Below are 262647 nucleotides of genomic sequence, written 5' to 3'. Positions count from 1 at the left end.
CTATGTAATTGATTTGTTGCTCTTGCATACACACACTGTCTTTTACTGCTTTCTTTATGCAGAGTTAGTTCCACCCACTGCAATCACTCTTTTGTCCTTTGTGTTTTACAACTTCAATTGTCATTACTGGAATTCCTAAACGTTACTGAACAAAAGGCTGTCAGAGATTTTTAGGTGTCTTCATGAATACCTGATGTGTATCTAAGAAAATCAAACAATTTGCTTGACATCAATCATAAATTTCTTGTGTTCTGTCAGGCACGTCTAGGACCTGCAACATATGATGCCGCCCAGATCCTGGACACCAACAGAAGGAGGTGAGCTATTCCTCTTTTGTCAAATTCTCTGAGAGTGAATACTGAGGAAATTATCAGGGACTTCAAATTCAACCTTGAACTCAAAAGAAAGCTCTGCTAGCTCCATTTCAAGCCATTCAAGGAATTTCAAAGCAGATGCTGTCTCTCAACCTTTAACTACAAACGCCTGTAGTCACTCACAACAGCATCAGAGCCTTCACTCTAGCAACCCTGGCTCGAGATCTCTGCAAACAATGCCTCATTTTGACAACTTCACCAGAAGTCAATCAAATTCCACTGATGATTCCGGATTATTACAACAACAAATTGTTGCAGATCAGCTCATCCTTGACCAGACACCACCTATAGATACTGGCGGACAAGTCGCAAGCCCATTTCAAATGAGCAAAGTTGGTACTATACAGCCAACCGAACTCATCTATCCTAAGTCACTGTACCATGGCTATATCCCTCCTTTGCCTGCAAGCAAAGAGCATCAAGCATGCTCGGCTTTATTACGGGAATCCAAGAACAAAGACAAGACAGAGGTCTCGTCGACACAGCAATGTTTTGTAGAATTTGAGTTGGCCGATTTTTCGATTTACATGCCCGACACTGCTCTCTATGGGCATGAGCTGCGTGGCCTACAAGACCTTGCTAGTAAAATGGGCCATTCATGTTTCCTATTCGACGGCGTTCTCAGTGTCGGAAACTCTCGACACTACGTTCAAGGCGTACCATTCAAAGTGTGCTCAGTAGGAAATTACGGTGAAGAATTGGATGATGTTGATGGTGCTATATGGCTTCAGTCTGATCTTAACATACGCACGAATATTTACTATCGACTTAAGAAGCCCGCATCGGAATATGCTCGTTTTCATCTTGGCTTTTCATGGTTGGCGAATCTGTCGAAGCATTTTGTCGATTACTCTTTAGTATGTCAGGAACAAAGGAATAAGGTATCGATCCACAACTTTCGGGCAGACTTTGCGCAGTGGTGCCAAAAGATGCATACAGAATCATCAAAATTCCAATCTTGGTACCTCGAATATGGCCGAGATGATTTCAGACAAGCCATCTCAGCAAATATAAACTTTTTGTTCAAGGAATCGGTGGGTGTAACGTCAAAGCTTCGCTCATTGTACATCTGGAAGGAAACTTTGGAGCTTACAAGCATTAAAGAACACCCAATCAAAGAGAATAAGACAATCGTCACGCCATACGTTTATGAATGCTTCAGTCACCTAAGATTCGGTCACCTACTCAAGCCTCTGATACCGATTATATTTGCAGAGAATTTACAAGAACCAGAGGATCAATCACTATCGCTTTCACCGAGACAGACACGCATTGCTTGTGAACCCACTCTGCCAATCAAGCCTCAACACAAATTGTTCTCTGGTGGTAAAGCCGATCTGGGAGCCGCAATGAGCCAGAATGGGGGCGTGAAACGGCAGCAGATGCTTGATGCTATCAAAATAGGAGATGTATTATCAGTCACCAAGGATGGACCAAGTTCTGTGTGGAAAGACGAGTCCAGCAAATGGAAAACAGAAGACGATTGCTGGTATTTGTATGTACAAATCAAGCATCGAAGTCCTCGTGGCAAGTACTCTTTCGATGGTATTTGGCTTTATAAGCCTTCTGATACTAGTTGTGCAAAGATGAAGTATCCATACGCCAAAGAACTGTTTCTCAGTGACAACTGTACTTGTGGGTCTCGGGATTCTCGGATAACTCATGATGAAGTCATTGACATCATCCCTATAATCTGGCATGGTCTACCATCAGTAACGGACATCTTCATTCGTCAGACATATCTCAACCATGAAAGTTTTGTAACATTAAAAGATTCACACAAAACATGTGAACATTTGCAAAAGTCCGAGGGAGATTCACCATTGCCATCCACGATTTTTGATCGCTTTCCTATTGGACAGACGATACTCGCATTACCCCCTCAGCGTAAGTCGAAAAACAATCTAGAGCCTTATGAGATTGTAGGATACGTAGAAGAAAGCTCTAAGTTACATGTCAAATTAAGGAGACTTATGAGAAGATCGGAGATTGATCATGCTGTGTCTTGTAGACCAAATGAGCTTGTATACACTGATGTGATAGACTCAATGTCAGCTCATAAACTTGAGAGAACATGTCTTGTACGATTTTATACTGAGAAGCAAGTCTCAAGTGGCAATGTCCCAGCACCTTACTGTAGAAATGGAGGCTCGAATGCCTTCATCATTACGAAGCGATTACGTGAGGATAATCGGACACTAATACCAATAGAAAGTGATACACCCCAAAGCCTTATTCAAGGTTTTGATCCTCAAGCCCCGCTGAAACGAAGAGTTCTGAATGGACTCGATTTGTTCTGTGGTGGTGGTAATTTCGGCCGTGGGTTGGAAGAGAGTGGTGTATTGCACAACAAATGGGCTGTCGATTTGTTCTCGGCAGCAGTGCAAACATATGCTGCTAATTTGAAGAATCCTGAAGAAACCGATATCTTCTTTGGTTCAGTCAACGATTTACTAGCTGAGGCTTTTGTAGGCAATCCACGATTACTCAAAATTCCTCTACCTGGTGATGTTGATGTCATTATGGCTGGTAGTCCTTGCCAAGGTTTCAGCAGAATGAATACGTACAAAAGCAATGATCAGAGTCTAAGGAATCAGTCCCTGGTAGCATCTGTTGCTGCCTATATTGATTTCTATCGCCCTAAATATGGATTGCTAGAGAATGTATTGAACATGGCTCAGAAAGGATTGGGACGAGATGAAGATGTTCTTTCTCAACTTATCTGCGCCATCGTCGGTCTTGGATACCAGGTACAGCTTTTCTTACTTGATTCATGGAGTTTTGGTAGCTCTCAATCACGAAGTCGAATATTTGTCTCATTTGCAGCCCCTGGTTGTGTTCCTCTTAAGCATCCAGACCTTTCTCACTCACACCCTCCACACGTTGGCGAACGCGGGCTTGGTAGATTAGCAAATGGTCAATCATTTGGGAGCCGAGTTCATTGTCCCACTCCATTTCAGTACCGTACTGCTGAACAATCTGTAGCTGACCTTCCTTACATTGGAGATGGAGCGACTGGTCACTGCACAAAATATCCGGATCATGTTTCACCTATCACCTTGTCCAAAAAATATCGGTCACAAATCGCATGTATTCCCTCTCATCCACGAGGTATGAGCTTTTCAAAGACATGGAATGAGGGCAATGGTATAATGACGAGAGCGGAACGAGACCTTTTCCCATATCTAGCCAAGTCGGGGAAAATCAGAGAAAGCGTCGTAACAGGTTCTAGGGCCTGGGGAAGGATAAAGCCTCACGGATTATTTCCCACCGTACTGGTGGTAATGAATATGGAGGACTCCCGCATGGGAACGATTTTGCACTGGGATCAGCATAGACGCTTGACGCTAATGGAACTACGCCGTGCACAAAGCTTTCCTGACGATGATGTAATCATTGGTAGAAGAGGGGAACAAATCAAAATAATCGGGAATAGTGTTGATAGGAGTGTTTCTATGGCATTAGGAATTTCTTTACGAAACGCTTGGCTAGAGTGTTCACCTGATGTTGATATGCCTACAAGAACTGTGAGAACTCAAACATTTATGGCCTCCAGGGCCTCCAGGGAGAAATCTTCCGAGATTCCAATTCGTACGGGCTCTACTACTTTGGAAGTTATTCTAAGCCAACGTTCAAAAGCCAAGCCATATGATTTGGAGGCGCCAAATGGTGTATTGAATGGTCCTTTTGGGTTTTACTCGAGCTCATCGAACTCAGTTGGTTCAAGTATGTCTGGGTTTGACGAATCGGGTTCATTTGATGATATTCAAAGGTTTCGATACGATATTTCCAAGACGCAAAAAAGACGACGATTGATTGACCTTACCAATGAGCCCGCTTGTAAATCTCCAAGGTTGAGCTCGGCATGGACTGTTTCATCAAAATCAAGAGAAGCTGCTGCGAATTCAACCTACAACCCCCAACCACGTGTGGAGTCCAACTCTACCAAACGTTCGAGTCCGAGAAATATCACCACACCAAGAAGTGTTTTTCTCTACTTATGTTCAGCATCGCCTCCACCACAAATCAATTCTTCCTATCAAACAAACACATCTAACCTAACGAATCATGTAAACAATCAACCACTTTTTCCACAAGACACCCTTGTCACAATAGATGACAATGAAGACGAAAACGAAGATACCATCTGGGTAGATTCCGGACCACGCGCCTCAACTCTCCTCCACCGAACCCCTCATTCCCGCACCACTACCTCCAGAATTCCTAGGTCCCTCAATACCTCCTCATCCAAATCTTCGCATCACAAAAAATTCTCTCAATTCATCGATCTTACGAATTCCGACGCAGATCAAACTTTTAATGTTACTCCTGTAAAATCTTCACTCCAGATCGTAATTCCAACTCCTGTGAAAGTAGAAGATCGAGATGATTCTATGTCTGCGGCTTTACAAACACGAGAGAGTAGAGTCGGATCTGGAATAAGGAATAGTTATGTAGCGGTGGATAATAGTCAGTTTGATGCCTATGGGCAGACTAATGGTACGATGAGGAATATGGATGCGAGATAGGTTGGTATGGTATGGCGGGGAAAGATGGAGGGTGAAATGGAAGGGAAGGGAAGGGAAGGGAAGGGAAGGGAAGGGAAGGGAAGGGAAGGGAAGGGAAGGGAAGGGAAGGGAAGGGAAGGGAAGGGAAGGGAAGGGAAGGGAAGGGAAGGGAAGGGAAGGGAAGGGAAGGGAAGGGAAGGGAAGGGAAGGGAAGGGAAGGGAAGAAGATGGTGCTTTCCCATCCCAATCTCAATTATAATAATATCACCGTTGGAAATTGTACATAAGAGGGTGAGGGTGGTATTTCGAACTGCTCCAGTATCGACATGTGTGGAAGGGCACGCGGAATTGATACAATAAGGGATTGATTTCACATCCATCATAACATCAGGTATTAGATAGATTGCTTTAGATTTCTATTTCATTAGATTTTCTCATGTTGATTCAGTGACGATGCATAGTATCTAAGTATCTATGGATCCAGCTAGTTTTGTCAATGTAATCACATCTCATCATCTCAACTCATCATCTCAACTCATCTTCTCATCTCATCATATCATAAAATATCAATTCTAATTCAAAACTTCCCCCCACGACTCACTTTGCACTGTGCACTGTGCACTTTGCAATCATGATAGATAAATAAATAAGGAAATAAATCTCAAACCTCCTTTTAATCCATAAAAACCAAAAACCAAAAACCATAACCGCATATTTTGTTACAAATCAAATTCTCAATTCTTTACTCTTTATCAAAAAATCTCGTTCTGTCTCGTCCTATCCCATCCCACCCCATTTCATCATATCTCCTATCTACTTGGCAAATCTGGAAAATCCCAAATCTCAGATCCAAGATCAAGTACCACCCTCCCTCCGTCTCTAGTCTCTACTCACCTACCGACCCACATACCCATCTACCCAAACATAAAAACAAGATTTAAAAATAAATCACAAGTACGACATAGACATCAATACCCAGACACCCATCAAGAGTATACAAATAAAATAAGTACTATTAGGGTATGCATTGATGCTATTTTAATACGGATATAAGACAAGATATAAGACAGACACCCCGGAACCCATGGTTCAGTTCATTCCCTTCAACCGACGCGACGCTGCGAAAAAAACTCCAAAATTATCAGCTAACCCATCCACCCACCCACCAACCAAACCCTCAACCCATCAATCAAAAATGACAAAGGAAATTTGTGTAAGGATTGGAAATCGAAATAAAAAGTTTCGAAAGCTTTTAAAATAATTCGTTAATTCGTTATGTGGTAGGTGGTATATGTTTTGTAGTTGATTGGGTGGTTGATTACTTGGCCTCTCCGATAATATCGGTAGGACCAATATCTTCCCCGGTTAAGATGCGATTGATCTCATCGTAAGTATCTTCGAATTCATCCTCGGGGATGACATCGACTTCGATATGAGAGAAGGGGGATTTTCGATCTCCAGTTCGCTCTTCGTCATCCATGGCGTCAAAGGCGAATCTTTCTGGCACGGGTAGATCTGTGTTTCTACTATCTCTTGAGCTCGATCTCGATCTCGATCTGTTCCTCTTCTCCTCCTTCTCCTCACTCCTATTCCTTCCTCCAATCTTCCCCGCTCCAACGCCCCTAAACATTCCCTCCATAATCTTCCTCTCCACCTCCTCCTTCTCCTCACTCATCTCCAATAAACTCCTTCTCTTCCCCCTTCCCTCAATCTTCCCATCCAGAAAACACTCCCGGGGTACATCCCCCAATGGTTTCCAAATATCGTAATCCCTCACCACCCCTTCCAACCGTCTATGTCCCTCATCCGGATCCTGCAGCATTTCCATACCCATGACATCTATAAACCCCTGCCGACTCAACATCGGCATGTTTGCTCCGAGCGAAATCGATCTCCGAATACGTTCTCCCGCCGTAGGAGACGGCGACGGAGGCGGAAGATTCGATGCATGGCGTACCGAGAGCGTGTGAGAAATATCATGCGTTTTGAAGAAAATACCCAATTCGAGGTCGGCAATCTCTTGATTTTGAGGTCCCCCGGTCGTGTAAAGTGTTTTTTGCCCTAAATAATCATATCCATATTAGTTTTCATCCTTCAAGCAAAAAGGAATCACAAGAGCCACATAATTCTAGACCCTTTCCACCGAAAGGGCCCAAATGAAGAGGCTGGAGTAAAGTTTCAAAAAAACCAACAGATATTATTCTCCATCCCAACCCCCTGCATCTCCAAGAACGCACTCCACACCTCCGGACTCAATTCATTCGTGCCCTCCACATCCAAACACAAAAACATGGTCGTCATCAAATCCACAAAAATCGCATTAAACGCTCCATCCTTTTGGAAAAAGGGACTCCATTCCGATGGCATCGGGGGCGCCAGCGAAGCGTATGGATTGGTAAAGGCTTCCAATTTGATTTTCCCCTCCAACGATCCCTCAAAAAATTGCGCGGGTAAATCCGGTCGTAACTTAGTGAGGGGAGAATCTGAGTAACTTATATTGTGATTGCTAAAGCTGTCGTCATTCGGGGGTGGTTGAATCGAAAGGAGATCTCTCGGGCCCCCGCTCGAATTTTTCGGTTTCTTATTCGGTTTCACGATATCCCACAGGGCACCCCAATTGGCGGTTGGGAGTTCGACTTTTTTGGGCGGGAGATTGGGGGCGGTGATGTTGGTGAGGGTATCTTTTCGCGGCGGGAGAAGCGGGAGAGGACGAGGAGGAACTGGGGGAGGAACAGTGGGGGTGCTGGTCCCGCTCGTTTTGATGATGGCGGTGGGATGGCTGAGGAGATGTGTACGTGATGTCTTTTGAATGGCGAAACAGTTGGTGCAGAGATTGTAATCGGTGCAGGTTTGACATTGAATGCGAGCCCGGTCGGGACGGATGGGCTCTGTACAACTGGAACATTCATAGAGAGACATTATTTTGTTGTTCTTACTAGGTATGCGGATGGATGGATGGATTGGATAGATATCCGAGGATTAATCCCCTGAAGATTGGCTGGATTTTGATATGTATCTGATGTAAGTTGTGGGTGATATGAGAGGAAGAGAGAGAGGGAGGGAGAGGGAGAGAGAGAGAGATATGTATATTTTAAAGTAAGTAGTAACTAGTAATGAAGATGCGAATAAATTCCAATCAAATCAAGATGTTTGGTAGGGAGAAGGACTCTTTACATATAGTAATATGTGGTAGCCGGATATTGAAGCTTTGAGTTTCAAGTGACCAGGACTTGGTACGTGAAGCTCTAGAATCTATCGTGTTTTGGGGTTAAGGTGGTAAGGCTCTTATTAGTCGTGGTGGCTGATGGGAAGTTGTAACGGGTCGTGGTGATTCGTGGTAATTCGTGGTAAGTCGTGGTAAGTCGTGGTAAGTCGTGGTAAGTCGTGGTAAGTCGTAGCAAATCGTAGCAAATCGTAGTCCTTCGTAGTCTTTGGTCGTAAAATCGTAGTCAGCAGTCTCGAGACAATGTTTGAGAGTTTCAGAAACGTCTTGAAAGTGCTCTAGATATAGGTGTAGTTAGCATCGTATGGCACGGTATGGCATAGTATGATATAGTAACGCATAGTAATTTTATTCGCATTGATGGTGGAATTAATGATCAGATCATTGACCCCTTAGGGGATTTTATTCACTGAAACTCTATTCTGGAACAATGAATAGAACAAAGGCTTAATTTTTGAAGATGCCGAGGCTAAGATCGATGAAGTGAAGCTTGATATGGAAACACAACACAGGGCGATGTACTTGAAGAGAAGGAATTAGATGTATTCAGAGAGAGAGAGACTCGATTCCATTCAAGTTGACAGGTTGGTTTCTCATGGCCATGAATAATAAATTGTAGGAGTTTTAGAACTAGAGGTCGAATAGATGCCCAGCATATCCATACTTCTTCATATAATATAAAGTTCCTTATTGATTGACTATAGTATAATACATGACATAATATATAATATACAGTATAGAATACTTGCTAATAAGTAGGTATATAGATACTCTATTCTGTCTCTATATGTCACTATCTGTACAAACAATTCCTAGAAATATTAATCATAGTAACCAGTGACAAGTAACCACGAACAACAAATACCAGTACTCAACCACATCTACCAACAAGTCTACTCACTCACTCACTCACTCACAACCTACCTTTCATTGTCCATCGTTCACTCCACACTTACATCTAAATCTAATGTCCCCTTCTTCCTTCCTTCCTTCCTTCCTTCCTTCCTTCAAATTTACCTCAGACACTCCACTCAGACATTCTCTCTTAGACATTCCTTCCACCATACAACTAAACCTCATGAATATAGATAGTCCCATGAATTGATCCAATGTCTAATCTCCAATTTCCAAATTTCATTCTTCGGTCTTCTCTGGGGATTCTATGACAACATCATTGTTTATCAATTCTCCATCAATGTATGTTTCGCCTCGGGGTTTAAAAAGAGAGTTTGTTGGAGATTCAGATTATCGATAAACTTGAGATAGTACACTATCGATTTGAACTGGCGTACCGTTGAATGGGGGGTTGTCTCGCGGTAGATTGAGTGTTTGTGTGCAGTGATTTCAAGGCCAACAGCACTTCCTTCAATTCCAATCTCAATTATTCCAATAGTATTGTCGTCTCAGTTCTTTTCGATATAGCTTGGAAGGGCGTGAGATAAGGCTTCGTGATGTGGTAGGTGTACCCTCTGTATTTAAACTTTCGTGGCGACGAACTACAGTATTGATTGATTGATTGCTTGATCGAAGATCATCACAGACCTCTGCGAGTAATTTCCAGTGGCGAAAAGCTTAAATGTGTAGAAAGAGATAACATACCGTCATGCCTCGTTACAGAGTCGAAGTCTATAATGTCGAAGTAAAATTTTTCCCTTCTAGACGGAATCCTCACACAGAAATAACCCCTCTCTACCTCTCTGCCTCTCTGCTTCTTCCTCCATCAGCCTTCTACTAGATATGTGTGGAAAACAGACCCGTCAACTGATGCGACCCACGGTGATCAGGAGGCTGAGCGGTACATGAGGCCGATAACTCGGAGATATCCCACCGTTCAAACGGGATTGTCTTCAACGACATTAGACACGTGGTAATGTCTTGAGTATTGGTTGGTTCTTCGCTGCAGTACAAGATTGCTTGGTAGAACATATTATTTGCATGAGAGTGAAACATCCAAAGCAGACACTCTGTATGTGTGAAGTAGGAGAAAAAGAAAATTCAATTGAGGAACCTCTTAGAGGATACCCTACTTGTATGCACGCAATTGCTAAACGCTTGAAGAATATGAAAATGGTCACAGACTCACTGTGAGTGGATGGCGCCAAATTATCGTTTGAAATATCGAAACCGCGTCTACGAAACTTTGACGGAAACTTTGACGGAAAATTCTTTATCAATTTTTATTAAAAATGGCATAGGAGGCGTTCATCGCAATTTGATCGTACCCAGGAAGTTCACTACAGACTGCACTTCATTGTATATTAATAGCCTATGCTTTTTATTAATCCGATCTTTATTGGCCCGGAGCGCGAGTATGTACAATGAATGCATCAGGGTTTTGTAGTGCCAACGGTAGGCGCCGAAAGTTTATGAATTCGCCGACGCTATCTTGAAGGCCCAGTCCACAGTCCAAGTATTGTATGCGTGCGCGGATAAGGCGTAATCCGTCACACGTTCATGCTCACGCTCAAGTATTTGTGTACAGGGGCTCGAAGAGTGGGAAGACGTCTTGAGAAAAACCGTGCTCATAATGCGGCTGCAAATATACGAATCTGATATCCAGAGGCTGTGCGATAGTCGACTTGATCGTAGATGACTTGTCACTTGAGTTACCCATAGTACAACTCTCGGAGTACAACTACTCGATACAGACAATTTGGAGATAGTAGTTCGATCGTACTAAAGAGACCCTCAAATTCTAAGAGAAAACCACTTTGAAGGTGGATTTTGACTTCAAGACAACGAAATAGTAATGAGATGAGGGGGGCTGGTATCGATGATGAGGAGGGAAGAAGTGGTACCGTCAATACTTGAATTGACGATGCATTTCGATTCGAAAAAAAGTATTATGAGGAAAGAAGAGGGAATTCAGAGAAAAATCAAGCCATGATATTTATTAACCAGCCTCGAGCCAGCTCACCCTGGGCATGGGTAGAAAATACCACGAGAAATCAAAACATTGTTAAAACTCTCACGTGATTAACATATTTTCTTTTTCTGTATTTTACCCCTCCAGTTTGATATTCCAATGGACTAAATTAATGTGATTGTCCCTCCGTATTTCAGCCTCCCAGACACGGTCCAAATTCTGATCTTTTCTGCTTTTTGCATGCCACAAATGTCTATTCAAGACACGATAAACGTCCGTCTGTACCGGTACTCGACATTACTCGCATAGTCACCAACTGAATATTCTTCACTCAAGTCGGCATTGGGGCCGTGGTAAGCCAACATACAACTGGCTGTCTCATGTGCAATTCAAGGCCGTCGACATGCCTATAGATCTGCTGATTGTTGAGTCTTGACATATCATGAATCGTGATTTCGGAGTGGATCATGAGTGCATAATTAACCTCCCTCTTCCTTGAATCTACCCTATAAGGTTGCTGGGAATCTCCGAGATCAACTTTACCTAACAGCGCGTTTCAAGTTCAGCGAACAATACTCGATACCTTGAATATCTTCGATCGATCGGCTCACAATGGTATGAAGCTACGAGCTTAGAAGTGAAGAGCGTGTGAACATCGAACCCCTAATAGGACCCCTTAGGACGCCTCATGACCCTTTCTCACAAGCTTCCGTGACGTGACAGCGGCACATGTCGACAAGATCTCTCATAAAGTCATATGTGCCGAAATTCTCACAAACAAATACCGCATCCCCTAACCTGGAAGTTGGAACTTTCGACGTGATAACACAGACGGAAAATCTGCCATGTGGCATAAGCGTATATTGACAATGCGTCAACATCCGAAGAAACAATGACATCGGGATGGATGCGAGGCATTAAATGGAGATTATCTGAATGAATATCAACCAGCCTGGTTACTGATTGGCTCAAAGGATCAATAGGTATCCATCTTCCTCCTCTCCTGTTATGATCCCCATCATGGTCAAGTCCAACTCACGATCTAGCAAATGTTGCAAGCATAGTGGATGTTGATATTGAGGATTGATGATGAGAGGTTTTATTTAACTTTGCCTACCATGCAGAAATTTTGATGAAGCCATCAGAAGATGAATATTGGGCCAAGCCTTACAGTTACCACAACTCATTTGCAAAGTCCCATTATTAATATTTTATATGCATGTATGCAATCAGAACATAAGCATTGAGCATTAAACCTCTGAGTTGTATCTTTCTTCTAGTGGAGAAGAATTGAAGCGGTTTCCCGAACGATTGGTTGTCGGGTCGGAAAGGCGGTTCATTGGTTTCATACGATTCATTCATTCATCCCATCCCATCCCTACGAGGTAGGTCTCCTATCTTGCTCGGCAACTAATGCAGGAATTTTTTGGGGACCTACTGTTTGACCGGGTCTAAAATCATGCTGAAAAGATGAAAATAAGTTTAATTTGCGAAAAATTACCGTGAATGCAAGACTTAGTAATCTGATTGGTTTCGTATTTCGAATTTGTTTGAGTAGTTAGTAGCTAGTTAGAAGTTACAGGCAGTGCACACTATTCATTGTACGCCAATGCATACCGAATATTTTGGGGAGGGATATCATATCATGTAGTTTTGAGTGGGTCAAAATCACGTTAGAAGTTAGAATTTAGTTGATAAAGACGGAATTTGAGCGGTCTGACCTGAGCTGACTTCCCACCGATTTTTACTCCCTACAAAGTCCTACGAAGTACCTCCGCACGCATTATTTCTCGAGACATTTAACTGGGCTGAGCCGAATCAATACATCGCACGAAAAAGAGGAACCTCTTAGTTAACTCTTTCTGAGGGTCTCATGGAAGGATCATATTGCGTAGCGAAAAACAACCCAAATTCGCCATATTATGGATACAATGACGTAGATATGCTTTATAATGTGAAAACTTATCTAGGTAATATGCATTATACCCATGTGTTATTCCTTCAAACACTACGAAGTACTTTATTGATAATTAACTTTCCTTTTACAAGTATGCCGATGCAAGTAAAATATGCACAGAATTTCGAAAAAGGCGTTGAAAGTGTAAATCTTCTTTTTTTGAACGCTTTGAATCTTGATTTTCTCAAGATCTTCAATCTAATCTACAATTTCCTGGATTTTTTTTGGGTTTTTTGGATACAGCAAGAGAGACATATCAAGTAATCATATACATGCAGAGAGATAAACATGTGAAGTTTCTATCTTTGTTGCGTTGTTTTCGACGGCCCCATTGTCTGTCCATTGCTATCCTGTCCCTTTTTGCATTTTTACCCCTTCATTTTGTGCTTTGCTTGGAATTTGAGCGAATAATATGGTGGTTTTGAAAAGTAGTGCGAAGAGAAGCCGGAAGATAAGCGGACCCCTAATTCTCTAGTAGAGGTTGGTATCAAGCTAGTCCATTAGGACATCAACAATAGTGGAGTAAGTTGATAAGATGGCATCGGTAAACCTGGTTCGTTGTGTCAGGTAACCCTACTGGTTATTATTTCCGACCTTTTTGAAGAAAAATTTGTTGTACCGAGTGGATTCTGCTTATTGTCAATGACTTATCTTCGGTCGTCGCGCTTCATAACTCGAGTGGTCGGTAGGGTAACATGTGGATTTACTCGTTGGTTTTCCCAATTTCATTCTAATCCGTTGGACACTAATGCATTGAGAATATACGGAGTACATTCCTACCTACGATTCAAAACACTCGGTGGGTCCTATCTTAAAAGAGTAATGTAATCAAGACATACACGGCAATGCTATCTCCATTCATCATTTATATATATCAGACCTGTCCCTCCTTTCTTTATCTCTATATCAGTCAAGTTTGTCTTTCCGCCTTTTCACTTAAGAAAGAAGTGATCATATTAATTGTGATAAGTTCGTATCACAATCAACCTCGAAAGGTCCATTCAAAGTACGCCACCACGGCCCGAATGATACCTTACAAGAAATCATTATATCACGGTTATTCAAGAGGCTTCTTTAAGCTTCACGGACGTCCATTCTGTCAATCTCTGGCACCAACTTGATCTACCTTTTACATTCTATACTCACAACTTTTTCAATATATATAATTCCAAACTTTAAAACTCTGTTTTGCAACACCAGTAGTGAAAACCTCCTCAAACACCTCCCTCTACAACAGATATAGCAATCATGGCCATTCCATTCGGTTTCAGTTTCGGCGAGGTTATTCATGGAGTTGGAATCCTTAGAAATGCATTCACAGCAATCGACGATTCGAAAAAGGCAAACCCAGTCTTTGAGGATGTTGCACAAGTCCTATCCAACCTTCACACGCGTCTCGACGGCATCGAGAGATTTTTGAGTGATTCATCATTTGGAGCTCAACGTGGTTTGATGATGCAAGTCATTAGTGCATGCCAACACTGTATAGAAAGATTTGTGCATCAAGGATGCAGGTTAAACGGTATCACCACCAAGGGATCTTTATGGTCTCACGAAGAATTCTCCAGAATCATCGAAAAGATTGATTGGTTAGCTTGCAAGAAATGGGATGTATCACAATTCAGAAAGGAGCTTTCAATTCACGAGGATGCAGTATCAAGTCTGCTATCGACCATGCTTAGCACCCGCGGAATGGAGAAGGGACAACTCGCCCGTCAAATCAACGATATCGTTACCACCCAGCACAGAAAGGTCCGTGGGTTTAACAAGGCATCACCACAAGATGTTGCAGCCAGCAATGAGGTTTTGAATGCACTCACCGTCATCAATCCACTCATTGGAAGAAGAGAAATCGAAGCTCGTACGGATCGTCTCTTGAGTAAATCATGCGACTGGATCCTCAACAACAAGAGTTACAAGTCTATGATTGAAAGTGATCAATCCGATTTGTTGTGGGTTCATGGACAAGCAGGAAAGGGTAAAACCATGCTTTCTATGTACCTTGTCGACACACTCTCCAAACAGGTTGCTCAAAACCCTTGTGACCAAATTGCGTACTTCTTCTGCGACAACAACACCGATCAGAGAAACTCGACATTACATGCACTCAAGACCGTTCTTCATCAAGTTCTGAAACAAAGCTCTCGAAATGTGTTGTTGGAAGACTTCAAACGTCACGGACCTCAAATGTTCTCCACCATCGAGGGAGTTTGGACTGCTTTGACACGGGTCCTCGAAGCTTCTACCACACGAAACCTTTACCTGATCATCGATGGTCTCGATGAGTGTACCGAGGAATCTTTGGATGTTTTCCTTAAGCTCGCTAGCACATACATTGCGTCCAACGTCGACGGACTTTGCAATGTCAAATGGATTTTTACTAGTCGAAATGAAACAAGGATCGAGGAGTACTTGAAGTTGTCTTGGGTAGTAGACTTGGAAGACTCCGCCGCTGAAATGAGCAAGGCCGTCGATACATTCATCAGCCATAAGGTTGATATCTTGGCTACCAAGAAGAGATTTGATGCACCCTTGAAACTATTTGTCGCTGATAAATTGAGAGCAAAAGCTGAAGGAAACTTCCTCTTCATCTCTCTTGCTTGCAAGGAACTCTTGAAGAAGAACGTTTCATTCATCAATGTCAAGCTTGTACTCGGAAAATTCCCTACTGGACTCGATGCATTATATGCTAGAATCCTCGAGGGAGTTCTAAAATTAGGTGAGGAAGATCAACAAAAGGCTTTTTCAGTCTTCCGTGCAGTCGGTATTGCTTTCAGACCTCTCAGTCTCCGCGAACTTGCTGTCATGGCAGCTTTCCCAGCAGCAGCTATGGATGATGAAGATATTGTTTTGGATGCTGTTGAATTATGTGGATCATTCTTATCATTACATCGCGATCACCCATACTTTGTCCACCGGTCCGCAAAGGAATATCTCCTCAACCACAAAACAGCCGGTATCTTCTCCTCAGATCTAGAATTCGAACACGAAAAAGCAGCTTTCAGAGCTCTCAAATACACAACCAGAGACTGGAAATATTATCTCGAAAGTCTCGAGGATGTTCCACTCTCTTCATTACAAGATCAACCTTCCTCGGAAGATAGTCTTCAATATCCTCTCATCTACTGGATCAACCACAGCAACATCGCCGGATCTCGCATGATGAAATCCTACGCCCTCGATCGTCATTTCTTCCGTCGCAACTGCGATCTCCGCCGTACCTGGCTCCTCTACTTCAAAAAGCACCGCCACATGACCAACTTCTCCGCCATTCAGAATGTTCATTTCTCCGCCCTTCACATCTCAGCTGTATGCAACACCTGGTGGGTTGCCGAGATCCTTCTCAAAAACAGCAGCACCTACATCGATGTTGAAGATTCCTTCGGTCTCACTGCTCTCCACTGGGCCGTCCACTGCGGAAACACCTCGGTCGCCAAAATCCTCCTCCAGAAAGGCGCCGACCCCAACCACAAAGGTGGAAACACCGATTACCAAAATGGACCTCGCGAAGGCACACCCCTCGGTCTTGCCATCTCCTACAATAACCTCGATATGTCGAAACTACTCCTTGCTCACGGCGCTGATATCGATTGTCCGGATCATCACTTTACTACTCCGCTCGTGTGGACCATCCGCAAGAACCTTCCTAAATCGACTAAATTCCTTCTGCAGAGAGGCGCGGATCCCATTCTCAGAGATGAAGAGGGAAAAACTCCACTCCATGATGCGTGTGCGAGGGGTCATGAGAATATCGCCAAGATTCTCCTCAATCACGGTGCCGCCCCCGATGCAAAAGACGATAAAGATGTAAGTCCCGCTGGGGATGCGTGGAACGGGGGACACAAGGAATGCATCAAATTGTTAGATGCATATGGAGTTAAGACTCCAGAAGTAGATATGGAAGAGGAGAGTAAATGGGGAAAAGGAGGTGATTTACTGGCTGCGTAGATGAGGGTTGAAATTCATACATACATACATACACATATATGTGAGGGAAAGGGAAAAAGATGCATACAAGGATAACGGATTGGTTGGGTTATGGGTAGTATATAAGGGACTTGGGTTTTTTGCGAAAGATACCATATAGAATTTACATTTGAATCCCGGATTCGGGAAAACTTATCGTGTTAGAAAATGCTTAGATTAGATGAGATTAGATTGAATTGATTCAATAGATATCATATATGAATGTTCGCTTGTTCAGATGCGAAAGATGAATTAAAGTGTTATCCTATAACTTATCTGTTTACTGCTCTGAATGAGAGTTATAATTATGTGAGATCAGTGAGCAAGTGTTCATTGAGAGGAAGAGGAATTAGTGAGTCTTGAGTAGTGAGTGTATTGTACACACCACGGTGGAGATGGACAGACAGCATAATTATGCGAAGTCGCTTATGGGAATGAATATCGATTGTCTAATATAGGATATCTCATACCTATAACGGAGGTTGAAGATGAATGAATTGATGTTGATATGATTAAGACATCATTGGTTTGTGTTCTATTTATATATTATGTTTATATTTATTTATTTACCTCCTGTCTCATTCTTTTTTGTGTCATATTATCATGGAATACCTAGGTACCTAACACACTAGATATCCGACACCATGAGCACCAGTCGAACAAGTCTAGCAATCATTCAATTATCCGTCTTTCATTCTCGCTTTGGATTCCCCCTCTTGAAGATTCACATCTCCGTACCAACCTGGTTCTTTCTATCGCTACCCACTCCTTCCCACATCTTCCAACCGTCATCAATTAATGATATTTCGCCTCTCAATCTCCATCTCTTCTCTTCTCTTCTCTTGCCATCTCAAGAAACTCCAGCATAAGTGTTTATTTTGCCATATTCGTATCCATATCCATATCCTCTCCCTTCTGTCCTTCTCCCCCTCCCCCTCGACCAAGCCAATCCCCATTTCATCTTCAACTCGCCTCCTCTTCTTCTTTCCCTCTGTTCGAACAATTTACCTCTGTTCTCTACCCTAACAATACTTAGACTCCCTTCTGAATCGAGTTCGTGATTGTCGAGTGACGATAACGATGACGACGACGACGAAGATGAGAAATATTCACTTCCCCCGCTATCTACATCCGGATATGCACAGCTAGGACACGGACATTCTTCATCTTTCCTCCCTTTAGATATCTCAGTGAGGAGTTCTCGTTCTCGTTCTTGTTCTTTTTCTTTGGCATAGTTGCGTTTATATTTAGAGGTAGATTTTGGTCTGGCTTTTCGAGCATATTTAGGAGGTTTAGAGCGAGATTTCGAGGATGCAGGTGGTGAGTAGGGAGATGGAGATGAGGATGTACATGGATGGGAGAGGGAGATGAATGAGAATGAGCGTGTTGTGAAGGCCATGATGAGTTGTGCTATGCTAGGTTGGATGGGGTTGGTGTTTCCTGTTTATATATGATATAGGTAAGAAAGCCGAAGATGATATTCCCGAGAAACATATATATGGGTATATCTCTTGCCATACAATTGCCGGGAGAACGAGTCAAAATATGGAACTTTGGCGATGAAGATGTAGGTCTCAATCTAACAAAAAGAGCAGAAGTCAAATAATATATCAATATATAGAACATTACAGAAGAGAACACAAATTATTCCCCCCCCCCCCCCTTTTCAAAAAGAAACCAGACTCCAAAATCAATACTTCAACCAAGTAACGAAAAAAAGGATATTCGACACGAGATGCGTACAACCAACCAACCAACCAAACATACATTCAACTTCCGAAGAACCATCCACATCTCCATTCATTTCCCCGGTACGTAAGACGCAATCCGAAAATGCACTTTTGAGTTTCGACTCCGATCGAAATTGATTGTGAAGTTCTCGATGCGTTATGCATGTATGTATGTATGCATGTATGTAATCATCCCCCTCCCTTTCTAAGCGATCATTTTTGTATCATATTAACCTATATCATATCATATGTATGCATCACAACGCTGGTATTCGTATCTGCAGTAGGTAATTTTCTCTCTACCGATAAATCCTCTGTTTCAAATGTAAGATTACCATGTATTCTTTCTGTACATATATGTTAATTTATTTCCTTCCTGCTTCGCTTCCTATCTATCCATCTATCTACCTATCAAAAAACAGCTCATTCATCCTTCATTATTATATTCAGCATCATCCCATCAAGCGATCTTCCTACTCATCAGAATTCCATCTCGAGACGACACACGCGCGCATATATAGTGCAAACCAATCAACCAATTGCCTCATCGAAAAATATACATGCATACATATACACACATCCAAAAACCCACACCCATCAAAGCAACAAATAACAAAGTCAATCAGCAACATTCCCTCTTCTATTCCTCGGAAAAGATCGAAATAGGATAGATAGGTAGTATAGTGTAGTATGCTGTGCAATAGTACGGTATGGCATGAACGTGGCGGTGAAAACCGAAAGGACAAAAAACGGCCGACATGAGTTTTTGAAGTTGTGTCCCTGTAACGGGCGTGTTGTTTGTGTGCTGTGTGATGGATGGATGGAAGGGGTTTGAGGGCGATATCGGAGGGAGGGGAGAAGAGGGAGATAATGGAAGGGAAAGTTTAGAATTGAGGTTTGCCTATATTTCGAGATGGTTAGTGTGGAATGTTCATCGATATAATGTACTTGTAATAGGTAGTATTCCAGATAATTACTTAAAGTTCTTTCCATATAAATCTATACCAATTCCTCTATTTCACCCAAAATTATGAATCACCTTTCTATTTTCATTACATCACATCACATCACATCACATCACTTCACCTCCTACCCCCCCTTCCCCTCGTCAAGCTCCCTTCAACCCAGACTCTACTCTTCCCATACAAAACAGAGTAGAGCAAAGCGCATGTCCAAGCTCACTACTATTTCCGCTCGTAGCTGGCTGTAGCCCGCTGCGTGTTTCGACGGCTACCCGCAGATTTGCTCTCGCTTATATATTTAGAGATATGCCACGCGAGATGAGAATGAATGAGTGATATTGAGACAAGAACTGAAGTATTTCCCCGAGGGAAAGGGAGATATCGGGCAAGTGAATGCAAAGAGAATGTGAGATTAAAATTGAGATGTGAATTTATCGAGGAAAGATGTGAGGCAGAAGCGATGGATGTAGGTAATTCCTTGGAAAACTATAATATCACATCTTATTAGAATATCAAATCCGACCAAATCAAAGGTACAAGAGATAGGTAGTCTCGACTAGCTCTTACAGTCGTTATGGTTCAACATGCTCAAGAACGCGAGGTCTAATTCCATTTGAATATATAATATGATCATTAAATGCTCTTCATTAATCAATTCCGGCATGCTAAAAAACGCTATGTCATGCTGAGTCATGTCATGCCATCTGATCATATAGTGACCTATGCTCCATACACCCATTCAAATATGTACCATGCTCCAAGCTCCATATACCCCCAATTAACTCAAATCAATACAAATCTATCTTCTTTCCTCCCCACTCCATTCCTTAATCATTACTGGCTACTCCCTATCATCACCAAACAAATAGCCCGCCTCCAAGCAATATGCTCCACCGTTAGCCATTCCTTTCTCACTTCCCCAACAGACAACTGTCGCATCCACAACTCCACTGAGTACCCCCTCCATAGCCCCAAGTACACCCCAACCGATAAACCCAGCAACTAGTCCTACGACATATGCATATGCACTTCCCTTGAGACCAGGACCTTCGGGCACACTGATAGACAATTGACGAGCAGTTGCCACCCAGCCACCAAAACCAAGAGCCATAGACATGATGATACGAGTTGCGTGAAGAAGCAGTTTGGCTAGACGGTAAGGGAGTAGAGGTGTTGTGGCGTGAGTTCGAGATGAGAAGGATCGTGGGGTTAATGTGGTTGTAGGAGCTTGAGGTGTCAGAAATGTCATTTGACTTAGACCTCTGGCGGATGTTTGAAGAGGTTGTGAATGGATAGCAGCGTAAGTGAGAGTGAGAGGATTGAGCAATGCTGTCACTGGTACTGGTACGAAAGAGTACGCAATAATCGAAATAGCCGCCACCAATCGTCGTGGAAACACGAGAAGAGGAAGTTTAATCAAGAGAGCTATTAGTGAAGATAGGCATATGGTACCGAATATCGTATTGGTCGAGTGATAGAATGCTGCCGCAACAACCTCTCGAGATGAAGCTCCTGTCTGCGCATTACGGTGATAATACCACTGAGAAACTGTTGCAGCAGTGGTAGTTCGTTGGATACCCCCAATCACGGAAAGAGTCCAAATGTACATCATTACGAAATATACACCAAGCCACCAAGTCGTTGCATCAATAATGAAACTAAGACCTGACTTTGAGAGATGACCACCCAAGAATACTCTCGTAAACATTCCTAACCATATCCAGGTCCATACAATAACTGACCCCAACGTAGCGAATCCCAACGCGAGCAGACCGGGATTCGAAGCAAGAATCCTCGAGGCAAACTCTAGAATGCTGATTGCTTTAGTCAACGATTGACGTCCTTTATAGATAGTGTACAACCAAAGTAAAGCAAGAGCTCCAGGTATGAACGACATCCATCTCATAGCCCTATCTTGCACACCAGTTCGATCTGTTGACCCTTTCATACTAGACACCATAGGATACAGTGAGAACGAAAACAGTATGACTGGTACTGCGAGAACAATCAGGAATACCAACGGACGAACAAAAGATCGCAGTAACGCAAGCCAAATAAAAGATACAATTATTGATGCAAGGGTATCGACTGCGAATAGATGAAATGAAGAACGGAGAGTGGTATAAATCGTATCTCCGAGCACTCCGTCAGGCGTTGATGTATGTAGGAAGATCAGGAAGAAAGTTGCGAAAAGTGAAGCCAAGCATATCAAAAACAATGACCCCCAAAACATATCATGCTTGGGCCCTTCCAGTTCGTCTGGAGTTGTAGGAATTGCCACTGGAACAACCTCCACTTCATTCGGTCGTATGGGGTATCGAGGACCAGGTGGTTGTTGCGACTCGATATCCCTCTCATTGCCTCTGATGGATTCATCTGTGAATCGAGTTGTGCCAGATTTTAGCCCAGATTTAAATTGTTGGAAGGCTGGTGGATTATCATCACCCATATCATAATCTGGTTCACTTGGCGGTAGGCTGTCGGCAATCGTAGATTCTAGTCCAATTTCGACCATTCTTCCCTTTCCTTTACCACTGCTTCCCTGACTGCTTGGGCGCCTACTTTCGTCGTCATGTTCTTCTCCAACTGTTTCTGGTGTGTGGCCTCGCTCTCTTGTACTTCGGATGCCGCCTTTCCAACTGCTTTTGATTCCTCGTGGGCGTTCTCGATGATCACCTGCTATATCATCATCTTTACTATTCCCCAGAGCTATATCACTCCCATCGCGCTCAGTCTCCTCACTTTCTTCCAGTTCTCTCGTTGGTGCAAAAACTCTCCGTGATCGTTGAAGCGCAAAGAAATCTGCCGTCTCCCTCTCTCGTTCCTCTTCCTCATCCTCTTCCTGAAAATCGTTCAAGGCGCTGTGAAATAATGGGGCATCGGGAGGCGCTTGGGAATATCGAGACGTAAATCCAAAGTTCGGAAGATGCGATGACTGATAAGGATTTCCTAGTCCTCTTTGGTGTCTTGAACTTCGTAAAGGCTGCGATCGTTGATAACGTTCGTTTGGGCTTCGAGTTGGGATTTCGTTATCCTGTTGGACGAAATTGGAGAATCGAGACTGTGACTGAGCCAAGAAGCGCGAAGCATCTGGATAATGTAATGGTTAAAAGAATGCACCAGGTAAGTAGGGCAAGTGAGTTAGTTTACTTACATTCTGAAAACATCTTTAACCCTCCAGAATAAAGTTGTGTGTTGGAATATTTTGCCTGCGGTGAAGTTGAGAAGTCGAGGTTGTTGATAAGGACGCTCTATCTACGGTTCTGCCCAGTCTTGTGGGGTCTTTTGTGAGAGCTTGAAACGGTACTCGCAGGTTGCAGTACGGTAGATCAGTTGTAGTCTGGGGTTGGTAGGGTATCTTGTAACCGATGAATGATACAAAGCTTGTGATGAGGTATTCCACGTAGGTGCTGGAAGTGAATACTGTAGAATATATTTGTATGGGCAAGACTTGTTCAACAATCATGGATGCCCCGTGAAGGAATATTGTATATTAATGAGATCTCAGTCACTTGCTTGCGTTGCTGGGGTTGCTGGGGTTGCTGGGGGCGAGTCAAGACTTATGATTGCGGAGTGTCGGGAGGCCTCGGTCGTGAATCATTTAAAATCACGAGGCAGGTATACCATATCGCATAGCATGTAGGGAGAATGAATCGGTAGAATGAACTCGTCCTCCAGATAAGGATAGGATAGGAGGGAGAGGATGGGAACGGATGGGATATCGGATTATGCGAGAGTGGAAATCTTTTGGATTGATTGATGATGAAGAGAAGGGAGAAGGGAGAAGGGGGAAGGGAGAAGAGAGAAGAGAGAAAGAAGAAAGAAGAAAGGAGAATGATAAGAATGCAAATTTAATTCAATTCATCGACTCGTATAAATTCATTATTTACCTGATACTGGTGTAGTCAATCGAGTGAAGATTGCATGATCACTAGATGTTCAATATTCCTTTGTTCACCGCCCCCCCAGCAAGCCGACCGACTTCTCCAATCCTAAAATATAACTAAAAAAGGCTGGGTGCTAGAGGATCATGATTTTCCCTCCGCTTGCATTCCCAAAAGCCACTTTATGACTGGCTTTCCAAGGTTAGGTATCATTAGAGAGAGGTACCTGGTTCCTCCAGCTGGCTCAATAATCAATCAATCAATGATTCGTGAACAACTCTAATCCGTCATTGGTCATTGTCTCATTGTCTCATTGTCTCATTGTCTCATTGTCTCATTGTCTCGACTCTCAACTGCCCACGAGATTGTAAGATTACCACCATACAACAACTCTGACAACTTACAGCTTTATCCTCCCCAGACACTCTAGCTATTCTTCATTCATAAACCTCATTGTTATCGAATTAATACTCATTTGAAATTTAAACATTCGATTACAATTCATCAAATACTTTCAACCCAATATCTTTTATTGGAATTGTTCATTGATTGTTTAAGTTCGAACGGGTTCTGCCCTTCCAACCCCAATCTACCACCCCTCCCTCCTCTTCCAACGGCAACGAAAAGGCGATAGAACCTTTCGTTTCGAAACGACAAAAGTAATGTCTACTACATCATGGGATTATATTGCAAAGCTCGTCTGCATTGGCGATAGTGGAACGGGGAAATCATCTCTCACAATTCGACTTTGCGAAGGGCGTTTTTCTCCGCACCATGACGTTACCATTGGAGTCGAATTTGGATCACGAATCATTCCAGTTGGTCCACCGAATTCAGAAGGATTTAAACCAAAATCGAACACTCTAGATGAAGAGCCAGCAGCTAAAGCTTCAGCCACAGAATCAGATGTACCACAGAAACACATGAAGCTCAGTTTATGGGATACGGCAGGACAAGAAACTTATAAAAGCGTAACGAGGAGTTATTTCCGTGGAGCTTCAGGCGCACTGCTCGTATTCGACATCTCAAGGCGACCAACATTTGAACATGTTACGGACTGGCTACATGATTTGCGACAAATTGCTGAACCGGATATAGTGGTTGTGTTGGTAGGAAACAAGAGTGATTTGGCCACAGGCGAGGAGAACAAACGAGAGGTTACCGTGGAAGAGGCAGAAGCTTGGGCAAAGCGAAATGGCGTATTGGAGTATGTCGAAACAAGTGCAAAGAGTGGTGAGGGGGTTGAAAATGCATTTGCAAGAGTGGCAGAAAGGATATATATGAACATCGAAGCTGGGAAGTATGACTTGAATGACAGGAGATCTGGAGTGAAGGGTCCTGGCTATGGAGGTTCGAAAACGAATGTTAAATTGGCCCCCCAGAAAGCCAGTAGTGGTGGATGCTGTTGAGCAAAATGAGGCTCGCGAGGCCAAATCTGTCACAGTAAATGCGGGCACACAGATATTGGGATTTGATCTCGATGGCTATACACTACTTACTCAAAGTCTCTCGTCAACCGCAGTTTTCCAAGAAGACTTTGTATATATTCTAGTGCGGGACTGGATAGTCTTGAATACCTTGTACGATAGGAAAGGTCCGAAAGGTTTCGGAAAGTTGGCATTAATATACCCAAAGCATGAGAATGAATCATGACGATGACAGCAATAAATTCTATTTTTATTTTTATTTTTTATTACTCTTATGACTCTTGGAAGTTCTGAGAAATCTGTGGGGTTTCATTTGAATAATTTGGGAAAGATTCAGAACACATGGCAAACGTTTTAGAAGCCTCTTGATGTCCTCTCCCATGGATGATAGCACTTTCTCATGTCATGATATCTTCTATACGCTCTACTTGGCCGAGTGAAGAAAAGGGGTTGATAAGAGACCATTGATAACCACTATCTCTATGGATGAAAACTACCTGAATGGATAGTGCCAGTAAGTATGATTGTTGTGTGAATGGTTACTTCCTTTCTAACCTTGGAGCAGCATGTGATATGTTGCGGCATGAGATAATAGGCCACCTATGTGATATTCTCGAGACGATGGGTAGCTTTCCTTCATGATGGATATACTTGAGAGGCAGATTACAACCTAATAGACGCTGGAAAGAGAAGTCGTTGTTGCAATGAAGAATATCACTATTCTGAGTTTCCAAAAAGGCATTGGCCGACTGGGTGTTAGGTAGATACTAGGGAGATATCGATCCTGACACTTCATGAATGCTCTAGATCCGTTTATTGTATGATGAGTGAGAAATAAGTATGTATGCTACCTTGGTACCATTTAGAAGAATGAGGAAGCTATCACAATAGAACTGTTATCGAATTAAAGAAAAGGAAAGGCATATCTGCTTCTCAAGAAGAAGAAGAAGAAGAATCAGCCTCATCATTCACGGAAGCGTAAGGTGGTTATCCCACCATTTCCCCATGACTTGACTAGAGCAAAAACTAGAGCAAAAATAGAGTTCTGCCCAATCTCACCGCGGATTTACTTAACCTACCTGTTCCCTTCATAAACTTTAATAAAGCACTTTCCAACAGAAACCCCGCCCAAATTACTTCATCATCCCTCCTTCAACAACTTCTCCAATTTATCATACTTTCTCCAGTACTTTCAATCCTTCAGCAATTCAAGAACATAATCAGAAATAATAATATTATATCTCATCAACACATATTGGAAGGCTTTATTATTTCATACAATCATGGCGAATCACTCCGTCATTCGTATTGCGAAGGTAAATTCATCAAGCCAAACCCCATGTGATGATATCACGATATGATATGCGCCAAATGTGATATTGAAAGCGCAAGGCTGACAACACTTGGGGGGAATTTTAGGAGTTGGCAGATATTCAAAGAGGTCCAGATCTATGTAAGTCAATGTAATGAATGTCTTCAGAAGCTTACTGCTCTCTTCTTGGATTCTTACTAACCATTCAATTCCATAGCTCTCGCAGTTGCTTGTCGAGATATCGATGTTCGAAGCGTTAAAGCAATTATAATCGGTCCACCAGATACACCTTACGAATTTGGGTTCTTCGATGTTGGTCTATCCAATTCACTTTTTTCTCAATATGAAAGACTAACATTTCTCTAGTTTGGTGTTCGATTTGGAAAAGGTAAGATTATGCGAATCGGTTGCACGTTGATTCGAAGCTGAAAAAGTCCATATAGATTATCCCACAAAAGCACCTAGTGTTATTGCGACAACTACGAATGGAGGAAGATGTCGTTTCAATCCCAATATCTATGCGACAGGCAAAGTTTGTTTGTAAGATACCCTTCATGCCATAATACGTTCAACATTTACTGACTTTGCTTCTTAGATCAATTCTAGGGTAATCAATAACCTTCAGACAATTTCTCTGGACCTCCGAAACTAAATCACATAATAGTACATGGCGAGGTGAAAGAGGAGAAGAGTGGTCATCAGCACAAGGGCTTGAGTCAATATTAATCTCAATCCAGAGTTTAATGTCGAGCAATCCCTACGAGAATGAACCCGGTTTCGAAACGGCGAATGATGACCATGACAGGAAAAACCAAAAGGATTATGCTGCAAAGGTATGCTTGAATTATCAAGGCTCTTTTTACTGGTACTGGTACTGATAGGACTGTAGATTCGCCATGAAACTCTACGAATTTCAGTCATTCAACGTCTTGAGGAATACTTGAACATCTCCGCAGCAGGAACAAGTCCACCATACACAACACCACCAAGCGATGATAGCGACAGTGACTTAGATCGAGATGTACTTGATGATTCTACCGTTGCATTCGAACCCTTCAAAGATTTTTGCAAGCGTAGATTCTTGTGGTATTACGATTCGTATTTGACGGCTATAGAGAAAGCAAGAAAAGAGGTTAAGGATCTTCAACCTTTTGCTCGAATGCCCTTTGAGGGTGGTGGAAATACTATGGAGGGAAAGTTCGACTACACTGAACTCGAGAGACGATTGAGATTCATTCGTACCACTTTGGATGCTGAGACGGCTCATTGGGCTACTGAAGGATTATTATCACAGAAGAAGGAAAGTGGTGTGGCAGCAAATCTTCAACGTCAATTCGAACAAGTGGTTGAAGCATACAAGAGGGACAAGTCCGTAACCCTGGATATTGAACTAGATAACAAGAATCCTTTCGTATGGAATATTACCTATTTCGGTCGCCCCATGACCAATCTAGATGGCGGGCTATTCAGTATTAAGCTATACTTCAGCCCAAGATTTCCAGAAGAGCAACCAAGAGCCAAATTTCAGACACCTTTATTCCATCACCGAATTGGACTTGATGGAACACCTTGTTATACTCCCAAACGCCCTGATGATGCAAAATCTCATATTGAGTCTATCATTGAAGCTTTAGAGGAAATTTCACCACCATACGATCCACGAACATTGGTGAATGTGGAAGCTTCCAAACTCTTCTGGGGATCAGTGGATGATAAGAAGAATTACAATCGAAAGCTTCGGAGATCGGTCCAAAGTAGCATGGAGTAAGTTCGTTTTTGAACTGGACTTTAACACCGTGCGATATTTCGAGCACTTTTCAATTTTCGGGTGTCATATTTTTTTTTCATATCACGGCCTTTTTTATACATAACAACAAACTTTCGGACTCCGGCTGCCTAAATATTGGCTTGGACAAACCATGGCGTAAATCAGCGGGAGTTTTCTTCATCATGTTCTCTATGGGCTGGCTGGTCCCAAGGGTTTTATCTTCAAATCAAGAGGCCCACTCCAACTTTTAACAGTGAGTTGGTTAAATGAATTAAGCTGGGTTGTTATGTCTAGGATTCAACGATTTTATTTGATATTGATGGGGGGTTATGATATCCGTGTATTGATTCAGGATTGGCGTTATGAAGAATATGGGTAGGGTATGGGCAATGGGGAAAAAGGGCAGGGCTGGGTCGCCATGGGATATGGTGAATATGATGGATCATTTGGCTTTTTCTTTTCCTTGCTACTCCTTGAAGAGACGATGGGAGTTGCTTGAATTATGGTGGGTTTGTAATGATGCCGCAAACATAAAAGGAGATTAAGCGAGATGGCAGAACAGAATGAAAGACGGAGGAGGGTAAAGAGAGATTCAGAGAACATAAGAGACAAATGATATAAGGTTAAATAGGTGACGATTAATGATGATCTAAATACAATTTTAGGAGGTTGAGACGAGATACTTGCACAAAATAATGAGAGAAATGAGTGTATGTTCAATGTGATTATGCCTTATTAGACACATCCATAGACACATTCCATCGTCTAGATCCCAATTACCTGGAACTGAAATATTGCTTTACTTTAAGAACCAGTTTTTAAATAGGCACTGTAAGAGTAGATGCATTCCAACGTATCTTTTCCTGGTGTCTTGCTCTTTGAATGGGGCCCAGAATTCATCGATGGCATCTTGAGGGGATATGTGCATGTAGGTACGTATTCATCCATTCATCCATTTCTCCATCTAGACTTTGATCCTGCTGAATCCTTGGAGAATCATATGTATATGGAAATGGAAATGAGTTTTTCATATTCATGAATAGGAAATGCGTGAGTAAGTAAGTATTTGTCTCTTGTTTTTGGGGGATATGTATATATATATATATGTATGAATGTGTGAAGTTTTCTACTCTACGTTTATTTTGGATTTTGGATTTATTTTGGATTTTACTTTTGCTAACATTTTGGATTTTGAATTTTGGATTTTGAATTTTGGGTTTCGAGGTAGATGTAATGTAATGTAATTAGGTAGGTAGGTAGGTATCGATAACGTGAACGTTACAGTATCGAAAATAACCTAGGAAATGAGTGGTGGGTTTTATTTTGACAGGAAAAGATAAATTTATGGAAAAGGGGAAATTTAGCTAGGTACCTAGGTTACTCCGGGAATATCAAGTTGAGTCAACATAGATCATAATCATAATCCTCATCCTAATCCTAATCCTACACCTCCCTCTTTTTGAATTTAGGGAGAGGAGGCGAGGCTTTTTTTTAGAGGATTAGAGGATTACGGAGGAAATAGGTTGGGAGGGATAGGTTGGGAGGGATAGGGGGTTTCCGGGAGGTAGGAAGGAGGTTTAGGGTTTGTGAGAGGAGGGAGAGGAGGGAATCGATTGCATACTCTGCCGCTGGGGGAATTATACAAAGAGAGGATTTATAGGATTTGTAGGGGATCTTTCGTAATGACCATTGTAAGGTATTTTTCCGCAGATACTTTCTGTAGAATTGTAAAACACCAAAACTGCAAAATTGACTGAAATCATCATTCCTGGCGGGCTAAATAGGCATTTAAGACAAATGATCGATTGAAAAAGATGATGTGATGTTACCTTCACTCTGTTTGGTTCAGCACAATCGACCTCCAAGTAGTAAAGTACCCAAATATCGAATCACCTCAGTTCAACGCCTTCAGCTCTCGCTTTCTGGGTCATGACAATAAAAGTAATGAAAAGATTCATTCTTATTTTGATCATCTCCTGATCTCCACTATCAGCTTGTCCCTCCGTCAATAGCCTAAAAGCCAGAAAAGTGTTAATACACACTGGGTACATATCTGGGTGTATCCAACACATTTTCTCATGCCCCTCGTATTATCGCATCTACCTTCATGCCCGCAACTTCCATGCTCCCTTCCATGCCCCTTTTCGTTATATCCTTCACTGCCCATACCTCATTTTCTCCAAACTACAACTAATCCCACATAAAGAAAACGCCGCAGCAATGCTCATTTCTTCACGGATCGTCCTGTGGAAGTAACGAAAATCCATTCCCAACGCCCATCCATTTTATCTGCATTGATTCTCTCCAAATGTTTTCCTTCATAGCTGCCTATTATTGCAGTAGGTATCTTTTTGTTGTCTTCAACGTATCAATCTCGATCAAATCCATGCTGGAACTCTTCTGTGGCTTCTGGCACTCGAGTATATACCGAATTTAAGTGAGTATCTAGTGACCAAAACCAAATCCAAAGGACCCTCTTAATTCGTAAATCCCATCAACTTTGTGATTTCATCTAATAACTCTGTCAAATCGTCATCGCTGATTTTGTCTTGCAAACTGGGTATCAGAGTCTTCGCTTCATCGGCCGTGTCGCAACATAATGAGCCTTTACATCTCATGTTAGTATTGCTTCTCCCAATGATACCCTCGTTATCCATCTTCCCCAAACTGCTCTCATTCTCCCCCCCCCCCCCTTCAACCCTCAAAAATCCAAGAATGACAAAGAAAAAACCACAAATCACCTACCCAACTGTGCCCTCTCGAATTTTGCCAATTCTCCCCTACTTCCCAACAATCTCTCTACAGCCTCCACATTTTCCTTTCTCTTGAATCTCGCAAAGTGATCCAGGTATTCTTGCGTCTTACTGAGAATCTCAGTCTCATTAACATTCTTGCGATCTCCACGACGCTTTGCGACAAGCGCGTTAATGACGAGTGCGGCTTCAGAATGAGTAAGTGCATCTACATCTTGGAATTCTCCTAGCTTCAAAACGGTGGATGCTTCTTCGTCGCCTGCTGGAGGAGCGCGAGAACGAGATGTGGGGGCTGGTGTTGCCATTGTTTCGAAGGGAAGGGTAGATTCGAGAAAGGTTGAAAGATGTCGTTTGTGGGGGAATCGGAGTCGGATTCGATAACTTCGATTGTTCTTCTGACTGATTGTACCGTCTCGAATTTAACTGTATAATTAAAGAAAATGGTGCTTTTCCTGAAATGGGCGCCTTACTTGTCCGAATCGACTTTGTGCAAAGACTCGATGTGCTTTGCTGTAAAAGTGATTTTGTTGACTTGAAAGGAAGAGAGAAAGAAAGTTGAGTCGGGGGCCGATCTATCAATAAACATGTGCTGGTCGGCAAAATCTCAAAATCCGGGGAAGGCTGCTTACTTAGCCGTTTCGGGACGAGGCTACAGACAACATTGTATTGATGCATCTTGAACTTTATATTGTGGATGTTTAATGAATGCGCCGACTTTGATATTCAATTTTTGATTCCTGAATCGTGTGGATAAGACAAAAGGACGATTACGAATGCGAAGTGTTCGTTGGATAAATAATTTCAACTACGGATAAACCTCTCAACTTCCTCCCTATCAATCGACCTTGAGAGTGCATCAAATATCAAGATGCAAGTTCTACTCCCAGCTTCCCAACGAACTCTCAGACTTTCAATTCTAATTCCTAATTCGTAGGGTTGTCTTTGCCCTCACAATAATAAATAAAGCTGGTGGACTTATCTACCAAAAAGATTTCGCAGATGGATTGAACAAATTATCTATAAATGACTATCTAGTGCTTGCTGGAACATTTCACGGGTACATGACTTCTCCCTTCCCTTCCCATCCATTTTTGCTTCCCAATTAGATCCATCTCGAACTTCTTCCTCTTTCTACAATCCTTACTAACAACTCCCCAGAGTCCACGCCATTTCCACTCGACTAAATCCCATCCCATCCTCTCACCTCACGTCAACAGGTGCCTCCTCTCTTCCTTCAACGTCCCACTCCAAAACGCTCTCTACGCTCTCCTCACTCTCCTCCACTCCCACCTCCGATGACCGACCAGATCCACCCTCCGGCATCGAAGTGCTCGAAACGACTTTGTTTCGATTACAATGTTTCCAGACACTCACTGGCACGAAGTTTCTCCTATTTACTGAACCTGGCATGCCAAATGTCGATAGTATATTGAGAAAGATATATGAACTTTATGCGGATTTTGTGATGAAGAACCCATTTTATCAGTTAGAGATGCCGGTCAGGTGTGAGAGGTTTGAGAGGGGCGTGGAGAGGTGGGTCAGGGGGGTTAACATGAGGTAATTTGGAAGGGGCCATGGGCAGATGAATCGATAGATTCACGTGGAGGGTCAACGGACTTGGGGAAAAGCGAGGTGGGATCGTGGGCTCAGAGGTTATATTTCCACTGATCAAAGAAGCGGGGAATGTCTCTGGATCTGATACTGGATACAGGAGTACCTGATCAGATCTCTCACATGAGAATCAGAAGGCGAAGGGAAATGTGAACATGATTTCGGGCATAGAAGGAACTTATTGGGATTTGAGTATTATATTTTTGAGGATACGTGCCGATATTTCACAGGCCAAACGTCAAAGGAGTCAAGGAGTAGACAAAGTAGAAGTAATTTGTTGACAAAAGAGCCAAATACCATTGTATGATATCTATTGGTACATACCAAACGCCAGTTTGCCATGCAGCCCAACCATTCATTCAATTAGCAATCCATCCATTCATTTCCCCGACCTATACGTCAAGCCCTCATCTAAGCCGTATCCATTTTATCATCGTCCTTCTTGTCCCCACTCCCACTGGCTTCTCCGTCCTTATTCAACAGAGGTGCGGATGCCTCATCCTCTTCCTTAATCTCCCCTAATGCAGATTGCTCCGCTGCTTCCTTCTCTAGTCGATCCTTCTCGTTTTTCTCGACTCGAGCCTTCTCGTCCTCCATACTCATTCTCAATGCTAATGCCAACTCTGGGTCTACGCTTGGGTCGATGCCAAATTCAAATGCGCCAGCATCACCACTTGTTTCAGCTCCACCCATACCAACTCCTCCAGTAGCTCCATCCCCATTTAGAATTGGTGAAGTCATTAACTGATCACTGAGAAGCTGGGGTCCTGGTGGAATTATGGCCAAATGTGATCCATCACCTCCCTTGACATTCTCATTGAAGGCTGTCAGTTTTTTGGTGACATCATCATCAAGTTCTCCGAATACAACGAAATCGATTGAAACGTTATTTTTCTTCATCTTTTTGGCGAGCTTGACAAGTGATTTTTCGTCTTCTGCGATTGGAGAGCAAGTAAAAACGATTATGCGTTGACGCTGGGATTTGTTTTGTCGATGTTTGAGTGCCAACTATGAGGATATCTACATCAGCATTTACCCCAACTAGCATCCCCAGATGATAGGTACGATTATAAACGAAATGTTAACATACACCGGCGATTTGAATACCAGTAGCTAAGTGACTGGATCCACGAATCTTAGTCTTAGTACGATGTAATCCATCCAAGATCTTTCCATGATCAGTTGTTAAAGTAACAAGAACCTCCGGTCCTTTACCTCCCATGGACATTAAACCAACTGAAGATTCTGGATTGGCTTGAGTGATGGTAGAAAAAATCCAAGAAACGGCATCGGATTGCGCTTCATAACGTGTTGGTGTATAATCTCCATTTCGACTGCTTTCACTGTTGTCCACCACAACCATTACTGCTTCGAGAACCATCTTGTCGGATTGGCTGCCGTTGGGCAAATGTGCGAAGTCTTTATTTTGGAAGTTGTATTTGAGTAGTGGAGTCGGATATGTGGTAGAGGACGATCGTAAGTGGTAAGTATGGACTAATCTGTTGATGGCGATAAAGAAGTTGATGTTTGTTAAGGTTGCTCAAGGTAGCTATGGTTTGCGCGTTAATGCTAAAGTACAGCAAGCATCGCTAGCTTCGGAGTGGTGCCAATCCCTGTAACTGCTTCAGAATTCGGGGAGCAAGAAAGTTTAGCCACTGAGCCACACATCTGTGGCGCTCAGCAAGCGACTTCGATAATGAATGGATAACAATCTACAAAGTGATGATGATGTTTATTCTCAATCTACACCACAACACTCTACATTCTACACTCTACACTCACCATACAACATCTCACAGCTTCAATTGTATTCACACAACGCAACAATCCAGAAGTAATCGAATCGCAATTAATCGCACGGACAATTAGACAAAATTCATAGAGTTTTACACGTATATTAGCCAACGCGAAATGGCTATCACAACAGGCCAAAAGCAAGCTCTGATGGAGAATTTGCAGTTGGAAAGTGAGGAACTCATCTCCAAAACGCGTCAAATTGTATGCTAATTCTTCATTTGAATAGTTACTGAACGTGCTAGAAAGCTCAGAGCACAATATAATGTTCAAGCTCAAGGATTAAAGACGCGTATTGAAATTCGCGTCAATCGCATACCTATTTCAATGCGCAAAAAGAACATTGGGGATTTGTTTGAAAAGCACAACAATACTGGCGCACAAGCAGCGCGTGCGGAAGTGGGACCACCAGTCCCAGCAAAGAATACTCCAAAAAACACACAAAAAAAGATTCCAGTGGAGGAGTCAGAAAGTGGTCCAAGTACTCAAGTCACAGCACCATCTCGTGCTACCAAGAGGAATAGGTATGTTTCTCCCACAAAAATATGGAACACATGCTAACAATTCAAAGTGACGAGGCACGCCTGGACAAGGAAAACAATATTGATAACCCAAAGAAACGTCAAAAAGCTGTTCCTAATCTGCCTGAGCGTACCACTTCTCGTGTGAATATGGACCCAAAACAAATCCTTTCACCAAGATCCGCTAACTCCCGAACTTTACCTGCCTCCCCAGTAAAACCCGCACCACCCGCCAAATCTACTACAGATTCTCGTCCGCCTACAAGAGCAGGACGAAAAGTCGCACCACATACGAATCCAGCCGGAGCTGCTACTAGTCGAGCAAGATCCAATACCGCAACTTCGGGTCCAAAGACTACACGAGGAAGAAATGTCAGTAATTCTAGTACAGACACTGTTGTTAAAAAGGCACCTGCTGCAAGACTCAAGAAGGTGGCACCTGCACCTGCGCAACCTGCACAGCCAGCCAGCACTGCTGTTGGAAGAGTGTTGAGAAAGAGAGCTTGAGGCCATTTCAACAGTTGCAATCTCATACATTTTTGCACCAAATTCGACTCATCTTTTGTTTATGAAGTACTGATCCTCGATTGAAAACATTCCTACTCTGGAGTGGAGAACTTCCTCTATGGTGTTTTGATTAAGAATGTTATGGGCAGTGACCCCTTTTTAATCAACGCCATAGGGCATCTAGAACCTTGATATCATGGCTTGTGGTTTTGAATAATGAGATCTTAATTTGGTGCTACAACTGGATTTAGTGGTTGAAGGGAAATGAAAAATATGATCCCTTGAATTGGAAATGGATAATGATGATTGTTTAATGTATCTTTAGCGATTGGAGTATTACGGGAATCTGCATCTTATCGGCTTCTCTGGGGTATGCATTGGAAGGCGAAAGATAATTGCATGAGCTTCTTTGGAATAATTGGAAGCAAAGGATGATTGGCGTCTGATTTTCTGATACCTATAAAAAGTCCTTTATTGAATGCCCCTGATGTTACGTAGGGAAAATTGGGATTCTCAACGTTCATAATATATGCTCTCTTGGTTGGTGCCTATTTAGGATTTGTGTTTTGTCTGACAGACGATAACTTCTTGTTCCGGCCTTGAACCTCCAGAAATGCACATAGATTCATTCTTAATTCAAGCGCAGGGAGCGAAGAGGGTTTGTAGGCTTACTCCCGTGAAAGCCACTTGGAGTTCTCGATTGATGACGCTTTGCTAGTCCTCCGAGTGCCACTATAGTCTACAGGGTGAGTGAAACATATGACAATTAGAATTGAAATCGAGGAGTACCTACTTCTGTAAAATGTCACATCAGAACAAGATATTTGATCCTCGTGAATAGTCACACCCGCTTATGATAGGAGACAAGCCAAGACACGGACTAAAGCGGCCGCTAGCTATCCTTCGGAAAAACTACCCCACCAATACGGTTCTTGAGCTCATCCATCTTAACTCATATCAAGTGTTTCCCCCCTCCAAATACATACAAAAAACATCATTGTAACTAAGAATATTTCAACCAAAAACACATCGATCTATAAGAAAATATGGCAGATGTAGAAGAGTCCACTGCGCCTGCAGAAATGCAATCAAGAAATGTTGTTTATTGTGGAGGTAAGTTTACATATGAATGAACGACCCCGCTATCTTGATCTCATGAAGACTAACAGCAGAGAATAGTTTGTTCGTTACCACCTGAGGTAGGCGTTACTCTTATTCTTCATGGGCATGGGGCTTAATCTGAATAAAGGGATGAGAATATCAAGGACAAGATCATTAACAAAAAGCAATTAGTATTGCGAATATGGCGGCACAGTAAAGAAATGTCAAGAATGGCTCGAAAAGAAATATCCAACCATGTACGAACGATTATGGTCTGAAGGTAGAGTTACCTCCCTATGTTTTTCTCCAAATGCCATATGATAAATTCTAATTCCACCCCTTCAAGATGCCCTCGCAGCAGCAACCTCCACCCTCAGTGTCGATGCTCAAAAACGCGCCGCCAAAGACGCCACCAAAAAAGCCGCCAAAGCCGAAGCACTCGAAGCCAAACAAAACGAAACTCTTGCAGCCTCTAAAATCCGCATCAAGCGCGTCGAGCGCAATAAACGTAAATACGTAACCGAAGTGCAGGGCCTCGAAGCATTTGGACTCGAGCTCAAAAAGGTTGCGAAGGAATTCGGATCTAGGTTTGCGACGGGAAGTAGTGTGACGAAGATTGCAAGCGGAGGACAGGAAATCACGGTTCAGGGCGATGTGAGTGAAGATGTGAGGGAGTTTCTGATAAAGAACTATAAGAATATTCCGAAGAAAAATATTGTACTTGAGGAGCCGAAGAAGAAGAAGGCGGAGCCGGTGGAGGTTTAGAGGGAGGTTGGTGTTGAAAGAAACGAACGGGCGGGAGTGTGGATTTGGTACGATTAGCCGGGTTAGGATTTGAGGAATACATATACCATTATGAAATTCGTTTTAGGGCACTGAAATATGCCTCATCCTGCGTTATACTATATAATGTGAGATTTGATAGGAAGGGAGGGTTGGATTCGATATCTCTGACTAATAACTCCTTGATTAGCTGGTAATGAGTATACATAAATTGGAAAAAAGCAAAATAATTGTAGATTCCACGAATTTCTTTAGGAGCCCTAGCTATTATAAACTAGATTCTAGCCTCTGAATATAGATCATATCATAGACTTCAGAAGCATGAGAGTAAAACAGGTGTCGTTTTCAGGGCATAAGAATAAGTAGTTGAATTTTGAGGGGCATGAGAGTACTTTCTCTAATCAACTTTCGCTTATCATTACATCATCTCGCTACTGATTATAGTATCCGGCGTCTTTCATCCCGTCCCACCCCTCTCAGTCTGTTCTCCCCACCTCTTTAAATTTCCCCCATAATTCCAACCCTCGAATTTTCTACACCTCCTCATTCCTCCCATCTTAGAGCTCTCCGAATCGATATGCAAAACCTAGTCAACCTACTTCACCTACTCCATCTACCCATTAGTCGACACCATCACAGAAGATTTCACTCTCGCATGCACAAACACTCCATGGTGTATATTGTTTCGGGTTATCCATTATGCTATTCATTATCTACATTTGAGATCCACCGCCCTGCTCCACGACTTGAAACTCATTCATGCGTCGTACTATGGTACTAAGTCAATACTCCTTCATGATCACATCGTTCTCCGCCTTCATTTAACTTAGAGCATCCATTAAGCGTGCGTATATTCTCTTCCTCCTTTCTCGCCTGTACTCGGCTAGTTTTCTTCCCATCCGCTTCCGCTCGTGGCTAAGGTATGTACAATGTGCTGTGATATATTCCTCCCCGATTTCTCCTCTCCAAACTCGTTGGATCGTCTTAGTGATCATTTCAATGTATGTAATAAATGCTCAAATCCGAACGCCGCTCTCATGCATTTCATAAATGTAAACATAAACTCCCTCATCATCCCTCTCCATCACTCAGATCATCCTCAATTCCTTCCTTCCATTTCGGCACTCCATCCATTATATTAATCCGATTCCCTAATCCTTCTTCTCACTCAACAATCTCCTTCCCCTTCCCCTTCCCATCCAAAACAGGCGAAATGGATAATTCTCCACCAGCATCATACTCAGACCAACTTAGTACATAATTTCGTTTTTTCTCCGTCCCGGACGAGGTCTCGGGCACCTGAGGAGGAGGCGTAGGCGCCACGATTTTACATTCAAAATTAAATCCCGGATGTGTATACACAGGTTCTGGATTCCATGCCCCGACATTTGCAGACGTTGAGCTGGGAGATCCAATGCTAGATACCGAGTCGGTGTTTGCACGATGGGTTTGGTAAGTTTGCTTGGGTACATTGGATTGCTTGGCTTGGAAGTCTCGATGTGAAAGAGGTGGAGGTAGATCTTCCTGTTTTCCGTATAGAGAGGCGTGAACCTGCATCGGTGCATTTTCATTATGTGGATTTGTGTCTCGTTCTGGTTCTCGGGAAATGGGTCGCGCATCCAAGGCGAGTCCTATGGGTATACTGTGGGTGCTGCTTTCTCTTGTTAACTCCTTGCTGGCACCTCCCTCTGAATGTACTTCCTGGCTTGTCGAATTCATCCTTTCTCGACCTTTTCCTTTCTGCATGTTTCTTTGTCCTTGGGCTTGTCCGTATCCTTGGCCTTGGGTTTCTGAAAGAGCTCTCGCACGTTCTTCCTGCGCTCTGACCAACGCATGTTGATATCCCATGTTCTGCTGATGTTCCCTACTATCTCTGTACATTTGATATGGATTTTGATGTTCATTTGTGCTTGCATTTATACCTTTCCCATAGCGTGCTGAAGCTAGGTTTTGGGTATATTGGTGCTGTGCTTGTTGGCGTGAGTATTGATTCTGTGCGTGTTGAGATGCCGGTGCTTGATTCATATCTGGGTTTGGATTGATCGAAGAGGAATGGGAGGAATTTGAAGAGTTTCCGCGACGGTGAGATTGTACAGGCTGACCAGATAGAGACAAAGGTAGATTGGGCGGCGCATTTGGATCCCAATATCCTTGCGTCCGTCCTTGAGCAAGATTTGTCGACGGACCCAGGATCACACTATGTGTGGGCGTACTCATTGCACTGACAGCTCCCTCACTTCCACTTCCACTCATTCTCTCACTTCCTCCGACAGAAAGGCTTCTTCTTCCAATTTCCCTTCCGTCTAACTCACTCATCGTAATGCCCATGTTGGATCGAGGTACGGGTCGTGGACTGGGCATTACTGGAAGTGGATGGAAAGCTGGATGTGAAGATTCGGGAGGAGGTACTAGGGATGATTTTTCAGGGTCATGGGAGAGTGGCCTTTCATTCTCGTCATCTTCTTGGGATCTGGGAATGAGTGAGGGGTGAATTGTTGGGATTGAGTGGCTTGGGACGGGGACTTGAGATTCGCTCATTGCTGTTGCACCCGGTGGTGATTTTGAAGGTGGAGAAGTGCTATTGGCGCGAGCTCCTATTTTGAAGGTTAGTATTCATATCACCACCAACGAGGTATCAAATGAGAAGATGTAACAAAATAAAATAGATAACTCACTTTCACCAAATGGTGCGAAGACATCCCCCAATCCCAATCCAGAAAATCCAGGACTTCTTGTACTCGTACTACTAGGCGCTTGTAATGTTTTTCCCGTCGTACTATAAAATTGGATGGTCTCAGGATCTGGACTTTCAGGTTCAGCGAACATCCTTTCTCTATCCTGCTTTTTCTTCTGGCGAAAACGGAAACAACAGAATGCAGCCATTGCGAAACAAATCAAAGCGACACTGCCAACGACTGCTCCAGCTATGATTGGTGTTGAATTTGATGATAAGGTGGGAGGAGTCGTTTGTGCGACAGTAGTGGGGGAAGCGGATAGGTTTTGTGTAGGTGCACTGACTGGATGGTTGACAGTTGTAGTTAGGAGGATGGTGCTTGGTGAGAGTGTCTGCGAAGTTGTCTGCGGAGTTGTCTGTAGAATTGATTGTGAGGATTGTGTAGTTTGAGATGATGTGGTTGGTGTAGTAGAAGCAGAAGTAGAAGACATGGATGTAGATTCAGATTCAGAAGTAGCAGATGTAGATGTGGATAGAGACTCAGATTCAGAGGAAGAGGTAGAAGAGGTAGAAGGAGTGGTTGAAGTACTCGATGCGCCAACTGCAGCGGTATTTGAATCTGGACATTCTGATACTGAACATGCATCTACAGAACAACAACCTTGGAAATCATTCGCGTTGCAAACATACCACTGTTGTCCTTCCGCACATTCTCGAGACTCTCGTATGAAGAGGGATTGATTGAAGCTTTGCGCATCTACATTGAGATACATCTTGAAGACTCGACCGAGAAGATAATTGAAAGAAGAAATCAAACAAATTCAAAGTCAAGTCTTGAAAAGGACCTCGAAAGTAATCAAAGGAAGATGGAGATCTCAAAAGTTATTAATAAAGTATGTGACTACATGGATGACTTCTCCAGATTATTTGTGTGTTGAATTAAATCGATATGACTGATGATATAATTGAATAGATAGAAAGGTGAATTGAGAAATAATGTACTAACCAACCTTGATTAATCTAATCAGGCAGTGTTTCTTTTCCTGTTCTTTTGATTTCCTCAAAAGTGAATCTCCAATAACCAAATATGCGAGGTCTGGTTCAAATGTAAAATATAAATCATATATATATATATATACTCGAGTATAAATGAATATTTTGAGTTAGACGCCCCTATGGACCGAAGATCAAACCTTGAACCAACAACAAAATTCAGCAAAATAGTGTAAGAATCTTCGAATTTGTAAATGGATATGTAAATAAAAATGAGGAAAATTTCAGGGCCGGGTAGGGCTATGATTATGGCTCATGAGACAGATATCTAATATATACCTGGTGAAAAGGTCTCTCGGTAGGTCGTTTGGATGGCACAGCACAGCTCTATGCCACTACTTATTATTACTTTTTGATATCCCATGTTGAGAGATCTCTCCTCGATACTACTCTACATACTTTTACATGGGTGGTAGTTGGGTACCCTGTATATGCAGTGCCGTAATACAATTTTATCTGACATTCAAACAGTTGGCCGATGGAGATTTAGAGGATGATACCTACCTAGGTAGTCAGTCTCAAGGTAGTGTAAAATGTAATCTAGGGCATAGCTTCGTGTCGTTGATTTGAGTGTCTGACGTATTGCCGTTGAATCTAATGAAAGCACTGCCCGAAAATTGATCAATTCTCTTCAGTCGATTGGATTATGTTCAATCGGAAGAGATCCCCCGCGCTCAGGGAAAAATGGCTGAGCAGAAGTAATCGCCGGATTCAGGTACAGCTAGTCTACATAGAGTAACCGTGGCGCTTAATGCACAAGGAAGCGATTGGCTGATGATTTTTCCCGAATATATATTAATACTGGCCCGGTCCCCCTTTTTTAGATGTTCCTCGGTAGGTAATGTGGCACAATATATCTCAGCCTCTAATGTAACAGTCCAATTCGTGGCAGATAGCTTCCAAGGTTACTTTCGTATGAAAAACTACCGTGTGCCTCAAATTAACTACCACAAGTTCGGGTGCTAGATCTACGATTATACAAATAACGGGAGCCGATATGAAATATAGACGACATCAGCTCATAGAATAGACGCATCTTCCCCTCATCAAAATAGGCACAAAACTCAATCTTACCGATTGGATCCATCATACTCCGCGCATCTTTATGACTACCCAATGGAGACATAAAAAAGGCATACCCATGACATCTACCCCTCCAATTCCATATATAATCGCAACCCGGCACAGAAGCGCAGCAACTACTTCTTACTCCGCGTTTCACTCCCATGACCCTCATTGGATATCATCTAATGTAGAAGCGCTGTGTTCGCCGAAGTATACCGATAGTTTGGTAATATACTTTGTTAATCTTGTGCTTATAGTAGATACATCAGCAACACTATCTAGGCTGTGTTTATTTATTGTATTATGAGGTACAGCATCTCGGAGTATGCATGATTATATTGCGAGCTGCGCAAAGTTCCAGAGAGCGGGAGGTCCCTATAAGGTTCTGGATACGAAGCCCAAGACATGAATCCTCGTGAGGTCACGGTTCAGGTTCTGGTGAGAAGAGATCGTATGTACGATATTAGTTGGGGTATCGAATGGTGGAGGTTAGACCCTGAACCCTCGTAGGTTTCATTCCTGAGCATCATTTTGTCTTGCCCAAAGCCCTGGATCAACGCATGGAGCCATTCTATCACATAGTCTTACCTTCCGATCAGCTTCCATGGTATCGCCAAATCAACGAAACGGAGAAACTATATTTGAAAAGAGAGGAAGAAGATGTGAGTAACGAAAGCGGATGAATTGAGGCGAGTTGGCAACTCAACATTGCAATTAGCTAGTAGGTTAATTAGTATAAGGTTAAGGTTGTATCACGTGAATTCACGCCCAAAGATCACATCACCCCAACATGATCTGATCCAAAGCAAAAAACGAACTACTCTGACAACATAGCGAGATGATTGACTCCCATCACAATGGTCAATACTCAAGTCTTCAAATGTGTGGAAATCGTAATGCTCCGATGGGCTGATCTTTATCATCTTACGTGATGAGTCTGGAGCGTATATGAACTCCATTTCTACCCCAAAGATGTCTGTATGTCTCAAACTATCTAGTCTCATATATGCTGGTTATTGCTACTGTGTTCCACGTCTACACACACAATACGAAAGATCATCATGGCTTCAAGATCGAGACTGCATATTGATCGAAAGGAGCTTTACACAGATCTAGAAACACGGATTCATTATCTACACTCTTTTCTCGACTTCAGTTCACGTGAGTATACAACACTCCATTCCCCCTGAAATTTGCTCAAACTTTCAAAATAGGTGACATAGAAGCCCTCATATATGGCTCAAAATATATCAAACAACTCATCCCAGCCGTCGTGAATATCGTATACAGAAAACTTCTTCAATATGATATCACATCACGTGCTTTCACAACTCGTAGCACAAGTTACGAGGGTCCGCTAGACGAATTGCCGGATGAAAATAGTCCTCAAATCTTACACAGGAAGATGGTCTATAGACCTATGTCACCTTAAAGTTTGTAGGTTAGGCTGACATGTTCCCTAGTTTCTGAGAGGCTATCTCCATAAACTCTGTTCAGATCCAAGCCAAATGGAATTTTGGGAGTACCTCGACAAAGTCGGAATGATGCACGTAGGACGTGGTCGAAAACATCCTCTACATGTCGAATATGTACACATAGGAGTTTGTTTGGGATTTGTGCAAGATATTATTTTTGAGGCGGTTCTCTCGCACCCGAAATTGAGAATGGAGAAAAAGATAGCGATTGTGAAGGCGATTGGAAAGGTGTTGTGGATTCAGAACGATCTTTTTGCAAAATGGTATGTGAGAGATGGTGATGAGTTTGCGGAAGAGATGGAGGAAGTGATGGTGGAGAGGGAGGGCTGGTTGAAGGGGAAGAAAGTCATTGATGGAGAGGAGAAGTCGGAAGCTGAAGGTGAGGGGATCGGCGAAAAGACGCCTACCGAGGATGAGAAAAAGGAAGTCTCAGCTTCTTGTCCATTCTCTGGGTTTCAGTTTAGAAAAGAGTAGTAATCTCCACAATGTATGAATGTTAATGGCACAAGTCGAGATTTCCTCTTTGAATATCGTGCCAGTACATCTCGAAATCTGTGAGGAGGAGAAAACTAGAAAAGTCTTTCCTTGATATACCAAACTAATCCATCTAGGTACCCTAGTGTTTCAGAATAGCAATGGACAGTAGCCGAGATATACCATGAACACTCTGCCTAGCTTCCTTCAAACTAGGAGTGCTTTGCTCTGTGGGTATGCACGAGTTCGTGATCTAGTGGGTCGATTGTCAGTGTCATCTTACACAGTCTCATGAGAAACCAAGGCTCGATATACCATCGTATCGGTACTTTAGGCAGTATCACTTGTCGAATGCTGTTTTCGCTGCATTCCCAGCCTCTCAAAGTTCTCGACCATTGTATCATTAAATCATCTCTCTCGATCCATTCCACGAACTCCAATATTCGATACGTCGAGGTGATTCCATTGAGACCCTCCTATCTTCTTCACCTCAACAAAACTATTCTCATTGACATCATCGTACTCGCTCAAATGTAATATAAATCAAGAATCCTGATGCGCGATGGAAAGAGAGTCTTAGGAACACATCGAAATATGTATCACGGCTTACAGATGAAGACATGTAGAACTGTCAAAGATGTAATCTGATTTCTAGTCGCGCAACTTAAAGATGATACGACGCTAGATGTAGCAACATTATGAGAGAAATTCAGAGAGAAACACTGGGATGCAGCACCGTCGAATAGTACAGGATAGATCACAGGTAGAGATTGGTGCACTTTCGGAGTGCAAGTTAATGCTGATTAATCAGTTACGTGAAAATGAGATAGTAAGACCACATTGTTGCGTACAGATTGAGGAGAGAGTTGCCTTGGAAAAGAGAGGAGAATGTCGATTGGTAGTTAGAGTGGGGTTTAGCGAGGGGGTAAGTTGGGGTTTAAGGGAGTCTTTTTGTACGCGTAGATACCCTAACAGATACTTCCAAGGTTATTTTATTACTTTTGTGTGCCAGAATAGGAAACAATCTTGTGGATTTTTATTGATCATTTGTGACTTGCATGATGTATGTTTACAAATCTCAAAAATCAACGTCAGATGACCTATGTTTGGTGTACAATTCAATATTGATCCTCAATTTCCAAAGATTGCAACATACATAGAGCCCTCGTTTGCATTCAGTGTCTTCAGTCTTAAACTTTTATTGTTTGATTCCATGCTGTAAATTTGGCCTGATTCTGCTACTGAATGAGTTATATTACAGCGCGTCCTCATCTTTCACCAAAATCTAATCACTCAAAGACCGACTAGACTGGGTTGGCAGTGAAGTAAACTGACCAAAATAGGCTTACTTCAAAGTTGCAATTGCACATATCAAGCATGTCTGCAGAGCAATGTTTCGTTCTGGATTTGTGGAACATGTCTTTGGTCCCAGTGTAGCACGAATAGTAAAATATTTAATATTAGCATGGCTAGATTAGATATATGTCATCGGTGTGAAGTATGATCTATGACTACCTATATAGACGACTAAGGGTATCATTCATTTTTGATTAAACTTTTCAATTAATTACAAATCCTCGTAACTGAGGAGTTATCTGAGAATATCTATCTATAAACGAATCTGCCAACACATCAACACCTCATTGGCTCTTTCTCTCCCCATCTCTCGCCTTTTCTTCCTCAAAATGCTTCACCGTAATCTTAATACCCTCGTCCAGTGGAACCAATGGTTCGTACCCCAACCTTCTCCTCGCCTTGTCAATACTAAAATATCTTGTCATGCAACTGAATTGGACCTTCATTCTCGTTAGATTTGGTGTCTTCCCAGCAAGCCAGAATAGTCCCTCCACGAATCCAGCAAGTCCTAATCCAAAGTCCTTTCCGATAACCCATACATGTTCTGTTCCCTTTGTAGATCCCGCGGCTGCCCATACTGCTCGTGCCATATCCCAGAATGGAACGGGTGATCCATTGGTGATGAGAAAAGCTTCACCATCTACGCGCTCGGTATCTAATGGAGTGGTGTTGAGCTTAGCAGTTGCGAGTAGAGCAGCAGCGGCAAGAAGATGTGCGTGTGCAACATTTTTGACGAATGTAAAGTCGAAGAGGTTGGTATTATCGCCTAGCTGAAAACCTGTACGATTAGTGTAGTGAACATTAAGGAGGCCGGGTATTAATTGAACGTCTCCAGGACCGAAAATGCCAGAGGGACGAATGGAGGCGGTCAGGAGTTGAGGGGATTCTGGTGCGCGGTTTGCGGCTAGAACTATAGCTTCTGCTTCTGCCTATTCGTGCCATTATGTTAGTATGGGAATTTGAGAGTAAAATTGGCACAGCTGGGTAAGAAATTGGGAGGAATTGATAGACTATACCTTCGTCCATGAATAATATTCGCGTTGTAATTTCTCGGGTATGACAGGCCACCTCTCATCTGCATTAACCAAATCTGTTGTGTTATCTGAGATGATACTGGCACTACTTGTAAAAACTAAAGCTTTCACTCCAGTTTTTTGACACGCCTCAACTACACATTTTGTTCCTCCTACATTGACTTTATGAAATAACTCATTCGTTCCAGTAATTGCGACGGGTGATGCTGTGTGAATAACGACGTCTGGTTTGATGGAGTTGAATATTGAGAGAAGAGATTCGAGAGAGGTTATGTCGCCATCATGGTAGGTAACCTCTCCTGATGAATGTTGATTTCGACTTGTACGTAGGTCAAGAACGGAGATTGTGCAATTGTATCGATCATGGAGAAGAGATACAATGTGGTGGCCTAGAAAACCACAGCCACCGATCACAAGAACGCGACCAAGAGGGGCTTTCTTTCGAATAGACATTTTTCAAGTATTTGAGTCAATTGAAATTCAAAGGGGGCATGTAGTAAATGTGGAGATTAGAGTTCACGGTGGTTGATGGTTGCTTATGGGGAAGAAACTGGGGATCGGAGCACGGAAGAACAAATCTCCCGGAAGCATTCACCTTGCTATCTTTCGTACAAGAACTCGACTTCAACCTAGTCATCAGTCAAGCTCCAAATTAACTGGCATGGAATATGCCCTTGTTTTATGAAGACGATGATATTACCTTTACATTGTTGAATGATGATGTTATCTCTTCAGAATTACAAGGAGCTTGAGCGCCAGCCAGGGGATTACCATTTCCGAGTGGAAATATGATCAAGTTGATTGATAGTATAATGAATATTATTTACTATCAATGCTGCCAGGTTGATGCAGACTTTTGACGGTTCAGTTCCGGATTCGATGTCAAATATTCGGCTTTGAATATTAAAGGACTCGGTATCCTCTAGATCTTGTTTACTGATTGAAGATCGATCTTTTGCGGTTACATTTCGAGCGAATACTGTGCACATTTTCTACCAATTCACGGCGCATTCGAGAATCTTAATTCTGAGATATGAGAAAAGGATGAACTCCATGGGGAAGACAAAAGCCCTTGTAAAGTCTTACTGATTCCCTTACAACGCAGATGGATTGAGAGAAATACAACCTTCGTAATAGACAACCTAATTTACTGAAGCTCTCCGTTTTCTAACTTCATTCTCGCGTTTCATAAATACACCTCTGTGAATCCTCGAGGATTCTTTCCGAACTTCTGTTATGTTGGAATCTCCACAATCAGGGAGTCCTACGCAGAGAATCATGTCCCAACCAATGCTTGATGGTCGCTAATGCCTTATCCATCTCATCCGTTGAAGCTTTACTCGCTAAATCAGTCTTTGTTCCAAACTTTAGAAGCTTTAGTGATTCATTTAATATGGTGAAGTGGACTGGAACCTGGAGTTGGTGATATAATCGAAGAGCGGAAGCTATCGAGGACTGTTATTCTTCATAGTCAGAGTGCCGTTAGTTAAGCGAACATGGGGGAGGAGGGGGAACTAGGTAGAACCATGGAATCAATGAGATTATAGAATATACACTGACTTACTCTAGCTGATAATCCGAGATATGTATAGCTTAATCGACATAGTGCTAGTCAGATTCGTCGTTTTGAGCGTTAACACCAACTAGCTTGTACTGCCTATTTCACTACAATCGCTTTCATCGCCGTGATAGTATTTGAGCTATTCTCCACGACTCTCCCCTTCTTTCCACCTTTTCTATTTCACAGGCATGGAGACGCATATCGTTGACTCAGGTTTAAACATTCATGACCAGAATATTATTCAAAATTACAAAACTAAAGTATTGGTGTTTTACTGGAGTTTTGGCCCGAAAGTATGTTCTAACATAATCATTACAACGTCTTATCTGTACATGAACCTTTTTTCACTCCAGCTCCATGAGTAGAATTTACATAGCGTATCTCAGGGATTATAAATTACCTATCGCATTTCGCTCTGGAATCCAATACGCTCGTTGAATTGAATTGCCATATACACTTCTCATCCCCCTTCCCCGCCCCTGCCGGATTGATCACCTTGGTGGTGGGAAAACCCACACACCAACCCTTACTTTATTCGACCAGAGACAAGTTTTTACGTCTAAAAATCATCGTTTGATTTTATCATACCAAGTAGCATTAATGAAGCCTTTGAATGGCGAGAATATTCAATGAAAACAACTAGAATGGTGCAATGATAACACTGAATAATGCTTCAAGGGCTCAAATTTGAGTATGAATAATTATGTTCACTTCCACAATAGCAAGGGATTGAAGCATATTCCTCGAGAAAACTCTTGATTTATTTGTCCTAATCCATTGACCCATACCTAAATCTCAATTTTATCTTCTCAATCCACCTCCTCCCCCAATCATATGTGCATGCCATTTCATATCATGTCCTAAAGATTCCTCCCACTAGATGTGTATTAAACAACAGTACGCATGAAAAATGTATGTAACCCCATGACCGTGGACCAACGCCAAAGAGTCTCCGAAAATTTACGCTCGGTAAATAGACCCTTTCAATCAAACACGCTCGTGATATCTCATCAAAATGACCACCCTGCAATTCAACCAATCAAGCTCAAATGCTCACAAGTTATCATGTACGACTTCAAGCAACAATACTCCTAGCAACACTACCACCCCACTTGAATCTCTTCAATCCGCCAGTCCCACTTCTAACCACTTCTCTTCCGCAGCTACCATCACTCATGGAGCCATTCCATCCCCCGAGGACCGATGCTTCTTGCCTTCCTACTTCTCGACCAATGACATATCCTGCACCAAATCCAACTACTGAGACGAGTACTACAACGCCTGCGCTCATAACCCAAGTCAGTAGGGTAGGCGAAATAAACGCTTCCTCGCCTTGCACCAGCTCTCCCTTCTTCTTCTTGAGAGCTCGAGTGTGTTGTTTTGTCTGAGTAGCTTTGCGTTTGATAGCTTCATCTTGCGAATCTTGTGATGATCCACTTCTTGAGCGACTTGATGATAAGGGTCGTGATATATTTGCTGTGGTAGGAGGTGCTATACCAACGAGTTCAGATTCAGGAACTATTCGAAGTCCCATTGGTTCATTACTGGTGGCGTTTTGAGCGGGAGACTTAGGAAGACCTCTTGCCGCAGCTGCACAAGAGAGTAATGTTGTGAGACTAGCACGTAGAGCGGCATCATGATCTATGGGAAGTCGCGTGTGATTATTGAACGACGCATTCCGTGAAGTTGTCTGGTTACGTGATGGATAAGGTTGTGGTCGAGGTTGTGAATGAACTTGTCGTGGGAAACATGAGCCATGGGTAGGAGCTTGGGTTCGATGACTCTGGGATTGTGAAGAAGGGGGATGAGAGAAAGCATTTGGCTGGGGTGTGAATGGTAATGTTGCCCCTCTCCCTATTCCTAAAGCTGTACCGTTCTCATCTTCATCATCTTCGAATTCTGCATCATATGTTGCGTGAGTCGTTAATCGTGCTGGAATGGCTTCTGGTGGGGAAATTTCATTGGAACTGGTTATGATATCTATATGATCTGGTTCCGATTCTGATTCTTCGTATTCCTCTTGACTGCTCGTGCTTCTTTGTCTGTTCTCATTTGTGATTATCTGGGGGCGTTGTTGATTATGAGATCTTCTGCGTCGCCTAGTAGAAGGATGCTGAGATACGCGTAGACCGGTCGTTACAATTTCGTTATCGATGGAGGAAATAGAGGACGAAGATGGTTGTGAGGATATTTCGACCCACGATTCTGCTGTTTTGCCAGATTAGATACGAGATTAGATTAGATTTGTGGAGAGGATATGGGGAAATGGAGAAACTGTAATTAAATAAAGTCGGAATACCTTCACTGCGCAATCGATCTGATACAGCATTTGATCTCGCCATGTTGTTTCTATTTTGCTGATTCCTGAGTGTATTTGCGTGTCGTGAATGTTGATTAGAAGGTTGTAATGTTGGCATGGCGAGGAATGAGGTTGATAATGGTGATGTGATATGATATGATGGCTGAGCTGATCAACACCGGGCGGGGGTCAGGGTTCATGAGATAGGCACGAGAAAGTGAATACGGTCAGATGTTCGGTATATGTTTCAAGTCGATTTTGTTGAGGAATGAATATTTCTTATTCACCTTCTTCGAAAATCATTAGATATATCGTAATAGCTTTCTATCGACAGGAATAGGGGCTGTGGAGATGGAGACCGCTTCTTGGAGGGGTTGGAGTTTGGAAACTGGAGCCGGGAAAAGGAGTGAATGCTTTGTTGCCTTTGTTCCTGACGTTTAGTATTGGAGAGATAAGTTTCCAAGATTGGCGAGGCGCTTTAGATGGATACTATAGATGTACCAGAGTGGGCTAGATTCTCTTCCGAGCATAAGCGGGTGCGTATGCGAAAGATTAGACGTATCCGAGACTGCACGAGAGTGAATTTGATGTACAATTGATAGTGGTGGGTGTCTTATGAGGATGATATTTTTAACATGTGGGACAGGAACGAGAGTAGAAAGTGACAATATCGGTGGCTGTATATCCCCCTTTTGGAGTCAGATGTTACCTCGCCTTCCTCCAATTTTGATGAGACTGAATAGCATAGGCTGATTGGTGCTGAGTGAGACATTGAATCATGAGCTTATCATGAAATCACGAATACCTAGAGAGCATAGCACTTTAAATATTCGTGGATCTCACATATTATGATTGAAACGTTATGAGTGGAAGTAAGTGCAAACTAGACATTCTTGACGTTATTGGTGAGCATAGAAAACTTGGCTCAATCCGCCCTCTCCTCTCTTACAAAATCGACGACAAACACATGTATCATCGACGTTGGATATGAAGATATACTCGTATCTAATAATGTCTAATGCTCTTGGTGTTAAAGCGGCGTCTGCCCTAGAATGATTGCTACCCTTGATGAAGAGGCGGGCTAGTGCGATAAGCCCACCGATTCTTTTCCGCCCTCCCCTTTCTCTTCTATGCTATTTCACACCATATCTTGATCTATCGATTGAGTGAGGGTGTGGGTGTGGGCATGAAATCTATTCAACACAACTTCTAGTTGTTCGTTCGGAGATCCATCAAACCCACTACTCAAACATATAATATCTAATCCACATTATTTTATACTCCACCATTTATACTTCATCCCAGGGGATCATTCGTTGGGGAGCCACAGAAACCGTAATCAGGGTCCAACCGTACCGGAATGATCAGATTTATGGCCCGGTGTTCAGTCTTCGTCACATCGTGACAGAACAATCACCAAGGAGTGCGTTTGGATAGAGTCACCATGATTGTCTGAGTGACAAGTATGAACCATCACATGTTTCTGAGAGTCACAGTGTATAAGGTTCATGTTAGACTCCTTCACAAGACGTTGTTATCATGTTGGAACAAACTGAATTTTGGTTCTTTAATTTATTATCTGTAAAACACAGTATGCGAGTGCAAGCGCAAGTGCAATGGCGATGTATACTTGAGGATGGCATGATAATGCTAGGAGGGACGAATGTTTATATTATAAATATTTGTCTACGAAATCACAAAGGTGGTGATAATAAGCTAGAATTATGGGATTATCTTGTTCCATCTAGCTGCAACGCCATAAGTGTTTCGATCAACACAAACTTCTTGGTTCGAACAATTCCTTACAAAGTTGTTTGTACTGTTTCCCACATCTCCACCTGCGATCAGCGATGATATTTCCTCGCCAATGAATAGATTCTCGCCGGACCCTTTTTTTTGCTATGTATCTTCGAGGTCAGGGTGTAAACCATGAGGGAAGATTGAAAGATAGAGTGCTTCCAAACACCAATTTTCCGAAAGCTTACCTGCTCCATAAATTGCTGGCTAAAACTGAAAACAGGCAAGTGCACTACTGAGCCTGTGTTCTCATTAACTTAATACATTTTGAGGGCCATGTAGTCCGAGGCCATGAAATTGACGCCCAAGCCAAAGAATGGGTGGTCTTTTTATGTTATCGTTAGCTGGAATCTCCCATTCGCTTCGGACCCGGTTGAGTTGTGTTGATTATTCAGGAGCTTTTATTTTGGCTAGCTATAAGTAATGGCATGATATTTCCCCTCGGACTCTCCTGAGTATTTTATGTCCCTTGTTGGGTCCTGAGTATTTCCCAGTTTCCCTGTTTTCCTGTCGCATTTACACAACCATATTTTACAACCATATGCTATGATTCTCGGCAATCCAAAGGTTATTCTTCACATCGGTTACTCGAAGTCATTCATATCATTGTATGATAGGTAGAGAGAGGCCTTTGCAATTGGTCTAGTCCGTTTCCGTGCATTATCTTCAACCCTAAACACACGACCGTGGTTTGTCACATGCTGCGTAACTTTTGTTGCAAGTTGCATCCCCGCTTATGTGCTACCCAAAGTCAGAATAGTCCGACACGGTGTCACCATGAAAGTCCACAGAAGGGATTTGTGTGGTGATGGATAAAAAGAAGAGTCGAAACAGAATTGCATACGTTTGATCTGTGTAGCATACTGGTGTGCACTCGAATCATTGAAAGTGGGTTCTCCGTTAAGGGTGCTCCAAGTGCATGACATCTGGTAGATACACAATCGTAATCGTGCTTTTCATATCAAAGCCTAACATCAGACCAGCTCATATGAGCTCGATGTGATGACCAGATGCGTTATTACCCCGCAGTCGTCTTGGGGTTCACATCGTATTCATAATAATCGCAAAGATGAGCGTGTCCATAACCTGTCTGTAACGATTCCTCTAGATTACTGCTTACTCGAGAAACTTTATCCACATATTTCCATGCCACATTCAATTTATCATAGAGCTATGAAATCAATCATCTTTGTATCTGCAGCGAAAATTCCTCAGAAAAACGAGGAATGGGGTTCGTGTGTGGAGTTGCCTTTGTGAAATGCGGCTATTGGATCCAGGCAACCTGGGATCTGTAATATGTCCTTCAGAAGAGCTTGCTTCCGTCTAATAAACTATAGGCAACGATGCTAACATCATAGAAGTTTCAAGAGTGCCGGAGATGCCTGTCAATTTCGCTGGCTACACAAATATAAGCTAATTGTCCCGACCAGTAACTTGTTTCGCTATCATTACTAATATCATTTCTAAAAGAGACTGGTGCGATTCATAGACACGATCCAACATGCGATATGATGTCGGTTGTTGTAATTGGCAGTGCTTAATGGCGTGTAAATTAAAAAGATGGTAGTGACAGTGGCTTGGTGCTCCACTATCGATTTCCAAGTGACTGCAATCAGAGTTACACTCCGCCAATGTTCGTGAAACAGAATATGGTCGAAAAGTAACCAATCTAGAAATTTCTGTTGTAAGCTTGTAAACATTGCAACTCTGTATGCAGCTGGCCACTTTGAGTCGAATCAGAAATCATCATGTGGTCAAATAACTTCAAAACGAAATATTACCACAGGAAATCCTCACGGCTAATTCAATTTCAAAGGTGAGTACGATATAGATGATCGAGAAAATAGCAATTAGAAAACACATTAATATCACACTTATACCCACTTACTCACTCTTGCTTCTCCAGGTCAATCCAAACTCCTAAAAAGTACAATATCTTCAAGGTCAAGAATTACAATCCTTCTTTCAGTTCATACACCTCTCATAATGGCGAGTGAATCTTCTGCAACGGCAGAGGGAGTCGAGCCTCGAGACTATCCACATGATTTCGAGGCAATTACACCTCTATCCACAGCCTGGGTATGTCAGCAGCTTGTCTCTTCCTTATTGTTATGAGTTATAGCTCAAGATTAACATGCAAAACAGGTCAAGTGGGACGTTAAAGGTGGCGGAGACCGAACCCACGAACCAAATATTAACACAAACTACTACCTCGAAGGTAGTCCGTAAGTTAGGACCTTTCCAACAAACATATCTCCATGGTTAACAAGCTTGAAGCAATATTCAAGGTGTCGAAATCAAAGCTACTGTCGGTGTTAGATTGATTTGCTGGTCGTAAGTGGTGATCCTTAAGAGTTGTCATGAATAATAAATAATTGTTGTTCAAGTGGTTCCCCTGGAAATGGCACTCCGAATATTACATTCGATGGACCCACCAATGGTAAACACAAGATTGATCCCAGAAGACTTGGGGGCTACCGCGTTGAAATTCGTTGAAACCCTTTTCAACATTCCGTGGACGCCAGTATTCAGTGCATTTTCTGATGGTACCTGTTGTTGCAGTATTGATGAGTACATCAAAACTTCCTGCTGCAGGCTGGTCCTGGTTTTCATATTGATCTTTTTCTTTTTGATCTCCTCGAATCATTTCTGTCATGTCATATCTAGATATACCACTGTCATTATTAAACTAAATTCAGACTATCATTGAAACCTTCCTTCGATATACTTCTGACACTGTACTCGATTACCTTAAACTAGAATTCATAATATGCCATCGAAACAAGTAATCTTGGTGAAATATGCCAGGGGCCCCATATGTGTAAAAGCATGACGCAAAAATTTCCGAGACATTGTTGGTCGAACATGAAAATAAGTTGGCTTAATCAAGAAGTTATTGTATAAATTCTTATAAGTTTTCTCCGTCCTTTCCAGCGTTCTAACCTCCATTACCATCGGAACAACTTACTTCTCTTCAGTCGTCCTGTTTGATAAGCCAAGGGATCTTTATCGAATGGGGCGATCAATTTCAGACATTCGTGGCAGAAAAGAGTTTGCGAAGGGAGACACTTTTGTTTCTCTTCCAGAAATATGATCTGGCCGAAAAACTTCTTTTCCATAACCGCTTCCTCTGAAAGCCGACACATCGACAGTTATCCCCCCTTTCATTTTCGGCCACGATAACAAGCAGTAACGACTAGCGAGAGGAGGAAAACTCTTATTTTGAGAACAGAAAGCAAATTTCCAAAAGTACTCGGAAAACAATGGGTAAGGATTCAGAGGCTACCATCAAGGACACGCGAGAGAAGAAAACTCGATCCAGCCAGGTCCACTAGGAGGTGCACGGATTGATGGGGCACTTTTCAACTTTCAAATCTTTTAACAGGTTCAATCTTTAATTGTTTGATATCAGAATTTACATTTTGATTGTTTCAGTTCCAATGAACAATTATGACAATTTTTAAGATGTATGATTTGATATATTAAAAGATAGTCAAAAGTCAATTCTTGCAGTATCCCGTCTGTCCATACACCCGACCCACTGGTAGTCCCATCTCATCTGATTAGGTACTCATTATGCCACTTTACTCCTCAATCATCACTGAAATCTCTGAGATCCCAGCTCCATCAAAGTCTAGTATATAGCACAACCTCGCTGACACATCTTTCAAATGTCGAAATTTGATTGACCAGCAAAATCTCTAGGTAAAGCAATGTGCTGTTCATCACATACATAATCACTCCTCTCGAACTTCCGCCTCTCTGATGCTAGGGATTCTCATTTACTTCCATGAAAGGAGATGAAGTTGCTGAGAATCACTAGAAATCTAGTCTGCTGTTTCGTTTTATGGAGTCCTGGGTACGGCAATGGGGTTAGATATATGCGTAGCGATCACTCTCGCTTGTTTATTGACTTGAAGATGATGCTTTTGTGAGCGTCTTGATGGAAATACACCTGCTGCTTCAATTTTCTCATTAATAGACATTTGAGCAATTTATTCTCGTAAAATATTATACCATAAGAAAGTTAACCTGAATCGCTGTGTATTCACCCTTGAATCATCGAAAATCCCCCCTTGCCCTTTACTTTGAACTATTGACATGAGAATTGTTCATATTCAATTATCTGGTGGTACCGAAACTATATATACGATTTCAACCCTCACCCCACGTTATCTATATAGGAACTACAATCTTCGAGTCTCAATCATTGAAGAGAGGATAAACACGATCCGGATATAGGTACTGGTACAGGGATCTGAGAATCAAGATAGATTGTTCCAAGCGATATGAAGAATCTACTCTCTATTCCCCAACAAAACTCACACCATCATCCTCCTCTGCTTTCCAAGTCACAATAATGGTGCTGCATTGGAATTTGACATAGATATAACCCACCGGATGGATATACCCTCAATTCCACATGGAAATCTTGATCTAGAAGATCAATTCAATCGCCCAATTTACTGTTCGTTAGGAATTAATGTGAGAATGCGTACCGTATCACTATATGGCGATGTATAATTAATCACTGCAAAATTCCCCCATTTCCGCTGCGCTCTGTGGCGATCCTGACAGCGGGAGCAAACTGATACTTTACACCAATGTGATTAGTGTGTGACTGCAGAAGTTGATAACAAATCTTTAGCTCCGTTTCCTGTTACCTGACCTGGATTCTATTTTAGATCTTCCTTCCTTCATGCCAAAAGGCCCCTTGAGCTATCTGTTCACTTGTCAGAGAATGGATTCGAGGATGTCCATCCGAGCTATCCACTTCAGGTGGCTTGGGGGAGGACCTCCACCGGAAAGAATATTGAATGATTAGGAAAGATAGTTTAGGTGGATAGGAGCTAGAATTTTTTTACCGGTGGGTAGTGAGAGTAGGATATGGAATAGGTTTGAGTTCCAGAGGTAGATAATACATAACGTCGGTCTATTTGAAATCATGAACATGTTAATCGAGAATGGTTGTGTGTTGGGTTCTTAACTAAATATATTGCAAATTAAAATAGAAGAATAATTCTTCAGGCTATCGTTTGTATCTCCTGGAATTCAAGACATTAGTTAGTGTTTTTATCTGATTCAAATAACGAACCATCGAAGTTTCTTGACATAAGGAAAAGGAGGACTCCAGTGTTTATGAGTCTTGCTAAATTACAACAGACACGCACTACGAAAACAATAAGGTTAAGTAAATAGGAATGGAAACATGGTAAAGCGATGTCTATTTGTAATACAATTCACTGGTCCCCATAGTGCTAGATGTCATAATGTTAGGAGTTTATTCGTTCGGAGAAATAGAGATACGTCACTAGACATAAACCCTATCGCTGGCACTAGCCATAGAATATCGAGAAAAGGTACTAGATATCTATAGTGCGATGCATTATCCCAATGAACACATAGGTATCTCTAAACTCTCTACCTAGGGAAATTTGTGATCTATCCTCTATCCTCCGCAGGCGAAAATTTGTGCCATTCTGTCCTACTCAAAAATTCGGGCATCGATTACCAAAACACACATATCGGAGCTTTCGGCTGACCCTAAATTTGAGACATTCAAACTTTCGGGGGTGACTCTATTAGTTGGAAAGAATACCAAATCCGAATGACATTCTTGACTTTGCCGTTAGGTCAATGCTGAATCATTTTACGATTAAAGACTCAAGGCCCTGGAATAAGTCATTCCAACTTATATCCATCCAGGACAGACCATCCATCCCGTCATACCAAGAAGGAAAAAAGAAACAGTTCGTCATCCGGGAGTCTCAGCCCCTATCCTCAACTTTCAAAAAATTCGAGCAATGAGCCACGAATCACGAGATTGGAAATATACGCATGTATTTATTTGCTTCACTACTCTATACTCCACTCTACTTCACTCAAAAAAAGCTAGTCAATGAATGGAATGGGAGAAGAAGCAAGACATCGAAAAACTTAAGACATTGTACTACTCATGCCTTGGGCCCCAAGGGCCCTTTAGCCCTCAAAATTCAATTCGGACAGATTGTATGCAGAATATCGAGGAAAAACAGCGAATGAACAGTAAGAATGTCAAAAACAGAGTTTGAAACATATATGTTGTCAAACGGTGAGTTTTTCATGCATCACCGTCCCCTCATCCTTTCCTCCACATTCCATCCACAAACAACCTAGACCACCAGGCCCTTCATCCTCAAAGCATTGGCACTTCCCAAGTCTGACGCACGTGACCCAACGATCTTCATAGCTATCACCACGAGACCAATTTTCGTGGTACTGTCGTACCCCACATAAGATCTTACCGGCCGGGAAACAGTGAAAATGTTCCCCGGTTCGTTGGGTTTGTGATGTTATTAATTGATTTTGATCCCAAGTGCGTGGGATGGAATTTTGGGCTGGGAACGCGTGGGTTTCCAGGGTTTAAAAAAGTGGAAGAAGGAGAGACAGTGGAAACAGAAAAAAGTTAAAGAGAAAAAAGCTAAATGTGAACGGCAAGAGAGGTGAAGATACACTAATTAAACAGTAACCAAAAATGCGGAAAGCTAAAAGAGAGGAGTAGACGAGAATTAACACTTGCACTAGCATTAGCTATAGAATGTCACGCAAAAGTAGTTAGAGTATAAACTTAGCCACGGAAGTATCGGTATTGCTACAAGGTGCGAACTGTGCATGTAGTGAAGAACCGTTTTAATCACAACCGTAAAGTCAAATATCGATATTCTAGACTCAGGAATCTCGTTACTCGTATGCGTATGTGCGTATATGCAAACTCCCACGAGACCCTTAGAAGACCATTCTCGAAGACCACTCAATTTAGATTGATCCCCAACAAAAATCCAAAAGCACTTGCGAAATCTGCAACTGACTAGATCTCAACCACCCTCTGTGTTATACGTAGCGATGATGGTGATGATGATGATGGCGTAGGTAGCGCATGCATCTAAAGTGATCTGATTGACCAGCTGACTGATATTTCTCACTAGCTCTGGTAAGTTTTGACTTCTTTGAATTTAGTCTGGGGTCTTGAGTGTACAACCTCTTAGTTCCCGTTCAGAGCTCGAGTGGCTACTTGCTAGGGAGTCGTATAGATTAGTTGCGGCTTGCTCTAGGGTAAAGGGTAATATGTAGTGCTCGGTTCCAAGATTTCTGGGCAGAAGGAGGTCATGTTGGTTGGATTGGCGTTGCGAGTGAAGGGTGGTAATTGGTAAGTGGGTGAGGGGAGGTAAAGTAAGCTTTGAATGAAAGTGTGTGGGATGATGATGTTTATTTTGGAGACGGTAGTAATGTGGTAACCTCTGGACAAGCATAAATAAATAAATTTTCAAATATACGACATGGACTCGAGATGGGGTAAGTTGTGGGTAAAGATTGTTGCTGGGCAAGCTCTCGGTTGCTAGACAGGGGTTCCGGGGTTGTCAGAAGCTTGATCAGGAATTGCAACGAGATACTACAGAATCCTCGGGATTGCCTTGTTTATAATATACCGTAAATCAGGATGAAGGTAAGCAGTGTTTGATAAGTACCAGAATGTAGTCGAATGAAATGTTTTGATAGTGACAAGGTAGGACAGCAACTCGAATCTAACCTGTGCTAATGTTTATATGTATGCAGAGTGGAGAGAAGAATGTAGAAAAGGGTAGAATATCTCGCGTTTCTAAATATCTCCAGCTGCGAAGGATATCTTGGATCAGGTCACCTAATTCACAATCGAAATGGTTTGGTTAACATTACCATACGTTTCTGTAAAGTGGTGCGGGTGGCAGTCATGATGCCCCTCGTCCAATCCACGGACCTGGCCGAGGTTGTAAAGGGATCGAAGAAACAATCTTTTATGACCAGCATGCAGATCTCAAAAAGGATATGAGAATCGCAGATGACGGAGAAAAAGTTTCAAAATGGGTCGAGAAACAACGTTGTGATACGGCAATGTAATTTGGATAATGAGTGGATGGATATATGCGAGGTTGCAACCAATTCGTCTTTTTTTCCTTTCAGGGATGCAATAAGCAAGATATGATTGTAAATGGATAGATTGTCTCTTTGGCGGCGAATAGGCTTTTAACGATTGAACGATTGAACGACAGTTATGTATGTGATACTCCTTGTGTGTGGGAGAGCGTCAAGTGAAAAGTTGTGGTGGAGGTTAATGGGGTCGTTGTTCGGTTGTGAAGGAGGGGTGAGCTTAATTAGATATTCTCGACGTGATTTAAGTTATATGTTTGATGATGGGTTTGGCATATCGGGTGTAGAATTGCCAAGTGGTGGAAATGTTTCATTTTTTTTGGTCGTTGTGTAACTTTGACAATTGAACGGCCGAAAGAGGGGGATGAGTAGTGGCTGGAAAGGCTTCAAGGGCTGACACTGGCAGTGAGGTATGTGAGTGAGTTGAGTTTCCTCGTGTGATGGAAGAAGTTAAACCTTATTGTCGCTTTGACGCAGGAGCAAGACCCAAGGACTTTGACTAAAGTGAGGGGAAACAGTCTAGAACAAGTAGTTAATAATGTTGGACAGTATATCTTCAAGTTTTATGTTCGATCAACAAGGAGAAAGTGTGGGTGGTGGAAGCTTTGTGAGGTTATTTGAGTTCCACTTTCATAGTTAGCTTACATGTACAACTTCTGTACATCTTCTGCTGGTGATGCACTCCTACGACAGGAGGAGTATCAACGGATAGTAGAACCCTTATTAATAGATGGTGTATGCCATCCTATGTCCACTCCGAATGCCCCAAAAGTCAATGTTGTACCTATTTATATAAATATCCACATCGACATCTAGGGTAGAATCACCAGCCTAGCTATTTCACCAACCATATCTACGAATATACGAACGTACGAATACTAATACATGCCAGATACTAATAAACACTAATTATCAAATGCTAAATACCAAATACAAATAAATACTAGTCCTCAAATATCAAATATCAAATACCGATATCCTTTCTCCCTCCACCCATTGTACAGAGTAGCATTGCCCTTTTGTCCTGGTCTCGGTAGCTAGAATTCACCAGCTCACCCTCAACTCAAACCAAACCAATTCAATTCGGTTACAGTTTCTTTGTCTAAACCTGTTCATTGGATTTGTTGTCGTTCGTGATATATTTTCTTCGATCCAATTGGTTGCCCCCCCTCACCAGAGATCTTATGGGTATCCATATCGTAACATACCTATCATAACAACTCCCTCCAAAACCAAATGGAGTACAGAGTAGATATTCAATCAAATCAGATCAGATCTACGAGCACTTTATGACACAAGGGTTCAGGACAAGTCAATATTCTAGAGAGTAGTGAAGGGAAGATAATACCTAGGTCCCTAGGTAGTCTCAAAACCTTGCTCTCAAAAGAAATGAGGACGAGAGAAAAAAAACAAAAAAAGACAAAAAACATTCGATTCTTATACTCACTCACTTACTCGCTCCCGAATTATACAATTAAATCAATTTTGTTGTATCACAATCAACCTAACTTGCACACATTCCTGTGTTGTTGTTTTTCCTCACTCGGACAAGCTCGACTCAAACCAACTCAAACCAATTCGAAGCGTTTCAAGCAACCTTTTAAGTGTCCAGTCTTGTCCAGTCTTGTCCACCAGTCTGTACAGTAAGCAAATAAGCAAATAAGTAAATACCTAGCAAGCTAAGCAACCTTCCCATGCTCTTCAATTCCCTATGAAAGAGAAGGGAAAAAAGTTTATAAAAAAAAAGGTACCTCAACCTCAGGTTTTCCCTCTTCAAATCACACTCCATATCACTCTCACACCAAAACTCAAACGGATTAGTTCTACCGTGGTAGGATATCAACCCAGACACCACGCCAGATAAATTTATTCCCCCCAACTACAACCTCTAAACCGTTTCCAAAAAATACTTCCATCAAATACTTTTCTCTCCCCAAATTTATAGAAAGAGACATCGATGTTAACTGTTATGATGTCTTCTTTCAATATTGATTGCTAGCTAGGTTCATTCCTCGCGGTCGAGTCGACTGAACGCTTTTTCCCCTCCACGATACGAAAGCTTGCGAAGCCACGATAACACCCGATCTCAACCAACGACGACGCGTACAACATCAATGAAGTTGATTGAAAGTCTAAGGGCACCATTCAATAGTCAATGTTGACGCAAAGGATTGATTCTTAGGAATCCTTAATTTACAAATCATTCAAGATGGAGGGAGATCAGAACCAGGCAATGTTAGCACCATCTGCTGTGTCGCATCTGCGTGCCGAGGCCGGTATGATGGAACGTTCACTCAGTGCGGATATTCGAGAAGAGAGAGAGGATCTCAGACAAGCAGCAGAAGAGACTCTCAATGTCATCATGGATCTAAGTATGGAGGGCACAATAAATTGGGTCAGCCCCTCATGGTCAGATGTTATTGGTACAACTTTGGATTCTGTGCAAGGGAAACCAATTGCAGACATCCTGATTGGAGACAACGACCGGAGTGTATTCACAGATACTCTGGAGGAAATGAAAAAAGATGATTCTCGCAGTTACATTATAAGATTCGCCATTGAGCTGGGTCCAGCTTCAAGATTATTACCACTGAAACATCTGGAGCATGTCAAAGAAGGCGAAGGCGAAGGTGCAACGATATCACAATCGGGACCTGCTACAATTGATCTGGAGGGACAAGGTATCATGGTACACGATCGAGGATCCGAAGCAGGCAGCCATGTAGGTTCTTGTCATGATCTTTGATCGGAAATCAACAGCTAATATTATGCAGACAATGTGGATGATTAGACCTTGGATAGCGCCACGAGAAATTCAAATCGACCTCGCCCCAGTTATAGTCGAATCTTTAGGTACTGGAGCACAAGTTCTTGCGAAATATCTCACTACCGTTGCAGAACATGGTCTGGATGACCCAGAAAATCATGCCCCGCCATTACCACTTCTTTGTCGAATTTGCGAACGTCAAATCCCTCCTTGGTGGTTCGAAAAACACACCGAGTTGTGTCTCCAAGAACACAAAGCTGAGATGGAAGTACAAATGTGTCAGGATAATTTGACGGAACATCGTCATGCTATTGTCAGAGTTTTGGATGCGTTAGAAGCTCGTCAAGCTCGGCCGAGTGCGGGAGAACAGCCTGTGATGCCGACTCCGCCTCAGGCTGAATACAAAGGATTGCCGATTGGTGCCAACTCAACTACTTCTTCTGGTACAGCTTCTCCAGGGACACCCACATCAGGTAGATCTCGATCAAGGTCTACATCAGGATTTGGTCATGCACGAGGACGATCATTTGCTCAAAGACGACCTCATGCTCGAATTGTAGAATTATTATTGGACCTTTGTGATACAGCCATGGAGATCAACACACCCGCGATCAAAGAGCCATCCCCTCAAGCTCCTGGAGAGTTTCGTACACAATCTCCTCAATCGGAATCCCGCATATCTCAAGTTCTGCAATGGCAATCACCAAGCTTGAATGCTGTAGATCAAGAAGGCTTATCGATCCTATGCGCGGATAGTGAAGCCGTTGCGCGAGCAAAGGTCGAAGCTGTCATTCGTCATCGAAGAATTATCGAATATTCTGAACGCATCCGTATGGAATTTTCGGCAATTGTACAAGATTGTATAGATGAGGCTATTAACAAAGCTGCCCGACTTGCAGCTGGTCAACTCAGTGATTCGACAGAAGAGCCCGAAGAAATAACACCAGCTAATGAAGAGGGATTTTTTGCAGGTTCTTTCGATGGTCCACACGGACCATCATCGCTGGCAGCAGCACTTCGAGCTGCTGAACTTGGGACGGGCATAGTACATGAAGGTCGGCAATTATCATCTGCTGCTATTTCTTCCACCAGATCCAGTAGTCCTAAGGAATGCCCAACCCCTCGTTCACATCAAGGCGCTTTGAGTAGCATACTAGGACAATCCCGGGAAGCAAGGAGGGAATCAATCTTTTTCGAAAGTGATACGGGTGCGGAGAGTGATGGTAGCGTCAGATCATCATCGGTCATGGGGCGTCCGCCAAGAACGGAATCGCCAGTTTCAGAGTTCGGAGATCTTCGTCGACATGCAAGTTCCCGACAACCAAACAGGCGGAGCATGGTTCTCGGTACTGGTACGCTTTCACCCCGAAGACAAGAGTCTCCCGTTCGGATGCCACCTCCATCATCCCCATTGAGAATTTCCAAACCTCGCATTTTGCCGATCGCCCACGAGGGTATTGTTTCTCCAACTGCATCGCCGATGCTTCCCGGAAGCGAGTTCAGCTCACCCGCATTAGTTCCGTCACACCATCGACGTCAGTCCTCGGCTGCTGGATCAGACCCACGACCACCACCTTCGCCCCGATTAAATTCTGTAAGTGCTCCACAAGCACGTGCCGTCCCACCGTCGATCAAGGATTTTGAGATCATCAAACCTATCAGTAAGGGAGCCTTTGGTAGTGTTTACCTATCGAAGAAGAAGTCAACCGGTGATTACTATGCTATCAAGGTACTCAAGAAGGCGGACATGGTTGCCAAGAATCAAGTCACAAATGTCAAGGCTGAACGTGCTATCATGATGTGGCAAGGTGAGAGTGATTTTGTCGCGAAGCTCTATTGGACATTTTCGAGCAAAGACTATCTATACCTAGTGATGGAATATCTCAATGGTGGCGATTGCGCATCTCTCATCAAAGTTCTCGGAGGCCTCTCGGAAGATTGGGCAAAGAAATACCTTGGTGAGGTAATCCTTGGCGTTGAACATCTTCACAGTCGTGGCATTGTACATCGTGATTTGAAACCTGACAATCTTCTCATTGATCAAAAGGGTCATCTTAAATTGACTGATTTCGGGTTGTCGAGAATGGGCTTGATTGGACGTCAAAAGAGAGTATTAAGCAGCGTAGCGAATGAGTCTGCTCCAGATCTGCTGAAACAAGGTCCTTTTGCTCGAGCTACTTCCATGAGTTCTTCTCGTGCTTCATCATTCGATTATCAGGGCCATCATTCACCCGGTTCAACACCTCAAATGACCCCCGATGTTGCAGGTAGCTTGGGAACACCCTCATACTTCAATTTGAGTCGTGAAAATACCATCAGCAAGGATGCGCGACGTAAGTCTGGCCATAGGAGTGATAGCGGCGGTAGTGATGCATTAACTACTATGTTCAACCAATTTTCTCTGACCGAATCCCAAAACCAGCAAGTGCTCAATCAAAGGAGAACACCTATTGAAGAATTGAGCGAGAATGAGGCTGCCGGATCACCAGACTTATGCCTTCACCCGATTACGAGTCACAGTTCTGATGCTAGGCACAGTACACCACCACAAACTAGCACGGGTATGATGCCACCTCCAATGGCTCTTTTCGATCCTGATGATAGTAATCGTCGATTTGTTGGTACACCTGACTATCTTGCTCCCGAAACTGTAAATGGTCTTGGTCAAGATGAAGTAAGTGATTGGTGGTCTGTAGGATGTATCATGTTTGAATTTATCTATGGCTACCCACCTTTCCATGCTGGTACACCGGATGAAGTTTTCGAAAACATCCTGGCTCGCCGAATTTCATGGCCAGATGAAGGTGACTACGATGTCTCGGATGAGGCTAAGGACCTCATGAATAAGCTTCTATGCTCAGACCCCCAGAAACGACTTGGGGCCAACAAAGATGAGAAGTTTCCTACTGGAGGCGATGAAATTCGAAGCCATCCTTGGTTTGAAGGCACTCAGTGGGACAAATTACTCGAAGACGATGCACAATTTGTTCCCGCACCGGAGAATCCCGAGGATACCGAGTATTTTGATGCGAGAGGAGCCACTTTGCAATCTTTCGCGGAAGAGATGGAAGATCAAGCGTCTACTCAGCATCCCACGCCTGGTGCCGAATATCCCGAACGCCCTCATGATGCTTTATCTCGAGTCCGGAGTCAAGTCAATAACGTGAAACGAGGTTTAATGCCACTACACATTCCACCTCATGTCCGAGATATGAAGAGCAGGCGACTGAGCGAACCTGTAGTAGCAGATGACTTTGGCAACTTTACTTTCAAAAACTTACCAGTTCTAGAAAAGGCGAACAAAGATGTTATCCAGAAATTACGACAGGAAGCCATGTCGGCCACAAGCAAGCCAGTTGTTAGTCCTGGTGGTGCCAACACCGCAGCAACATCCCCCGCTGCGTTAGATGGAAGTCCTGTATTGCCGATGCCAATGCCAATGCCAATGCCTATTCAAAGAACCTTGTCAAATGCTAAAGCTACTGCACGACCTTCGTCTCCTTCTGGATTCAGTCAAGCAGATGCTTCTCCAAGTAGGGCTTCACAACCTTCATCACCGTTACTTGTCTCATTTATTGCAGGGCAGAATAATGAAGCTAGACGTAAAACTTCGAGCAATTCTTCGAGCTTATCACAGCAATCGAGCAACAATCTTGCACCACCTGCTAGTTTTATGGACGGGCCTAGGACATCGCCTGGGCTTCATAAGACCACTAGTTCTGCCGCTTCTTCGCCTATCAAAATACGTGGGTCTGCACCTCCACCACTTTCATTATCATCGCCAGCAAAACCACCTGCCACTCCCCGACAAGGTAGTGGTACCTCATCATCATCTAGAGCTCGCTCGCAAACAGTTGGATCACAAGAAGGAAGCCCTTTACCAGGCGAATTCTTATCCCATCGCAAGCGACGAAGTCAAGTATTCGATATGTCACCTTCTTCTTCGGACAATGAAGGAGAAAAGGCTAATGCGTTACTTCGTGTTCAACGTCGCCGTCAAAGCTCAAGACGGATGTCCCAGATTACCTTATCTGATGGTCCTGCTTTTAGACCTTTGGATGTACTTATCTGTGAAGATCACCCAGTATCACGAATGGTTATGGAGAAGTTGTTGGAAAAATTACGTTGTCGAACAGTTACGGTCTCAAATGGTGCTGATGCATTGAGATATGCCGTTGGTGATATCAAATTTGATATTATTATGATGGAATTCAAGTTACCTCAACTCAATGGTGCAGATGTTGCTCGAATGATTCGCGAAACGAAGAACGCCAATTCTCAAACTCCCATAGTTGCCATCACTGGATACCTGAAAGAGCTTCAAGCACCTCATCAATTCGACGCATTAATTGAAAAGCCACCGACAGCGTCGAAGCTTACCGAAGTCCTTTGTAGACTGTGTCAATGGAAAGAGCCTATATCAAGTTTGAACTTCTCTCCGGCATATCCTCCACCGTCTGGTCTACGTCAGGAGAGTTTACGTCTTGAAGATAGCCCTACTTCTGCTTCGTCTGGTTTTGCACATATGCCAGCTGGTAGTTTTAGAGGTTCAAGTCGTGAAGATTCTATCAGCTCAAGTCTTTTTGAGGATACCGAGGCTTTTCCAACTGATGATCTTCCTGTTGTCATTAATAGGAGACCTACAGGCGATTGGGATGAGACTGGGCTTGGTATCAGTAACGAAGTTGACATGATTGAAGATAATGAATTACCTAAACTTCCGCCATCCAACCTTCTTCCAAACAGCCCTTCCCCAGTACGACTAGAACACCGTCGAAATCTTTCTCGCCAACGATCATCTGAAAAAATGAAGGCGAAACGGGAAATTTTGGAGAAGAACCGCCACGAATGTGCAGAATCTGGCGATGATGAGGATGAAGTTTTAGGTGATGTTGCTGTACGAGAAAAGACTAGTCCAAAGGCTACCACTTCTCCAAAAACACATCGTGGCTCTAAGCTTGGTACAGAAATGATGCGCACGAACAGTCGTGGTAGTGTTGTGTCTGGAACAGAATTGTTAAGTTCTGACTCAATTGAACCACCACCTACCGTCACTGAAGAGGCGATTACTTCATCACCGACATCAGAAATGCCTCCAGCATCCAAAATTTCCGAGGCTACTTCAACACCTCCCGGAAAATTTCAAGGTTTCGGCGATAAAGAGGTTGATATATTCAAAACACCAAAACAATCACAGTCACAATTCTCATTCATAGACGAAGAAAATACTCCTCGGCCTGCTTCAAAGTCATCACAAACAATTGTCGATGGGGATTTCCTTCCTACACCTCGACCTACTTCAAAGTCTTCGAACATGGGTGAGAACGTTGATTATCTTAATGTGGGTAAAAATTCAAGGAGAGATCGGTGAACCTAATGTGGTAACTACTATTGCGAACACAACTCAGCTTACACAAATATTTTCTTTTCAATGTCATATTATTTGCCTTCATCAGGCACATTACACTTCTAACAGACTTTTTTCTTTGTTCACTTTATTAATTTTTTTTTGACGCGCACAAGCTTCTCCTTTTTGCCCTTTTGGACTCGACGTGTCGTGGTCTACAATAACTGAACTTGATGACTCAAGCGTGGCGTTTGGGAATGGGTTGGGTGGGAGATTATGCATATCATAGGGCGTTTTTTGTATTTTTTGGCATTCTTTGATCAAATATGAATGGGCTCAACTTTCACAGAGCGAATCGGATTGTGGGTTGATTGATGTTTCTTTTGTCAAAAATGAAGGGCATGGATGGTTCGAGATTAGGGGATAGGGAAAAATGAAAATGTTCACGCGGTTGAGTGGTCAGTTTCTTTGCATTTGACGAGAAGAATGAGAAAGATCTCTACCACTGTTACATATGCCCGGGACGTCAATAGCTCACAAGGAAGATTTTGTAGATTTGTTGGGGTTTGGAAGAGGGTTGGTGGGAGATGGGAAGGGAGTGTATCGATGAATGAACACATCAATGGGCGATGTGGACTGGGATTTTTAGTTTAACATAGCCACACATAAAACACGAGGAATACATATGAGCATTAGCATTGACAATCACCAATGGGGACGTTTAAGCCTGATATTATTATTTGCTTTGAAAAATACGAAATGTAATGGTTGATAACAGCGTAGAGGATGGTTTGATGTTGTCATTTCTACCAAAGAGATAATACAGATGGCATTTTTAGGCGATAAGCATTAAATATAATCAGTGGTAGAAATTGCATGAGAATTATGTGATAGTCAATGTTTGAGAAGATTGCATGATGTAGTGGAGCTTGATTATTAACACAATTATCGTCCTCTGGAAACCTCCGACCAGGGCTAATGACACACCCCATTTTATAGGTTAGAAACTATCCTAGAGTGTTCATCAATACAATCCCCATTTCTAGTCTATACTCCCCATATACTCATAGAAAGCCTAGAGCAACTCATCCTCCCATAAAAACCTCTAAACTAGCTCAGATACCAATCCCTCATCTAAGCACCCCCTATAGTAGCACTCATAAAAAGCTTCTCCCTCTTCATCAATAAGCTCAACACCGCAGTCAACGCTCCCGCCGTAATAACCATAGCATAAGTCTTACTCATACTCTCCACAGTCGCCTGAATAACCTCCTTTTGCTGTATCTCTGTCAAATTCTTCACAAACTCACTACCCGCACCCGCAATCGCCTGCTGGATTTCCGCAGCTGGTAAATCAGGTAGGATGGCTTGGATCTTCTCCTGACTTCCATTTAGGAAGACGGAATTGGCGATTGCGAGAGCGATGGTTACACCGCCTACTTGTGCGCAGGTGATGAAACCGACGGCGGAAGAAACGAGTTCTTCGGCAACGACGGCTTGCGCAACGGAGAAGGAGGCTTGGGCGAAGAGACCGACGCCGAAACCGATGAGGATGGTGAAGCCGTAGATTTTGGCAATAGAGGTATCGGGGGTGACGTCAGCGAACATGAGAGAGCCGCCGATGAGGACGAGGATTCCGCCTGCGGTGTACCATGGCATGTAGTAACCGTATGCAGAAAGAATAGCACCGTTGGATATGACGGCGAAGATCATCAGGAAAATGAATGGAAGAAGACGAACACCCGCTTCGAGAGCTGAGTCGTTACGGGTGAATTGGAAGAAGATTGGAATCATGTATATAGGGATGAAGATAGCGGTTCCTCCAGCAGATGTCATGGCGAAAAGAATAAGCATTGTTCTACTCTTCAAGAATTCGATAGGGAAGATTCTGCGGCTGCTCGTGGTCAAGATAGTATAAACTTGTTGGATGCTGAAGATGATGAATAAGATACCTGAGCAGACGAACAAACCGATGATCTTTCCAGAGTTCCAAGGGTAAGTTACACCACCGAATGAGACGGCCATGACACCAGAGACAAAGGCTCCAATTATAAGTATGCCACCGAGGCAATCAACCTCTTTTGCGCGATTGAGGAGTGGAACACCAGGGCGGGGATCGTAGTTTGGGAGAAGGAATAAGTAGACTGGAGCGCAAGCTGCGCCAATGCAAAGATTGATGTAGAAAGCCCAACGCCATCCTGCAGAGGAATCTGTGAATGCACCTTTGCCATTGTTAGTACAATTAATTCGTATAAGCCATCAAAAGGATGTGCATAAACCTACCTCCAATAATTGGACCTATTACAGTGCCTAAGCCTCAAGTCATTCCAGTGCCCCCAATATAAAGCGGTCTTTCATGAATAGTAGTAGAAGCAGCAAGCAGTGTCATAACACCCACATACGCACCACTACCACCGAATCCACAAAGTGCTCTCCCAACAATCAAAGCAGGCATATTGGGAGCACCACCGCACAACGCGGAGCCGGCCTCAAAGATAATAATCGAAATGATATATGTCCATTTCGCATTAAACTGACCAAAAATCTTTCCCCATACTAAATTCGTACTAGCTGCGCCAATGAGGAAGCCCACACTAAGCCACGAAAGCTTACTAACATCGTTGAAGGTAACGACGATATCAGCTTGGACATCTGCCACAATGGTGTTGTCGAGCGCGAAGAGAAAAGTGGAGGAAAGTATGGCAGCAACCACCAAAGCCCATCTCCAACCTGTAATGTCTCGTACTGGAGGAACATCCTCGGTTTGCTTAACTTGTGCTTTCTCTTGATCGATCTCTGAGATGGATGCCAGTTCGGAGGAGATGCCCGTTTGGTTTGGTGGAACATTGAGAGACTTCCTTGAAGCAGCAGAAGACTCTGCAAGTTTCTCTGATGAAGGATCCGCCATTTTTGAATCTGTCTGAGCTTGTCAGTCAAAATAACTCAATATGTCTTATCAATGAAAGATTATCCACCTTTTAGTTAAAGAGTTCAAGAGACCTGTTGTGACTATGTTAAAAACCACCTACCGTACAACTCAACCTCAAACATGGAGATGGTCCCACAATATATAAAGTTCCAAGGGAGCCGAGAGGCATGCTTCATTCTAGGAGACAAGGGTCGGAGAAAAAAGAAAATATTACTTGACTGTGCTTTATAAGCCGCTGTGAGATTCATGAGAGAAGCCTTGCCATTCTAGTCGGCATGACTCTTAATCTTAAATGACAGTTCTAAGAAGAGTCTACTCAGAGTCAATATCGATGTTCTTTTCTCCATAATATTTCTGAAGTTGAGCCAGTTGCCATCTAAACATGGAATTCATAGTTGTGGAGGATCAAGGATTAATACATAGTGCTTACTGTGGAAGCAATGGACTCGCAAGGCCATGACTACTGACCTGCGACGGACCAGGGAAAACAATCAACGTCAAGTTACTAACCGGCACAACTCATCGGACACCAAAGACTTGGAATAGTCCGGGCGGAAGAAAAGTTAGGCCGGAGGTGATACCGGATTTTAGAACAAACGCCAGGAGTGGAGGAGTTCAAAGATATCTGATCGGATTTTGGGCTATATCCGAAATGCGGAGGGATTTGGCGGAAGGATTGTACAGAAAGAAAGTAATCATTAAACAAAGCTAGGATAAAAAAGATGGCACGTCCACAGACAGTGGTTGCGTAACTAAGCTTGGCCAAAGAAATATCACTTGTGCATTTACCATATAACTTCCATCACTAGAGGTAACTTCGCTGGAGCTGAGTAGGGCTGACATTGAGACCAAGACCAGATCCACAAATGATAAATCCATTAGAGTCTCGTTAGCACGCGTGTAAGCGATTTTATCTTTTATTCATACTTTTAATAGCTGTGATATACATTTTCATCGATGGTATTGTTCTTAATCGGATGTCCGTACGGCATCCAGTACATGACCTTAATTCTTCTGCAGACAATTTGACTCGTCGTCGTTATTGACAGTAATTTCAGACAATCAGGCGCCAAACTTTAGCATAATCAAAGTTCACATTATATGTCCCAGCAACTTTGTACGTAGTTGATACGTGTGTTAACTCCATGGATTGCTGCTGACTGTAGATAGATTTCTGAGGCTCGTTGTGAAAGTTTGTGGGGGGTGGGTGGGATCATCTTATGAACAACGAAAGAGGGCTAAAAGGAGGGGGGGAATGTGTAAATGTCCTCGTAAACAACTAGAAATTCGAAACCAATCGCTTTCAAGATTGCGTTACTGCATTTTAAACATGGATAAAACACCGTGGAATGGGCATCGGACTCTCCACTAGAAGGGCTAGATTTTTCAAGATTCATGAGATGTGAACCTTCGTGCGGAATTCCGCAGCTAATAAAAGTAGATTATCGCTACCATGCAATTGGACCTTGATACACCAAGGATCCTTTTGGTAAACTCAAATCTAGTCTGTCATTCCTTGACTTGGATTTCTTCGCTAGAAAATTCAAGTGCCATCAATATGCTGAATTAATAAACCTCGAACGATCTCCGTAATTTGTAATTCCTTCGATGGCAAAATCCAGCGCAGATGTGGATTAACTCGTCAATCGTTTCATCATCGCCTCCACCTGAACAGCGAACTGTGCTGGAATCCGATACTTCTTCTGAGATCTTTTTCTTGCAGGACTCTCAAGCCTGTTTGTAGCAAGGCGAGTGTTTGAATGTCGAGGGTCTGATGGACTTGGGTACTTTGAATCACATATACCTTCTACCACTCACATTTTGTTCCAGATGCCCTTATACACACACCAAAGTCCCGTACTTGTGTAAAAACCCTCGACTTTCAGCTGTATTTCTTGTACTCCTAGTAGCAATTCCGATATAATTTCCAGTTTTGCTTCACTGAGAAATCCAAGTGAGAAGGACGTTATGCAGATCGTCAAATGAGTGCCCTTTCAGATGAGCCGCTTCGAAGAGTCAGAGCTCCAGTTCGGCATGGCAATTGATGACATGGCGGGATGTTTGTCTACTGTCAAGCCAACTGATAATTTTTTATTATTGAGCTTCGAGGCCGTCATTGAATTGCAGAAGGATGTGGGTGATATCGCATGATCGAATGTTCGTTCTCCATTTGGACTGTTGTGAGATTGTAGCAGAGCCCTTCTGAGGGCGAACGAATTTTCGACCGTGCGCATCACAAGTCGCATGCCTTCTCTTTTCATGATTGGATCTGAGATTAAAATTTATTAGTTTGACTCTTTGAGCTAGCGCTCTTTGTGCTCACGCTCATCAAGCTCTTCGTAATCAGCCTCCATTTGTAATCTTACCATGAGCATTCACTCACTTGAGGGTAGTGTTCATAGCAATCGATCATTGTCTTGCCCTAGTGAACAGACAAGGCGAGCATCATGTTGAATCATAGGTTGATTGTGAATGCAACTGTTTCTTGATGGAAAGGTAATCACCCTACCTACCCAGCAACTGAACGAGCTGAGTTATCAAGCATCCAAGCTCGCCAAGATAGATAACCTTATGTAATATGATATAAGCTTCATCACGTGGCTTCTTATCGATTCAACATCATGAGGTAATGAAGTTCCAAGTTCCAAGCTCCAAGCTTATCATCTGCCCAAGATATTCAAATGTAACCTTCCCTTTTGACCTTTCTACCACGAAGATTCTTTCCCCTTTGGTATAAATTTCGAGACTTTTCTCCAATGGTGTTCAATGTTCCCAACGCCCGATGTTTTCCCCTCATTTCATATCTCTCACCCCTCCTCATTGATGAAGAAGAACTGATAAGAAATGATAAGATATGATCCAAGACGCATAACTATACTATCAACGCATGATCAACCTATATCGAGTATCTTCAAACATGAGGGGCGTGAGAGAGGGAAGAGTGATGATAACACTTCCATTCATAGTCAATTCTGTGGACTAGTGATGATCTTCAGATAGCACACGCCTCGTACATGCATGACCTACTTCACTTGTAGTCCAGTATTCGTACTACCTTTCCATCACGGTGATGTCTGTGATCCCTTCATTTCTTCGTTATTCGTTCAATCAAATCATCATCATACATTGATTACACATTGCAAACTGCATCTTTCACTCGTCGACACCATCCCTAATTGGACATTTGTTTCGTTTGCTCATCACTAGTAATAATTGGCCTTTTCTTTACGTGGACAGTCGAAGTGTGATTGACTACCTATTACAGTTATCATCTACACTATGGCGGTCCCAATTGATGAAAAACATCAATCTACCGACGCTGATGATATCAAAAAGAAGTCACAAGACTTAGAGCGAAATGTTACCTTGGGTGAAGGGGAGTGGCAAGGTCCCATGTTCAAGCATGCTGATCCAAACAACGGCGATGAAGCGCTCAAAGCTTTTGCTGGACATGACGGTGAAGTTGTTGTCATGACGCCAGAGATGGAAAAGGCATTGCTGAGAAAAATTGATTGGAATTTGATGCCGGTATGTCTCTTATCGAATAATCCCCATCGAAGTACTCACGACATTTTCACAGATGCTCTGTGTTGTTTATGGGCTCAACTATCTCGACAAAACCACTCTTTCCTATGCCAGCATTATGGGGATGAAGACCTCACTTGATCTTAAGGGGGACAATTATCAATGGCTAGGGTAAGAGTGTTTGTAGTTCAGGTTTTATTCCTTTGAGGAATCTGTTGATTAATCCATAGTACAGATCCATGTTCTACATCGGCTACTTGGTTTGGGAGTATCCCACCAATCTTCTTCTGCAGAGATTGCCACTCGCTAAATGGTCATCGTTCAATATCATAGCGTGGGGTGGGACCTTGTGTTGCATGGCCGCGACAAGCAATTTTGCGGGTGCTGTGGCTGTGCGCTTCTTTCTGGGAGTCTTCGAGGCTGCAGTAACTCCTGGATTTACTCTCTTTACATCCCAGTGGTACACGCAAAGAGAGCAAGGTCTACGAACTGGAATATGGTTCAGTTTCAATGGCTTTGCCCAAGTATTTGGTGGTCTCGTTGCTTATGGCATATCAGTGGGTGTTAAAAAACACGGATCGACCATTGCTTCATGGAAGATTGTGTTCTTGGCCATTGGTCTGTTGACAGTCACTATCGGCTGCATATTTCTATATTTCATGCCGGATAATCAATTGAATGCCAAATTCCTTACACCACAAGAGAGACTCATGGCAGTGGAGCGTATCAGAAAGAACCAACAAGGTGTGGGCAATAAACACTTTAAAATGTATCAATTGAAGGAAGCTCTTGCCGATCCGGTAACTTGGGCATTCGTCTTTTATGGATTGGTAGCAGACATTCCTAATGGTAAGAAGAACCTCAACGTTGACTCGGATTCGGTTATAATCCCTCGAAACTGACAAAACATAGGTGGAATTTCCAACTTCTTTTCCCAGCTCATCGTTTCATTTGGCTACACTCCCGATGAATCACTTCTTTACGGAACTCCGGGTGGTGCTGTCGAAGTTATAGCCCTCATCGCATGTGGTTATTTTGGTGATAAATATGGACATCGACTTCTCATCTCCATATCTGGTCTCTTGGTAGCGATGTTAGGCATGATACTTATAGTTGCGCTCCCTTTATCCAACAACAGTGGTCGTTTGGCGGGTTATTACCTAACACAAGCTTCACCAACGCCATTCACTGCACTTCTCTCCATGATATCGAGTAACGTCGCAGGTTACACTAAGAAAACAACTGTTGCAGCCCTGTATTTAGTTGCTTATTGCATAGGCAACATAATCGGCCCCCAGGTGTTCAGACCAGCAGACGCGCCACGGTATAAACCAGCGGAAATAACCATTATTGTATGTTATGGAGTGTGTGCCTTGGATGTCGCTTTCATTGCTTGGTACTACAACAGGATGAACAAGAAGAACGAAGCGATCAGAGCCGCGCCGGGTTACAAAAAGCTAGATAAACAAGAGTTTCTTGATTTGACGGACAAGGAAAATCACGAGTTTGTCTATGCCCTGTGATTAAATCAACCACCAATTCATCTCCTTCCCTTTTTAAGTCTCCTCGAAAAACTCCCCCAACAGTGCGTTTGTCTCATCACTCTTCTCTAGTTGAATCCAATGTCCACCTTCCCATCTTTCAACTCTGAAATCTGGAATGTAAGGTCTCATTTGCGAGGGGAAATCAGCGCCAGAGCTAATGAAATTGGTGGACGTTATGAGAAGAGTCGGTTGATGAACGATGGTGCGTTCTTTAGGGATTGCTGAGATGAGAAGTTAGTTTTTGTTGTGAATTGAGAGCTAATAGAGAGGAATAAAAGGGAAAAAAAAGTAAGAATGAAAGAAGAGGGGGGATAGTACCTTTATCATCATCTTCGTTAATCCCATGAAGTTGCATAGTATACCAATTTTTTGCAGCGCCAAATCCACCATTTTTGGGTGAGAATATATTTTTGAAATATTCAATGTCCTGATTGTGAGATACGTGTCAGCAATGATATTTGCATCACGGGTTGTCACAAGCATGGCTGGAATGATCTCTACTCACCTCACTCTTTATAAAATAGGGATAAGGAGCTATCATACCCCCCTCAAGCCATTTGCGAAAACCGCCAGTAGCTCCCATGTGCTCTTTGCCTAGCTCATTGTCAATGCTATAATACAAGGACATAACTGATTCGGACTACGTTGACATATGTTAACATTCTATATTCGGCATAAACAGACCCGATAGAGACCAAATAGAACTGTAAGATCTTACATTTTTGTCCAACAACTCTGTACTATCCTCCTCATCCATCAAAAAGAAATATCCAAATATTTCAAACCCGGCCATCTTCTTAACTTGAGCATTGATCATTTTCACCATGTCGAAATTGAAAGCCGGTCCATCAGGTGCCTGATATCCCACATCTAGAAATACTAATTTCTTGAATAATTCCGGATAATAGTTCACCATGCGTGAAAGCATAGCACTTCCCCAATCATGTCCTACACCTAACACTTTATGAGATGCACAAATGGAGTGCAAAGAAAGAATTTCATGTAGGTCCGAGGCCATGTCTTTGAATTTGTAGGATTGGGTTGACAGTGGTTTGGAGGTGCCGCCAAATCCAAGAAGGTCAGGAGCAATGATTCCATAACCTTTTGAGGAGAAGTAGGTTATTTGATGGCGCCAGTCATTTGAGGAGGAGGGGAAGCCATGGAGAAAAAGAATATAAGATTTTGAGGGGGATGAGGGCTGGATATGAATGTAAGAGTAGGTAAATGAGCGGGTGGTGGTATGAGTTCTTGCTGGGAAGTTTGAAGACGCCATTTTGTGGAAAGTATTAAGGTCCACCTGGAGATGAATATGGTGATAATTATTCTGAAGAAGACGCTGGATAAATAGGTATATACATACTCTTATTGCACAACATCAACGTCTTCATGCATGGCCAGATGATATATTTCCGGAAAGTGTTCAGGCGTACGTGATTGTGATTGGACACGGGGCTCGTGTCATCCAGAAACCCCGAGTGGGGTTATCGTGGTTCGGGTTTCAAAAGAGCCCGGAAAATCAGGGGTATATGTGGGGAAAGGATTTCCGAGGGATTTGGTGATAGGAAGGAGGAAGGTGGGCATACCAAGATATCAAAATGTCAGCATGGTATAAATCCTTTATGTGGATGTCAGTGAATGAATATGTTGAGTAAAGTGGGGTTGATTTTCAATACCAGTATCTTTGTACTATTACTGTGTCCGAGACGCATCAAACTCTTCAATTCCCGCGGAACATTGATAAGAAATTCAAAGAGAGTTGGGATACATATCCCAGAGTCCCATGTAATCCTGCGACCAAATATCTTCCATTTCCATTGGCATAAAAGTTGACATCGAAGCCATCTGGTCTGTCTCTGACATTGGCTGTTGTTGTTTTTCTTGGAAGTCATCGATAGAGTTGGAAGCAATGGCAATGGGCGCATTGAACCCTGGCTTACGATCCACCCATGCTTTAAACATCTTCATGACCTTTTCCGAACATGTGAATATATTTTCGGAATCACTACTTGTTCTTTCCCAGGCGGCCTCGGCTTCTGATTCTTTCAGACTTTGTCCTAAAGCATCCAAGATTCTTCTAGGCGCACAAACTCTCCTGACCATGTCGGTATCCCATGCTGGATCTTTGAGCACCGTCAAACGATATAAAGGGAAGAAAACTCCTCCGAATTGTTTCCATACTGGAAGTGGTAACCCTATAAAATAGGAGGCTGGTGAGTTGAGGAGGATGTCGAACCAAGCTTTTATGGAGTTGAGACAGCAATGAAGTGATTCTATTCGAGAGAGTGAGGAATCTATAGATGAAACTCCAGTGGAGTTGGGAAGATAGATAGCAAACTCGTGAATCATCACTTGCGCGCCGTAAATTTGAAGGTTCAAAGCTCCTTGGAAGCTGTTAGCACATAATTCTAGGAATGGACTCTCTATTGTCAAAGTATACATACGATTTTCGTTCAAATGCGAGGGTATCTTGTCCTTGACCTCCGCTAGTTGGGATTTGAGAGTTTGAATATAGAGCACAACAAGGGTGGAACTCCCAGGCTGGTCTGGTGTTCCATCGCGGATGAGATTTATATATGATTCTGCCGTCTTACGCACAACGTGTTGAAGTCGCACCTGGCTGATCAGAAGATCATCCGATGGATCTTTTCTCTCTTCCAATATTAATAAACATTTGTCAAGATAAGGACACCACACTACGCCTTCTAATTTTTTGTGAAAGGTTGAAAGACTAGAAATCTGGGAGTTAGCCTTGATCGCTTTAAGCCTGCCATATAGAGGGGAAATATTTAGACGAACGTTGAGGTTAGGTAATAGCAGGCTAAAACTAGACGACGATGCTCCATATTTCGAGTCAATGGTACCTCCATCACTTCATGATGACGGAATTCATATTCCAGCCCCAGAACATGAGACTCGTCACTAGTAGGTTGATGAAGTTGTAAATCAATCACAAGTGTAACGATGAGATTGGAAAACAGAGTCATGAATGGTGCAGTTCGTATTTGATACTGGCCCCTAGAACAACAGTGAGTAACGTGGGTTCAGCATCGAGACTATGGCTTACCATCCAACAAAACAAACCAAACCCAACAACAGATCCAAATTCCTCTTTCCCTCCACAAGAAGTTCCCGAGCTGCGATTTCTCGGATTAATTTGCCAAGTGTAATTTGTCGGTGGATTACGGTTGATGACATTGTCATGATACATAACCAAAAGAACGGGCGCTCTTGTCGTAATTGACGGGCAGTCATGCCATCTTGAAACTGTATAAATGGGAAATGGGGAAGATTTCTCGTACAAAATGAATGAAAGTATATTTCTGCTTCTTCTATTGTTGGTTCCACACCCTCAGGTAAAGCGTATGGATACGTTGGACTTGCGCTCGATGCCGGTGTGGGAGGAAGATGAGCCGCACTTGAATTAGTAGATGCGACTTCATCAGAATTTTTTGCCGAAGTGTTTACGGCAATAGAATGTGAACCTGATGCATGCTTATCAGAGGTTCGAATTGTGAAACTGTTGAGGGCATTCTCGACAGCTGGATTATTTGGTGAGATAGTCCGCAGTAAAGATACAAGCCCGTCTAATCTTTGTTCAAGACGTTCTGCAGTCACGCGTGGTTTCTGTCTCCGTTTCACCGGAGCAGTAACACATCCCTTTTTGAGCCTTCCACATCTAGGCAAGTTAGTCTACGGAGACACAGGGAGTTCGTGATTGAGATACCTCTCACAGATTCTTTGGTCACTACCAAAGTTACATTTAGTTTTTGCCTTGGCACAATTGAGACAAGCTCGTCCGTAGGGACCTGAACGTTCCGTTTCCGTAGAGTCTGTCATTTTTGAACTCAAATTTATAAGAAATGGGGACAAGAAGAAAACGAGAGACAAACCATGGGGATGACGAAGAAAGTAATTGTTACAATGGATAAAGAAGGATACTGCCGCTCGGGATAGTCAAGATCCCGTGTCCGGCGGAGCTCGGGGTTTGAATCTCCGATCTTTTTCTTTTATCCAATCAGTGGTCGACCCAAGTGAAACGTCCCCCCGTTCTGCTCTCGAACTTCATCTTTCCAGTAAGACTTATTAGGAACTAAAGAGATTCAACCTAACCTTGCGCTAATTTTAGAATGCAGATAATGACTTTTCATTGCCAGAATAACCGACCGATAGAGCTCATTGCTTCGGACGCAATGCAAACCGCAGTCATCAACTTGTGAAGTAATTAATCCGTCTTCGGTGTTGGGATTTTGTCTCTTTCACAAAGCTCTCTCATGTGTCTCTGTCATAAGCGAGGTACAAAATCAGAGAAAGCTATCCCGAAGAAGTCGTCGTAGTTGGAGGTTCTGGTGCGGCGCAGAGTTCTACATGCAAGCAGCCTCTGAGAGTCTGAGCTTCCAGAGCCTTTGTCAATGCGAGCCCTATATGAATTTCGCCTGCTTTATGGAAGTTTTTGGAGACGATTACTCGGTCGTAATCATGTTGAATAATCACTCGGGCAGCACTTCTCACTGCTAACAAAGGCGGAGTAAGGCACGTTGTTCTCCATTCATCTTACACTATCCAGGCAATTCCAAGATTCGGAGAGGGAGCATGTCACAAATGTGTGGAAACCGTTATCATCACCTAGGAATTATCACATATCTTTCTCCTTCCGGGTCCTTTTCGCCGACAAAATCATTTAGAAATACCTTAACGCATACATTCATCTGTGGCGGTTGTTAGTCTCACACTACTAACTTTAGTTGTATGAAGATCTCGACTGCCTCCGATTCAAGCATTTAGCGAGAATGCATTTCAATTACGATTTTCTGGCCACCCCTGTTTTAGACCACCCTTTCACACCAAAAAGTACTTTTTTTGCTTATTAATATCTTTATCAAAATATAATATAATTAATCGAAAATTTATTTACATATAATTCAAATTATTTTAAATCTATATTGAAAATTTTAGATTTTTAGGGTTTTTCTGAATAAAGATCTAAAACTTCAAAATATTGATTTTTTAATTTATATAAGAATTGTATATAAATTAGAAATTAATTTTAAATCTTTAATAACTTTTTAATTATATTTGATAAAAAGAAACTAAATGCTTTTTTGGAGGTTTTGAGCTTGAATTTATATAAAAAAATTAAAAAAAATTATAAAGATATAACTCAAGTAAGGAAAAATAATTATTATAATTTCAAATGTACTTTTATAAAAATTTATTAATTGAAACTTTTCCATTTTTTTTAAATCTTTTATATTATAAATAATAAAAATTTATAGTATATTTTTAATAATTTTAATTAAAAAGTTATTGAAAATTTATAATAATTTCAAATTTGTATATAATTGTTACGGGACTACTTCTAGGAGTATTTAGAAGCTTTACCGCTATACTATAAAAGCATAAAAGACTAGGAGATAGAACTAGAAGTTCTATCTTACTCTTATATATATAGTAGGACAGGATAGAATAGGAAGGGCTAGTGTCACCTCGTAATAATAATTTCTATATAAATTGAAAAAATCGATATTTTGAAGCTTCAGATCTTTATTCAGAAAAATCCTAAAAATCTGAAATTTTCAGAATAAATTCAGAATGATTTGGATTATATATATATAAATTTTCAATAAATTCTATTTATAAATAGAGAAGTTATTAATAAGCTAAAAAAGCGATTTTTAGTATAAATAAGTAGTCTAAAAGAGGAGTAATTAGAAAGTAGAGTATTCGATTTATCGAACCTACTCACCGTATATCATTCATTTCATACATATTTTTTAATAAATTTAATAAATATTTAATACTATATTACTTATTAATAAAAATCTATATTTGTATTAATGGATAATAATTCAATCTTATACTTTAATTATATCGCAGGTCATGAGCTAGTATATGAAGATTTAGTATAAATAGAATATAAAAGGAGATAGACTAGTATAGTTTATTATAAAAAGCTGACTCAGATTAACAATTAAAAAAGTAATAAAAACACATAATATTTATAAATTTGTATAACTTATTGATATTCATTTTCTTATTCTATATTAGTGTTACGATGGGTAACAGAATGCCATGTGACCAGTGTCACGTGGTGGAGTTCTCAGGAGCCAGGACTCCAAGAAACTTCAAATCAATATCAGAGAACAAAGATCTATATAAGGAATGGGATTTCATTATAATATAGAGCTTCGTGCTTAAGAGAACAATTATTAATTTTATTACTATAATTACAAGAATTACAATCAATTATAATCTTATTGAATTCCTATTTGAAGTTTAATTTAAATCACCTTAAAAGAACTCTAGATACTTCTATATAATCCTAAAGATAGCTCCTATAACACTCTAAGCATCCTTTCTGCTTCAAGTACCGATTCAATATTAATCGTCAATATGGCAGCTAATAGTTCTTTTAGAAGCTAACAGACTCTAACAAATAACTTCAATAATATCGAAATGATTAATACTTTTAAGAAGATTATTATTAATGAAACATTTAAGATTGTTTTATTAAACAAGTATTAAGGAAGTTGATAGGAACTCGATATTTTTCTATTACAATTTGAAATCTATTTTAAATTTAATCAAAATAAGTTTATTGAAAAGGAGTTTAAGAGTATTTGGGTTATGTTATACCTTAGAGGTGAGGTAGGCAAATGGATTCAGTTATATTTGCATAACTATTTCGAGCATGACGATAGGGAACTGTTACGGGAGCTGCCTCTAGGGTCACGTGGAAGTGTCTAGAGTTCTCTCGAGGTGGTTTAGACTAGACTTCAAGTAGGAATTCAATAAGGTTGTAACTGGTTGCAATTCTCGTAACTATATTAATGAAACTAATGATTGCTCTTGAGCACGAAGCTCTACATTGTAATGAAACCCATTCCCTTATATAGACCTTCGTTCTCGTCTGGATAGCTTGGGTAGACTGTCTATCCTGTCTATCCACGGATAGCCTGGATAGCTTGCCTATCCTGTCTATCCATCACGTGACACTTGCCCCGTGACCTATATGATACTACTGCTTATCTAACCTGTGCTTACTAGATAACCTGTAACCGCTATCCCTCCTGTGCCTACTGTAGGGTAGGTGCCAACAAAAGATATGTACCTATCTTTTAATCATTGCTTATTGATTCGGTTACCGTTATCTTTCGTTACCCTTTAATCTAACTGTCCTTACAGTGCTGTTCTCGTAGGTTCCAATACCAAGGCCTTAGGTTTATCTTATAATCCATGTTGCGGTGCGGGTACCTCCGTAACAGGAACGTATACAATCTATAAGAATCATTTTCAATAATTTCGAAGGATTCAAGACAAAGATCTATAAGATCTTTGGAAACTCTAATGAGTTAGAAGTAGTAGAAGACAAGATCTTCAATCTCAAACAGATAGAGTTAGTATTGAAATATGCTATAGAGTTTTGAAGATATATAGGGATAATTAAATGGAATGAAATCGCTATTATAAATTATTATCGTAAAGGATTTAAATTAGAAGTACATTTGAAACTTAATAGAAAAGAAAAGAATAATAACTTAAACGAACTAATTAAAAGCTTTATTGATGTTAATAATCGTTTATATAGATATAAATAAACCTAACAATTATATAAACTATAGGCAAATAAGTAAGAGCGCTATTGAAAGAATAAGAGCAAATTATATTACAATTTACAAAGATATGAGAACTTTATGGAATTAAATACTATATACTATAAAAACGGAAATAATGATTTAGAGAAAAAACAAAAGCGAGAAAACCATTTATACTTTGAATATGAAAAAGCAGAGCATTAAGCAGTGAATTACCAAAGTAAAAAGATAGAAGGAAAGAAAGGCAACTTTAAATTTAAGTTTAATAAAGGCTAATTTAATGCTATCTTTATATCCTAGGAACATTTAATTAAGACTAAAGAAACTGAGACTTTTATTAATAAAAAATTCCGGAAATTATTAAACAAGTTATTACAAAACCAAAAGGGTATGAATATAGTAGACTTGTAAGAATAAGAGTATTACCGAATCCTATCATCTTTTATAATGAAAGAATATATTAAGAAAGAGATACTAGTGGATTATACGATAATGAGCTGGACTATTTATTATAAGGAATTCTACGAAATCCATTAATTAGATAAAAAAGCAACCGAATAATTTTCTAAGAAAAGAAAGATAAGGAACCAATAATTTAAAAAAACAGACAAAAAACAAGTTATTTAGTAATTGAATACTATAGGATAAATAAAATAGATATATTATAAGGTCAAAATAAATGAACAAATATAATAAGTTATAATAGATTTAAAAGCTATAAGAAACTTTATTACATTAGAAATTATAAAATACTTGAAAGTTCTATTTCAAAAAAAACAAAAACCCTATTAATTATAGTTAATTGATGAACAACTAGTAGGATTTGACAAGAATATTTCATAGGAGATATAATCAGTATAAATGAATATAAATCAATATTCGAAGATTATATAGCTTGATATTATATTATTGAGTTAATAACAGATTATTTTAGGAATGTCATGGTTGAAGGTATATAATCCTAGAATAGATTGTTCACAAAAGATAATGATATTTGATTAGTATAAAAATGATTATAAGGATATGTTCAAGGTGTTTATAAAATGGAATATGTATTAAGGGAAGTTGAATGCGAACAATTCTAATAATATAGGATATTTAGTTTAAAATTCTTTATTAAAAGTAAAGGTTAATATATCTTCTTTATAAATATAGAAGTTAATGATATAGTAGGAAATCATAATTAAGATAGAAGAGTTTATAATATTAAAACAGTATAAGAAATACAAACATATATTTAAGGAATCAGAGATCTATAAGGCTTTGTCAGAACATAAGCCATAGGATTATAAGATAATATTAGAGAAAGACAAAATGCCTATACACACTCCAATTTATTCAATATCAGCCAATAAGCTGAAAACACTTAGGGAATATATCAATAATAATTTGGCTAAGGGATGGATCAGGGAATCCACATTCCAAGTGATAAGTCCAACTATGTGGGTACTCAAGAAGGATAGTATTAAGAGATTAGTTGTGGATTACAGAAAGCTTAATACGTTTATCAAGAAGGATCGATATCCATTTCTATTAGCTATGGAATTAAGAGATCGATTAGACAGAGCTACAATATTCATCAAAATGAACCTGTATAACAAGTACCACTTGATCAGAATAAAGGAAGGTAAGGAATAAAAAACTATTTTCAAAACAAGATATAAGCTATATGAATATCAAGTTATGTCATTCAGGCTAACTAATATATTAGCTACTTTTATAAGACTCATGAATAATGTGTTATTATTATATTTAGACATTTGTTATATATACTATTTGAATAATATCCTAATATATTCAAACAATAAGGTTCAATATATTAAAGATGTTAGTAATATTTTTGAAAGTTTAGTTAAAGTAGATTTGCTATGTAAACTAAGTAAATATAAATTCCATATTACAGAAATAAAATTCCTAGGATTCATTATATTAAACTAAAAGCTTAAGATGAGTAAAGATAAGGTCAAAATAATATTTGAATGAAAACAGCCAACTATGATTAAGAAAGTATAACTATTTTGGGATTTATCAACTTTTATTGAAGATTTATTAAGGATTATTCAAGGATTACTACATTCTTAACCATATTAACTAGAAAAGATTAAGGAAGCTTCAAATAAACTATCAAGGCATAAAAGTCCTTCGAAATGTTCAAACAGGTAGTAACCAAGGAGCCAATACTATTGACATTCGATCCTGATAAGCAAATCATAATGAAAACAGACTTCTCAAATTTTATTATAAATGTAATTTTGAGTCAACCAGGTTAAAATGAGAAATAACAATCAATTACATTTTACTCTTAAAAGCTATCACTAATTGAATTGAATTACGAAATATATGATAAAGAATTACTAGTAATAATTAATACATTTAAAAAATAACAAGTTTATTTAAAAGGATTAAAATATATAGTATAAATATATACAAATTATAAGAACTTAATTTACTTTATTATAATAAAATAGTTAAATAGATGATAAATTAGATGATTGGAAGTTATGGTTAATTATAATTTCAAAATTTTATATATTAAAGGATCAAAAAACGCTAAAGTCGATACTCTTAGTCGAAAATCAGAGTATCAAGAAAATAAGTCGTACAAATTATATGTAATATTTAAGAAAGAAGGCGAATCATTAGTTTATAATATACTACAGCTTATAGCTACTTATATATTGGAAGATAATTATCTCAGAAGTCAAATCCAATCACATTACAATAAGAATGCTACAATTATATATATATATAAGGCAATAGAACTAGAATTTACAATAGAAAACGAAATCATATACTTTCATTAGAAAGTATATATTCCAAGTCAAATGACTAAGGAATTTGTAACAGAATAATATAAATTACCAGTATACAGATATCAAAGAATTACAAGAATATTTACAAGAATTCAAGAAATCAATTACTTTCTATAAATAAGAATAATAATTGAAGAAATTGTTAGAAATTGTAACACCTGTATATAAAACAAGTCATTATGATATATGCCGTATGATTAGTTCCAAATCCCAGATATATCTTTTTAATTATAAAAGTTCATTATATAGGATTTTATAATCAAACTACTACTTTCAAAGGATTCTATTATAGGAATTGAATATAATGCGATATTCAATATAGTAGATAGGCTAACGAAATTTATATATATAATATTATTCAAGGAAATATAGAATGCTGAACAATTAGTATATATATTCCTTAGAATTATAATAAGTATATATAAAGTACTAAATGAGATAATCTCGAATTGAAATAAGCTCTTTATCTCGAAATTCTGAACTATCTTATTGACACTTATAAATATTAAAAGAAAGCTATTGATATCTTTCTACTCATAAACAGATGATTAAATAAAGAGAACTAATTAAATAATAGAAGTATATCTTAAATACTATATAAATTATCAATAAGACAATTGAGTAGAGCTATTATTTATAGTATAATTTGTATATAATACATCGGAAATGAAAACCATAAAAATCATTTTAGTACAAGCTAATTTTGGTTTTAATCTATAAGCATATAAAATCCCGATATTATTAAAAGTTAATGTCGAATCAGCGATAGTATAAGTCAAACAATTAAAAAATCTCCAAGAGCAACTAGCTTTTAATTTAAGATTTATATCTTCTAGAATAATAGTATATTATAATACGAAATGTAATATGAAATCTATACTTAAAAAGGGGGATAAAGTTTATTTACTATAATGAAACATTGAAATCAAAAGATTAAGTAATAAACTTGATTATAGGAAACTAGAATTATTTAAGATTAATAAGATAATAAAAACAATTAATTATCAATTGAAATTATTAGATATAATGAATATCCACTTAGTATTTTATATATCCTTACTCGAATTAGTACTATTAGGAGCGCTAAATATACCATTTACAGAAATTGAATTAGTCAACTCAAACGCTATATATAATATCGAAACAATACTAAACTACAAATATATTAGAAATAAGGTTAAGTATTTAATTAAATAATTAGATTATTTATATTCAAAAAATATATAGGAATTCAGAGAAGACCTTAATTGCTCTAAGAAACTACAGGCATTCCACCTAAAGTATTTATATCTGTCAATAAAGCCTTAAGCTTTGTATCAAATAATAAAGATAATGAAGAATTAAAGAAATCAAAAGAAGAAATATTAGAAATAGATATAGTAATAGTGGTTGCTATTTCTTTCTCTCTATACTCCTTTTCCAATTTTTCCTTTTTCAACCTTTTATTCTTTTTAACTAGATTAAGCTTTTTTAGTATACAAAGATCTCAATAAATTATCTCCTTTTTATATTTACAAAGAAATTCTTGTTGCTTATGTAATCGAAGAATTCGAACATTAATCTCCTATGATTAAGCGAAAGCCTTTTCTTCTTTTAAACATAGCAACTCCTACTATTACTTTAAAAATTCATAGTTTGTAGGTATCTCTAACCTAGAACAATAACAACCTTTTTTATAACAAATACACTTAGCATAACGCTATAATAAACTATTGTTAACAATATAACAATAATTAGATTTAATATACAAATCGTAAGAATCTCTTTTAATATTAAAATACTTAATATGGTAAATTAAGTTAAGAATATTATAAACAAAAACTATTCGTATAAAAGATATATTAAAGAAGAAAACACTATAATCATTTAAATAAATAAAAGGGAAGACATACTAATATAAACGCTTGGGATAATGTTACGGAGGTACCCGCACCGCAACATGGATTATAAGATAAACCTAAGGCCTTGGTGTTGGAACCTACGAAAACAGCACTGTAGGGACAGTTGAATTGAAGGGCAACTAAAGATAGAGGTAACCAGATAAGTAATCAGTGATTAAAAGATAGGTACCTATCTTTTGTTGTTACCTACCCTACAGTGGGCACAGGGTAAACAGCAGTCACAGGTCGGCTAGAGAGCACAGGTTAGATAAGCGGTGGCATCATTACCAGTCACGGGATGGACATCACGTGATCAGGAAACCGACTTGTCGAAATCGGCTTTACGGTAATCGACTTGTCGATTCATAAGGTACGAAGATCTATATAAGGGAATGGGTTTCATTATAATGTAGAGCTTCGTGCTCAAGAACAATCATTAGTTTCATTACTATAGTTACGAGAATTGCAACTAGTTACAACCTTATTGAATTCCTACTTGAAGTCTAGTCTAAACCACCTCGAGAGAACTCTAGACACTTCCACGTGACCCTAGAGGCAGCTCCCGTAACAGATAAGTGCTAGATTAAGAAGGGGATAGTGTTACAACGAATTAGTAATAAGCTGTAGAATCACTGACTTATAGGCTATAATAGTATTATAGGCCTCAGTGATTCAGCTACAGTATACTGGGGGACACTAGGCACTCAAGAAACGCCTCAGGCATATATATAGTATTAGTTATAGGATACCCTAGAAATCTAGAATATAATTCCCAGGATAGTAGGTTCTAGGAAAGACAGAACATAGTAAGTAAGAAGGCTTTACTAGAATTAGTAATATCCTAGGGAATTAAGTCCAGAACAAAAGGACAAGATAGAATAGTAGGAATCATAGGATAAGTATTATATGATCAAAAGCCGATCGATTTATCGATCGATTTATCAATCGACTTGTCAGTCGATTTCAATATAAAGGTTTATATAGGGAATAAATTTCATTACAGTGTAGAGCTTTGTATTTAAGAATAATTATTAGTTTCATTATTATAGTTACAAGAATTACAATTAGTTATAACCTTATTGAATTCCTACTTGAAGTTTAATCTAAACCATTTTGAGAGAACTCTAAACACTTCCACGTGACTCTAGAGGCAGCTCCCGTAACACGTATATAGATTTAATTTAATATAATTTTGTTCGTTTTTTCAAAAGATATTTTTTTTTTAAGTTTGATTTTATTGTTTTATAATTGAATTTAATCAATTATTAATTAATGTTAAGTAGACTTGATAAAATGTGTATATATAATATGTATAGGTAAAAGGATTATTTATTTTATTTTATTTTTTTTATATAAAAAAGGAATTATTATATCTATATATATGTATTATCTCTATATATATATAAAGTATATATATGAGGTAAAGTGTGATATGTAATGTTATATTATTGGTTATATGTTCTGATAATAATAATCTTATTATATTAGTAGATCATTTAAGAATCTATATGATCCATAATCCTGTATATTATTACTTCCCTTTCAAAAGCTCTTTCAGCTCTTTATCTTAATATTCTAAATGATGTAATTGTCACACCCCTCTCTAATTTAATAGTAATAATATTATTAATATTTCATTCTCAACAGGATTTAATAAAATATAATCTCTTTTTTATTTATTTCTTTAATATAAAAAACCTAGAATATATTATATGATGTTTATAGTTATACCTATATAATTTCCTATGAATTATATATATTAAAATTATTACTCCTAATATATTTCTAATCTATTTAAAAATCATCTTTCTTTTATTCTGATCTTTATTTAAATATCTTATAATTTATTAAATTTTTCTAATTATCATTATAAAAGATTTATAAATCTTTTCTATATATATAGTTCGAGATGAATTCGACTTAAATATGCTTTTAATTGTATTTTAAGGAATATCTATAAAAAAAACTGATTTATTTCTAGGATTTTTTATTATTATATATTTGAATTACTTTAGTATAATAGGGAGTATTTTAATTTTAATGAAATTTATATGAATCATTGTTATCATTAAATTCAATCATTTTTCTGAAAGTTATTGAGAAAATTAATAATTTTTGAATTTTTGATTAAATATTTATAATAAAATGTTGAAAATGAAGTAACTAGAAAGTGCTTGTCTAAATGTACGGTGAGAAGGTTTCAGAACTCTTATAAGATAACAACAAGGTAAGCACTCTATTGAAATGGTCATTCTCAAAATATGTAAGGTGGAAGTATACCAGGCGAGAATTTTAAGCTGTCTGGCTGACCAAGTGATTGAGTGGTTCATGACTGCTGATAGGAAGCTACCGACAATTCATTCTTCATGTCCATTTTTCAACGGCTTTGAAGAGTGGGTGGAATTCAAATCAAATAAGTTCTTGGGCTTCTAATATTCTAGGTGAGAACGCGAAAGAAACCCGCATAAGACTGTTGAGCAAATAGTCTCCTTGTGAAATATGCCCATGGATAAATTATTCCGTAACCCTTTCCAGGCTCTGTGTATAGAGAAGAACCCCCACAGAAATGTGAACAAGGCATGCACCTTTACCCCTCTTTGCTCCCACCAACCCCGCATACTGTTCTAGTTCATACGTGTGGTCGTCAACCACACGTCACATATCTGAATGTTGTATTCATATAAATTAGACGGGGTGACAAAATAACTACATCTTGTAGTCCAAACATAATTTCATAGTATCACTAATTCTTAGAAGCTAGTCTTACAGCCCCAGAGATGTCATCTTCTCCCTCTCCCCTACCCCCAACTCCAGCATTCTCCTCGCTCTCTCTCCAAGCCAGTGGCCCCCGCGGCAATGCATGGGGTCTACATGGCCCTACCGACCAACTCGGATGCCTCAACCGTCTCACTCCCGAGAATACCATTGAAGCTGCCAAGGAAATAAAATACGGCATTCGAATATCTACCGACTGGGCTTTAGATAAACCTAAAGTTCCCTGCTTTAGACATTTTGGTAGGTTGTTCAGAAACGAATTTGAAGATTGGCGAGCGACTCATTGGAAAATTTACATAGGATATCAAGACGCAAAGATTTACTTCAATGGGTGCACCCAAGAAGAAATCCACAATTCAACACGAAATGGAATCGATGGCACGTAATCTCGCACAAGGCCCCTATCAACAACAGCTCACTTGCTGACAACTTCTGCTTCTAGTCTGGGTAGAAAATGGCGGCATAGTGGGTCGTGGTGTTCTTCTTGACTACGCATCCTGGGCCGAGTCCCAAGGTCGTAAAGTCAACCCTCTAACAACAATCAACATACCCCTATCCGAGATCAAAGCTGTGGCTGAAGCTCAAAATGTCACATTCCGTCCAGGTGACATCCTCTTCATTCGTACTGGGTACCTTCGTGCTTGTAAGTCTCTTCCATACTCTGACAACACTGATACAAAATCCGAGATTTCTAATAGTCCGGATTTCATTCCGAAGATCAAATGAGATGCTTCGAGTTTCTAAACTCAATTAGAACAACTTTTGCAGATTGACACCGTCAACCCAGTCTACAAATGCAGACGATTAGATATTGATCCTCAGTTTCATTTCTGTTATTTAGAATATTAACGCTTTTCCCGCCTCATCTAGTTGAAGCTCTGTCTTCTTCCGAAGCGGCTGCCCTCGCCACCGCTTCCAAAATGACAACGATAGGCCTTGAGGCTTGCCCTGAAGTACTAGAATGGCTATGGAGTCATGAGTTCTCCGCTGCTGCTGGAGACCAACCCGCTCTGGAATCTCTTCCTTTTAACCTTACAAATCAATACTGGATGCACGAATGGCTCCTTGCTGGATGGGGAATGCCAATTGGAGAGCTATTTGATTTGGAACGATTAGGAGAAGAGTGTAGAAAATTGAAGAAGTGGACATTCTTTTTTAGCAGTGTTCCTTTAAAGGTATGTTGATGAGATCTCTTTAGCACGTTTTATTGCTCTCACCTTAGTGAATTAGGTTACCATTTCATCTTTGACGTGTTGGAAACCAACCAAATCAGGAGATGCAAATCGGTAACCGAAATCCATCTCAATGCCAATACTAACAAATACCAAGGTACCTGGAGGTGTTGTGAGCCCTCCAAATGGGGTTGCTATTTTGTGAGGGATTAATGTATTAGAAATAGAAGTACATGTATTTCCAATTCTGGCAACATGCTTAAGTCATTTGATTTGGTCCTGTTCATGTGTCGGGAATTTTTCTTGGAAATGCGAGATAAAACTAGCTTATGATCGATCTCATCCATGAAATTCAGCAAGAGACAGTACAACGTAAATAAGAACTATCTTAGAAGTAAAACTTTATAATAGTGAATGAATGGCAGAGAAGCTCGTTCTAAGCTTAATGTAGTAAAGAAAAAACGGGTATCTATATTTCCGTGAGAGTGATTATAATCTACACTAATAATGTCCAATCATTATACACCATGCATCGCGTTGGGTTGCGCTGAATCTATTCAGAAAATCCCCCTCTATTATGAATGTAGGTAACTTATAATAAGATTGCCATGCCAGAGAATGTCTTATTAGCTTGGAGAAACGTCGATTGGGTCCGTCACGAACCGAGCCTCCAAAGCATCCCGTACTTCGAATTCCTCGAGTGCGGCCCCAAATCTACAATTGTTAGCTCATTCAGACTTCATATAAAGACAAAGAAGCAAGCACACATACCCATAACATCTGACTTTAGGTAACAGCTCTTCACTCATGCTCTTCAGGTCAACATCCGTTAATTCTAGAAATCGTGGATGTCCCAAAACCATACCCCATGCCATAACCGGTGTAATCTCTCCATTCAAGTCTAACCTCTTACTCAAATCCAACAAATTAGCTAGATCGCTCTTGCTCAAGTCCCACGTCTTCTGTTTTGGAGGACCCCCATTCATTCCATCTGATTCATGACTGTGCGGCAGGCAGTGCCCAAAAGGTATATCTGGATGCATCTCCATATCTGGTTCTGGAGGACAAGTAGCCATTAGAGCATGGCCAGAGAAAAACTCTCCATCAGCATCGCTGGATCGTTCGACTAGAAATTGCATGTGGTCCATACAGGGTCTCTCGAGTCTGATATCAGTATGTTGCCGTTAGCTATTGTCGGGGAGGCGATAAGAACGTGCTGGAGGAATCTTTGCCATACGTTAAAACAAAGTCAATTCCTGCTTGATCATAATCCACACCTTGAATTTGTTGATGCGCCATGCTGCCATCGTAAAATCGGTGCGCTCCTCCCAATTGAGGGGATCCAGCATCGTAACAGGTACTGTTTGGGTTTGAATTCGAAGAGTGGCTTAGAGGCGGAGGACTGAATGATAAGGAGCCTGGCGCATAACTGCCGGCCTGACTATCACTCGATTTGTATCCTATACTCGAATTATTTGTGAATTCGTCGACTCCTCCACTGCCATTCCACGATATACCATGTTGTGCGAGAAGTTGCTTTAATTGACGATTCTCTTCTGCGAGGGTCTGTTTGCTTTGAGTGACGCTGCTAAAATTTTCTTTCAATCGAAGTACTTCTTGCTCCAGGGCTTTGATATATAATTCCTTGCGCTCTCGGTGGGTTCTAGGAGGCATTAGTAAAAGTCCAAATCCTATTTCTCATACCAGTATACCTCTGAGCTTGTCGATTTAATTCTTGCCTTCTTGTTAAAGCAGGTTTACTATCGGGTTTGGGTCCTCTTCTTTTCGGTGTCGAGCCGTCGACTGTTCTGAGATTTAGTTTCCAATGGAAATAAGTTGAGATGAATCTTGAGTCATACCCCGCGTAGATTTCTTTTCTGTGAGGCCCTTGAGGAAACTCAGACTTGACGAAAGAGGAGATTTTCCTGCTTCTGATTGCCCACTGCCATAATCGCCTCTGTCCGATTTGTTGGCATAATCGCAGTTCTCGGTTTCCGCGGTAGACATCGTAGAGATGATTTGATGATTGAGGAGAAATCAAAGATATGCCTATCTTACCAGCGTTTTTGTAGATCTCAAGGCGTGCGCGGAGAAGCGATGAAGGGGCGAGGTTGTCGCAAGTTGGATATCGATTGACTAGCAGCGTGGCATACCTACAGTGACTCGATAATATCCTCTGGAATTGGTTGAACAATTATTGATTGTGTTAAACCAACAGTTTCAATCTTCAATCTGGATAATGTCCGCGGGGCTGTGAGCATTCGAAAGACAAATTCAATGATTGGCTTGATCGAAAGGACGGGGGCAGATAGATGTGTCTCCGTTATGATGTAAGGTTGAGTAGCTCTATATTGACTTTGCGATGTTTGGTCGACGCGATTAATAATAAGTCTCTCTCTTGAAGATCATTGAGGGCTTTTGGGCTTAAACAAAGTCAGCAATTCAGGAAATAAGTCAAGAATCAAGAACAAATACGCAAACGGCAGCCGCGCACTGGCTCTCGAGACTGGGAAGGTACTAATAATAACTACGAAGTACGAAGGTACAGAGTATGCTCGTTATGCTTACATACTTCGTAGGGACATATGATCTCTACCTGGGTAGATCCACTATGGGAACTTGGACTGTGCTGAAGGTCTGGCCAAGGTGTTCGTATTCCATAAGAAACTTTGGATAACTTATCGTGATTAAAAACTTTAAGTGGTGGCTAATTCCGACAATGTACGTACTCGAAGGGCCGAGAGAGCTCGTGGTTGTATTCGGCAGCAGTTTGTCCTCGATGCATATAGTATATAGTCAGACATCAATATCCGGTAGAGATCATCCAATATATACCGACAGGGCTGAGAGTTCAAGGAGGGGTCGGAATGCAGAATTGATCTTGATGCGTATGATATGATTGAACCCATTACACACTCCCAAGAATCCTGAACGGCTGAAAGGGGAGGGACATTGAAAGCCAGTCGTTCCGGCAGGTGCCATTCATTCCGCTGTTGAAAAAAAGTGGTAAAGTTGGTGTGGCGACCACTTCGACATAGCCTGGGCGTACGGAGTAGTTTTAAGCTTTAGGTACAAGTTAGGAACAAGTTTGGGAGATGCCCGGTGAGCTCTAAATTTCGATCGATAATTGTACGTGAGTTCGAATCATCTATCTCCGGTTAATTGGATCAAAGATGCTCGCTCACATTATTCAAAAAACTACTATTGATCGCCCAAATTTCGGAATAATATTTCCTTTTTTTATGTGTAGTTTTGAGTGGTGTAGCTATCGATTCTACATCCCGTCGAAAATGCAAAGATGCTCGCTTACGTTGTCTATAAACTATCCATCCTCGCCATCGCCCTCATTTATCAAGTCTTGACCATGATTTTCTAAATTCTAATCGAATGGTGGATTGACCAAGTATCGTATCTTCATACTTCGTCTATACAACATCTCTGACTGACACCACATTTCTTAACAACATCGATTCCCATCGGCCCTCACCTCTCACGCGACCGATTTCAAATCCCCATAAATGCACCTCCTCCTCCACAAACACTCAAGCCAAGGTTGTGGAACTGGTTTGAACAACGCTTGGTTATTTGTGATGCCCGTGTGCTGAGCTCCATATTTCCATGAGTAAGCAGCGTGTAAGTCAGGAATGAGGTTTGAATTTCTCTTCTGATGTGCTGTCTGCCCCTCACTCCTCGTGTATGAAAATTTAAGACGGCCACAATGAGTCTCGATGTTGTATACACGAGCATTCGTGGATTTCTCATCGTGTTACCATGGGCCCTCGAATTGGTCCTCATGGACCTCATAATCTCTTTCCTCTTACCCGTCAGTTATTTTTTCCCTAATTGGGTATATAATGCGTCATCGTTTGTCGCCTTTACAAACTGGAATTGGATACAAGTCATATTTGAGGTTTTCAACGGAGGCAAGATTACCATTTCTGGCGACACTCTTCCGGAAGGCGAAACCGCGATTGTCATTGCAAATCATGTCAGTTGGACCGACTTCTATATGATTCAAGCACTTGCTATCAGAGCTGGCATGCTTGGAAGGTGTAGGTGGTTTGCCAAGATTGAATTACGATGGGTTCCATTACTTGGATGGGGAATTTGGGGTATGGGTATGCCCATGGTTAGTAGAAATTGGCTGAAGGATAAGAAAGAGTTGGATCGAGTTTTTGCAGGAGTCGTTGTAAAAAAATGGCCACAGTGTAAGCTTTGCGTACCATCTACCCCCACTCAAGGTAATTTGGTAGTGCTAACTCATCTATCATCCAGGGCTCATCAGCTTTAGTGAAGCGACACGATATACACCTAAGAAATACGAAGAAGCAAAAACATGGTGCAAACAAAACAATCGACCTCTCCCCAAACATCTTCTGTATCCACGAACCAAAGGCTTCGTAACAACTGTGCAGCATCTGCGAAAGGCTGAACATGTCAAGGCTGTTTATGATATGACGATCGCATATTCACATCATAACAAATGGCATCAAGCACCAACTATTTGGGAATCTCTCAGTTGCGGTGACCTAAGTGGAAAACGAGGATACAAATTTCATGTTGAAGTCAAGCGATTTTTATTGGAAGACTTGCCAGAGACCGACGAAGGATTGGCAAAATGGTTGGAAACTAGATGGATAGAGAAGGGCGAATACTTGGAAGAAAAGAGGGAAGAATGGTCCAGAGTTGGTAACGGACATAAGCCAATCACGGCATAGTTGTCGCAGCAAAATTTTTTCTCTTGTTTGGGATATCTAGCTGGAGTAGACTACTAGTAGACGAGCGCATCTGTTGCTTTCTCTCTAGATTGGATTCACTCTAGTGTCTGAGATTACTTGTAATGTTTTTGCTTGCAAAACAATTGTGGAATAATCTTTAGAGTTAGACAGGATGAGAAGCATTCCTTTGTTCCCGCCAACACCAAATCTCGAGAACATTCCCCTCAACTCCCGCACGCAAATTAATTTTCCGAGCACAAAGAAAAGTGCTTCCAAAGCATTTCGGAATAGTGCTGCTTATTGTGTACTAAAATTGGAATAAATTACAAGTTAACAAAGATATCAATCCTTCGCGCTCAATTCTGAAGACAATCTTATAATTCCCAATGAATCAAATATGTCTTTTCTCATTTCCATTTTCATCCAATTCCCAATCTCGATCTTCTCAAGGATCTCAGCCATCGTCGATGACAACCTCAAACAGTATACCGAGATAGTCAATTGACTTCAGCACATTCTCAAGCGATGAATCACCTAACCAAAATACTCCATAAACATTCTCATATATTGGAGCAAGACAAAATGCCAACAGGCGCTCTTTCAATAACCATCCCCGACACACCCACTACTCCAACAACTACTACAAAGCACTCCGCTACTCGCCCAACTTTCCTCCCTACACTCGCTTGGTGGAGACTTTTTCCAAGGCCAAGATTTCCGAGCTATTATTCCTCGAATGATAACACTCACGGGTATAGAAATGATACTCATGACGAAAATGGAAGGATGACAATGGAAGAAGGTCTATTGAGCGACGGCGAAAGAGAAGATCTTGATGGGATGATTCCTAGAGTTGGCATGCAAAGTGACTCAGGTTCCAGTTATTGGAAACGGGTCAGTGGTGAAGGGCGGAGGATGGGAAGGTTAAGGCTAGTAGTGGAGATATTGGGTGCTGTGGGAGTTGTTGTTGTTGCAGTTGTTGGGTTGGTTCTTTTAGTTTTTGGGTAGCAATAGGAGAAATATATACGAGGCTGCAGGATGTGAGTTGAAACGTGATTAAAAAATGGGAAAAGAGGATCGTGAATCCAGTCAAGGCTCTGATATATGATACAGCATTCCATATCTGTACCTCGAACACCTATGTATAAATTGCTTGAAAGAAATGAGTTTTCATTGGAGACCGTAGAGTGACAAAACCTCACTGTGTGGTTTGGAGGATTCAGAGCCATCGTTTGGTTCTCAATATTGCGAAGGACAAAGGTTCAATTTCGTCGCGTTGGTCTGCATATTAGCATGCTTCTTAGTATTAGAAAGGAATCAACAAATCATATGATTTCAACTTTAAGCTCAAAGCTTGTGAACTCCAAAAATTGACCGTCGTCTAAGTTTTGTGGTGTGACTGGAGTTATGCGAGCAATGGAAACATTATTTCCTGATACGCGTTAGCGTAATCTATTCATCACCACTCTTCGCTATATTCAAACAAAGTAAGCACCTTAAATTCTCAAAGATGCTTTGGAATCATTGTAGGATAGCCATTTTATAATGTGGAATCTTCCCATCACCACGCTATGCATACACAAGATGCCAATATCGAGAGCAAACCAGCTTCTGCAGCAAGAAACTTTGGAATCAAAATAACTTAATGCGATCTTCCTCGAAGAAAAACTGATTCAAAAGAGTAAGATCATCATCAAACGACCAGGTTATGGAAACAAATAACTCTATGGAGTAAGTATCGAAACCATGCAAGCTGTTAAAACTCAGATAAAAATCGCAGGGGTGAAAAAGCATTTCAGTGTGATTTGGGTGGATATATTAAATGACATCTACAGGACCTTCCTTTGGCAATTCTTTTCATCTTTAGATTTAAATTCAGCTGTGGAGTCTTGTCCACAATCAACGTTTAACGCAAGTCGGCACAATTTGAAAGGTCATATTCTCGAGACTCTGAATCCTTTTCGGTATCTCAAATCATCCTGCACAGTTCGGCACTTCAATAATCGCCTCTGCATCTCCCCTATTAGGATCAATTTTGCAATATATTAACATACCCAAGGCCGACCCTGACCATGTATCTCTTCCAGACCTTTCTCCTTACTCCCATTGTTCTTGCAGCTTCGATGATCACTCGACATTATTCTCGAGACGCAGCAGCATACTTTCTTGACAATAATCCCAATGGCTCAACCATTATTGCTATGAAGATATCCCGAGAGAACGGAACTCTTTCCCTACCCACTCGAACTTCTACTGGAGGAAAAGGAATGCTCGGGTTGATTGCTCCAGCAGCAAATTCAACCACAGCCCCTGCTCCTGGATTTCAAGGTGTGAATCAAATCTAATACACCACAGAACTGATCTTCATACTTACTCTAGGATGTAGATACTTTGTTTAGTCAGAACGCCATAATAGTATCAGGAGATGTAAGAAAATTCCAAAATATAAGAGAATTCACTCACAACTGTGACTGATATCAACTAGAAGCTCTTCACTGTCAACACTGGAAGTAAAACTTTGGCTATGTTCTCAATCGACTCGAACGATTTCTTACATCCGCGCATGGTTGGTAGACCGGTGGATACTATGGGAGAATTCCCTGTCGCCGTTGCTTATTCGCCAAAACTCAAGACTGGTGAGTCCTAGAGACCTCTTGACAGAACACTTCATCTACGATGGCCAATTGTTGACCAAACCTTAGCTTGCGTACTAAATGGCGGTGCTGTAGCAGGAACATCTTGCTTCTCAGCTCATTATAGCAAAGGATTATCGGCCGTTGGATCTCTCCGTGCCATTGCCTTGAACCAGTGCGCATCACTCTCCCTCCAATTCCCACTCATCTAATCTAATTATATAGAACAACCCCACCCGCCGGACCTGCCGGGACTGTTTCGGATCTTCTCTTCAACCATTCTCAAACAACCCTCTTAGCGTCTGTAAAAGGTAATGGGTTTGCTCCAGGCTCGTTCATCGCCTATCCTGTCTCCCAAAACGACAAGAGAATTTCCAGTACCCCTATCATCTCCGAGCCTCCACAAGTCCGCTTGAACTTTGGCATAAGTTTTCTCGGCTCTGACCATCGACTTGCTGTCTCAGATCCTGCGATTGGCGCATCGCTTGTTTCTATGTCGTCATCTTCTATTGCAACGGCAGATGTCCCGATTACTGTTGCTGGAGAGTCAGCAGTTTGCTGGATAGAATACAATAAGAAAAGAGGAGAACTTTATCTGATGGACGTAGCGGTTTCTAATATCACAGTTGTAGATGCGAAAACGGGGGCAATCAAAAAGGGGATCCAGCAAGATGATGCGGGGCTGGGAAGTGTGGACGCTAGGCTTGGAGGAGATTTTCTGTACGTACTGAAGAGTGCGTCGGAGATCAATGTTATCAAGACGTCAGGTGGAAAAACCGTCCAGAGACTCAATTTGACAAATTTGGGAAGTAGACAAGGGTTTGTGGGTATGGCGACTTGGGGGTTTGAACAAAACTAGGGGTGGATAAGCAAGAGACGGATTGAGGTGTTTAATGGAAATGGTATGACTGTTGATCAATTTATCTTTTAACTTGAGATATCAAATTCTGGAACTCGCTGGACTGACAGCAAGAAATTTTAAAGATGGTTTGTCTTTGAACTGCTCATTTACCCCTTCATTTGGTCCGCTTAGATGAAGTGAATCTAAAGAAGCCAGAAATCAAAATGCGGAAGAGCACTTAAGCACATATTCTAGCCTCGAAATTTATCTTCACTCGAAAATCCATTGAATTGCAGATTTGATTCTAAATTTATTTTTCGATAGGCTTCAGGTATGCAGGCCGAGGCCACCAGCCAGCACTTCAAAACACACAGACCACTCTGGGTTTCCAGGGTAGGTGCTACCATAACCCCATGAATCTTAATAAGATTACAACTTCAGCAGAAGGTACCAGAAATGATGCAAGATTCGTACTGTGATAGACTTCCCTTCTATTCATTCTATAAATACCTGTAGGTATCTGTTGAATACAAGAAAGGTCTAGAATTTTCGATCGATTCAACGTCTTGGGAATCCGAAAATAGAGCAGCCACCAGTGATCAGTTCAGGGATTCTACTCTACTCCGAACTCTTCCTCCAATGTCTCAAAGCGACATCATGTCTCTCACATGAAGTTTCGTGTTTGATGGCTTTTTGAAGTAAAAGGCAAAGGATTATATGATTCGGACTTCGGAATCAATTATCAAAGTATTAAACCGCGTGTGTGTCACGTGTATCCGAACCTGTTTATCTGCTTTAAGCTTCCGAGGATTCCGGAATCAATATCCCCACGCAGAGTAAAGAACTTTCGTATCCTCTCTTCTGTTTGTTTGCCAACAAGTCCCTTGTCCCTGAGAAAAAACAAAATATGCCGGTAGCTTAAATGGCTCTAACGCCGTATAGTAAATACCTTGCTCCCGAACAGATGGAAGTGGAAGGGAATGAAAAAATAAAATATGTGATGAGTCCAACAAATCAACGCGTCCAATTCGTCCAAACCTTGACATCGCCACAGGGTTTAGGATGATGAGTTGGTTGTGTTGGTTGGTTGGTTGGTTCGTAAAAAGACCTCACGTACTCGAGTAGGTATAATTTCTATCCGCTAGAAATCGATTCATTTTCCACCCAACTTTGAATCTTCATCTCTCAATACAATCAACACAAGACACTGCCATTTTCAACTTCTGCATCACTTAGACCAGGTACCATATCATCTCCTGTGGGCTGCACAGATCGTCCACAATTGCCATACATACCTCCCTCCTTACACTGACAGCAAGCCACAACCTCGTATTAGACTCGGATTTACGGGTATCAGATGAATTAAACCTAGCAAGTCGATATACTACATTTGTGGTTGATAGGTTCAACAAGTAGCCGTGGACATCCTTTACCCTTTGAAGATCTTTCGCACATCAATCCCAAGTCCAGCTTTTCCCTCACTCTCGTTCATTTAAGCCATATCATACCAGACATTTGAATTCAATCTTCACGTTTTAACGGTTTTTATCTTAGTTGGTAAGTCAATATAGTGTACGCGAGTATGTGCTAGCGACTCTTCTATTGTCAATTCCCCTCTAAATGTTTGTTTTGGCGGGGTGTTTGAAGAAACCCCCAGCTTTGGAAACGACATGAATATTGTCAATTTGCTAACAGCAAGCTAGATCCAGTCCTTTCAAAAGACCGCGACATCCTCACATTACCACAATCAATTCATACCTACCTCTCTCGACTTTTCTTCATCGGTTCCATCTTGTAACAAACATTTCAATTTCGCAAAAATGCTTCAGACCCTCGTAATTGTGCTCATCTGCATCATCGCCGTCATTGTTTTGATCGGTCTAGCCGCATTGATCAACACGGGATCGAAGAAGACGGGACCTAATATTCCTGTCTAAGATGTATAATCAGGAGCAAAACGACAACAACATCCTTCAAATGATTCCTCTCAGCAACGACTGTTTCCCAAGTGAAAACCAACTCTCCCAACCGTTTCCTCATTTCTCCCTTCACATTTCGATCTCAAGGCATGATGATCATGATCATATGCCATACATCAATCTTCTTCGTTCAGCGGCCGTCACGATAATATGTGGGTAACCAAGTGCGAATATATTTCTAGGGTTCTGGGTTGTTGGAAATAATGGCGTCAACAATGGATATCCGGCGCGCTTTATGTCCAATACGAAGATTGAGAAACATCGTATCTTCATTTGCATTTGGGGGACTGCTGGATGAATCCTTCCGACTGGATGTCGATTTCTTCTCCAGTGTGGGATATGTAAAAATGTTTAGCGGACAGATTGCTGCATGGCTGGATGGCTGGGCGAGTTTGAATCCCAGCATACATCCCAAGCTCATTGAGCTCCATGATTGTGCTTCGTTCGAAAGATTCGTCAAGAAGAATTGATGAGTCTGAGGGCAAGGGCATTAACAGATTATGGAAGCATTGGGGATCGATCGATATATGAATGGATATGCTGTACATGATGAAATTTTCATCATGAAAAGATTTTCCCCATCTCTTCCTTCAACCTTGACTATGGAACCGACTGCTTTTTTTAAGAAAAAAGAGAAATCCTCCAATGAGCCAATAACATTCAATTTTTAGCATTCACTTGCTTGAAAACGTTTGTAACCCCTTCTCGTACAAGTGTGCCGATGAGTCTTCAATTGTGGCATCATCGATTTTATCTATAGACAATATATCCAATTATTTGTAACTTTGATCGTCGGCCATCAAAACATCAAAACTGGTGGTCGGATGACTCGGATCTACTGTTTGATCATGCCTTTAAATACTGTCATTGAGCTTAAGGGCATTCTCCTTCAATGAGGTGCCTGCCATCGGAACAAGTCTCCAAATATCACTTTCGTTATCATACCCCTTCCCACATACGTTTCTAATCCTATACCGGTACATGAGTGCAATTCGACAGATATTTGCATAAATCGCCCGATTCCACGGGCATTAAAGATCGTATGACATGAAGAAACAAGTGGTCTGATGCCTAGCCTGTCAATACAAGGGCGCTCATTCCATCGTCAATTTCTGCACTAACGCAATTAACTCTTCCATTATAATCATGAATTTATTCCATACACTCTCTACTATCTTTCCCATGATCATATTTTCTTTACTTTTAAAATACATACTGTCTATTTCCCACCAGTTCTACTTCAGCATGGTCCACTCGCATTCTCAAAGTGATATAAAAGTGGCCATTGTAATCGGATCAGGGTTAGCTGGTTTGTCTGCCTCCTCCCAAATTCTTTCAAAAAGCCATGATATCGAAGTTCATCTCCTCGAACAAGCAGCTCGAACGGGAGGAAACAGCATAAAAGCCTCTTCTGGAATAAATGGCGCAAGAACATCGTTTCAACTTGCCTCGAATCCTCCCATTGTTGATAGCGTCGAGGCGTTTTACAATGATTCGATTGAATCAGCAGCGGAGGCTATGCGTGGCACTGGCGGTGGCGAAGCGGAGATAGATAAAAGGGAGCGTTTGATTCGGGTACTGAGTGAGGAGTCCAAGGGAGCTGTCGAATGGTTGGGCAGTAAGGGCGTTGATTTTAGTGTCGTTGCTCAATTAGGAGGACACAGTATTGCTAGGACGCATAGAGGAGGTGGAAAGTCTAAACCACCTGGAGCGGCTATTGTCGGTACTCTTTTAGAGGAACTGAAAGGAAACGGCAGATTTCATCTCAAGACTTCGTGCAGGGTAATCAGAGTTGTTAGGGACGATAAAAATGAAGATGTCAGGGGTGTGGAATGTATTTGTGATGATGAAAACATAGCACCGAAAACTGAAGTATTAATAGGGCCTCTGATCTTCGCAACCGGTGGGTTTGCAGGTGATGCATATGGGATCTTAGCACGATATCGACCGGATTTGTCCGGAATTCCCTCCACCAATGAACCACGCTCTGGGTCTCAAGAACTTCTCTCGAATATTGGGGCTGGACTTATCGACATGGAAAAAGTGCAGATCCATCCTACTGCTTTTGTGGATATGAACGATATCAACAATCCGACTAAATTCCTAGCAGCGGAAATGTTAAGGGGCGAGGGCGGTGTACTTTTGATGGGCGGGAGGAGATTCGTAGATGAATTAGAAACAAGAAAGATTATTACTGGGAAAATAATGGAAGTTGATGGAACTGTAAGGAGTGAGGGGCACCCAAAACAGTGGGATGTGAAGCTTGTGATTGATCAGGGGGTGTATGAGAAGGCAAAATCACATGTAGACTTTTATTTATGGAAGGGTTTGATGAGGAAATGTACTATTGCGGAAGAAATTCTTGGAGAAGATGCAGTAAGGGGGTTGCAGAGGTATGCAGACGCTGTAGCAAAGAGGTCGAAGGATGAGTTTGGTAGGAAATCTTTTGGATGCTGGAAATTGAATGAGGTGAAACCCGATTCGGTAATATACGTAGGAAATGTCACTCCGGCAATTCATTTTACGATGGGAGGGGTAAGGATTGATGAGCAAGCAAGGGTTTTGACTACAGAAGGGAACATAATCCCGGGAGTTTGGGCAGCAGGAGAAGTTACCGGAGGAATTCATGGGGATAATAGGCTGGGTGGCAGTTCATTATTGGAATGTGTTGTCTTTGGGAGGAAGGCTGGAGATGGTGTATTGAACTCATTGGGGGGTCCAATACAAGAGTAGTGATCGACGGTCTTGTAATCGCCTGGATATACCGGGGAGACGCGAGCGAGCAGCAAGGTAGTGTTCCCAAGTGTGCAGACTGTTTTCTAAGTTCAAAATGTGGGACTTCGGAACAATCAAACTGATTTAAGTGATAATTTGATTTTAGAGATTGGAAACCTCAAAATTGTTGAGTCTCTTTGAAATGATGTATTCATCGAAACTTAAATGAATGAAATAAAGTCTGAGATCGGATTGCAGTCCCGGATGCGAGATACAGTACAAATGAAATACCGTTGCGTTTCATTCAAATCGAGCCATGAATTTCCACTTCGTATCCAATGAAAGAAGACATGTAGAAAGAAAAGTAGAGAGAAAATCAACCTAAAGACATTGCGAATAATAAGCATTTGCATAAGTGCACGTATATGGGCCAGCACAAGTTGTACTACCCGTATATCCAGTCCCACCACATTGTCCATAATGTGCAACTCCAGTGGATCCAGGGGAGGTAATGGTAGTTGTGGTACCGGGGCTAGATGGAGTAGTTGTTGGGGACGTACCAGATGACGCGAGTTGTGCATTTACAAATGTTAAGGCTTGTTGACCATATTCAGTGCCGTAACCTTGATGAGTATTTGCATCAGAACCGTTGCAGCAGTACGGGTCAGCGGCGTCGCAATAAGACTTTATCTTTGAACCGGAAGGACAAGAAAATCCAGAGGGACGAGGTGCGAACTAAAAATAATCATTAAGACATTGTTCGCAGATACTCAAAGATATAAGTGTAATCACATAAGCAACATGGAAGGTATGAATTAAAAAACTTACTCCTTGAGCTTTACAGGTACCAACTTCATAGGAAAGTCCATAAATGTAGCGTGGGTTACCCATAAAAATTGCGGCCTTGATCATATTGACAGCGCTGGCTTGAATTGGAATCGCAGTATTCGTGAGTCCATTATTCGCATCTCCACCTCCACAGAAAGCATCATCCATTATTTGACCACCCTAATTTAAAAAATTAGTGTCAGATTACCAGATTTTGTCAATGGACAATGGAAATGACATGGCAAGAAAAGTTGATCTACCTGAGAATACCCCACCAAAACCAATTTAGTACTTGGGCATTGTGTATGATATGCATTTACTGCAGCTGCGACAGCAGAAACTCCTGCAACAACACTATTCCCATAGCTAATCCCACCACACGAAGATTGGCCCCCACACGCGGGATAACTGATGGATTCGGAAGTTGAACCAGGATGAGCGGCAAGGATGAGATTGACCACCACACCTGCTGTTCCATATCCAGCTGGTGCCGTGGTCTCTCTGGCACCAAAAACGTGGATTTCAGGACAGGTTGCGCGTGTGTCAAATTCAGAAGACAGAGCTGAAGCGTAGGCAAGGAGAGATATAAATACTGCTTTGAGAGTCGTGTGTGAGAGCATAATGAAGATTGGATGAGCAAAAGTACTAAAAGAAGGCCGTTGTTGATGTTATGTAGTAGATAGTGAGTGATACTTTGGATGAAGATTCGAAAACTAATGTCAAGTGCGGATGTGGATCTATTTAAAGACCAGTAAACTCATTATTATTCTTTGCAATGACATTGCCTCCTTTCCGCCGATTCATATTACCCATTACATTCAGCTTTTTGACCCATAATAGTGATCATACAAGAATCATGTCATCTCTGATCCGGGATTTGTTTTGACAACCGAATAAAGTACGATGTATTCATATAGATTGCCAAGTCCGTCTTAACATTTCAGGCTAAGAATTATGCGAACCTAAAACAGTAGAACAGAAGAGGGGAATGCATGAATGGAACTTACAGTTCAGACGATCCAAATTAATAAGAGAGAAATTTATGAGTGCTCTTTCAACCACGTGGGGCTAGCAGGGGACTGGGTATTGAGGCTGATATCCAATATGACAATACCGAATTTTGGCTAAACTCGTACAGCATGCACCCCAGATCACGATATTCTGGAAAGACATCTTGTCGGTTCTAGATCCCTTTACCCTCGAAAGTTTTTTAGTTTTTTTATATCCTTAAATCGAGATTACCTAATATTAGATTTTTATATCTAAACAAAATATAGAACATAACGTAGTTCATTAGCATGTAGGCTATATTAATATATAAACTACTTTCATCTTAATTTATATTTCTTTAATTTAATATGTAATATATCAATTATTCATTATGAAATTTAATAATAAAGAAGTTCAATTACTCTTAATTTTCAAGGTTATTTAAAAAGATGAAAAACTAAATCTGTAAAAAGTTATTAAGTTTTATAATATATTCTATATAATAGTTTAGTATAAAATAAATAATTTCGCTTTTTATATTAGAAATTAATAAATAGTTTATAATCTTATAATATTATAAAAACAAATTATTATTTAGTATAAAATTAATATAAATTCGAAATATTTTATATTTAAATATAAAAAGATGAAAAATATAGTTGATTATATTCTTGAATTGAGAGGTGTAAAGAGATTTGAGAAGTAATAGATATATTAATTTACAAAATATTATAAAGAATTAAAAATATTTTTAATTATGTTTATGATTTTTAAAGAGCTTTTTGTGAAAATCCTAAGTTTATTAACGAGTGGTTTCGATCTTTTTTGTATATTTAAGATAAATATAATATTTTCAATTATGATTTATAGAGCTTTAATGAAATAGGTTTTATAATGAAAATAAATAAACTTTAATAGGAATAAAATTATGTAATTAGGTGATTGAGAATGAGTAGTAGTTATTATATATAATAATAATATAGAAGATATTATACTTTTGTTTTTAGTAATTTAAGACTAGATATATCTTTCTAATTAATATATAGAAGTTAATTTACTTATAAATTGTGTAATTAAATTTAAAAGTAATGAGTGGTCGAATAATAAGATAGGTTTAGAATGACTGAAATTTTTTAATAAATATATATTTAATTGAAGAAAGGGTAAATACTAAATATTAGTATTAAATAGATATGAAAGTTATGAATTCGTATTAATTTAATTTATAATGTAAAAAGATTAAATTAAATAACTGAAAAAGCCTTTAACTAAAAGAGTTTATGTAGAATCATTTCTACGTGATAATAATATAAAAGAATAAATAATAAATCTTATTTAGAATATTAAATAAAAGTTTTGTAGGAAATTTTAATTTGTATTTTGATTATTAGAAATAAATCAAATATATGTATAAAAGAATAAAAGAGTTTAGTTTTATAATTATATTTTGATATATTGTATTTATAAAAGTGAGTAATATATAATAAAATGAGTATTATTGAATATTATCAATTAAAATTAATAGATAATATAAATTTAATGAAATATAAATTTAATTATATTGTTAGGGTTCTATAGTAGGGAGGCAATATATCGAGTAAACTCTGAATGATTTAATAGATACAAAGTAATAAATATACTAAAATATATTTATTACTAATCATATTCTCTAATTAAATTCGAATATATATTGAACTATATATATTATCAATTTAGACTCTATAACTTTATGATTTCTATATATCTTTTTATTATAATATTTATACTTAATATTATAAATAATAGAATTCCTTCTAATTTATATTAAACTAATGTTACAACGGATTAGTAACAGGCTGTAGAAATCACCAACTTATAGGCTATAATGGTATTATAGGCCTCAGTGATTCAGCTGCAGTATACCGGGGGACACTAGGCATCCAAGGAAATCCTCAGGCATGTATATAGTATTAGTCATAGGATACCCTAGAAACCTAGAACATAGTTCCCAGGACAGTAGGTCCTAGGAAAGACAGAACACAGTAAGCAAGAAGGCTTCACTAAGATTAGTAATGTCCCAGGGGATTAAACTCCAGGACAAAAGGACAAGCTAGGACAATAGGAATCACGGGACAAGTGTCATGTGATCAAAAGCCGATCGACTTATCGATCGACTTGCCGGTCGACTTGTCGGTCGACTTCAGAACGAAGGTCTATATAGGGAATGGGTTTCATTACAATGTAGAGCTTCGTGCTCAAGAACAATCATTAGTTTCATTACTATAGTTACGAGAATTGCAACCAGTTACAACCTTATTGAATTCCTACTTGAAGTCTAGTCTAAACCACCTCGAGAGATCTCTAGACACTTCCACGTGACCCTAGAGGCAGCTCCCGTAACAATTAAATCAAAACTTAAAATAAGTAAAGACAAGGTTAAGGTAATATTCGAATAAAAGTAATCAATTATAATTAAGAAAATACAATCCTTTTTAGGATTTATTAATTTCTATAAAAGACTTATTAAGGATTATTTAGGAATTATTATATTCTTAATTATATTGATTAAAAAGGATTAAAAAAGTTTCAAATAGATTATTAAGGCATAAAAGTCATTTAATATATTCAAAAAAGTAATAATAAAAGAGTTAATATTGTTAATATTCGATTTTGAAAAGCAAATTATTATAAAGATAGATTCCTTAGATTTTATTATAGGGGTAATTCTAAGCTAATTAAATCAAAATAAGAAATAATAATTAATTGTATTCTATTTTTGAAAACTATTATTAATCAAATTGAATTATAAAATATATAATAAAGAATTATTGATAATAGTTGATATATTTAAAGAATAACAAGTTTATTTGAAAGAATTAAAATATTTAGTATAAATATATATAGATTATAAGAATTTGGTTTACTTTATTATAATGAAGTAGTTAAATAGATGATAGGTTAGATGGTTGAAGATTATGGTTAATTATAATTTTAAGATTTTATATATTAAAGAATCAGAAAACATTAGGGTTGATGTTTTTAACTGAAAACTAGAATACTAAGAAAATAAGTTGTACGAATTATATATAATATTTAAGAAAAAAAACAAATTACTAGTTTATAATATACTATAACTTGTAGTAATATATTTATTGAAAGATAATCATTTTAGAAAACAGATTTAATTATATTATAATAAAAATACTATTATTACATATATACATAAGATAATAGAACTAGAATTCACTATAGAAAATAATATTATATATTTTCATGAAAAAGTATATATTCTAAATTAAATAATTAAGGAATTTATAATAGAACAATATAAATTGTTAGTATATAGATATCAAGAGAAGAAATTGTTGAAAGTTATAATATTTATATATAAAACAAATCATTATGATATACTCTGTATGATTAGCTTTAGATCTTAAATATACCTTTTCAGTTATAAAAGTCTATTACATAGAACTTTATAATTAAATTATTATTCTTAAAAGATTCTATTATAAAAGTTGAATATAATGTAATACTTAATATAATAGATAGGATAATGAAATTTATATATATAATATTATTCAAGAAAATATAGGATATTAAGTAATTAGTATATATATTTTTTAAGATTATAATAAATATATATAAAGTATTAGATAAGATAATCTCAAATCGAAATAAGCTTTTTACCTCGAAATTCTGGATTATTTTATTAATACTTATAAATATTAAAAGAAAGCTATTAATATCTTTCTATCTATAAATAGATGGTCAAATAGAAAGGACTAATTAGATAATAAAAGTATATCTTAAATACTATATAAATTATCAACAAAACAATTAAATAGAATTATTATCTATGACATAATTTGTATATAATATATCGAAAACGGAAACTATAAAAATCACTTTAATACAAGCTAATTTTGAATTTAATCTATAAGCTTATAAAATCCTAATACTATAAGAAATTAATACCGAATTAGTAATAATATAAGTCGAATAACTAAAAGATTTCTAAGAGCAATTAGCTTTTAATTTAAGATTTATATTTTCCAGAATAGTAATGTATTATAATATGAAATATAATATAAAACCTATATTTAAAAAGAGGGATAAAGTTTATTTGCTACAATATAATATTGAAACCAAGAGATCAAGTAATAAACTCAACCATAGGAAACAAGAATTATTTAAGATTAATAAGGTAATAAGAATAATTAATTATTAATTGAAATTACCAGATATAATAAATATTCATTTAATATTCTATATATCCTTGCTCGAATTAGTACTATTAAAAGCATTAAATGTACTATTTATAGAAATTGAATTAGTTAATCTAGAAGTTATATATAATATAAAAATAATATTAGATTGTAAATATATTAGAGGCAAAGTCAAATATTTAATTAAATGATTGGATTACTTATATTTGGAAAACATATAGGAATTTAAAAAGATGTTACGACGGCATCCAACATACCGCGTCACATGACATAAATTACACGTGATGGAGCGTCAAGGAGCTTCAGCGCTCCTGGAGCGCGTTGCGATCCTTAACGATCCAACATATAGGAGAGGTCCTAGGGACCAGGAGAGAGAACGAAGGTCTATATAAGGGAATGGGTTTCATTACAATGTAGAGCTTCGTGCTCAAGAACAATCATTAGTTTCATTACTATAGTTACGAGAATTGCAACCAGTTACCAACCTTATTGAATTCCTACTTGAAGTTTAGTCTAAACCACCTCGAGAGAACTCTAGACACTTCCACGTGACCCTAGAGGCAGCTCCCGTAACACTTTGAGCACCCTTTCTGCTTCAAGTACCGATTCAATACCAACCGCCAGTATGGCAGCCAACAGTTCTTCCAGAAGCCAACAGGCCCCAGCAAGCAACTTCGATGATGTCGAAATGACTGATGCTCCCAAGGAGATCACCATCAACGAAACACTCAAGATTGCCTTACCAGACAAGTACCAAGGAAGTCAACAGGAACTCGACACCTTCCTATTACAACTCGAAATCTATTTTAGATTCAACCAAGACAAGTTCACCGAAAAGGAATCTAAGAGTATTTGGGCCGTGTCATACCTCAGAGGCGAGGCAGGCAAATGGATTCAACCATATTTACGAGACTATTTCGAGCATGACGACCAGGATCGCATGCAACCCACTCGAACAATCTTCAACAGTTTTGAAGGATTTAAGACAGAGATTCGTAGAATCTTCGGGAACTCCAATGAGCTAGAGGTAGCGGAAGATAAGATCTTCAACCTCAAGCAGACAGGATCAGCATTGAAGTATGCTACGGAATTTCGAAGATATGCTGGAACAACCAAGTGGGACGAAACCGCCATTATGAGTCACTATCGTAAAGGACTCAAACCAGAAGTCAGACTGGAGTTAGAAAGATCTGCCGAGAGTGTAGACTTGAACGACCTAATCCAGGACTCCATCGAATCAGATGATCGTCTTTACCGATATCGACAAAGTCAAAGATCATACAAACCCCAGGGAAATCAAAAGCAAGAGCGCTACCGCAAGAATGAGGATAGACCACGTTACAGTACACAGAGTTACGGGGACCCCATGGAACTAGACGCCACGCACCATAGAAACGGGAATGATGACCCAGAGAAAAGACGAAGGCGAGAAAACAACTTATGCTTTGAATGTGGAAAAGCAGGGCACCGGGCAGCGGATTGCCGAAACAAGAAGACAGGAGGAAAGAAAGGCAACTTCAAACCCAAGTTCGGCAAAGGCCAACTTAACGCTACCTTTGTATCCCAGGAACATCCAGCTAAGACCGGAGAAACTGAGACCTTCACCAGTGAAGAATTCCGGAAATTATTGGATGAGTTACCGCGAAACCAAGAGGGTATGAATGCAGTAGACTTGTGGGAACAGGAGTACTACCGAACCCCATCACCGTCGGTAACGGAAGAATGTATTAAGGAAGAGATACCAGCAGATCACGCGATAATGAGCTGGACTGCTTGCTATGATGAATTCTGCGGAATCCATCGATCAGATAAAGAAGCAACCGGATGGTTCCCCAAGAAAAGAAAGACAAGGAACCAACAATCCAACGAAACAGACAAAAAACAAGTTACCCAGCAATTGAATGCTACAGGACAAGCAGGACAGATATACTGCAAGGTCAAAATAAACGGACAAATACAGCAAGCCATGATAGATTCAGGGGCTACAGGAAACTTTATTGCACCAGAAGCTGCAAAGTACTTGAAAGTTCCACTTCAAAAGAAACAGAAACCATATCAATTGCAGTTAGTTGATGGCCAGCTAGCAGGATTGGACGGGAACGTTTCACAGGAGACACGACCAGTACAAATGAACATAAACCAACATTCAGAGGTTATACAGCTTGACGTTGTGCCATTGGGCCAACAACAGATCATCCTAGGAATGCCATGGTTGAAGGCACACAATCCTAGGATAGATTGGTCACAAGAGACAGTGACCTTTGATCAGTGCAAATGCGGTCAAGGAGACACGCTAGAGGCGTCCGCGAGACGTAACACGCGCCAAGGGGAGTTGAACGCGAACAACTTCGGTGACGTAGGACACCCAGTCCAGGGTCCTCCATTAAGAGCGAAGGCCAGTACACCTCCTCTACAAATGCAGAAGCCAACGACACGGCAGGAAATCGCAATCAAGGCAGAAGAGCCTATGATACCAGAACAGTACAAGAAATACGAACATGTGTTCAAGGAACCAGGGATCCATGAGGCTTTGCCAGAACACAAGCCATGGGATCATGAAATAATATTGGAGGAAGGCAAGATGCCTGTGCACACCCCAATTTATTCAATGTCAGCCGATGAGCTAAGGACGCTCAAAGAATATATCGACGACAATTTGGCCAAGGGATGGATCAGAGAATCCACGTCCCAAGTGGCAAGTCCAACTATATCGATATCCACTTCCATTAGCTACGGAATTAAGAGATCGGTTAGGCGGAGCAACAATATTTACCAAGATGGACCTACGAAACGGGTACCACTTGATTAGAATGAAGAAAGGCGAGGAATGGAAAACCGCTTTTAAAACAAGATACGGGCTATACGAATATCAAGTTATGCCATTCGGGCTAACGAACGCACCAGCTACTTTCATGAGACTTATGAACAATGTGCTGTCGCAATACTTGGACACCTGTTGTATATGCTACTTGGACGACATCCTAGTATACTCAAACAACGAGGTCCAACACATCAAAGATGTCAGCAACATTCTTGAAAGTTTAGCCAAAGCCGATTTGCTATGTAAACCAAGCAAATGTGAATTCCATGTTACGGAAACGGAGTTCCTAGGATTCACCGTATCAAGCCAAGGGCTCAAGATGAGCAAAGATAAGGTCAAGGCAGTGCTTGAATGGAAGCAGCCAAATACAGTTAAAGAATTACAGTCCTTTCTAGGATTTGTCAACTTTTACCGAAGGTTTATTAGAGGATATTCAGGGATTACAACATCCTTAACCAACCTAACCAAGAAGGATCAAGGAAGTTTCGAATGGACCACCAAGGCGCAGGAGTCATTCGATACACTCAAACAAGCAGTAGCGAAAGAGCCAATACTGTTAACCTTCGACCCTGAGAAGCCAATCATAGTGGAGACGGACTCCTCGGATTTTGCTATAGGGGCAGTTTTGAGCCAACCAGGTCAAAATGAGAAATAGCAACCAATCGCATTCTACTCTCGAAAGCTATCACCAGCCGAATTGAACTACGAAATATATGACAAAGAATTACTGGCGATAGTCGATGCATTTAGAGAATGGCGAGTTTATTTGGAAGGGTCAAAATACACAGTACAGGTGTATACAGATCACAAGAACTTGGTTTACTTCACCACAACGAAGCAGTTAAACAGACGACAGGTCAGATGGTCAGAGACCATGGCCAATTACAATTTTAAGATTTCATATGTCAAAGGATCAGAAAACGCTAGAGCCGACGCTCTTAGCCGAAAACCAGAATATCAAGAAAATAAGTCGTACGAATCGTACGCTATATTCAAGAAAGAAGGCGAATCACTGGTTTACAATGCACCACAGCTTGCAGCTACTCATATATTGGAAGACAACCATCTCAGAAACCAAATCCAATCACATTACGACAAGGATGCTACAGCTATACGCATACGCAAGGCAATAGAACCAGGATTCACAATAGAAAACGAAACCATATACTTTCATGGGAAAGTATACATTCCGAGTCAAATGACCAAGGAATTTGTGACGGAACAACATGGGTTGCCGGCACATGGACATCAAGGAATTGCAAGGACGTTTGCAAGAATCCGGGAAATCAGTTATTTCCCGCGAATGAGAACGATAGTTGAAGAAGTTGTTGGAAGTTGCGACACCTGCATACGAAACAAGTCATCACGACATGCTCCGTATGGTCAGCTCCAGACCCCAGACATGCCTTCTCAGCCATGGAAGTCCATTACATGGGACTTTGTGGTTAAACTACCACTCTCAAAAGATCCTACTACAGGAATTGAGTACGACGCGATACTCAATGTAGTAGATAGACTAACAAAATTTGCTTATATGATACCATTCAAGGAAACATGGGATGCTGAGCAACTAGCATATGTGTTCCTAAGGGGCATAGTAAGCATACACGGAGTACCAGATGAGATAATCTCGGATCGAGACAAGCTCTTTACCTCGAAATTCTGGACTACCTTGCTAGCACTTATGGGTATCAAGAGAAAGCTATCGACATCTTTCCACCCACAAACAGATGGTCAAACAGAGAGGACCAACCAGACAATGGAAGCATATCTTAGATGCTATGTAAATTATCGACAAGACAATTGGGTAGAACTATTACCTATGGCACAATTCGCATATAACACATCGGAAACGGAAACCACGAAAATCACCCCAGCACGAGCTAATTTTGGGTTTAATCCACAAGCGTATAAAATTCCGATACCACAAGAAGTTAATGCCGAATCAGCGATAGTACAAGTCGAACAGCTGAAAGATCTCCAAGAGCAACTGGCTCTTGATCTAAGATTCATATCTTCCAGAACAGCAGCGTACTACAATACGAAACGTAGTATGGAACCTACGCTTAAAGAGGGGGATAAAGTTTATCTGCTACGACGAAACATCGAAACCAAGAGACCAAGCAATAAACTCGACCACAGGAAACTGGGACCATTCAAGATTGATAAGGTAATAGGAACGGTCAATTATCGGTTAAAACTACCAGACACGATGAATATCCACCCAGTATTCCACATATCCTTACTCGAACCAGCACCACCAGGAGCGCCGAAAGCGCCATTTACAGAAATCGAACCAGTCAACCCGAACGCCATATATGATGTCGAAACAATACTAGATTGTAAATACGTCAGAGGCACAATCAAATATTTGATCAAATGGTTAGATTACCCACACACCGAAAATTCATGGGAACCAAGAACAAACCTCAACTGCCCTGAGAAGTTGGAGGCGTTCCACCAGCAATATCCGGATTTGCCCAGAAAGAAGGAGAATCCATTGAAGCAAGGATCGAAGGATCCAAGGAAGAAGAATCGAAAACAAAGGAACCGTCGATAGGGCCAGCAACAGAGACAGACGCCAATTCCTTTTCTTTTTCAACACGCTCATTTTCTAACCTTTCCTTCTCTTCTAGAGCATCGAGCTCATCTAAAGTACGCAGACCACGGCGCAGCATATCGGATTCACGCTTCAACAAAGCACGCTTTTGTTTCCGCAGACGAAGAACTTTAGCCATCGCTTCCTGAGAAACACTTATAGCGCGTTCTTCTTCCTCCTCAAGTCTGGCCTTTTGGCGGTCCAGACTATCCCAATCACTATCAGAAGGGCCACGAACGTCACATCTACGCCCTTGGCGGATACATTCAGCACACCGGGAAGAGTCCGGAGAAGATACAACACATTTGCGCTCTTGGCGTTCACACAAAGAACAAGACGACATTTCGAGACCGCGAGATTCAACAAGACGAGCTAAGCGCAATCTTTCCTTTCGTTTGTGAAAATTATCAGTCATATTGAGAGAAACAAACCATAGTACGACTATATTCCGAAGTGGGGTAAGCCGTTACTATATAACGCTTGGGACAAGCGCTAGGATAAGAAGGGGATAGTGTTACGACGGCATCCAACATACCGCGTCACATGACATAAATTACACGTGATGGAGCGTCAAGGAGCTTCAGCGCTCCTGGAGCGCGTTGCGATCCTTAACGATCCAACATATAGGAGAGGTCCTAGGGACCAGGAGAGAGAACGAAGGTCTATATAAGGGAATGGGTTTCATTACAATGTAGAGCTTCGTGCTCAAGAACAATCATTAGTTTCATTACTATAGTTACGAGAATTGCAACCAGTTACCAACCTTATTGAATTCCTACTTGAAGTTTAGTCTAAACCACCTCGAGAGAACTCTAGACACTTCCACGTGACCCTAGAGGCAGCTCCCGTAACAAAAGAATTTTAACTATTTTGAGAAGTTATAGGTATTCTATTTAAAATATTTATATTTGTTAATAAAGCCTTGAGCTCGATGTTAGATAATGAAGGTAATAAAGAATTAAAGAAGTTAAAGGAAGAAGAATTATTAAGAGTGAGCGTAGCTATAATATTTACCTTCTTTTTTTTATATATTCCTTTTTTAATCTTTCCTTTTTTTTTAAAGTGTTAAGCTTTTTTAGTATATAAATATTATAACAAATTATTTCTTTTTTTTGTTTTTGTAGGAAAACCTGTTGTTTATGTAAACGAAGAATTTTAGTTATAATCTCTTTCTTTTTTTAATAAAGATGTTTTTACTAGTAATTTAAAAATTTATAGATCGATGTAATTTCAGGATTAGAAATACAATAATCTTTTTTATTAACGTAACTTGACTAGAAGTAGGTCATGTCATAATATAGATTATAAAAATCATATTTTCCTATTTGACCTTGTTTTACATAATATAGAGTGATCTACAACTATCACTAATTCAACTGAACTATTACTATCCTCTTCCTCTTCTATCTCCCCTTCTACTTAATCAATTTGATACTTAAATAGTCTACTATATCATTGTTTTAATAAGAATATCTATTCAGCCTTCTCGATAATTTTCAATACTTCTTCAATACTAAATACAAATTCATCTTTTAATTTTATTCTCTTTCTATTTTTTCGTTTCTTTTGTATTTCAAATAATTCTTTATATTCTTGAAGTTCCTTTCGAAGAATAGCATTTTCAGCATTTAAGCTTTCAATCTGATGAGTTATTCGCTTTATATATCTCTGTATTAAAGAAGTAGGCAGATTATTAATGAATAAAGCTGAATTGAATACCTTATTTGCTTATTATAGCTCAATATCATTCAGGGGAGAGCTATTAAGCAAAGAGAGATCTAGATCTTCTAGATTTGCTGATATATTTGGAATGAAAGGTGGTGGTAAAAGCGAGGTTGGAAGATTATTTAGAACTTGATAAGAACTAAATGGATTCAAACCTGCTCCTTTCCATTCGCTTTTGATATTTTAACAAGTAAAACCTTTTTCTCTTATCTTTTGAAAAAGCTATACCCAATCAAATTGTTATATTCGTTATATTCCTGCTCGAAAGTATTGATCAACCTCTTAAACATAATATCGCTTCATCAATCCATACATTCTAATATCCAATAGCTGAAGTAAATACAAGCAATGAGATGATGGAATAAAAAGATCAATCTCCTTCTCAATACAGAAAGCAATCAAACTTCCTATAATATAACTAGAATAATCATCTATAATCAATAATTGAAACTAATCTCCTAATATTTTTCGAGATTCTAGCTCAAAAACCTTATATATCCATTCAAAGCTATAATTATTAGAAGTTTACTCACTATTACTTATTGAGAAATACTAGTTTGGAAGAATATTAGTTGGAATTCATATAGTATTAGTATTCTGAACCTTGAAAATGATTATAAGGAACAAAGAGCTTCCATCTGTATTCACACATTCCAATACAATTATCCACTCTTACTTTCCTACTATAACCTTCCAATTCGATTTGAAAGTAGAATCCACAATTATACATATTGATTCTGTTTCTCCAATTATATATCCTATCTTATTCATATTATATATATTCTTAAGTTCATAATATTGTTCTTCAATTCGTACTTGAAATATTAAAAACCATATTGAAATTATTTCAAATATAGCTTCTTTATACCTTACAAATTCCAATTTACAAGAATAAATTCCTTTAAGTTTAAGATATCGATCTAAAAACCTATAGATCCATTATTGACCTATATGATTTGATTGAAAAGATAAAGGGGTAGATGGTGACACGAAAATGACGTATTGATTTAGAATTTCTTAAACCATTTCTTTCAACAACCCAGGAATTGCAGAGTATCCAGTAGCTGTCAATCGTGAGATCCATTGTACTAGAGTCTTTTCTTCCACATTAAAAAGTTTTTGAAAGAATTTATGAGATTGAGAGCGTGATTATCATTCAGTTATTCAATTTATCAAGATTGATTTCGAAATCTTAAAATGAATAGCAACACTTCGAATTGAAATAAATTGTTTATTTTTTAGACTTTTTATAGCCTTTTGAATATTATCTTCCAATTCACTACGATTTAATAACTTTCAATTCATTATGTATTAAATAAACACGTAAAATAAAGAAATGAGAGGGTGATTTTGACTCATATCATGACATGACCCACTTCTAGTCAAGTTACGTTACAAATATACTCAGCGTAATATTTCGATTTAAAGGTATCAATTAAGTAATAATGATTAGAAATAATATATAATAAATAAGGATTTCACTTGATACTAGAATATTTAATTTAATAGACTAGGGAAATAGCGAAATATATAGAGATCAATGATACTAATAGTATATTATAAGAATAAAATAAATACTCTTTAAAATAATATATTAATATAGGGAATTCTGCTATATAAACGCTTAAGATAAATATTAGTCTAGAAAGGGGATAGTATTATAAAGGTACTCATACCGTAATATAGATTATAAAATAAATCTAAGGCTTTGATATTGGAATCTACAAAAACAATGCTATAAGAATAATTAAATTAAATGATAATTAAAGATAGTAGTAATTAAATAAATAATTAGTAATTAAAAAATAGGTATCTATCTTTTATTATTATTTACTTTATAATAAGTATAGGGTAAACAATAATTACAAATTGACTAAAGAGATAGATTAGATAAGTAATATTATTATTAGTTACAAGATGAATATTATATAATTAGGAAATCGATTTATCGAAATCGACTTTATAATAATCAACTTGTTAATTTATAAGATATAAAGATCTATATATAGGGAATGGGTTTTATTATAATATAAAGCTTTATGCTCAAGAACAACCATTAGTTTTATTATTATAATTATGAGAATTGTAATTAATTATAACCTTATTGAATTCCTATTTGAAATCTAATTTAAACTATTTTGAGAGATCTCTAGATACTTTCACGTGATTCTAGAGGCAGCTTCCGTAATATAATCCTTATAATTTTCAGAGTATTCTTTTAAATATCTATTTATAGGGAATTTTCTTTTTTTTCTGAATCCTTCAAAATAAACATATTATAAATTTATAATAAAATTCTATAATTTATTTAGAATAATTTTTATTAAAAAGTTATTAAAGATTTTCTAAAAGTTTCAAATTTATATATAATTCTCATACAAATTTAAAAATCGATATTCTGAAGCTCTAGATCTTAATACAGAAAATTCCTAAAAATCTGAAATTTTTAAGGTAAACTAAAAATAATCTAAATTTCATATATATAAATTTTCAATAAATTCTATTTATAAATAAGAAGGTTAAAAATTCCATTTTTGATGTAAAAAGTAGCTCAAAAGAATGATGGCCCGAAAGTAGGGTACTCGACTTAGTATACAGATTATATTAATGTATAGATTATTTTTATCTCAATTTACTCTTTTTTCTTTCAATATATATTTTTATTAACAATTTATAATAAATTCGAATAATTAAAAAGCCTATATACTTCTTATTATTAAAGCTCTTTAAAAAGATAAAAAAACAAGTATTTAAAAAATTGTAAAGATGTATAATATTTTGAATATAATATTATAGTATAGAATTAATAATATTACTTTTTGTTTTAAATATCGATCTAAATCTTATAATCTTCTAGAACTAAAAGAGTATATTATTTTTGAATATATAATTGATATAAACATAAAAGGATTTTCATTTAAATAAAAAATAAAAAAGATATAATAAATTATATTCTTAAATTAAAGAATATAAAATATATTAAAAAACTTTGAATATATTAGTTTATGAAGTATTAAATTAAATTAAAAACATATTCTAATTGTATTTTTAACTTTTAAAAAGCTTTTTATAGAGATTTTAAGTTCATTAAAAAATAATTTTGATTAGTTTCGAATATATAAATAAAATTTAATATTTTCTACATATTTTTGATTATAATTTTTATAACTTTAACAAAATAAACTTTAATAAAATATAATATACCCCGAAATAGTAATAATTAATACTAAACGAAATAACAAAAGTAAGATAATATAATTATATAATAAAAAATGAGCTATAGCGATTATATATAATAATAAGAAGGGTGAAATTATACTCTCATTTCTAATAATTCAAAAACAGATTCATCTTTCTCATTAATATATTGAAAATGATTTTCCTATAGATTGAGTTATTAAACTTATATTCAATGAATAAACAAATAATAGGACAGATTTAAAATAATTAAAACATTTCGATAAGTATATTAAAAACCGAAGAAAGAGTGAATATTGAATATTAATACTATAGTAGTAGTAGTAAATTCATAATCAATTCGATCTATATAGCTATACTAAGATCATATAATACGCCTATATCTATGTCTAATCAAATGAAATAAATAAAAAAAAGATATAAAAACCTACCCCCCCTTTAATATCCTACCAAATCGTTTATATTATATATCTATTCTATTTAATACTTATAGTCTATAATATCTATACTTTTAAAGACAATTTTATTATAGTTGTTTTATTTCTATTCTATAAGTTAATAATATATGATCTATTTCCACTCAGTATAATAATATAAACTCCCTTTCCCCTCTTTTAAAACATAATGATTTTTATTATTGTTAATATTATCGTCATTATAACAATATAACCTTATAATTACTTACCTCTATTCTATAACAATTATATTTCTTTATTTACTCTTTATCTTTTTTACTCTTTTCCTTTTTATTTACCTTACTGTTACGGGAGCTGCCTCTAGGGTCACGTGGAAGTGTCTAGAGTTCTCTCGAGGTGGTTTAGACTAAACTTCAAGTAGGAATTCAATAAGGTTGGTAACTGGTTGCAATTCTCGTAACTATAGTAATGAAACTAATGATTGTTCTTGAGCACGAAGCTCTACATTGTAATGAAATCCCATTCCCTTATATAGACCTTCGTACTGTACTGGAGCGTTCAGGACCTAGAGAGGTCCTGGACCTTTGGTCTGTATGGACCTACATTCCGTTATGCCTGTCATGCAGGGTCCATCACGTGCTAAGAGTCATGTGACGCGGTACCGAGGATGGACCGGCGTAACACTATCCCCTTCCTATCCTAGCGCTTGCCCCCAAGCGTTATATAGTACTAATTTACCCCACTTGGGATTATAGCCTCCTATATGGCTTTTGTTCCTTTTCCTTCTCATTATGCCACCTATTCGATCCCGAAAGTATAAAGAACGTGTTGAATTAGCTTTACTGATTGAAGCTTGTGGCATCACTATGCCTTCGTGTACTTATTGCGACAAACATTCTCGTCGTTGTATAATTTCCAAGGAAAATTCTATTCGCTGTAGCGAATGTATTCGTCGTGGGCAGAAGTGCGACATAGCTGGTCCCTCTGCTGGCGATATGATGAGTATTATTCGTGAGCAAGAACGATTAGATCAAGAGCGCGAGGCTACTTTATCTAAACTCCTTCGTTTGGACAAACAACAGCGCTTCCTTCGCAATCGCGCCTCTGAAATAATTCGCCGAGGTCTGAAAACAATGGATGAGTTGGAAGAAGTAGAGGGAAGAGAAAAGTTGGAGAATGAGCGTGTGGAAAAAGAAAAGGAAATGGCGTCTGCCTCTGTCGCTGGTCTCAGTGATAATTCCTTCGTTTTCGACCCTTCTTCTTTGGATCCTTCGATCCTTGCTTCAATGGATTCTCCCTCCTTCTGGGCAGACCCGGGTATTGCTGGTGGAACGCCTCCAACTTCTCAGGGCAGTTGAGGTTTGTTCTTGGTTCCCATGAATTTTCGGTGTGTGGATAATCTAACCATTTGATTAAATATTTGATTGTGCCTCTGACGTATTTACAATCTAGTATTGTTTCGACATCGTATATGGCGTTCGGGTTAACTGGTTCGATTTCCGTTAATGGCGCATTCGGCGCTCCTGGTGGTGCTGGTTCGAGCAAGGATATATGGAATACTGGGTGAATATTCATTGTGTCTGGTAATTTCAATCGATAGTTAACCGTTCCTATTACTTTATCAATCTTGAATGGTCCTAGTTTCCTGTGGTCGAGTTTATTGCTTGGTCTTTTGGTTTCAATGTTTCGTCGTAGCAAGTAAACTTTATCCCCCTCTTTAAGCGTAGGTTCCATACTACGTTTCGTATTGTAGTACGCTGCTGTTCTGGATGATATGAATCTTAGATCAAGAGCAAGCTGTTCTTGTAAATCTTTTAACTGTTCGACTTGTATTATTGCTGATTCGGCATTGACTTCTTGTGGTATCGGTGTTTGATATGCTTTAGGATTAAACCCAAAGTTAGCGCGTGCTGGTGTTATCTTTGTGGTTTCCGTTTCCGATGTGTTATATGCGAACTGTGCCATAGGTAATAGTTCTACCCAATTGTCTTGTCGATAATTTACATAGCATCTAAGATATGCTTCCATTGTCTGATTGGTCCTTTCTGTTTGACCGTCTGTCTGTGGGTGGAAAGCTGTCGACAGCTTTCTTTTAATACCCATAAGTGCTAATAAGGTAGTCCAGAATTTCGAGGTAAAGAGCTTGTCTCTATCCGAGATTATCTCATCTGGTACTCCATGTATGCTTACTATGACCCTGAAGAATACATATGCTAGTTGTTCAGCAGTCCATGTTTCTTTGAATGGTATCATATATGCAAATTTGGTTAGCCTGTCTACTACATTGAGTATCGCGTCGTATTCGACTCCTGTAGTAGGATCTTTCGAGAGTGGTAGTTTGACCACAAAGTCCCATGTAATGGACTTCCATGGCTGAGAAGGCATGTCTGGGGTCTGGAGCTGACCATACGGAGCGTGTCTAGAGGACTTATTCCGTATGCAGGTATCGCAATTTCCAACAACTTCTTCAACTATCGTTCTCATTCGCGGGAAATAACTGATTTCCCGGATTCTTGCAAACGTCCTTGCAATTCCTTGATGTCCATGTGCCGGCAACCCATGTTGTTCCGTCACAAATTCCTTGGTCATTTGACTCGGAATGTATACTTTCCCATGAAAGTATATGGTTTCGTTTTCTATTGTGAATCCTGGTTCTATTGCCTTGCGTATGCGTATAGCTGTAGCATCCTTGTCGTAATGTGATTGGATTTGGTTTCTGAGATGGTTGTCTTCCAATATATGAGTAGCTGCAAGCTGTGGTGCATTGTAAACCAGTGATTCGCCTTCTTTCTTGAATATTGCGTATGATTCGTACGACTTATTTTCTTGGTATTCTGGTTTTCGGCTAAGAGCGTCGGCTCTAGCGTTTTCTGATCCTTTAACATATGAAATTTTGAAATTGTAATTGGCCATGGTCTCCGACCATCTGACCTGTCGTCTGTTTAACTGCTTCGTTGTGGTGAAGTAAACCAAGTTCTTGTGATCCGTATATACCTGTACTGTGTATTTTGACCCTTCCAAATAAACTCGCCATTCTCTAAATGCATCGACTATCGCCAGTAATTCTTTGTCATATATTTCGTAGTTCAATTCGGCTGGTGATAGCGTTCGAGAGTAGAATGCGATTGGTTGCTATTTCTCATTTTGACCTGGTTGGCTCAGAACTGCCCCTATAACGAAATCTGAGGAATCCGTTTCCACTATGATTTGCTTTTCTGGATCAAATGTTAACAGTATTAGCTCTCCGGCTACTGCTTGTTTGAGTGCTTCGAAGGACTCCTGCGCCTTGGCGGTCCATTCGAACGTTCCTTGCTCTTTTCTGGTTAAATTGGTTAAGGGCACTATAATCCCTGAATAACCTTTAATAAATCTTCAATAGAAGTTAAAGAATCCTAAAAAAGACTATACTTCTTTAATCGTGGTAGGCTGCCTCCATTCAAGCACTACCTTGACCTTATCCTTGCTCATCTTGAGCCCTTGGCTTGATACGATGAATCCTAGGAACTTTGTTTCCGTAACATGGAATTCACATTTGCTTGGTTTACATAGCAAATCGACTTTGGCTAAACTTTCAAGAATGTTGCTGACATCTTTGATGTGTTGGACCTTGTTATTTGAATATACTAGGATGTCGTTCAAGTAGCATATACAACAGGTGTTTAGATATTGCGACAGCATATTGTTCATAAGTCTCATGAAAGTAGCTGGTGCGTTCGTTAGCCCGAATGGCATAACTTGATATTCGTATAGCCCGTATCTTGTCTTAAAAGCGGTTTTCTATTCCTCGCCTTCTTTCATTCTAATCAAGTGGTACCCGTTTCGTAGGTCCATCTTGGTAATATTGTTGCTCCGCCTAATCGATCTCTTAATTCCGTAGCTAATGGAAGTGGATATCGATCTTTCTTTGTAAGCGTGTTGAGCTTTCTGTAGTCCACAACTAGTCTCTTAGTACCATCTTTCTTGGGTACCCACATAGTTGGACTTGCCACTTGGGATGTGGATTCTCTGATCCATCCCTTGGCCAAGTTGTCGTCGATATATTCCTTGAGCGTCTTTAGCTCATCGGCTGACATTGAATAAATTGGGGTGTGCACCGGCATCTTGCCTTCCTCCAATATTATTTCATGATCCCATGGCTTGTGTTCTGGTAAAGCCTTATGAATCCCTGATTCTTTGAAAACATATTTGTATTTCTTGTACTGTTCTGGTATCATAGGCTCCTTTGCCTTGATTGCGATTTCGTGCCGTGTCGTTGGCTTCTGCATTTGTAGAGGAGGTGTACTGTCCTTCGCTCTTAATGGAGGACCCTGGACTGGGTGTCCTACGTCGCCGGTGTTGTTCGCGTTCAACTCTCCTTGGCGCGTGTTACGTCTCGCGGACGCCTTGAACGTGTCATCGTGACCGTTCTTGCACTGATCAAATGTCACTGTTTCTTGTGACCAATCTATTCTTGGGTTGTGTGCCTTCAACCATGGCATCCCTAAGATGATCTGTTGTTGGCCCAATGGCACAACGTCAAGCTGTATAACCTCCGAATGTTGGGTTATGCTCATTCGTACTGGTCGTGTCTCTTGTGAAACGTTCCCGTCAGATCCTGCTAGCTGTCCGTCAACTAACTGCAATTGGTAGGGGTTTTGTTTCTTCTGGAGTGGGACTCCCAAGTACTTTGCAGCCTCTGGTGCAATAAAATTTCCTGTAGCCCCTGAATCTATCATGGCTTGTTGTATTTGTCCGTTTATCTTGACTCTGCAGTATATTTGTCCTGCTTGTCCTGTAGCATTCAGCTGTGGTGTAATTTGCTTATTCTCGCTATTCTGGATGATCTCATCGGCAAATGTTACACGTCGAGGTTCTTCCTCTTCTAGATAGGCAGCGCTTGTCCCTGATCTAGCTCTGTCATCAAGTAAATCCCTCCATAGGGTGTACCGGTAGTTCCCTTGAGTGACTTTCATTATCGTACCCACAACTGGTGGTGGTAATATGGCTTGAGCCTGGACCCGGTGTTCTTTTCCTACTCTTCTGCATAAAAATAGAACCTGATTCTCATTTCTTTCAGATGTGTGGTGATAAAACACTTCCCATAGCTCTCCTCTGTCTGGCCACTGGAGGTGATCGGTACTGATCCTTTCTATGAATGATGTGTTCGTAGTGATTCCAAACCATAGAATTCGATGCTGATCGACGTACCGAACCTCATACGATTCGCCCTCTTCAGCGTCTGTTACGCTGAGGTCCTCGTTCATAGTTCCTTCGTCTGTATCTCCAAATTTCCAGATACGACGGTTCCATTGGTCAATTTCCCGAATAGACCATGATTCTCCTAACTGCGGGTCTTTGTTTACCCATGAGAGGCCTTCGACCTCTTCTTCTTCTTCGTAAGCTGGTGGTGGCGTGGCTAGCCCTGTCATGCTAACAGCACACAATTGTGGCGTGAAGGTGGCATTAAGTTGGCCCTTGCCGAACTTATTCTTAAAGTTGCCCTTCTTGCCCCCTGTTCTCTTGCTTCGACATTCTGCTGCCCGATGCCCTGCTTTCCCACATTCAAAGCATAAGTTATTTTCTCGTCTTCGTTTCTTTTCCGGATCATCATTCCCACCTTTGTGGTGCGTAGCGTCGAGTTCCATAGGGTCTCCATATCTCTGTGGATTGTAACGTGGTCTTCCCTCATTCTTGCGGTAACGCTCTTGCTTTTGATTTCCCTGGGGTTTGTATGATCTTTGACTTTGTCGATATCGGTAAAGACGATCATCTGATTCGATGGAGTCCTGGATTAGGTCGTTCAAGTCTACACTCTCGGCAGATCTTTCTAACTCCAGTCTGACTTCTGGTTTGAGTCCTTTACGATAGTGACTCATAATGGCGGTTTCGTCCCACTTGGTTGTTCCAGCATATCTTCGAAATTCCGTAGTATACTTCAATGCTGATCCTGTCTGCTTGAGGTTGAAGATCTTATCTTCCGCTACCTCTAGCTCATTGGAGTTCCCGAAGATTCTACGAATCTCTGTCTTAAATCCTTCAAAACTATTGAAGATTGTTCGAGTGGGTTGCATGCGATCCTGGTCGTCATGCTCGAAATAGTCTCGTAAATATGGTTGAATCCACTTGCTTGCTTCTCCTCTGAGATATGATACAGCCCATACACTCTTGGATTCCTTTTCGGTGAACTTGTCTTCGTTAAATCTGAAGTAGATTTCAAGTTGTAAGAGGAAGGTGTCGAGTTCCTGTCGACTTCCTTGGTATTTGTCTGGTAAGGCAATCTTGAGTGTTTCGTTGATGGTAATTTCCTTGGGAGCGTCGGTCATCTCGACATCGTCGGTGTCGGGTGCTTGTGCCTGACTGCTCGCGGATGCACTGGTGGGTGCCATATCGTCGGTTGGTATTGAATTGGTACTTGAAGCAGAAATGGTGCTCAAAGTGTTACGGGAGCTGCCTCTAGGGTCACGTGGAAGTGTCTAGAGTTCTCTCGAGGTGGTTTAGACTAAACTTCAAGTAGGAATTCAATAAGGTTGGTAACTGGTTGCAATTCTCGTAACTATAGTAATGAAACTAATGATTGTTCTTGAGCACGAAGCTCTACATTGTAATGAAATCCCATTCCCTTATATAGACCTTCGTACTGTACTGGAGCGTTCAGGACCTAGAGAGGTCCTGGACCTTTGGTCTGTATGGACCTACATTCCGTTATGCCTGTCATGCAGGGTCCATCACGTGCTAAGAGTCATGTGACGCGGTACCGAGGATGGACCGGCGTAACACTTACCTAATCTCTTATTTATTATTTGTTTTGTTCTTTATAATAGAATATAAATCCCCTTATATTCCTTTAAATATTTTATTATACTTTATTCTATATTTATTTTATTATCCTTTTATTTCTATCAACTTGAACCTTAATCTATCACTTTCAAAATAATACTTTTTCAAAATGTCTTTCAAAAAAAGAATAAATATTTAAAGACTTCCTCCCCATTCTTGTCCTATTATATGTCCATTTATAACTATTATATCAAATACTTATATCAACTCATTTAATTCTACCATAACCTGTATTCATACTCATAGGAAGTATTCTTGTTGTCATATTGAAAGGAGTATATACTATAATATGAGTATCTCGTCTCTGGATCTTAAGTCAACTACCCCACTTTCCGACCACCCCCTGTTTCCGACCACCTAAAAAATTCATATTATCTACACTTAAAACTTTAATAACTCAATAACTATTGAACTTCAATGAAATCGCCTGTAGAATCACTTTCTATAGCACTAGAGCTATCATCTACCTCATCTTCACGATCTCCAGCTTCAATTTGTGTACGCCTTATAGCTCTAATCCCTGCGAACTTCGAATTTGGAGATACCACAACCTTTCGCCTTTTTCTAGGTAATGCTTCATCTAATTGATATTCTAGCTTTCTAATCTTATTCTCTGCCTCTAAGAGTTCATAATCCTTAGCATCGAATCCTTTTATAATCTTGCGAAATAGTAATCTTCGTGTTGGCAAATCGATCTCCTTCTCTTGAATCATTATATCTCTATATTTTCTGATATCGGCTCCTTTTTGAGGGGTTTTCCATTGAATAAACGATGAATATATATTCCATTGAAGAATAGGATCATCATCAGATTCAGGATTAAGTGATAAAACCTCTCTATTGCTATTTTCAAGCAAAAGTCGACTCATAAGAGGTTTAGCCATATTTTTGGGCCAAAGACCACTAGCTTGCCACCCAGACTTGATATTTTGAATAGTTAAACCTTCTATTCTAGCCTTCTGATAGCAAGAAAGGAAATTGCGCTTTCCAATTGGTGAGGAATCGGATAATAGACTTAATTTATTAAGTTCGATTCGATATGCACTTTTTAGGGGTGAGAACACAGATAAATCGAGTGGTTGTAGTACGTGTGACGTATGTGGTGGGAGAAATAAGAGATATATGTTGTTATTAAAGCATTCTAACATAAATGCTGTAGTTTCATGGCTTCCGTGTCCGTCCAAAATGAGGAGTCTTGAATTTTCCGGCTGAATAGGGGTAGTTTGAGGGATATAGATCTTTTTCAGCCATTCTAAAGCTGTAGCATCTGTAGTCCATCCATTTTCTGTAGCGGTAAAGTTCCAACCCTTGAATAGAGTCAAATCTGTTGGAAACCATTGTTGTTGAACTGATTTTCCCTTATATATTACAAGGGGAGTAATGCTTTTTCCATTGGCTGAAATGCATTCTATAAAAGAGGTCCAAATTCGAGATCCAGGTTGCTTTTTTTGAATAAATCTTCGATCAGTGCTTCCTACTACTAGTCCATTAAGACCCTGACCCTCCATTATACCTGCTTCATCCATATTCCATCTGTTGGCCGGCTTAATAGCCTTGATTTCAGGGATTGCGAGGTTCCGGAACCACTTCTTAATAATATCAGATGTAGCACCTGAAACTCGTGCAGAATCGATTTGATGTTGCTTCTTAGTTCCAATATTAGGATGCCTTCGAAAAAAGCTATGTATCCATTTCTTTCCAAGTGAGGGATCCTCCCCTCGTACAATAAGGAGGTGCTCTGCCATCTCTCTGATTTGACGATGTGTAGGGCTAGTACCAAGAGCTTCCTGTACTAATATCCATTCTGCTAGTCGATTCTCCTGAATTGGAGATAACTTTTGAAGTATTTGGGCGCCTTTTTGATGCGAAACTCCACCATATATTCGATCGTGAAGTGTGGTACGTGGAACACCATAATCCAAGCTAGCTCTTCGTATGCTTGCTCCATTTGTAATCGCTCTAAGAGCCTCTGCGATATCTTCTTCGGTATATCTATTCTTCATATCACAATTATAATAATATCAAAATTTCAAATCAATTGATTAAAGCGTTGTTGAGTTATTCAAAGTATAAATTTTATAATTACTCAAAGCGGTGTGGTTTTTGAGGTGGTCGAAAAGAGGGGGTGGTCGGAAAGTGGGGTAGTTGACTTAGCTTTAAGAGTTCCCAGCTAATAAAATACTTTTTAATACTATATAGATATGAAAGTTATAAATCAAAAGCTTTTCAAGTATATTATAAAGAAAATAGTATTATATGTTTATATTTACTATTACATTAAAATCATCTAACTGAATCACTTGATATAGATTGTTTTAATAATCTGAAACATTTATATAGTAATCAAATTAATAGATTTATTAAAGTACATATTAATTATATTTCGAAGGTTGAATTCTTTATAGCTTTTAAAACTATATATAAAAAATCAATTACCTCTCAGAATATAAAATCGAAATTTCAAATAATAAATCTAATTCTATTTAATCTTAAACTATACTTTCGAAATTAAATATTCAATTTTATATACCTACTCTCTCCTCTTTTTGTCACGGGACCACTTCTGAGACCATTTAGAAGCTTTACCGCTATACTACAAAAGTATAAAGACTAGGAGATAGAATTAGAAGTTCTATCTTGCTCTTACATATATAGTAGGACAGAACAGAACAGGATAGGAAGGCTAGTATCACCTCGTGACACTTTTAACCTAAATTAATAAATCTCTCAAATCCTTTATAATTCAATTAAAGCTCTTTTTTCAATCAATATTAATTAAATCTCAAATAACTTATTATCAATTAAACTCTTTTACACCTCTATTCAAGACTATACTAACTCTAACTAAAAATACAAAAAGATTAACTTATAAAAACATACTTTCGAATATAAAGATTTATACATTTTAAATAGTGAATAAAACATTAAACAAATATCAATATATATAAAAAAGGATTTATTAGATAAAAAGCTTTTGATGTATTCTTTTAATGAAAGATTGATATTCAAATTTAATGATAAATATCAAATAAAAAAAGGAATTCCAATAAGAAAGTATTTTCTAATTAATACTATAATAAGTATAACAAAACTAATTATAATACAAAAACTTATCAAAACAATGTTATAGATCTTAGATTGTTATAATTATTATAATTTTCATTAATTAATTTGATAATTCTTTAATCATATGAGTTTGAAAAATTAAATAGAGGTGAAAGTAATCTATAGATCAATATAATCTGTATACTAATAAATTACGTTATATAAAATTTCATTTAAAAGATTTCCTATTTATTTATTGTTTAATTAAACGTTAAGAAAGATGAATAAATCAGATTAAAAATCAATAATAAAGGACTTTTTAATTAATATGATAAATTGAATAATAAATATATTTATTATTTATTCAATATCTATTAAATAAATTCTAAGCTGAAATAAGCGAAAAGTTCGTTAAAATCATTATAGTTATTCTAAGTCTGATTTTAAGAAATCTATCTCCTTAATACAAATACTTATGAGTAATTACTTTCTCTAATTTAGCATTAATCTTGATTTAATTTTGAATTCGAATGTTGATGCAAATGAAAGTTTTTGAAAAAAAAAAATTCGTTTTGATATACCATTGCCGTAAGGAATGATCAGCAGATATATACATATTTAAATACAATAAGGTTGCAATGTCGCCAAAGAACTGATCAGAAAACAAAATATTCACAACTTCGTGCTCCATCTTCTCCATCTTCTCCACCTCTCTCCACCTCAATCCTCCACTCCATTCTTGATTTAAGCGTACTCCCAAGCGGAAGGTCCTTCACCGGTGTATGGGACAGTAGCGACAGAGATGCCAGTGCAGTTTCCAGTAGCAGCTCCACCAGGAGTAAGGAAGATGCCGTAGACACCGGCACCCTCGCCAGGGCAAGCAATGAATCCGTAGCCAGGGAAAGACAAGGATCCAAGGGATCCGTTCTCTCCAGCGGTGTATTTCCATCCAGAGGCAACTCCACCGTGGATGTCGCCGGAGTGAGGTATGGTGTAGGATACAGAAGAATCAGTTGCGATGTAAACTTGTTGACCTCCTGGAACTTCAGTGTTCAAACCGAGATTGCTTTCACCAGCGACGAAGGTTGTGGAAGTACCGTCTACTTATTGGTTAATCATGGGCATTCGTAAATCATATCACGGAGTTAAACTTACTAGGGCAGTCGGTGACGACGGTATCAGGGCAGTATGAGGCAGTCTCCTTTCCGATCCAGAGACGACCTCCGGAAGCGGTGATGGCTTGGTTTTGGATATCAGAACCAGATCTGATGGAGATAAGGCCGAAAGCATCGCCTGCAGCACGTGCTGAGACAATTGGGGATGCAGCAGCAGAGCTGGCGAGGAGGGTAGCGATGAAGGTCTTGGAGAACATGTTGATTATTGTTTGAGTTGGTATGTGTTATTGTAAATTGTAAAGTGACGTTTGGAAGTTTGATGTGAAGGTGTGATGCGTTGATGATGGTTTATTATCGAGAACTTCTTCGACATTTATATATTCAGATCCGTCGCAATTCTCCCCTTTCATTCCATGAGAATCCATTGTTCAGCCATGACTTCATCCACAATCGCCAACACACTCTAAAATTGCCCGCATCCCATCAAATCTGGAGACAGTGCGGATACCTTCTTGTAGTTCCTTGAGTTTGATTGGTGCGGAAGATTGCATCAACAATTCTCCTTTCTTCCTTTCCTCACGATTCCGCAATGAGGCTTGAACAACTTCAACATGACTCCATAAATTGTTCGTATTGAAGACTTGGCATGGCTGTTGATATCCTATCCATGACTAAAATCAGAAACTAAGTTGCTACCCTGATTAAAAGTGGGTTGATTTCCCCATAAAACTACCCGGCACTGAGTGGACGAAGAAGGGGTTCAAACTTTACCCTTCAATCTCGGTCCGACGGCATTTTCATGCCCTGTTAAAGTTTGATCGTTAGTATGTTTCCAGAAATATAGCTCCAAAAATGATCAGTAATGAATTAACGTGGTTTATTATCGAGTGGCCTATATCATCGAATAGCTCACTTTCACCTCAATTTATACCTGTCTCTTTCAACACACATTTTATTAATAATCTATAATGAATTCGAATAATCAAGAAGCTTATATACTCCTTACTATTGAAGTTATTCATAAAGATAAAAAATTAAGTATTTGAAAAGTTATTATATTTTATAATATTCTTTATATAACTTTTCAATATAGAATGGAAGGTTTACTTTTTTGTATAGAAATTCGAGCGAATTATTATAAGATTATAGAATTAAAAGAAGAAATGATTGTTTAATATATATTTGATATAGATTTAAAAGGATTTCTACCTAAATTAAAGAATATGAAAGATATAGTGAATAATATTTTTAAATCGAAAGGTGCGAAACGTATTAAAAAGCTTTAGATATATTGATTTGTAAAGTATTGAATCGAATTAAAGATATGTTTTAATTATGTTTATGATTTTCAAAGAGCTTTTTGTAAGAATCCTAAGCTTTTTGAAGAGTGGTTTCGATTAGTTGTGAATATATAAGCAAAATATAGTATTTTGAATAAAGATTTCTATAATTTTGATGAAACAGGCTTTATAATGGGGATTATATATATAGTAATGATAGTAATTAGTATTAAACGAAATGGCAAAAACAAGACAGTACAGTTAGGTAATCGAAAATGGGCTATAATAATAATATATGGAAATGAAGAGGATGAAATTATTCCCCTATTTCTAATAATTTAAGGACAAGTTCATCTCTTCAATTAGTATATCGAAACGAATCTTCCTATAGAATAGACTATTAAACCTATATCTAATGGGTGAACGAATAATGAGATAGATTTAAAATAGTTGAAACATTTCGATAAGTATATTAAGAATCAAAGAAAGGGCAAATTCTGAATATTAATACTGGATAAGCATGAAAACTACGAATCAATAGCTTTTCAAATATACTACAAAGAGAACGATATTATATGTTTATATTTATTATTACATTCAAATCATTTAATTCAATTATTTGATGTTAACTATTTTAGCAATCTAAAATGTTCATATGGTAATTAAATTGATAGATTTATCAAAACACATATCAATTATATTTCGAAGGTTGAATTCTTTATAGCTTTTAAAACTATATATAAGAAATCAATTACTTCTCAGAATATAATATCAGAATTCTGAGGAATAAGTTTAATTCTATTTAATCTTAAAACTGTACTCTCGAAATTAGATATTCAAATTCGTATATCTACTTTTTCCTCTTTCGATCTAGATTAATAAATCTCTTAAACTCCTTGTAACCTAATAGAAGCTTTTTCTTAATCAGTATTAATTAAATCTTGAATAATTTGTTATCAATCAAGCTTTTTTATATTTATATTCGAAATTGTATTAGCTTTAGCTAAGGGTATAGAGAGATTAGTTTATAAGAATACACTTTTAAGTATAAAGAATTGTACATTTTGGATAGCAAATGAGGTATTAAGCAAATATTGATGTATAAAAAAAACTCAATTATATTAAGGAGGAGTGCTCATTAGATAAGAGGCTTTTAATATATTATCTCAGCAAGAGGTTGATATTCAGATTCAACACGATGAGCATTAAAAAGAAGGGAATTCTAATAGAGAAGTATTTTCTAATCGATGTTGTAGTAAATGTAAAAAGATAGGATATAATATAAGAACCTATCAAAATAATGTAATAGATTTTAGATTATTAGATTCTTAATAGTTTCAATCAATTGATTCAATTATTGTTGAATAATATGGGTTTGAAAGTGTAAATTGAGGTGAAAGTGGGCCATTTGATGATATGGGCCACTCGATGATAAACCACGCTACTATGATCTTTTCACATAGCCACTTCTTCATGAACAAGGTTAAGAATCCGATAGGAGCTATACTGACGAAATTTGGCAAATGCCAAGTACAAATTATCAAATGCCGAAAGCCTGAGTATTTTTTGTGCTCAGCGCTCCGGGGGACCAAAGCATTAGTTTTGACTGCCGATCAATGATGACGATCGTCAACATTTATTCGTATTCCGAAAATAGATCTCGGGTTGTATCAATCCATCATAAGATCATAATTCATTTTAATGACATGTAATTCATGATCTAGCTATGCACACAAAGGGTACATGGGTTTGCACGGCTCGCACGGGTACTGGTGATATTGAGTGAAAGTGGCAGCGAGCACTAATAGAACTTTGAAGAATCAATTCAAAGGGTCAATAACCTTTTGCTTTTTCGACGGTCCCGAATAACCGACAAGGTCGCTGGTTGGTCGATCATGACCGCATTCTCATGTTTGTTAGAAGCGAGCTCAATAAGCGGTTTGGACATCGGATGAGACAAGAGAACCACGACTTGGATTTAGAAAACAAAGAATCAGGAGATTCTCGTATTTCTCAAGTCGAACCAAACATTTGACAAAGAATGTCTCTCGCTTTATGTTTTAGTGCTAATTCGATGTCATCTACGTCGGTGACTCGGTGTAACTACAAAGTCACTGACGCAGGTGTAAGGGATTAAAATCTCAAGTGACAAACAGTTCTTGATCGAGGGAACTTGATGATTTGATCTAGGATCGTAATACTCGAATTTTTCCCTGCATCGATCTTCGGAGTTGTATCTACAGTCTGAGTTTTCCCATAAAAATGAACCATGTGTTGGCCATATAAAGTTAAAATCAGAGCAATGCGGTAATATCTCCATTGCTATTATTATCTATCAAGAGATGTTTTTGTTATCTATTAATATAAATAAAGTTTATATTCGTATCAAATTTCTCTATAATTTACAAGTGGTTCCAGGTCCTTTATAAAATCTCACAATAATTATTCGATATTCCTACTATATGTATACTTCTTAAAATTAAAATTATAATCTATTATATTTTAAAGAATCAATATAATAAACGTAAATTTACATTAAAATATTAATAATAATATAAATTTTCATTCTTCAATATTTCATAAGAATATATAATGATTTAATTGAATATTTGAATAAAAGAAATTTTATTTTTAAATATACATTTTTATTATAAATAATATAATAGAATCTATTTATAGAATTAATATTATAACGACTTTTTTAGAGCTCTGAAAGGTATATAACTTTGAGGCTTTAAATCTAGTTTAAGCCGATGATAATATATTTATAAATATAAATATAGAATTTTTATTATTTAAAAAAATTAATGAAAAGTCTTTGTATATATTATAATATATTAATTTTTTACGATTCTTTTTATGTTTTGATTAAAAATATTATTAAAAATTATAACACAAATATTAAACTACTAATGTGATTGAATATCGAGTATATTATATTACTAAGTATAATACTTTATTGTAGAAGAACTATAAGAGTTGTGACGAACCTAATAAACATTTAAAAATCAACCTTAGAATTAAAAGCTATAGAACTAAAGAGAGTATACTATAGAGCTATATATGCGATCAGCTCGGAACTTAGTATTGTACTAGTTTGATTGAATATAATTATATATATACTATAACATTACCCCCCCCTTCTAAAGAATTCACCTTAAACTCACTTTAAACAAATAACTTAAATATAAAACATAATTAATGAAACTCTTTTTCATTATTATTACTATTATTATTTTCTTTATTAATTTTTTATAAAATACCTTAAGAAACTAAATATATTACTACTAAATAAAAAATATTAATAAAAGCTTGTACCTCTTTTAAGCAATCTTTAAAATATTAATTGTTAATTATCTTATCTAGATCCTTATTATTATTGTTATTATTGTAGAAGTTAATAGGAACAAGTGTAACAATTAGGATAAATTCTTTTCAATTTCAAGTGCCTTAATATAAATCAAGCAAACAGAATTATATTTAATAGAAAGCATTTTCATATTAAACGTACTTGTTTTTCTTACATAATTAAGTTCTTTTAATAAAGGAAAACTTAGATATTTTAATATAGAATGAGATCAAGGTATAATCAACTTTGTCTAAAAGAATATTAAAGATATTAAGAATATTAAGATTATTAATATTCATTAAATTATGATTTCAAAAATAAAATAGATTTTATAATAGATATAGAACTTTAGGTTTATTAAAGTAAAATAATATAGAGAATTTATTTATTATATATATAACTAATTATTATATAATTTAAACAAAGTTGGAATATAAGTAAAATAATAAAAGCTATTAGGAAAAACAATTTCTAAAAGTAATATTAAATTTATTACAAAAGGTTGAAATTTTATTCAAATCAGATTAATTCTAGTCTTTTACTTTATAAAGAATTCTTTCAAATTTCATAATATAGATATATAAAGAATCAATTCTTTATTTAAAGTTGAATAGTTTATTTTCAGTTTTTTATACTTTATTCAGATTGTTATAAATATGTATAAATTGATTTAAGATTGTTATATGATTTAAAAGAACATTTTAATTAAAAGAAAAAAGTTGAGATAGTATTATAATTTGTATATAAGATTCGAGATTGAAATAAATATAATAAAATTAAGTAATAGAATTGTTAATTATAATATTATTTACTTGTAGTTTTATTCGAATTGAAGATAATTATATATGAAATTTTTAAGAACTATTATTAAACCTTTCAGAATTAAAGAAATTTTTTTTTCAATTAAAAAAACATTTAAGTAGTAAAAATATATTTAAGGATTAAGAAGTATAAGAATAAGATTTCATTTTATTGATAAGTTATTTTATTACGAAGTTCTATAATTATAAGATTTATTGAATTATAATTTATAACTAAGAAATTAAAGGTAAAAAAAAGATAATATCTTTAAATAATATTAAGAAGATTTATATATAAATAAGAAAGTAAAAGTAATATATTTAGACCTAACTATTATTCCACGGATTTTTTTGGTGATCAGCATCAGTGATGACCATAACCCTAAGGGGGGTGGTGATCCAGCCAAAAAGTTATTATTTAATCACTATTTTTCTACCCTTCAATTTTAAACTTTTTAAAAATCTGAAAAAAGAAATGAATAGAGATTTAATTGAATTATTTATATATAAAATTAAATTTTTAATATCTTTAGTATTAATTGATCTGTAAAGATTATAATAAAAACCAAATTTGATAAGATTATTGAAAAGCTATGGTAATTTATGGAAAACAGGGGAATGATGATCAGTAAAAAAGTATTAAAAGTTATCAATTGGTTATCATCTCTTTTAGCTTCAATTTAGGACTTTTTGTAAATCAAAAAAAGTAATTTATAAAGATTTAATTGAATTATATTAATTCGAAATTAGAATTTAAAAAGCTTTTGAATTGAAGATTTTATATTGAATTGAAATAACTCTAACTATTATTCCACGGACTTTTTTGGTGATCAACACTAATAATAACTATAACCCTAAGGGGAATAGTGACCCAGCCAAAAACCCTCTAATTGATCACCACCTTTCCTAACTTCAATTTTGAGGTTTTCAAAAATCTGAAAAAAGAAGTGAATAAAGATTCAATAGAATTATTTATATACAAAATTAGATTTCGAATATCTTCAATATTAATTAATCTATAAAGATTATAATAAAAATTAGATTTAATAAGGTTAATTCTAAGCTATAATAATTTATAGAAGATAAAGGAATGGTAATTAATAAAAAAGTATTAAAAGTCATTAATTAATTATTATTTCTTTTAGTTTTAATTTAAAACTTTTCGAAAATTAAAAAAAAAACAATCTATAGAAATTTAATTAAATTATATTTATTCGAAATTAAAATTCGAAAAGCTTTAGAATTAAAGATCTTATATTGAATTGAAATAACTCTACCCCTTATGCGAGGGCCCTTTCATGGCATAAAAGGAGGGCACGGCCGTTATTTGTCTGGGAACATAACCCCAAGACCCCACACGACCCCCACATGATTTTATAAAAGGGATTTCACAAAAGGGGATTTCTTGGGTTCCTCATCCCCGCCTCCCATCCCGATCTTGCAACCGTAGAACGTCTCGTTGCCATTCCGCATGGCCTGCGACCTCGCATACAACTCTGACCACCAGGTTCTGATCTGCACACAGTGCCAGACGTGCATCGCTCCAGGGGCCCGAAGTATCGCGCAACACCTCCGAGCCGAACCCCACCGCCTGTCAGGTGATCTTTTGAAAGCTCAACTGAGCTACGCTCAATCGTTAAGTCTGAAGACGAAGCGTCAATTGCGAGAAGACAAACCTGCGCGTAGGGCTGCGCAGTTAGAGCATCTCAGAGTCTTCCACGGCTTTCAGTGTTTATCATGCGATCCATCCTTTTTAACCACTCACCTCCCACGAATGCGGGATCACATGGTGACTCATGGCCGGAAAGCGAGCGAGCACAAAGCGACCCCGCTATGGCAGGCATGCTTACTCCAAACGTACTTTACTGCACCGAGGTATGTTGATTACTTTGTGGTTGTTGCAAATCCTGGGCCCCATGGTGGAAATGGCGATGTGATCCCTTTAACCCGGTCGGAGAAGGATTCCATTGATCAGATTGAGCAAGATGCGTTGAATGTCAAAAAGGATCTCTTCAAGGCAGCTGGCGTCGTTCGGGACATTAAGGAATCTCGCTCCGAGAGGGTACCGTGGTTGCACGACGTCACCAAGTTCCCTTTTCACTTAGTTCATTTAAAAGACGAGGAGATTTGGGCTTCGTATAAGCTCCCATCGAAGAAGGAATTGGATGGAGATTACCTTGAAGCGGATGATCCTCAACTTGTTCGCATCCTCCATGCCGCCGAAGCTATGATGCGAGATGCCTATCAATTGTGCTCTGATACATCCCCCGATCGTAAGATGACTCAGCAGCGAGCTAACATCCTCAATGAATTTTATTCCGGAGCGAGTGGCAAGGCGGATGGGTTCCGATATCACAAGAATGCTTCGACGTTGGTCAAATACTTCCTGATCGGGAAACAACTCTTGGTATATTATTATCGAGTGGTGTATTCGGAGGATGGCTTTTTCACCGCCACGGAATCGGATCAATCATTACCACGTGATATTATCGAACCGACCTCAACCCAAATTCGTGCGATGGATGCTATCATGGAAGCCTTGAATATGGAAGATCCCGAAGAATCTGAATTAGCTTTGAAGCATGCTATTCGACGATTATATCTAGCCTTGATTTGTCACTCGATTGGAAGTGCACCGTTTAAATCACCGGTCTTGAGTTTTTGTGCTATGAAGAGTCGCATGATTTATGGGCGGGGATTGTGGGAAGAGCCAGGAAATTTTAATAGTTACCTGTCGGCTCTCACGTGGACGGCGCAACTGATCCTCTTTGGTTTTGTCTGTTTTCAAGAGCAAGAGGACGAAGATCAAATTCCCATTCTCCTCACCACGCTCTGCAAGAAGTTCTTTCAACAATTAGCCGAGACCCCCTTCGGTTACATTCTTCAGTGGCGTTTATATTTATTCAAGGTGAGTAAGGCTTCCATTGCTAAACACCAAGCTCGATGGTCTTTGGATCGACAGATTGTGGGGTATCGCGGGGTAGAAATATCCATGGAACAGATTTCGAACGTGGTGCTTTCGGAATTTCAACAAGCTCACTCTCTCCTGTACGATGAATTGTTATTTGGCATGCAAGATTTAATTTCGATGGTTTCGTGGCGGATGAAGGATGATCTGGATTCCGAGGATTTTGGGGATTCTTGGCTCTCCCACTCACACAATTCGGAATTTTTAGAAGGGGCAGATCTGAGGCTTTTTCGATACATCAAGACGAACACTAAATTGCACACCACTTTCTTCAAGGTTGATCAAGAGGGAGGGTTAATCTTGTGTTCGAAAGCTATGAAGATATATGAAGTGCAAGCTCAGGAATTCTTAAAGCGACTCTTGATCCTCTGTCACATTGCTCCTGGTCCACCTCTGCGAGAGCCCGAATTGCTTTCTATCACGTGGCGGAATATGGAACGACAGCGACATATTTATATTTGGGAAAAGTTGGTGATGATCTATACCCAATATCACAAAGGACAACAACAATCTGGTGCATACAAGAATAATATTCGATTTCTCCCGAAAGCTATTGGGAATTTATTACTTACTTATATTGCATATGTTATTCCCCTTCGACAAATCTTTCTTCGACAAGAAAATCCGACCGCTTTGATATCCCCGTACCTCTGGTCCAATCTTCAAGGGACTGTGTGGGTAGATGGAGTTATTTCGACTTGCTTACGGAAAGCATGTAAACGTGCTCAGGTTTCGATACTACACACTTCCAATTGGCGACAATTTGCTGCTTCCATCACGAAAGAGAAGTTTACTACGAGAGAACAAGCCAACTTTGATCTGGACCATACTCCTGGTGAATTTGTTGAAGATGAATCCGATTTGAGGGCGTTGGCCGAATTTAGCAATCACAGCTTTCAAACCTTCAATGTAGCTTACGCTGGAACGACCAATCTCACCATGAATACTATGTTGCATCGAGGCTTTCGGGCTTCGGCTAGTTGGCATTCCTTCTTTCGATTCGATTTCGTTCTGCAAGGGAAGCGAGCCTCGAGTCCATCGGATGCTCTAGTGTTGCGAGCCGCGAAACGAAGTCGATTTCGTCAGAGGCAAGGGTACTCGGAAGAGGATTTACTTCAAGTGGCTCAAAGATTATTCCCTTCTGTCACTTTTCAATTTCGTCAACCTGGTCAACGTCGTGGGGTGTTGACTACTTTTGGAACTACCTTTCACGAACAAGTCATCTTGATCTTGGGAACCGGCTCCGGCAAGACCTTAATTCCTATGCTCAGCGCTAGCCTTGCGGACGCTAGCACCACCATCATGATCATTCCTATGGTGGCCTTGCGGATTGACATGATCAAACGTTTTAATGCAGTTGGGATTCCCTCGGTCGTGTGGTCGGTGGAGTGTCGGGAAACCCCTCCATTGGTGATCGTATCGGCTGAAGCGGTTTGCAACGATAGCTTTTTGGAATACGCTCAAGGGCTAGTCTTTCGACAGAAATTGGATCGCATCATCATGGATGAGTGTCACCTTACCATTACTACGAGTGAGTATCGCTCTTGCATGACGCAAGTTGGGTGGTTCATTCGACAAATTCGTACTCAATCCATTTGGCTATCTGCCACCTTGCCTCCGGTGATGGAAGAATTATTCATCGAACAGAACAAATTGGTTTGCCCTCAAATCATTCGAGAGTCGACCAATCGATCTAACCTTCAATATCTTGTTAGTTATGGAGATGGAGTTGATTCTTTGATGGAGAAAGCGAGAGAGTTAATTGAAGTGTGTTGGCCCGATCCTAATATCTTTGATCAAAGTTGTGATAAGATTATTATCTACTGTCGCACTCGTGATGTTGCTGGCGCGGTAGCAGAATTGATGAATTGTCCTCTGTACACATCAGAATCCGGGACGGTTCGCGAGAAGGGGGAGATCATTCAACGGTGGCTCTCCAATCCTCAGCAACCCGTGATCGCTGCTACGTCCGCTCTCGGGATTGGATTTGATTACCCTCACATTCGATGGGTCATTCACCTCGATGCTCCAGAGCGGGTGACGGCTTTCTCTCAAGAATCCGGTCGGGCGGGACGCGATGGGAGGAAAGCTTCCTCCATCATCTTGTTAAATTCGACTTGGAGACCTCAACGTGATACCTTTCTTCCACCCGATCAAGCTACCATGCAACTCTACCTCACTCAACAATATTGCTCACGTGGCGTCCTCAGTCAATTCCTCGATCGGCCTTCGGATTGGCGTTGGTGCATGTCAAGTGATGAGGTCTGTCAAGTGTGTAGGGAACCTCATGAGGAACCTCGCCCCCCTCATTTGATATACACTTTAAATCCATCTACTATAGAAATTGAATCCACTGGCCCTCGAGAGATTCACACTCAAGATTTTCGACAGGATCAAATCCTCGATCGATACGAGCAGGATCTCCTAACCTTTCAGGATTCTTGTCTCTACTGTCGAATTCACCATCGTCGCTTCGATCACCTCTCTTCACAATGCTCTCGAAGATTTGATTGGATTAATGCTAAGGGGGAAGCTCTACAAGCGTGCCAATTTGACGAGAGAGATTGGATGCCACGATACATCGTGTGTTGGAATTGTTATCAACCACAAGATATCTGTCGAGTGGCCGATCCTGATCACGAAGAGAGCGAGTGTCGATTTCCGAACATGGTGATTCCCATTTGCGTGGCGGCATATAAGAGGGTGGGGGGGGTGGCATGGCTCGAGAGGCATTTTGAACGAACGTGGGAAGATCTTCTTGCGTATATGATTTGGCTTGGGGAGAGGACTGATTTGGAGGGGAATGAATGGGTTTACGGGAATAAGGTTGCAGCTCTTATATTAAGGGAATTAGAATAGAGTAATGATAATAATAAGATAAGAATAAAATAATGAATAAAGGGTTCTAGTAATAAAGTAAGAGATCAGGGTTAAAGTTGGAAGAGATTTTTAAAATGATTAAGAACCGCTACGTATTTTAAAAAGGGTGAGGGTAAGGGTAAGGGTAAGGGTTAGGGTTAAGAGATAATAAGAAAGGAATTAGGGTTAATGAAATATTTAAAGAATGAAATAAGAGAATATATAAAAGTAAGATTTAAAATTAAAGAATAATATTAAAAAGATAATAAAAGAATTTTATAGAATAAGGAAATATAGATTTAGAAAAAAATTATTAAAAAAAAATAGGGTTTAATAGAATTAAATAATTTTAAAAAAGAAAAGTAAAAAATTAAATTGAAATTAATAATTGGGTTAAGAATTAGGATTATTATTAAATTATTAAATTTAGAAGAATAAATTAGGATTTGAAATAATAAATATTGAATTGAAAATATAAAATGAGTTAGAGTATTTAATTAAAGATTATGAATATTATTAGGGTTATAAATTGGAATTAGGGATTTATTAAAGAATTAAAATTATTAATTTGTTAAAGGATTAGGGTTAAAAGTATATAATATAGAATATTAATTTAATAATTGAATTAAAAGAGGATTGAAAAATAAATTTAATAAAAAAAGAAAAAGATTGAAAGATAAATATAATATAAAAATAAATTAAAGATATAAGATATTAAATATTGATTTAAATAAATAAAAAAGTATATTTAAAGAATGATATTATTAAAGGGTTAGGGTTATTAATTTTTAGGGTTAGAATTAAAATTAAAAAGTAATAAAAGAATGTATAAATATAATAAATAATAAAAGTAGGATTTAATTGAAAAAAGAAATAAGATTTATTATTTAATATAAATATAAAGATTTTATAAAAAGATTAAGATTAAGAATTTTATTTAATAAAAGATTTATTAATTATAATAATAAATAAAATTTTATAAAGAAGAAGAATAAATAATAAAAGTAAGGTTTAGGGTTTAATATAAAAATAAAATTTATTAATGAATAATAAGATTAAAATTATTAATATAAAATAAAAAGGGAATTATAAAAAAAAGAGAAAAAAAAAAGATTTAGAAGAAAATAATAATATTAATAATAAAAAAGATAAAAGATATTGATTTAAAAAAAAAATAAAAAAGAAAAAAAAAATTAAATTAAATTAATTAGAATAATAATAATATATTTTTAAAAATGAATAAAATTTAAAAAGATAATTAATTAAAGGATTAGGGTTATTAATTTTTAGGGTTGGAATTATAAATTTTTGAAACGATTAGTATTAGAAATATATAATATAAAATATTATTTTAATGATTGGAGAAAAAGTATTAAAAAATAAAATAAGAAAAGATTGAAAAATAAATATAATATATAGAAAATGAAAATTTAAAAAATTAAAAAATATAATATATTAGATATTAATTTAGATAAATAAAATAAAAATAGATATTTTAAAATAATATTATTAATTGAAATAAAAATGAAATAAATGAAAATTAAAGAAATTAAATTAATTAAAATAATAATAAGATTTTTATAGTGAAATTAAATTAAAGAAGATAATTAAAGGATTAGGATTATTAATTTATTATAAGATTAATATAAGAAATATGGGGTTATAAAATATTAATTTAATAATTGAAAAAAAGGGTATTAAAAGATAAATTTAATATTGAAAATTTAAATTTAAAAAAAAAAGATTGAAAAATAAATATAATATAAAATATGAATATAAAATAAAGATATAAGATATTAGATATTGATTTAAATAAATGAAATTAAAAAGGATATTTAGAAAAAGATATTATTAAAAGGTTAGGGTTATTTCTATTAAAGTGGATTCGGGTTATTAAGTTATGAAGGGTTAGGGTTTTAATGAAATTGAAGGTTAGAGTTATGCATGAATTAAGGATTAGAGTATTACTGAATTAAAGGGTTAGGGTTATTAAGATTTTAAGAATTATAAGTTTTTAAAGAATAAATTGAATATTTAAGGATTTAAAAATAAAAAAAGAATATATAATATTAACTGAATAAAAACAAAAATAAAAAAAAATAGGGCTTGTCTTAAAGAGAATTATCATATTGCTAATAAGAAAAGTACAAATTTTTAGAGTTATAAGAAAATTAGAAAGAGGTGGCAAGAAAATGTATGGAGTAGGATAAGAATGGAAGAAGGAATGAATAATAATTAAGAAAAAGAAGGAACAAGAATAAGAAGTATGAATAGGGAAGAAGGTTTGTAGGAAGGAAAGAAAGAAGAAAAAAAGAAGAAAAGAAAGGTGAGGCGGCGCGCGTTTCCTGCCGCCTCGTTGGGGGGTGAGAGAGAGCGGAAAATGGATGGTAGGGCTGGGGGAGGCGGAGGGAGAGGCGAACAAAGCGTAGAACGAGGAGGAAGGCGGAGGCGTGCAGGGGTGGGAGGAGGAGGGAGGAGGCCGAGGCAAGGAGGAGCAGGGAGACAGGGAGGAGGGCGAAATGCGGAGGAGAACGGAAAAAAAAGGGGACGGGGGCGGAGGAGCAAAAGGAGCAGTCTGAGGGGAAAGCAAACCCGAGGGAGGGAGGGGGATGGGGAGGATCAAGGGAGAAGGAAGGGGGGTGAAGGGTAAAGCCGGGGGGGAGGGGAAAGCCGTAAAGAGGCACAGGGTAGCGGGAAAAGGTATGAAGCGGAATAATGGGAAGGAACCCCCTATAACCTCGGGAAGCAGGAAGAACGGAAGCCGGGAAGGGCAGGAAGAACGCGAACCGGCAGGCAGGAAGAAACCCAACCCGGCAAGAAAGGAAGAACCCGAAGCACGGGAGAAAGAAAGAACCCGAACCGGGGAAGAAGAGCGGGGGCGAAAGAGCCGGGGGAATGGCAGGGAGGGAAAGCAAGAGCGAAGAGCGGAGAGCGGGAGGGAGAGCAGAGGGGAGAGGAGAGGGAGGGGGCAAGCGGGGGGGGGGGAAAGGGAAAGGGGCAAGAGGAAAGGGAGCGGGGAAGACCCGGGGGGCAAGGAGGAAAGGAAGAGGGGAGAAACCCCAGAGGGCGGAGAGGAAGCGGAGAAGAAAGGAAGAAGCCGAAGCGGGAAGGAGCGGCGGGAAGGGAAGGGCACGAGAAAAAAGCGGAGGAGGAGGGAAGGAAGGGAAGGGCGGGAAGGGGCAGGAGGGCAGGGGAGGGCAAGGAAGAAGAGGAGGGGGAAAAGAGCGAGGGGGAGGGGAGGGAGCGAAAGGAAGAGCGAAGAGAGGAGAGGGGGAAGGGGGGAAAGGGGCAGGGGCGAGAGAGGAGAGGAGGGGGCAAGCGGGGCGGAGGGGAGGGGGAAGACGGGGGCGCCAAGCAGGAAAAGAAGAGGGGAGAGTAGAGAGGGCGAAGACGAAGCGGGGCAAAAAGGGAGAAGGCCAACCCGAAAAGGAAGAACCCGAAGCCGGGAAGGAAGGAGCGGGGAAAGGGGAGGCAGGGGGAAAAAGCGAGGAGGAGGAGGCGAAGGAAGGGAAGGGAAGGGGGGGGGCGGGGGGAGGGGGGGGGGAAAGCAAGAGCGGGGAGCGGGGGGGAGGAGGAAGAGGAGGAGGGGCGGCGAAGCGGGGGGGGGGCGCGGGGGGGAGAAGGCCCGGGGAGGGGAGAGGAAGAAGGGGAAGCGGAGGAGGCAGGAAGAAAGGGGAGGGGGAGAGGAAACCCGAAACCGGACGGGGAGGAGGGAGGCGGGCGGGAGAAAAGGGAGGGAGGAGGAGAAGGAAGAAAGCGGGGAGGAAAGAAAAGGCGGAAGCGGAAGCGGGGGAGAAAAGCGGGAGAGGGAGAGGAAAGAAGAAAGCGGAGGGCGGGGGGCAAGGAAAGCCGACGGGGAGGAGGGAGGAGAGGGAGACAGGCGGGGAGGACGGGGGAAGGGAAGGCGAACCCGAAAAAGGAAGAACCCGAACCCGGGAAGAAGAGCAGGCGGGAAAGAGACGGGGGAGGGAGGGAAAGCAAGAGGGAAGAGCGGAGAGCGGGAAGGGAGGGGGAGAGGAGAGGGAGCGGGCAAGCGGGGGCGGGGGGAGGAAAGGGAGGGGGCAAGCCGCGGGGAAGGCAAGGAGGAAAGGAAGAGGCGAGAGGAGAGACGGGGAACCCGAAGCCGGGAACAAAGGAAGAAGGGGAAGGCGGGAAGAAAGCCCGAAGGCCAAGGGAGAACCCGAAGAAGAGGCAGAAGCGGGAAGGAAAGACGCGAACGCAGGGGAGAGGGGCAAGGCAAGAGGGAGGAGGGCAAAGCCGAAGGGAGGCGGCGAAGTGAAGAAGGAAGAAGAAGCTGAGGCGTACCCCAATGAGAGGGAAGTGTCACGTTAAGTGGGGACTGGGCGGGGGAAAAGGAGGAATGTCGAGTAAACCCGATGGGGGGGGGAAGAATGGGGGGCTGAAAGCGAGAGGGCCTAGGCGAGAAAAGGCGGGGTATTATCTTGTTTAATATTATTCTTTAATTTTAAATCTTACTTTTATATATTCTCTTATTTCATTCTTTAAATATTTCATTAACCCTAATTCCTTTCTTATTATCTCTTACCCTAACCCTTACCCTTACCCTTACCCTCACCCTTTTTAAAATACGTAGCGGTTCTTAATCATTTTAAAAATCTCTTCCAACTTTAACCCTGATCTCTTACTTTATTACTAGAACCCTTTATTCATTATTTTATTCTTATCTTATTATTATCAATTACTCTATTCTAATTCCCTTAATATAAGAGCTGCAACCTTATTCCCGTAAACCCATCATTCCCCTCCAAATCAGTCCTCTCCCCAAGCCAAATCATATACGCAAGAAGATCTTCCCACGTTCGTTCAAAATGCCTCTCGAGCCATGCCACCCCCCCCCACCCTCTTATATGCCGCCACGCAAATGGGAATCACCATGTTCGGAAATCGACACTCGCTCTCTTCGTGATCAGGATCGGCCACTCGACAGATATCTTGTGGTTGATAACAATTCCAACACACGATGTATCGTGGCATCCAATCTCTCTCGTCAAATTGGCACGCTTGTAGAGCTTCCCCCTTAGCATTAATCCAATCAAATCTTCGAGAGCATTGTGAAGAGAGGTGATCGAAGCGACGATGGTGAATTCGACAGTAGAGACAAGAATCCTGAAAGGTTAGGAGATCCTGCTCGTATCGATCGAGGATTTGATCCTGTCGAAAATCTTGAGTGTGAATCTCTCGAGGGCCAGTGGATTCAATTTCTATAGTAGATGGATTTAAAGTGTATATCAAATGAGGGGGGCGAGGTTCCTCATGAGGTTCCCTACACACTTGACAGACCTCATCACTTGACATGCACCAACGCCAATCCGAAGGCCGATCGAGGAATTGACTGAGGACGCCACGTGAGCAATATTGTTGAGTGAGGTAGAGTTGCATGGTAGCTTGATCGGGTGGAAGAAAGGTATCACGTTGAGGTCTCCAAGTCGAATTTAACAAGATGATGGAGGAAGCTTTCCTCCCATCGCGTCCCGCCCGACCGGATTCTTGAGAGAAAGCCGTCACCCGCTCTGGAGCATCGAGGTGAATGACCCATCGAATGTGAGGGTAATCAAATCCAATCCCGAGAGCGGACGTAGCAGCGATCACGGGTTGCTGAGGATTGGAGAGCCACCGTTGAATGATCTCCCCCTTCTCGCGAACCGTCCCGGATTCTGATGTGTACAGAGGACAATTCATCAATTCTGCTACCGCGCCAGCAACATCACGAGTGCGACAGTAGATAATAATCTTATCACAACTTTGATCAAAGATATTAGGATCGGGCCAACACACTTCAATTAACTCTCTCGCTTTCTCCATCAAAGAATCAACTCCATCTCCATAACTAACAAGATATTGAAGGTTAGATCGATTGGTCGACTCTCGAATGATTTGAGGGCAAACCAATTTGTTCTGTTCGATGAATAATTCTTCCATCACCGGAGGCAAGGTGGCAGATAGCCAAATGGATTGAGTACGAATTTGTCGAATGAACCACCCAACTTGCGTCATGCAAGAGCGATACTCACTCGTAGTAATGGTAAGGTGACACTCATCCATGATGATGCGATCCAATTTCTGTCGAAAGACTAGCCCTTGAGCGTATTCCAAAAAGCTATCGTTGCAAACCGCTTCAGCCGATACGATCACCAATGGAGGGGTTTCCCGACACTCCACCGACCACACGACCGAGGGAATCCCAACTGCATTAAAACGTTTGATCATGTCAATCCGCAAGGCCACCATAGGAATGATCATGATGGTGGTGCTAGCGTCCGCAAGGCTAGCGCTGAGCATAGGAATTAAGGTCTTGCCGGAGCCGGTTCCCAAGATCAAGATGACTTGTTCGTGAAAGGTAGTTCCAAAAGTAGTCAACACCCCACGACGTTGACCAGGTTGACGAAATTGAAAAGTGACAGAAGGGAATAATCTTTGAGCCACTTGAAGTAAATCCTCTTCCGAGTACCCTTGCCTCTGACGAAATCGACTTCGTTTCGCGGCTCGCAACACTAGAGCATCCGATGGACTCGAGGCTCGCTTCCCTTGCAGAACGAAATCGAATCGAAAGAAGGAATGCCAACTAGCCGAAGCCCGAAAGCCTCGATGCAACATAGTATTCATGGTGAGATTGGTCGTTCCAGCGTAAGCTACATTGAAGGTTTGAAAGCTGTGATTGCTAAATTCGGCCAACGCCCTCAAATCGGATTCATCTTCAACAAATTCACCAGGAGTATGGTCCAGATCAAAGTTGGCTTGTTCTCTCGTAGTAAACTTCTCTTTCGTGATGGAAGCAGCAAATTGTCGCCAATTGGAAGTGTGTAGTATCGAAACCTGAGCACGTTTACATGCTTTCCGTAAGCAAGTCGAAATAACTCCATCTACCCACACAGTCCCTTGAAGATTGGACCAGAGGTACGGGGATATCAAAGCGGTCGGATTTTCTTGTCGAAGAAAGATTTGTCGAAGGGGAATAACATATGCAATATAAGTAAGTAATAAATTCCCAATAGCTTTCGGGAGAAATCGAATATTATTCTTGTATGCACCAGATTGTTGTTGTCCTTTGTGATATTGGGTATAGATCATCACCAACTTTTCCCAAATATAAATATGTCGCTGTCGTTCCATATTCCGCCACGTGATAGAAAGCAATTCGGGCTCTCGCAGAGGTGGACCAGGAGCAATGTGACAGAGGATCAAGAGTCGCTTTAAGAATTCCTGAGCTTGCACTTCATATATCTTCATAGCTTTCGAACACAAGATTAACCCTCCCTCTTGATCAACCTTGAAGAAAGTGGTGTGCAATTTAGTGTTCGTCTTGATGTATCGAAAAAGCCTCAGATCTGCCCCTTCTAAAAATTCCGAATTGTGTGAGTGGGAGAGCCAAGAATCCCCAAAATCCTCGGAATCCAGATCATCCTTCATCCGCCACGAAACCATCGAAATTAAATCTTGCATGCCAAATAACAATTCATCGTACAGGAGAGAGTGAGCTTGTTGAAATTCCGAAAGCACCACGTTCGAAATCTGTTCCATGGATATTTCTACCCCGCGATACCCCACAATCTGTCGATCCAAAGACCATCGAGCTTGGTGTTTAGCAATGGAAGCCTTACTCACCTTGAATAAATATAAACGCCACTGAAGAATGTAACCGAAGGGGGTCTCGGCTAATTGTTGAAAGAACTTCTTGCAGAGCGTGGTGAGGAGAATGGGAATTTGATCTTCGTCCTCTTGCTCTTGAAAACAGACAAAACCAAAGAGGATCAGTTGCGCCGTCCACGTGAGAGCCGACAGGTAACTATTAAAATTTCCTGGCTCTTCCCACAATCCCCGCCCATAAATCATGCGACTCTTCATAGCACAAAAACTCAAGACCGGTGATTTAAACGGTGCACTTCCAATCGAGTGACAAATCAAGGCTAGATATAATCGTCGAATAGCATGCTTCAAAGCTAATTCAGATTCTTCGGGATCTTCCATATTCAAGGCTTCCATGATAGCATCCATCGCACGAATTTGGGTTGAGGTCGGTTCGATAATATCACGTGGTAATGATTGATCCGATTCCGTGGCGGTGAAAAAGCCATCCTCCGAATACACCACTCGATAATAATATACCAAGAGTTGTTTCCCGATCAGGAAGTATTTGACCAACGTCGAAGCATTCTTGTGATATCGGAACCCATCCGCCTTGCCACTCGCTCCGGAATAAAATTCATTGAGGATGTTAGCTCGCTGCTGAGTCATCTTACGATCGGGGGATGTATCAGAGCACAATTGATAGGCATCTCGCATCATAGCTTCGGCGGCATGGAGGATGCGAACAAGTTGAGGATCATCCGCTTCAAGGTAATCTCCATCCAATTCCTTCTTCGATGGGAGCTTATACGAAGCCCAAATCTCCTCGTCTTTTAAATGAACTAAGTGAAAAGGGAACTTGGTGACGTCGTGCAACCACGGTACCCTCTCGGAGCGAGATTCCTTAATGTCCCGAACGACGCCAGCTGCCTTGAAGAGATCCTTTTTGACATTCAACGCATCTTGCTCAATCTGATCAATGGAATCCTTCTCCGACCGGGTTAAAGGGATCACATCGCCATTTCCACCATGGGGCCCAGGATTTGCAACAACCACAAAGTAATCAACATACCTCGGTGCAGTAAAGTACGTTTGGAGTAAGCATGCCTGCCATAGCGGGGTCGCTTTGTGCTCGCTCGCTTTCCGGCCATGAGTCACCATGTGATCCCGCATTCGTGGGAGGTGAGTGGTTAAAAAGGATGGATCGCATGATAAACACTGAAAGCCGTGGAAGACTCTGAGATGCTCTAACTGCGCAGCCCTACGCGCAGGTTTGTCTTCTCGCAATTGACGCTTCGTCTTCAGACTTAACGATTGAGCGTAGCTCAGTTGAGCTTTCAAAAGATCACCTGACAGGCGGTGGGGTTCGGCTCGGAGGTGTTGCGCGATACTTCGGGCCCCTGGAGCGATGCACGTCTGGCACTGTGTGCAGATCAGAACCTGGTGGTCAGAGTTGTATGCGAGGTCGCAGGCCATGCGGAATGGCAACGAGACGTTCTACGGTTGCAAGATCGGGATGGGAGGCGGGGATGAGGAACCCAAGAAATCCCCTTTTGTGAAATCCCTTTTATAAAATCATGTGGGGGTCGTGTGGGGTCTTGGGGTTATGTTCCCAGACAAATAACGGCCGTGCCCTCCTTTTATGCCATGAAAGGGCCCTCGCATAAGGGGTAGAGTTATTTCAATTCAATATAAGATCTTTAATTCTAAAGCTTTTCGAATTTTAATTTCGAATAAATATAATTTAATTAAATTTCTATAGATTGTTTTTTTTTTAATTTTCGAAAAGTTTTAAATTAAAACTAAAAGAAATAATAATTAATTAATGACTTTTAATACTTTTTTATTAATTACCATTCCTTTATCTTCTATAAATTATTATAGCTTAGAATTAACCTTATTAAATCTAATTTTTATTATAATCTTTATAGATTAATTAATATTGAAGATATTCGAAATCTAATTTTGTATATAAATAATTCTATTGAATCTTTATTCACTTCTTTTTTCAGATTTTTGAAAACCTCAAAATTGAAGTTAGGAAAGGTGGTGATCAATTAGAGGGTTTTTGGCTGGGTCACTATTCCCCTTAGGGTTATAGTTATTATTAGTGTTGATCACCAAAAAAGTCCGTGGAATAATAGTTAGAGTTATTTCAATTCAATATAAAATCTTCAATTCAAAAGCTTTTTAAATTCTAATTTCGAATTAATATAATTCAATTAAATCTTTATAAATTACTTTTTTTGATTTACAAAAAGTCCTAAATTGAAGCTAAAAGAGATGATAACCAATTGATAACTTTTAATACTTTTTTACTGATCATCATTCCCCTGTTTTCCATAAATTACCATAGCTTTTCAATAATCTTATCAAATTTGGTTTTTATTATAATCTTTACAGATCAATTAATACTAAAGATATTAAAAATTTAATTTTATATATAAATAATTCAATTAAATCTCTATTCATTTCTTTTTTCAGATTTTTAAAAAGTTTAAAATTGAAGGGTAGAAAAATAGTGATTAAATAATAACTTTTTGGCTGGATCACCACCCCCCTTAGGGTTATGGTCATCACTGATGCTGATCACCAAAAAAATCCGTGGAATAATAGTTAGGTCTAAATATATTACTTTTACTTTCTTATTTATATATAAATCTTCTTAATATTATTTAAAGATATTATCTTTTTTTTACCTTTAATTTCTTAGTTATAAATTATAATTCAATAAATCTTATAATTATAGAACTTCGTAATAAAATAACTTATCAATAAAATGAAATCTTATTCTTATACTTCTTAATCCTTAAATATATTTTTACTACTTAAATGTTTTTTTAATTGAAAAAAAAATTTCTTTAATTCTGAAAGGTTTAATAATAGTTCTTAAAAATTTCATATATAATTATCTTCAATTCGAATAAAACTACAAGTAAATAATATTATAATTAACAATTCTATTACTTAATTTTATTATATTTATTTCAATCTCGAATCTTATATACAAATTATAATACTATCTCAACTTTTTTCTTTTAATTAAAATGTTCTTTTAAATCATATAACAATCTTAAATCAATTTATACATATTTATAACAATCTGAATAAAGTATAAAAAACTGAAAATAAACTATTCAACTTTAAATAAAGAATTGATTCTTTATATATCTATATTATGAAATTTGAAAGAATTCTTTATAAAGTAAAAGACTAGAATTAATCTGATTTGAATAAAATTTCAACCTTTTGTAATAAATTTAATATTACTTTTAGAAATTGTTTTTCCTAATAGCTTTTATTATTTTACTTATATTCCAACTTTGTTTAAATTATATAATAATTAGTTATATATATAATAAATAAATTCTCTATATTATTTTACTTTAATAAACCTAAAGTTCTATATCTATTATAAAATCTATTTTATTTTTGAAATCATAATTTAATGAATATTAATAATCTTAATATTCTTAATATCTTTAATATTCTTTTAGACAAAGTTGATTATACCTTGATCTCATTCTATATTAAAATATCTAAGTTTTCCTTTATTAAAAGAACTTAATTATGTAAGAAAAACAAGTACGTTTAATATGAAAATGCTTTCTATTAAATATAATTCTGTTTGCTTGATTTATATTAAGGCACTTGAAATTGAAAAGAATTTATCCTAATTGTTACACTTGTTCCTATTAACTTCTACAATAATAACAATAATAATAAGGATCTAGATAAGATAATTAACAATTAATATTTTAAAGATTGCTTAAAAGAGGTACAAGCTTTTATTAATATTTTTTATTTAGTAGTAATATATTTAGTTTCTTAAGGTATTTTATAAAAAATTAATAAAGAAAATAATAATAGTAATAATAATGAAAAAGAGTTTCATTAATTATGTTTTATATTTAAGTTATTTGTTTAAAGTGAGTTTAAGGTGAATTCTTTAGAAGGGGGGGGTAATGTTATAGTATATATATAATTATATTCAATCAAACTAGTACAATACTAAGTTCCGAGCTGATCGCATATATAGCTCTATAGTATACTCTCTTTAGTTCTATAGCTTTTAATTCTAAGGTTGATTTTTAAATGTTTATTAGGTTCGTCACAACTCTTATAGTTCTTCTACAATAAAGTATTATACTTAGTAATATAATATACTCGATATTCAATCACATTAGTAGTTTAATATTTGTGTTATAATTTTTAATAATATTTTTAATCAAAACATAAAAAGAATCGTAAAAAATTAATATATTATAATATATACAAAGACTTTTCATTAATTTTTTTAAATAATAAAAATTCTATATTTATATTTATAAATATATTATCATCGGCTTAAACTAGATTTAAAGCCTCAAAGTTATATACCTTTCAGAGCTCTAAAAAAGTCGTTATAATATTAATTCTATAAATAGATTCTATTATATTATTTATAATAAAAATGTATATTTAAAAATAAAATTTCTTTTATTCAAATATTCAATTAAATCATTATATATTCTTATGAAATATTGAAGAATGAAAATTTATATTATTATTAATATTTTAATGTAAATTTACGTTTATTATATTGATTCTTTAAAATATAATAGATTATAATTTTAATTTTAAGAAGTATACATATAGTAGGAATATCGAATAATTATTGTGAGATTTTATAAAGGACCTGGAACCACTTGTAAATTATAGAGAAATTTGATACGAATATAAACTTTATTTATATTAATAGATAACAAAAACATCTCTTGATAGATAATAATAGCAATGGAGATATTACCGCATTGCTCTGATTTTAACTTTATATGGCCAACACATGGTTCATTTTTATGGGAAAACTCAGACTGTAGATACAACTCCGAAGATCGATGCAGGGAAAAATTCGAGTATTACGATCCTAGATCAAATCATCAAGTTCCCTCGATCAAGAACTGTTTGTCACTTGAGATTTTAATCCCTTACACCTGCGTCAGTGACTTTGTAGTTACACCGAGTCACCGACGTAGATGACATCGAATTAGCACTAAAACATAAAGCGAGAGACATTCTTTGTCAAATGTTTGGTTCGACTTGAGAAATACGAGAATCTCCTGATTCTTTGTTTTCTAAATCCAAGTCGTGGTTCTCTTGTCTCATCCGATGTCCAAACCGCTTATTGAGCTCGCTTCTAACAAACATGAGAATGCGGTCATGATCGACCAACCAGCGACCTTGTCGGTTATTCGGGACCGTCGAAAAAGCAAAAGGTTATTGACCCTTTGAATTGATTCTTCAAAGTTCTATTAGTGCTCGCTGCCACTTTCACTCAATATCACCAGTACCCGTGCGAGCCGTGCAAACCCATGTACCCTTTGTGTGCATAGCTAGATCATGAATTACATGTCATTAAAATGAATTATGATCTTATGATGGATTGATACAACCCGAGATCTATTTTCGGAATACGAATAAATGTTGACGATCGTCATCATTGATCGGCAGTCAAAACTAATGCTTTGGTCCCCCGGAGCGCTGAGCACAAAAAATACTCAGGCTTTCGGCATTTGATAATTTGTACTTGGCATTTGCCAAATTTCGTCAGTATAGCTCCTATCGGATTCTTAACCTTGTTCATGAAGAAGTGGCTATGTGAAAAGATCATAGTAGCGTGGTTTATCATCGAGTGGCCCATATCATCAAATGGCCCACTTTCACCTCAATTTACACTTTCAAACCCATATTATTCAACAATAATTGAATCAATTGATTGAAACTATTAAGAATCTAATAATCTAAAATCTATTACATTATTTTGATAGGTTCTTATATTATATCCTATCTTTTTACATTTACTACAACATCGATTAGAAAATACTTCTCTATTAGAATTCCCTTCTTTTTAATGCTCATCGTGTTGAATCTGAATATCAACCTCTTGCTGAGATAATATATTAAAAGCCTCTTATCTAATGAGCACTCCTCCTTAATATAATTGAGTTTTTTTTATACATCAATATTTGCTTAATACCTCATTTGCTATCCAAAATGTACAATTCTTTATACTTAAAAGTGTATTCTTATAAACTAATCTCTCTATACCCTTAGCTAAAGCTAATACAATTTCGAATATAAATATAAAAAAGCTTGATTGATAACAAATTATTCAAGATTTAATTAATACTGATTAAGAAAAAGCTTCTATTAGGTTACAAGGAGTTTAAGAGATTTATTAATCTAGATCGAAAGAGGAAAAAGTAGATATACGAATTTGAATATCTAATTTCGAGAGTACAGTTTTAAGATTAAATAGAATTAAACTTATTCCTCAGAATTCTGATATTATATTCTGAGAAGTAATTGATTTCTTATATATAGTTTTAAAAGCTATAAAGAATTCAACCTTCGAAATATAATTGATATGTGTTTTGATAAATCTATCAATTTAATTACCATATGAACATTTTAGATTGCTAAAATAGTTAACATCAAATAATTGAATTAAATGATTTGAATGTAATAATAAATATAAACATATAATATCGTTCTCTTTGTAGTATATTTGAAAAGCTATTGATTCGTAGTTTTCATGCTTATCCAGTATTAATATTCAGAATTTGCCCTTTCTTTGATTCTTAATATACTTATCGAAATGTTTCAACTATTTTAAATCTATCTCATTATTCGTTCACCCATTAGATATAGGTTTAATAGTCTATTCTATAGGAAGATTCGTTTCGATATACTAATTGAAGAGATGAACTTGTCCTTAAATTATTAGAAATAGGGGAATAATTTCATCCTCTTCATTTCCATATATTATTATTATAGCCCATTTTCGATTACCTAACTGTACTGTCTTGTTTTTGCCATTTCGTTTAATACTAATTACTATCATTACTATATATATAATCCCCATTATAAAGCCTGTTTCATCAAAATTATAGAAATCTTTATTCAAAATACTATATTTTGCTTATATATTCACAACTAATCGAAACCACTCTTCAAAAAGCTTAGGATTCTTACAAAAAGCTCTTTGAAAATCATAAACATAATTAAAACATATCTTTAATTCGATTCAATACTTTACAAATCAATATATCTAAAGCTTTTTAATACGTTTCGCACCTTTCGATTTAAAAATATTATTCACTATATCTTTCATATTCTTTAATTTAGGTAGAAATCCTTTTAAATCTATATCAAATATATATTAAACAATCATTTCTTCTTTTAATTCTATAATCTTATAATAATTCGCTCGAATTTCTATACAAAAAAGTAAACCTTCCATTCTATATTGAAAAGTTATATAAAGAATATTATAAAATATAATAACTTTTCAAATACTTAATTTTTTATCTTTATGAATAACTTCAATAGTAAGGAGTATATAAGCTTCTTGATTATTCGAATTCATTATAGATTATTAATAAAATGTGTGTTGAAAGAGACAGGTATAAATTGAGGTGAAAGTGAGCTATTCGATGATATAGGCCACTCGATAATAAACCACGTTAATTCATTACTGATCATTTTTGGAGCTATATTTCTGGAAACATACTAACGATCAAACTTTAACAGGGCATGAAAATGCCGTCGGACCGAGATTGAAGGGTAAAGTTTGAACCCCTTCTTCGTCCACTCAGTGCCGGGTAGTTTTATGGGGAAATCAACCCACTTTTAATCAGGGTAGCAACTTAGTTTCTGATTTTAGTCATGGATAGGATATCAACAGCCATGCCAAGTCTTCAATACGAACAATTTATGGAGTCATGTTGAAGTTGTTCAAGCCTCATTGCGGAATCGTGAGGAAAGGAAGAAAGGAGAATTGTTGATGCAATCTTCCGCACCAATCAAACTCAAGGAACTACAAGAAGGTATCCGCACTGTCTCCAGATTTGATGGGATGCGGGCAATTTTAGAGTGTGTTGGCGATTGTGGATGAAGTCATGGCTGAACAATGGATTCTCATGGAATGAAAGGGGAGAATTGCGACGGATCTGAATATATAAATGTCGAAGAAGTTCTCGATAATAAACCATCATCAACGCATCACACCTTCACATCAAACTTCCAAACGTCACTTTACAATTTACAATAACACATACCAACTCAAACAATAATCAACATGTTCTCCAAGACCTTCATCGCTACCCTCCTCGCCAGCTCTGCTGCTGCATCCCCAATTGTCTCAGCACGTGCTGCAGGCGATGCTTTCGGCCTTATCTCCATCAGATCTGGTTCTGATATCCAAAACCAAGCCATCACCGCTTCCGGAGGTCGTCTCTGGATCGGAAAGGAGACTGCCTCATACTGCCCTGATACCGTCGTCACCGACTGCCCTAGTAAGTTTAACTCCGTGATATGATTTACGAATGCCCATGATTAACCAATAAGTAGACGGTACTTCCACAACCTTCGTCGCTGGTGAAAGCAATCTCGGTTTGAACACTGAAGTTCCAGGAGGTCAACAAGTTTACATCGCAACTGATTCTTCTGTATCCTACACCATACCTCACTCCGGCGACATCCACGGTGGAGTTGCCTCTGGATGGAAATACACCGCTGGAGAGAACGGATCCCTTGGATCCTTGTCTTTCCCTGGCTACGGATTCATTGCTTGCCCTGGCGAGGGTGCCGGTGTCTACGGCATCTTCCTTACTCCTGGTGGAGCTGCTACTGGAAACTGCACTGGCATCTCTGTCGCTACTGTCCCATACACCGGTGAAGGACCTTCCGCTTGGGAGTACGCTTAAATCAAGAATGGAGTGGAGGATTGAGGTGGAGAGAGGTGGAGAAGATGGAGAAGATGGAGCACGAAGTTGTGAATATTTTGTTTTCTGATCAGTTCTTTGGCGACATTGCAACCTTATTGTATTTAAATATGTATATATCTGCTGATCATTCCTTACGGCAATGGTATATCAAAACGAATTTTTTTTTTTCAAAAACTTTCATTTGCATCAACATTCGAATTCAAAATTAAATCAAGATTAATGCTAAATTAGAGAAAGTAATTACTCATAAGTATTTGTATTAAGGAGATAGATTTCTTAAAATCAGACTTAGAATAACTATAATGATTTTAACGAACTTTTCGCTTATTTCAGCTTAGAATTTATTTAATAGATATTGAATAAATAATAAATATATTTATTATTCAATTTATCATATTAATTAAAAAGTCCTTTATTATTGATTTTTAATCTGATTTATTCATCTTTCTTAACGTTTAATTAAACAATAAATAAATAGGAAATCTTTTAAATGAAATTTTATATAACGTAATTTATTAGTATACAGATTATATTGATCTATAGATTACTTTCACCTCTATTTAATTTTTCAAACTCATATGATTAAAGAATTATCAAATTAATTAATGAAAATTATAATAATTATAACAATCTAAGATCTATAACATTGTTTTGATAAGTTTTTGTATTATAATTAGTTTTGTTATACTTATTATAGTATTAATTAGAAAATACTTTCTTATTGGAATTCCTTTTTTTTATTTGATATTTATCATTAAATTTGAATATCAATCTTTCATTAAAAGAATACATCAAAAGCTTTTTATCTAATAAATCCTTTTTTATATATATTGATATTTGTTTAATGTTTTATTCACTATTTAAAATGTATAAATCTTTATATTCGAAAGTATGTTTTTATAAGTTAATCTTTTTGTATTTTTAGTTAGAGTTAGTATAGTCTTGAATAGAGGTGTAAAAGAGTTTAATTGATAATAAGTTATTTGAGATTTAATTAATATTGATTGAAAAAAGAGCTTTAATTGAATTATAAAGGATTTGAGAGATTTATTAATTTAGGTTAAAAGTGTCACGAGGTGATACTAGCCTTCCTATCCTGTTCTGTTCTGTCCTACTATATATGTAAGAGCAAGATAGAACTTCTAATTCTATCTCCTAGTCTTTGTACTTTTGTAGTATAGCGGTAAAGCTTCTAAATGGTCTCAGAAGTGGTCCCGTGACAAAAAGAGGAGAGAGTAGGTATATAAAATTGAATATTTAATTTCGAAAGTATAGTTTAAGATTAAATAGAATTAGATTTATTATTTGAAATTTCGATTTTATATTCTGAGAGGTAATTGATTTTTTATATATAGTTTTAAAAGCTATAAAGAATTCAACCTTCGAAATATAATTAATATGTACTTTAATAAATCTATTAATTTGATTACTATATAAATGTTTCAGATTATTAAAACAATCTATATCAAGTGATTCAGTTAGATGATTTTAATGTAATAGTAAATATAAACATATAATACTATTTTCTTTATAATATACTTGAAAAGCTTTTGATTTATAACTTTCATATCTATATAGTATTAAAAAGTATTTTATTAGCTGGGAACTCTTAAAGCTAAGTCAACTACCCCACTTTCCGACCACCCCCTCTTTTCGACCACCTCAAAAACCACACCGCTTTGAGTAATTATAAAATTTATACTTTGAATAACTCAACAACGCTTTAATCAATTGATTTGAAATTTTGATATTATTATAATTGTGATATGAAGAATAGATATACCGAAGAAGATATCGCAGAGGCTCTTAGAGCGATTACAAATGGAGCAAGCATACGAAGAGCTAGCTTGGATTATGGTGTTCCACGTACCACACTTCACGATCGAATATATGGTGGAGTTTCGCATCAAAAAGGCGCCCAAATACTTCAAAAGTTATCTCCAATTCAGGAGAATCGACTAGCAGAATGGATATTAGTACAGGAAGCTCTTGGTACTAGCCCTACACATCGTCAAATCAGAGAGATGGCAGAGCACCTCCTTATTGTACGAGGGGAGGATCCCTCACTTGGAAAGAAATGGATACATAGCTTTTTTCGAAGGCATCCTAATATTGGAACTAAGAAGCAACATCAAATCGATTCTGCACGAGTTTCAGGTGCTACATCTGATATTATTAAGAAGTGGTTCCGGAACCTCGCAATCCCTGAAATCAAGGCTATTAAGCCGGCCAACAGATGGAATATGGATGAAGCAGGTATAATGGAGGGTCAGGGTCTTAATGGACTAGTAGTAGGAAGCACTGATCGAAGATTTATTCAAAAAAAGCAACCTGGATCTCGAATTTGGACCTCTTTTATAGAATGCATTTCAGCCAATGGAAAAAGCATTACTCCCCTTGTAATATATAAGGGAAAATCAGTTCAACAACAATGGTTTCCAACAGATTTGACTCTATTCAAGGGTTGGAACTTTACCGCTACAGAAAATGGATGGACTACAGATGCTACAGCTTTAGAATGGCTGAAAAAGATCTATATCCCTCAAACTACCCCTATTCAGCCGGAAAATTCAAGACTCCTCATTTTGGACGGACACGGAAGCCATGAAACTACAGCATTTATGTTAGAATGCTTTAATAACAACATATATCTCTTATTTCTCCCACCACATACGTCACACGTACTACAACCACTCGATTTATCTGTGTTCTCACCCCTAAAAAGTGCATATCGAATCGAACTTAATAAATTAAGTCTATTATCCGATTCCTCACCAATTGGAAAGCGCAATTTCCTTTCTTGCTATCAGAAGGCTAGAATAGAAGGTTTAACTATTCAAAATATCAAGTCTGGGTGGCAAGCTAGTGGTCTTTGGCCCAAAAATATGGCTAAACCTCTTATGAGTCGACTTTTGCTTGAAAATAGCAATAGAGAGGTTTTATCACTTAATCCTGAATCTGATGATGATCCTATTCTTCAATGGAATATATATTCATCGTTTATTCAATGGAAAACCCCTCAAAAAGGAGCCGATATCAGAAAATATAGAGATATAATGATTCAAGAGAAGGAGATCGATTTGCCAACACGAAGATTACTATTTCGCAAGATTATAAAAGGATTCGATGCTAAGGATTATGAACTCTTAGAGGCAGAGAATAAGATTAGAAAGCTAGAATATCAATTAGATGAAGCATTACCTAGAAAAAGGCGAAAGGTTGTGGTATCTCCAAATTCGAAGTTCGCAGGGATTAGAGCTATAAGGCGTACACAAATTGAAGCTGGAGATCGTGAAGATGAGGTAGATGATAGCTCTAGTGCTATAGAAAGTGATTCTACAGGCGATTTCATTGAAGTTCAATAGTTATTGAGTTATTAAAGTTTTAAGTGTAGATAATATGAATTTTTGGGGTGGTCGGAAACAGGGGGTGGTCGGAAAGTGGGGTAGTTGACTTAGTACACATATATAGATATAGCAATTCCCTCTTCGTACAAAGAGAGTAAACAGAAATAAACAATTCAATTACTCATACATATTGTATATACTCACCTTATCAAGTCTGCCCAATAGAATTAGTTTTTGAAAATTATTTATTATTCTTATAAAATTAAAACTCCTACTATACTATTGACTAATTAGTTTAAAAAGGCATTTGAGATTATAATAATAAATGATTTATTATCTAAATCCTAATTGTAATCTAGTGCTATATAGAATATTATAATTAAGTCTTTCTATAAGATTAAATCTTAATCTATAAAGAAATTAGTATTACTAATTCAAATCGATTTGATAATCAAATTTATATATTCTATAAGGTCTATAAAGATTAAATTATTAAATACTATCTTTTTTAAATTATTAGAAAATAAAAGTAATAATTTTAACAATAAAGAAAGAATAATATATAGCTAGAAATTGATTTTCTATTAAAGTATTCGCTTAACCTTCCTGTATATTCTTTATTCATTCAACTTTTCAGATAATCTTATGTTTTTAGAATTCCCATAATTTTCTAAAATATGACTACAATCCGATACTGCAACCACGAATCTTAATCTTGCGTTGTAACATATCTACTCTTACTCAATCTCAATCCTACTAATCAACTCGTAATCTATACAGAGTCAGAGTTACAGTACTTTTGGATGATCATCTCTCCAGTATTGAACACGTTTGAAAGCCAGGGTTATTTCGAGTTTCTAGCTCTTGAAGCTTAGTGGCGTTAAAGTTGTCAACCCATTTAATCAACATACGAGAACAGTGTTCTGTATGCTCCAAATTTGACTCGCTTAACGAGGATGTCATCACAGAATTTGTGTGAGAACCAGTGGTGAACCTGTTCAAATGCTTAGATTTATCAAATAAGGCAAGAAACATGTTTGACTGACCTATGCAAACGTTGCCAGACTATAGCACAATGTACAACGTGCTCTCGGATGGTTGTATAGTACATTTCAAAGCCAAGGTCTAATGGGTCTATTTTTCCAGACTTGTTCTTATTTTGGAAATAATCCCATGGGCCGTGATCGTAATACTCTTGAAGAGATTCAGAGTCAAGGCATTGCCGAGGAACCCAACTGACAGCCAGAGGATCATAAATACAGTTGTTTTGCTGTGCATCAGCAGTTGTATTGCCGCAGGTGAATGTTCGAGCTTTGAGTTCTGGTTGTTTACTCTGGTGCTGAAATGTGCTGTAGATAACGACAAATGAGATAGAGAAGAGACAAAGCAGGGTAATAGTGTCGAGGGCACGTTTTATGTATGGACGTTTGTTTGCAGAAAATTGTACTTCATTCTCCGAAGACCTTTGCAGAAGGGATATGGCGGACTGGTCAACTGACAACTCATCGGCGTCCTCCGATGCCGATCGAAGGGGCATAACTTCAAAACGGTACAGGCTATTCGAGTAATCAGTTCCTTTACACCCTAAGCATTTCTAAACAAAGCAAAAGTTGGCTCGGCATACCTTGAATCAGAGCTGGACACTTCAAGACGTGCAAATGAACAGCACGGCGCGTTAAAGGCCGAAGGTCATACAGAAGAGTAGCTGAAGAAATGTGAGAGGTGGTCAAAAGTGGAGGGCGAGTGAGTAGAGATGGAGGGGCTAAGTGTGAAATGAGATATCAGAGCCAGTAGCGTGATGGCAGATGGTACATTAGTAGAGCTTATGGCAGTCAGGCAGAAAGTTGCCGTGATGAACTGTAAAGTCTTTCATGAAACCAATTTGATAGCCTCAGTTATTTATATACGAGCTGTGATTAGAAACATCCGGGGCTAAGACCAATATTGTTTGCATAATCTATGTTATCATTGGCCTGGATGTATTATTGTTCATCTCGTATATTCTTGCTTAGATAAGTCAATTTAAGGTTTGAACACCTTTGCAAAATAATAAGTTAATCGATTGTTGATAGATACCAAAAGAACTAATATAAAGCATTAGAAAAATATTGTAGACATTGATGGCATAACGGTAAACACCCTAAATACCAGATGAATTAATCAAGCGCTTGCATACAATCAACAACGTAGTACAACAAGCTGAAACTCATCAAGACCAAGGTACATCAGGTTTCTTATTCTGGCTGTATTCCAAAGTGAATCAAATGCAATACTTCAAGCTGGAGAGTTGCTCTGTTAATTGGGCTGTATCGATCGAGCCCGTTCTTGAAGCTCTAGCTCTGATGAATCCTGTCGATGGGCTGTCGAAGTTATACTTCGTATTATGGTTGAGAAAATTTAGAGGGGTGAGTGATTGAGGGAGTCCCGGGGTGGTGTTGGATCATGGATGGCACGTGGGTGGTTTTAAACTGGCTCGTGCGTTCAGGCAATGTACCCTGTTGAGCTCTAGTTTCTCGGACAGAAAACTCTATGAAATTGCGCACTTCTTCATTCAGCTAACTCTAGAATGTAAGCTAAGCTTTAAGTCTCCCCCGAGTCCCCGTTAGCCGACGACCTCTTGGAAACAAAGTTCTACTATAATCTACTTCAAACTTATTCTAATAATTAACTCTAAGTTAGATTCGCACTTGTAAAACTTAAATCCCTAACCCTAGCTCAGGTGAACACCAATTGACACTTCCGTCCCAGACACCAAGTCAGAAATCCAAGATGTTCACCTCTATCAAGGACGTCGTCATCATGAGCCCCAGTCACGTCTCTTAGTGATTCTACCTATGGGGTGAGCATCCTACCATTGACCGTCGCTGCTACTCAAGGAAACGTCATTTCTTTCCTTATTCTCACAAAGTACCTCGAAACCACTATGGGCTGTTGTGCAGATGGCATTTAGGTTGGTGCTGCCCGCCCTCTCAAACGAATCACCGCCCATCGGTGCACCAACTCTGGAGACACAAGTACCATCACCCCAAGTTCCGCACCTGGATGGTCTATCAATGCTGTTCTCAATCCGGCACCCTGCCTTCCTGGCCACAACTGCGGCTAGTAGGCTACGGTCAGTTTAATGCATGTTCCGGCGGAAATCAATCGTGGTATATACCCTCGTTTCATTCGTAGCGTTACTAAGCTAGAAACCGGCGATATAATATCTTTTTGACTTTTACTCCTGATGGATTGATAAAACACGAAATTTATCTTTCTCTCTCTATTACTTTCGTGCCGCCCTTAATTCCGTTTGATACCAATCCTGCATCGCCCGGATATCATAGCTCATAGCTACTACATCAAAAGTACTCAGATGCTCATTGGCTGAAAACCCATCGTTCGACAGCCGGCCAACCCATTTTCCATGCTTTCTAGCGGCAGCTACAATCTTGTTAATGGCGTCAACAAATACGGGCTCATCACCTTTCGCAGGGACATAGCCGAGGATAGAAAGCGCAAGGTCATTTGGCCCTGTGAATATCATGTCTTGAAGAAAGTTAGAAACACAACAAGAGGAGGCGAAAGAAGGGTAGTGTTAAGCCACTTGCCGACACCAGGCACTGCGCAAATAGCATCAACGTTCTCGACGCCTGTCTTGAACTCGATTTGCAAAGAAGTTATCAGAGTCTCATTGGCGGTTCTTACATAGGTCGGAATTTCGATACTGAGTCAGTGTAGGCAATAGTATTTCCCGTATTTCGTATACGAATTAGTTTAGTGGTGTGTATCGAATTTTTTCGAAATATATACATATGTAATATAGAATTCAATATTACTAAAAGTATTCAATATCATTTAATTATTCAATACTATTAGCAATATACTGAAATACTAGAATCCAATATAAAATATAAATTCCTATCCAAATTAGGCTAGAAAAAAGAGATTCTTATTCATATTAGATAATAAAATTTCATTCCTTATATGGGATTTCCTTATTTCTAATCTAATTTGAATAGGAATGTATTAGATTCTAATATTTCAATATATTGCTAATATTCTTTAGGTATATAAATATGTATGAGAATAATATAACCTCCTTTCTATACGTACTAGCTGCGATATCAATATGCTAATATACGCCACAGTTTCACTGTAGTATACTATTGCCTACACTGTACTGAGTGCAAATCCCGGAAATGCCGAACCTTGTCCTCTCAAACCTTGAGGAGGGAAGCTAGCATTTTGAACAACGGCCTTGGCGTCTTCCGCAGTGTTAATCATCAGCACGACAGTACCATGGGCACCAGCGTCTAAAGCACGTTTGATCAAATCCGCGTGAGTCATTCTGACACGAACAAGTGGAGAGACACCTTGAGAAGAGATGACGACAATGGCCTCATGCATTGAGTAGTCACTGATGCACCCATGCTCACAGTCAATGATTATACCGTCAAGCCCTGTTGAAGCCAATATCTGGGCTGTACGAATAGACGGTAGGCCCAAAAAAGTCAGGATCGGTTTTGATCCATCGCGAAGGAAATTGAGGAGGCGTAGCCGCGGGTTTCACTACTATTAGAATACTCATATTATTTAATCATCCTAGAATTTAACCTCGAAGAAAGTTATTACCTCGTAGTATTTCTATCCTCTACTCGTAGTATCTATTTCATATTCAGTCTACTTAGTATATAAATATATGAGAATTCCGAGATAATAAGTAGAATAAACGGATGTTATTGTTATAAAGCGTAACTGCTAATGAGTGTAATTTGTAATAATATCAAAACCAACCACTAATGACTCGGAGAATCCTCAACGTCTCTTAAAATCCTTCCAAAAATGAATGACATATTTCGATATAAAGATATGACATTCTGGTACAACTTCAAACAGCTCTAGGAGACCACCAGTATAATATGACGAGTGTCCTATCTCCAAAACGCATCAGAAGCTTAACAGCCAACTACCTTCATCGACCATCTACCCTGCAAAGAGATGCATTGATTAAGGCGGTCTGTACCATAGTGACTAGTCACTCCGGCACAGCCTTTAGCTGCATAGGTGGTCACTATCAAACACAAATCAGTCAACAATTATATGATGCTGGTAATAACTTAAAGTGGTCAATCACTTACAAGTGCAACCTCGTGGCATATTTTTCAACACCAATCCATGATCGGTATCATAGAAGGTATAGCAATCACCAGAATTGTAATTTCTGGTTGGTCCTCCCGAGTCACCGCAGGTTGTTGTTGAGTGCTTCACAATATCAATGATCTGAGTGGCAGAAGATGTGCTGAAGAAAGCACAGAGAAAGATGGCGACAGTGTTGATATTTGTGAGGAGCATTTTGAAAGTTTGTTCGGTTTTTCGAAATGAGATTTTGTTTGGTTTTTAAAAGTTATGTAGAAGGCAGCTGAGTTGATTTGTGGATGAGTTGAAGGAGAAGAAACATTGGAATTCATCGAGCATTTATAATTCAAACTTCGGGGTAGCTTCGATGAGCTTACATTCATAGCGCGACATGTTTCCTTATTTGGATTGATCAGAGGAAGGCGCATGATTTTCGAACGTCAGAATATGGATGTGCAAGGCGCTCAATTACATCAAAACCCTCTCGATGATAAGCCAAGTCAACCAGCTACAAGCAAGATCTGCATCAACCTACAGAGTCTTCGGGTGCTACAACCTTGTGAATTGGCCTTTTCAAGATTGATGAAGCGCTTCACCGAGCTCAGTTCTAACACTTGGAAAATCCTTAGACTTCGCCCAGATTAGCAAATCAGGTAGCCAGCCAAAGGCATTGGAGATCGCTAACTGAAACCCCCATTTAGAAGATATGCTGACGATGATGAGGGCAATGTGTCACTGCAGACAAGGAAAATACGATGACGCGGAAGCATTGATTTCTAAAGCGGCTGACCATAACGTACTGTTTAGAACATAATCAATTGGATTAACTAAAAAGATGTCTTGGAAAGTCCTTTGTGTACATAGCAGCACACTCAAGTATAAAGATCTAAGGGAAGTTGTCGAAGGTAGAGAGATCTAGATACTTGTGATGGTCGTCTCCAATCTGATCTTGCCTGCCGAATGTGGCCATAGTCGCTTGCCGCTGCTTAGTTGCTTCACTAACGTCTTGATTGATCGACATCAATTGCATTTCGTGAGTTCTACATGAATGCCCCTTGTTGTAGTATTATGAAACATGAGGAGATTCTACGGAATTGATCGACAGGGCTGAAAATGTTGGTAATATTTTACGTACTCACTAAAATGCCTTGCATTAGTGCTGACAGACAATTTAGACTTTGCTTCGACTCATAGTGTATCATGCTTATTGTTTCACAATACTACCTCTCAGATGGAAGAGATCTTTTCGTGAAAACTGACAGGATGTTTACCTCCATAGCCACTACTAAGCAACCTTTGTTTCATGTACGAGTAACAATTCACGTGAATTTCGTCGGAACTCAGACGAAGTTTAAGGGCGAGGCTCTTGATAACGAGGCAATTGTTGAGCGCGATGCAGGATGCTTTTAGGTAAAGTAGACTTCCATCTTCGTGGAATTTTCAAATGGAGACTCTCCTTGAACACTTTTATTGGGAGGCAATCTACAAGACCTTCAAAAATGAGGTAAAATTACATGCTTTAAACCACGCGACAACATAACACAGTAGAAGGTATCCCGATACTGACATTGCCCTGATACTAATCAGGACCAGTTTGCTTTTATGCGCAATGAAGTAGTGGAGCTCAAACAGTCGAAGCTCTAGGAAGACTCTGGCATAAAGAAACGGAAATTTGCTCAAATAGAAATAATTCTAAGAAATTCCAATTAAAAATGATACGTACTCTATATTCTGTTTCTACGTTCTATCTGATTTCAGTAGTCTAAACTGAAGTGCTTCACTACCTCGGAGGGTGGTTAGGAATCACCGCTCATTTCTAATTACAGTATTTATGATCCTTCCCCCTTGTACCAACACATCAGTGGTTATCCTTAACATCAATGATAGTCGACTTGAATTTTCTTGCAGAAATCTTTCGGTTGAAAAGAATGTCGGTTTCACGGTAAGACCGATTTTTGAGTTCGGGGAGAAAGAAGTAGGCCATGAACCAACAGACAACAGCGGTGCTGCCCCATACAAAACCGCACTTTCCTGCAAGATTCCATCCGGTTGAGTTGAGCATTTGTGATGCAAGATAAATCATTGGAATTTCCGCAACATAGTAGGCAGCACGACCAACACCAGTGCTCAAGGCACGAAGACGGACAGAGGATGTTTCAGCAATAATGCTGTATGAGATTGGACCGAGACTTCCAGCGAAGACAAACGAAATAATTATCCCCAAGCATGCTTGAGCGTAATTGGTCTGGTTATTCTGTGGAATGGAGGCGCAGATACCGAGGACGAAGAGCAAAGTGACGTTAGTGGCTGTACCCCAGAGATAAATTGTTCGACGACCGAATCTGGCGGTAAGAGGCCAGGAAAGTACATTGGCAACCAATTGAAGGCATGAATTAATCAAATTAAGCTTGAAGGAAAAGTCTGTGGAGATTCCAGCTTCTAAACACATCAATAGAATCAGCTAACCATGGTTTCATACCTCAAAGAGAAGATTATCCACTTACGCTCGAAGAAAAAGGTAGCTTGATTGGCAATAAGATTTCCGGCAAAATTCTGGGATGCGTAAATCAAGCAAGTGATAATTGTTCGTCTCAAATCAGTACCTCTGAAGAGATCAAGAAGAGTTGGGTCCCCTCCTATTTTCTTTTCGATCTCAACGGTGCGCTCCATCATGGCAATTTGACCTTCAGCATACCCTTCGGATTTATTACCAAGTCGAGTGATGGATCGAAGAGCTTCTTCCTTGCGACCTCGTCGTATTAGCCACCAAGGTGATTCTGGGGCGAAAAAGATGAGAATTAAGAGTGGAGTCTAGACAAATAAGCTTTCATATCTTCAGAATCTCAAACGAGATACTTACGGGGAAAAGCCATTGCAAAGCAAGAGGTGCCCTCCAGGCCCATGTGCTATTCTTTTTGTTGTAACCATAAGTGGCAGCGGCAACGATGATACTGCCAATAGACCAAGACATTTGTAGAGTAGCAGTGCATGCACCTCGAAGCGAAAGCGGGACGACTTCACTTGCATATGCTGGAGCGTTTGCGATGAAAAATCCCCAAGGAACACCTTCGAAAGCTTGACCGATTGTAAGTACGGCGAGAGAGTCGGCCTAAGTTTTGTTTATTGTTAGCTCATTGAGCGTTGCAAACCCTGAGAAACCAAGCATGCGACTTACGAAGAAAGAGATAAAAATTGTGGCATTCATCATGATCAAGCCAAGAATTGTAGTCCAACGGTAGCCAAGCCGATTGGTAACAGGGCCAGCCAAGAAGACACCAACGAAGGCACCGCATTGACCTGCCTGAAAAAGTGCACTTTGCCATTTTGTTTGAACAGCATATGACCCATCAGCTTGTTGGACACCGTAAGTTCTTTGGAAAAACCCGAGTGCAACGAAATTGCCATTCAGAAACATATCGAACGATTCCATCACCTGGGTTGTATTAGAAGAGAGCCAGAAGAGAAGCTGCGGGGATATTGTCATAGCCAAGGGACTCACAATAGTGAAACAAAAGGTAAATGCCCAAAAGCAAGCCATGGGATGTTGTTTAGCAGCCTCCCACATACCCATCTCATGCTCTCGATTTTCTCCTTCAAAGGCATCGTTCATAACATCCTTATCACCTAGAACTTCGGCATGTTCAAGGTTATGTGCCTTTAAGCTTTCAACATCGCCCTTCTCCCCATGCACGTCAGCTCCAGTCGTCGCCATTTGGAATGTGGTTTTGCAATGTTGTTTTGTCTTTGCAAAGTATTTTTCCAAAGCTCAACAGTATGAATTCAAGCTCGGAAGCTCAGCAGCTTCAATTCAGATGCGGAAAGAACACGAAAGAGCCTTCCTATCACGTATGAACAAAAGCTATTGGCGGAATCAATCGCGCGGTATCAAACAAAGTATGAAGAGGTACCTGGGTACATTGGGAGAATCGGAACATTATATCCTGTTGATCTTTGCATTGCAGGAAAGATGCTTATTGGTGGTAAAATCGATTCTGCATGGGATAATTCTACAGTCCGGGTCCGCCCCGCCCCCAGTCGCTCCTCTTGTTTTCTACATGATGCTTCCCCAGTGATGCAGACCAGAGCCAATGAGAAAGGATTAAATTGATAAGAAATTGTATGCGCACGAATTGAAATTGGCTGGTTTTGGAAAGAAACTACCTATCCTCTTTGAGAACTTATCCCCCGCACCCCGTGCTGTGAAATTAGGTTTCCCCAATTACACTACGCTAACTTCTTGTGTAAAACCTCTCCGCGCTCCACCCCGCGCTCCACCATTGTAAATCAACTTCCCTCAGTCGCACTCATTGTTCCGTTCCATTCTCGCGACTTGCAAACAATATACCATGCGGTGCACTCAATATACTGAACTAAGTGGTTGGAATGTCGAGGGACAGAAAACAGGATTTAAACAGGGGAATCTCACATACGCGTGTATGGACATGCGTGGACAACTCACTTCTCCTTCAAAACAAAAAGGGTTTGCCTCGTGCGGGGAAGTAACCGACGATCAAAATGGTTTGCCGTCGATCGGAAATATGGAGAAAACGTGTATAAACTTGTTCCATCTTACGATCTTTTGATAGATCTCCATTCAATACAACGGGGACGCGAGCGGGAGGATAACTACATGACTCTTTGGGCTCCCTGTTGTGGCCGGAGTATGGAACAAATTTGAGATAAGCGGATTCCGAACCTACAGTAAAATGGGGCTCGCAATTATACAACTGTAAATGCCGTGGATCTCCAAGCGCTTTGGAACTAAGCTTTCTTAAAGTGTATTCCAACGGGAAGGTGTAAAGCTTTTTTCAACGATTGAGATACAAGTTTAGATCAGACAAGACAACACTGAGTTCTTGGTCGTCCAAGGTTTAGATGCCAGTCTGAAATACAAGGACACGTCAACAGTATTGATGCATGATGCGATTCGTATGAGAGAGAGATATGTGGAATGAACAACGGGAAAGGAAGGTACTTACTCGATCAAAGTCCGAGTTTATAACCATAGGTAGCGCCAGTCCAATGAAGTCGAGTTGATTCTACAAGTGCTCGCCTCACTCACCAAGATAACATGTCTGGAATCTGGATACTGCTAAGTGTTGGCTCCGCTCCACCTAAAATCTGGGAAAGCGCTCCGAATGTAACTCGTGTCTTGTGCTTGTGTGGGTACGAATGTAACTCCGAAAAACATTGATTTTGCGAATGAGTGGGGGGCGGGGAATACTAGTGGGCCAGGCAATCCCGCCTGCCTGCCTCGGCTCTACGGATGTGTCCTGGAGTACCTCATAGATAGAAATTGATAAGTGTGAGCAGATTGCCTCGACTTTGGACTTTGGTTTCCGCTCCACTTGGAGAGTCGAGATCTGGGAATTAACAGTTTTGTTCTTTGAGCCAGCGGTGAATGCCTAATACTAATTACTAATTCGGTTGTATTACTCACAATCAATCATTTCTCCTGAAACTTTGGCACATTCTAGTCTTCGCGATGTAGAATAAATAACAATTCTTCCACGGTCTGAAGCTCTACTTCCATATGTACAAATCGTCAATAGGAACTTCCTAGTAGTTGCGTCCCTTTCCAAATAACAGCTTCCACTTTCCATTTCTATTCCTGCGTAAGCTGTTACATCGACAGGCACCCCATTCTTCATGACAGAAAAAATGGAGATTGGCATGAAGAGAAAAAATGGACTATTTTTGTCGAATATCGAGATTACATTCACTAGGAAGAGATGTGAGCCGGTCTTAAAAATGGTGAACTAAATATTTTGATCCCTACCTTTACCATTATGGGATCCAAAAAAAGGAGCTCTGGCCTAAATCTGCTTTGTAATGCATGAAGAGGCTTCGAATTAAATCTTTTTGACTGTCCTAAAGTTTTGAGAGCAGACAGACAATTTCGAGACTTTTGCAGCATTTGTAAATGTAGTACTTCTCTCTCAGTTAATCATGATTCATCCTTCACCACAATATCAGTCAACTTCTCAGGAACTTCTTGGAACTCAAATTGGAAGGCAATTTATAGCGCAATCAATGAAACTTTTCCAACATGCATAGTTCCCACATTCGCAAGAATACATAAAACACAATCAATTTCCTCATTCCACCAAAGAGATCCTGTGAATCCACGTACGCTTCCATTGAGTCCAAGCCAATTCTCTTGTGTACGAGAATCTCTGAGTCTGAAGATTCCATGCCCAATTTCCGTTGATTCTATAGCGGGCTGCCATATCTTGAGAAGGTCCATGGATGAGGACTAAGCAACTTTCCATCCCGGTTAGAAATCCCTAATTTGAGTAGGTCACGGGTTGAGGAGATCAGTCCCACCGGCTACCCATTCTACTGATAGATTTGACTCACTTGCATCAATAAGATCTAGTCCCTTCCACTTATACCCGGAAAAACTCGGATAGACTCTTGCAGTGTTGCTAAATGTATCTGTAGCATAATGATATCGATGTGTTACATTTTCCTTTTGTAATCCAACCTCTTCAAACTCTTCCAGGAATGTAATCTTATCCATTAAATTCAGAGGATCGAGTATTATTTGACGGATCTCGCTTTCTGCTGAGTGACCGGTAATTTTCTCAATGATCAAATCCAAAAGAGTGTAATTTGTATAGGAAGAAGGGAAATGACTAGTTTCAAGCCTGGATGGTCGTCTGACATACTCTAAAGTACCTTTCTTGCCCCAAATTGTTTTCCGGTCCAATTTTTTACCTCTCGCTTCAGCGATCCAGTTCAAATCATCTTCCCAACTTTCGATACCAGCAGTATGACTCAGTAAACCGCCAATTGATGCGTCATTTGCATTACCGATGCCATCTAAATCATCCTGGTCTATATGTTCACTGATCTTGTCCGACACATTGACTTCCTTCGATGAGTTGGAGGATGACAACCGCCACGGATACTTTGGTGATACTCCTGATCCCAAATGCAGTTGAGTCATTGATCGGGATCTTCTTTTGTGAGGCCGCAAAACCAGCAGAATCCCGCCATGTAATGCCTTTAGGCGTAGCGATCGCAGCGGAGACACCTGGAACGCCGGCATTGATGCCACTTTGTAAGATCGACCTCAAACTCTCTGACAATACCCTTTTCGCGCCATGATTTCTCTCCATACTCAACTCAATGGCTCATTTTGTTAAGCTCAAGATGTGTGACGCGAATTATTCGCATTCATTGAAAACGAAGAGCAGATGTCAAGTTAGCAGGCATTACCCCGCATTATGTAAGCAGTAACCTCAAGCAGAATCCTGGTGATCTTAACAGTTGTATATTGACAGGCAGATAACTTACGAGACCATCGAACAATCATGGGGTTAGTATCAAAGTATGAAACGGCATTAATATTCTATTATGCTATCTATGCACCCGCGGATATCTTTTATATCGCGACTGACAGCGCTACGGTAAGAATGATAGCCTATCATTGATAGACCGGTAGATATATACTTACAGTAGGTCTGACCTCGTCAAGGTCCAAGCTGGTGACATAAAATATGGCCAACATGGGATAAATACTGGAGACCTGAGTGAAATTGAACAAACCGGCTTGGTAAAACCTACTCGTTGTCTCGGAAATGCATCTGCTAGTGTTGGACTGATCATATCGAGGGAAAATGGCAGTCCTAAAAAGACCTCAAATCTGTGCAGAAGTCTTCCCATACGCTGCTTCCTTCGTGAGTCTTGTAGACCGAACTTTTATTATTATTTTATTTGCTGACTTGTATGTTTTTCTCTTAGATTCTCTTCTCGATCTTGATCTTTCGCTTTGCTCGTTTGTCTTTCATTTTTGCGCTCATAATCTGGTATAACTTCGAAGGGAAGAACCACGGCAAGACGCCATACATACTTTGCGTCTCTGCCAATTGTCTAATCCTCAATCTAGGCATTACTGATTGGTTTCCAAGGACGGCCTTGAGCGAAGGGCATTTGGTAGAAAGTATTTACATAAACTTAGCACAGAGTTTGCTAAGATAGGGGATGATGGAGTGTGACCTGCCCGAGGTAGTGGAGTTCCCAATTTCCCACTTTCTTTATTCATCAAGTCCACCATCCGACCAAAATTCTCTGGTAACCTTGGGCTACTGAGTCTTGCTCGCTTGATGTAATTGCGTGCGTTCTCAATTGTCTGGTAAACCGATCATGAAATCGCTTGCGCATTTAGATACACATTAGTCAGAAGCCTCCAACAAGCTTCGGGCCATTCGATATTCACTTCTCTGTAACATCAGTAAAATTCGAAAAACATTCGATAGATATACTTGATTTATCTTATTCAATTTAAGGAAAACACATTATGATACCTTTAAACCGGACTCTTCGAAGCGTTTTTAAATCGCCACTCCGTCAATCTAGGATGAAATCTCTCCCAATATGAAGATTATCCCACGGTGATTCCCATGAACGTATGATTTCTCGCCGATAATGGTGACTTGGAAATTTCTTGGATTATATCGATCTAAATGCGAGTTGTCGTACCTCGAGATCCTTGAAGCTTGTAATATCGCCAGCGATCACGGGGATGGATGATAATGATGACAACTTAAAGACTCGGGAATTTGGAAAGAATACTTCATCCTTGTCAAGATAGTAAATACCAGAAATCATCGTTTTCATTTAGTGCATGGTAATCTGGTGCAATTGCGTACTAACAATCATTCAAAGTTCACACAGTCCCACGATATGGTGTATTTCGATTCTCTTAGGCGGAGAAACGGGATTTTCGTCATAGAAAATTTTAGTCGCACCTTCATCTCTCCGCCCAATTACTTTCTATACCAGGGGAACAGTGTTCAACATTCTTACTAGCTCTAATCAAAAATCGCATATCAAGCAACTTAAGTGAAGCACTGTTCTCCCTTTTACTTCATTTTTGGGAATCTTATACCGTAATAATCGAGTCAAGAATAAATGACCGGATATTCCAAATTTCGACGTACCTCAACCTAAAATGCAATGCTCCTATCACCACATGAAAACTAGAGGTTCTTTGAAAACGAGATACACGTAACCTTTACCAAAAGATTCTAGCTATGTCTCCTTAATTAAACGGATTTCAATTCACACACGACATAAATCCAACTACAGCGGAGATGATGGTTAGAAACACTGCAGGATCAACCCAAGCGGCGATTATGACATTAGAAACACGCTCGAAGGAGTCAATCGCGCAGAGACATTGCCTTCACTACAGGAAGTGGCCTACACCTCACAATTTAACAATTCAATTCCTCGGGCGAGATAAAATGGCAACATAATATTCGATGAACTGATAGAATGCTCAGTGACGTACTTGATGGAGACCATGCTGCTAGACTTCCTCCTCGGTGTGGCCTTCCAGCATCTTTTTGATTGCTCAAAAGATAGTTTGACCTCCTAACAATCAATCAGCATACCTTCCACAGATTTCACATCATGACCATCAAACTTACCATCAACAATCAAATCAGCTCCAGTAATATAACTTCCCGCTCCACTACATAATAGTACTAAAGCTCCACTCAATTCTTCTGGATTTCCCATTCTACCGATTGGATTTCTAGAAGTCCAAATATTCCTTGCCTCTTCCAATCCATCACCTTCATTAAGAATAGTATCCATGTAACCAGGAGAAATAGAATTTGTACGAATACCATATCGAGACCACTCAGCTGCAAGACATGATTTCATATGAAGTAGAGAAGATTTGGAGACATTGTAAGCAATTTGAGGCTGAGGATAGTTAACGGTATGACCAGATATCGCTAGAAATCGTGGTTAGTGTACACTCAATTGTCAGTTGACCATTTAAAAATTGGGGAGACAGACATGCAATGAACACAATCGAACCACCGGATTTTTGATCAACCATTTTCCTAAATTCAAAATTAGTATCACCACCTTTTGGCCAACACAGGAACATACTTAGCAACAGCTTGTGCACATAGAAAAGCCCCAGTTGTATTGATCTCCAAAGTGCGTCTCCACTCCTCGACACTTATCTCGAGCGCATGCACACATCCCACAACGCCCGCGTAGCAACACAGTACATCAATACTTCCCAAAGCCGATATTGTCTCATGAATAGCTTGATCCAGATTTTCCACGTTTGTGACATCGACTTGTTTCAATAGGATCTTGGCACTAGGAAAGTCTGCCTTCAAGGCGCATATGCCAGGATGATCGTCTTTTGGATTGATGTCATATAGGGCTAATCCACTAAGGCCGTGTTCGAGAAGCGCACGAGCTCCTTGTAAAGCTAAAGTGCCTGCTCCTCCTGTGACTAAATTGGACCGTTATATAAGTCTTGTTCATGATAGTTGGGAGAAGCGTAATACATATCGCATTTCCTTTGACTGCAAATCTGTTGATAGCTGGATTCAAGCTTGATGAATGCTTTTCAGCATCAAATGAGGGAGGAGCTGAGTTGCTCAAGCCATTTGCTAGCTGCATCTGAGGTAATGTCCGATTCACTAAGTCATTTCTATTATATTTGTCGTCCCCCATGATAGTAATATTGAAGAAGATAGAAAAAGAGTTGAGCCGTGAATACACTTAAATATTTATAAGACCTCTGTTGTAAAATAATGTGATTAGATACACGGATGGCCTTTAAACGGTTGAGGATTCGTGGAGAAGTGGAGTATGCAGGCTATATAGTAAGCTGCAAGTACGGTAAAGGGCATAAACTACTCAAGTTATCCGAATACAAAAAGGCTCGTCGGTGATAGATCATGGATGTAGAATTTGCTGAGAGTGGGATGCGCATTTCCTTGATTTAGGATGAGACTGTATCAGATATTTAATTGCCTTAGGCAGATATCATTGCAGCGTGCTACTTGATCCTTTCCAAGAAAGTGTATAAAAAAAATGAATGAATGTATGAGGAATCTCGGTGGCCAAGATAGAATGCCGAAGAATATCCACAAGCAACAATTCAGAAAGCCCAAAAAACATTCTTAGTGACAAAAGTATTATTGATACCACAAAAACGACCTTGTCAATAAATCTACTCAGTTCTACAAAGATGAAGTATAGATGATGACCAGGGCTCACCATGTGACTAAAAGGTGCAGCAGTATCCTTTTGGCATCCAGCAGGATTTCAGAACTTTTTTCAAATTGAGTGATCGCGTCTGCACGGAACGCTACCTACTACCACCAGCCAGAAAAGTTACTTCGGCCACATAGACGTGGTATAAACCTATTAAACAAGCAAGCAAACAGATGCTCCGTTTCGAAGTAGCTACCACATTTACTGGCTGTGGATCATGACCCTTTCTGATCCTGAATGATTAATTCATACTTGGATAAATGGTGCGGCCACATAGAGTCTGGTACTTCGGGAAAGCAGGAGGGAAAATGGTAAGTTCAACGAGGTAATATGGCCTAGAGCAGAAACGACGATGGGTGGTGGTATGAGGACAAGCAAATGATTGAGACCTATAGCCCTGCTTGGAGCACAAGATGACAAGTTATAATGCTTGATAATCTGACAGTTTATCTGGCCCCTTTTTCAAAAAACAGTGTAATACGCTTATCTCAATCTGGCCCTGCCTCTTTCTTGATATTCTGCATATCCACGTAGGCGACATTCACAACGAGGCCAACACCACAGTGCGTGGTACCTCTTGAAATGAAAGGAACTCCTCCCTATAGTGGCTTTTTTGACACGGTGCATTTTGTATACATTATCGTTGATGGTTGAACGCAAATATGAGATTCCAACGTGGATCTCCACCAAAATTCAGTATTTGTGAGGGCTCTAGATGAATACGCGTATCGATGGAGAAATGGAACACGATTGCAGAACAGGATCGGTAGGAAATCATGAATACAAGCACTTGCCATGTGAGAAACCCGAATGCTTTCATTGAGGTTAAATGGTATGGTGGTTGGTAGAGAGTAGAGGGATGACAACATATAATGCAGTAGATACAATGTAGAGACCCTTGGGCGAATGGCAAGCCGGTGATCTCTATATCCGCAACATTTGTTACAATCCCCTCTTGTTAACTTCTTCTTTGGTGATGATTGATACTTGCAATCATTATAGAACGGGGGTTTCATGTTGTCATTTGACTTTTTGACTATGTACAGCAAGCATAACAAAACGAATGATTCAGTAGCACGTGTACATCGTACAGTTCATTGAAGAGTCTTCATTATAATCCCACAGAGAACAAAATTAAAAGAATTTTCCCTTGCGGACCGTGCCATTTTCCATTTCTATCTAACGTTACGGTGCGAGCGAGCAAGCGACTGTAGCTTTGCGGCTAACAACTTGGGACGATAACAACGACAACGGAAACACCGCTAAGATGAAGTCTCGTTTATTATCAATACTGAGTACAAGCACATACCGTTGCTTGACCAAGTATTGACTCGATCAAATCCTGTGACAGTTTCCTCCATATCTCCCAAATGTATCTGCAGTACAAGCATTACAAATATATATTCTCCATATCTAGTCCTTCATACTCATTCCCCCCTCCCACTCCCCAGGTACGGAGTCAAGGAACCAGTATTTATTAGTACAGTACCTACGAAAAGATCTTCTTCAAGCGTCCATACCCAGCAAGATTTTATTTGATCTTGCCATCTTCGCCATCTTCGCCATCTTCAGCAGACTTAATAATTGCGACGATCAAGCATCCGAGAATTAAACCCCAATTAGCATACTCATTCGTGCTTGCGTATTCGCACAAAAGAGTTTCCAGTCCCATTTTCGGTATTGCATATGCAGAAAGCCTGTCAGCAAATTATCAAATTGTAACCAATCAATCATATCATCCGCAGCAGAATTACCCTGTCCCATACCACCAGATGTTCACCGTTGAATTGTCTCGCCCATCGTTCTAATCCACCCACCGCACTGTGAAGATAATTCCATAGGCTCAAATGCCCAATTAATTTTGAGGCTATTGGGGTTAGAAAGTTCGAATGGCGGGTTCGAATGATATTCATAAAGTAAGGCGCAGGCCAAAATTTCGAGATGGCGAATTAGAAGATGGCAAACTTCCTAAATCACGATCAGGTCGTCATGAAGGAGACGGCGGAGTCACATCAGATGAGCCTGATGTTTCTGAAGTCCGCAGAATCCGTCTAGAAAGACTCGAGGGGAATTCAACAAATCGATCGACCCGCAACAGTGCAGTAGCAACTGAAAAGATGCCCGCGGATTCAAGTACGACAGTTGATGCGACAAAATCTTCATCGAGTCATAGAAGAAGAAGACGACATCATACTTCAGAAGACGGTGCTGGACATCATTCGCGATCAAAAATAAGTGAGAGGGAGGAGAAATCGGGGGGTGATTATGTTTATGATGCCCCAAGGGAGAGGCATAGGGAGAAGGAAGGTGGAAGTAAAAATAAGCCTCGGGAGGCGACCAAAACGGAAAGGAGGCGTCGAGACGAAGAGGATGAGTCCAGTAGTGATTCCGAAGACGATGATAATTCCCCAGTAGAACCTGTGGATTCAAAGTTGAAGAAGAGAACCAAGGCTGTGGTTCCGGAGCAACCAAAAAGATCAAGTTCAACTAGGAGGGTGAAGAAAGAGGTTAAAGACAAGTCGCCTACAAAGGGCTCCGCAGATGTAGGAATTTCAGGGCCGAAAAGTGCATCGCGCAGGACTAAGGTTACTGCCGGTGATTCCGTATCACGCCCTCCACTTTCGAGGTATGTCTCTTCGCTGTTGGCATCTTACGTTGAGGTTTAATTCTAAATCTAATTGCATTTGTATGTAGGAGTGCAACGACCCGGATTCCCACGGAGCCTGCGCCGATACTGAGGAGGAGTAATACAACAGTGCCAAAACCACCAGCATCTATCGCAAATACAACCACTTCCCAAACATCACAACGCCGTGGTAGTTTTCTCGGAAGTTTCTTCTCATCCGGGCCACCACCACCACCTCCTCCACCCCCCGAACCGGAACAGCTGTAAGTTATTCGATAAAACCAATGCTCAAAAGTAGTATCCTAATCATCACAGTGTCGAATGTCTAACCTGTCTATCCGATGATATTCCCAAATCTAAATGTGCCAAACTACGATGTGGCCATCGAATGTGTCATTCTTGCCTCAAACGGATATTTCGACTGTCCGTTAAGGATCCAGCACATATGCCACCAAAATGTTGTACAGCAGAACACATTCCATTGAAACATGTCGAAAAGCTATTTGATGTACCTTTCAAGAAACTTTGGAATAAGAAGTATCAGGAATATACTACGAAAAATCGAATTTACTGTCCCGCGAAGAAATGTGGTGAATGGATCAAGCCCGAAAATATTCACAAGGAGAACGGGAAAAAATATGGAACCTGCGGGAGGTGTAAGACAAAAGTCTGCGCATTGTGCAATGGTAAATGGCATGGATCGAAAGAATGCCCCAAAGACGAGGAAACAAACAAATTGCTTGAAACTGCAAAACAAGCTGGATGGCAACGTTGTTACAGTTGTAGGACTATGGTAGAGTTGAAGGAGGGGTGTAACCATATGACTTGGTAAGTGGAGAATTCGTGTTAAGCTAGATTGGTCAAGAATCTAACATATATTGTCTTCACAGTCACTGTACAGCACAATTTTGTATGATCTGTGGGTTGGAATGGAAGACATGCAATTGCCCATGGTTCAATTATGAAACAGCTGAGAATGATAGGTTGGATGACATGCAAGTTCCTCAACCCGTTCCGGTCCAGGAAGCTCCTGTTAGAAATCCAGCAGCACCTCCAAGAAATGCTCGGGACAGAGCGAGAAGACAGCCACCTGCTAATTACAATGAAGAGCTCGATCAAAGACGTCGTCAGGAACGCGAGGATGAAAGACTAGCTCGGCAGCTTCAAAACTGGGGTACGGATGGAATGCCGACGAATGATCGCGATGCAAACTATAATGGTGGAATAGGCGAGGTTCAGGGGGTCGGCAATGGCGCAAACCATTTCATGAATCAAGATTACATACGCGAGGCTAGCGATGTCCTAGCCCAACCTGGTGGGGTTATGAACTTTGGACTTGGAGTTACAAATTTTCTTCCGGGATTCTTAAGACCACGAGGAGCGGCTGCAGCAAATCCTAATCCAACTGTTGGTGATATGACTGATCGTTACCCAACAGTTGCTCCAGCTCCTGTACCTGAGCCACCTGCGGCACCGGGTCTTGTTAGAAGACATACCACTCGGGACACTGCAAGAGGTACTGGTCATACACGAAGAGCGTCAGATATTTTGGTGCCGAGAAGAACAAGAACTGATTATGCGGTTGAAGCAGCGATTCATGCGCCAGCTTCGAGAGCTTCTGCTACTCCTTCCAGAGTCTCTAGCTCTGCATCAAACCCAAAAAAAGAAAAGGAGAAGAAGACCAAGTCGTCAATACTTGCTGGGCTTGGTAGTGGGAGGAATAGAGTGGATGCTTGGAGAAATCACGTTGCTCCTGGTGCTCCACCTGCGGAACCGGTATCTTAATTAGATTTCGTCACCTGGAGGAAGAGTGAATTTGGTCAAAGGATAAGTAAATTAGGACGAACGAGAGTGTTACGTTCGACTACAACCCATGTTTGACGAAACTCGCGATGGATAACACAGTGACTACAGACCTATGAGAGGCTTCGATGACTGGACGAACGGATGATTGATTGGATAAAATGGGTACGGACACGGGTGAAAAGGATCGGTGGCTAGGAGATATGGCAATGGCTATCTCGTTTGTATGGAGCAATGACTCGGATCAATACCCGGCTAGCGGATATGGAGTTCAATAATGACTATATAACGATCAACGATCTATACCATTTTCACGAATAATTTTCTTCGCCCAAGGGTGGATTTAGCTTAATGTATATAGAATTACTAGAAATGACTTATTTGTATCTGGCACCTTGATGTCTGGAATATTTATATGGGATAACGCAAGTCATAGTCACAGTTCCCAGTCAACGTCCAATAGAGTTCTGTGTTAGCATTGGGCGCATTTAGGATATCGCATGTGGCCTTTATTATTCTTGGATTTCAGGCCTCTCCCTTGTTCTCCAAGGTATCGCAGTAGGCGTGTAACAAATTATCCTTTTGGACATGACGTACACATTCACTTATTGGAATATGAATAGAAGAAATAAATGGAAGCTAACAAAGACACGGGGGTAAATGGAGAATTACGAAAGGGGAGGAGAATCAAATATATGGATGCGAGGAAAAGGCGAATATGACGTTCACCAGTCAACTGACAACAGCGTTTCTGCGGACGTTGAATTCGATATTCCAACCCTATCATACACGAATTTGAAGATTGGTGGGTGCACTAGGATTTGAAATCAAACTCGAATTTTCACTGTGCATGAATCAAGCCTCGGAAGGTCACATATACAATTGTCGAGCCAGGAAGGACTCAGACAGATGTGTCGCAAAATTAATCATGAATTCACAATATGAAAAGTAACAAGTGAAATCGAGGGCAAAATTCTCTAGAAACTCAGTTTGTATATGTATCTCTTATGTTAAAGACATGTATCCATGCTATCTAACAAATCGAAAACTCCATGGCTATGCAATTATATCATATCCCTGAATAAAATTCGTTTCCATCCTTTCTTCGTCAGTGAACATTAATTCTCCTTAGCTGCTGGTATAAGATCATGTTTAGGTATTACTTCGGACCCTCCTGCACTTGCTCCATCTAGTCCTATACCCATCCCAGCTATATCTTTAGGAAGAACCGGGAGAGCAGAATCTACACTGCTGGCTCCAGCCCGTCCCAATCCTTTATCTACTGCCTCGATTGGTTCAGGACTCGTGACCAGAGGTTCTTTCCCTAGGAACTTGGCAATTTCCTTTTTATCGGTTCCTTTTTCCTCAGGACTAGTACTTTGACTTCGATATGCATTTGAACCTTTTCCAACAATCTTCTCTGTCCAGTTCCACCCAGAAGCAGCTGGTTTGTTCTCATCATCTTCACTCTCGTCTGCACTATCAACCCAATCTCTATCACTCCACCCGGCACTCTCATATCCATCTTGTTTATTCCTCGACCAACTTACACTTCTTGACGGTGGGGGTAGTGGTCCCGTTGATGAAGCAGAAGTTGCAAGTGCTGGCACGGAATCTCTCGCTTCTCTAGCTTCCGAATTCGTACGATCGTGTCTTTTAATTCTGTCACGATCCTCAAGTTTCTCCTCTGCATTTATTGTATCTATTGAAGGCTCGACTTCTTGTCCTTCTGAGCCTGGAGCCTCCCCTGCACCTTTAGCTCTTTCTCGTCCTCCACTATCTTCATCTTTTCTTCTCGCAATTGCATCGTCGGAGAAATGGGTATCACAAAGATGTTTGATCACTGGCCACCCATATGCATTGGCAAACATTCTTCTCACGATCATGTTATTATGAGCATCAGGTTCTAGGCTGACGAGAACCTTTCGCCAACTTAGATCCCGATGATAAGCTCTAGCAATCTTCTCTTCGACTTTCATTGCTGAAGAGTCTACAACGGTATTTGGAGGATGAGACGGATTAGTATTCTTGGGATCATCATAATCCAAGGCTGAAAGTTGGCTATCGGTATGAGAAGCAGGCGTTGGTGGAGTAGGTTCAGAAACGGAAGAATTTCGTCTTCGAAGCATCGTGGATCTCTTTTTGAGAGGTGGTGGAGGAATATCCGAAGGATGATATACACGATCATGAAATATTGTTCGAGCACGGGAGGCTGGATCGATCAAAAATTCTGTAGATGGTAGAGGTGGCTTGAGAAGATCACCTGCTGATTCAAAAAAGGTTGTTTTGGGAGGTGCTGATAGATGATCTGGATCTTGAATTTCGGTTTCTCCCGTCGAAGCTTTTGGATGACCTTCTGGAGCTGGAGATAGTAGAGATGACGTCGTCGACGAACCGCTATCATTGGTGAGTTTGATTGTTTGGCTTCTTTTATATATTTTTGAATGTTTAGGTTGATGAGCATGTGATTTTGGTGAAGGGTTAGAGCGGAAAAATCCAAAAAGACTTGCAAGTGGTCCATTATTATTGGATGTAAAAGATGTAGATGTCGGACTTCCGATCTCGTTACTATTTCTACCTTCTATAGAGGATATAGTTGAATGACCAGGCATCTCTGCATTTTTAACACTTCGCTTATCGTCGTCCATAACGTTTTCTGGAGGTTGTGGTACTTCGGTTTCAAGTCTTTGTAATGCGTTGGGAGAAGCAGTTCCCCCAATATCATCCATATCGCTGACTTCCTCCTCTGACCAAGGTGCTGGTTTCTTTGCCGGTGACCCAGAATTTGCCCCAGTCAGTTCAGCCCAACTCCATTCCGCCATGGTACCAACAAGACCATTTTCCCTTCTAGCTTTCTCCACACGGCCCAGGCTTTGCCAATCGAGAAAAAGTAAACAACTAGTTCTTAGGGGTACGATTCCATCATTTACAACATTTGAGTAGACTGTACGATGTCGAAATTTCTTAAGAACAGTATGTGCGGGTCCAGTTGGTAGAATTCGTAAAAGTGGCTTTGCTTCTGGCGCAGATTCGCCATCAAGTCTCTTGTGAGCACTTTCTCCAATATTTCCAACGAGCGCACCCCAACCGCTTCTTGCAATTGTTGGTGCTCGCCAAGTCAGTCCAAGATCTTGACCTGTACGACCAACCAATCCAAAATCCAATGCAAATTTGACATACAACGGATTCTCATTGCTGAGACCCAAGAACGGTGAAGCAAGTGCAATGAAGTTTATCGGCTTGATTATGTCGAAGAACTGAGGTGAATGTTTTTGGATGTATGCCACGGCATATGTTTGTACCAGTCCTCCAAGAGAATGAGCAATGAAACTAATACTGGTAAAATGGTAAGGAAGGTCAACGTCTTGTGGCGCTTTAATGATGCTGCTATTTTCATGTGCTGGTTTCCCAGAATCATCCATCGACTTCGAAGAATCAGGTTTAAGGGCATGAGAAAGGGCTTCAGTTGCTGACTTCTTAAGGGTAGGTCGAAATGGTTGATCTGGGTATGTCATCGTGAGAACATATTTGGCAAGTCTTTTTCCTAGGAATTTAATTCCTCTTTCTGTTCGGACGGCATTTCCGGAAAACCCTCGTACAATGACTTCTTCCTCGTCATCGGATTCATCATCAGTTTCTTCCACCTGTTCCTCGGGACGTCCCTCTGTACTCGCTTCTCCATTTGACATAGCATCAGCTTGTGCATTTCGATCCTTGGCCTGTTCAGCTGCCTTTCTTTGCTTCTCCTCTTGTTTCTGTTTCGCTTTTCGGGCTTTTGCATCGATCTTGGCTTGCTTGGCTGTCGCGTCTATACTCTCCTTCAAGAACAGCATATCGGCACCAAGATTACTATGCAGTCCGTGTGTCAAAACCACCAAATGTACATTTTTGGTTCGCTTCTTCCCCGGCTTTTCTTTGATATGACCCTCTCCTGTGGCATCTTCAACTGGCGCGTCCTTACTCTTGCCCTTCGGTCGTTGTTCTTCCGCTGCCTCATCCCTACTGTCCATCTTAGGAGTATTCCATAGACTTGCAGTATCATCAACCCTTACTCGTAGGGCCCTGGAATAAATACCCCTCGGTAATGCCGCATGATGGCCATCTTTCGCTCCTTGACTCTGTTGGTGATCATGAAGTTGTCCAGGCACTGGTGCCGTGCCTCCTAACATCGATCCTGAAGCAAATCCTAAGGACAGACTTTTTTCGTCCCGACCTAGCAGAATCTCATAATTAACGCTGGCAGAATTGGAAAAGACCACCTGCGAAGTAACTTCAATGATCCAAGTGACACTTTTCACATCCGCATCATCTCTGCCGGGCGATCTTCCATCTCGATTTGCACTTCCGGCCGTTTTGCGCACATCTTCTGGAACTACAAGTTCCGTCGAGAAAGAACCTCCGGCTTTTAGGTTTGGCTCGAATTCAGGCACACCATTTTGTCTAGGATTTTCAAACTTGACATTCGGATTGAAGGTAGAAGGATATGCTGCTGCGTACAGAGTATAAGGGCCGTGAACGAAGGCTGCTCGGAGTGCTATGGCGGAAGTATTCTTGATCTTCAAGTGAAGTCTTGCCGGAGAAGGCAGGATTCTATCGTGTGCCGGCGTATATGTAACATTATACCGAACTATTTCTCCTATCTTCACACTTCCAGCTTGGTATAAAAGTAGCATCTTATTGATATATGGTGGGTGGTCGGCGTGTCAATGCACCACATTCGAAAGTGCAGAGTAGAGAGTGGTAGAATGGAAGATTGTAAAGAATGTAGATGAGCACTGATGTTATTGTACTGCTGAACACATTTTGAAATGGATGAAAATAAGAATATAGGAGTATCTTTTGTGAATAGAGGTATATCGAACAATACTCGTACAATAAGTACCTAAGTAGGCATTAAGTTGTTAAAAAAAAAGGAGCAATGGTTCTCCTTCAACCAAAGAAATCTTGGTGCACGACCTCACATGCACATGTTCAATTGTTCAAATGATTTGGGACGATTGACCTTATCGTTATCAAATCACTGGTACCGACTAATTAACAATGACGATTTTGTGGTGCACTTACTGAAAGGAGAGAATGGAGATGTTGATTAATGACAAATCCTTAAATCCATAAATCCATAAATCCTTAAATAATGTGTGATATTAAATTGCACGTTGGCGTTGAATTCAGATGAATCTTCCTAAATTGAACAAAAATTAACAAGATATACCTAGTATGTTATATATATTATTCTCAAATTCCTGACTGATGTAAGGTTATCACATACGTCTTGAAGTCATTGATCTAAATATAGAGGATTCACTAGATACTTATATAAGATGTATAAAAACATATCTACCATGGGATATCTTGCCGGTATGACCAGTGTCTCTCTCACAATGCCAACGGGATCAAATAACAAACACGGCCGCCATCATTCAACAACGCCAGAAGGCTAATCGCATGTTTCATGCCTTTTCGATCATATCGGCATTCATTCTTGACTTCGAGATTCCTCCATGATCTGAACGATGTTCCAAAGGTCGACTCGCTAGGAAAACAACGTGTTTGGGATCAGTCGGGCCAGTGTAACACAGTCAAAGAACTCCGGGCAAGGAGCTACCACGGCATTCGAATTGCTCGTCCTGAAAACCGATTGATGGCCGACCAGTTTCCAAGACAACATCTAGATTGAAGAAACTCAGCGCTTTGCATTTGCTCCGCTGCTTATTCGAAACATTCTTCAATATGTTTGGTGTTTCTAAATCGGTGATGGTCTGAGCCCCTCCCTAAGATCACTTCTCCATTACTGATCCCCAAAATCATCCTCATCGTTTCATTGAATCAAATCTATCTTCGCGAGTGAACCTCTCCCAGCGGACGAGGGTCCAATCTGAAAAGCTATTTGTCAAAATTGCCTTTGGAGTTTGGGAATTTTTGATTTCGTTTATTCACCAGGTCCATACATTTTTAGGCACGGCAATTGGATTTTGTAATGATCAAGTAGATGCATACCCACGACTCTTCATTTATGACTGCGAAAACTTTGGAATTCAATTGTTTATCTTGTATCAAGTGGTCGATAATTTCCGTAAATGCAATGGTAAGCTTCCTCATAAAGAGTTTTTGTCTCTGCCCATGGCCCTTCATCCCTCTGGAGTCCTTTAAGCTTCCACGATGTGGTGGTGTTGCTGAGGAAGAACTCGATCGCCTCTCACATCCCTAGGTTCATAATCCAAAACCTCAAATGCAAACTTCGCCAGATCCATCCCAACCCTACTCATTACCCAACTAGCCATCATATCCATCCCAGCACAAGCACCGCCAGCCGTCCAAATATTACCATCAATGATCCATTGAGCATCAATTGTCCAGTTTACATTTGGAAAATACTTCTTAGCGTGCTCGATGACAGTATGATTCACCGTTGCTTTCTTTCCATCTAATATTCCTGTCTGAGCAACGGTTACGGCACCAGTACATGTAGTGAAAAGACCCTTCCCTGCTTCAACATGGGCACGGATAAAGCTTTTGAAAGATTCCGGGAGCTGGTAGGTTGGTATCGGACCGCCAATGAGGAGGTAATCAAGTGGTGGGCAATCCTTGATGGTGGTTGTTGGTACCACTTTAAATCCAGCAGTGAGCTCAACTGGTTCCTATTTTTGATCTTAGATTATGCTCTGGATTTTTAGCTCTGAGTATCTTACCAATGTCTCATTGATATGAAAGAAATTGATATCAATTGCGTGAGGTAGCAAGCGATCAATTTCCGGGGCCTCGGGAGATTGGCAAGCTTCCATCATTGATTTGGACTACGTCTAACATTAATTTGAAGCCGGCAATATAGAAATATTTCGATATCATTTGACTTACACATGAGCTCAAAACATCCAGAGGCATAGCAGCGTCAACTGTTTGATAGGGTATCATGAGAACACCAAAATTGATTGAAGCCATGATGAAGATAGTTCCGCAGGCGGAAGATTCTTGTTCAAGAAGTGGAATAAAGTTCTAGTGCTGAAGCAATGATGGAAAGAACTTGATTAATGCGTTTGCTCTTTTTAACAAGGCAATTGAGAGGATTATACTCGTGTTAAGTAGTAAGTTACAACGTTGTAAACCGGATATCCCTCAGCAGCTTTCGGATATACGACAGGATATAGCCACGGTAGTCAACAACCTTCCGACGCACACAATTTAGTGCATTTCAGAATTTAGATTTCTTAAGTTCTCCGCGGAAGTAGAGTTTTACTCATTGCTGAACGGATTTTGGAGAAATATCCGCGGATACTATGTTCATCAGATTCTTTGATTTCTTGTTCGATCTTCTTCGCGCGTCTTCTATGTATTTTCGGATGCTTGGCTAGGAAAAAGGTAGCAACTCATTATCACCTGATGAGAGAATTCAGCAGATCTGATGACTATGAACGCATGAGTTGGTGTATGTATTCCATAAGTGTTTCGGTCACCTGCACTGTCTTTTTGTCTACTATCAAGGTATGGCTTCTCTTCCGCTCACTCATGACAATCTCCTCTGTAAACAGGAGATGCCTAAAGCCGCTCGATACTTTGGGAATATTGCCGAGTTTTAAATATGTCGTTAGGGTTTTTTGTGTTACATCGGAAATCTTATGATACGAGTAAAGATCGTCGGGTCAGCCCCTGAACACAGGATATGTTTGTAGCTTCATGAATTGTACCCCGCCTATTGTGCAGCTCAATGGATCACTTTCAACCATATATTGTTTCTTGGCTAGGAGATAGAAATCGAGATGATGGAACATTGCAATTAGAAACTCCAAGTACTGTGAGTAAAACCCAATCATCCTCCCCAGGTTGACTATTTCTTCTCCACATCAATCTCCATAATATAATCAAATTATTTGCAAGCTATAATCACCTTAGCCTGATTAGAGGTATCTCCCTGCTGGTTATGACACCCGCTTGTTTCGGACTTTCTCGGAAGACACTGCCATGCGGGTTCACTATTATGGGTTTGAGAAAGCGCCGTTGCTATCGTATTGTAGTCTCCTTTTTTCAAGTAAAAATAAACATAGGTATCTCCTGGTGCACCATAAGATGGTACACATATCCAAGTTTTAGCATAAATCGTGCCATCTGTAGATAAATTTTGTTCGTTAGATGTTTGCAAAACTGAAAAAGGGCAAACAGATTGAGAGGATGAGTGGTAAAAGAAAGGAATAGTTACGATTACGCTTGATATTCTCTACTAGACCTGGTGCGCATTTATCTTGGGGAAGAGTATCAACCACATTTGGTGTATCGTCGGTATTTCCCCACTAGCAATGAGGTTAATCTAACAAATCTCGTCAGGGAATAATACAACTTACTCCAGCCAAGTTGATTGCAAAAGCAGTTTCGCCAGATATTTCAGTGTATTGACAGCAGTTTGTATATGCAACAGCTTCACTTGTCCAAGTTAGTTTTTTTTTCCTGCCACGTTCATTCAGCGTTGCGGTTGGGATGGAAGTATTCTCAATATGAGGGTTGGCAATGGGACCTATGTCGATTGCGGGGAGGGCATAGACTGTAGAAAAGAAAGCAATAGACAACAGGACGAGAACGATCAGAGTTATGAGGGAGGAGGGCCTAGCCGTGCAAACCATGGCAACGAAACAAAAGGGAATGAGACTGCGATCTGATGGAAAACTTCAGTACAAATATTTGTTTTGTTCGCAAAGATATACTAGGGACAGGATTTGGAGAACGATTGTTTGATGCCGATATGACTTGATGATACTAGTTAATTGATAAAGAGAGTGATAATGCACGAATTGACTATAATTTATCGAAGCTTCCTAGAGCTCAGGTTTTATTGTTCTCATTCTTTTCTGCCTACGATGATTAGAGGCTTAGGCGACCTACCTGCTCGACAGGAGCACTTCGGATTAGACTGTGTGAGGCCGGCCAGCCAACTCCTCTTTCGAACGCCCCTAAGGTTTGTTACTACCATTCATTCCAAAGTGCCCAACATATATCGGTACACATTGCAGGACGGCGAATGGACCTAGAACTTTGCTGTATGATGTGAAGAAAAATTTCAGGTTCTATCTATAAATTCGAAGGCTACTTTCATCGAACGTATGCTAGCAATGGACGTGTCGAAAAGGCCCCCGGAGATACATCTCGGGCATGAAGAACTGGCTTCAAGTCACGGTCATCTCTTCCGGCTGCAGTGGAATTTTGAAGCAACTCTTCATAAAGAGGGCAATCTATAAAGGGGGGAAAAAGATACCGTGCCAAAATGAAGAATTGCATGTGAATGAGACCCATATAGTGACCACCAACTATCGTTCGAATTGGCAGCAAGTACTTCAGAAATATTCTACCTAGAACAATCGCACCCACCATCGACTCCTGGCGTTTACAGACGCAAACGCGCACAATCTTAAGGAGCTATAGATTGTTGGATTCGAATACTGCCAGCCTAGGGAAAACATTACTGATTGTTAATGAGATAGTACTTTTACTTGAAGTCCTCATCAAAATCCCAAGGAAATATCTTTTGTAAGCGCGAATACTTCACGGCTTGTTGTAACCAATCTTCCTATGATGGATTGGGTCGCAATGGTTAGCATACACTGTAGTCATAACAAGCTTCCCTTTACGGTTGGTGAACCTTAAGGCGCGGAAGCTGGCCGGACCAGAAACTTAATCTTTCAGTCCTCACTGATGGTTCAGTAAAGTAGAGGCTTTGCACTCTCCATAGCTGGCCAAAAATCAAAGTTGTCTGGATAACCTACCCCTTTCCCCTATTTTACGTGATCCATCTTTTGCGCTCAAGATGAACTTGCATAGTTTGTACTCCATTAACAACTTACGATTTGAGGGTTGTCGTGAAACGAATTGATGATTGGATTTCTCACGAAAGTGTTGACTCTGATGGGTTGGTGTTGACGCGTGTATCCAGCCAGATCTTAAGGTTTCATCACCATAAATCTCGTGATGATACTAAATATAGCCCAACCCGTGCTTATCATGTAGATTTGTGAACAGGCTACCGTACATGTAAGGTTATTTCTTTCCTTCACAATTTTTTTTTTTACAAGAGAACAAATGCTGCAAACATGGAGTCCTTGCTTTACATCGTTTTGTGTCAGTTATCATCTATTCCTGTGTTGTCTGGGACTCGATATTAATGTACTTCAAGCCACCTGCTCCGTCGACGCGAAGTCTTCGCTATGTCTATTGACGTAGCTGTGCTCTATTTACCAAGGGATAGTCCCGTTGTTGAATTCAGGCTTCGAGTTATTAAGAGTGATTTTATAGCATAACATGCCATGGGCACCGAAGTACTCTAATTTAAGACTTAGACTGTACGTAGGAAGCACCAAAGGAGATTCAAAGTTGTAATCGAGTTACTGGTGGTGCAAATTCTCCAGAGTTGAAGTCTTTCAGCTGGATGAAAGTTGAGAACCCAGATTATTAACATGACGTTTATTTTTGAGTGAGCTTCTAGTAACTGTGTGTTTCTGATGTATTGATCTCACTACATTGTCTCAAGCAGGTGAAACAGATTGTGAAAACTCAACAAACAGTTGCTGGTAGTGTGGCACACACAAGCTCTAGGTAAGCATGGCCTTGAGAAATGAAAAGGAAGGCTCACTTTATTTTCGTCTGTGCCATGCTCCAGGTCCAAAACTTCATATCTGCTATATGTTGAGTATGTCTCACATGATATCTCTGCCTCTTTAGTTTGAGGTTGGATGGCTCAATATCAACATGCTTTATATACCAATCCTGTTAGTGATATTTCAACATGTAGTCTCCGGTCGCTGGAAAGATAACACTGCCATGTGTGTTCTATCTCATCTCTGAATATAGACATCAAGGCACATACAAATATAAACTTGTCTGAGGTTGCATGCTTCTCCTCCGACATATTGTCAAATCTGGGTGCACATACTATATAGAGATGTTCAATATCCACATGCTTTCGAATGAAGGTATCTCCGTCCCACTTCACATTTAGAATTTATTCGACCAAACTCTCCACAAAATCTTTTCGTCCACAACTGTATTCACCAGCATCATATCAGTTCACCGCAATATGTATCTTGCATATCTCTTCACCTTCTTGGCCGCTTCCCAATCTTTAATCTTAGCTCACGGCTTTCAAAAAGAAGACTTTGGTGCCGAGAAGCAAATACCTACTTCGAATGGTCAATCGATCACCATGGCGGTGGCGCTGTCAACAAAAACCATTGTGACGACGTTTGAAACCATTGTCACGTCCAGAAATACAGAAATTACCGCTCAAGATTATGAATCTACAATCACTTTTCAAGAAGCCAAGAACTTCAACTTCAGAGACCCCATGTGGTGGAAGTCGCCTATATTTCACCAAGCCTTAGCTACAGCCAAACCCATCGAAAAGTCTTTCAGCATACTCCAGGCACAAAATCGTCGTAATTTCATAAACTTAGGACCACTTCCAACATTTATACCTCGTGTTACGACCCCGTCACCACCATCACCACCCCTTTCATCTGCAATATCAACCTCAAGTCTTACTATAACATTTCCTGACTTAACTACTGCTTTCGCTGTAACCACTATAAGCTCAAATTAAAGTTGGCATTCAGAAGAATACGTCTCAATCCTCAATCCTCAATCCTCAAGCCTCTCTAAGGACGTACCAGTACTGCCATTATCTCGCTACCCGGACCCGTTTTCATGCATGAAACAACGGCTGGCTAAATTTTTGATTCGGCGATATATGATCAGAGCTAGTAATGGTTTTGATGTTATTGTGATGTCTTTTCGTGTTTGGGGGTATTTGCCATTTCGCGGGTTTGGATTTTCGGATTTTTCTATGATTTTGCATGTACTGTCGATTATTGGAGGAAACCCAAGTCACTCGTTGTATGTGTACTAAGGGTACCTTCTGATTACTTGTTATATCGCTTTCTCACTTTCATACTCAGTTATCTCATCTTCTGTACTTTAATTTGAGCAGAAACAGCTACACAAGTTCATACCTTTCTTACAGTTCAACAAACAGGTTCTAAATCAGTCTGTTCCCTTTCTTCAATATGCACTCTTCTCGCGCCCTTTTTCTCTTTCTTACGATCTACCGTTCGGCCGCAAATGCTCTTCCACAAATTTGAACCATCGAAACCACACTCACAACCATCGTCACCGTCACCGCCAAAGATGAGTCGACCACAACACGCGTTACTCCAAGTCCCATCTCACAGTCATTACTATACTGCGGAAATCAGTTTCAATCGGAGATATCAGTCATCATTAGTGCCATGTCCGACGACTGTACTCAAGTCACAATATTCCAAGGAGTTCAAGTCTTCAGTTGTGCTTCTGCGTTCGCAGCATCATTACTGTAAGATCTCGGTCTGTTTTACGAGCCAACTGCTACTACCGTTTTCTCAACTAAGACTGCGATCCCTGTGCAAGCTACCGGTGCTCAGCGCCGCGAACTATTGACGCTTGGTGATAAGGGTTTCGCAGTATCAGGGCTCGTCTCATCATTGAACTTGGGAGCTATTGAGCCATCTCCTGCGCCAATTCCAGACATTACTCTATTCAAACCACATGCTGTAGTTTTTCCCGGGTTAGTTGCTACTGAAACCGATGGTCAGCCCATTCAAGCAATAGTCCGCCGTGGTACCGAAGAAGAATCTGCTGTTGATATACCCACCTTTACTACTCTGTCATCAGGTAAACCCCCTGTTTCCACCCAGAACTCCCCAGCAACGATCACAGCGCGCCAGAATATTACGGCGCTTACCCTGATTGGTTGTGGTACTGCACCAGGTGGTTTGATCACATGCGCTCGAACTACATTCAACAATTGCGTTAGTTTAGCAGGTGGTCAGACATGCAATGGGCGGATTCCTTCGCCTACTTCCACTACCAATGAAGTTCAATCGTTCCTCTGGGTTGCTCCAACCACATTGCAAAGAGGAGGAGATACCATAACTACAAAACTGATCTCAGGGTTGTTTCGCACAACTCTTCAAGCTCGCGCATCTCTTGCACCGAGATCCCTAGTGCCCTTCACGGAGACTTTAAGGATGATGATAGGTAGATTTTAGCAGTGAATGTATTGGATATTGTGGTGCAAGAGAGGAGAAAACCAAGGATTGAAATACCATGGTAAGATAGCTTTCTGAAAATGATAGTAGATTCGTTCGCAGAGAAATCTTACCCAAAATCTCAGCAATGAATGGGTTAAGAGTTTGGTTTGTTTCATGAATTTACTTATAATTACTCAATCATTGCGTTTTTCGTTTGTATTTGTGCACTTTGAATTCTAATATCGCATTTTCACTCCCTAGACTCCATCCAATCTCCATGCCGGGAGCCTTCCACGTGATAATATATGCAATTCTTGTTGCAAAGTAGTTCTGCACCTTTGTTATACAAAATTGTGAGATTTTGGTGGGGTTTTCATGATAGATTTCTTACACCTCGGCGCGAACCTTTGCCAGCTTTACAAGCAGTATATTTGTATGAGTTCTACTCAACCGGGAGTAGAACTATTCTGATCGCGTCTGACCTTCTGATGTTTGTTCTTGGTTCGTTGCACAGCAGTCCCAATTCACATACATGCTTTGAGTCTTGCGGGAAGGTTTCGAAAATTGGTATCTCATTTAACAACACACTACTCATATCAAATCAACAACTCCTTTCGTACAGAATCCAAAAATTTATGTAAATCGCTATACCGTCGCCGCCGTTCGCTATAAACAATCATAAAATGCCTTCCGACCCCGAAACATATTCATATGCATGCCCACATCAATCAATAAAAATGATCCCGCATGATCAATTGCCGTCATATCCCCTCCATTCTTACCAATTGATATCCCTATTTCCTATCCTCACATCTCGTCGCATATCATCATAATCCCAGAAACCCCACACCAATCATACCCATAACTCCCAGCAGTCCAAGACCAGCACCATCTCTTACCCCAGCTCTCAATCTAGCTCCTGAAGAACTTGTTGGTGTAACACTAGAAGCGGTAGGGCTACTACTTGACCAAGTAACACTCGACAATGAAGACAGAGGAGTCGCAGTTCCTGGAAATGAAGTTTTCGAGCTCGTTCCAATAGTGGCAATCACGTTTTCATTACTTGTCTCTACCAATATTGCTGCCGATGTAATGATCGTATTTTTAGCCGAACTTGTCTTTGATACCGCGGCACTAGAACTCGATTCCGATGCGCTAGAGCTTGACGGTATCGTGCTTGAACTAGACGCAGCAGTCGCAACAACAGCATACGTGAGTAAAGCTGCAGAATCTGTAGCAATTGAAATTGATCGAAACTGTGACGTAGCTGCTGCGCCAATAATGGTTGTTGATGCAGTTTTGGTGGTACCGGGAATCAATTCGGTCGCCTGACATGCCATTGATGCGGGTCCGGACAACGCGCAACCTAAAGTCATTGTTCTAAAAGGCTTCAGTGATTTATTCCAGCTTAAGAAGGTTATATAACATACGTAGAGCCAGAGAATGTCATTGCATATTGAACGGTTTCAGGTCCTTGAGTTAACGTGTAGGGTTGTTGAAAGTTACATGTCAAGGGGTTTGAACCCGCTGGACATGCCATTAAATACGTTGTGGCAACATTTGCAGTCTTAAGATTCTAGGTTAGTAAACTTATACATTAAAAGCACTGTGAACAACGTACTGAGCCAATCGCATATGCGACAACCGGATAATCACCCACGAACAACGTTGATGAAGATTGCGCTCCAACCCCTCGACTACCAACACAAAATACCAACAAGATATACAAAAAATCAACTGAAAGAAACATATTGCAATCTACATCAATCATACAGCTACTTTTAGCTGCAGATATTTGTCAACGTAATTTCAATGACAATGTGTTTCTCGTGCATAATGAGGGGAGAAGAAGATAAAAAGAAGTTATACGAAAATGAGGAAGACATCTTTTGAGATGGATGTTGGTGTTTAGGGATTTAAGATTACAGGATTGATTAAATGGAAGGTAATAAGATCCTTCTGTGCCCATGGCGTTAATCATGTCCAAATATAGGGCTGCAGATATGGGCGCTTAAATAAATGAAAGTTGAGGTTTGGTGGTAGGATGAAATGTATTTAAGAGCTGTGATTGGTGAGAAGATGACCAACATAAGAAATGATTACATGAGGTAGGACAAGTCCTTAACATGCAATTACATCGTTGCGCCGCGCATGTCTGTGTGACGACAGTAAAACAAGAATGGCAATAATGCGTTCATGGTACCTCATAACTTAGAATTTCATGGATGACAATATCAGATAACCATAAAGCAAGTACCGTCGGCAGCTGAGGTCATAAGGTCATGAGTAAAGACTCGGCATAATCGGTACATACAGTCGTGAATCATTATAGACAACACGTGAACCACTCAGTTCAACAGCATGAATAGTGAGAAATCATGATTCTATCGGAGACGCCTAGCATGACGCTTTTCACATGACTGTAATGATCACAAAAGTTGCCGGTCGATGACGAGGGATCAAATGTGAAAATGACTTCGAGTCGAGAACCATTGTATGTACGGATGATGTACATTCCTGATTCCTCCCCTGTTGAGCACATGAGAGATATTCATATAAGATCTTATAGATTAATTAAATGGACCACTAAGCGCAGAAGGCCTCGTTCAATGTCATATCAGTCAAGGCTGACTGAATGAGCGAGGAATATTATACGGATTTACACTAAAACCAATGGAAAAGCATTGCTGACAACTTAGTACAATGAACTGGCCCGTCAATTTGATGTATCAAATTTGCATGGGAATATTATGTGACGTAACATCTATATGTCTTTCGAATATACTGTAAAGTCTCGGTACTGACTCGCAATGTTGGGAAGAGCCTGGTAAAGTAGTTTATTTGAGTCAGCTGGTATCACTGGCAAATTTAGATGGCAATCATCAGATATCTCATTTCCCCCTTCATCTGAAAGAAGGATCATAGATAGCGGTGAAAATGTCCGTGTGAAAACCAGGCACGGATTCTCGGGATGGAAGTGTATCTTCATGCAAGCAGAAGTAGTATGCAGTAGGTAGGTTTTCTAAGACTTCCTTTGAATTTTCGCTCAGAATAAGATGGCAAATATCCATCTGCATTAGAAATCAACAAATACCACTTGTCTCTTGGATGAGGACATTCCGGCATAAAGATTGCGAGTGTACTAATAAGTAGCGTTAAGGAAAAACTTATGCCTAAAGTTCTGACTTCGAACTACCATCAGTGAAAAGTTCCCGCGCTTGGACTACTGATCCCCAAACCCTTCTGGCACGTCCCAGTCCGTGAGCACTTACACTATAATTATACTGGATTGCAATCCAATAGCTGGCACTTGCTAGCTCTTCGGATCAGGGAAATCCATATGGTACAGACTGAGTTAGGAACTGATCAATGTCAACCTTGATCGCCATACACAAGCTCTAATTTGACAGGCCAGTCCAAAACACGAAAACCTTCAGCAACATATTGCTTGAAGGGGTATCCTAAGTTCAGATTTTATTGGAAGAACTAATAGTGAGTGTGTTTTGAAGTCTGTGTCCACGTTTGACAGGATTTTATAACTATTCACTAGTATTGTGTCGCCCGAAGACTATACCAGACCTAGTGACTGCGGAAGTCCATGATATCTACAAATCAGCAGTAATGAAATGAAGGGAGATCAGATAAATGACTCCTCTTAAAAGAATGTTCGCCAGAATATAATATCCATGTGTTAGCAGCTAGATCATCGAAAAGTATTTCATAAAGTGGAGTGAGTGATTACTCGCAGAAAGTCCCACGCCGCCAGTACCAACTGTTTCCGATTATCTAGCAGTAGTGGAAAGTGTTAGACCAGGGATGGTTGACATGAACGTCTTGACAAATATCCACTTCTTCCCATTTTCGACTTGTGTCTTGAAATCTCAATCTTTACTGGTATCAAAGCAGTGGGTTTTACTGCTAGTATTTTGCATTTCCGTGAGCTTCATCCTAGCTTTTATCATCAGCCAAACTTTGCAAGCAGGTCGACTCAATCTATCGGACCCATCTTGAAACTCCTCACCAGCCTCACTTACTGTCATCCCTACCACCAAGCAATCTGCACACCCTTCAAGTCCACTCGGGATCTATGCCGACGATTGAAATAATCGTGATCTCCAAATTAAGTTTTCCTCGGCAAACTGTCCCCGTCATGCACTACTATAGCGGTCAACATTGTTTTTTGAAGCTTCAAGCATTGTGGCTGTATACTTTACAAACCTACCAAGTATTCGGAGAAATGGCAACCAATTATGTCTTACCAAACTGAAAATCTTACCACCTAAGACTCCCTCTGTCATATATTCTAAACCTCACCGACCTCAAGGTTTCCAGTAAGAGTATTGTGTGGGGCAAGACTGCGTCGAGAGCGACAATAAGTCCCCCCGAGAAACTCACACGACACTGCGGATCTGAACACTATACTTTTCGGTAGATTAGATCCACCTTCGTATCCGCGCTAAGGCTGTCTAGACACCTCTCGTTCCTGTAGACGAACGGTGGCTTTCTTCATGCTTATATCTTCAATCTAATGTGTGGTGGACTATGTTCCCCTTTCACAAAAGAAACCAGCACCGATTTAGACTGGTGGTAGGTTTAAAGTGTAAATCGATTGGTCTAATGTCGTCGGGTACTTGCTGAGACCGATGCCATGATATTCCCAAGTCCGATGATCCTCGGTCTCATACTGAATGTTGTTTTAGTAATCTCATGATAGCATCAAAAGAGGCATGGGAGGTTTATGCAAAATTCGACGTTGATTTGGTACAATTATTAATGTTCCCCTCTGCTGTAAATACATTTTGAAACTATCAAATCGACTTACCATTTCTCTTCGTATTCCGAATTCAGAATTCAATAGTCGACGCTGAATCAAGATCTTTGCAGAATTTTACATGATATGTCACCTATCCAAAGAAGATCACCACCAAATGACCCCGGCAGTCTTATGGGATTTCATTTTCCCTTGAAGATCTGGAGAGAGATTGGCGGCCGTGAATTATACCTAGCACGGAATCAGCCACTTACTCTTTCAACCAAAGGTGATGGAATACAAGAGATCATACTCGATTATGGAAGGAGTGTGGGCGGCATACCTTTCATTGAGACAATCAATGTGACTAGTAATGGACGACCCGCTGTAGTGGATGTTGTGTACAGCGAAACAAGCGCCGGGGTTCACAACAAAAAGAAGGGTAAGCTTGTTGTAAAAGATCATTGAATGAGATTTTAACTTCTTTTAGGAGACGGACCATTCTTTGGGTTGTCTAATGCAATGGATACTTATAGAGCAAAAACCCTTTTCTTCCCACCATCACATACCCCCAAGTTGATGGAGTTCAAACTGCCACAGACTTCTCAACGATATCAAAAGATCACTCTTGTAACGCCGAGTTGTTCAGTAGTGATCTCATCGATAGGATTTAGAGAAATAAGACCACGAACACTAGGGGAGAGTCGTTTCGTGTCTTCCAACGATTTGCTTAACAAGATATGGAGAGATGGCGTCAACACCGTAGATCGATGCACAGTGGAAGCTGGAGAAGTACAAGAAATATGGGAAGTAGGTGAATTCGGCACGAGGATATCGGGACAGAGATGGGCACCCTGCCGACATGGAACACGATGGAAGAATAAGGCAATCAAATTTGAAGTAAAGATCGAGTCCGGTGGAGCCAGCTGGGGTATTCATATGGTGGAAAGTGGATTGATCTTCAGCATAGACATTGCGTCAAGAAGGCTATCAGTTTACGAAGGCACTTCCGATACTCCACCGTCGATACTAAGAGGGGCATGGGACCTACCCGGAAGTCTTGACTTGTTTGATTGGATGAGGATCGACACGGAAGCTCGGGGTTCGAATGTTTTGGTAAAGATCAATCATAAGAGAATCGCGCACCTCAAGCGATTGAACATAAACTCATCACCCGGAGGCGAGCCAAATACCGGTTCAGTAGCATTTGGCGGTCCTGAACATTACCTCGCAATATATCGATCACTGGTCGTAAGAGACTCTAATGATAATACACTCTATGAAAACGATATGAGACTTTCTAACAGAATCCGGGTGTTGGCGGATTTCCAAGTCGGAACAAATCAGATACCATGCACGATCGACAGTGCAAAAGGTCATCGTATATGCTCTGCTGGTGATTTGCTCGTCATGGGTCGATCCATTTACCATTCAACGGAGCATTTAGAAGCGGTCTTGGGAAGTTTATCGTTGCTTTCTAGTCACCAGGAAACTGACGGATATCTTGGGAACGTAAGTCCAATTCAAAAAACGTTCTTTGAAAATGAACGGAGTGAGCCTCCTACATACGCATTTTTCTCCCTCACTCTCAGTTTTCAACTGTTGGTAGCTGTTAAGGATTATTGGATGTACTCGGGAGATTTCTCTATCGTGGAGAGGATATGGGACAAGATGGAGAAATCAATGACTTTCGCAATGATGTATGAAGATAGACGAGGATTAATCGTGGCACCACCTAACATGTCAAGTAAGTATTTTACATCTCGATGCATAGATTCGTTCTGACAATTAAGCAGGAGATGTTATGTCATCCGATATACTCATAGGCGCTTCGTCCAAATTGAATCTTGCATACTACGATGCTTTGATTTCCATGAGTAAGATGTGTGGCATGTTTGGAATGGAAGATGAATACACACCTCGTGCCAATGCACTCAAAGACAAAATTCTGAAGAATTTTTGGCATTCAGAAACAGGTGTTTTGCGATTAAGTGACCGCATCCCATCAACAACGATATCACACGAGGTTAACTCATATGGAAGAGTTCTCGGCGTCATACCTCATATTGAAAGGTCAGACGAGCACTTGGGACTCTCAAGCAGTGGAGAACTTCCACGAGTAATTCGAGATACAGAAGATAGAAAAGAAGTGAAGATTGTGAGTCCTTACACTTGTGGAATGGCAGCAGAAGCATTGTTTCAGGCTGGCAAGGGGTATGACGCGGTGGAGTTAATCGAGAGTGTATGGGGTCCTATGGCAGACCCAAAAAGTTTGGAATACTCAGGAGGACATTGGAAAGAGATTAAACCAGACGGCCAGCCAACTTCATCCATGACATCCATGATGCAAGCACGGTCTACCTGGCCGGTTTTTATCCTTCCGCAGTATCTAGCGGGAGTTGAACCATTGAGTCCTGGTTGGTCTCATTGGAAAGTGCACCCAGTACTTGCAGGTCTCACGTTCGTGGATTACCGACTTTCAACGTCAGCTGGAGAAATTTCCGTAGCCATTCATATACACGAACCAAGTAGTACAGGAGAACTCGCAGTGTTTGTACCGAAAGGAACAGTGGCGGATTTATATCCACCGAAAGGTTGGATTTTCCTGGCATCTAGGAGTGTGTGTGCGGAATATCTGGAGAAGAAGGTCGTTATAGGGCAAGATGAAGAAGTAATACTAAGACTCTGTGTATCGCCTCACGATAGGCAATCAGCGCCTGTTAGGCAAAGTTTGAGGCAGCTGCCCTGGGAAGATTATGAACCCGAAACGCAAGAGGAAGAACCAAAAAGTCCAAGTTGTATAAAGCGATTTGGGCGAAAAATGTTCAAATCAGGTAGAGAATGAATTTTATTTGGACCAAAAAAACGTGCTCCACTATGGTGGTTTCTATGGGTGATCAGTCGTCGGAAGGGCCGAGGTCGTAACCAATCACATACTGATAATCATCACTGATGGAAAGAAAACAATTATTGAATGATGTGAATTCGTCAGATAGGGTATATTGGAGCATAGAATGAACATTATGCGTGGCCACTGGCCCGGTTCATTGGGCCCCAATTCTCTCGCGGGTTGACTTGGTATCTCACTATCTTTTTTGTGTCTTTCTCCATTCCCAATTTTTCGTCAAATACTACTTCGAGATTCTTCTTCTCGGCAGGCAGCGTATCTTTCTCATCGGCATCACCACTGCTAGCCTCATCCTTGATAGTTCCCTCCTGAGACGTCGGAGCCTTTTTGTCCAAGCCCATTATATACCAGCCAGCGGTGTTCTTCTTAATAACACCCTCTTTTGGTGGGAATTTCTGTCGTGCCCACTCTCTCATGATCTCCCAGATAACATCCCAAGGAGCGTCGGTTTTGATACTACCACCCTTCGTATGACTCCTAGTAACTCTATAGCCGAGATGTCGTAAAGCTCCTCGAAGTGCGTTCTCATGGGGAGTCACACAATGAATGACTTTGGCGAGCATTGATGGTATAAAGAAGAACGGATAGTGGTCAATGGCTGCAGGATCATTTTTGCCAGTCTTTGATGAGGCAGTTGGGGAGTCCGACATGTCTTCTAAAGAAGGCAAATTTTCTTCGAGGGCCAATGTGAGCATACCTTCGATCCTAGCTGTTGTGTGATATGTATCTTTGGAAACGTTGGGCAGACCGTCCAGAATTCTCTGGATAAATTCGGGTTGGTGAAGCGGCCCACCGTACATAGGTCCAGCGAGGTGAGTTCTCATACCACAATGAGCGCAGTTCTCACCTGCTGATGGTCCCATGGAGTACACATGTTTCCAGAAATGACCGTTGCCATTTTTATTGGGTGCAAGCTTATTCTTTCCAACCATCTGAGTCGTCCATGCCCCACAACCAGTATCACAATTATAAACCATCATAGTTTTGCCTGCCAAAAATTTGACATCGGAAGGAGATTTGTATATTCTAACAAATACTCGGGCGTAGAAATCGATCGAAAGAGAAAGAAGTGGTTCCATTGCGAGGCCATATCGAGCAGCGGATGTAGCAATTGAATGTAAAATAAGTCTTAGACCACCCTCATGGCTATGCTGACCCTTGACTGTAGTTCCTCCGTAGAGAGAATATGCCTTTTCAGGATACCCATTTGAGGCCCATACACCGGCATCGGTACAAGTAACACACAAAAGCCCTCCGTCATCTCTAACTGCTTGTACTGCTGCATCCAAAAACGGAGCTGCTGTGCCATAAGGATCCAAATCAATTACATCGTATTTTCGGCTGCCACTTCCATCTTTGCAATCATCACCTACAAGACTATACATGTGTGTCAATGCATTTCCAGTCACAGCTTTGATCTTGTTCTCCAGCTTATTATGCTTCACATTGAGTTCGATCGTTTTCGTGGCTGCGGGCAAAAGATCATTCGCAGTGATCGATGTTGCAAAAGGAATTTCCTGAGCATATCTAAGAGCTCTAAGTCCAGTCGCAGATAAAGCATCGAGAATTTGAAACCTCGGATTGATTGGATTCGTGGGTTTTATGGCCTCTTTATCATTTATAGATTCTGATCCTTCAGCCGTCTCGGTTGTTATATCATTATGTGAATCGCCGTTGGCCGCTAGGACAATCGATTCTGTTCCTTCATTTTGACCATTTATTGCATCTGCTTTAGTCTCTGTCTCCATGTCGGCACTAGTATTCTCGGGTTTTGCGACGGCTATTGGGAGTTCTACAGTCTCTCCTGCATTCTCGAGTTTGCCAGCCTTCCTCGGTCCATCATGTCCTTCCTCAGCAGCCCTCTTTCTTTTCTTCTCCTTCTTAGCAGCATTCTTTTGTCTATCGCGTTCGATTATTTTCTTCTTCTTTTCCAATATACTTTCTCCGTATGCTTTAATCGCCAGGACGCTCAAATCTCGATTGAATTGTTGGATGGGGTTGTAGAAAACAGACTGTACTTGATTTTGACCTTTGGGAGTCGTCTGTGGTACTTTAGAACCTTCTGCGGGTATTAGAATATGTGCGAGACCTTCCTTGACCGTAGTGTATTCTTTTCCATCATGAAGAATATGCTGATTAGCAGCGGGGGCAACTGATATATCAGGAAGAGTGGATTCCATGATTGAGGCCGAAAAAAATTTGTAATGTTTTAGTTGTCGAATACACCCACCCTGTAGTTCAATGCGACTTCTTCTGAAGCAATTGACTGAAGCAAAAAACGATCGCATGTGTCGTCCCTGTTCTTGTGTGCAATAAATTGTATTGAAAACAAAAATCAAAATTCTGCCATTTAGGCGGTCGATTGAACGGTATTAGCGTCATTTTAGTTGAATGGCATGTGGACACCAGGCTTTTGTAGACACAATACAATGTCCAAACACCTTCTAGTCAACATTTGATATTGATATTATGAATGAAAATTGTAACACACTTCATTCATCATCAATCTCTATTTTGATACATACATTCTCTCCAAATCTAGAGGTTCGGTACAATGCACAAGCGTGTAGTATGTGAGTCGTGTTTGGCCATGGCCATGAACAGCAGGGGATCAGAGAACTTCAGATGTTCACGGAGTATATCTGTCGCGCTTTTAATTCCAGCCTTCGAGTTACTAGGTACTGGTACTTTGAGAAGATAAAGTGTCTGAGGGAGGGCGGGGACTCTTTCGTTCCAGCCTATTGGCCAAAATTCCTAACAAAATAAGCGCCCAACCATTTACTTCTGTCAGCTAAACCACACTCGAGAATACATTCTCCCAATATTATGGCTCAGCGCTGAAGAACGGTTACATTGTATTCTTGTCACCCAATGAATCAATCAAGACCAGGAATGCAATTACTCCGAAACACAGACATGCATATCCGATCAAGGGTTTCTATATTCCTATATACTAAGCGGGCGCAAGTTGCGTCTGCAAAATTATCTAAGCCATGTTCCAATGGTAGGGCAGAAGTAAGCGTGCAAGCATCAGAGCTATGCTATTTTTATATGGGTCTAGTATCTTCTTTTGCTTTGGTCATTGTTTCTCTGTTTCTTATTATTGTGACACTCTTATCTATACAGCTCTTTCAATTATCTTGCGAAATTGTTCATTGGCAATCGTCTGCAATTTGCAATTGGAATCTATACTCCCTCTCCAAACGAGGAACTAATGGCGCGAGGAAATTTATGGAAATCTCGCTCAAAATCTGCCACAACTGTAGTGCCAATAGACAAGGAGCTCTCGGAGAGGTTTGGTCTCTTCCACTTGAATCCAATTCCTGTACTTCCAAAGAATGGGGAGTCGCCTTATAAACTTGATATCGTGGCACTGCATGGCATAAAAGGCGATGCATTCAAAACTTGGACTGAGAAGAACGAAGATGGTGTCAAAAACATGTGGTTGAGAGATCAATTGCCTAATGAGCTACCAGGTGCTAGAATATTCTCCTTTGGGTATGATGCGAATGTACTGTTTAGTCGAGGCACGGGTACGATAGAAGATTTTGCTACCGCCCTGCTCGAGGATCTGTTGAGGGAGAGAAGCAATGATAAAAATCGAAAGCGTCGGATCATTTTTATATGTCATAGTATGGGAGGTATCGTTGTAAAGAAGGCGCTTATCAGAGCCTTCAATATCAAGCTTTACAGGAACATATTTGAGCTCACATCCGCCATTCTCTTCCTTGCCACTCCACATATGGGCTCTGACGAAACTAAGCTACCTCTATTGATCTCGAAATTTGCTAATGGTCTTCTCGCCCTCCCAATGAGATTCAGTGGTCGTGTGAGAGATGAATTAATTACGCCTCTTTCGCGAGGGTCGTCTGTGTTGATAGAAACACAGGACGAATTCAAGAGGTTGAAGCTATATGATGGAATTCGAGTTGCCAGTTTTTTAGAAATGGATATCTGCTCGGGATTGAAGGGGCTTGTGGTTGACGAAGAGAGTGCGCAGCTACACATTCCAGATGAGCGGGTGGTAAAAATGCATGGCTGTGACCATCGAAATATCTGCAGGTTTACTGGCCCGGAAAGTAGTTCATACAAGTCTGTCTGGGGTATTCTGAAAGTATATGCGGATGAAGCTAGCAGTTGTGGGTTCTGCGCAAGAAAGTAAACGGCGATGTAAATGCTGACGTCTAATCTATAGTGGTTGAAGATGATCTCGCCCCTGAGGACGAATGTAAGGAGCTCAAACCCCTGTATGAAGCCTCAATCTAACGTATATACAGCTTTATTATCCTCCATATATTACCCCGAAATGGAGCAAAGACGTCGCAATGCAAACAACGCCTACCCAGGTACCTGTAACTGGATCTCCCAAGATCGTTCCTACCTTCGATGGAAAGAGACACAACGTAGTCTAATGTGGATCAAAGGCAAACCAGGTGCAGGCAAATCCACACTTATGGCATATATTCTGTCAAATTTCCGCCACCGCGATTCTCGCCATCTAGTACTGAATTTCTTCTTCCATGGTCGCGGTGCCCCTCTCCAAAAGGGACCGGAAGGAATGTACAGGCAATTGTTATATCAACTTTACTCTCAAGCATCACCTATTCGCGAAGAACTCCGAAAGTCTTTTGCCGAAAAGAAAGCGTTGACACAATTGGAGAATGATTGTGTTTGGACTGAAGATGAATTGAAAGTATGGCTATTCAACGCCATTACTTGGATTGCGCAATCAAGACCGGTTACTTTGTTTGTTGACGCACTCGATGAAGCCGGCGACGACAATGCAAGGATGCTGGTTGATTATTTTGATGATATGAAGAAGAGTGTGTCACAAGATGAAGATAATGGATCCATAAGAATTTGCATTTCTTGTCGGCATTATCCCAATGTAACCTTGAGTGAGGGCTTTGAAGTCAATGTAGAAAATCATAATATGCATGATATTGCAGTTTTCGTTCACGCACAACTGGTATCGAAAATCATCAACTGGGACAACGACAGAGTGGCTATTGAGGGCAGGGAAAAGATGGAAGCAGCTATTGTAAAGAAATCGCTGGGTGTCTTTCAATGGGTCAAGCTTGTGGTTCCTATGGCTGCGGAGACATTCAACGACACGGAAAGTCTTAAGGAAGTTCACGTCATGTTGGAAAAGGTACAGGATGACCTCGCGGCTGTGTACGAGAATATTTTGACTAATGTCATCAAAGTTAAATATCGACCCAAAACACTGCTGTTGATGCAATGGGTTGCCCTTGCTGAGCGACCTTTGACTGCTACCGAATTAAGAATCGCGATGGCATGTGATGATGGATCCGAAAATCCAGGACAGAAACGATGGGAAGATAGTGAAGATTACATCGAGTCTGATAGGCGAATGGAGACTTTATTGAAGACGTTTTCTGGAGGGTTGGTAGAAATAGCTCTGTACACCTCAGGGCTATATCGTGTACAATTTATTCATCAGACGGTGGTTGATTTTATGCTTACTGGGGGTCTGCTATTCCTAGTACAATATTTGACGCGAAAAGATATCGGAACATATGAGAATTGGACTGGGACAGCTAATGCTCGCATCATTGGACAAAGTCAAGACCGCCTCTCTAGATCTTGCTTGAACTATGTCAAACTGCCAGACATCTCAAAGGAAAATTGGGTCGATGACTCCGAGGAAGTAGAGGAATTGAAGGCGCATAGATACCAATTCTTTGAATATGCGATTGGAAAGTGGTGGGTGCATGCGGAGAAAGCGGAGAGAGGAGGAATGTGTCAGAAATATCTAGTGCAACAGCTAGAAGAACCTCCCGAATTTTTTGATAAGTACATCACTCTAGAAAGGGCCATAGATATACATTCATATGGATTGCGCGACGGCTCAACAATTCTACATTTGATGGCATATGCAAACCTGCAAGGTCCAGCTAGAGAAATACTCAAACGAGGCGATTCTGTAGAAGATCAAGACCGGGGATCGATTCGGCCTCTACATTGTGCGGCTTATCGTGGTCACAAAGAAATGGTACAGCTTCTTCTGGACGCGGGCGCCGACATAACAGCAACTCAAGATCATCGACTTACGGCGCTCGAAGTGGCAGCTTCAAGAGCCCACGAAGATGTTATACATATCTTGCTTGAACGAGGGGCTGATATCAATGCAATCTCCAACAGTGGAACTGCACTAGAAGGTGCGGCCGCTAGTGGTGACGTACGCTTAGTCCGGAAGCTGCTAGATATTGGGGCGAAAGTTAATCAAGAAGGACATTTTGGGAGCACCCCTTTGAAAGCAGCGGCTGAGAAAGGACATGTAGAGATTGTCCGTCTACTTTTGGAAAATGGAGCTGATATCAATCATTATGAGGAGTACACTGGGACTGCTCTTCAGCGCGCCGCTATGTACGCTCACGACGAAGTGATCGGAATACTTTTGGAAAACGGGGCATCAATAAACGCACCAGGAGGCAGGCATGGAGGCACTTTACATTGCGCTTGCGACGCCTTAACTCTTTATCACGATACTGGTACCACGATTGAGCTTCTGCGATTATTGTTAGATCAAGGAGCAGATGTCAATATGTATGATGGGCCATGGGGGAGCCCACTTGCTGCTGCCATCAATCGCTGGGGCTTTCTAACCGCGAATACAAATGAAATTGATGCTCGGATAATATTACTTTTGGAAAAAGGGGCGGATGTAAATCCACCTCTTGGAGGAATTGGAAATCCTCTCATTGCCGCCGCAGGGCACGGTAACATCAATCTCCTGAGTTTACTGCTAAACTATGGTGCTGATATCAATGCAATTGGTGGCTATAGCAATACTGCTCTTTGCGAAGCCTCGAACACTAGGTGGCGAGCACACCCAGATGCTGTTAAATTCCTATTAGACAACGGTGCGGACGTGAACTTATTCGATACTTCCAAAGAAAACAATTCCAATGGCCCTCCGCTTCAACGAGCAGCGTTTAGAGGACGATTGGAAATAGTGCGTTTATTGCTTGATTATGGCGCCGATATAAATCTCGGAGCAGGGCAATCAGGAGGCGCGCTATATGAAGCTGCTTCATGTGGTCATTTGGAAATATGCGAATTGCTTTTGAATCTGGGAGCTGACGTTCATGCTGAGGGAATGGTAGGTACTGTACTTCATACTGCTGCCCATCATGGACATGTGGATATTGTCCGTCTACTACTCGAATATGGGGCAAGTGTTGATCAAGTGTGTGAATTTGGGACTGCACTCCAAGCAGCTGCCGCGAATGGCCATATTGATGTTTTTAATTTATTAAGAGGTTATCGGGCGGATATTCATTTTGTAGGAGGACATCATCATAACATGCTACAGGCATCGGCATTTGGAGGAAATATTGAAATGGTTAGGCTGTGTTTAGCGAATGGCATAGATGTCAATATTATAGGAGGAAAGGAAGTTCAAACCGCATTGATGGCGGCGGCTCAACAGGGACATGTTGAAATTGTGAAATTGTTATTGAATAAGGGGGCGAGAGATATCCAAGATGGCTATCATTTTAGTGTTTGGTATTATGCGGAAAACTGGGGCCATAGGAAGGTCATGAGTGTTTTGAAAGAGAGGGGTCTAGAGGTAGTGAGAGAAGCTGAAGGGGAGAGGAAGAAGAATGATTCAAAAGAGAATGCCGGGTAAACGATATGAATTCAGCAGACGTAATTAATTTAACCTAGGTGCTCTCAATGATTTCCTAGTGACATGATAAGGATATGAAGGTATCATAATCTATATTTCATCTCAATCAATGGATTTACAGAATGTAGGATCCGGTCAAGAGATTGTTCTAGCCACTCGATCATGTGATCAAGAAAGATCCTTCACTGCGCGTTTAGAAGGATTTATGCCATGAGTCGACGATATGTCTGGAAACCCCAGGGTTTACTTTCATGCGCGAGCCAGTCGACTACGAGGTAGGGAGACCTGCACGATAAACATCAATGCCGATAAGAGCTCTTGAGTATTTTGAAACATGGGTTGTGTTGGAGTTACTCTCTAGCCGTGGTCCGCATAACCGGGTCTCCATTGAAGTTCTAAGTTCTAACAGACATATGGATGTCTTTCGTCTGAGCCATCGAGTAATGAATGTCATCAAGTATTGAGCGCCGCTTAAGTAAGTGTTCAAATCTACTGGGTACGAGGGACCAAAGGATGCTGCGCATTTAGCTACCGGTATTCGGTGGTTCGTATAGGGCTTCAGGTGACTGCTGCATGGCAATGGTTCGCTGGCGATGTTTCCAAAAATACATCGTACATGATGACTACTGTACTCCGTATACATGGTTCTAGCTGCTGTGGCTTAACGTTACGAGGATTTTTTGGACCTATGGAAACGGTCAGAGTCTAATCCATTGAGGCTAAGTTTCGCATTTGATGAAGCTTAGTGTAACTCAATTTATCCCTGAATATCTTCAATTAATTCTAAATAAACCAATCATATTTGATTAATTCCCCAGTTTTACATCCATTAGCTGTTTCTAGTCCGCAGTTGTTCCTGAAGCCGTCTCGAATTACTTACTTTCCTTCCAGGCTCTAGTATTGATTAGTTCTTGGCGTGGTAGATCCCCTCGAAAAAATAATCTCCCATTGATCGATAGGAAAACCATAAACATTCATTTCGTTCAACTGTCTACCCTCGTTCTTTTCTTGCCCTTCTATACGAATTCTGTAATAAATCTACAATCCCTTTTTCTCTGTACCAACCTTCGTCTCTCAACTTCTCTTCAAATAATCTATATAATCATTCGTAGCAGTAGGAACTTCAAACTTGTTCAATCGAGGAAGATTGGGCCATCTAGCAGCCACACATAGGATCCTTTCGTTAAACCTGACGCTGGGTCGTGTTTAGAGGTCGAACCGTGTTGGAAATGAGTGTAAGTCCAGTGTTTCAATCTCTTGTCAATCGAGTTTCGATTCTTCCCCAACTTATTTGTCTGTTCATTATCTCTTCAATCGGCATTTGATTTCAAGTATTATACCTTTCTTTCAAAGTAAAATAAAATAAAACGCAATTCAATTACTCTGGAAGCAATTAACTAATTATCATGGCACAGTACGGGTTAGTTATTCATCATTCACCTTCCCCTGAACACCAACATCACACAACTGGGCTGCGAAGACTGGAACTCAGTATACGATCTCGATACAACTTACTGACCGGACTGTAATAGAAACAATTATGGCGGCGGTGCGAACCCGTATGCCCAACAAGCATCCCCAGGTTATTCTCAATCACCTCAATACGATAATGGAGCATCGATGGGACGAGACTCTTATGGTGGTGTGTAGCTTTGAGTACATGAACAATGTCATCCTATTAACATCAGAGCAGGACAAAATGTTGAGATGGAATCCTTAGCACAAAATGGAATGCAACCCGGAGAACAATCCGATCCAAATTATATTCTCAATGCGTGTCGCCACATCGATCATCAAATTGAAGCAGCCAATGAATACATCAACGAGTTGGACAGACTGAAGAATCGAGTCGGAAATGAGCTGGACCAAGGTGTAATCGCTAGAGATCTTGCGGGAATAGCAAGTGATTCGAGCACTGCATTCAAGGGTATAATCAATGAGATCTCTAGGCTCAAGAGAATGCCCGAGTCAGGAAGCCCAAGAAACCAACCGCAGATTGGTAGAGTTCAACGCAAACTCAAGGGAACTATGGACCAATACAAGGCGAAGGAAATGGCCTTCGAGCACGCAGTCAGAGATCAAATGAGACGAGAATATAGGATTGTTAACGCCGAGGCCACTGAGGAGGAAGTCAATGCTGCTGTACCAAATGCGGAACCACAGCAGATGTTTCAACAAGCTTTGATGACAAGCAACAGACAAGGACAAGCAAATACAACTTTGAATGCTGTCAGACAGAGAAATGAGGCTATCAAGAAGATCGAGCAAGATATTATCCAAATCGCCGAACTATTCTCGGAGATGGAGAACTTGGTTGTACAGCAAGAAGCTGCTGTAGTCAACATTGAGATGAAGGGTGAAGAAGTTGTCGAGAATATGGATAAGGGTGTTCAACAAATTGATACGGCAATTGTCAGTGCGAGATCAAGAAATAAAAAGAAGTGGTATTGCTTAGGTCTTGTTGGTATGTATCCCTTGCATCTCCTCCCATCCCTTACTTTAATCTTCCAATCACTAACATGACACGCTACAGTCATCATTGTTGCCATTATCGCAATCGTCTTAGCTGTACACTTCACCAGTAACGATTCAGACGACAAGAACAAAACTACTACTAAAAGAGCAGTCATTCCAGGTACCGACTTCACTACATCAGATAGACTTGTCGTACCAGGAGCAAGCTTCGTAGAATCAAGAATGGTGGTTGCCGGCAAGGAATGGAGTGAAGAAAAGGCAGTTGTTCCAGGTGCAGATTTTACACCTGTGGTTAGAAAGTGGAAGAAATTCATCGCATGAGTGGGATGATTCTCTGAATGAGAGGGAAATGATGTTTGTATATGGCAGGCCCAGTTGCGCTATTGATGTTTCGATTTTTTTGTCTCTTCTGCGAATATGCATGTTGTACTGAACTCGTATCAAATGAGCTGTGCATAAATAGATTTGGGCGTATATGATGGCTTTCCGGTTCAAGGACTGAAGAAGAGAAGGAAAGGGGAAAGAGGAAGGAAGGGAAAGAATGTCCTTTCTAAACACAAGCACGTTGAGATGAGACGTGCCTCGATACAAAATATTTCTTTGTGTAAGAATAATAGGTTTATATGGGAGGGAAAATTATATACCATACTTTACTTTACTTTTCTTTAGTTGCAACAACCATTATGTTGCTTTCATTCGCTTCGTTTGATATAGGGGTTGGGGAGTTCTCCGTTCCTTTGGTTTGAGAGGAGAAAGGTGGGATTGATGTTTATATAGAATATTGTAGTGTTGCTCTTAATATACGGTAGCTTTTTGTAATGAATCTTATCTGAAATTTATATGTACTTTGTTTATACTTGTTTTGTGGATTTGTGAGTTTGTGGTTTTCAAGAGATGAACAACTTGGTATTATTGTGTCATCTGTTGTTTTGCTTTGCATGAGTATTTCCACTTGTGAGTCTGGTTTACTCTGCTTCTGTGTTTCTAGTTGCTATATTCCTTGCCTGTGCTCTGATTAATTTGTTTTGCTCGTACTGCACTTTTTGTTAGACTTATGGACTCATTGCATTGCTTCAACTCATCTTGTACATCTAGAACTTTCCTACTATTCACCTAGTCCACGCATTTCTCAGCTCTTACACTTCTGCTTCACCTCATGCATTACAGCTCACATCTCACATGCATCCACCTCTATATTTGATCTTTTTGCCGAATCACCTAATTACCCAATCTCTCCAATTACTCTCTTTCCAATTCCAAGCTTCCACCCCCTCCCACTTCCCTTTCCCATGCTCTAACTCGAAATACAAGATAAGCTAGCCACCTAGATACCGAGTAGAAATTCACTCTCACTCCTCGCTACTCCCTACTCCTTACTCCTTACTCGCTAACCATCATCTCATCCCATCTATATCACCCTATCCCATCCCGTCCATCTATCTACAATATCTACGCCATCTCATCTCATGTCATCTATCAATCTACCACATCGAAAGCATGTACCTAGTATCATTTACATTCAGCATTCACTATTCACTCACACACCCCGTCTCGGTTAATAATTTGGACTGATTAATTATTTTACCTATCACAATTTCCTCAGTTAATCAGTTGGCGGTGATGATTGATAATTGATGGTTTTATTATTTATGAGTTTATATTCACTGTTCGCTCTTCACCCTCCACTGTCAGATAAATAAAGGGGGGAATGGGATGGATGTAAGGCGAAGAGGTCGGAATAGTATTATGAATTAGGTATTATAGAACTATCCTTCCCATACTTGAATTTTCACCATGTCATCTTATCTCATCGCCTTTCATTTTTTCCTTTTCCACTTTTGGATTGAGTAATCCATCTATTGTTTTACTACCTATCTTCCCGAGGTCGTCTTTACGATTGTTAGATTTTTGTTTAGATGATGCATCATTGTATCTATTCCAAGATATCATATCCCACTTCATACCATCTCTTTACTTCTTCTGAAAGCTCGATTCTCGTTCTCATTCTGATTCTCATCCCTTCACCCTATCCCACCCCTTTATTTTCTTCTCAGACCCTCATCCCCATCCAATTGTCTCCATTCAATCATCTTCGTCTTAACCATTCACCTCCATCCCGTCCCATCCCATCCCACATTTCAACCACATCACCACTACCCGCCATACTCATCACCAAAATCCATCAAAATCATTATCAGTATCATCCCTCCCATTTCCATTTCAAATCTATATCCAAATCCCACTTCCCCTCCCACTCCCCCTTCCATCCACTCCCTCATTCACTGACTTCCCTCCTCATATCAACATCCATCATCCAACATCTAAATTCCAACCCTCCCCATCCCATATCCCCATCCATACCCCCATCCCATATCCCCATCCCATACCCCCAATCCAGATACACCTAACTACCTACCCACCTACCTACCTACCTACCTAAGTAACCATACATCCCCATTCAACCTCCCACCACCTCCTTCCAATTCACATTCTCTCAGAACCCACCACCTAGACATTGGTCACTAATCATCCTAGGTACCTTGATAATTTTACTCATGTAGGTACTTAGCATGTCATTTACCACCTCGTCTCATCTCATCTCATCTCTCTAAGTCCTATCACAATATTGGGTATCATGCTCGCGGGATTTCACTGCATTACATCGCATCATATCACATCAAACCACATCACTGATGATTACATTCTAAACCTAATGATTCAAACCAAGAGAATGAAATCACAATGATTCAAACCAAAGTAATACACCAAATCAACCGATATAAATTATCTCGTACCATCTCTCCTATGAATACCTTTCAACCCCTCCCTCCCAGAACAAACATTAAGAGATAAATAAAATCGACTATCCTATCCGTCAACTCCCATACATAACATACTGATCCGATATCCCGCTCCAAGTCCTCCTAACTCCACTTCGCTTGAACCTTGATGTCATGTCTATTTAACATGAAATATTAATTAATATGATGTTGCGCCAATTATTTACGCCTATGATAATCCCTATCATGCTATGCCGTGCTGTACTGTGTCATCGTGTTACCATGTCGTAAATGTATGTATTAGTTAATATATGCAACTCCACCCATCCCAAAACCTTTCCGCCTGCCCAAAGTGTACATCCATTCATATCCAGTCTTGGAAATCAAGAAGCTTCAAATGTATCTCCTTCTTCCTCTCGCTCTCTCTGCTCTTCTTCCGCTGACTGCAATCCAGCTATCGCCATATCTCGTTCTTCGTCTCGTTCTTCATCTGCTGCTTCTCCATCAAAGTTATTCAAACCCATCTCTCCCACATCGAAACCCACTCCACCAATAACCTTACGTAAAATGTCCATCCGTTTATCGAAACCCTCAAGTAGCTTGTCCAGATCCAAATTCCCAATCTCCTTTTGATTCATCTCGTTGGTTTCCTTTCCTTTACCCTTCTCCCGACTTCCACTCAACTCTTCGTCCCCTTTCTGAACAGGTATTCCTACCCCATCAATCCTCAACATCAACCCGCCTCCCTTCTCCTTCTTCTCTCCACCATCCTCGCCCACACTTTCGAAAATCGGTGCTTTCCCAATCTCACATCCCATGACCTGCCATTTATCACTCAGACTTTGTGCTCTGACTACTCTATCTCCCGTTTCGTTCATATCGATAATGATAACTCTTTCCTCTCTCTGTTTCCCTTGCGTATCCTTGTTTTCCTTCTTCGTTTCTACTATTGGTTTTGAGCTTGAGCTCGAGTCCGAAGTTCTTAATTCCCCAGAACTCTTGTTCGTCATAGAAATACTATTCGAGGTATCTGTATTGGACGCATCCTGTAAACTTCTCAAACAGGCCTCTTTCAATTCCTCACAATCCTCATCATCCGAAAATATATAATGGATCTTACACGGATGGTGTGTTGTTGGCGTTTTCGGATGTCCATCTCCATCCTCAATTCCCATAGTCGAATCCGTAATCAACGTGAAGTATCCAGCAAAAAGAGCAACTTCTTCTCTAGGCATCTGCGAGCCGTCTTGTGAATCAGATGGTTGCTGAATATGTACTAAAGGATCTGCGACATGCGGAGGATATTCTGGCATCTCGGGGAATGGTTCTCCATATGTGTATAATTCTTCTGCAGTAGGTGAAGCGAGTCGACGTTGATCATCAGGAGAGATATTTCGGGTATTTCTAGAAGAACTGGTTTCTTCAGCAGTAGGTGAAGCATATAATCGATGGTCTTCAGTAGAAAGATGTCGAGCCTCTCTTGGTGAAACAGAATATCTGATTTCCTGCGGAGAATTCGACAGATACTGGGGATTCTGTGGTGAACTAGATATCGAAATATTACGAGGAGAAGTAGATATGCGAAGCGTATGATCCTGAGCTCGAGAGGGTGGAGGATCAAGAGAATCAGGTTCATTTGTAGACATGATGATTGGATGTATACTTGACTCTCCCGTTTGCGTGCAGTTGCGTTTTGTTGGGAAAGATGACGGAGAGGCGGGCTTGGAGTAGTTGTGTAATGATGGATATTGGTTAGCAAGCTGTCTTGGTTTAGTTGTGCATATGCCGTGCAATGTGATCGCGGGGATTCTTGATATTACAAGATCTTTAATAAATTACGAAGAGTTGTGAGAAAGGTTGGAGCTTGAGCTCCGGATGGGTGATTGATAGACGCATTATCGATGGCTTGGCGTGTCTCTTATCTTATCGGCACGTGATCACAGTTGAGGTTCTAGATCTCTTCAAGACCATCAAAGCAGACTTCACTTTGCAACTATATTCGAACTGATAATTATAGAAGATATTCCTCTGTTCCATATTTAATCTTCTTATTAAACTAAGTACCTCTCCTGCTATGCTCAATATAAACAACCCGAGCACATATAACCATCCATGAATGCCATTGCTTTCAAAAAAAAAGACTCTTTGCGCCAAATATAATATCCCCTTTCGTATTGCTTCGTAAGATTACACAGGGCTGTGTAAGTACATAATATACAATGTATTTTGCTTATGTATTGCCTCCGCTTCCTGTTATCAAAACTTCATCAAATTAGAAGAGTAAAGATACCACCCCCAACAGCAGCCATTGCTATAGCGAAACCACCAACGAAAACTCTAGCCCATTCAAATGGTGCAGGACCTCCTGATCCGGCAGATTTTGATGAAGAGCTAGTCGCTGATGATGTAGACGTAAACCCATTCTCGGCATTCAACCCCGTGGCAGTGGGATTGTAACTTGCTTGACCAGTTCCAGTCGCAGTTGCTGTTACACCAACTCTTGGAATTCCAGAAGCTGTTTGTGTAACAGCTTCTTCATTTGGTGCACTCGAAGCACTTGGGATAGCTGCACCTGCGCTTGCAAACGATACGATATTGGATCCAGTAGCGTCAAAATCGGTTTGGGCAAGTCCAATTCTGTTGTTTTCGAGGTCGTAGACCGCGTAAGCTGATCTCAGGAACGTATCACCGAAAAGCGTAGGGTTCGAACCAGCGGCTTGAATACCGAGCTGACAAGCTGGGTCACCATTGTTATAAGTTGGTGTACGACCATCGCTTGTGGTGAGAGGTAATACGAGTTGTGAGACATCCACCTTGATGGTGGGACCACCCACGCCCCCAAAGCCGTAGTTTATGCTACCAGTCTTCTTGGCTAGAGCACATGGAACTACTACCGCACCAAGTTGCTGAGAAACTGTTGCTCCAAGTTCTTCGAAAACAATAGCTGCAATGTCATCAGGTAGAAGGGTAATAGTGGTTCCAGAATCGAGGATTGCTGGGCGAGCAAAATTGGTAGGGGTCAATTGATCAGTTCCAGATGAAGATTGAACTGAGAGAGAAGTCCAAGCTACAGTAAAGGATGTTACTGATCCTCCACGAGAACTTGGGTAGACGTTGACTGTGACTAAATCACCAACATATTTCTCTGTATCAATACCACCGAACAATATTGAGCCAGTACTTGATTCTGTCTAGACGTCAGCTCTATTCTCATGAACATCTCATGAAGGGTTACACTCACGTAAATCATCCAACCACAAGCTGTAGGCATTCGTTTTGATCAATCCTGAAGAGACCATTACATTCGGTAAATTTGGGTACGTGGTCCCATTTCCAGTCTGAGTGTTTGCTTCGGAGCTATTGTATCCAATACCCATGATTCCAATTGAGATCGAAGTATCCGTAGCCAAACCCATCGTGAAACCTTTAACAGTTGCGCCACCAATCGAGAATGTATCTTGGAAATAATCTCCCGTGGATCCAGTTCCATCTACGTATGAAATGTTGAAAGCATCTTTGTCTACGTCGAGAAAAGTCTTGGACGCAGAAAAATCAACTAACGTATGTTAGCAAGCCTCCATAATAAATCATTTACTGCAGACATTTAGATATACGTACAACTTCCCCCCGGGCATCCCCCATCTCTAGTATCCTCACAAATGCTCGCACTCGAACTCGGCACCCAAACATCAGAACTACCTGTATCGATTTGTAAACTCAGTGCCTGTGCCGGTGTCCCCACTGTAACATTTGCATAATATAATCCACTAGTTACAGCATTTCCCAAATTAACCGTGACTGTATCTGCCCTTTCTGCAACTCGCATCACCTCTCCCATACCTCGTCGCTGGAGGTATTGTTGACGCCTCTGTAATTGTTCTGCTTCATTTGCATGATTTTTGGCGATTGACATTTGAACGGTATTTGCACCCGCAGAGGTCAAAAGCGAAGAGCTCAGCAGTAAACTTGTGAGCATTGTAGATCTCGCCATGTTTGTGGTATTGTAGGTAATATCGATAGAGAGAGGATGGCGGAAGAGAAGGTGTGGGAGGTTGAGAAGAAGGAAGAGAGGAGGAAGAGAAGGAAGAGTAGGAGAAAGAGGAGGAAGATGAAAAGTAAACTCGTGAATGGATAGCCAAAGGAGAGAAAGAAATTGAGGCTGGAAATGAGTGAATCGTAGGTAGGTATTTATTTAAATGCTTTCGTCACAGTGGCTGATGGCGAGAGGAGGTGGAGTATGATAGTATTGAGAATTGAGAATTGTGAATTGTGAATTGTAAATTGTACCGTTGGATTCCTGGTCCTTCGATCGTGATTGGATCACTTGAGGGAAACTAGGTTGAGACGGCAGCACTGTCCTCGACCTAGGCAACTAGCAAAGTAATAAGCTTTGAAAGCTCTGATAGCTTTCTTTCCTTAAATCAAGGTTATTTCGAATTCAAAGGATGGGCCAAGCTCGGGAAGGGAAAGGGAAAGGGAAAGGGAAAGGGAAAGGGAAAACCCCCAAAACGGAAGAAGATCTTGGAATATTGGTTAATTTTCTCTGGGGGTACCAATACCTAGTACTGTACGGAGTACCTTGGTAGATGGTAAGATTAATGAAATCGAATGGGCAAGGAATATCTCGATTTCCAAGCAGGATCCGTATTGTTTAATTGAACTGTTCCATATAATATATAATATCCAATTGTACAATGGGAGCGGAAGATTTAATACTGAAGTCGTACTTATGCACACAATCTGAATCTGATACCAAAGATGGAAAAAAAAGATAAAAAATTAGGACGCTAGATTTTATTGAGACAATGTCATTGAAAATGGGTGTTCGTATCTTTTTCTTTATTTTATTTCATTTCATTTCATCTGTTCACGACCAATATTTGGATATATTCCCATATATAAAATATCCAAACTTTTACTCCTTTATTCTTCCACCTCCCCAGCCATCATCATGAATGTTGTGATGCAGCGTTCCAGATTTTGGAAAAGGCGCTCTGTAAAACGGGAACCAAAGAAACGTGTCCGTATAGCCAAGATTTGAGACTGCCACGACTGATTATCACTCCGTAATGGTTTTCCCCGTTTCTAAAGAGAGTTGTAGGGCTTAGAATATCCAATCAAAAACGACGCCTACTTTTCAGATCTGACATTCCTATTCCTTTCGTCCACATACACTCAGCCAGCTGAACACAAATTAGTGCTCCGCATAGAGGCATAGAGAGACATTCCGCCACAAGTCTTGTTGTACGCAATCACACCGTCGTGATTTTCCCCCAAGTAACAAGCCGTTGTATTCTACCACAGCAAACCATACCATATATAGCATAGGACTATTTTGATACGCTCATTCATCCCGTCACAACATTTAGAGTATCACCAGATCAACGACATTGTAATAAATAGCTCTGCCAGGATTGTTTGCCCCTCGACCCTCAAAAAAACCACCCCCCCCCCCCAGATGAATCGGCAACTAGCCGTGCACTGCCTTGTCACGAAAAGGGTAAAGAAAGACTTGGCGAAAGCTTGTATTGAACGGGAATTGTGTGAGTGCGGCGGTAAATAACATCGTTATGAATAGTTTTGGTGAGAAGTTTCATTGAATAGGGTGATTGATAATAAAAGTACCTCCAGCTACCTCATATCATGCCCGATGTCGAAGAGTCCGAGTAATCGACTTCATTTGCTGAAAGAAAAAGGGAAAGGGAAAGGGAAACGGAAACGGAAAGGGGCGAGAAAAGAGATTGTCATGGAATCTCTGACGGACTTCACATATGTTTTGATTGTTGGTGGCCACGGGAAGTGCGAAGGAAGCTGAGTTCAAGCTTCTGTCCTTGTTTGAGGGGCAGCAGCGGTAGTTGTAGGGGTCGAGGTATGCTTTGGTTCCCGTCTCTCATATACGGTGTAGGCAGGTGGTTAATGAATCTACCATGTGGCTGTGCAGCGGTAGGTGCTGATGACGTGTATGACTTCATGATGTAAGGTTACTCGAACATTGGCGAGCTCGATAGCTCTATCTAGTGGTTCTTGTGTTCTTTGTCATGGAGAGATTTGTCAATTTGGTAGGTTTTCGATACTAGCAGATCGAGTGAGGAGAGTACTAGTAGCTCTTGTGCTTTCATGCATTCAAATCTCAAGATATCTTCGCACGGCGTAGAAAACATTCTGCGATTGGTATAATTCGCACTTCGCTGAAGGGTGTATGGCTGGCGTCATGCTTTTAGATGGCAAATTCAGGAAGATTTCATTGCATTTGATATCACATGATGATCTCGCGAAGAAATGAGCCTACCAAGATTACGAGGGAGAGGAATGGATACTCAGTAGATGCCACCAGGTTACCAAAACCAGGAGCTTTTGCTGGAAGTGCACACGCGTTCGAGGAAAGTCCATACTATACGCTCTGTACGATACGGACTTTATACTTGACATTCTCAGAACCGTGGAATACGTCGAGAACAGAGTGAACTTTGAGGTTTGTGGGTGTGAGGTAGAGAATGATATCCAATCATCTTGCGTCTCTACCTAATTCTTCTGTAGGTTCAACCTTCAGAGTGAATTTCGAAACTCATCCGTCCGCTGCCATTCGAAATAGCATGGCCCCATGTATCGCAGGAACGATGGAATAACTTTCTTTTGGTTTGGATCAAGCCCCGAAACTATTGTCGATATAAATCGTTGAGGTTACTCGAAAAACAAAAGAGTATATGCAATACAAAATATTTTTTAATATGTACACAGCAAAAGCAGATTCGGTTGGGATCCTTTGGGAATCACATTGCGAAAATCGACGGTAGAAATGATTGAGTCCGTTAATAAACATGTCCAATAGCTGTAGCTTTTCCCCTCACCTGATCCATCCAGAGAAACGGAAATCAGAATTTACAAAGTACATTGTGAATCTTTTACTGATAATGGAGAGGTTCATTCTGATTATTTGAGAGAGATCTCGAGGAGGTTCAGTCGATAATATAGGTAAGCCTTGTATATTAGGCTCAAATACTAGACTTATCCAGTTTCAACTTTCAAGCCCGCTCTCCATAGCAAAGCTCAATTCAGTTCAGAAACTCTCAGGGAAAAAGAGGCCATGGACAAGCGAAGATGTCAATTCGCCCTTCTGTCAAATCGTGGTCTTCGACTTTAAGACTACCTAAATCTTCCTTTCCGTAAGCAAATCTTTGGTTTGGCTAGTCAATTGTTTAATATTTTTTCGAACCACCAATTGACTATATTATCATCAGTCCTCGACCTCTCCCTGCAGAGCAACCAAAATACCTTCAGCGATGCTCCGATGATCTTTACAAATGGCAAAGCCATGAAAGATCTACCAAGAAGCCGTTCATCCTTCATGACGGTCCTCCATACGCCAACGGACCTCTTCATGTGGGACATGCTGTAAATAAACTCTTGAAGGATATCATTTGTCGAACCAAGCTTCAACAGGGTCACCGAGTTGTGTGGGTTCCAGGGTGGGATTGTCATGGTCTTCCGATCGAGATCAAGGCTCTTGAGCAACAGCGCGAGAAGAATAAAGATGGTGGAGGGGTATTGGATGCTATTGGAATTCGGAAAGCTGCGCGAAGCCTAGCAAGCAAAACCGTAAAAGAACATATGAAAGGCTTTCGGGAATGGGGTGTTATGGCAGATTGGGATAATGCCTGGAAGACAATGGACAAGACATTCGAAACCAAACAACTTGCAGTTTTCCAGGAAATGGTCAAGAAAGGCCTTATTTTTCGACGTTACAAACCGGTTTATTGGTCCCCTTCATCACGGACAGCTCTTGCGGAAGCGGAGCTTGAGTACAACAACGAACATATTTCGACGTCTGCTTATATCAAATTTCCTATCACGGACATTTCCAACGAACTAAAAGACATTATCCCCAATCTAGATAAACTTTCGGCATTGATATGGACTACTACACCTTGGACCCTTCCCGCAAATAGAGCCATTGCATTTCATCAAGGTCTAACTTATTCTATTGTCAAATGTGACGACGAACACCTGATTATTGCCAATTCTAGAATTTCTGCACTACAAGAGTCATGTTTCAAAGATAAAGCTGTCGAGATTGTCCAACGAAATATTCCTGGCTCTGTCCTCACAACTCTGACGTATACCAATCAACTTCGTGGCCGAAACTCTGATGTCCAACCCTTGATTCATGCTGATTTTGTTTCGGCTGATTCTGGCACTGGACTGGTCCATTGCGCCCCTGGCCATGGCATGGATGATTATGAGGTTTGCACTCGTCTTGGTATAGAAGCTGTTGCTCCTGTGAATGATCTTGGCTGCTTTACCGATGCTGCTCTTCCTGACGATCCAAGTGCTTTGTCAGGTAAGTCGGTTTTAAATGATGGCAATATGGAGGTTCTGAATCTTCTTGGAGATCAAGTTCTATTCATATCAAAATATAAGCATAAGTATCCATATGATTGGCGAACAAAGCTTCCAGTCATTGTCAGAGCCACAGAACAGTGGTTTGCAGATGTTGGAGATGTCAAAAGTGTTGCTCTAGAAAGGTTAAACGATGTGTCATTCATCCCTCAAACCGGAAAGCAAAGATTAGAAAGCTTCATCAAGTCTAGGAGTGAATGGTGTATCTCAAGACAACGAGCTTGGGGGGTTCCAATACCTGCTCTGTACGACGAAAATGGCACAGCCTTGTTGACTGATGCAAGTGTTGCACATATTCTATCTGTTATCGATGAACGAGGCATTGATGCATGGTGGTCAGATCCAGAAAATGATCCGGCATGGATTCCCGCCGGAATGAACGGTACATATCGACGAGGCAAAGATACTATGGATGTCTGGTTCGACAGTGGCACTAGTTGGTCGCAGACCGACCAGCGTGCTGATGTCTACTCTGAAGGTACTGATCAACACAGAGGGTGGTTTCAATCAAGTTTGTTAACTCACACTGCTGTTGCCGATAGTTCAGAGGCACCTTTCAAAACATTGATAACACACGGATTTACTCTTGATCAAAATGGCAAAAAAATGTCTAAATCAATTGGGAATACAATAGCACCGAGCCAAATAATGGACGGTTCTCTTCTTCCGCCTATGAAGTTAAAAAAGAAGGGTGGTAACATTTCTCAAGGACTGGGAGCTGATGCATTACGCTTATGGGTCGCCAGCAGCGATTATACTAAGGACCTTGTCATTGGCCAACCAATTCTTGCGACTGTAAACTCCGCTTTACTAAAGTATCGAATAACCTTCAAAATGTTGCTCGGATCCATGCATCAGAGTGCGAGGACTTCACCATTGACTCAATTGGACAAAATAGCTTTGGTCCAATTGCGAACAGTCATGGCTGAAGTCGAGTCGGCTTATGATTCATACGAGTTTAACAAGGCTGTAAGTGCAATAAATCGATGGATTCACACAGATCTTTCCGCATTTTACCTTGAAGCTAGTAAGGATAGACTTTACTGCGGTGATGGAGGAGGTGTCCTGGAAGAAATATTCCATGGTCTTCTGAAGATGTTAACTCCAATCACTCCTTGCCTTGTTGAAGAGGTTTGGAATCATCTGCCTGCCTGGATGGCTGCTGAAAACCCAATTCATCCCTTTCATCGTGAATTTCTTAATCCTATCATCTCTTCGAGTCGGCTCTCTGCCGAAGAATTCTCATTGATTGAGCAAGATATACCATGGTTATTAAACGCACAGATTGCCATCAAGAGCGCACAAGAAGAGGCTCGCTCTGAAAAGCTCATCGGGTCTTCTTTAGAATCATCCGTGTTGATAGATTTGCCTTCAAAAGGCCAGGAGGTATTCAAGCGCTATGCAGATGAGCTAGAAAGTATCTTTGTTGTATCATCCGTGGAGTTCGGTAGCGATGTTAATAGAGGCGATTGGAGATTTTCCGCGAAGTTGCATCCACCAGGATGGCATGGCCCGAATGAGGCAGGAAAATTATGGGTTCTACCTCCTAAGGACAAAAAGTGCCCTAGATGTTGGAGGTATGTAGCTCCAGTAGAGGATGAGCTTTGTAGGAGATGCGGAGATGCTATTACTGTATAAGTGTTGTTTATGTATGAGTATATCGATGAATAAAAGATACCCACTTCTCACACTGTCAACCACATTCAAACCATACGAGCTGTTCAACCATCATTTATTGATCAATCCAACAATCCATCACAAAGAAACGAATTGGAACTTTCTAATATGATAACGTTCCTTGGTTCCTGGTCAGTTATATACTCCTGTATTTCAATGTTTAGGAGCATAGGTTGGTACGTTTCGCGGGAATCTCATTTCCGGATGAAAATGGGTTTTGGGCCAGACTGGCCTGATAGCGTTGGTGTCATGATGAATGGGCGCTTAGCGCTAATTTTATATCCAATAAATCACTAGGTTTTCACCGGGTGCACCGACTTATCAAGCCGGTCTACCATGGCCATTTATAAATTCCAACTAGCGTTAATAGGTAGTTCTTGTACTATCTTTACCATGTGACCTATTAGTTTACATATCACAGCCATCGGCCTCTTGTCCATGTATGTACGCAACTATGATCTGGTCTTGTGCGTGGAATTGACCGTTTTATTGAGGTGCATGAATCCAGAGGCCCATTGATTTAGCCATGTATTGATAGAGACCGGATGGACGTGAACACGGAGCGGCCGAACCATGAGATTTCAAACAGTTTTGTGTACCCATATTTAGATTGTTGAAGAGATATATGGATGCGAGGAGACGTGCATGGTAAGGATATCTTCACCAAGTCTCGAAGTACATTTCTTCATTCTCTATACCTTTACTTACACAACATGGAACGTGGACGTGAACGAAGTGTAAGAGGAAGTGAAAGGGGGGGAGATCGTCGCCGGGATGACTATTCTGATACCGAAACAGTGAAACGATCCCAAAACTACAAATCTCATGACACCACATCGAGAAAACCAAAAGGTTCTTCTGGAAGACGCGCAAAATATTTCGACAACCGAGGGGGGCCACCCCTTTCTAAATCTGCTGGTCTTGGTTTCGCCAATGCATTCGCCCCTCCATCTGTGGCTCCCAGTACTGCAAAAATCAGTCCAGAAAACCACAAAAGCATCTCTGTCGTGGCCGATGAAGTATATGAGAGGGACCGGCTTAACAACAGAGATGATAATACAATTCTCTCAGCAGCTGCTGAAAGAGGTCGTAGAGACATGGCGCGAAAACAAGGATCTCTCAGTGAGAAAGAGAGGTACAATCGCGTCCTTAATTATGGTATAAGCGCGGGTGATAATGTGATGGCTGGTCCAGCACCATCTGAGGCTCCAAGTATAAAAACTTACACTTCTGGGGCGACTCGGGATACAGGGTACACAAGAGATACAAGGGTGACAGAGAACACAAGGGAGAGCAGACCCCGAACAAGAGCAGGAAGTGTGGAGCCCTCTAGTAGAGGATCCCAAAATACACGATTGAGATCAGGAAGCACGGCAGCCCTCGACAGAACTCCAGTGCAGAGGGGTACATCATTTCATATGTCCTCTTCCACGACAATTGTGATGACTGGTGGCAACAATGGTGCAGCATATCAAAGTCAAAGACACCACCAATCATTGCACATGTCATCTGGTGATGGTAGGAGAAAATCTGAGATAGCACAGGCGGCTAGTTTTGTCCCTCGCTCTGGCAATATTGCCGATTCCGAATATAGGTCCTCGAGAGGTGGCAAGAGACCAGATATCATTGTCGACTATGCCAAAGCCGGTATACAAAGCTTTCGTCCCGGAAATGACATTGGTGGCAACCCCGCAAGACACCGCCCTCTCCCCATCCTTCCTTCTGAGTCAAGGAGTCATTCACGAATTGAAGATTTGAAGTCAGTAGCACCAGCTTCTGATGCTTCTGAAAGCACCGTCAAGCCGCTACGTAGAAGCAAGGCGCCGGCCGGAGGTTGGCCTTTTGAGAATTCTCAGTCGGGCGCCAAAACTATGTCGCCGTCTGAAGCCTCAATGTTGGAAAAGCCTGCAGCATCACGCAGTGGACGCACCGAACGCAGTGGACGCCCTGGCGATTTAAGGTCCATGTATTCGAAAAGTGAGGCTCGACCTCCAGAAGCATCAGTGGCGGCTTCCAATAGGACACGCAGTTCCCTGGGTCTACCACCATCCCTGAACGGCTATGGCGGTCCTCGAGCTCCTTCTACGACTGCTAGCCATAGGAATCGCCTGGCAAGCGATGGAGATCTTGCTATTGAGCGTGATCGCTATCGCAGAGAAGAATATTAAGATTCCAATCAAAGAGATCGATTTAGGAGTAGAGATAAGTAGCTAACATGGTGGTAGTAAGTCAGCACGGTAGCGTTGGCGAGTGGCGTTAGGGTCTGCTTCAACGGATTTGATATTGTATGGAGATGAAAATAGTTTCCATGAGCTAAAGCTCCAGGGGTCATCTTGCGGGTACTTGTTATTGCATTCTTGGGGCGTTTGGATTCGTTTATGGATTTAGATTTAGTTGATAGATCAGATAGGTTAGTTAAGCATAGAATTCGGATTCTAGAACCTAGTATTGTAAAACCTAGTTGTGTTATTTTGGATATCCTTCAACTCTTAGTTTTTGAAAATTGTACAGTACATGATGTAATTTAGTGTTTTTGATGTATCAATCATCTTTCTATCAGCTATTTGGCGAAACTAGAAGTGTATCTAGACTCAATCATTTTATGGTAGATGGCTGGAATGGGTAGTTAGCGCTAGGGTGATAATGAGTCTGAATGCGTGATTTTTATTAGTTCCAAGATTGATATCACTCATATCACAAGATGGTTCTGTCATATTCCCTCTGCAGGTTCCTAGCCAGATGGCGAAGTTCGAAGGAAGAAATTGTTGGGATTATTGACAAGTCAAGTGGTGAGCATGAAAGGGGAAAGTGAGATAAGAGAGGCAATCTCCGTGAAACTTGGAGGATGTTTTGTTATTGATGGGGACGACGGTGGGAACGGAGATGGAAATGACATAAATGAGGAGGATGAGAGGAGTATCGTGACGGCGAGGCTGGACGTTGGGTTGGAAAAAGAGGAGGTTATGGAGATCTCAAAGAGAATTGGAAAGTTGTTACGCATTGAAATGTCCAACAATCATTTGAAAAGTAGTCTCATCTTTGGCAACTATAAAGATGAAGCTTTTTCAAGAATAGCCAATGGCTAATAACTATCGGGACCCCAAGAAAGTAATCTTGGTACAAAATCACAAAGTATCCCTTGCACCGGCGAAACTTTATTCACATAGAATGTTATGCGCACGCAAAGTAACAAATAAGACAATTCAAAAGATCTTAATGTTCTTTGGCTTGCTGTCATAATTTTGGTATATTCATACATAACTTCATCCACTCCATCGCCCTCGTCTCTCTCTATACTAAGACGGTACTATAATCTGCCTGTCTTGTCGTATCTATGACAGAATGATAATCAATCACTCGTCTGACAGTCTCCATTTGCACTGTCTGATTCATATTCACTGGAGAGGATCTCTTGCTCTTCCCCAGTCCACTCACCCTCAACAATATTTACTTCAAGGTCACTGGCATCAACATTATCATTGTTAAAATCGATATAATCACCGACTGCCACAATCGAATCGTCATCCGCAATCCAATCATCTTCATCATCAATGACTGCCTCGATCGAATTGTCGTCTTCAATCGAATCCTATATATCATCGAAGACTGCCTCACCATCTTTGCCCGTTCTCGTTACTATTAGCCAACCGTAAAGACCGAGTACTCTGTCAAAGAAAGGTTAGGGCTAGGATTACAGCGAAGAACCTAAGGGATGCAGAACTCGATCCAGCTTCCCAAATAGTCCATCGCATTACCCTTCCCATTAGCCGCCTCCTTTTTAACACACTGTTCAAACTCTTCGAAGTTTATCTTTCCCAATCCACCTCTCTCCTTGCCTTCCTGCTCCGCATTTTCGATCTTCCACAACTCGTATAATGCCTCATCACTTGGTCTCTTATCTCCCTTCTGGGAACGCTGTTTCTTGGGGCCGGAAGTATCTGCAGCTGGAGGTTCAGAATCTGAAATTTCTGAGATTGACTGGTATTCCCCAACAGATCTGCCGGAAGACACATCATCTGTAACAGAATTTGGTCTAAATTGAGGGAGTGTAGGATCTCTATGCTCAGACGATTGAGTGCTAGTAAAACTGGAAACCTCATCACGCTCTTCTTCTTTCTCCTTGAGGTGTACGTCGATATAGAACAGAAGAGTTGGTGGTAAGAGAGGCTGCAAAGCATTAAAGAAATCGCGTTGTTGGTAAAGATTGAGGTTGTTTTTATCAACATAATATTTCCATGCCCTCAGAGGATCGTCCTTGTAATAAGGAGCATGTTGGAATTCGAGCACTGCCAAATCAAGGTCAAATTCACGATGTGAAAGACCTGATAGCTCCAAGTCAGGAACGATTATTTCATTGCTTGTGTCGTTGGCATCACTAGACTCCTCCACTTCGTAACCTGTAGCTTCTAGAAGTTCATCTAGCTGTCTTAAGCGTATATCCTCGACTTCTACTTCAGGAATAGTAGGCCATACAGGCCGTGGATTGTTATTCGTTCCTCCAATAGCATCACTACCTGGGCCAACGGTCTCGCTAGCAACTAGTTTATCTTCTTCGACTTTCTTAGCCGTAGCCCACCTCACAAAATCAACAGTGCTGAAAAGATGTCGGTATTTGTCGCGTTCTTTCTTTGTCTCCAAGACAGCCACCGCCATATCTTCCTTAGCTAAGAATAATGGGTCGAGTATTTCGTTATAGGCTTGTTGCGAAACTTGATACAAGATCTCCTTTCCCACGTCTTTTTCTGCATCAGGGATTTCTATTCCACCCCAGCGTTCAGGGACGCTCCGCGAAGATGTCGAAGGATTTGAGCGGGTATCGAAGTCATCAATGTCCTCCGCAAATCTTACCTTAGAGGACGAGCGAGAATGAATAGTCGGTCGTTGATTAAATTGAGACTTGGAGGTTTCTCCATCAGCGCTAACTGTGGGAAGGTCTTCCTCGATGTTCCAGTCAGCAGGTGGTGATGCTCCTTCTTCTTCATCAGTGTAAAATTGTCTCCGCTTCCATCTCTCGTGCAATACATATCGGGATTTCTGCCTCTTGATAGCATGCTTTATGATGAAAGGGCGAGCACTTTCCGGAATATTTGACAATGAGTAGTCTGGTCCACAAACTGATTGAACATCTTCATCAGTTATGTTCAAGTCTCGTCGACGACGCTCAAAATTGATGGTTGCATGCTCCGCAGGGGTTAGAAAGGGATTTTCAGAGATATTAGATGCGTCAAGTAAAACAGGGTCATCAGGAACCCACTGGGGATCGTTTTCCTCAAGGGTTTCTCGTAGGATTTCCTCGGAAATTCTTTCGAGCACGGCGTCTTCACTCTCTGTAGAGGGATCTTCCATCAACGATCGCCAGTAGCCTCGTGTCCTTTCAACGGGACGCATCGCAGAAGTTGAAATCCGACTAAAGCTAACAAGAATATCATCTCGATTTCCAGTATCGTTAGCGCTTGGCCTCATCACACCCCTTCCATCCCAAATCTCCATCTCTCCATCACGGATCATTTTTCCCTCCCCGGCCCGCGATTCTAAAGCTGGAAATGGCCCTAGACCTGCACCTGAACTTTGACCAATTAATCTTCCCAGAGCGCCACGGCCATTAAGATGAGCATGTGCCTCCGAACTCATCATATGCTGCTCGTCGAGACCCTCTACCATATCCTTGTGCATTTGGCGATATAAGACGTAGTAAGAGCGAAAGATTCGTAGAAAATCTTTCCTGTCCACATAACCATCGTCGTCAATATCGTATCCAGCAAAGATCACACGCCATTTATCCTTTTGCTTGCGGTATGCTTGACCTCTAAGAAATTCTGAGAATGAGATAAGATCATCTCTGTTGGTATCGTAGAAGGCGAACATCCTGTCGAATATAAGGCTTGGAGCATTATTTCTATAACCGCCACTGGGTACCAAACACCGCTCAAATGTCCTTCTGTCCATAGCTAAGTGAATATCATCGGGGTCTTCTGGCCAAGGTGTGTTTGCCATGAAATTCCATTGCTCAAAGTATGCATCCAATTCCGGCCTTTCAAACCCTGTCTCGTGAGAATATTTGGCAATCAACTCCTTTGGCAATGTGATCATCCTGTCTTGATTCTCGGGATCTCCAGTATACCACACAGGTTGTATCTGCCTTGGTCCAAAAGATGGTGCTGGTACTCTAACTTTATAGAATATATGCGTCTTGGTATGTAGTCCTTGTGCTTCGCATGATTCACATAGATCAAAGTCTGCACAGTTTGCACATCTATATCGAATTCCACGGATGGGAACTACTGAACAACCGTTACAGCCACATCCTCTATGTACGTATGCATTTCTCCTTGTAGCATCTTCGGAAACACGAAAGAGAAGCTGAACAATATTTTGACCGTTTCGTTCAGCATCTGCAGTTGGTGCTCTGCCTGTTAAGCCACCCTCGAATTCCGGACCGTCATCCACCACTGTATCTCCATCTGTCAAAGGTCTAGCTACAATATTTGCGTCTTCATCTTCGCCTGGTGGAATGGGTTGTAAGTGATCAGGTATAATGTCGTCGATTGTTTCTGTGCGTCGGCGCCGGTAGACCGCATTACTTCTACGTAGTCCACTACTCCCAGTGTTGTCTTGTACATCAGCGACATTTGACCTATAGAAGTAGTATATTCCATATGCAGCGGCACAACTGGTGAGGGCAAGTATTGCACCCCTACTTCTCGATAGTGTATTCGAAGCTGTAATAGATGTGGCTGGCATTGCTGCAATGAAATGATCGTATTAAAGTTTGGCTTCTCAATTTATTGCTTCAATGTCTAGGTTGAGGCAACCAGATCCGCAGGAGTACATGGCCGCATCTGTGTTGTCAAGAATGAAAGAATTAGTCCTGGTGTTGGGTTGTAAAGTATTATCAATTTATGGCCAACAATTTGGAGACGCGACGGGAAGGGACTCGCATTATGTCGAGCTTTCCAAATGTGAATTATTCAGCCTTCCCTCTTATCGTTTACGCTTATCACCACGTGACTATGGTCCCCTCTCGCGCCTCTTCAACTTTCCGATAATCCAAATTATCAACCCAATCTCATAGCTAGCTACTTTGTGATATTGTTTCCTTGTACACCGAGTACTGTTGTACAGTTGTTTTTGGTCAGGCTCCATGCTGTTCTTGTCGGGAGAGCTTAATCCTGGTCTACAGAATGCTTAACTAAACGCTTTATGTCTTGATTCTCATTAAAGTCACCAAGTATTATCGTAAGTTGAAATTATCAGATCCAGGCAAAATGTAGAAGAGAACATAGCATTTCATAATAATCACAACAGCATACTGAAACTTTGGATATCCTAAAACACCATAACGCCAATTGCTGACCCGTTATCCCAATCTTTTCTTCTAACAAAGTGAGTTTAACATTGCAACTCCTTCTACTTTCCAGCTATTTCCCCCTTATCCTGCCGTCCTTGGACTCCGTCTTCTGCCTGTACTCTGCGCAAATATCTCAGACCCCGGTATCGTATTTTCTCTTCCCTCTAGAGCAACCACGCTAGGTTTTTTCGATGATTTTGGCTTTGGTATCTTGCCTGTTGCTTGCTTTTTGAATGGTGGAGTCGATCCGTCGGAATCGAGGGATCTAGCTGAACCGTTTGACATTAGGCTTTGGCTTAGGTTTTGGATCTCTGAGTTCAGTGTTCCGGCGTTTACATTCACGTCGATCTCCCTAAGTCCAGTTGGCTTATTTTCTGGTTCTTCGATAGGAACAAAAGCTACCTCTTCATTTACAGTAGGGGTAGAATCGTTGTAAACCACTGGGAAAACAACTTTGCTAGGTGATTGCATGGCTTGTGGCCGGCGAAGAGCTGCCAGGAGTGTTTCATGCGCCTCTGTCCGAGGCAAATGCATTGTGTATTGATACTGAACCTTCTGAGGAGTCTCTCCTGTTGGCTCGTACTCCTGCAATGTCGATTTAGCAATGTTGGTGCGAAGATCTGCAAGCGGCTGTCGAAGATTGTCATCCAATGGAGTAAGGTTCTCGGCTAAGGCTGTTGTCTTTGAGGTCATTTCGTCGCCGAGATCTTTAACACGACCAAATGTTGATGTGAAGTGTGCACCAATATTGTCATATGAAAATTTAACGGTAGATGATAGACCTTGAAGAGATCTCGCATGCAGGTCATGATGCTCCGCATTCTGGGCTCGTGCACGAGTGACAAAGTCATCTAGTGCTTGCATTTGAGTGCTGATATCCTTCATTTGTTCATCGACAATGCGAACGGTCTCATCGTGTACAGATCGGGTCGTAGCTTGAATAGAAGCATTGTGTTTATTTGCAGCCATCCAGTCATCCTTCAGCTTTGTCTTCAAAGTCTCCCTAGCCCTCAAGACTTCCTCGACAAGTTTCTCTTCCTTTTCGTTCCACGCATCCATGCCTTCGCTGTACTTGACCCGAGTCACTTCGAAAGTTTCATTTGATGATTGAATGTCCGTTCGAACGGCGGCAATCTTCTCACCGAGACGTGCATCTTGAGTTGCACCCTGAGCCATGACTAAACTCGAGATCTGTGAAAGTAGGTTTTGGCGATCTTCCGCGGCTTGCTTTCGTTCTTCTTGGATTACCTCGTCGAGTTTGGAGTTTATGGCAGTGTTAGATTCCATGGCAGCCTCACCGGCGGCATGAAGTTGCTGTCTTAGTTCGTTTGCCTCCGCTTTCTGTGCATTGACGTGTTTGAGGAGGTCTTCAAAAAGTGACTTGAAATCTCGACCTAATGAACTGTATGATCCATGAAGCTGAGTATGGAAAGCGCCTAGTTCACTGATCACTTCTGCAGAAATTCTTTCTGCTGCAACTGCTAATCCTTGGAGGCCTTCACCTACTCGGACTTTGGCATCTTCCCGAAGAGTTTTGATCTCTTCAAGAACCACATTCATTTCTTCCTTAGCTGAATCTGTTTGCTCGGAAACCTCCTTCCCAGAATTCTCAAAAGCAACAACGTTCTCTTCTAGGAATGCTTGTGTTGCCGCCAATTTTTCTAGTTCACCATCCACAAATGCTTGCATCCGACCAGAGACGGCGGCCATAAGTTCCTGCTGTTGAACTCGGAACTCCTCGACCCGTGATTCTACAAGACTCGTCACTTCGGAGACCTGAGCCTGTGAGAGGCCCCAGGCATTTCTGTTCAGGGTCTGAAGAGCCGACTTTCGCCTATTCTTGTCATGGAGACAACCAACATCGCTCACTGTGCGTCCCAGCGTGGAAAGGAGCTCACTACCGACAATGCTGAGTTGTTCCTCGGTCTTCTGGTGAGCCTTTCGAAGTACAGACTCTTCTTCCAAAGTCCGGCGAGTGTTTTCTAGTACCGATTCCGTTTGTTCTAGTACACCTTTTGTCTCATCCAAAACAGATTCCACCGCCTCAGCCTTTTTCTTCATTGTCATAAAGTTGGAAGTTATTGTGTATAATTCTTGGACTTTGTTGCGGAGATTTGTTTCCATCGTCTCGATTTTTTCTGCTTGTTCTTCACTGAGTATTCTCCGCGATTCACTCTCGACTTGAATTTCTTCAAAATTCTCGTTGGTGAGATAAACTCCATTGCGCTGTCGTGCGGCAATAAGTTCGCCCTTGAGCTTTTGGATTTCATATGTAAAATCTTTAAGAAGGATGTTTTTGGAAACCTGTTGGTTGACTTGAGGTTTGTTGCGAATATTCTTGGCTCTGAAAGCGTAGTCCAAGGTGGAAATTGTCTCCTCTAAATTGCTTTTGGCAGGAGAAACTGTTGCAATAATGCACGTTTTCGTTCGGCCACCTAGGGAATCTTGAAGAAGACGCGTGAGTTTCGATTCACGGTAAGGAATATGAACATCACGAGAACTTCGATCAACCAGGGCATTGATCACACGACCAAGAGTCAGTAAACTCTTGTTGATCAAACCAGCTTCCGCAGCTCTTTTGTTCTCGGCACCACTGCGTTGAATATTTTCACTTCCTGCCAAATCGACCAAGTTCAGCTTGCCAGCGCTAACATATTCCTCCCCATTTTCTGCTGTCCTTTTGATGTAGGCGGTGACTGTAAAGACCGTATGACTTCTACTACTCAGGTCGTTACACTTGGTTGAGGCGACTTGTCTTTTGAAAGATCCATCCTGCAGAATCTTCACACCATCTCTAGCGGTCTTAATATACGATTCCTCCATACCCTGAACTAATGTTGTAGTGCTTCCTTTTTTGCTGTTGTCGTCGTAGATCTTGAGCTTTGTGCTATCGTTGACAGCTATCAAATCGCGCAGCTCTTCATTATAAAGTTCGATGAATGAACACTTCACCGAAGATTCCGCGTCATTTAACTCGAGCTTGTTGAACAAAGCGTGAAGAGCGCGAGGTATGATTCCAGCATTATCTGAAAGGATCCCTAAATGATCGCTCATATCTCCGGACATCGTATATGTTTTTCCAGTACCGGTTTGTCCATATGCAAATATCGTACAATTGTATCCCGCAAGCATCTAAAACAATTAGTAATGCTACATGTAAATAATAGCAGTGAAAGTACCTCATCAAGAATTGGAGTCACAACATCGTCGAAAATCATGGCTTGATCTGCTGCAGATGAAAACACTTTGTCGAAATGGTAACTCTTGTTACTGAGAGCGCTGGGCCCCATTGATAAATCGAGATTCTTGCCCTTTACTCCTTCTGTTGAGAGTACAACACCACTGTTTTCTTTGACTTCGCGCTCATTTCGACCCCTACATCGCACCACGACATTGATATTTGTCTCTCCACCTCCTTCATGTTCAAAATCTCTTTCCTTTCTCTTCGTTCCCGTAGTAGATGTAGCAACAGATGCGACTGATCCTGTTGGCGAGACTGCTCCGGATCTCGATGGCGGTGGCATTGCTGAACTTGATCTAGAGGTGGAAGGTCTTGGTCCTGCTAAAGAACTTGATGGTCTTGGTGGAGGTCTCATGGTGTTTATCCTTTTATTTACAGCTGCCGCTGGCGTTGCTCGGGGTATTCCTGCCATAATTTGGCGGTTATAATATATTGAAGAAACTCAATTCTGCGTCGCTCGCGAGGGAAAGAAGTACAGTAGGTCGTCGGTATTATTGGTGTTTGTTTGGGTTTGTTTAGAGATCCAAAATTGAGCCAGTAAATTCAACGCGGGGACCAACGCGCTAATAGCAGCAGACAAATGGCTCAATGCTGATGGTAGATTTCAAAATATAGAAATTCTTCTTTTACCTATGAAAATATAATGTCGTTGTCGTATTGTTCTTGTCGCAAACAATTGTTGATGTATTTCTTCAACATTCAATACAATCAATTTCTTTGATCAACATTTCATTTCTGACAAATTGTTGCTCCGGCAACCAAACCAATCCCACTTCTCTACTCCAAAGCATCACGAGCTTCCAGCCCCACCATGCCATCACTCTGGAAGTGTCTCACTTCACAGTCGCAGTCATTAATTCCATGTTCAAATACCTCGAGTACCAGTACAAATACTTCACTGTCTACTGGTAATTCAAATACAGATGTAGCAGATATGTCGTTATTCAGCGCTCAAGTCCATCCAGGACGAGCTCTGGGCTTTCTTGGTACATAGATAATATATTGTTCTCCTTCACAAAGAACTGAAACTAATGATATATCTACAGTTCTAGGAGCTTCACTTCACGAGATTATCACACGAATCAAAGCCGAACCACAACGATTTCCTAAACTCGACTTGACTTATGAGCCTATCGCTCCTGTCGATGAACCTGTTATCCTCAGTCTGCCTTCTAACGGCATCCGTTTACGCTTTGATGGACCTCAGCAACGTCTGCGACTGATCGAAGTATTAGATTTTACAAAGAACAAACTCATATATAACGATCGGGAGGTTTTGAGATCAGGCGGAACTTCTTCACCAAACGGCGGAGGAACTGGGCATCTTACTGGGCCAACCTTTCGACATATTTACAAGAGTTTAATTGGACCTACATTTCCTGGAGAATACATCAAACCGGAAGCTGGAGATGAGACTGGAATGGGCTTATATGTATTGTCATATCCCGGAGTCGCATTTTCTTTTCCTATACATAAATCATCTTGGTCGCCCGGAAAAGATGTTGTTTCACTACTCTCATCATCCGCTGGCCAACCTGCTTCTTCCATGGCCATATTCTCAGGGGAACCTTGGCCCGAGGCAAGAGACAACTTGTTCACGCAGACCCTTGAACCTCTCAAGACATTTGCCCCTTTGACAAAGGGTCGAGAACCAGTTGCGGATGAAATCGGTCTTGTTAAACTTTATGGTGGAGGAAAACTTGAGTTGATCCGTCGTTTTAACAATACTCCCTTTTGGATCCTTCTCGGTGAAACAACTCCCCAAGAGCTTGTGGCTGAACTCGGACCACCTGATGCTATATATCGAAAGAATGATCAAAAGATGTCGATTCACAAACCTCGAACTGCAAGTAGCACTGGTAGGCGACCAGCCTCAACGGATCTCCGAGATGATTCGACCGATACTGACCAATCCTCAGCTCACACTGCGACGGATGATTCTGATGATGACAGTGGTGAAGGAGAAGCTGCAGGAAATGTTACGGGAGAATGCTTCTATAATTATTTCTATCATGGCTTCGATGTCTTGGTCTCTACTCCCACATCACCCTCACAACTTCCCCCATCTAAAGCACGATCTCAACAAGAAAATAATCGAGTTATCCCCACAGATGCAACCGCCCGTCTGGTAGCTACAAAAGTTATATTACATGGTAATGTCCCAGGCTCATACCCATTCAATCGTCATCGGCGCTGTCGCTGGGAAATCGAATACTTATCCCCAAAACCCAAGTCCAAAATCATGTCCATCAACTCGGAAACTCCTTTCCCATCAATCGAGAGTAGTCTTTACAATGAATGGAAAAGCATCTACAACAACGTCGAAGAAGCCAAACAACGACAACGTGGTATGGTGCTGAATCGCGATTGGGGCGATAGTCCAGGAAGTAGTTGCGAATTACTTGGTGGTTGGGAAGATAGTGTAGGTGGGAAACGAAATGCTGAGAAGGAAGATGAGAAGGGCTTGGGAAACACTACTTTATTTGGATTTCCAGGATTGGTATTTGAAGTTCTGAAGAATGGTACTGTGAGTGGTGTTACGGTGTTTTGATTGGGTGTTTTGATTGGGTGGGTGAGATGGAGTTTTGATGGGTGATGGATGGGTTGGATACCAATTGTGTTGGTGCTAGTTCGGGTGTTTTGGTGGTACATATATTTTAGATTGCATACATACATGGGTGGGTTATTGGACGGTTCAAGCATTCGGGAGTTTATGTCATTTGTAGTGATATCAAGATTTAGGATTAAAGCATTGACGTTCTAATATATTTATTTTCTGCTACCACGAAGTTGGAATATTGCTTGTCCAATGCCATCTTCTTTCACTCGCCACAAGTACTTCTTGGTGAATAACAGACATATTCCGAGTCGAGGGCGAGTAAGTGAAGTCGCTACAGAGAACATCTCTTGGATATGATACTGAGGGACATAAAGCTCCGTTTTTGAGCAATTATTCATGCTTTGCAATCCATAACACTCATCGCTATCCTGATACTTTAACACAATCACCTTCCTCTTCAAGTCAATTTGTCATAAGAGTTACCATAGGCGGAGATGGGCAAGGAAGCAGTAGTCAAGTGAAGCAGAACCAATAAACAGCAACGAAAGATCACTCAAAGAATCATAGGCTTTCGTAGGTATCTCCAACTACTACCTGCCGATTTTCCTTAAACGATGTAGTGAGGTGGGTACGTTTATGTCTTATTCTATACATTGAGATGCGTAATTTTCACCGTGTTCACGTCTTTAGCTAGTAAGAAGTCTTGACGCTATCTTTCTTCGCAAAATGGAAACCGTGGATTAGATTCGTTTCGATATAAAGCCAGATGTTTGTGATTGGGGAGGGAAAGGGAAAGGGAGGACAGATGTGAAGGATATTCATCGGTAGTTTTGGGGGTAAGGATAGGAACATATATCTCGCGCAGAAATATCAAAATTCAACTTCAACAGGCTAGGCAAAGGTATTGTGTCTGCAGATATTGACAACAGAAAAGGTTGAATCACTGTTATGCTGAAAATTTATCACAAAGAAGTTGAAGTTGGAGCTGTAAATTTACTGTTTTATCATTGAAAAACTACAAGACTGCTTTTCTAGTATTATTTTCTTTCTCTCCTTGCTAGTAAAACCGCATATCAGTCAGTTTGCCGAGTTGAAGCTAGAGGTATCCAATACCTACAGTCAAATTGCGGCGCTGTTACAAGATAGATATCCTCACTAAGGGATCCAAGATACTCAAGAAAACCATCGTGTGAATCATTATGCATTTGCAATATCCTTTACATATCGCTACCGCTCCTATCACATGGTGACCAAATGACGGCCTACAAGCAGTGTCGCCGGACTTGGATGACTACTATACCGCCGGTATATCCTCATACGTAGAGAAACCAATGCCATATGAAGGGAAAAAACTGCGAAGCCTCAAAGTTCAATCTGGTTGTCTATACTCACCAAACCGTACCAATCCTCGATTTCATTATCTTCTTGAGTTTTCAGAGGGGTTCACACGTGGTTGGACAGAGTTCCTCAGTCTTCAAGATGATATCGGAGGTCGACGATGTTGGTGAGAATTGACTATTATCAGTCATATCAGAGCCTAACTCCGTACAGGAATCTAAGTCTTAATCCAAGTCAGATTCGTAGCTTCTCTTATCCTAGAGAGGCAGAAGCTTAGAATATGATTTCGTTCGAGCGAGATAGGGCTAGTTTGGATACACAAATCCGATCAGATTCTATCGAATAATCTGTTCATTTTGATAACGGATTTTGTATTTCTATTTGAATAGAAAGTGACTTGAAATAATGGATTTTATGTAATTTTTTATAAATCAATGGAATATTTTATAGATCTTCTAAAACTTTAAATTTATTTTATATTTCAATTTGTATTTTTTATTAATTTATATAAAAAAATAGAAAACGTAGATCGAAAATAATAATTAGAAAAAGTAGTTATTGTTTTAAGTTAGTCGAAAAATCTATGAATTTATAGATTTTTATAGACTTTATAACTTAAAAATTTAAGTTATATTTCTTATAATTTTAGATTATATAAGTCTAAAACTTTAAAGTCTTTTTAAATTAAAGTTTAAATTTTAATTTCAATTAAAAGAAGCTGTTCTTATATTTGCTTTAATTAAATTAAAGTTATTCTTATATTTGTTTAAACTACTAATTATTTAAATAATAATAATAAGTTTAGAATGTTTATATACTTAAAATTCGAATTTCTTTTATTTAAAAGTATGTATATGTATTATATATGTAATTTTGTCTTTTTCTTTTTATAGATTTTTTACCAGAATTAATTTACAAACAGAAAAACGAAATATAGGAATCTGCCTTTTTAGGTTCAAAATGTATCACTACGGAATCCGTCGTAGCAGAAAAAAGCAGATTATTTGGCGGATTCTGACCGGAATTGACATCCAAACTAGCCCATAATGTGCTTGTCCAGCGCGACAATTGGTTGCTGATCCGAGGTCTTTGAACAGATTCGTAGTTACTCCGGGCGTTCATAAGTTATCATATGCTAGGGTGGCTCGACCCAAGGAGAAAAGTGGCCATGGGACTAAATACCGAGGCCGATTTGGTCGATATGACCAAAACCCCAAAAATAGATTTCTGCCTGAAGCAAAAAAAATTCTAAAATTTGTATGGTGTGGCCATAGAAAACTTGGAAAAAATATTTGTACTAATATGTTTTATTAGTGAGTAGGTCATATTAGTGAATGGATTACTTTCATTTCAATTTACTTATTCAAAACCATATTATTCAATAATAATAAAATCAATTGATTGAAATTATAAAGATTCTAATAATCTAAAATCTATTATATCATTTTGATAAGTTCTTATATTATATTCAATCTTTTTATACTTACTATAGTATTGATTAGAAAATACTTTTCTATTAGAATTTCTTCCTTTTTGATACTTGTTGTATTGAATTTGAACATCAACTTCTTATTGAAATAATATATTAAGAATCTTTTGCCCAATAAATACTCATTCTTAACATAATTAAGTTTTTTTTGTATATTGACATTTACTTAATACCTTATTTACTATTTAAAATATATAAATCTCTATATTTAAAAATGTATTTTCATAAGCTAATTGTTACAGGAGCTGCCTCTAGGGTCACGTGGAAGTGTCTAGAGATCTCTCAAGGTGGTTTAGACTAGACTTCAAGTAGGAATTCAATAAGGTTGTAACTGGTTGCAATTCTCGTAACTATAGTAATGAAACTAATGATTGTTCTTGAGCACGAAGCTCTACATTGTAATGAAACCCATTCCCTTATATAGACCTTCGTTCTCTATTGTCCCACTGCTTCCCACTGTGTCCCACTGGGCCTTACTCAGTGAGACTCAGTGAGACACCTTGGTCAGGTGATATTTAATTAATCTAGTCATGTGACGACCTCAGTCGTAACATAAAGTCTATATTCTTTGAATTATTAAAAGTTAATAAAAATGAATATATTAATTTTTATATATAATATTTATCAATATTTTATTAACTAAAATATTATTTTATATATATAAATTATTTAAAGTTTTTTTAAAAAAGATTTAATATAAAATTCAATATTAATATAATATAAAAAGCTTAATAATATAATAATAATAATAATTATAATCTAATTTTAATATTTATTTTTATAAGATTATTTATTCTTTAATGATTTTTCAAAATAATTTTAAATAATATTAGTAATTAATTATAAAGATTTTTTTAAAAAAAACTAGATTAAATATAATAAATCAAGAAAGTTTTTCAATTATTTTTATAAAATAAAATAAGAAATAAGGAAATATATTTTTCATTAATATAATAATAATTTTCAAAGCTTTTATTGTTAATTCTTAATATATTCTCTTAATATATTAATTTCCAATACTTTTTTTAAATTAAAAATAATCTTTAATTTCTTTTCTATTTTTAATAACTTTATAAAAAAATGAAATAAAATAAGCTTCAATTATAAAAAAGAACTTTATTTCTTTATTTACTTTAAAAAACCTTAATATTATATTATTTTTAAAGTATTATATTAGATATTAATTTATAATTGATTTTGAATATTTATTAAATATTCTTATATATATTTATATAATAAATTAAAAATAATACACTAATACCAACACATTAAGATATCTAAATATATATAAATAACTTCTACATAATATAATAAAAACTTTATCTTTCTTTTATATTATATACATATCAAAAAATATATTTCAATATATATATAAATTAGAAATATATATTAATATCTTTATAAATTTCGATTGTAATAAAAACTAATTTATTAACTAATTAAATATTATTTGATTTAAAAATTTAATATTTTCTATAAATAGATTAAAATTGTTATATATTTATAAATATTTTTAGAATTTATAATTTAAAGTATATTAAATAATATATTTTTAAAATAAATATAAAATATTAATATAAATATATTTTATAATTTTAAATAAAAAAATAAATATTATATTATAAAATAAACGTCTTTTTTCTTTAAAAATAAATATATAATAATCTTTTATTATATTCCTGTAGATAATTTAATTTTATTTAATCTTTTAGAATATTAAATTAATAATAATCTTATTTATATAATTCTTTCAATAAAAACTTTTTATAAAGTTTAAATAATGAATATATATTTCTAATATATTTTATAAAAATATTATAATTATCAATTTAAAAGCTTTTTTTATTTCTTTATTATTAAATAATAGAATAAAATCATATATAATTATTTTATTTTTAAATATAAAATTATTATAATTAATTTTAAACTTTTAATTAAATCTTCAAATATTAAAGTATTTATTAATAATTCTAATTTCAATTTGAATGTTGAATTTAAAAAAAGATTATTTAATATTATAAATATTATATTATTTATTATATTATTTATTATATTATTTATTATATAAATGAAATTATATAAAATGAATCAGAAAAAAATAAAGAAAGTTTAACATTTATAAATGTTACGGAGGTACCCGCACCGCAACATGGATTATAAGATAAACCTAAGGCCTTGGTGTTGGGACCTACGGAAACAGCGCTGTAGGGACAATCGGCTAGAGAGCACAGGTTAGATAAGCGGTAGCATCATTATAGATCACGGGATGGACATCACGTGATCAGGAAACCGACTTGTCGAAATCGGCTTTACGGTAATCGACTTGTCGATTCATGAGGTACGAAGATCTATATAAGGGAATGAGTTTCATTATAATGTAGAGCTTCGTGCTCAAGAACAATCATTAGTTTCATTACTATAGTTACGAGAATTGCAACCAGTTACAACCTTATTGAATTCCTACTTGAAGTCTAGTCTAAACCACCTCGAGAGATCTCTAGACACTTCCACGTGACCCTAGAGGCAGCTCCCGTAACAATAAAGAATTAATATATTAGTATTTATAAAGTCTAAAAGGAAGAAAGAGTATTGAATTATAAAAGTAATATAGTAATAAGTAATATTGATTTTTACTCACATACTCCTGAATACTAAATACACTTTTTCATTAGGTAGAAATCTATTTTTAGGGTTTTGACCATATCGACCAAATCGGCCTCGGTACTGAAGACGAACGGCGGAGTGATTTTTCGCTGGGGGTTTATGAATTACTTTTGATTGGATGGATGCTGGGGCACCGGCTTTTTGGGTAGAAGGCGAAGCGGTCTGTATACCGCGACTTGTGATGTAGCGACTTAAGCATCATAAGCCTGCTTCTGTGCCTGAATCTGTCGTTATTGGGCGGGGGTAAATTTAGGCGGTAAGTTGGAAGCAGCAGTAGGCTGAACAGCCTGAGGAATTTTAGCAGTCATTCCTTGATAGCATACGACTATTTCGTGGTGAAAGGTTACTCCCATAAGTGGATTGTTCAGCCTTAGTAAGGTGTTCAAATTCCTGCGGGCCGCCGAGAGACTACAAGAGATGCTTCTAGACGTGTTCATCGTCTTGTACCAGGGAAAGAGTCGTTTGTAATTATCGTTGCGGAGGACTTCTATGTCGCCACCATCGCTCACGCCCCTGAAATAGGTATAAATGTTTTTAACCCTACGCATCAGAGTGCATGGTTAGTCTGGAGCTGTATCGAGATGATGACAAGTTCGTTGTGCGACTACTTGCAAATAAGTTCTTTGTTATACTTCTGTCGCTGGATATCATCGATCGCAGTCAAGGTATCTTGAAGTGGATAGTGTACAGGATTACTGGTTCCTGGACATCGAAGGGGTATTATAATTGGACCTTTAGCCATGGCTGTGACCTGTTTATATTTCTTGATAGATTTTTCAAGGCTACAAGGTGATCAATTAAAGACAGATGGAGAAGACAAACATGTTCTCTTCAGTGCCAACTTACACCCAGGGAGGTCCCTTCCATTATGACTAATAGAAAAATGAGTTGATGTAGTAAATAAGTAACGGTATCAGAAATCAAGATGCAATTCAATCACTCTGCAGATCACATAAGAAACTGGTATGTTATTTCACAGTGTACGAGATGTTAATAGATACTTTGATCCTAGTTATTCGAACTTCCAACTATTGTTTGTCATTTGAAACTCTGAAGAGCCTCCTCGAAAGGAATCACAGAACGATTGGAGGGGTTGCTTATGATGAAAGGTCACAGATCATTTTCTCCTCTTGAATTCATCATTTCAATCTCAATTATTGTCTGACACTTGAGATTGCAAAGAGTCGTTCTTATTCTTTTATGCTCTCCCGCATTAGAAGCAAAGCATGCTTCTGATGAAAGTTAAGCTTTGTTTTAATGTCTTGTATCTATTGCACGAGAGTCAGTGGTTGTCATCTTCTTCCGAGGATGGCTTTGAATACCCGAAAATACATTCTGAAGAGGAAACTGCATTCTCGTACGTCCCTCTAGCTTGATATCATTGACATGTGTTCCATGAAGAAGGAACATCCCTCCAAATTAGTATCATTGGTACTTTTCCTCATGAAGAAGGAACAGATACCGCAAATTGTCCCACTTCCACAACAACAATGCAGCTCTCGTCTCATCAATCTCATCTCATCACTGTCATCTTGTCTCAAGTAACGAAGGCATCCGAGTATCAAGACCGATAGCCAAATCCTTCATTTGGAATTATCAGATATCTACAATATGAATACATGAGGTGCCTGTGCCTCGACCCGCCATAATTTGTCCTCAAGCTTGAGAAGTATAAAATCTCAAAGGCGCTGGCATTTTCGCTCACCTATGTCAAGATAAGACAACAGCAAGGTGCAAGGACATGTAATGATTTCTTTGCATCGATAATTGAGGTGGGATTTGTAATTCAGAAGTTATATTGACAGCATTCCAAAGTTTGCTAGAAGCTAACCCTCGAGTCAAAACATTCTCGAGAGACCATGACAGAAACGCATGAATACCACCTCGATATCAAGCAGTAAGAGTGGTGATGAATACCGCAAAGACAAAGTGATGACGAATGGGTAGTTCTTTCCAACTTTTATTTTGAAGATTCTGTCTGTTCATTCGGATTAAATGATGTGAAAAGTATGCACGAGAATTTAACTTACTTAAACAAGGAGATTGACTTTGCGTAAGGAATAGAATACTCCACAAGCTGCACTTTTAGCCCCTCCCTCACATATTCTCTTGCGAATGTTGTTCCTCTAGCTATTTCCGTATTCAATATCTTTACGTCTCATATCTCCATACCATTCTGATCTATTCTTCAACCTCATAACTTCTCGCTTGAACACTCGAATCATCATCCCTGGCTTGAAAATGGGATTGTGATTAGTAGAACAAAGACAGAATCAAGCGAATAAAGAACAATTAAGCTGTTTGTTCCTTGAATCGTTATGGATAGACCGAAAGCGACACCTGAAGTAACGACCACCATGGAATCTCTCAAATCGAGAAAATATTACGTCGCAATAACATACGCGACCTGAAATGATTCCTCTTCCGCAAATATAACGAATGAAATCCTAGCAAGAGCTGAAAAGCAGTGTATCAAGTCTTCGCACTTGCAAATAGAAATTCCGTGGCGGATCTTGGGGCATATCTACTCCTAGAAATACTACTAGGTCTTTACTTTTCCAACACTCGTGAAGCAGGTATCCATGTTACTTCTCGCAAGTCCCAAAAACGTATCGAAACCATCTTATATGTGGAAGCGAACAATGGCAAAGACAACTGCGCAACAAAATGACATATATCATATCTTTGGTGGACTAGCTTGAGAGATATACATCAGAATTGCACGAGTATGAAAGGACAATAATGCTTGGAAAACAAGAAGCTAAAGACTATGAATGGTATCATTTTGAGAACTATCGTTCCATCATAACGTTGAACATAAAAAACGAGGCAAATGCCCCGAGTATCATTCATCTAAGTCTACCTCAGACCCCCATTTTGTCCCACTTCAACATCAACCTCCACTATCGGCTTATCATTCCTCTCCAACTCTCTTTGTCTCTGTACACTCTCATCCATATGATCCGCAAAGGCGAAAAGTGCCTGACCTGCCTCTCCAAGATCATTTACGCTTTGGGTTTTCTCCATCTCATCGTCTTTCTTCCCTGACCAACTATCAGACATCTGTAGTAAACCCTCATGTAACGCATAACCCGCCACCAATCCGACAGCCGCAACTAAACTTCCCGCTGTGATAAAATTTTTCCAGATGTTACCCGTATCAGCATCTTTTTCCTTTTCGCCACCATACCGTCTCATACGATTATCTTTCCTCTGTTGTCCCACAATCGGTAACGAATCTGCGAGGCCCGCCAAAAATACGCCTCCGATATTTAGTATACCACGAGCTTCAGGCGCTTGCCAAGGTAAACTCCCTTTCTTCTGTTGCACTGCATTTGCATTCCCGCTATTGCCAGATTTGGTAAGCAGCGCATCTTCCAAACCAACCACACCATTCCACGCCTCATCTTTCAGCTCTTCAACCCATTCAACCAAATCTGGAAACTTTTTCCTCATCGTCTTTTGCAGCCATGGTTGTGGTAACTGCGGATACAGCATCAGAGACATAAAACCTAGTGCTAGACAATCTAGACTCGACAATTTCTCATGTGAAACAAGATATTTTTTATTTCCTTTTAGTTCTCTAATTGCAGAGAAAAAGTCACTCGCTAATGCATCGAGACGGATTTGCGCATTAGTTTCAGGAGAAGCTTTTAGTAAGCTTGAGACGGATTGTTTGCCCCTCCTAAGAGATTCGGGTATGATACTGGGTTGGTCTCGTGATCTATCATCTTCTGAATCTATGTCTAGAGCATCTAGACCTAGATATTCTGTTCTTTTTTTAGCTTCCGTTCGGAGATGAGGCGGTGTAAGATATGGCAAGGGAAAACATTGTATCGTATTGAAAATCGGACGAGTGATTTCGGAATAATTCTTCGAAGAAACATAGAGTGAGAGATCTAGTAACGGTTGTCCATGCATTTGGATAAAAGCAGAATATCTAATCGACCAATCAATAAGTTTCGCACCATAATAAATATAAAAATCTCTCCATCCGTTTTTTCTTCGGTAGTACTTACGCTGTACAATCGGCCCCTTCTTGCCCTCGTAAGCCCGCATCTAGATTCCATTTTCCAGATGAATATTGTGTGAGAAAATCGATGATGCTTCTGTATCCACCCACCCAATGAATGTCCCCATTTCTGGTATCTTTCAAGGCAGGTAATTCATCTGCAGGATTATATCAATATCGAACTTCTCCTCTTTTGACCACTTAGGGATTGATTGTGTGAGGGGTAGAAGGATGCATTTTCTGCGTCACGTACTCGTGGGACTTAGGGTTGGATCACTACTAGCAACAAGGGACCACTGACCACGTGGGATCACCTGCTGCATGTATGCAATAGTAGCTAAGCATTGTGCATCAATGGAGGGTAAACCGAATGATGGACCCCAAACATGTAGTTCAAGAACCATGATTGATGTGTGTGATATAATACGGAACTTATGCGTGGGTTGCTGTGCCAAGTATGAAGTGGGTGTGGTATGATTTTCGAGCACGATTTGAGCTTTGAAGTAAGAGTCGAGGGTTCAAGGTAAAAAGATGATGAAATTGAGGAATTTACTTGATTGAAATCTGCAAGTCGTCCAAAAGAATCAATTATGCCTTCTGCTTGTCCTTGTAAAAGCTATTACAATTGCGGTGAGTCGATGCAAGTAATCTGATATGTATCAAATTATACATATGCATACATACATGCATATATTGTAAACGGTGAAGGGAAAGTTGGCACCCAGATTGGAATTGGTGTTGTGGTTGATGTTCGTTGTTGATGTCGCCATTAAAGTTCACGTTAGAGTTGTCGAAAAAGATTGATCAATTTGATAGAAATTCCCCTCCATTGTTGCCAAGCCTTTCCCTCGCGCTCCATCCCGTTCCTGAGGAAAATTACCCGTGTCCACGTGATATGGTTTTATCTCGTCAATTCTCCCCATTTCTCAGCTACTACTCGGTGATACCCAACCACCACATAACCAAACATATAACCACCAGAATTATATAATAGATGCATCTAGCTAACAGCCTATCGGGATATATGCTTACTCTCCTCTTCACACAGCACACACATCTACACAGAAAACAACCCCCAAGGAAGCACAACATCAACGTCGCATCCGTCTCGTCGTGTTGCTGTGCCACAATCATACAGAGAAGAATGTTGAGGACTAATTTCTACTTTAACCTATCTACGACCTATCTAGTGCCTCTCTAGTGCCTCTCTAGTGCCTGTCTACTAGCTATCTACTACCTGGTCACCAATACTGTCCAAGCCATCTCAACCTAGCAACCTTAACCCACACCACCGGATTTTGGTATGTCACTATCACACCCAATATTGGTCTTGTCGAGGTATAATGAAGATACCAAGCCTTCTTCCCCTCATCTTCGTCAGTCCGAATATGCCGACTTTACGAGTTCACTACAAGTTGTCTATATAAAGAATATATACTAGGTATATAAGTTGGATTAGGTTTTCGTCTCAGAGAAGTCATAGCTTCTTTGCATCAGCTGGTTACACTGTCACTACAGTATGGTGAGACATATCCATCTTCTTTTTCCCTTCTTCTCAGGAACACTTTCTCGAAATGTACGCCAACCCGTTCTTAATCTTTCTGCTGTTGAGCCAAGGTATATATCTCAGATATCAGAAACCCTCTTCATCATAATGAACCACTGAATATAGAAATTCCTTCTCTTTCAAAAGCAAAAAATATCTGTACAATGGCTAGGGGCCTAGTCAGTAATACCAGGAAGAATGGAGATGATCCCTTGCTTCATAATCGATTAATCTAAAAGTTTAAAAAAGTTCGAGAAAATTGACAGGCTATGTAAATCCATCCGATCATTAGCCAAATTCGAAGGATTGGATGGGAAGATCTTAATGAGTGACATCAACTTCTGAGTGTTGCGTTCCATGGGTGATCACGATTGAAGATCTTTCATCCTTATGAGGAGAGATGGCTTGATTATCTATGATGTATATTGTCTTATCCAAATGCGCGCGCGAGCCTGCCAAAAGGAATATGTTCACGGACTACCACAACTACTTCTTGTCTGACCTCAATAAAGGTTTCTGAAAAATCCATCTATGCCTAATCATGTATTCAAAACTTGTGTCTACAGTACTTGAGCTTGCCTGTCTGTTTGCCTGCTTGACATTGTATAGTCCTACCCTACTATCCTCTATCCTATATTCTATCATCGATTCCTCACCCCGCATGCTTGAGACAACCAAATAACTACTGCCTACTCAACGGGAAGGCTTCGGCGCTGGTCGATCCCCTGGCGGTCGGCGTTTGGTCGCCTTGTTTACACCCCTCACTTCATACACCATGCTTTTTCACTCTCAGGTGGTACGAATTGGTATCGGTGAGTCTTCTCCCTTGGCTAATCTAATAGGTCGACAGGGGAGAGCAGGATTTTCACGTGAATATTCTGGGTAGTCTTGAGGTAGTATACCCTGGGAATAGACAAGCAAAAATCAGCAAGCAAAAAAGCTCATCTGACCCATTTTTCAAACTTCGGTAAGGCACGGTTGGGAAATGGTTCGTATGACAACGTATCACTACTGGCTAATATATCCTAAACGACCAACCATCATCGTGCTCGGTCGCGATATCAAGGAGGCGATGGCAATGATTATCATTGACGATCACATCATCCTTTGAACGTTCCTGCATGCGAGATTTCCGAGCGCAATGCAAGGGAGGAAAGTGTAACGAGCGAACAAGCGTGGCGGTTTTGCCTTATTCACATCGCCGCTCGCTTTTGCCCTCGCTGAGTGAGAATATCGCGTCGGTAATGCTTCTAGAAAGGGGAAACAAAGATTGGGGCAGACGAGGCAATGGAAGGATTATCAGCCCGGGAACTTGGGTGCCCAATCATATGCTTTGTATCGAATTGACCGCATTGTTGACCCAAACATGTATCATATCGACCTTGTGTATTTTATTTCGTGATATCATTGTGAGTGGGTCGAGGAATAATAATAGTCTGTCACAAACGAACACTGGATCAAGTATTAATCGCGTAATGAAGTGCAAAGTCATATTCACATCATAGTCATAATCAAAAAGGTATAGTGTATAGTGAAAGTTTCAATATTCAATTATTTATTTCCTCATCATATCAATTCTCGTCATATCAGTACATATCGCAATCTTTCCATATCCATGGCGGTGATGCTACCTATCCTTGAAAACTCCCTAGGCCCTCAGTAGGTAACCTATCGACCCATCGTATTCCCATCCATAATCGTCCTGATTAGATATCCTTCCATCGCGCCAGTAATAGTAATACAAGTATGCATATTAAAAACTCATATGAGAGTAAGACCGTCGCCGCGGCACAGTATGTTGGTACAGTAAATACTCAAAGTCAAATGACAGATGAGTGTAAAAGGGTATCGAGATAGTAGCGTGCAAGCAATTGAAGATGAGCCTGCTCGAATCTCTGCCGCGAGAAGAGAAAATTGTGGGTAGCGTGTAGTGTGGAGTGAGAGTGGAATCACTGCGCCGTTCGGTCCAATCCGCATGCTCGGGTTGGGAGGAAACCTCTTGGAGATAATCGTGCAAGAGGCTCAAGGACCGCCGAAGATGAGGTGATGATGTTGCGCGGAGAAACTACCATTTAGTGCCGAAGGATGAATGGCATTTATAAGGCGTGAGTAAGGCGGGGGGGGATGATATGCATGTAAGGTAGTAGCAGTGTAATCTTGACTCTTAAACGCGGATTCAGTGGCTCTCTCAATTTGGAGGTGAGGTATTGAATTGGTCTTCGCATCGTGGTAATGAGGTCATGTCTCTTTCTAGCTTCAGTTGATGTGTTTCTTATCCAAGAACTGAAGTTTATTTGGATGGAAGAGGAGGAAGAGGACGGTTGGGTGGTGGTCCTGGGCAAGGAGGAAGGTTGGTTGGGCGATGTTGAGCAGGCATGTTGATTGATTGAGATGGAATGAACTAAACTGTGGTGTAGAGAGGAAGTTGTTTAGATGAGATGATGGATTGAAGCTGTTGATGATCTACTCTCGAAGTGGGAGGAAGAGGATAGTTATATATCTTGCTGGTGGTGATAGATGAATGTTTAATCGCAATATAAAAAGATTGTTTCTATTATCGATGTGACTTGAAACTTGTAGTAGATAGAGGTAGCGCTTGATGAAGTGATACTGAGTAATCTAATTTCTCCTTTGCTGCAAGTTGGGGTCCTGGATCTTTATGTATTTTCGTACACTCCTCAACTATGCGTGGTATGCAAACCACAATCAGAAAATTAACCAGGTTCAACCTACCTGGGGAAATTTGCCCATAATTGCTCATTCATCTTGGATCAGCATCGGAAGGTTTGGACCTGACCTGGTCTAAGTTACTGCCAGGGCGTTACAAGCATCCCACGCTATCGTGTTTCATTTTGGGCTGCACTTGCGTAGGTGCCAGGTACAATGGTCTCAAAGTAGTCTTGTTGCACTTGGATGATTTTATTATGGAGAATTTGGAAAATAGGTGATGCATGCCCAGGGTGGACATAAGATGTTTCTAAGAAAGGGAAAGTGTGGTATGTAAAATGATTTTAGTTTGAAGCCTTGTATACGCCATGGAAATGATGGTGCATTGGACAGGGGAAGCTTCAGCCTGTTGGTTTTATTATTCTGCCGGCAACTTGCATTCGTGGTAGATTGATTATGAGGAGGTTTTCATAATTCATTCTTCTTGCAAAGTCACACTTCAAGTTGATGAAGGGGCAGGAACCGAAAGACATTGGAAGTATACGTGACAATAGGGAAACCTTGGGCCATCGTAAGAGAGACGACATCTAAAGAATCACTCACGTATCGAATCCAGTCATCTACAAATCTATTTACGAATCTGTCTACGAATCTATCTCTCACGGACCTGAGTATATCTTCCTTCTACGAGGAGCATAAGTATTCAGATGATCTATAATCCCATTAGACATTCACGTCTACTCAAAAAGTAATATTCATTTTATTTTGATCATCTCATTAGTACTATTTTGGTAACAACAGGCGGATAACAGGGGTAGTCGCACATTTGCCGAAAATAGTTTGGTTAGAATGGCAGAAAATAAATGGCAGAATAATTTCCTTGTCATTCCTAATCCACATTTCTACGATGTAGGAAGTGATCAGGCTGAAGATTTTTGATTGAGGGGCGGCTTGACTTGGTTTGTAATGAGGATTTTGATATTGATGAGCAATTGAGTAAAGGAAAAACTCCGACCATTCAGGTCTACGAGGTAAGGAAGATAGTCCATCGGAGGTTAGCTGAGTACGGATGTTGACATCAAAACCTGCTTTCTGTTTGCTGTTTGCTGTTTCTGGTTGTATTTGATATCATCATCATATTATCAATCAATACCGAGCTCAATAATAGTTCCCACGAGTTTTCCTGGGTTGGGTTTGGTGTAGTGCTGACTGTATTTCATGAAAGTGTAGGCAACTTCCAATAGAATCTCCAGGTTCTCAGCCTACTAAAACCAAGCATTGCGCATTGCGAGGAATCGTATCAATAACCCAGCCTTGTAAGTTCATGTACCTTTTTCCGCCGCTGTGCTGACTGACGCTCGATACCGAATATGTACGTCTCAGCTTGTATATCACCCAAGGCTACGATTATCAGTCAAAAATCTATCATATGATCATTCAATATCAACCGCAATAGCCAATGACCAAAATCATACCTAGCTACTGTCGGTCAAACCACGATTCTATCAAGTGTGGGGTGATCATGGTTCGCTTGTAGGTGATTCGCAAGCCGATGTGATAGACTATAGCCCGCGTTTCCCCTCGCAGCCCGTGTCTCTTCCCACCTGATCTCGATGCTGTATTGGTGAAATTGTTGGTGATGATGGTAAGCGTCGTTCGTACATTGATCAATCATAAGCTACTGTAGGTACCAATCTCTGTAACGGGAAGAACTTCAACGGTCTGCGCTCATAATTCGCTGTCCACGTACTATACACACCAATGCATTCGTTGAGCTTAATTTTGGGCTTTGGCCCCCTTTCTTGAGCCGCTCCGCTGTCTCCGATCGTGAATAGAGTCTTTGATACGATATCTAAATTCAGATAGCAGTGCATGCATACCCGCAAAGATCTGTTGTAAAAATGCTTAAATTGTACAAAATGATTGGGTTATACCATCTCTGCATGGGAACAAACAGGCCGAAATTGAACATTGGCCAAGCTCTTCAATAATCCAAATGTTCCATTCCAATTTAGAAAATTATATGTTGAAATAATTCTTTTACTTGAAGACTATTCATAGATTTATTCAAATGCTATTAATTTGTAAGATTGATTGATTAATCATAGAATTTAATGGAGTGATTAATTTTGGCCTCTTTTTTCTCCTATGAATAGACTGTACCATTCGATTAAAGCTATGTGCATGCAGCAATCTAATAGCAGTACCACTCAGCAATTTCTAAATATGCATCACGGCTATTTACCTCACAATGTCTGAGCATGCATGTACAAGATAATATGGCTAAATAGCACACTGCACTGCTCATAGAATTTTCGTATTCCAACATTTATCCATGTTGAAAACGTGGAATTGATAGATTTCCTTTTGCCCTGCCGCTTACCATCTTACCATCTCAACACCGTTCTCGGGAGGCTTGTGGTACCTGAATATTAGTGTTGGAAAGGTTAAGAAATGTTTCTCAATGGACGCCTATGTTTCCGAATGTTCCCGTAAAATATAACTCTATAACCGAGTTCATCTCATTGCGGGCTTTGAAACTATAAATTCAAGCAAAGTGGCTGAGTAGTGAGTACATAGTTACCAAGCAGTCACCAAGCAACACTCGACATTTTGGGATACGAAAGACATAGAGCTTGAACATTCAATAGATTCAATAATCTCGAGTCCTTCGATGGGAAAATTCTCTTATCGCAGAACCCCAAACAAGCTATCGCACAAAAGAAAATACGAATCCAAGATGTCTAATTTCTTGTCATCAATCTCACATGCAAAGCATCGCAGAATCCCATCTCCATAAGGCCCATAAACCTAAAAGGCCAAGTCAAGGATTAGGAGTCACCTGGACAGAGAAGGGTGGATAAAGCATGCCTCACCAGCAAATTCCCCTCGCTAGACTTGCAAATCCCCTGATACAAGGCTGAGGAGACTCACAGAAATTATACCTCATCAATGTAACCCCAGCCCCTGCGTTTGTCGCGCGAAATCGCAAATTGGAGAGATATATGCCCTTGCTTCCAATATCAAACTACTTTGGAGTGCCGAATACACCGAAACGGATGTTTCCTGCTCCGTATCTTTATCTGTCCTCCGAGCATCAAGCGAGCTTGAAGGTGGAGATAGAGATGGATATTTTGAGGTTATTGAAATCGACTCATCTGCTATTCCTTTCTTGATGTTTTTGCACGATGTCGCTTCCGAAAAAAGACGTCGCCGTTTCCACTTAAGGAATGCCCCGTTCTCAAATCGGAAAGTCTTGGAGAGCTTAAAATCCCTTTTCTTTCCTTCCTCACAGGTGATGGTGTAGATCGGCGTTTGTCGCGCAAATTCGAAGATTTTCCTCTGCTGATGGCACCTGTCACTGTCTGAGCTCTCGGACATTAATTTCGCCAATTTGACGGCTTTTTCTAATCCCCTTCATCTCAGCAATTTTTCTTTCCCTCGATAACCGAATATTATTCACCCTGAAGTAAAACAAGGGTTCATATATCTTGTTTCGATATGTTCGGGTAGAAAAAGCATCCTTAAGTGTAAGTACAACTTATACTAACCATCTAATTATGTATAATCTATCTTTACCTGTTCCTCGGTATGGGTCAAACCACCGAGCAATGATTGCTCCATGATCCAAACCTGATGAAGCCTGATCACATCAATACGAAGAACTATCTTCCCACTTTCAAATTGTATCGAATGATATTCCGATGCGGAGACGATAATCAGTACATCACATTATTATGATGCAACAGCGGAGTTGTCGACAAGCTTTTTTTTTCATTTCCCACCATCCACCGAACCCGAGAAAGATGAAAGAAAAACTTCACCGCCAACTCTAAAGTTCGTGATATTGAATTTCCCTAAAGAAACGTCACCATGATTCCACTATTACATGCAGGTTAGCCCTAGGAGTCTCGTTCTTGATGCATGCGCTTGATTTCGGCCCTGGGAGAAAAGATTGCAATGCGGTGAGAATAAAATTTAATTCAAGATTTTACACAAGCCAAGCTTTGAGATCTCCAGAAATAGTTCATGAATATGGTTCGCTATGTTGACATCAGTTAGTTTTGAGAATCGTCAAGTTTTCATACATTTTCACCTTTAGTTCTTGAGCTGATGTGTCTATGTACGCCGCTATTCTTTGGCACATTGACTACTTTGACGTCGCAAAGAACTCGAGATCGAGAGTTTGGCACGTTGATCTCGATATATATGCCAGTCTGAAGTTTAGCTTGGACGAAATATGCTAGTCCGAGAGTTGGAATCAATAGCTTCAACGTTTTGATAGAGCACTATCCTCTGTATGTCTCTTCATAGTGCCTCTCTCCCCTCATCATGTACTCAAAGCTTGCTAAAGCTTGCATATGGGATACCAATCGAACTGAGGATCCACCTAGGCTGGTAGGATCATCCTCGCCGTTGCTGGTAATGTGGAATAATCTTGATATTTGACGCCAGTGACCTTCACGCTGCACGCAACCTCTGCCCGAAGATTCTCTTCCTCGATTCCCTGAGCCCCTTTGGGCATATGACAAAGTCCTGCCAAGTATAACTGCGAACTACCAAGAAATCTTCACAAAATACATCAATAATGTACATAAAAAACGAAGATCATTCGGCCACTCCGTCCCGTTCATCCCCACATACCAAGCTCCTTCTCAAATACTCCAAGAACAAAGCTCGCAAAATGTGACCAATTAGAAACAAACGAAATTAATTACCTGACCATTCCACGGAAAAATTCTAGAAAATTGTAGGTGGTGAAAATCAGGGTCATGCTCCACTCACTGTGTACCTGCGTTGGCCCCTGGTTCTCACACAAAGTAAATCTATCAAGGACATCTGTCACTCCACCCTTGGACGGGCCTTCGCATGCATGCACGTGTGCATTCTTTCCAACCAATACTGTCAGCATAACATGTACTCCACTACTTCTAACACGATTCGAAGAATCTCAACAGCCAAGCGTAACGCATCAATCTCAGAAGAATCTCACAATTCAGATGGATTCGAATCCACCTCAATCTCATACCCAATGCCAAAACGTGACCGTGACCTCCTGACGTTGAGTATCAAACTCTTCTGAAACCCCATCTCGGAAGTTTCCAGAAGTCTCCATTTTTATCTAACTTGAGATGAAAATGTATGGAGTGTGTATGGAACTTGAAAGCTACGGTTGTAAAAATGGACTATGGATGAAATGAAGGGGTTAAACGAATACTCTAAATCGTTATGCATCAATTCTGCTTCAAGCGTTCAACCAACCAACCAACAAACAAACAACAAACCCGTTTCATGTTTCCGCACGAGCCGATTTCGTGCTTGATGGGTACTTAATTTCTATGTGTGCATGTACAGAGTATGGAGATGTTATCTATCTATTTACGTAGTCAACCACGATTCAAGGTGACTCCGCAGGTAAGGAAATGAAGGAGTTCGCAAGCAGGTAACAAAACATGCGGTCACCGGTGGCAATTCTCGCAAAAATGGAGGAAACCTCCTCTCCTTTACGGAGGGGCAGATGAAAAGGTGATCCACTCTTGAAAAGGTCGACATGGATGTTATCTTCAATTCCCCAAACTGGCTAGAAAAAGCGAAATTTCCACTCAGGTCGTGGAGCTGGAGATATGTATGTAATTTTAAAATTTCTTTTTGATTCTTGACCGCCTTACAAGATGCACTCAGCCACTGAAGTGATCTCCACCTGGGGGTTTTCATAAATTACCAATCACAAATTGTAAAGGGCTGGCATTGGCACGGTAAACGGTACTTGGACTCCTTGTTTAGATACGAACGCAGGTCCCTGATTTGTGAGAGAGAGATTTCCAGGTTTTGCTTTTTTGCATGGAACCATTGGACTGTTTTGCTTGCTTCAAAACTCCCTTGACGCCGTGGATTCAAGATTGTGGAGTCTCAACAAAATCCTTCGAAATTTCTTCTAGAAGGTTTGCTTTGTTTATGGGGCGAGTATGGACAGGGGGAGGAGGGAAGATTACACGTGTGGAATCATGGAAGCTTACATCAAAAGAGATGAAGTTTACTCAACATCAGGATTCAGGGACTCAACTCGTGTCCGCTGAATTTCTTGTATTAATCCGAGGATTTCAAGGCTCAGGGCTGAGGCAAACGCCGAACATGTCGGTATTTACACATGGGAAACTCGGATGGCTTGATCTAGGATCTGGGTTTTGGACGAAGTTTGAGTTTGAACACACATGTATTTCCGGGATATTTTACAGTTCACTCTATGTATGCATGTGGAATGTGCTCGTGTTTTTCTTTTTCCCTTCTTGTTTTCGGGGTTTGAAGTTTAGGAGTTTTGAACTTTGGAAAATGCTGTTGAAACCACCTAATTTGCCACTGAAGATTCGAGAATCCGGGCTTACGGATTAGTGATGTGTACTGCAACGTATGCCTGTAGTATAGGCAATGATCAATATTGTACTGCAAAAATCATCGACAGAAAGAGAAGTATTGTGTCCTGTGTAGGCTACAGATATGGCCCGCTGAAACCACATATCTCTGAATCCATCTATGGAGTAGTCCAGAATTCCAAAGGAACAAAATCTTGATCCCTCCAAACAAACAAGTCACAACAAACTCACCTCACAATTCTCCTCCGCCGAACTCACCGCTCCTCCTCGTCGACAATTCTCACACCGCACCGTCACTCTTCCCAAACTTCCCAGCCTGTGGGAAATTAATGTTTTCAGGTACGCAAGGTACATTCCAGTTATACGGTACGACTCATCGTTCTACGAGAAACGATCAGCGACTAGAAGGAATGAAAGAACAATCTGTCAACTTCTTCCACGTGGAGTACTAGGATATTGCTAGATTTCCAAACCACAAACATCCATTCGCTTAATTTCCCAAAGCTCCAAGCCCAATTTTCTAGAAACTTGCTGTGGTTTTGTAGAAAAAGGATGTTCCTTGACTCTGAAGTTAGAAAAAGGGATGGATCATACCGGCTCGAAGGCGGTGAGTTCAACCTTTTAGTTAAGGAGATGGAAACTGGGAAAGGAGATTTTGAGACGGGAATATATCCCAAGCCTTGGAATGGGAAGCTACTCAAACAACTACCGTGCCAGTTCACCGTTTGTTGAACCTTCGCATGTTCGTACGGACAGCTGGATACTGAACTTTATTTGGGATTATCTATTTTCAGTAGTTCTGAAGCAACTTTAAGGCTAGACACCAATTCTTGGATCACGGATGGTAATTCTATACCCTCTGCTACCATTACGATTGAGGATTTTACGAGCAGGTTGAACGATGGCGGATACCCACGGACAATTTGGATTGCTCACGTACGTCAACCTTAATAATGTAAACTTCAAGATTTTGTAGAAGAGCATCGAGATCTGCAGAAATTCTCTTTACAATTCGGAGAATAGAAGAATTACATGAATCATCGAATGAGATGGGAACTTTGGAGGTCCAAGGAAAGAAGTACGTAAAGGCATACGAAAAAGATCATCATCAATTATTCGAGTTTGAGGATGTAAGAAGGAGCTGGTACTCCGTCGCTTGAGTTGTGTTGATGGGTATTTTCCAAGTTCATTCCAATAGTTGAATTTCTAATCATCGACCCATTACCCGCCTGATAATAAAATTCACCGACATCTTGAAAAAAAATATCACAAAGGACAATAAAGTTTGGAGATTCGGACTTTTGTCATCGGAGCTGATTCTCCTTTCCAAAATATACTTTCAAGATTACGAAGTTTATCGCTGCTAAAACGCAAGTGGACATAGTGAGCTTCATGGGGAATCCTGCCTATTAGAC

The 262647-nt window shown here is 40.1% G+C and overlaps 67 protein-coding genes across 67 annotated transcripts; 31 read left to right on the top strand and 36 right to left on the bottom strand.

The window, feature by feature from the left end:
* Positions 1 to 280: 280 nt before the first annotated feature.
* On the top strand, positions 281 to 4903 carry EAF01_000573 (uncharacterized protein; the record flags this gene model as incomplete). Its single annotated transcript, XM_038908823.1, has 2 exons — positions 281 to 317; positions 375 to 4903. The coding sequence occupies 2 exons, from the start codon at positions 281 to 283 to the stop codon at positions 4901 to 4903; spliced, it is 4566 nt and encodes a 1521-aa protein (XP_038775729.1).
* Positions 4904 to 6200: 1297 nt separating this feature from the next.
* Positions 6201 to 7801, bottom strand: EAF01_000572 (uncharacterized protein; the record flags this gene model as incomplete). The annotated part of the gene is made up of 2 exons (XM_038908822.1): positions 6201 to 6943; positions 7075 to 7801. 2 exons carry the CDS (start codon positions 7799 to 7801, stop codon positions 6201 to 6203), a joined length of 1470 nt encoding a protein of 489 aa, XP_038775728.1.
* Positions 7802 to 9482: 1681 nt separating this feature from the next.
* On the bottom strand, positions 9483 to 10031 carry EAF01_000571 (uncharacterized protein; the record flags this gene model as incomplete). Its single annotated transcript, XM_038908821.1, has 3 exons — positions 9483 to 9676; positions 9705 to 9731; positions 9860 to 10031. The coding sequence occupies 3 exons, from the start codon at positions 10029 to 10031 to the stop codon at positions 9483 to 9485; spliced, it is 393 nt and encodes a 130-aa protein (XP_038775727.1).
* A 4145-nt stretch (positions 10032 to 14176) lies between these two features.
* On the top strand, positions 14177 to 16876 carry EAF01_000570 (uncharacterized protein; the record flags this gene model as incomplete). The annotated part of the gene is made up of 1 exon (XM_038908820.1): positions 14177 to 16876. The coding sequence occupies one exon, from the start codon at positions 14177 to 14179 to the stop codon at positions 16874 to 16876; it is 2700 nt and encodes an 899-aa protein (XP_038775726.1).
* An 868-nt stretch (positions 16877 to 17744) lies between these two features.
* Positions 17745 to 18293, bottom strand: EAF01_000569 (uncharacterized protein; the record flags this gene model as incomplete). Its single annotated transcript, XM_038908819.1, has 1 exon — positions 17745 to 18293. The coding sequence occupies one exon, from the start codon at positions 18291 to 18293 to the stop codon at positions 17745 to 17747; it is 549 nt and encodes a 182-aa protein (XP_038775725.1).
* Positions 18294 to 20427: 2134 nt separating this feature from the next.
* EAF01_000568 (uncharacterized protein) lies at positions 20428 to 22753 on the bottom strand (the record flags this gene model as incomplete). Its single annotated transcript, XM_038908818.1, has 2 exons — positions 20428 to 22676; positions 22741 to 22753. The coding sequence occupies 2 exons, from the start codon at positions 22751 to 22753 to the stop codon at positions 20428 to 20430; spliced, it is 2262 nt and encodes a 753-aa protein (XP_038775724.1).
* A 1379-nt stretch (positions 22754 to 24132) lies between these two features.
* EAF01_000567 (uncharacterized protein) lies at positions 24133 to 24879 on the top strand (the record flags this gene model as incomplete). Its single annotated transcript, XM_038908817.1, has 1 exon — positions 24133 to 24879. The coding sequence occupies one exon, from the start codon at positions 24133 to 24135 to the stop codon at positions 24877 to 24879; it is 747 nt and encodes a 248-aa protein (XP_038775723.1).
* A 1301-nt stretch (positions 24880 to 26180) lies between these two features.
* On the top strand, positions 26181 to 27977 carry EAF01_000566 (uncharacterized protein; the record flags this gene model as incomplete). Its single annotated transcript, XM_038908816.1, has 8 exons — positions 26181 to 26213; positions 26317 to 26350; positions 26427 to 26521; positions 26576 to 26597; positions 26653 to 26749; positions 26805 to 26816; positions 26874 to 27042; positions 27099 to 27977. 8 exons carry the CDS (start codon positions 26181 to 26183, stop codon positions 27975 to 27977), a joined length of 1341 nt encoding a protein of 446 aa, XP_038775722.1.
* Positions 27978 to 30454: 2477 nt separating this feature from the next.
* EAF01_000565 (uncharacterized protein) lies at positions 30455 to 31035 on the bottom strand (the record flags this gene model as incomplete). The annotated part of the gene is made up of 2 exons (XM_038908815.1): positions 30455 to 30582; positions 30723 to 31035. 2 exons carry the CDS (start codon positions 31033 to 31035, stop codon positions 30455 to 30457), a joined length of 441 nt encoding a protein of 146 aa, XP_038775721.1.
* Positions 31036 to 32752: 1717 nt separating this feature from the next.
* EAF01_000564 (uncharacterized protein) lies at positions 32753 to 33722 on the bottom strand (the record flags this gene model as incomplete). The annotated part of the gene is made up of 2 exons (XM_038908814.1): positions 32753 to 33349; positions 33432 to 33722. The coding sequence occupies 2 exons, from the start codon at positions 33720 to 33722 to the stop codon at positions 32753 to 32755; spliced, it is 888 nt and encodes a 295-aa protein (XP_038775720.1).
* A 530-nt stretch (positions 33723 to 34252) lies between these two features.
* On the top strand, positions 34253 to 35163 carry EAF01_000563 (uncharacterized protein; the record flags this gene model as incomplete). Its single annotated transcript, XM_038908813.1, has 3 exons — positions 34253 to 34307; positions 34365 to 34659; positions 34707 to 35163. 3 exons carry the CDS (start codon positions 34253 to 34255, stop codon positions 35161 to 35163), a joined length of 807 nt encoding a protein of 268 aa, XP_038775719.1.
* A 973-nt stretch (positions 35164 to 36136) lies between these two features.
* Positions 36137 to 37384, top strand: EAF01_000562 (uncharacterized protein). Its single transcript, XM_038908812.1, has 4 exons — positions 36137 to 36276; positions 36343 to 36362; positions 36457 to 36544; positions 36611 to 37384. Exons 1-4 carry the CDS (start codon positions 36210 to 36212, stop codon positions 37027 to 37029), a joined length of 594 nt encoding a protein of 197 aa, XP_038775718.1. The 5' UTR covers positions 36137 to 36209; the 3' UTR covers positions 37030 to 37384.
* Positions 37385 to 37566: 182 nt separating this feature from the next.
* On the bottom strand, positions 37567 to 40494 carry EAF01_000561 (uncharacterized protein; the record flags this gene model as incomplete). The annotated part of the gene is made up of 2 exons (XM_038908811.1): positions 37567 to 39641; positions 39723 to 40494. The coding sequence occupies 2 exons, from the start codon at positions 40492 to 40494 to the stop codon at positions 38212 to 38214; spliced, it is 2202 nt and encodes a 733-aa protein (XP_038775717.1). The 3' UTR covers positions 37567 to 38211.
* A 2286-nt stretch (positions 40495 to 42780) lies between these two features.
* Positions 42781 to 43839, top strand: EAF01_000560 (uncharacterized protein). Its single transcript, XM_038908810.1, has 3 exons — positions 42781 to 43000; positions 43054 to 43247; positions 43303 to 43839. The coding sequence occupies exons 1-3, from the start codon at positions 42901 to 42903 to the stop codon at positions 43786 to 43788; spliced, it is 780 nt and encodes a 259-aa protein (XP_038775716.1). The 5' UTR covers positions 42781 to 42900; the 3' UTR covers positions 43789 to 43839.
* Positions 43840 to 45428: 1589 nt separating this feature from the next.
* On the bottom strand, positions 45429 to 46631 carry EAF01_000559 (uncharacterized protein; the record flags this gene model as incomplete). Its single annotated transcript, XM_038908809.1, has 2 exons — positions 45429 to 46073; positions 46161 to 46631. The coding sequence occupies 2 exons, from the start codon at positions 46629 to 46631 to the stop codon at positions 45429 to 45431; spliced, it is 1116 nt and encodes a 371-aa protein (XP_038775715.1).
* Positions 46632 to 48814: 2183 nt separating this feature from the next.
* EAF01_000558 (uncharacterized protein) lies at positions 48815 to 50156 on the bottom strand (the record flags this gene model as incomplete). Its single annotated transcript, XM_038908808.1, has 2 exons — positions 48815 to 49944; positions 50039 to 50156. 2 exons carry the CDS (start codon positions 50154 to 50156, stop codon positions 48815 to 48817), a joined length of 1248 nt encoding a protein of 415 aa, XP_038775714.1.
* Positions 50157 to 53684: 3528 nt separating this feature from the next.
* On the top strand, positions 53685 to 54549 carry EAF01_000557 (uncharacterized protein). The gene is made up of 4 exons (XM_038908807.1): positions 53685 to 53914; positions 53981 to 54060; positions 54113 to 54169; positions 54223 to 54549. The coding sequence occupies exons 1-4, from the start codon at positions 53822 to 53824 to the stop codon at positions 54329 to 54331; spliced, it is 339 nt and encodes a 112-aa protein (XP_038775713.1). The 5' UTR covers positions 53685 to 53821; the 3' UTR covers positions 54332 to 54549.
* A 7134-nt stretch (positions 54550 to 61683) lies between these two features.
* On the top strand, positions 61684 to 68142 carry EAF01_000556 (uncharacterized protein). Its single transcript, XM_038908806.1, has 2 exons — positions 61684 to 62501; positions 62554 to 68142. Exons 1-2 carry the CDS (start codon positions 61989 to 61991, stop codon positions 67915 to 67917), a joined length of 5877 nt encoding a protein of 1958 aa, XP_038775712.1. The 5' UTR covers positions 61684 to 61988; the 3' UTR covers positions 67918 to 68142.
* Positions 68143 to 69027: 885 nt separating this feature from the next.
* On the bottom strand, positions 69028 to 70801 carry EAF01_000555 (uncharacterized protein; the record flags this gene model as incomplete). The annotated part of the gene is made up of 3 exons (XM_038908805.1): positions 69028 to 70115; positions 70177 to 70203; positions 70300 to 70801. 3 exons carry the CDS (start codon positions 70799 to 70801, stop codon positions 69028 to 69030), a joined length of 1617 nt encoding a protein of 538 aa, XP_038775711.1.
* Positions 70802 to 72816: 2015 nt separating this feature from the next.
* Positions 72817 to 73176, bottom strand: EAF01_000554 (uncharacterized protein; the record flags this gene model as incomplete). Its single annotated transcript, XM_038908804.1, has 2 exons — positions 72817 to 73091; positions 73146 to 73176. The coding sequence occupies 2 exons, from the start codon at positions 73174 to 73176 to the stop codon at positions 72817 to 72819; spliced, it is 306 nt and encodes a 101-aa protein (XP_038775710.1).
* A 925-nt stretch (positions 73177 to 74101) lies between these two features.
* On the top strand, positions 74102 to 75870 carry EAF01_000553 (uncharacterized protein; the record flags this gene model as incomplete). The annotated part of the gene is made up of 4 exons (XM_038908803.1): positions 74102 to 74350; positions 74403 to 74518; positions 74583 to 75196; positions 75260 to 75870. The coding sequence occupies 4 exons, from the start codon at positions 74102 to 74104 to the stop codon at positions 75868 to 75870; spliced, it is 1590 nt and encodes a 529-aa protein (XP_038775709.1).
* Positions 75871 to 75886: 16 nt separating this feature from the next.
* Positions 75887 to 77164, bottom strand: EAF01_000552 (uncharacterized protein; the record flags this gene model as incomplete). The annotated part of the gene is made up of 4 exons (XM_038908802.1): positions 75887 to 76112; positions 76210 to 76318; positions 76397 to 76531; positions 76610 to 77164. 4 exons carry the CDS (start codon positions 77162 to 77164, stop codon positions 75904 to 75906), a joined length of 1008 nt encoding a protein of 335 aa, XP_038775708.1. The 3' UTR covers positions 75887 to 75903.
* Positions 77165 to 77637: 473 nt separating this feature from the next.
* Positions 77638 to 79728, bottom strand: EAF01_000551 (uncharacterized protein; the record flags this gene model as incomplete). Its single annotated transcript, XM_038908801.1, has 5 exons — positions 77638 to 78272; positions 78333 to 78619; positions 78688 to 78906; positions 78956 to 79567; positions 79616 to 79728. 5 exons carry the CDS (start codon positions 79726 to 79728, stop codon positions 77638 to 77640), a joined length of 1866 nt encoding a protein of 621 aa, XP_038775707.1.
* An 11225-nt stretch (positions 79729 to 90953) lies between these two features.
* Positions 90954 to 92328, top strand: EAF01_000550 (uncharacterized protein; the record flags this gene model as incomplete). Its single annotated transcript, XM_038908800.1, has 5 exons — positions 90954 to 91191; positions 91252 to 91329; positions 91394 to 91594; positions 91822 to 92126; positions 92281 to 92328. 5 exons carry the CDS (start codon positions 90954 to 90956, stop codon positions 92326 to 92328), a joined length of 870 nt encoding a protein of 289 aa, XP_038775706.1.
* Positions 92329 to 92505: 177 nt separating this feature from the next.
* On the bottom strand, positions 92506 to 95286 carry EAF01_000549 (uncharacterized protein). Its single transcript, XM_038908799.1, has 5 exons — positions 93983 to 95286; positions 93836 to 93926; positions 93361 to 93786; positions 92895 to 93287; positions 92506 to 92837 (listed from the first exon to the last, which is right to left on the bottom strand). Exons 1-5 carry the CDS (start codon positions 94128 to 94130, stop codon positions 92750 to 92752), a joined length of 1146 nt encoding a protein of 381 aa, XP_038775705.1. The 5' UTR covers positions 94131 to 95286; the 3' UTR covers positions 92506 to 92749.
* A 555-nt stretch (positions 95287 to 95841) lies between these two features.
* On the top strand, positions 95842 to 96841 carry EAF01_000548 (uncharacterized protein; the record flags this gene model as incomplete). The annotated part of the gene is made up of 2 exons (XM_038908798.1): positions 95842 to 96331; positions 96399 to 96841. 2 exons carry the CDS (start codon positions 95842 to 95844, stop codon positions 96839 to 96841), a joined length of 933 nt encoding a protein of 310 aa, XP_038775704.1.
* Positions 96842 to 97423: 582 nt separating this feature from the next.
* EAF01_000547 (uncharacterized protein) lies at positions 97424 to 97849 on the top strand (the record flags this gene model as incomplete). The annotated part of the gene is made up of 1 exon (XM_038908797.1): positions 97424 to 97849. One exon carries the CDS (start codon positions 97424 to 97426, stop codon positions 97847 to 97849), a length of 426 nt encoding a protein of 141 aa, XP_038775703.1.
* Positions 97850 to 98913: 1064 nt separating this feature from the next.
* Positions 98914 to 100333, top strand: EAF01_000546 (uncharacterized protein; the record flags this gene model as incomplete). Its single annotated transcript, XM_038908796.1, has 5 exons — positions 98914 to 99169; positions 99228 to 99268; positions 99327 to 99477; positions 99544 to 99649; positions 99700 to 100333. 5 exons carry the CDS (start codon positions 98914 to 98916, stop codon positions 100331 to 100333), a joined length of 1188 nt encoding a protein of 395 aa, XP_038775702.1.
* Positions 100334 to 102497: 2164 nt separating this feature from the next.
* On the top strand, positions 102498 to 102764 carry EAF01_000545 (uncharacterized protein; the record flags this gene model as incomplete). Its single annotated transcript, XM_038908795.1, has 1 exon — positions 102498 to 102764. One exon carries the CDS (start codon positions 102498 to 102500, stop codon positions 102762 to 102764), a length of 267 nt encoding a protein of 88 aa, XP_038775701.1.
* A 775-nt stretch (positions 102765 to 103539) lies between these two features.
* On the top strand, positions 103540 to 105027 carry EAF01_000544 (uncharacterized protein; the record flags this gene model as incomplete). Its single annotated transcript, XM_038908794.1, has 1 exon — positions 103540 to 105027. The coding sequence occupies one exon, from the start codon at positions 103540 to 103542 to the stop codon at positions 105025 to 105027; it is 1488 nt and encodes a 495-aa protein (XP_038775700.1).
* A 175-nt stretch (positions 105028 to 105202) lies between these two features.
* EAF01_000543 (uncharacterized protein) lies at positions 105203 to 106521 on the bottom strand. The gene is made up of 3 exons (XM_038908793.1): positions 106098 to 106521; positions 105838 to 106017; positions 105203 to 105744 (listed from the first exon to the last, which is right to left on the bottom strand). Exons 1-3 carry the CDS (start codon positions 106455 to 106457, stop codon positions 105391 to 105393), a joined length of 894 nt encoding a protein of 297 aa, XP_038775699.1. The 5' UTR covers positions 106458 to 106521; the 3' UTR covers positions 105203 to 105390.
* Positions 106522 to 129014: 22493 nt separating this feature from the next.
* On the bottom strand, positions 129015 to 130613 carry EAF01_000542 (uncharacterized protein; the record flags this gene model as incomplete). Its single annotated transcript, XM_038908792.1, has 1 exon — positions 129015 to 130613. One exon carries the CDS (start codon positions 130611 to 130613, stop codon positions 129015 to 129017), a length of 1599 nt encoding a protein of 532 aa, XP_038775698.1.
* Positions 130614 to 132399: 1786 nt separating this feature from the next.
* Positions 132400 to 133027, bottom strand: EAF01_000541 (uncharacterized protein; the record flags this gene model as incomplete). Its single annotated transcript, XM_038908791.1, has 2 exons — positions 132400 to 132755; positions 132811 to 133027. 2 exons carry the CDS (start codon positions 133025 to 133027, stop codon positions 132400 to 132402), a joined length of 573 nt encoding a protein of 190 aa, XP_038775697.1.
* Positions 133028 to 139670: 6643 nt separating this feature from the next.
* EAF01_000540 (uncharacterized protein) lies at positions 139671 to 144026 on the top strand (the record flags this gene model as incomplete). The annotated part of the gene is made up of 1 exon (XM_038908790.1): positions 139671 to 144026. The coding sequence occupies one exon, from the start codon at positions 139671 to 139673 to the stop codon at positions 144024 to 144026; it is 4356 nt and encodes a 1451-aa protein (XP_038775696.1).
* Positions 144027 to 146921: 2895 nt separating this feature from the next.
* Positions 146922 to 148358, top strand: EAF01_000539 (uncharacterized protein; the record flags this gene model as incomplete). The annotated part of the gene is made up of 1 exon (XM_038908789.1): positions 146922 to 148358. The coding sequence occupies one exon, from the start codon at positions 146922 to 146924 to the stop codon at positions 148356 to 148358; it is 1437 nt and encodes a 478-aa protein (XP_038775695.1).
* Positions 148359 to 148850: 492 nt separating this feature from the next.
* On the bottom strand, positions 148851 to 153086 carry EAF01_000538 (uncharacterized protein; the record flags this gene model as incomplete). The annotated part of the gene is made up of 1 exon (XM_038908788.1): positions 148851 to 153086. The coding sequence occupies one exon, from the start codon at positions 153084 to 153086 to the stop codon at positions 148851 to 148853; it is 4236 nt and encodes a 1411-aa protein (XP_038775694.1).
* A 6450-nt stretch (positions 153087 to 159536) lies between these two features.
* EAF01_000537 (uncharacterized protein) lies at positions 159537 to 160702 on the top strand. Its single transcript, XM_038908787.1, has 2 exons — positions 159537 to 159946; positions 160002 to 160702. Exons 1-2 carry the CDS (start codon positions 159730 to 159732, stop codon positions 160355 to 160357), a joined length of 573 nt encoding a protein of 190 aa, XP_038775693.1. The 5' UTR covers positions 159537 to 159729; the 3' UTR covers positions 160358 to 160702.
* A 1442-nt stretch (positions 160703 to 162144) lies between these two features.
* EAF01_000536 (uncharacterized protein) lies at positions 162145 to 163743 on the top strand (the record flags this gene model as incomplete). The annotated part of the gene is made up of 1 exon (XM_038908786.1): positions 162145 to 163743. One exon carries the CDS (start codon positions 162145 to 162147, stop codon positions 163741 to 163743), a length of 1599 nt encoding a protein of 532 aa, XP_038775692.1.
* A 471-nt stretch (positions 163744 to 164214) lies between these two features.
* On the bottom strand, positions 164215 to 165674 carry EAF01_000535 (uncharacterized protein). The gene is made up of 3 exons (XM_038908785.1): positions 165350 to 165674; positions 164772 to 165300; positions 164215 to 164719 (listed from the first exon to the last, which is right to left on the bottom strand). The coding sequence occupies exons 2-3, from the start codon at positions 165260 to 165262 to the stop codon at positions 164533 to 164535; spliced, it is 678 nt and encodes a 225-aa protein (XP_038775691.1). The 5' UTR covers positions 165263 to 165300; positions 165350 to 165674; the 3' UTR covers positions 164215 to 164532.
* A 1316-nt stretch (positions 165675 to 166990) lies between these two features.
* Positions 166991 to 169127, bottom strand: EAF01_000534 (uncharacterized protein; the record flags this gene model as incomplete). Its single annotated transcript, XM_038908784.1, has 5 exons — positions 168846 to 169127; positions 168731 to 168778; positions 167882 to 168167; positions 167322 to 167431; positions 166991 to 167238 (listed from the first exon to the last, which is right to left on the bottom strand). The coding sequence occupies exons 1-5, from the start codon at positions 169057 to 169059 to the stop codon at positions 166991 to 166993; spliced, it is 906 nt and encodes a 301-aa protein (XP_038775690.1). The 5' UTR covers positions 169060 to 169127.
* Positions 169128 to 170701: 1574 nt separating this feature from the next.
* On the bottom strand, positions 170702 to 172555 carry EAF01_000533 (uncharacterized protein; the record flags this gene model as incomplete). Its single annotated transcript, XM_038908783.1, has 5 exons — positions 170702 to 171282; positions 171348 to 171654; positions 171704 to 171952; positions 172019 to 172276; positions 172343 to 172555. 5 exons carry the CDS (start codon positions 172553 to 172555, stop codon positions 170702 to 170704), a joined length of 1608 nt encoding a protein of 535 aa, XP_038775689.1.
* Positions 172556 to 174862: 2307 nt separating this feature from the next.
* Positions 174863 to 175090, bottom strand: EAF01_000532 (uncharacterized protein; the record flags this gene model as incomplete). The annotated part of the gene is made up of 1 exon (XM_038908782.1): positions 174863 to 175090. The coding sequence occupies one exon, from the start codon at positions 175088 to 175090 to the stop codon at positions 174863 to 174865; it is 228 nt and encodes a 75-aa protein (XP_038775688.1).
* A 54-nt stretch (positions 175091 to 175144) lies between these two features.
* On the bottom strand, positions 175145 to 175967 carry EAF01_000531 (uncharacterized protein; the record flags this gene model as incomplete). The annotated part of the gene is made up of 2 exons (XM_038908781.1): positions 175145 to 175683; positions 175718 to 175967. The coding sequence occupies 2 exons, from the start codon at positions 175965 to 175967 to the stop codon at positions 175145 to 175147; spliced, it is 789 nt and encodes a 262-aa protein (XP_038775687.1).
* Positions 175968 to 178094: 2127 nt separating this feature from the next.
* Positions 178095 to 179621, bottom strand: EAF01_000530 (uncharacterized protein). Its single transcript, XM_038908780.1, has 5 exons — positions 179169 to 179621; positions 178756 to 179113; positions 178660 to 178706; positions 178284 to 178595; positions 178095 to 178227 (listed from the first exon to the last, which is right to left on the bottom strand). Exons 1-5 carry the CDS (start codon positions 179335 to 179337, stop codon positions 178208 to 178210), a joined length of 906 nt encoding a protein of 301 aa, XP_038775686.1. The 5' UTR covers positions 179338 to 179621; the 3' UTR covers positions 178095 to 178207.
* Positions 179622 to 181772: 2151 nt separating this feature from the next.
* Positions 181773 to 184294, top strand: EAF01_000529 (uncharacterized protein; the record flags this gene model as incomplete). Its single annotated transcript, XM_038908779.1, has 4 exons — positions 181773 to 182509; positions 182578 to 182772; positions 182825 to 183337; positions 183400 to 184294. The coding sequence occupies 4 exons, from the start codon at positions 181773 to 181775 to the stop codon at positions 184292 to 184294; spliced, it is 2340 nt and encodes a 779-aa protein (XP_038775685.1).
* A 1136-nt stretch (positions 184295 to 185430) lies between these two features.
* On the bottom strand, positions 185431 to 188985 carry EAF01_000528 (uncharacterized protein; the record flags this gene model as incomplete). The annotated part of the gene is made up of 1 exon (XM_038908778.1): positions 185431 to 188985. One exon carries the CDS (start codon positions 188983 to 188985, stop codon positions 185431 to 185433), a length of 3555 nt encoding a protein of 1184 aa, XP_038775684.1.
* A 1337-nt stretch (positions 188986 to 190322) lies between these two features.
* EAF01_000527 (uncharacterized protein) lies at positions 190323 to 191333 on the bottom strand. Its single transcript, XM_038908777.1, has 3 exons — positions 191168 to 191333; positions 191002 to 191106; positions 190323 to 190950 (listed from the first exon to the last, which is right to left on the bottom strand). The coding sequence occupies exons 1-3, from the start codon at positions 191249 to 191251 to the stop codon at positions 190459 to 190461; spliced, it is 681 nt and encodes a 226-aa protein (XP_038775683.1). The 5' UTR covers positions 191252 to 191333; the 3' UTR covers positions 190323 to 190458.
* Positions 191334 to 192173: 840 nt separating this feature from the next.
* EAF01_000526 (uncharacterized protein) lies at positions 192174 to 192921 on the bottom strand (the record flags this gene model as incomplete). The annotated part of the gene is made up of 3 exons (XM_038908776.1): positions 192174 to 192412; positions 192504 to 192594; positions 192646 to 192921. The coding sequence occupies 3 exons, from the start codon at positions 192919 to 192921 to the stop codon at positions 192174 to 192176; spliced, it is 606 nt and encodes a 201-aa protein (XP_038775682.1).
* A 2444-nt stretch (positions 192922 to 195365) lies between these two features.
* EAF01_000525 (uncharacterized protein) lies at positions 195366 to 195887 on the top strand (the record flags this gene model as incomplete). Its single annotated transcript, XM_038908775.1, has 1 exon — positions 195366 to 195887. One exon carries the CDS (start codon positions 195366 to 195368, stop codon positions 195885 to 195887), a length of 522 nt encoding a protein of 173 aa, XP_038775681.1.
* A 584-nt stretch (positions 195888 to 196471) lies between these two features.
* Positions 196472 to 197370, top strand: EAF01_000524 (uncharacterized protein; the record flags this gene model as incomplete). The annotated part of the gene is made up of 2 exons (XM_038908774.1): positions 196472 to 196637; positions 196661 to 197370. The coding sequence occupies 2 exons, from the start codon at positions 196472 to 196474 to the stop codon at positions 197368 to 197370; spliced, it is 876 nt and encodes a 291-aa protein (XP_038775680.1).
* Positions 197371 to 198179: 809 nt separating this feature from the next.
* EAF01_000523 (uncharacterized protein) lies at positions 198180 to 199102 on the bottom strand (the record flags this gene model as incomplete). The annotated part of the gene is made up of 3 exons (XM_038908773.1): positions 198180 to 198732; positions 198783 to 198919; positions 198974 to 199102. 3 exons carry the CDS (start codon positions 199100 to 199102, stop codon positions 198180 to 198182), a joined length of 819 nt encoding a protein of 272 aa, XP_038775679.1.
* Positions 199103 to 202249: 3147 nt separating this feature from the next.
* EAF01_000522 (uncharacterized protein) lies at positions 202250 to 204947 on the top strand (the record flags this gene model as incomplete). The annotated part of the gene is made up of 3 exons (XM_038908772.1): positions 202250 to 202544; positions 202593 to 203849; positions 203899 to 204947. 3 exons carry the CDS (start codon positions 202250 to 202252, stop codon positions 204945 to 204947), a joined length of 2601 nt encoding a protein of 866 aa, XP_038775678.1.
* Positions 204948 to 205123: 176 nt separating this feature from the next.
* EAF01_000521 (uncharacterized protein) lies at positions 205124 to 207190 on the bottom strand (the record flags this gene model as incomplete). Its single annotated transcript, XM_038908771.1, has 1 exon — positions 205124 to 207190. The coding sequence occupies one exon, from the start codon at positions 207188 to 207190 to the stop codon at positions 205124 to 205126; it is 2067 nt and encodes a 688-aa protein (XP_038775677.1).
* An 813-nt stretch (positions 207191 to 208003) lies between these two features.
* EAF01_000520 (uncharacterized protein) lies at positions 208004 to 212667 on the top strand (the record flags this gene model as incomplete). Its single annotated transcript, XM_038908770.1, has 4 exons — positions 208004 to 208014; positions 208137 to 209149; positions 209206 to 209238; positions 209288 to 212667. The coding sequence occupies 4 exons, from the start codon at positions 208004 to 208006 to the stop codon at positions 212665 to 212667; spliced, it is 4437 nt and encodes a 1478-aa protein (XP_038775676.1).
* Positions 212668 to 213878: 1211 nt separating this feature from the next.
* Positions 213879 to 215463, top strand: EAF01_000519 (uncharacterized protein; the record flags this gene model as incomplete). Its single annotated transcript, XM_038908769.1, has 4 exons — positions 213879 to 214087; positions 214200 to 214309; positions 214361 to 215131; positions 215201 to 215463. Exons 1-4 carry the CDS (start codon positions 214074 to 214076, stop codon positions 215461 to 215463), a joined length of 1158 nt encoding a protein of 385 aa, XP_038775675.1. The 5' UTR covers positions 213879 to 214073.
* Positions 215464 to 218305: 2842 nt separating this feature from the next.
* Positions 218306 to 219568, bottom strand: EAF01_000518 (uncharacterized protein; the record flags this gene model as incomplete). Its single annotated transcript, XM_038908768.1, has 1 exon — positions 218306 to 219568. The coding sequence occupies one exon, from the start codon at positions 219566 to 219568 to the stop codon at positions 218306 to 218308; it is 1263 nt and encodes a 420-aa protein (XP_038775674.1).
* A 621-nt stretch (positions 219569 to 220189) lies between these two features.
* EAF01_000517 (uncharacterized protein) lies at positions 220190 to 221913 on the bottom strand (the record flags this gene model as incomplete). Its single annotated transcript, XM_038908767.1, has 3 exons — positions 220190 to 221109; positions 221164 to 221478; positions 221541 to 221913. The coding sequence occupies 3 exons, from the start codon at positions 221911 to 221913 to the stop codon at positions 220190 to 220192; spliced, it is 1608 nt and encodes a 535-aa protein (XP_038775673.1).
* A 2272-nt stretch (positions 221914 to 224185) lies between these two features.
* On the top strand, positions 224186 to 224386 carry EAF01_000516 (uncharacterized protein; the record flags this gene model as incomplete). The annotated part of the gene is made up of 1 exon (XM_038908766.1): positions 224186 to 224386. One exon carries the CDS (start codon positions 224186 to 224188, stop codon positions 224384 to 224386), a length of 201 nt encoding a protein of 66 aa, XP_038775672.1.
* A 634-nt stretch (positions 224387 to 225020) lies between these two features.
* Positions 225021 to 227957, top strand: EAF01_000515 (uncharacterized protein; the record flags this gene model as incomplete). Its single annotated transcript, XM_038908765.1, has 2 exons — positions 225021 to 225085; positions 225161 to 227957. The coding sequence occupies 2 exons, from the start codon at positions 225021 to 225023 to the stop codon at positions 227955 to 227957; spliced, it is 2862 nt and encodes a 953-aa protein (XP_038775671.1).
* A 752-nt stretch (positions 227958 to 228709) lies between these two features.
* EAF01_000514 (uncharacterized protein) lies at positions 228710 to 230164 on the top strand (the record flags this gene model as incomplete). Its single annotated transcript, XM_038908764.1, has 1 exon — positions 228710 to 230164. The coding sequence occupies one exon, from the start codon at positions 228710 to 228712 to the stop codon at positions 230162 to 230164; it is 1455 nt and encodes a 484-aa protein (XP_038775670.1).
* A 1537-nt stretch (positions 230165 to 231701) lies between these two features.
* Positions 231702 to 234737, bottom strand: EAF01_000513 (uncharacterized protein; the record flags this gene model as incomplete). Its single annotated transcript, XM_038908763.1, has 1 exon — positions 231702 to 234737. One exon carries the CDS (start codon positions 234735 to 234737, stop codon positions 231702 to 231704), a length of 3036 nt encoding a protein of 1011 aa, XP_038775669.1.
* Positions 234738 to 235425: 688 nt separating this feature from the next.
* EAF01_000512 (uncharacterized protein) lies at positions 235426 to 238997 on the bottom strand (the record flags this gene model as incomplete). Its single annotated transcript, XM_038908762.1, has 2 exons — positions 235426 to 238476; positions 238524 to 238997. 2 exons carry the CDS (start codon positions 238995 to 238997, stop codon positions 235426 to 235428), a joined length of 3525 nt encoding a protein of 1174 aa, XP_038775668.1.
* A 268-nt stretch (positions 238998 to 239265) lies between these two features.
* Positions 239266 to 241383, top strand: EAF01_000511 (uncharacterized protein). The gene is made up of 2 exons (XM_038908761.1): positions 239266 to 239571; positions 239632 to 241383. The coding sequence occupies exons 1-2, from the start codon at positions 239397 to 239399 to the stop codon at positions 241134 to 241136; spliced, it is 1680 nt and encodes a 559-aa protein (XP_038775667.1). The 5' UTR covers positions 239266 to 239396; the 3' UTR covers positions 241137 to 241383.
* A 5483-nt stretch (positions 241384 to 246866) lies between these two features.
* On the bottom strand, positions 246867 to 247378 carry EAF01_000510 (uncharacterized protein; the record flags this gene model as incomplete). Its single annotated transcript, XM_038908760.1, has 2 exons — positions 246867 to 247176; positions 247245 to 247378. 2 exons carry the CDS (start codon positions 247376 to 247378, stop codon positions 246867 to 246869), a joined length of 444 nt encoding a protein of 147 aa, XP_038775666.1.
* Positions 247379 to 249495: 2117 nt separating this feature from the next.
* Positions 249496 to 251052, bottom strand: EAF01_000509 (uncharacterized protein; the record flags this gene model as incomplete). The annotated part of the gene is made up of 3 exons (XM_038908759.1): positions 249496 to 250576; positions 250656 to 250806; positions 250902 to 251052. 3 exons carry the CDS (start codon positions 251050 to 251052, stop codon positions 249496 to 249498), a joined length of 1383 nt encoding a protein of 460 aa, XP_038775665.1.
* Positions 251053 to 257810: 6758 nt separating this feature from the next.
* Positions 257811 to 258242, bottom strand: EAF01_000508 (uncharacterized protein; the record flags this gene model as incomplete). Its single annotated transcript, XM_038908758.1, has 1 exon — positions 257811 to 258242. One exon carries the CDS (start codon positions 258240 to 258242, stop codon positions 257811 to 257813), a length of 432 nt encoding a protein of 143 aa, XP_038775664.1.
* A 3891-nt stretch (positions 258243 to 262133) lies between these two features.
* Positions 262134 to 262392, top strand: EAF01_000507 (uncharacterized protein; the record flags this gene model as incomplete). The annotated part of the gene is made up of 2 exons (XM_038908757.1): positions 262134 to 262168; positions 262209 to 262392. 2 exons carry the CDS (start codon positions 262134 to 262136, stop codon positions 262390 to 262392), a joined length of 219 nt encoding a protein of 72 aa, XP_038775663.1.
* Between the last annotated feature and the right edge of the window lie 255 nt (positions 262393 to 262647).

Source organism: Botrytis porri (genome assembly GCF_014898465.1).
Source record: "Botrytis porri strain MUCL 3234 chromosome Unknown BPOR_001, whole genome shotgun sequence".
NCBI classification, from domain to species: Eukaryota; Fungi; Ascomycota; class Leotiomycetes; order Helotiales; family Sclerotiniaceae; genus Botrytis; species Botrytis porri.
This window is presented reverse-complemented; position numbering and strand designations above follow the sequence as displayed.

Bases quoted from the DNA above. Each gene is read 5' to 3' on its own strand.
- EAF01_000562 (XM_038908812.1), top strand. From the start codon at position 36,210: ATGGCAGATGTAGAAGAGTCCACTGCGCCTGCAGAAATGCAATCAAGA. The intron at 36,277-36,342 runs GTAAGTTTACAT...AGCAGAGAATAG, and splicing joins AAATGTTGTTTATTGTGGAG to TTTGTTCGTTACCACCTGAG. The intron at 36,363-36,456 runs GTAGGCGTTACT...AAAAGCAATTAG, and splicing joins TTTGTTCGTTACCACCTGAG to TATTGCGAATATGGCGGCAC.
- EAF01_000560 (XM_038908810.1), top strand. From the start codon at position 42,901: ATGGCTTCAAGATCGAGACTGCATATTGATCGAAAGGAGCTTTACACA. The intron at 43,001-43,053 runs GTGAGTATACAA...CTTTCAAAATAG, and splicing joins TTTTCTCGACTTCAGTTCAC to GTGACATAGAAGCCCTCATA. The intron at 43,248-43,302 runs GTCTATAGACCT...CATGTTCCCTAG, and splicing joins AAATCTTACACAGGAAGATG to TTTCTGAGAGGCTATCTCCA.
- EAF01_000557 (XM_038908807.1), top strand. From the start codon at position 53,822: ATGGCGAGTGAATCTTCTGCAACGGCAGAGGGAGTCGAGCCTCGAGAC. The intron at 53,915-53,980 runs GTATGTCAGCAG...CATGCAAAACAG, and splicing joins CACCTCTATCCACAGCCTGG to GTCAAGTGGGACGTTAAAGG. The intron at 54,061-54,112 runs GTAAGTTAGGAC...ACAAGCTTGAAG, and splicing joins TACTACCTCGAAGGTAGTCC to CAATATTCAAGGTGTCGAAA.
- EAF01_000556 (XM_038908806.1), top strand. From the start codon at position 61,989: ATGGAGGGAGATCAGAACCAGGCAATGTTAGCACCATCTGCTGTGTCG. The intron at 62,502-62,553 runs GTAGGTTCTTGT...AATATTATGCAG, and splicing joins GATCCGAAGCAGGCAGCCAT to ACAATGTGGATGATTAGACC.
- EAF01_000549 (XM_038908799.1), bottom strand. From the start codon at position 94,130: ATGTCTACCGCGGAAACCGAGAACTGCGATTATGCCAACAAATCGGAC. The intron at 93,927-93,982 runs GTATGACTCAAG...ATCTCAGAACAG, and splicing joins AGAAAAGAAATCTACGCGGG to TCGACGGCTCGACACCGAAA. The intron at 93,288-93,360 runs GTATGGCAAAGA...TACTGATATCAG, and splicing joins GGAATTGACTTTGTTTTAAC to ACTCGAGAGACCCTGTATGG.
- EAF01_000543 (XM_038908793.1), bottom strand. From the start codon at position 106,457: ATGCTCTCACACACGACTCTCAAAGCAGTATTTATATCTCTCCTTGCC. The intron at 106,018-106,097 runs GTAGATCAACTT...TTTTTAAATTAG, and splicing joins TTTTGGTGGGGTATTCTCAG to GGTGGTCAAATAATGGATGA. The intron at 105,745-105,837 runs GTAAGTTTTTTA...GATTATTTTTAG, and splicing joins GTACCTGTAAAGCTCAAGGA to TTCGCACCTCGTCCCTCTGG.
- EAF01_000537 (XM_038908787.1), top strand. From the start codon at position 159,730: ATGTTCTCCAAGACCTTCATCGCTACCCTCCTCGCCAGCTCTGCTGCT. The intron at 159,947-160,001 runs GTAAGTTTAACT...ACCAATAAGTAG, and splicing joins CGTCGTCACCGACTGCCCTA to ACGGTACTTCCACAACCTTC.
- EAF01_000535 (XM_038908785.1), bottom strand. From the start codon at position 165,262: ATGCCCCTTCGATCGGCATCGGAGGACGCCGATGAGTTGTCAGTTGAC. The intron at 164,720-164,771 runs GTCAGTCAAACA...GCATTTGAACAG, and splicing joins GTCTGGCAACGTTTGCATAG to GTTCACCACTGGTTCTCACA.
- EAF01_000530 (XM_038908780.1), bottom strand. From the start codon at position 179,337: ATGGGGGACGACAAATATAATAGAAATGACTTAGTGAATCGGACATTA. The intron at 179,114-179,168 runs GTATTACGCTTC...GGTCCAATTTAG, and splicing joins AGTCAAAGGAAATGCGATAT to TCACAGGAGGAGCAGGCACT. The intron at 178,228-178,283 runs GTAAGTTTGATG...ATTGATTGTTAG, and splicing joins AGCTGATTTGATTGTTGATG to GAGGTCAAACTATCTTTTGA.
- EAF01_000527 (XM_038908777.1), bottom strand. From the start codon at position 191,251: ATGGCTTCAATCAATTTTGGTGTTCTCATGATACCCTATCAAACAGTT. The intron at 191,107-191,167 runs GTAAGTCAAATG...TGTTAGACGTAG, and splicing joins TGGATGTTTTGAGCTCATGT to TCCAAATCAATGATGGAAGC. The intron at 190,951-191,001 runs GTAAGATACTCA...GATCAAAAATAG, and splicing joins TTCATATCAATGAGACATTG to GAACCAGTTGAGCTCACTGC.
- EAF01_000511 (XM_038908761.1), top strand. From the start codon at position 239,397: ATGCCATCACTCTGGAAGTGTCTCACTTCACAGTCGCAGTCATTAATT. The intron at 239,572-239,631 runs GTACATAGATAA...ATATATCTACAG, and splicing joins ACGAGCTCTGGGCTTTCTTG to TTCTAGGAGCTTCACTTCAC.